This window comes from Ovis aries, chromosome 14 (assembly GCF_016772045.2).
Source record: "Ovis aries strain OAR_USU_Benz2616 breed Rambouillet chromosome 14, ARS-UI_Ramb_v3.0, whole genome shotgun sequence".
Taxonomy (NCBI): Eukaryota; Metazoa; Chordata; class Mammalia; order Artiodactyla; family Bovidae; genus Ovis; species Ovis aries.
Window position 1 is genome coordinate 16,129,822 of NC_056067.1, and position 288,358 is coordinate 16,418,179.

Sequence of the window (288,358 nt, forward strand, 5' to 3'; positions counted from 1 at the left end):
TATTGATAATTAATTGTATTTGTTATTATTTATTGCACATTCTTTATAAGTTCTGTAATTAATTTTTTATAGTTAAATGAATCACGTTTACACCAGCATGTCACTTCTCTTCTTAATCTTAATTTTTTTGTTTCTACAATTTATTCAGAAGTGAGAAAAGCAAGATGTATATATCTCAGCAACAAATAACACACCCAGTGCCAAATCTTGGTTTCTAACACCATTCCCCAACAAAAGGAATCCAAGCTCCTTGGAGAAATGGGATTTTACTGCAAACATATTTATCAGTAAATGAATATATTAGTATTTTATAGTATGTGAACTTTCACATATGGTTATCACAGTGAATAAATTTTCCTAAGACTTGCTTTTTTTCCTCTCTTGATTTACAATATTCACACAGGTTGATGAGTAGCTTTATTTCATTAATTTTTACTGTTGAATAGTAATGTATATGGAATCATAACACATACACCATACTAATCTGTTAATAAGAGGGGAAATCCTCCGTACTATTCTTCAATTTTTATGTAAACATAATACTGTTTTTTTAAGTGTATTTTTAAAGAATGAATTTGAAAAGATATACACCAGTTTCAAGATGATGGTTATTACCTTCAAGGCAGAGAAATGGAGGTCATACAGGCTTTGACCCATGACATTGAAATATTTAACCACGGATTTAAGAACGCAAACCTGGGACTGGGCTGACTGTGCTGAGTATCACAGAGGAATGCAGGCCCCCTGTGCTACCCAAGTTCTGCGGAAGGACAGATCAGGACGGTCTGGGTAGAGGATGGCTTTCAGGAGGATTTCTAATAGGAAGTGAGGCTAGAGGTGGGTGGCTAGAAGCAGACGAGAGGAGAGAAAGAGAGTTTGAGGGGAAGCCCAGGTGGGCGGTTCGCTGGGATTGGGTGTGTAGTGTCTGTGCAGTGAGGCTCTTAAGGGAACCACATGCACGAGGCTCAGGCAAGAGTCAGGAGCGGCAAGACTGGAAACGCCAGTGAGGGCTTTAGATCCGCTCCTGCTTCTGTGGACAGCAGACTGCGGGCCCTGCATGGGTCCGACCCTGAGCCTCCCCCACAAGACTTCCGTTGTCTGTTTACCAGAAAGCTCTTCACAGCTTCCTCTACCCAAAACACCATGCCCTCCTGGCTTCTCAGGCTTTGCTGCAGGAATATGCAGGGGAGAAGAGTGTGTGAGGGGGGCTGGTAGCTACTGTAGGGATGCTCAGACTGAGAAAAGTAAAGAAACTGGGCTGTCACCCTTGGATGGGTCATTGGCTCTCTGAATATATGCAATCCAGCTCTGGGCAGAGAGGCAAGAAGAGGGAAATCTGGTCAGAGGCACAGCCTTGTACACAGAGTTTCTTGACAGCCTCCCCATCCTCCCTGTTACTGCCGTGTGTTATGAACAGCAATGCTGTGGTCCCTGACCAGATGCCCAAGCTTCCTGTGAGCTCTGGGCCCTGAGGGCTGCCTGGAAGTTCCAACTGAGCTCAGCAGAGGTAGGAAAGCAGATTAGCTGGTGAAAGAGCTCAGTACAAGTTCGGCAACTCAACTGAAACTATTTTGAGGAGTGAGAATCCTAGAATCCAAGAATTAAAAGAATCCAAGAAGACATCAGACATGGCAAACTCAGTGTCTTGAGTAAGAATTTCCTTCTGGTCAACCACACTGTGGTGCAACAAGCTTGGCAACAGAGCCCAGTCATTCTTTCCAAGATAGCCCTCATGCAATATTTCTGCAAATAATGGATAACCTGGATCTAGCCACAAGGAAATATCAGACAAACCTAAAGAAACATTCTGCAAAACCACTGGCTGTGCTTTTCAAAACTGCTAGTATAACAGAAGACAGAGAAAGGCAAGGAGACGTTCTAGGTTAAAGACAGCTAAACGCACATGCTGCTGCTGCTGCTAAGTCGCTTCAGTCGTGTCTGACTCTGTGCGACCCTATAGATGGCAGTCCGCCAGGCTCCCCCATCCCTGGGATTCTCCAGGCAAGAACACTGGAGTGGGTTGCCATTTCCTTCTCCAGTGCATGAAAGTGAAAAGTGAAAGTGAAGTCACTCAGTCATGTCCGACTCTTCAAAAAGCAATAGGAGTGCGTGCATTCTAAGTCACTTCAGTCATGTCCAACTCTCTCTGACCCCATGGACTGTAGCCTGCCAGGTTCCTCTGTCCACGGGATTCTCCAGGAAAGAATACTGGAGTGGGTTGCCATCCCCTCTTCCAGGGGATCTTCCCGACCCAGGGATTTAACCCATATATCTTATGTCTCCCACATTGACAGGTGAGTTCTTTACCACTAGCGCCACCAGGGAAGCCCATACAATCCTGTATTAAATCCTGGATCAGAAGAAAAATAAGGATGCTACTGGGACAATTGAAATTTGAATGTGGACTATAGGTGACATAAGATTATTATTAATATATTAAAGTATATCCTGATTTTGATAATTGTGCAATTTCATAATTGATCATTTTGATAATTATGACTATGTAAGAGAACATCCTGACCCTTAGGAAATACATACTGAACTATTTAGAGGTAATGGAGCAAAATGTCTGCAATTTACTCTCAAACTTGTCAGAAAAATAATAATTATGCACAGAGAGAAAATGTTAAAGCAACTGTGGCAAAATGTTAATTTGCAAATCAGAGTGAAGAGTAGTTAGAATTTCATAGCATCATTCGTGTTACTTTTCATAAGTCTGAAGTCATTTCAAAATGAAAAGCTAAACTTCTTCTTAAAGAAATAGCCCTACAGGGAACAAATCGTTTTTCTTCAGTGGAACTGAAAGCGATTGGCCTGCCACAGTCGCTCTGCTCACCTGGGCCATGCAGATCACATTTAAGCCCTCTTTATGCACCCTCACATACATGAATACAATTGCTGTGTCCCTCTGCTCACCCCATCAACCCATTTGCTATTCTTCTCTCGTCCAGGTTGAACGTCCCCAGTGCCTCCGATCCTGACTCTCCTGAGAGGTTGTGCCTCCCCATCTGTGGAGAACCCTCCTGTGATCTCTATTATTTCCCTCACCTCTCTGATAGCAAAGAGTCCTGGCAGGGAGCTGTCATCAGCTTGTCGTAAGGGGTCTGGACTCCAAGATGCCAAACACAGGACAGCAGGCCTCCCTGGTTAGGTTCAGGTAATCAGAGTGCATAGGAAATTGGGGCCGGGAGGTAATTTCCTTGAGCACTCCACAGGGAATGCAGAGTTGTGATTACCTAAGACCACTTGGAAGCATTGCAGCTGGAATGGTACTTTGCAGAATTTGGCAGCCCCAGGGGGAAATGAGGCTTTTTAAATCAGGAAGTCTGCTTTGGCTAACGTCTCTACCCCGTCTGTCGTGCCATCCTCTGCCAGGAGTGAGGAGCTGCCTGGAGCGAGAAATCTGCTTGCTGGCAGTCATGGGGTGGGTAGGGGTGGGGGCCACTGATGAGAGCTGGAAAAGGCGAGGACTCAACAGGCCAGGGCCTCTGCAGCTGTCGTGACTCTGTTCCCACCTTGCTGTTTTCCACTCAGAGTATCTGAGGGATGATATGAGAAGGAAGAAGGTCCCTGGTGCATCCCTCTGCTTGCTGGCAGGGCGTTCCCTAAGCTGACCTCAGTAGACTAGAAAAGGCAGAAGCAGGAAGGTCTCATTTTAGAGCAGAGGACACAAACTCACAGATCATAGACCATTATACCTGCAAGTCCATTTTATTTAGCCTGTATAGTTTTTCAAATTTTCTGAACCTGTAGAAAACGTTTAAAAATCAGAAGATACTCTTGTTAAAGAGAAAAAAGACTTCTGCCTTTTGTCAAGAAGTCAGGAGTTCTGTATGCTCAGTATCAGGAGCTCTGTATCAACTCATGAAGAGCCGCGTCAGCCCTTTGTAGGTAGGGCCACAAGGGTTTTAGTTTGCCAAGTCTCCACCACTCTTTAATGTTTCCTTGACTATGGGGTCTGGGTGACTTAGCATTTATCATCACATTTGCTATTTTCCTTAAAGTGGGTTCATTTTTCTCTAACCTTGTCTCTCTCCGAAGATGGAAGACAAAAGATACCTTGAGAGCATTTCAAGAAGAAACATTTTCCACACCTACCCACTTTGTTCCATCATGATCTATTTCTGCCTCTCTAACCCAGAAAATGAACAATTAACAATGTCTTGTTTGAGAATTGGATTCTCAGATTCCCCTGGTGCCCATATTGGAAATCCTTCCTTAGGACTCTCTTGCATCAGTCAAATGGATAAAAATAAAATCCTTCCCAGATAAGAGATTATGGCCACCATTCCTCTCTTAACAAATCTTTTCTAAATTTAAAATCATCAAAATTACCAATATCTGATGGTCTCGTGTGCTTCCCTGCAAATCCTGCAGCCCCTTCCTTGAGAGTCTAACCAGCCTCCAGCTCGTGGTGGGGAGGGTGGGGGGTGGAAGCTCTGGGAAGCTTCCCTCAGCCCCTGCCCCTCCTCTCTCCCGTCTGTCCAGTCTAGCGGTCCCCAGCATCCAGGTGGACAGCCAGTCCCGGGACTGGTGTTGGAGCGAGGAAAGAAGGGGAGAGAGGGCAGAAGGGATCGTGGGGACTGGAGTGCAGAGAGGAGACAGAGGTTTGCTCAAGTCCTCTTGTCCCCAGACAGCCCCGATGGCGATCTGTGAAGGGGTTTCCAGGTGAGGCAGTCTCTCAGTTACAGAGATGCTCTCACAAGATTGAAGAAAGATGAAGACTTCCATTTACACCGAAACCGTTACAGGAGAGTACCACAGAGTAGCGCTTCTTTTTAATAAATCTTTTGATTAAATGGTGAACGTGCGTGTGTGTGTGTGTGTGTGTGTGTGTGTGTGTGTGAAGGACTTCATCTATTCATGTAGGCTTTTGTGTGTCGGATTTGGAAACCCTGCCTTGGCATTTCTGCTTCTTTTTAACAACACTAGGCGGATTCCCTAATGGCAGTGCCCGACTGCCCCTTGTGCTCTGGGGGCCCCAGGTCGCTGCCTCCTCCCACACAGCTGCCCGTCACAGCCGGTCCTGGGAGAGAGAGACAAGGGCCTCGAAGCCCAACTGGGCGCTGAGCGCTACAGAGAGGAGCTTTACCTGGGCAGGAAACGCTCTGGTCCTGAGGATGGGCGGGAGAGGAGGCGGGGTCTGAAGTCATGGGGCTCCGAGGGCGGTGCCTGCCGTTGCTGCTGGGTCACCTCCGCTCCTCGGACCTCCGATTCAGCTTCCTTGCCCCTCCTCCTGGAGCCCTCCTCTCCAACTGCCCCATTCAACTGCCGCTCCCACCACGCCTGGGAAGGGAACCCTGGGGGACCAACATTCCCTCTGCCCACTTTAAAGGGCACTGCCCCCTCGCAGGATGGACCTGGGGCAGGGTCCCACTCCTTCGGGGACAGTCCAAGCTCGCGTCATGGGCTTACCCAGCCAGCCTGCCACATCACTGCCTTGTATAAGAGGAGAAATTCCCTCCCCAGCTGGGCTTCCCTACAGCCACGAGACCAAAAAACAGAGGGCTTTCCATGGCTGATTCGGTGCAAGGCTCAGACTAGAGCCAAGTCTCTCCACTCCCAGGAGATAAGCGTTTCTCCCTCCGTGTTCCTGCAAAGGTGAAGCAACTCTGAGGCCGGATGGGGAAATCTAATCTTCAAAACAGAAAACTTCATTGATTCATTCCCCATTCATTTAACCAAAAGTAAAATGCAACTTGAGCTTAATTTTGCTTTCTTGAATTAAATGAAAAGTAAGTCCAGGACTGGCTCTCTTGCATATAAAAGTTTTCTGTTTATCTCACTTCAAGCTTGCAAACTCTGTAACACAAGTAACTACAGGTCTTTCCCAATTTCTTGAGTCTCTGTGAGTGGCCGCCCTCGGTACCTTCCTCAGAACACATGCCCAGCTCAATGGTGGCTGGAGGATTCCACAGTTGCTGGTGAATGGTTGGGAAAGAGCAACATCTATAAATCCAGACAGCAAATCTTGATTCATTCTTAAGAACTATTTACCACTTTAGAAGGCCTTCTTCATTTGATTCACACGGATTTTACGACAAATTTTTCTGTATCATTTCAAGCCTGCCGAAATCATTTCAATCCTCGTCCTACTCTTCTCCTGATCAATTTCTCCCCCTGCTGGCTGTTCCTGACTCCTTCATATCCTAGGGGAGTAATTCACAGAGACGGAGAGTGAACCTGTGGTTGCCAAGGGTCTGAGGGTAGGGGATGGAGCGGGAGGTTGGGGTTAGCAGAGGCAAACTATCATACAGGATGAATAAACAAGAGCCTATGTATAGCACAGGGAACTATATTTGATATCCTGTCATAAACCATAATGGAAAAGAATACGAAAAAGAATATTGGGCTTCCCAGGTGGCTCAGGGGTGAAGAATCCGTCAAGAGACATGGGTTCAATCCCTGCTTTTGGAAGATCCCCTGGAGAAGGAAATAGCAACCACTCCAGTATTCTTGCCTGGAAAATCTCATGGACAGAGGAGCCTGGCAGGCTACAGTCCATTAAGTCGCAAGGTCACAACTTAGTGATTAAACAACAATAAATATATGTATCAATATATAGATATAGATATATATCAAACTGAATCACTTTTCTGTACAGCAGAAGTTAATACAACATTGTAAATCAACTGTACTTCAATAAAATAAATTTTTTTTAACTCACAGAGGAGGCTGCCCTCTCTTTGAGCCTGAAAGGGAGGTGGGAAATGGAGAAGGTCTTCAGGCAGCTGAAGCTGAGACTCCAATCCTCTGGCCACCTGATGCAAAGCAATGACTCACTGGAAAAGACCCCCGTGCTGGGAAAGATTGAAGGCAGGAGGAGAAGGGGACAAGAGAAGATGAGATGGTTGGATGGCCTCACTGACTCGATGGACGTGAGTTTGAGCAAGCTCTGGGAGTTGGTGGTAGACAAGGAGGCCTGGCGTGCTGCAGTCCATGGGGTCCCAAAGTGTCAGACACGATTGAGCGACTGAACTGAACTGAACTGCAGACAATATAGGAAAACCTTCCCAGGAGGAAGTTTCCCTGAGCTCAGGGGGGTGCTGGGCCTGCGGAGGCTCTCTCTCTGCAAGTCTAAGAGGTCTCGTTTTATTTGCCTCCATTCCTACCTCCATAAAAGCACATCACAGCTAATAATATAACTTGACATTTGTAGGGCCTTTGTGTATCACAAAGTTCTGCCTCCTTTCATCACCTGATCTTCACAACAACCCCAGGAGGTCTCAGAAACCCAGCGCAGATTCAAATGCTGTCGGGTTTATGGAAGGAGAAGAACAGGCAATTTTCCTCCATGTCTATAGAAGGTCTATAGAAACTGGTTCTACCAAGATACAGTTTGAGGTGCCACTTCCAGAAGATCATTTGGCCGATCACGCAGCAGGTTGGGGCATGAATCACGGAGAGGGCCTGTGCAGTCACCACCCCAGGGAGTCCTTAGGAGAAGCATAGACAAGCTTCTGTCCAGGTGGTGAGGACATTCACAGAAGCTCTGGGCACTGAGGCCCAGGCAGGGAGTAGACACCTCTATGCAGGGGGTTGCAGAGGCAGAGAATCTGCTGGAGTACAAGAAGGAAATAAAAATTTTAGAAATCCTTTCTAAATTGTCCTCATGCTTATAAAAATTCTATTTTTTGTGTGAACAAATATGTTTGTACACAACCTACGCATATATGCAGTACATTATAGTAAATAAGTGTCCATGCCTGTATCAGGACTCTGATGCTGCGCTCAGTGCAAAGTTTCAGGACCGGTCCTCTGGAGGATTTTCCAGCTCTGAAGTTCTACGAGGCCTTTATTCCAAAGTCACTCTCTGTCTGAAATCCTCCCTATTCCTGCCTTCATCATAAAAGGCATGAACTCAACTAACCTCAAAAAATTGCTTAATATTTTTAAAAAAATGTATGTGTATGAAGGAGAGAAGTGAAGGAAGGAAGGAAGAGAAGGCAGGAGGGAGGAAGCTGGGAGGTAGGAGAGATAAGGAAGAAAGGAAGAAAGAAAAAAAGGGGGGGCAGAAATAATAAAGAGAGAAAGAGACAGACAGGGAGACCTGGCTCGACAACCCCAGGAAGCACACAGAGGTCGGCATATGGAGTCGCACAGAATCAGCAACATGTAGTGTTAGGAATAGGAACTCTGGAATTAGATCTGAGCTCAAAGAATCTAAATTTCAATTTCTCCAGCTACAAAATGAGAATACTAACTTCCAAGCATTGTAAATTAATTGGGGATTAGATAATGTAAGTGTTTAACACAGTGTCTTAGACATAGTAAACACTCAGTAAATGGTAGCTATTATTTGTGAATAATAATTTTTTAATTAGCAAGATCTCACAGGGAAATAGGAAGTCTACTCTCTGAGCTGCTGTTGAAAGGACACAAAGTACCTGCTAAAGGAAGAAGCTTGGGGTTTTCATTTTTGTTTGTTTGCCTGTGATATCAGGAGAGAGATACAAGGGGAAGATCAAACAAAGCTGATGTCAAATGATTTTGCAAAGTAACTTGGAATTCGAATGGGCTTTTAAAACAGGAAGTGGAAGAAACAGGAATGAGTGAACCAGACGTGTGCACACAGCGATGAGAAAGCAAGCCTCTTGGAAAACACAAAACATGTTCTTGGGCAGGAAACCTGTGTTCTGGCTCAGCTCTGCCACTTAGAGTTTAAAGACCTGAGCACATCTTTGGAAGACAGTGGTCTTTATTTACTTTAATTGGAGGAGAAGTGTCTACCACATCGTGTTGGTTTCTGCCATGCAACAACATGAATCAGCCATAGGCACACGCATGTTCCCTCCCTCCTGAACCTCCCTTGCACCGCCCACACCATCCCAGCCCTCTACATTGTCACCGAATGCCGGATTTGAGCTCCCTGCCTCATACGGCAAATTCCTACTGGCTGTCTATTTCACATGCAGTAATGTGTATGTCTCCGTGCTGCTCTCCCGGTTCGTCCCATCCTCTCCTTCCTTCACTGTGCCCACAGTCTGTTCTCCATGTCTGCATTTCCACTGCTGCCGATTTTTCTAGATTCCATATATATGTGTTAATATATAACATTTGTTTTTCTCTTTCTGACTTACCTCACTCTGTAAGATAAGCTCTAGGTTCATCCACCTCATTAGAATGGACTCAAATGTGTTTTTTTATGGCTGAGTAATATTCCACACGTGGGAAAGATGACCCTCCATTCTCAGGACCAGGAAAACTATGCTCATTGTCAACAAGTATATTTTTTTAATGATTGGTCGTGAAGTTCTTGCAACACATCTTTCTTCTTTCTTCATGCTAACTGTTAAGGAACTCAGAGTGAAAACTCTTAGCCTTTTCTAGCTATGGTGCACAATCTCATGGCACGTATTTTGTGTGGACATGCTCTGTAAGCTCTAAATCATGAATCGGACACAAGCCCAGAACTGTGAAGTGTATTGATGAGTGTGGGGAAAGGGGTGAGGAGCATCCCAGTAAATGCCGAGTGGCACTGGGACTGTCCTATTGGAACAGAAGGTTCTGAATCAGTCAGTTGTTGCTAGAGTGCAGCACAAACGACAAAGCATTTGGGAACCAAGGACTGGCCAGGAAGCAAAATTATTAAGTGGGAAAATGATACTCCTCTTTGCTGTAATGAGAAATGGTTTTGCCCTGTTACTGCTTAGAGCTCATGCAATGGCTGCAGGAACTAGGGAAGGGTCAGCCAAACAGCAACACTCGAGTTTGTGTGAGGGGCTCACTCCCTGCTCTGAGCAAACCATGCCCGAGCACAGTATTGGGTGAGGCCTTTCTCCCCAGCCCTGGCTACCCTCTTGTCCTTCCTTTTTTTCCACAATATAATTTTATTTTGTTTGTTTTGTTTTTAATTTTTGGCCACACTGCATAGCATGCAGGATCTCAGTTCTCTTACCACGGATCAAAACCATGCCCCCTGCATTGGGAGCTCAGAGTCTTAACCATTAGACCACCAGGGAAGTCCCCTCTCCTGCCCCTTCTGTTCCTCCCTGTTTTAGAGTCAAGTCCCAAGCCAGCCAGTTAAAAGCCAGTGGTACAGCTGTGGGCAAGAAGCCTCTGTCTGGGACTCAGCTTCCCTCTGTAAAATCAAGAATGGAAATAAATGAGGGTTCTTAACCCTTTTTGTGCCATGGATCTCTTTGACATCCAGAATAGAGTTTCTAATGCATCAAATAAACTACACAGGAGTGGGAAGAAAACCAATTACACTGATACATAGTTAGCAAAACAATACGTAAAAAGTAAACTCAGATATTGTCATATGTGCGCTTCTCTACTGATAGAGTAAATAACTACTATCATTTCAAAGCAGTGATGCATATAAATGATATTTTTTGAGAATTCCCTGGTGGTCCAGTGGCTAAGACTCCACACTTCCAGTACAGGGGGCCTGGGTTCAATCCCTGGTCAGGAAACGATCCCTGGTCAGGGAATGAGATCCCACGTGCTGCAACTAAGAACCCATGTGCCTCAACTAAGACCCAGCACAGCTAGATAAATACATAATAAAATAAATGATATTGAGACATCTAAAACAACTGAAGTGAGATTTGAGAATACTGATGATTTCTATTGAGGACAAAGTCACAGGCAGTGCTAATACCATTACAGTTTGTTGTCTCATTCATAGTCAATGGAAATTTCTGTTAGTAAAAACAAAAACAATTTTTCCCATTCAAGTTGATGGCTCCCCTGAATCTAGCTAAGGAGTCCATGGACTACAGGTTAAGAACATCTGATCTGACAGTGTCTGAAGCTGCTTCTAACTCTGACATAGTTGGATTCCACGGAGTTGGACAGACTACCACACTGAGGTTAATGAGGGTGAAATGGTACTGTCTTAACAGCTGGCACCTATCAGAGGGTGGAAACTGGTTTTTGTTCGTTTGTTTAAAGAACTGCCTTGACCAGTCTCTTGAGGTAAACTATACGACCCTGAAGACTTGCCCAGCAGGAAAAGTCATCAACAGAGAGAAATGAACAGTTCTGAGTAGCACGCGTCAGGGCTTGGGAAGCGGAAGCAGAGAGAACTCAGAGGGTATGAGGCAGACTAGTACAGAAACTCCTGCTTGGCCCAGACTTCACTGAAGTCCTCTGCATCGCTGAGCGACTATCGCTTTCACTTTCACACATACAAAGGGAATAAGGAAATTAAGAGAAAGTGCTGAGTTCTCCTTCGGAGTCAACGTGATGGAGGAAACGAGTGTCTGTGTGGTCCAAGTGGGTCGCTCTGGAGTCTGAACCAAAAGAGGTCATAGAAATAAAAGTGCCCCAGAAATGGACTTTGGGGAAACTTTGGAGAACACATTAGAACCAAGGTTTAAACCTTCGCGGTCTAGCCCCTACAGGATAGAGTCATCTTGCTAACTCCTGGGTTCTGAGAGTGTGGTGCTGGGTCCGGCTTCAACAACATCTGGGAACTTGTTAGAAGGGCAAATTCTCGAGCCCCACTCCAGACCTCCTGAATCAGAACGTGTGTCGGGCTGCGGGCCCTGGCAAGGTTTGCTTTAGCCCTCCAGGCTAAAGAACCCCCGCCGTTGGCAGTATTATGTTCACCATTGCATCCTGGAGTCATATACGCCCTGGAAGTTATCCAATCTGATCTCTCACGCACAGAGAATCCCTGCCAGGACTCAGTCTTGTGGGAACCCTCCGAGCCTGGAAATACCAGCAGCGTCCCTTGCCCTACACCAGGGAGAACCGTCTGAATCAGAAAAGGCTGCCAGCCAGGGGCAGCTCCTAGCCTGACCTTTCCAGCTGAAGAATGTTTGTTCCTGGGGACCTGGGGCTGCCCTCTGGAGCTGTTCCTAGAGGAAGCCCTTAGGGAAAGGGCTTCTTCTTCTCCTTCTTTCCTGGTCCTTCTCACAACATAGCTCAGGCCACCTAGTGGTCGCCCTTGGAAGCGTCTCCATGCAGCTATGTTTCTCTTAAAATAGTGCCCAGAGCTAGAGGCAGAGGGCAGGGCAGGGCCACTGTCTCCTTTGATCTGCACATCTGCTTGAGGTTTCTGTGACCACATCCACATCACATAGTTTGTGTTGAAGTTTGTCCACAGCACTCAACCTGGAGGGGGACTAGGCCCTGACGGCAGATGGAGGCCTTTAGATCCCTGAACACTAAAAATACCCTCCTATCCCCATAGGGATGTAATTGAAAATACAGATAATGGCAAGTTCAGTTCAGTCACTCAGTCGTGTCCGACTCTTTGCAACCGCATGAATTGCAGCACACCAGGCCTCCCTGTCCATCACCAACTCCCGGAGTTCACTCAGATTCACATCCATCGAGTCCGTGTTACCATCCAGCCATCTCATCCTCGGTCGTCCCCTTCTCCTCCTGCCCCTAATCCCTCCTAGCATCAAAGTCTTTTCCAATGAGTCAACTCTTCGCATGAGGTGGCCAAAGTACTGGAGTTTCAGCTTTAGCATCATTCCTTCCAAAGAAATCCCAGCGCTGATCTCCTTCAGAATGGACTGGTTGGATCTCCTTGCAGTCTAAGGGACTCTCAAGAGTCTTCTCCAACACCACAGTTCAAAAGCATCAATTCTTCAGTGCTCAGCCTTCTTCACAGTCCAACTCTCACATCCATACATGACCAGTGGAAAAACCATAGCCTTGACTAGACGGACCTTAGTCGGCAAAGTAATGTCTCTGCAAACCACTAAGTAAATATGGGCTTCTCTAGTGACTCAGATGGTAAAGAATCCGCCTGCAATGCAGGAGACCTGGGTTGGGAAGATCCCCTGGAGGAGGGCATGGCAACCCACTCCAGTACTCTTGCCTGGAGAATCCCACAGACTGAGGAGCCTGGAGGGCTACAGTCCATGGGGTCACAAAGAGTCAGACACGATTGAGTGACTAAAGCACAGCACTAAGTAAATACAAGGAAGTAGAGCTGCCTTCTCTCATTATAATCATTTTTAGGTTATTTTTGAAATATCGGCTTTGGGGGGGGGGGGGAACTTCCCTGGTGGTCCAATGATTAAGAATTCACCTTTCAATGCAGAGAATATGGCTTTGATCCCTGGTCAGGGAACTACAATCCCACATGCCATGGGTCAGCTAATCCATGCACTGCAACTGAAGAAGTCTGTGCGCTTCAATGAAGATCCAGTGCAGCCAAAATTATTTTTAATGCAATTTTTAAAACTGTATTATAATATAGCTCAGATAGCCCCCAAATATATAAAGAATTAAAGAAAACAAACTCATATACTCATCATTCAACTTAAGGAATAAAATATTACCAATCAGTTCAGTCCATTTCAGTCACTCAGTCGTGTCCAACTCTGCGACCCCATGAATTGCAGCATGGCAGGCCTCCCTGTCCATCACCATCTCCCGGAGTTCACTCAGACTCACATCCATCGAGTCAGTGATGCCATCCAGCCATCTCATCCTCGGTCGTCCCCTTCTCCTCCTGTCCCCAATCCCTCCCAGTATCAGAGTCTTTTCCAATGAGTCAACTCTTTGCATGAGGTGGGCACAGTACTGGAGTTTCAGCTTTAGCATCAGTCCTTCCAAAGAACACCCAGGACTGATCTCCTTTAGGATGGACTGGTTGGATCTCCTTGCAGTCCAAGGGACTCTCAAGAGTCTACCGTTTTTTAAAAAAAGAAAAAAAGCATCATATATTATTTTTTCAAACAGTTTTGCTTTATTGTTGTTTGGAGCCAATGGTTCTCAATTTCCACTGCATATTAGACTCACTTACCGCTTTAAAAATGTGTACATTCTCTACCGCAAACCAACGAAATCAAAACACCTAGACCCCATCAGGATATTTTAAGCACCCTGGGTGACTCCAGTGTGCTGGGAAGGCTGAGAACCCGCCCTGAAGAGGAGCTGCTGTGAGGAGAGGTGGAATGAGGCCCTGAAGACCAAGTGGAAACGGGCTCTGGTTCTTGTCCGCTGACTAAGGGGTCAACAGTAGCTCTCAGTGGATCTAGACCTGGAACCCGCGGAACTTTCCCCGCATTTTTGGGAAGAGCCTGCCATCTGCTGGCCAACTGAAGGAAAACAGGCAGCTAACTTTGTCCCATGAGGCAGCAGCACTGAGTATGTGGAGCGCCCTCCCACACGTGACGCAGGCAGCTGCCCCACCGCAGCTCTGGGAGAGGGCAGGGCCGGGCGAGGAGAGTGGTCTTCAACTTGCCGACGAGCAGCTCTGCGACCCTGCAGAGTTGTGCCAGGCTGGGAGCAGGAGCGGCCGCTCTTCAGGGCCCCAGGAGGAAAAAGCAAGGACGAGGGGAAGAGGACCCACTGAACAAAAGGATTTTTAAGAGAGAGGAGACATCCACCTGGGAAACACTCTCAGGAGAGAAGCGGGTGCTGCCTAAGAACCAGGAAGGGCACGGAGGCGACGCACAAGTGGCACTAGCTCAGGTCCTGCGGCTGAATCAGCCCTGCCACAGTTCACTCCCACACGGGTTTGTCTGCTTTTCTCTCTGCCTGGGACTCTCTTCCTTACCCCAGTCCCCCTCATCTGAGCAAAGCTTTGTCCATTTTTCTGGTCTCATCACTTCCAGCAGGAAGCTTGCTCTGACTGCCTCCATCTCCTGAACCCTGCCCTTGCCTCCTGTTGCTTGCTTTTAGAACCTCCTGTTTACTTGCTTACTACTTAATCTCTGGGAGGGCTTCCCTGGTGGCTCAGCTGCTAAAGAATCTGTCTGCAATGTGGGAGACCTGGGTTTGATTCCTGGGTTAGGAAGATTTCCCTGAAGAAGGGAACTGCTACCCCACTCCAGTATTCTGGCCTGGAGAATTTCACAGTCCATGGGGTCACAAATAGTCAGACACTGAGCGACTTTCACTCACTACCTACTCTCTGGAGGGCAAATTCCATGAAGGCGGGGGCATCATTATGTCCCCAGCATCCACCCCAGTGCAACAGGGTCAGAAATACTCGTTTACTGAATTGATCTTTCTTAGGGCAAAATCAGACACTAATCTGAAAACAAAAGGAAAGTACTTTGAAACATATTCTCCTCGAACAATGAGGTCTTCCTGGAAGTAAATTGAAAATAATTACCTTTTCTATTTATACGTATCTATAAACATTAGGGGTGGGGGGCCACATATGTATTAATAATAAGTTAACTCTTTATTTCACCCATCTATGCTCCAATTAGTAAGCAAGCACATGGTAGACAGCTACTATTTGGGGGCTGTTCACTCTTTCCTAACGTAGTAATAACACTCCAATTTTATTTGGGGGAAACAACCCTCTCCATCCTTCGTTTACGTGATTCAGGGTAGCTGATCCCATCCCCAGGCCCGGGTACAGGCATACAATTTGGGCCTGGCCCCTCACTGCATTCCAGCAACCTAACACGTAACTAGTTCAGGGATGAGCAACTCAAGTTGGCCCAGTGAGATTTAGCCCTGGAGTTTTGCTGGAATCCCTGGAGAAAGAGGACTGGGAGTAAGGAGCTGGTAGAATGTGAGCCTCGGGCTGCTGGCAGCCATGCTGTACCATGAGGAGAGAAGGCCAGAGAGTGAAGTCAAACAAATGAAAGTGAGACTGAGTGAAGAAAGGCAGAGCCCGCACGGCAGACGTCCTTTTGATACTGGCACTCAACCCAGAGTTTTTTCTGGAACTTTCCATCACATGAGCTAATAACGTCCCTTTTACCAGAAAGCTTAAGAACGTTTCTGTTCCCTGTAGCTGAATGAGTACCAGCTAACAGAGAAAGCAGAACTGAGAGTGCAACTTTTTTTTTTCTTTTTTGCAAAATCAGTATACCACTTGCAACACTTTTAACACCAATCAGAATATTGTAATAAACTTTACCATTATTATGAAATTATTCCGTGGTCTCCAGGGGAGCCAGCAAGTGCCCTACTCCAGGCTGTGCTCCCTAAGTGTCCTTTTCCCACCCATCACCAGCACTTTGAGCACGCTCCAGCCCTGCTTTGCAGAGAAGCAGCCATCTCTGCAGAGAAGGCTGCAGGCTGCAGTCTTCCCCGCCGGCTCTGACAATTGCACCGTGGCCGGCTCAGCCACACCCGCCTCCACGCAGTCCCCCCTCCTCAGCTCATCGAACTACTGGCTGTTGCCAGCAGGGCTGCGAACATGGACCCCGGCTTCTTCTGCAGGACCTCAGGCTTGTCAAACTCCACCACCTGGGAGGCAGAGAGAGAAGGGGAGGGAAGCAGGGTGCAGCTGAGCTTGGTCCTGAGGGATCTGAAGGCCTGGGCACCACCCTCCCCGCGGCCTAGGGGTGTCCCCTCACCTTCCCGTTGCCCATGACTAGGATGCGGTCGCAGTTGAGGATGGTGGTGACGCGGTGTGCGATGATCAGCACTGTGCAGCCCCGGAAACTTTCACGGATTGTGTGTTGGATGAGGATGTCTGTCTCCAAGTCAAGGGAGGCCGTGGCCTCATCAATAAGGATGATCTGGTAGATAAGAAACAGGGCTGAAGGCAGCCTCCTCAGACTCAACCCTGGGTCTAGTCCTGGGGTGACCACTAGTCCGCCTAGTACCTCAGCTGGAAAATCAGATCTTTGGACTTGGTTCGAAACCCACTTAGAGCTTTAAGTTATCCATCACATTATGAAGCGAATGTTAAGTCTCAACCAAGAGCTAACTATACTTTGTGTCTGTTGGTAGCTTAGTAGTGTCTGACTCTTTGCGACTCCATGGACTGTAGCCCGCTAGGCTCCTCTGTCCATGAAATTCTCCAGGCAAGAATCGTGGAGTGGGTTACCATTTCCTTCTCCAGGGGTCTTCCCAACCCAGGGATAGAACCCAGGTCTCCTGCATTGCAGGCAGATTCTTTACAATCTGAACTACCAGGGACGCCTTCTTTAGTGACCAGAAAATTAAGCTCTTAAAAGTGAAAATGTGCCAGTAGGAACTTCCTGTTTTATGAACTGCCTTCCTATTTGTCTGAATTAACTTAGAGCAATGTTCCTCTCAGGACAGCCAAGCACACATCCTGGGTGGCAGAAGAGATGGTGCAGCGAGTATGTGGATAAATGCACTTTTTACTTTAACATGTTTATATTTCTTTCATTAACAATATGCATCAGATGCCCTTTGCAGCAACATGGATGGCCCTAGAGATTGTCATACCGAGTGAAGTAAGACAGAGAAAGAGAAATATGACATCCCTTATATGTAGAATCTAAAAAGAAATGATATAAATGAACTTACAAAACAGAAAGAGACTAGCAGACTTAGAGAACAAACTTTCGGTTTCAGGGGGAGGAAGAAAGGGGAGAAGGGATAGTTAGAGGGTTGGGGATGGACATGTACACACAGCTATATTTACAACAGATAAACAACAAGATCCTATTGTGTAGCAAAGGGAACTCTGCTCAATGTTATGAGCCTGGATGGGAGGGGAGTTTGGGGGAGAATGGATACATGTATATGTATGGCTGAATCCCTTTGCTATTGGCCTGAAACTATCATAACATTGTTAATTGGCTATACCCCAACACAAAATTAAAAAGTTGAAAAAAAATAGGCATTGGAAGAATTTAATCGGCATAGAAAGTGTGATTTTTGCTCCTTCACAAGACAAGGCATCACAAGTAACTCACAGGCTAGGTGGTACACAGATATGACAAAAATCATGAAGTGATGACACAAACTTGGAAAACAATCTAGAGAAAGCCGCCTTCACACCAAGCAGCTCAGTAACTGAAATACGGAACTGAGGGGCTAAGAAAATGCTACCCACACACTGCCAGGCCTGTCACCCCTCTCTCTGAGCAAGAGGGGAAAGTCCTTCCTCCTCTGAAATCTCCCTGCTCCAGGCCCCATCGAGCTCTGTCTGCTCTTCTTCTCAGCTCTGACTGTCGCACCAACAGTTTTTGCACTGCTCATTGACTGACCATGTTGTGTATTGCCCGTGCATGTGTGTGCAAGTATGTATACATGTGTGAGTGTGGAAGTATGCGTATGTATGTGTGTACAGCGCCTCACTTGTGAGGGAAAGTTGGCTCCTAAGTAGCCCCTGTAGTACCTGAAATATTTGGAAAATTTTAAACCAACAAAGGTCCGTCTAGTCAAGACTATGGTTTTTCCAGTGGTCATGTATGGATGTGAGAGTTGGACTATAAAGAAAGGTGAGCGCTGAAGAATTGATGCTTTTGAACCGTGGTGTTGGAGAAGACTTTTAAGAGTCCCTTGGACTGCAAGGAGATCCAACCAGTCCATTCTAAAGGAGATCAGTCCTGGGTGTTCATTGGAAGGACTGATGCTAAAGCTGAAACTCCAACACTTTGGCCACCTGATGCGAAGAGTTGACTCATTGGAAAAGACCCTGATGCTGGGAAACATTGAAGGTGGGAGGAGAAGGGGACGACAGAGGATGAGATGGTTGGATGGCATCACTGACTCAATGGAGATGAGCTTGAGTAAATTCCGGGAGTTGGGGATGGACAGGGAGGCCTGGCATGCTGCAGTCCATGGGGTCACAAAGAGTCGGACACGACTGAGCGACTGAATTGAACTGAACTGAACTGAAGAAACACTGTTGGATGAAACTTTTTAAAAAAATGTCATTTTGCTCCTGAACAGGGGTCATCTGATTCTCAAATCTAACAAAGATGAGGGAATGTCCTGCACCCAAGTTTTAAAAGGAAAGCACAGTAGGTGACTTTGAGTGAATGTATCTCTAGTCTTGTGGTTTTGTGCAGGAGGAGTTGGCGCTTGGTTGTGGCAGGGACGTTTCAAGTCTAGGCTGGGGTGCCAGGGTGCAGAGCACGTGGACAGAGAGGCCCCCCTTCCACAGGCAGGGTTGCCCAGAATGGCAGAAAGTGACCACCAAGCCCTTTGTAGATTTGTGGACAGAACCCAGTGTGGAGCCCAGAGTCCCAGGTGCCTGAGGGAGAAACAGCAGTGTGTTTCCCAAGCTGGGCGTCACCCAGACCCCTCACGTGCCCCCAGCTCTCACCTTGGAGCTGCGGAGGAGGGCCCGGGCAATGCAGAGCAGCTGCCGCTCCCCCACGGAGAAGTTTGAGCCATTTTCCACAACTTCTGCTTGCAGGCCTTGTGACAACTTTGAGATCTGTGATATCGAGGAAGACGCCCGTGAGCCACAATGGGATGAGTTCAAAAACTGACTCCCTCATACCTCTCCTGTCCTGTCCTGTCTGTGACACTCCCTCCCCGCCCCCGTCTCCACACTCCAGACACTGACCTTTCTCGTCCCCAGCTCTGCCCATCCAGTTCCCCTCACAAGGTCTTTGCACCTGCTAGCTTTTATACCTGGAATGTTCTCTCAAAGATCTGTGCCCAGCTGCCTCCTCAGCATTTGGTCTGTTAAATGTATGTCTCTACAGAGGCCCTGGCTGGGCACCCACTGCGGTGTCTGCAGCTCTTATCAATACCTACACAGCACTGGTCCCATCTGAGTCTCTCCTGACTGTAAGCACCAGAAAGACAAAGCTGTACCGCCCTTGCCCTGAGCTGGTACATGCCTGGCTTACTACTGGCATCATCAGCCTTTATCTAGGGATCTCAAACCATCTCATTCCCGTGAGATGATTTAATCCACGCAGCCTCTGGCATACCACACCAGAGGAGCCCCGAGGACCAGCAGGACTGAGAATTCAGCCTTGCACTTACTCACCGTCTTGTTCAGGAACGTCCTCTCCAAGGCATCCCAGATCTGCTCATCCGTGCAGCGGTCAAAGGGGTCCAGGTTGAATCTGCCTCGGGAGAGAAAGAGACGTGTTCAAGAAGCGCACTTGCCCATCAAGTTGTCTGCACCCCGCAGAGCACGTGACCGAGGATGCCTGAGAAAGTGAAACTTGCTCAGTTGTGTCCAACTCTTTGGGACCCCATGGCCTGTAAGCCCACCTGGCTCCTCTGTCCATGGAATTTTCCAGTCTAGAATACCGGAGTAGGTTGCCATTTCCATCTTTGGGGGATCTTTCAGACCCAGGGATTGAACCCAGGTGTATCACATTGCAGGCAGACTTCTTGCCATCTGAGCCACCAGGGTAGTCAGGATGGTTAGAGCTGGATTATTGGATCCAGAGAAACTCATCAAACTCCCACAAATGGTCTTCCTTGTGCCTTCCCAGTACCCCTTCCTTCTGCAGGCAGCAGCTCCCAAGTCTTGTTTGGGGGCCACCTCCTTCCTAGCCATCAAGCCTGTGTGGTCCAGGTGGGGCTCTACCACCAGCTCAGGGTGGAGCAGACTCAGGTGCAAGCAAACCAGGGGGCGGTAACCCCTGGCGCAGCGATTGGCTGAGGGGTGGGGAAGGCAACCAATCAGAGTGTATCTCAGGACCTAGACAACAATCACCAGAAAAGGGGCTTGTACTTTCTCACCAAGTGAACAAATGAGGCTACAACCATCTTGCCTTGGGAAGAGGAGACATGGAGCCCCCACGGGCCACAGTGGAGCCCAAGGATAAAGCCAAGAAACACTGAAGGGGATATTGGTCCTTTGAATCAACCTTGGCCTTCCTGTTTTGTGATCCAAGAGGTTCTTTTAGCTTAAGCTATCTGGGGTGTGTGTGTGTGTGCATCCCTGTATGTGTTAGCATATACATAACATAATATTTACCATTTTAACTGTAATTGTACAATTTAGTGGTGTTCAATACATTTACAATGTCAGGTAACAATCCATTAAAACTCAGCAACACCAATAAAAACTCTGCCGATTAAACATTCTCCCTCCCCTTCCTCCCTTAGCCCCTGGTAACCTCTTTTCAAAATTCTTTCTGTTTCTACGAATCTGCCTATTCCTGCTATCTCATTTAAGTGGAAATATACAATATTTGGAGCTTCCCAGGTGGCATTAGTGGTGAAGAACCCACCTGCCAATACAAGTAGACATCATAGACTCAGTTCGATCCCTGGGTTGGGAAAGATCCCTGGAGGAGGGCACGGCAACCCACTCCAGTGTTCTTGCCTGGAGAATCCCATGGACAGAGGAGCCTGGCGGGCTACAGTCCACAGGGTCACAAAAGAGTCGGACAGGACTGAAGCATCCTGCCTCTGGCTTACTTCACTTAGCATAATGCTTTCAAGATCCAGCCATGTTGCATCATATATCAATTTTTCATTTGTTTCTGATTGAATGATATACCACAGTTTGTATAGGTCACATTTTGTTTATACATTCATCTCTCGATGGACATTTGGGTGTTTCTACCTTTTGGCTACTGTGAATAAGGTCATAAGCACTGGTATACAAATATCTGTTACGCCCTGCTTTCAATTCTGTGGTAATTCTTTCAGATCTGTAGATCTGATTCTTGAAATGTAATTCCTTCAAATCTGTAGAACCAGATTTGGTGGGTCATATGATAATTCTATATTTACCTCTTTGAGGAACTGCCATATTGTTTTCCACCGTGGCTGTGCTATTTTACATTCCCATCAATAGTTCATGAGGGTTCCAGTTTCTCAACATTCTTACCAACACTTGTTATGATCCTTTTTCTTTTCTTATTATTGCTAGTCTAGTAGGTATAAGGTGGTATCTCATTGTGGTAAGGTTGTTTTATTCTGTCTGTTGCAGAGAAGGAATCCTAACTGATCATCCAGGCAACTAACATCCTATTTGGATCTAATTGGACTTTATCCCCATTAAGGTTTACCCTGGCATTTGGCATAGGAAACATTATAAACACATCCTTGTTATGCAGCCACTCCGTCCCAACTGAAACCTGTCTTAACCGCTGTTTTTTTTTCCCCCAGTTCAACAAATACATTTTGTGTGTATGGCTAGATTGAAGAAGCAGAAGGTAGAATGCCCTACTTGCATGATATTTGATAGTTTCCAAAGCATTTTCACAGATAGGTTCATTGGCATCTTCTTCCTCATGAGAGGGATCTCTTATTGATGAGAAAATTATGACTTATCAGTGTTAAGTGGCTTGTTCAAACTCATACCACAAGTCAGAGAGACAGGCTGGAATCAAGGTACTTAGAGTTAGACAAAACCTCAAAAGGTAGGGAACCCAGGTCTCCCGTACGCCGGTCCACACTTTCTGCTTCAAGCGCGGGGGGGGGGGGGGGGGGGGGGGGGGGAGGTACTATCCCTCGTTAGGGTGTTGAACTACCTGGAGTTGTATCTCATCTTTACCATCTATGTGTGTGTCTCCTTCAATAAGTCACTTTCCTAAGTTCAGTTTGTAGAAAGTAATAGTGCCCACCCCCCAGAGTTGCTCTGACACTGCAGTGATACAGAATATTAAAGCATAGGGCTGGCACATTTAAATGCTCAATAAACATTAATTCATATTTCTACTACTCCTATATCAAGGCACGATAGATTTTGGCCAGCTTCTACCTTAACACAGAAATCTATCACTAAATTTTATCTCATTCCTCTAAAACAACACAATCGGTACAAAATTCTCTGTGCACACAGTATGCACTCTCCTTGGAAAGACTTTCCTCCCTTTTTCTGCCATGCAGTCTTCTACTTAACCTTCAAGACCCTATTCAAAGGCCTCCCCCGCTTCTCTGGAAGGCTTTCTGAATTCCCCCAGGCAGAGTTATTTGTCCTACTTCTAGGTTCCCTTAGCACTTGGTTTATATCTCTGATCTAGCAAATTACATCCTTGTATTAATATTATAACTTGACAGGTCTTACATGTCTACAACTCCCCGCACCCTTGAATGTGAACTTCTGAGGGGAATAAGGGCACTGATCATTCATCCAAGTGTCCCCAGTCCCTAGCACAATGTCTGGACCTGGCAGAGGCTCAGAAAAGGCAGGTTAAGTGGATGAAAGGATAAAGGAATGAATGAATGATGGGTAAATAAATAAATGGATGACTGAAGCTCTGTGGTTAGTCTATCCTCTTGCCTCTAAGAAGATAAATGCCCTTAGATAACCCTGTATGTGAGGCATCCAGCTTCATTTTCATGCCTCATCCTTCCTCAGACTCCATGCCTTGGACTCCCACACGGCTAAGGAGCACTATCAAGCACCAGCACTAACCTGGACGACGCTTAATCCCCAAGTTGCCTTCAGAAGAAACAGAAAGTGTGGAGAGGAGGCCAGAGACCCAGTTCCATCTGCCTCACTGATGGGACTGCCTGGATTGCAAACATCGAGCTTAAACACCCCTGTTGGCCTTATCCAGTGGGAGACAGAACAGAATAAAGCACATCCAGACATGGAAAGATGTGGTCAACCACAGAGCAAACACTGATAGTGATCTGAAATCTGACAAATCTCATCAGGGTTTTTAAAAATTAAAAATTAGGCCTTTTGTTTAGGTCTTTTGGTTGAAGTGCTCTTGTATGTATCCAGGCCTCATTCATTCATCAGGGACATCTCTTCTCCCACCAAGGAAAGAACAGAGGCCCAGAAATTGGGACTCTGGCCATAGGTGATGAGAGGCAGCCTAGCCCTAGGGATCCGCCCAGCGACTCCTGCTGGGAGACTATCCTCTGCACAGGCTGCCTCAGCCCAGCGCTCACCTGATGGTCCCCGACAGCAGGACTGGATCTTGAGGGATAACCGAGAACTTGGACCGCAGGTCCTCCAGGCCAAGGCTACAGATGTCCACGCCGTCGATGAGGATGCGGCCACCGGCTGGTTCCACCAGGCGGAAAAGAGCCACCCCCAAGGAGGACTTCCCTGCAGGGCAAGAGTAAGTGGGGCTCTGTCTCCTGAGTCTGCAGGAGGGGCAGCACGGGTCAGACCTGGTGTCCACCCCAGACTCCCCTCCCCATGACCCACTCCTTGTCATCATGAGCCAGAGAGGGCAGAAGAGGCTTGGAGTCTCTAGTCTCCACCCCAAGGGGTGCCCGAAACCATGAACAGCTCTTACTGCCTCAATCAGAGGGTGTGAATGGAGCCCTGGGTAAATCCAGCCCACACATAAGTTTTGTTTCACACACACGATGTTATTGCTGCTCTTTTAATCCTTTGCCAGCATTAAAAAAAATCCAAAGACCCAGTACACAAAAGCTCAAATTGCATGATTCTCTTGAGAGTCAGTAAAGCGGGCAACACTGGGCCCATATCCCCTCAGGCAACAGGCAGCTAGAGCCAAGCGTAGCCGCTTCCTTGAGAGAACAGTATTCAAGTCCAATGTGCTGCCCTCCCCACCCTCGTTTCCTCACACCCCAGGCCCATCACGTACATTTGAGTTTTCAACCTCTGCTCTGAAAGGTAAGGTCAGTGTGAGGGGCAGCCATGCGTCTTGTTCACCTTTGTGTTTCCAGGCCTGGCATATAGTAAGTGCTCACTAAATACCTACTGGATGAATTCAGTCAACTGGACCATCTCTACTTGAGAGCAGCTCTACATCAGACCCAGCCCTCTCAGCCCAGCTGCAGGGGAGAAACGGAAAGGGGAAAGCACATGAAAGAATACAGCTGGGAGCCCTTCACTTTGCAGTAGTACAAGGCCTGCAGGGGCCTAAGGAGACAGACTTGGGAGGCTCCAGTCATCCTGGGGGGCTGCCTGGAGGAGGCAGCCCCTGGAGCGCAAGGCTGGGGTCTGAACAAGGCAAAAAGTGGAAGAGGGTGAATACCCTTGGGTCAGATGTCCCAAAAGTGATGAGAGGAAGAGAGGGAAGAGGTCAGCCAGGAGAAAGGAAGTGGGGAGAAGCAGGTGGAAAAAGAGGTACTCCTTGGAAGGAAAGTTATGACCAACCTAGAAAGCATATTGAAAAGCAGAGACATTACTTTGCCAACAAAAGTCCGTCTAGTCAAGGCTATGGTTTTTCCAGTGGTCATGTATGGATGTGAGAGTTGGTCTGTGAAGAAAGCTGAGCACCGAAGAATTGATGCTTTTGAACTGTGGTGTTGGAGAAGACTCTTGAGAGTCCCTTGGACTGCAAGGAGATCCAACCAGTCCATTCTAAAGGAGATCAGCCCTGGGTGTTCTTTGGAAGGAATGATGCTAAAGCTGAAACTCCAGTACTTTGGCCACCTCATGTGAAGAGTTGACTCATTGGAAAAGACTCTGATGTTGGGAGGGATTGGGGGCAGGAGGAGAAGGGGACAACCGAGGATGAGATGGCTGGATGGCATCACGGACTCGATGGACGTGGGTCTGAGTGAACTCCAGGAGTTGGTGATGGACAGGGAGGCCTGGCGTGCTGCAATTCATGGGGTCACAAAGAGTCGGACACGACTGAGCGACTGAACTGAACTGACTGAGAAGGGGAGGGGGGAAGGAAAGTATTAGTCATTCAATTCTGTCCGACTCTTTGTGATCCCATGGACTGTGTAGCCCACCAAGATCCTCTGTCCATGAGGTTCTTCGGGCAAGAACACTGGAGTGGGCTGCCATTTCCTTCTCCAGGGGATCTTCCAGATCCAGGGATCAAACCTGGGTCTCCTGCATTGCAGGCAGATTCTTTACCATCTGAGCCGCCAGGGAAGCCCATGCAAGCTGCTCTTCACCCTTGCAGAGCTCTGCACGCCCCCTGCAGGAAGCACTCGTTCCTGCACCCTGTTCACCCTTCCATCTCAAACACCGGCCTCAGAGTACAGGCTACTGTAGTTCAAGGGCCCAACAACTCCGTGGCTCTGTTAACATCACCCCTCTCCTTCCCCAGGGCCTTCACCACCAAGGCAGTTATCTTCCTCATTCCTTATTTGATGACCTGTCAACATCTGTCACCTCCACTGGAATCCCGTGACAGTAGTGACTATGGGTTTTGTTCTTCCAGCACAAAATGAGTCCCCAGTAACTATTTGTAGGGTCACTGAGTCACCACACGTCTGAAGACAAGTCTGACACCCAAATCCAATGTTGAAGACAGGGCATGCCCTGGACCCTGAGCTCACCAGAGCCCGTCCTTCCCACGATGCCCACCACTTCCTGGCTGTGAATCGTCAGGCTGAGGCCGTGGAGGACGATGGGTGTGTTGTCTCTGTATTTCATCTGGTAATCCTGGAACGTGATTTCCCCATGCTGTGGCCACCCATGAGGACAGTTCGCGCCTTCTATGTGTAAAGGAGCCTCAGGGACACACATCTTGTTTTCAAAGAGAGAAAAATAAGTCAATGATTATCCATCTCTGCCCATCCCCTGCTGACCCACTGGCCTCTAGCTGTTGGGTGTGTGAACCACCCCAGCCTGCCCTTGAACCAGGGTTGAGCCATCGCCATGTGATCAGAGAACATCCCACCCCCAATCACCTGAAATGCACATGATTTTATCCCCAAAGAGTGAGAAACCATATTGGTAGTTCCCATGTGATTAACATAGAAAACTCTAATTTACTGTGTGAGGCTCTAAAGACACAGAATCCAGAATAATGATAACCAGGACAGCAGGGTTACCTCACTCCTGTGAGTTGTGTTTTAGAGCTCAGACCCCTTGGGCAGACAATTTCTCTCTATTCCTATCCTAGGAGGTAGGCAATTTTAAATGATTTCACAGGCAAGGAAATAGAGGCTCACACAGCTCGAATGACATGTTAAGATCACACAGCTGATGGGGACTCAAACCCAGGGGTGCCTGACTCTAAGCCCACAACTCTGCATTGAGCAAGGTGGCTGGATTGAGGGGAAAGATTCCTCCTCTGGATATTGGGATAATAATTCAGCTAACCATATTAAGTTGTTTTGTGATTCCATGAAACAATCTAGATATCATTATACTGAGCCTTTACTACGGGCCAGGCACTGCATTAAGTGATTTACATGGGATGTGATCTAATCTTTGTAATAACCCAATGACACAGATACTGTGATCTGTCTCATTTCATTGATGGGGAACTGAGAGGCTGAATAAGTCACAAGGCTACACAGCTGACTCAAGGAGCAAAGCTTAGACCTGAACCCAGGTAATCTGTTTCCACAATCTGGATTCTTAAGTACTACGACAAAAATAAAAGCAATATTAATAACAATTATTATTGTTATCATCATTATTATATTTGAGCAAACCTCTCTCTTCTAAAAAGGGTAGATCATTCCATCTATATCCAAGAGTGCCGTGAGGGATGTGGTCAAAAAGAGCTGATGAGTGTGGAAGAGCTTCTGAGAGATGATGTACACCCTTCTGGGGGAGTTGAAGGCGAAAGACCAGAAGCCAGTCGCCTCCTGGGAAAATCTCAAGGCCCCTGAGGTGCTGGGGCTTGCAGAGGCTGGATGTGAGACTTCCAATCTCCCTGCACAAAGCCCAGACCTGTGTCCCACCTTCATGTACTGCAGAATCCTCTCCGCAGCTGTCAAGCACCCCTCTGTCTCTGAAGCAATCCGGGCACTGGCCTGGAAGTTGGACGCCAGCTGGAACAAAGGAGAAGCATCTGAGTAGCAGGCTGTAGGGGTGACCTCAGGTTCTCATCACTTCCAAAGGTGGGAAATTGCCATTCCTCTTAATAGCTCCTCAAACCAAGACAACTTCCCTTACAGGGAAGGAGCAGGTATCTCTGGAGCCTCGCTGAGCTACTTCTGAGCGTGGCTGCAGCTGTGGTGGGCAGCTGTAGGAGAGAATCCCACCAAGCCTGTTTCACCTCAGGTGCCCTCCGCTTTCTGTTCGAAATCTTTGCCCACACTACAGGAGCCCACTCAGCCCAAGTGCAGCCCAGAAACATGGGAGCAACCCTCTCCTAGTGGAGAAAGGAGCCACTAGATAAACTCTCCTATCTCTTGGCCTTCAGGGACAATCCTGTTAGTTGGTGATGGGGCAGTGACTCTCGATGACACACTCTTGCAGCACAATTCCTCCTCCCCTGCCACATGCTCCTGCTCCTGGGTCCTTTCTAGAGAGCATCCGAGTCCTTGTCTCAGGCTCTGCCTTCAGGAAACCCAGACCAAGAGGAGCCTCAGGGATTCTTAGGAATTGGAGGCACCACAGGCGAGGATACGGAGGCCCAGAGAGAGGACATGATACACACAGAATCACCCAGAAGCCAGCGGCAGAGCTGGGATGGGGGCCCCAGTTTTGGTGCTCTGCACCCCTCAGGCCATGCAGAAGGTGCCAGGCAACAACTCCCTTATACAGTCAGTCAACAAACTCTGATGAAGGTGCTGGGCCAGGCTCCACACTTAAAGTGCAGCAGACCTAGGCCCTGCCCTCCAGGAGCACCCAGTAGAATGGGGAGAAAGACAGGTTAATCGAGAAGGCGGCATGATGGAGGAAGCACTCAGCTCCATCATGACCACAGGACAGTCACCAGAGGAGGGCCACTGGGTAGGCTTCCTGGAGCGTTGACACTGGAGGCACGTTTTTAAGGAGAGGCGGGATTTAGCCAGCTAAACATGGACGGAGACAGGTTTTCCTAGTAGAGGGACAGTCTTGACAGTAATAAAATGGCCTCACCCATTCAGGGCTCCTCAGGCCACGTGACTGTGGATAAAGCAAAGGGTATGTATGGGCTAAGGAGGCCAGGGAGGGAAAACCTGTAGAAGTCAGAGAAGGGGCCACCGTCATGAAATGACACTGAGCTGGGAGAGGACACCAGCCACAGTTGATTGCCTGTCAACAGCCGGTCCCATCTTCCTTGCTGACACACCTTCTGTTACGTTCAGGTGTCTGGCAGCCTGGAATTCCAGGAAGGCTTGGTTACTTCAAACCAATCATATCAACCCCTATCCTCTTGCCAATGACTGGTTTAGCAGTGAGCCATGACACAATTCTGGCCAACAAAGCACAAGGAAAACTCAGATGTGAGTATTCTAGGAAACAACTCCTTGTTCTTACAAGGCGGCACATGGACAAAGTTATCTCCTCTCCAGGCTTTAGCAGTTTCTGGATGAGGATGAGTTGTCTGGGGCTGCAGCAGCCGTTCTGTGAACTTGAGTAGACAATCTTGAGGATAAAGTCAGACTGTGGATGCCAGAGCAGAAAAATCAAAGATCATGGGTTCATGATAAGCCAGTAAATTAGCCAACAGAGGACAGCCCTACCTCAGCCTTCTGGTCACATCAGATAATAAGTTCCCAGATTGCTAAGGCCATTTTGAATTGGTTATATGACTTGTTTTGGCTTGTAACCAAAAGTATCTCTAATATTTACTAAGAAATCTCTTAAGGCTACAAAGCAACATTGTGTGTGATACGTGCCTCCCAGAGCCTGAATTTCCTCCAGAGTACATGCAGAAGTCAAAGTCTGACCAGAGGAGAGAGTGTATGTGGGGTCTAGGGCCAGATTTAAGGGCCTGGAATGCAGGTCGATGGCTTAGGTCTAGTGCATAAAGAGACAAGGAGTCTCTAGAGGGTCTAACCAAGGTGATGACATGAGGAAAACCAGAATTAAAGATCACTCTGGAGTGGGGGCTTCCCTGGTAGCTCAGCTGGTAAAGAATCCACCTGCAATGCAGGAGACCCCAGTTCAAATCCTAGGTCAGGAAGTTCCCCTGGAGAAGGGAGAGGCTACCCATTCCAGTATTCTTGGGCTTCCCTTGTGGCTCAGATGGTGAAGAATCCTCCTGCAATGATGGACACTTGGGTTTGATCCCTGAGTTGGGAAGATCCCCTGGAGGAAGGCATGGCAACCCACTCCAGTATTCTTGCCTGGAGAATCTCCATGGATAGAGGATCCTGGCAGGCTACAGTCCATGGGGTCTCAAAGAGTCAGACATGGCTGAGCAGCTAAACTGAAGAAAGTGGGCGGGAAGAGGCTCAGGGATGGGCAAGGCAGGGGGGCCGAGAAGTTGTTACCCAGGATAGAAAATAGACATTCAAACAGAACACCAGACATTGAGAAGAAAGGATGAACGTGGGGCCATTCTTAAATCTTCAAGTTCCCTGGCAGAGCTTCTCTTTGGTGTCCTGTGGTGGGACAACTGGTCAACCTTGAGCAAAGACCTGTATAGACAGTGCACTTGGGAGAGCTAAGCCTCCACCCACTCTTTGCTCCAGCACCAGATAACCTAGGCACAGGGTTCAGCAGGAAGGGGACATCTCTGTCCTTAGTGACGCATGTCCCCCAGGACTCCAGTGTGCAGCCTCTCCCCAGAGCTCTGGAAGGCTCAGGGTAATTCTGCGGTGGGCCACGTGCGCATGTGCTCGTGTGTGTGCAGGTGTGTGTTTACGTACTTGTGTGTCAGAAAAAACGAGAAAGAGAGAGAAGAGTGTGTCCCACCATGGACAAACCTGTCTCTCAGCAGCTGTGGGAACACAGGCAAATTAACTCTGGAAACTGTAGCTTCTTATCTGTAAGCTGGGAACCATAATAGGGAGCATTTATCCAGCATTTATTCTGGGCCAAGGTTTTTAACATGTATGAACCCTTGAGTTTACATATATTCCTCACAAGTCTATGATTCCAGAAATTTTATTATCTCCCTTTCATAAAAGGAATAAGGAGGGTAACAGATTTCCCCAAAGTCACATAGGTGATAATGCACAGAGCCTGTTGAGAACCTGCAGCTTCCAAACCACATGTTCTTAACCACTTGGCCGTATCTCATGGAACATGGTGACAGTTCAATGGAAGAAGCACAGCAAGTGTCCAGCAGGGCATGGGCTCAGTGCAAGCTCCCCAACTGCCTACTTAAGGCCTGGGGCGGCAGTCTGTGGGCATGAGCACCACACAGCCACCTGTATGGCCTGTGCACCCTCAGAAGAGTCTGCACACAGGCCTGGCCATGTGGGCACAACACACATGTGTGTCTGTCACAGGGTTCAACAAGGAGCAGGAAGGAGCCCCTCTGCACCCAAAAGGATGCCTCAGCAGGGGGCACACAAGACCCAAGTCCAGTTAGTTAGAGAGAAAGAATGAGAGAGGATGGTTAACGACTGCCCCTGTGGGAGAGGGTGCCAATGGAACTGTGCGCCCACAGTTTCCTGAGTTTCCTAACTAGCCTCACAGCCCTCCAGGGAGAGCCCTTCCCCAGGACTTTGTGGACATAAGCCTTGGCCCTGATCCTGGGCATGGAAGAATTCAGGCCATGAGACATGCAAAGCTTCTACACCAGGGTCCCCTCAAGAACCCATTTTAAAAATCAGATTCCAAGACTCCGCCAAACCAGGACCTGACTCTGAATCGCGCCCCTGTGCTCTGGAGTGTGGCCCTCCCATCAGCTCCATGAGCCCAGCTGAATCAGCCTATCAGGCTGGGCCGAGCACTCGGGTTCAAGTCTATGCACTTTGAAGCCTCACAGGCCTGCCCCAGAGGAGGACTGGGAAACCGACATTTTAAATAGCCTTCCCAGGTACCTCAGAAAAGTGACAACTGACTCAGGGATGTATAGTAAAAAAGACACCACAGGATACCAAGAGGCCAAGGGTCTTGCCCTGGCTCTGCTTCTAAAGCTCTGTGCATTCAGACAACTCCTTCCCCCCTCTGAGCCTCAGTTTCCCCATTTACACAATAGGAAGGTTGGACTTTGCTGTCTCTGGGCTCCTCTTCAATCCCAATATTCTATGACTCTGTTAAATACCTTTCAATGTAGGCTTCCCAGTTCGGAAGTGACAAGGAAACAGAACAAAGCTGCAGATTCAGAAAGCCAAGCATCCTGTTCATAAGGTCACAAACGGCCAAAACCCACAGTGTAATCAAAGTCCCACAGACCCCTGCATCTGCCCCCAGGCCACAGACCCCCACTAGCCTCCTCCCCGCCCCCCTGCTGTCTGATGGTCCATCCCTTACCTGCAGGACGAGGCTGAGAGCCATGGCTTTATAGGAATAGGGGGCAGAGGAAAGGCCGAAAACCAAAAACAGGGCTACCACCAAGGTCACCAGGTTGGTCATGATCTCCAGCCTCAAGGCCACCCACCGCATGGAAGACATGAACATCAGCAGGTAGTTATTCTGCATGTCTGCCAGCTTCTTAAACCTGACAAAGAAAGGACAACGAGAAAGTCACATGTGTTTGTCTAACCCAGGGTTTCCTAACACTGGTTGCTTTCTCCAGCATCCAGCTCCCCAGTCTCACCAAAGAACCAGCGCAGAAAACTGGAGAGGATTCCTCCCTACTCCTTTCTCAGCCATGGAGTTCGCCTGAGCCCAGATCTAGGAGGGAGCTCAGACCGATTCAGGCCTATTAGCAGTTCTCTTCCCCTGGCCTCGATAGCTGATTCAGCATGGGTAAGTTACTCTACTGGGACAACAAGAATGAATAAAGGCCCAGATTTGTGAGTGAATGAAGGAAAGCAATCCCTTCTTTGTATCCATCCACCTTGCTCACAGCTGTGTCCCCAGTGGGTGCTGAGCACCTGGGAGGTTATCAGTGTTGACTGAATGATCCCTTAGTCCTAGTCTCTGCACAGTCCTTGGGTCTCTCTAGTGCCACTGGGAGAGCTGGCACCATGGTTCATCCAATATTTCAGTTAACAGAGCACACACCATCACCCATGCCCAAATCTTCCCTGGCTTCAAGGCCACCTCAGATGCTGCCTCCTCCCCAAAGCCTTCCCTGATCCCAAGCTGCAGGTTATCACGTTCTCCTCTGAAACCCTAAGTCATTCTACCTGCGTTTATCCCTATTGCATTGTAGTCAACACTTGTCGTATTACAAAAATATACACCTGTGTCCCCTGTCTTCCTTTAGACTGTAAACTTCCTGTAGTTCAGTGCAGACCATGTTTGACTGATGCTTTCAAGTAGATAAGTTTATGTTACACAATTAAACCTCAGCAACAATCATAGGATTTGATTGTTTCAACAAACATTTAGAGGGCAAATCTATGGGTGTGAATAGTGAAGAAAATTCTGCTGTTTAGAAAGCTATTGTTATTATTTTATTATATTTAGATATCTGTTTGCAAGTGAAAGAAAGAAACAAATGCAATCAGTACTAACATGGCTATACATCTTACCATTCATTGTAGTAATATATGTATATAACCGCACAGGTCTTTAAAACTGACAGACATTTTTCATATCACTTACATTTTTCATTCTTACAAGTACCATCTTCCAGATGGGGTTCTGGAGGTGCAGTGAAATAAATGGAATAAAACAATGATCTCTCTGATTCTTCTGAAGGTGAGGTGAAGTCACTCAGTCGTGTCTGACTCTTTGCGATCCCGTGAACTGTAACCTACTAGGCTTCTCCGTCCATGGGATTCTCCAGGCAAGAATACTGGAGTGGGTTGCCATTTCCTTCTCCAGGGGATCTTCCCGACCCAGGGATCAAACCTGGGTCTCCCACATTGGAGGCAGACGCTTTAACCTCTGAGCCACCAGGGAAGTCCCTGATTCTTCTGAAGATGGTGCTATTCCAGGTGCTCTGTTTCCTTCCTGTTTCCCACCATTGCCACATTGCCCATCACCCTCCGAGAGCAGAAGGACTCACTCATTGATGAATTCTTCAGTTTTTCCATAGACATGGATGGAGCTCAGGCCCTGCAGGGTGGCGAGGATGTGTGAAAACAAAGGGGAGCAGCTGTAGTTCTTCAGTCTCTTGAACACACTGATGGCCCTCTTGAACATCCTGCATTGAGAACGGAAGTGAGCGACCTGGGCCATCCACCTCTGACACCCTCCATTTCTAGGTCGGTCCTAGACTCAAACCTCATTCACAAGCAAAAAGAACCCACTCACCTAAAATAAACGAGGCAAGCAGAGAAGATGATGACTCCAATCAGCAGGATATAGGGAGATAGGAAACTGATTACCAGGAGGATGATGATCACCAGCAAAGACAGGAGCATAGACTGTTCAGCCACGATGGGCAAGAACTGATCCAGTTCATCCATGTCCCCTGCAAAGCAGTTCAGGAGCCGGCCAGTTGGGGTTGTGTCAAAGAAGCTCATAGGGCAGTGGGACACCTGTGAGACAAAAGCAACCCAGATCACAAGGCTGTCTGCATGCCGTGGTGGGGGCTTGATGAAAACAGCAGGCATCCTCAAGCTCTGAAAGACGCACAGGATGCAGACTGAAGGATATCCAGGGAAGGCAACGCAGAGCACTGCTTAAAGGCAGAGGCTCCAGAGTCAATTTGCCTGGACTCCAGGGCTGCCCGTCTTCCACCTATTGCTCTGGGACTGTAGGCAAGTTACATATAAACTCTCTGAGTTTCAGGGTCCTCATTTGTAAAATGGGGATGATAATGACACTTTAGAGTTGTGATGAGGATTGTACAACTCTGCAAATATATTAAAATATACAATTTAAAAGGGTATGTTGGGACCTCCCTGGTGGTCTAGTGGTTAAGAATCTGCCTGTCAATGTAGGGGACACTGGTTCAATACTGGGTCTGGAGAGATGCCACATGCCTCAGAGCAAGTAAGCCCATACACCGCTACTACTAAGCCTGCACTCTAGAGCCAGTGCCTTGCAACAGGCAAAGCCACTGCAATGAGAAGCTTGCACACCACAGCAAAGAGCAGCCCCTGGCCGCTGCAGCTGAAGGAAACCTGCACAGAGATAAGTAAATAAATAAAATTGTAAAGGGTATATGCAGGTTCGATCCCTGGGTCAGGAAGATCCCCTGGAGAAGGGAATGGCAACCCACTCCAGGATTTTTGCCTGGAAAATCCCATGAATAGAAAAGCCTTGTGGGCTAGGGTCCATGCAGTCACAAAGAGTCAGACATGACTGAGCAACCAACACATTAATATTATTATTTAAGTCATGAAGTGGCTCTTACAGCAGCCCTCATGGCAAATGTCTGGATCCTGCTGATAAGTATAGTTTGGTTGCTGCCTAAGGTAGGAGGTCCTCATCATCAAGTAGTCGCTCAGTTATTTCTGACTCTTTGCAACCCCATGGTCTGCCAGGCTCCTCTGTCCATGGAATTCTCCAGGCAAGAATACTGGAGTGGGTTGCCAGGGGATCTTCTTGACCCAGGGACTGAACCCAGGTCTCTCTCATTGCATGCAGATTATTTAACCTCTGAGCCACCAGGGAAGCTCAAGGTAGGAGGTAGGGAGCAGCAAACATCAGCGGAGCAGACTGTGAGATCCTTGCTTTCTTCTTCTGCTTCTAAACTGTCTTTAATTTTATCTCCAGAATCTTTTGTTAAATACATGAGCCAGAGCAAAAAGAATATTCACAATCACAAATAAAAGACTAAAGCAATCACCCCCTTAGGACACTGAGCACTTTTAGGGAGTGAGGGGCTAGGGGGGCAGCACTCAGCTCAGCTGTGGCATGAAAGGGGTCTTTGTGAGAGCTACTAGGGATTAGAAGTATATGGTGGGGACACAGGGTCAGGATCTCTGGTTGCCTTCTTAAGTAGCAAAATAATCTGGTTCTAGTTTTGTTTTCATATTTGTTGCTTTTATAGTTGAGCCAATTTTTTCAGAGATTTTTCCTTTACTTGTGATTATTTAAAACTACATGCCAAATTTAAGATCAATAAAGCCATAAAAGGGTGAGCAAAAAGAAAATGTTTAAAATATGAAATGTATTTTCTAATGAAAAAAACTTGAACATTTCTCAAAATTAAAATATAGAATAGAACTTTGAGAAGGCCTGGGCACTAGGTATTTCTAGAATCTGGGAATGTGGAGTCAGAAACTTAGAGACCAGCTAGCTGGTGCCACCACCACAGATTAGGTGGTAAGGACTGCCAGGCCTTGGGGTAAAATTTCCCTCTCCTGCCTTCTGGCTCATCAAGCCAGTTGCTTTATCTAAGATGTGGGGAAATGCCTTGGCCTCACCCTCCTAAATCAAAACACAATTTGTCGGACTTCCCTGATAATCCAGTGGTTAAGATTTTGACTTTCATTGCAGGGGGTGCTGGTTTGATCCCTGATCAGGAAACTAAGATCCCATATGCCTTGTGGCCAGAAAACCAAAACATATTGTAACAAATTCAATAAAATAAATATTTAAAATGATGGCCCATATCAAAAAAATATATTTTTAAAAAATGTGTTCTGAATCTACAAGGAATGATGGGTGCCCTCATTGCCTCCCAAGAATCCCTCTGAGAAGCCCCTCTCTCCAGTTCTCAGCTCCAGCCTTCCGGAGCTCCATGCAGCTCTCTGGAAATGTTCTGCTTCTGCTCACTTCTAAATCTTGACCTGGCGAGATCTCGTTCATCCTCAGATCTTAGCATAGAGGTCACTTCCTCCAAGAAGCCTTCTTGGACTCCCACCTTCCTTCCACCACCCCCATGCTTGGGTCAGGTGTGCCATGTTCTTTTGGTCCTGTGTGCCACCCCCCATGGTTAACTCTGCACATCATATTACAACAGATTATTTTCCTGTCCATCTCCCTCCTTAGGCTGTAGGCTAAGATGACCCAAACCACATCGGCGTTGTTCACTTACCACTGTGAACCCAGTGCCTCCTCCAGAGCCTGGCACCCAGTAATATTTGATAAGTGAAAGAAAGAAAGGACATTTCCAAGAAGCAATGTGATACGATAGACAACTTGGTGTTCTAGCCTAACATACATTCTAACCGTGACACATGTTGGGCTTCCATTTTCTCATATGTAAGATAAGGGTAAAATACCTACTTCAAAAGGAACTTAAGGAAATTAGAGGCAACTCTTTACGTGACTGTGCTCAGCCAACAGAGGCCAGCATTGATAGCTGAGGGTTGATCCTCTAGCAAGGGGCATTAAACTTAGTCGTGGGAGAGTTTCAAGAACCTATCTCATTCTGTGGCCTGCTCCCACCCAATTAGTGACCCAGTGTAAACTCACAACTATATGACATTATATTCTCCAAACCACAGAGACAGCAAAATAGATCAGCAGTTTTCAGAGGTCTAGGGGAGGGATAGATATAGGCTGAGCAAAGGGGACTTTTAGGGTAGTTTGACTATTCTGTATTATACTTGATGGTAGACGCATGCCAGTATATGTTTGTCAAAACCCATAGAAGGTACAACATAAGGAGTGAACCTTAATGTAAACTATGGACTTTGATTGATAATAATAATGTATCAATGTTGACTCATCGACTGTAACAGATGTCCCCCACTAATGCAAGCTATTAATAATAGGAGAAATTGAGGATGTGGTGAAGGGTAAAAGTGAACCCTATATTTTCTGCTCAATTTTTCTCTAAACCAAAAACTGCTTAAAAAATAAAGTCTAATAATTAGAAAAAAGAGTTGAGCAAGGTCAAGGCTCAGCCTGTGGCCATGCCCAGTGCCCATACCTTGTTGAAGAGCTTGTTGTGCAATGCTGTGGATGCCTTCCCCATCACCTTGGTGAAAACCACTGAGAGCAAGATGCCCAGGAAGACTGCAAACAGGCTGCTGAGGCCAAACACCAGTTGGTAAAAGGGCAGCTGAGGATTGTCCAGTATGTCACCGGGGTCTGCAGTGGTCCAGTTGCTCTCTTGACTGCTATTTTTCTTCAAGAAAGGACAGGGAGTATGGTATGATAAGAAATATGCTTCATCTTTGTCCCCAATTCCTGACACACAAGTCCTAAAACCCTTGCAGTTTCCTAGGTGATGGGGGTGCGTGGGGCTTCATTTGTGGTGATATTTGGCCTTTGACTCTGGTTTCTGACACAGGTGCTTCTAAGATCTTTGAGGCCTCTGGAGCAATGAGAGAGTCTTTTGTAGCTAATGAGATGACTAGGAGCTGGGGACTCCTAAATAGTTTCAGGACTGGGGCTGGTCACCAGATAGACCAAGTCATAAGTCCAAGCTTGGAACTTTCAGCCCTACTCCCATCTTCTGGAAATGAGAAGGAGCTGGAATTTTAGTTTATGATCCATCATGTCTACATGTTGAAGTGAAGGTTGCTCAGTCGTGTCCAGCTCTTTGCAACCTCATGGACAATACAGTCCATGGAATTCTCCAGGCCAGAGTAGTGGAGTGGGTAGCCTTTCCCTTCTCGAAGGGATCTTCCCAACCCAGGGATCAAACTGGGGTCTCCCACGTTGCAAGCAGATTCTTTACCAGCTGAGCCACAAGGGAAGCCCAAGAATACTGGAGTAGGTGGCCTGTGCCTTCTCCAGTAGGTCTTCGCAAACCAGGAATCAAACCGGGGTCTCCTACTTTGCAGGCAGATTCTTTAAAACTGAGCCACATGTTGAAGCCACCATAAAAAAATCCCTAAAGCATGGCATTCAGAGAGCTTTCAGGTTGGTAAACACATCCACGTGCTAGAACGGTGGTGTACCCCAACACGGAAACAGAAGCTCTTGCACTTAGGACCCTTCTGTACCTCACCCTATATGTGTTTCCATCTGGCTCTGCATCTGTACCATTTACTATATCCCTTATTTAAAACCTGATAAAAGTATTTCCCTAAGTCCTGTGAGCCATTATAGAAAATTGTCAAACCCAAAGAGGGAGTCATGGAAATCCCCAATTTATAGCTGACTCATCAGAACTACAAAAACAGCAGAATGATCTCTTCGTTTCCAAGGCAAACCATTCAATAGCACAGTAATCCAAGTTTATGCCCCAACCACTAACGCAGAAGCAGCTGAAGTTGGAATGGTTCTATGAAGACCTATAAGACCTTCCAGAACTAACACCCAAAAAGGATGTCCTTTTTATCATAGAGGACTGGAATGCAAAAGTAGGAAGTCAAGAGATATCCAGACTAACAGGCAAATTTGGCCTTGGAGTACAAAATGAGGCAGGGCAAAGGCTAACAGTTTTGTCAAGAGAACACATTCATCATAGCAAACACCCTCTTCCAACAACACAAGAGTAGATTCTACACATGGACATCACCAGATGATCAATACCAAAATCAGATTGATTATATTCTTTGCAGCCAAAGATGGAGAAGCTCTATACAGTCAGCAAAAACAAGACTGGGAGCTGACTATGGCTCAGATCATGAACTCCTAATTGCCAAATTCAGACTTAAATTGAAGAAAGGAAGGAAAACCACTAGACCATTCAGGGATGACCTAAATCAAATCTCTTGTGATTATGCAGTGGAAGTGAGAAATAGATTCAAGGGACTAGATCTGATAGAGAGCTCGAAGAATTACTGACAGAGGTTTATGACATTGTATAGGAGGCAGTGATCAAGACCATCCCCAAGAAAAAGAAATGCAAAAAGGCAAAATAGTTGTCTGAGGAAGACATACAAATAGCTGAGAAAATAAGAGAAGCTGAAGGCAAAGGAGAAAAGAGCAGATATACCCATAAGAATGCAGAGTTCCAAAGAAGAGCAAGGAGAGATAAGAAAGCCTTCCTCAGTGATCAGTGCAAATAAATAGAAGAAAACAATAGAATGGGAAAGACTAGAGATCTCTTTAAGAAAATTAGAGATACCAAGGGAACATTTCATGCAAAGAGGGGCTCAATAAAAGACAGATAAAATGGGCACAATAAATAGTAGAGACCTAACAGAAGCATAAGATATTAAGAAGAGGTGGTAAGAATACACAGAAGGACATACAAAAAGGATCTTAATGACTGAGATAACCACAGTGGTGTGATCACTCACCTAGACACAGACATCCTGGAATATGAAGTCAAGTGGGCTTTAGGAAGCATCACTATGAACAAAGCTAGTGGAGGTGATGGAATTCTGGTTGAGCTATTTCAAATCCTAAGAGATGATTCTATGAAAGTGATGCACTCAATATGCCAGAAAATTTGAAAAACTCAGCAGTGACCACAGGACTGGAAAAGGTCAGTTTTCACTCCAATTCCAAAGAAATGCAAAGCCAAAGGATGTTCAAACTACTGCACAATTGCACTCATCTCACTCGCTAGTAAAGTAATGCTCAAAATTCTCCAAGCCAGGCTTCAACAGTACATGAACCATGGACTTCCAGATGTTCAAGTTTGATTTAGAAAAGGCAGAGGAATCAGAGACCAAATTGCCAACATCTGCTGGACCACAGAAAAAGCGAGAGTTCCAGAAAAACATCTGCTTTATTGACTGCGCCAAAGCCTTTGACTGTGTGCATCACAACAAACTGGAAAATTCTGAGAGAGATGAGAATAACAGACCACCTTACCTGCCTCCTGAGAAATCTGTATGCAGGTTAAGAGGCAACAGTTAGAACTGGACATGGAACAACAGACTGGTTCCAAATTGGGAAAGGAATATATCAAGGCCGTATATTGTCACCCTGCTTATTTAACTTATATGCAGAGTACATCATGCAAAATGCTGGGCTAGATGAAGCACAAGCTGGAATCAAGATTGCCAGGAGATATATCAGTAACCTCAGATATGCAGATGACATCACCTTTATGGCAGAATGGGAAGAAGAACTAAAGAACCTCTTGATGAAAGTGAAAGAGGAGAGTGAAAAAGCTGGTTTAAAACTCAACATTCAAAAAACAAAGATCACAGCATCCAGTCCCATCACTTCACGGCAAATAGATGGGGAAACAATGGAAACAGTGAGAAATTTTATTTTCTTGGGCTCTAAAATCACTGCAGCCACGATGGTGACTGCAGCCATGAAATTATGACACTTGCTTCTTGGAAGAAAACCTATGACCAACCTAGACAGCATATTAAAAAGCAGAGACATTTCTTTGCCAACAAAGGTCCGTCCAATCAAAGCTGTGGTTTTTTCAGTAGTCATGTACGGATGTGAGAGTTGGACTATAAAGGAAGCTGTGTGCTGAAGAATTGATGCTTTTGAACTGTGGTGTTGGAAAAGACTCTTGAGAGTCCCTTGGTCAACAGGGAGATCAAACCAGTCAATCCTAAAGGAAATCAGACCTGAATATTCATTGGAAGGGCTGATGCTGAAGCTGAAACTCCAATACTTTGGAAAAGACCCTGATGTTGGGGAAGATTGAAGGTAGGAGGAGAAGGGGATGACAGAGGATGAGATGATTGGATGGCATCACTGACTCGATGGACATGAGTTTGAACAAGCTCCAGGAGTCGGTGAAGGACAAGGAAGCCTGGTATACTACAGTCACTACAGTATGCTACTGTATACAGTATACTACTGTGTGAGGTTGCAAACAGTCAGACATGACTGAGCGACTGAAGGGAACAAAATGTCTAGACTTGTGATTGGCACGTGAGCAGTCTTATGGGACTGAACCCTTAACCTGTGAGGTGTTGCTAACTCTGGATAGGTAGTATCAGAATGGAAGTGAATTGTAGTACACCCAGCGAGTGCGCAGGGAGTTGGAGAACTGGTTGATACAGAGGGGAAAAACAAAAATCAAAACCTGCACTTTGCATATCAGAGACATTATGTGTGGAGAGAGGAAAACTGTGCGTTTTCTTTTTCAGAGGTTCAGCCCATCTGAGTTCAGGGTGAAATTCAGCAGGGAGAAAAATATGTCTTCCTGGGGCTACAGAAGACTCAGCAGCCAGTAGAAGGTGACACTATATGTTAAAAGCTTCCTGCTCAGTGCTATCGCTTTTCCCTTCTCCTTCCCCACTGCCCTGTGCTGGTCCCCTGGACCACTCCAGCATCAGTCTCAGTGGCCTGTCTCCTTGATCCGGTTCTTGCCTCCACTCCATTGCCTGCTCTACCCTGACTGTTCCAAACTCAACGCCACTCGCATTAGGACTTCTGTGCCTCCCTTCCTCAAGGCGTCTTTGTCCTAAGGCAGCCTGCTGTCTGATATGAGCCTCTTCTCTTCTGGCAGGGTAGAAAATGGCTTGGTAGATTACTTCACTCTATGCTGTTAGAAATCTGCTCTAGATGGTCATCTAACATCACCTCTGCCTCCTTCCACACTCTCCACTGTGATTCAGGGAAGAGTTTGAGAACTGTTTCTCAAACTCCTCGCCAGCATGGTCTTAGGTTAGATTCTACCAAAGAGAGGCACGCACAGGAAATCTAAAGGCTGAAAGAGAAGCCATTATACTCTGGTGGCAATTGTGGACAGGTGCATGGAGCTTGGAGTTCAGCCAGTGGTTAGCAGGCATCCTTCCAAGGATCAGCCCATTTAGTGCCACCTGCTGCTAAAATTCCTGGAGCCTGCTTTCCCTCTCTCCTCCAGCCCTTCCAATGGCTGTGTAGCCTCTAACTTGCGTATTAAATCTTTGGAAGCTCTAAATATTTCAAGTGGCTCCTGCTTCCCTGACCAAACTCCGTCTGAAACATGACTCAAAAGTTAACCAAATAGAGTGCTTGAAAATCACGGCCTGGATTCAGAGCACAGAGTTCAAGGCACATTGACATCTCAGGGCAGGCTCCTTCTCCTCTCTAAGAATAATTTCTGCAAATATAAAATGGGGACAGTGATACCTACCTCAGAATGAGGTTGGAAAGATTAATGAATTAATCTGGTACATAATGGCTGAGAGGTCCAGAACCCTCAACACAAACAACCCTGTCCAAACTCCTGCACTGAAAGACTTGACCGAACCCTAGTGTGGCTCCTAGGCATGTCCCTTGGAGGACCCCAGCTCCCCCCACCTTCATGAAAGTGCCTCTACCAGGAAAATTTACTGTTTGTTCCAGGCTCCTGATCTCTCTTCCTCAGAGCACTTACTAAGAAGCACTCACAGCTGTGACTGTGTATCTCTTGCAACTCAGAAGCATCTTTCTTAAAGACCTGAGAATGATTCCTTTAAAATGTAATCCTCGGAAAGGACAGAGCCTCTGTCCCCCACTCTCTGTGGGAGGAGAAAGCTGGCTGCAGACACTGATGGCTTAATTGTACTGACACTCACCAGCCTTTTGTACTTTTTCATTCTCTGGCCCAGTAGAGCCACTACTTTCCCTCCTCTCTCCTTCTGCCTTTCAAAAGCCCAAATCACTTCTGTGCAAGTCATACTGGAGCTCAGCTCTTTCCCTGCTGTCAGGAGTGATGGATAAAACTTCTTTTCCCTTCTCTAACTCATATTAGAGCAGACTGTAAAGCATTAGAGCTGTTTGGGGACAGAAACCTCTTGATTTTGTTCCTAGGAGGCTGTACAGGTGACCTCTTGCTCTGTGAACACAGGGTGCCCACCTGGGAGGGAGCTCCAGAGTTTCAGCTCCCAAGGGTTTCCTCTAGAGCCCCATTCATCAGGATGGCAAGGGCAGGTACTGGGCTTGCCATGAGCTTCTCTAACCCATACCCATGGGGCCCCAAGGAATAAGAAGGTCCCCCATTCCACCCAGGAGCACAGAAATGCACCCCACCCCCACATGGCACTCACCCCTGAGCCCTGCCCCAGCCAGTAGCTCAGCCACCAGAAGTTGAACACCAGCAAGAAGACTACCATCACCATGAGAAGGAAAACCACGCCGCAGATCAGGTAACCTGGGGAGAGAGAAACGTGACACCGGTGCCAAAAGAAGGTACGTGGCCACACCAGGCCCTCGGATCTTCCTCAGACACCTTAGAAGACTAGAAAGAGCTGGATTCCAAGATTAGAAAGCCCTGGGTTCAAATCCTGACTCAAACTACTTACAAGCTATGTGAGCCTGGGCAAGGGACCAAATGTCAGTGACAGTCCACTTCCTTACATACAAGATGGTGATGGTACTCCTGCCAGCCTCAAGGGGCTGCCCTAGAGACGCTATGAGATAATGTGTATCAAGTACCCAGCCCAGTGCCTGGTTATGTGAGCAGTGTTCTAGAGAAGCTGGTTCCCATTATGCAAGTCCTGAGGGTTCAACATTCAAAATAACAACAGCTACCTTTCACTATTATGTACCAAGTGCCAGGTAGAGTACTAAATACATGAATTACTTTTGAATTCAGAATGCCTATCGCCAAGTCTCCAAGGGAGGAAGTAACTTGCCCAAAGTCATAGAGCTTGTAAGTGATGAAGTCAAGGATGAGAAAACCTAGGGTACACGCCTTCCTTTCCCATTTACCTCTTGCCCTGGCACTCTACCCACCTATCCAGTCTGTGCCTCATGCCCATATTCTTTTTCTTGAATTCTTCCTCAAGCTCCACCCAAGGGCCAGCTCTCTTTAATGACATCTGAGACCGTGCTTGGTCCCAGGGATCAGTCTCTCTTGCTACCAGTGGATGAGTGTTTTAATTCTCTAGTTAGATTACAGGGTAGGTTCTCAGGCAACTTTATACACCCTCCCCTCCAGAACTCAGCAAGAGCCTAGTTCATAATAGGTACTTCCTAAATACAGATCAATTGGTTTTTTGGTTCATTCATTGCAATTCACAAGTATCTGCTACTCCCCTGCTCTGGTCAGGCCCTGTGTTATATCCTGTAAGGATGCTCACAGTGGAAGGGGTGAGGATGGCAATCTCCTATGCACAGCCTACCTCTTCCTCCCTAGACAGGTAGAGAGAAGACACACCTTGTGCAGGGTTAGGTCCCCAAATCAATGAAGAATAAAAAGTTGGCATGGAGTCAAAATTACTCTCAAAAATTAAGCTACTCAAAACCGCAGTAGCATATACTTGGTTTCATGTTTACAACATTGTACAGTTATATATGTGTGAATTTGGTAACATACACCATTAAATAAAGCAGAAGCTTTGAAACTTTTTATGGCCATCTACCTTCAGATAAACAGTCTAATACATAATAAAATGAAAGCTTCACCAACATCACTTCTGCAGATATTTTCTACTCTAGGCACATTTCCATTCTCATTGCTCCTTACAACCCACTTGGTTGATTTCACAGCCCACTAGTGGGCTAGGACCTGCAGTATGAAAAACACTGAGATAAAGAGTACTGAGGCATTCTTTAGTTCAGTAAAAATATTAATGATATTTGCTTATATTTCTTATTTTCTATATTCCTAATACTGTGTTATTTGGGGCCTTAATCCTGACAGACTGCTCGTCCCAAGGCTAACTAATTCCTAGACAGCAAGTAACTTCTTGCAAGTACACCTTTGATATACAAACGAACCAGTCCATAGTCCATCCTCCCAGTAACCTCTTTTATCAAACTCTCACCCACCAAGCCAATATCTGCCCTCCCCTAAATCACCCTAAGACCAGGTATCAGACAACTAGGACCACCACTATAGCAATGAGCCCTCCAGAATTGTTCAAGCTGTCCAATCCTAAGCTTACGCAGGGTGCCTACCCTGCCTCACCCACTTCTTCCCACAGAAACCCCAACAAAGCCTCGGGGCCCCGCTCTCTCTTACCACTGCCCAGCCTCCTGACCAACCTTGGTGCTTCCCCATGTGGTCCTTCATGGCGTGCCTGCCATGCCTATTTCTAGGCAAAAAAGTGTAAACTTGTCCCTTTGTGAAAATAATTTATATGTCTACATGCCTTGACATATTTGATTTTTTAAATGCCAGGTATATTAACACAGATACACATGGAAACATAATTTCTGGCACTGACTACAGTGGTAGAGTTACTATAGTTGAGTATGGCTGGAATTATGCAAGTTAAACTCATGAATGGCACGACCCTTTGTGTCCCTCTATCTCCCACGACCTTGCACGTTCCAGTCCGACCCAGCTTTGTGAGTAGGCCTGGCCTGGGGCAGCTAACAGCCCATACCTCCGCCTGCCTGGATGTAGCGGTGGTAGACTGTCCACTTCAAGGACCCTTCTTCCATCTTCTCCTTCTTTGCAAGCTGATTTTCCAGCACTGGATCAGGGAAAAGAAAAAGGAAATAGTATGCCTCCCAATCTCCTATATCTCCTTCCTGGTCAAGAAGAGTCCTTGCGAAGCCTTCTGTTCTGGTTGCCACCAGTACCCCACCCAAGTCTAACTCTAACCAGCAGAGTCTGCAGGCCTGCCTGGACTCTGAAAAGGGGGTCCATCGCCAGCCATTCAATAGACCCTGGAGAGCCTGAGGTTCCTGAGGGCTGAATGTGTTGAGAGAGAGAGCAGGAGAGAAGGAAGAAAGCAGTGACCTGGGACAAGAATTGTATCAGTATCAGAATCGTGATACTGTACAGCTTCAAGAAGCAAATCACTTAACCTCTCTGTTTCCTCATCTGACAACTGGCAGGCCTACAGATAATTACTAAGATGCTTTGTAGCAATACGCTTCTGAAACAGCTCCTCGAAACAGGTGTAACACCAGCCCAAGCAGACACGTGGCCTACAGCAGGGCAGAGAGATCAGTATCTGAAATACCAGTAGATGTCATTAATGTCAATGACAACTGCCACAACAACAGTAACAGGAGGCAGCACTGTGGGGGATACCTACTGTTTCTGCCTGCCGCTGTCCCTTCTTCTAACAGCAACACCACTATTTTCCCAGGAGAAGACAGCTCTCTTTGCGGAACTTTAATCTTGAGGGAAATTAGATTAGGATGGAAAACATCTGAAGCAGGTTTTCTTCAAAAGGATTCTATACCTGTTCCTGCTATTCTAGACTCCAAACTTACTGAGGTCTGGTACTCCAGCTTTTTTTTTTCCACGTTGTGATCTACACCCTTTTCTGCCAACACATTATTTTTCTGCCCAAATTGGCTTCTGATCTTTGCAGCTGAAGACTCTATTTGTGACAGATATGCCAGGCACTGTCCTAACCCCTCAGGACCTCTGCTAATCTCCACTGTGGTATTATAATATAAGAACAATTATCTCCACTTTTGCCACTGAGGGTTCAGAGAGTTTAACCTGTTTGGCCAAAGTCACACAGCTTTGAGAGCAGTAGGCCTGGAATTCTAATCCAGAACCTTTCTTACATTAAAAATGAAAGTCTTTCTCATCTGCTACCTTATCTCAGAAAAGAGCAAGATCTTCAATAAGCATACTAAAAGATGTTCAGCTTCACCTTTTGAATGCCCAGAACTGGGCTTAATTTATTTCTGACTTCCAATGGCATTGTTCTCAAAAAATGTATAATGAATTCATGGCCCAGAAACCTTGCAAAGTTTATATCAGAGTCACTCGAGGTCAATCCTCATTCTGCCTCTGCACACCCTGAGCTGTTCCCCCAACAATAGTCACTTCCTGGTTGCTTCAGGCCTCCTGACCAGCACAGTCCTTACCCCACAGCCCTCCAATACTTGGATCTGTACCCTATATGAGTAATGTCTGGCACCCCATTCAGTGAGTGACAAGGCCTGGTCTCACATTCAGGATGAAATGCCAGAGCCTGTGGAAGATGCAGACAGGCAGGCAGAGGGTTGCACCCTGCTCCCAGGTGCTTTCACTATTTCTTTCAGCATATTACCAGCAGTTTCATTGAGAAGTTCTTCCTGGCAAGTGGTCTGGGCCTGAGCTTCCAGCTGCAGGTCCTCTTCTGTCTTTGCCACTCCCCGCAACACACCCTGGGGAGAAAGCAGAAGCCACGGTTGCAGGGAATGGTCCGCCCAGTTGGGTCGGAAGTGAGGGTAGGGTGGGGAATCACCTGTGTGGCTTTCCCGTGCATCTTCTGGATAAGCTGGGCATATCGTCCCCTTTTCTGCATGAGCTCACTGTGAATTCCTTTTTCACAGATTTTCCCATCTTCAAATAAAATGATCTGGTCACAAAACTCTAAATACTGAAGAGTCGGAAGAAATAAGATCTTCAACAAGCATACTAAAAGATGCTCAACTTCACTATTCAAAAGGAAACATTTAAATCCTGAGAAAATATTTTATATCACCAGTTTGGCAAAAACAAACCCAAGTGTTGGTAACGACTAGGGGTAAAGGGACTCTTACAAAATTGGGGTGGCGGGGGAGGCCTGTATAGATTGGTACAGCTACTTTGAAAAACAATTTGACAATATCTAGTAAAATTAAAGATTTTTGAAGAATTATGAACCAATAATTCTACTCCTAAAACACTTCCCAAAAAAGCCCTCTCAAACACATGCATGAAAAACACATGTATCAATATACTGAAGCATTTTTTTGTAAAAGTGAAAAATGGGAAACAACCTGAATATCCATCCTGGAGAAATAAATTCTGGAATATTCAGATATTGTAATACAATACTAGTAAGAAAGAAATAAAATTCCATGTATCCACGTGGAAGACCTTAAAAATATAATGTTGAGTAGAAAAGCAAATTACCTAAGGACACAGAAAGTAAAGCATCAATTATAAGTTGTTAAATATGAGGGCCAGGAAGGAGGGAAGGGGCTGTGATCTGAGGGCCATCAACATTGGACTGGGATGTGTCATCTGGGTGGCAGTTATATGGGCTTTCATTAGGTTATTTTCTCACCTGTGTTTATGTCTTACATATTTTATACCAAAACTACTAACGCTCAAATAGGAGAAGGATAAATAATAACAGGGTCTGGTATGAACATATCTAGGGAAAATGACCCCTGAGAGGCAGCACCCAGCACAGCCGGTGCACTTGATGGAAGCATGTGAGACTTGGTGAATTCTTCTCTGAGGGAGTTTTTTGTAACTTCCAAAGCAGGGGCCCGCCCATACAATTTTGAAGATAAAGGAGACCTCATAATTTAGTTTCAAAAAAACAATTTTAAAAAATTCTATAAAGCAATTATCCTTCAATAAAAAACAATTTTTGAAAATTTAGTTTCCATTTTTACCAACTTATCTCCTCCACATGGAAAGCAGAGGACATGAAGTTCTTTGCAATCCTCTCTGACTTCTGGGTCTGTCTGAGGTACGAAGGGGTATCTGCTGGGAGGCTGTTATTGATCATGTTGAGATGGCAGGGGCTTGAGGAGCTACATTATCTGTCAATCATAGCCAGAGCCCTGGAAGGGTGGTCACCTGCAGATGATGGGTCACCAGGATGACGGTCTTCCTTCTGAGCACCTTCTTAAAGCACTCCTCAAAGATATACTTCCCCACATGGGCGTCCAAGGCCGAGAGTGGGTCATCCAGCAGGTAGAGCTCACGATCAGAGTAGACGGCCCGGGCCAGGCTGATCCTCTGCTTCTGCCCCCCCGAGAGGTTGAGGCCCCGCTCCCCAACCTGTGGACAGGCAGCCAAAGGCGCCGAGTCTGGAGGGTGACCCAGCCAGGTGTGCTCCCACCAGCCAGGTGGGCAGGTAGACAGACTAACCCCCCTCAGTGCACACTCCTGGACACCTAATGGTTTGACACCCCTGGCACTTAGAATGGCGCCCCACTCCAGCACTCTTGCCTGGAAGATCCCATGGATGGAGGAGCCTGGAAGGCTGCGGTCCATGGGGTCACTGAGGGTCGGACACGACTGAGTGACTTCAATTTTACTTTTCTCTTTCACTCTTCACTTTCATGCGTTGGAGAAGGAAATGGCAACCCACTCCAGTGTTATTGCCTGGAGAATCCCAGGGACAGGGGAGCCTGGTGGGCTGCCGTCTGTGGGGTCGCACAGAGTCAGAGACGACTGAAGTGACTTAGCAGCAGCAGCACCTAGAATATTTTTCACAATCTCGACTTCACAGTGGTTAACAGTCCACCTGCCAATACAGGGGACGTGAGTTCGATCCCCGGTGCAGAAAGCTTCCACATGCCACCAGGCAACTAAACCCGTGTCCCGCAACTACTGAGCCTATGTTCTAGAGCCCACATGCTGCAACTATTGAAATCTGGGAGCCCTTAGAGCCTGTGTTCAGTGACAAAAGAAGCCGCCACAATGAGAAGCCCGAGCACTGCAACTAGGGAGTAGCCCCTGCCCGCTGCAGCTAGAGAAAGCCTGGGTGCAGCAATGAAGACCCAGCACACTCAAACAGAATTAATAATTAATTAAAAAGAAAATAAAAATATTTTTCACAACATGCCTAGTAAGGGATGAAAAAACTGATGCTCAGTTAACTGAAACTTGTAATTCATAGTAAGATATAATTTGTTCTAAATTGATTGGCTTCTCAGGAAGCATCTTAAAACTTTTAACAGTTTAGCTCATAAAAATAAATCACTTATTCCCAAGAAACAGCACCTTCTTACATCTTACAATGGTTTTAAATTTCTGTTGACTGTAACTTGTCGACTGGTGGGATCACTGGCCTGGGTTAGGGGTATTGCCCAAGACCAAGACTGTATTATAGGTGAGGTGGTGGGCGGGTGTGTTATGTCAGGAGTCGAGGGTCCTAACCAGAATCACTGGGCAGTGGGTCTGGACTTCCTTAGCAGACTAGCACTTCAGGCAGCTGCTGGCTGGCCCATCCCTACGTCAGGTCCTGAGGCCGGGACAGCCAGGGTCTAAGTTCTATCCCTGCTTGACCCTGAACTCTGGTGACGTCGTAGAGGAGAAGCAGAGTTTAAAGAGCAATGGGTGGCCGCTTGTCACTGCTCTGCCTCCAGTTGACATGTGACTGTAGATAAGGGGCTTGGCCTGGGAGAAGCTCAGTTTCCTCACTCACTCAGCAGACTGAAATGCCTATGTGCTCCTCTGCTGCTGCCGCCGAGTCGCTTCAGCCGTGTCCGACTCTGTGCGACCCCACAGACGACAGCCCACCAGGCTCCGCCGTCCCTGGGATTCTCCAGGCAAGAACACTGGAGTGGGTTGCCATTTCCTTCTCCTAATGATGGCCTACCACTTACCCTACACCAAGCACTATTCAAAGCAAGTATGTATCAACTCACCTAAACTTCTAATCATCCTGATGGGGTCAGAACTATTACTGATGCATTTTACAGACCAGAGCTGGTTCTTCCTACTGAAGGGGAGACCCTGAACAAAACAACCAAGCTCTCTGCCCTCCAGGGTACACTGCTGATCGTTAAAGGAAGGATAACAAAAGAACTGACCTCAGGTTATCTGAGGCTCACCTAATATATTAGAGTTGCTAGAACAGTACCTTGAATGTAGTGACTGCTCAGCCAACTGAGCTATCATTAGATAATAAAATCAAGCAACCATACTGCTTTTATCTTACAAAGGTCTTATGTAGAGTAAAAGTGGCTACTGACGTGAAAGATGGAGAATTATCAGGAACACCTAGCAGTCAGAACTGGCATTGCCACAGCGGGGCTATAGCTGCCATCCCCACTGTCAAAGGAAGTGCTCTAGAGAGGGGCAGGGTGGTGGGAGGGGCAAAGGTGGATGATGAGGGGGTGGGGGTCGGAGTGGAGGGGTGGGGGTATGGAGTGGAGGGAGGTGGTGCTTCTCATCCTCACAGGGTCTCTGCTCTTGATTCAGAAGAAGTCTGAGATCAACTCCCATTTCGGTGGGGCAAGGTAGCCCGTTTGTCAGCTCCCAAAGTCAGGTGAGTCCCAACTTCCCTCCCTGGGGAGGGAAGGCTCTGAGACTGCAGGACCAGCTCCAGTTGCTTTGGGAATGAAGAGCTGGGGTCCCTCGTCTACCTACCCGGGGGGCAGGCTGGGGACCCCAGAACAGCATGACAAAGGCACCATCCCAGCAGAAGCGGGGTACCCTCGCCTCCCACGCACCTCCGTCATGTCTCCGAAGGGCAGAATCTCCAGGTCGTGGTGCAGGGAGCAGCAGTGGAGCACCTGGAGATACCTGCAAAGGAGAGGGAGCTAAAGGGCCAGGCGGCCGGCCAGAGGCCCTCCAGCCTTCTCGAGTTGGAAGGGCAGGTCTTGCATTCCGTGCTGAAAAATTTGGCCTGGATCCTGCATTTAATGGTAAATCACAGGAGGCTTTTTTCATTTCCTTCCTTCATTTTTTTTTTTAATGTAACACGTGCACTTGGTAAATGAACAGAACAAAAAGAAGAAAAGGTGAAAAGTGAGTCTCCCTCGCATCATTGACCCTCAGCTGCTTTCCTCTCGATTAGTCACTAAGAGTTTCCTCTATACATATTCAGAAATAATCTAGTGATGTATGGTATGTGCAACAGATATAGGTTTATATTGTTTTAATGGCACGACCGTATTCCAGTATAGGGAAGTACCATGCGCTGTTTAGCCAGTGAGCTAATGCTGGACATTTGGATTGTTGCTAGCTTTCAGCTGTCCTGAATAATTCGATGTGAACATTCTTGTACGTGGATCTTGGCATTCATGGGTGATGCTGCATGGATTAAGTACCTAACGGTGAATTTTCAGAGTCAAAAGATAGTGTGTTTTTATTTTTGACAAACTGCTCTATGAGTCAAGTCAGTCTGAAAGCTGAGCAGTGACAGAGACTGGGCTTTTAAGACAGCTGCCTTGGAAGCAGAGCACAAAGGTCAACAGAGCAGAAGGCTGGAGACAGGGAGCCAAGAGCGGGGCAGCGGGCACTGTTCAAGCAGAAGGTCACGGACCAGCGCTGGCAGTGGAGGTGGAGAAGGGAAATATTATACCAGAGCTGTTTAGGAGGTTGAGTCTTCCAGGGTTGCTGACCAATTAGATGTGGAAGGAGGAGGTGGTTCTTGGAGGAGGCAGGGTCGGGCTCCCTGGGGTGCACAGTTCAGTGATGCCATTAAGCCTAATTGGGAATTTGGGAGGAAAAGCAGGTGGGGTGGGGGCTGGGCACATTGGACCTGATGTTGAGGAGCTCACAGAACAACCGGCTGGAGATAGCTGGTTTATACACCCACATATCTGTGCCTTTCAGCAAGGTTACAACAGGCAGATTGCAAAATCAGGCAGAGTTAAAAGGGGCCAGAGTCCACCAGAGTTGGAAGCACAGCTGCAGCAATCAGAGCAGTTTTCCTTGCTCCTCCACAGACCAGACTTTGCTCATGATTTCCAAGTGCATGTCTCAAGCAGGTCCACCCAGGACTCTGGAGGGAGAGGCTGCAAAGGGCAAGGAGGGTGTGGGCCCGGCTGGGAATCTAAACTCCTTCCTCTACTGTTGCACATCAACGGTGTGTTTTAGCTTTTGACTTTACCTTCTTAGGTTAGGAATTAATTAACACAAGGAAGTTTCAAAGTAACACTTTCGGAAGGGGAGGGTTATTTTGAGCCAAAGGAGCATAATAGTTAAGCGGTGGCACTAGTGGTAGAGGACCTGCTTGCCTTTGCAGGAGGCGTGAGACACAAATTCGATCCCTCAGTTGAGAACAACCCCTAAAGGAGGGCATGGCAATCCACTCCAATATTCTAGCCTGGAGAATCCCATGGACAGAGGAGCTATGGTCCATAGGCTTGTACAGAGTGGGACACGACTGAAGTTACTTAGCCTGAAGTTTCTGAAAGCGACTGAGTTCAGATTCTGACTCTACCATATCCTAGCAGCTCAACGACTTCAGGCAAATTATTCAGTCTCTTGGGGGCCTCAGCTGATTCGCTAGAAAATGGATCTGATGAGAATCTTTCCTTCCCAGTGAGAAGGAAATACAGTGATGCACGTAAGTGAGCACACAGCAAGTCGTTATTAGCAGCAAGAGGCCCCTCTCCAAACCAGCCCCAGACCCCCACGTCCCGCCCTGCTTACCAGGCCTTGTCGTATTGGCTTCCCATGAGGATGTTCTCCCGGACACTCCCGTTGATGATCCAGGCCTGCTGGGGGACATAGGCCAGGCTTCCGTGCACCCCCACTGAACCCTCCAGCAAGTGCATCTGCGGCAGAGTGAGTCCAGCCTCAGGCCTGTGGCAGCCACAGAACAGATCCCCCCTGGCTCAGCAGCCACAGTGCCCAGGGCTCCACTGTGCTCCAGGAGCCTGGGGGCTCTCCTGTGTAAATGAAATCTTAACAGGATCCTGCCAGGCCCACTGTGAAGGCCCTGAGAAGGCCGTGGGCAGTAGTTGGGGAGAGCCAGATCTGTTCCTACTGTGACTGAAGGCAAGGTTCGCATTGAAGTCACCCACGCTTTTTTCCTCTTATTTCCCCAGCCCCAATCCGTAGCAAGCAGTGCCTCCCTGCTCTTTGCTGTGAGATGGAAAGCTCCAGGCCACCTCTGTCCATCCCTGAGTATCACGGAATTACTACTGATGTGTGGGTGTGATAATGTCATCACGGATCAGGAAATGCCTTTACTTTTTGGACATCGTGGTGAACCATTAGTGGGGAAAGTGTCATAATCTTTGTAATTTAAAATAAGTCTACCAAAAAATAAATAAATAATGGTTCTACAAAGTATATTTCTACATAGATGTGGCAAGTACACAAATGCTATCAACTCCTGAATCTCAGTGGTGGGTATATGGATCCTGACCATAGTGTTATTCCTGCTTTTCTGCAGGGTAAATTTAAACGCACACATTTAAAAAGAATCAAGGCCACAGCCCTCATGCCCATGACCCCAGCAGAGGACCTCATGATGTTATGCTTCTTTCTCTTCTTATCCTGTGCTTCCTACTTCTTAACTGAAGACAGGCTTTAATAAGAACTAAACCCTTAAATGACATCTTTTTGTTTTCCTTCATGGGAAGCTAAGTGATTGGTTCATTCGAAGCGACAAGCCGCTAGCCACGTAGAAAGGTGGCCCTGAAGGGAAGCTGCTGGGAAACGTAGCTGTGACGAGCAGCAGAGTTCTGACATCAGCTGGACTGCTGTCCTCGCTGGCTGCATCCCTCACCTGCTGGCAGCTGTGGGCGAGTCACCTCTCTCGGCCTCATTTACTCATCTGTAAACTGTGGATCACAATAAACTGTGGAAGATTCTGAAAGAGATGGGAATACCAGACCACCTGACCTGCCTCTTGAGAAACCTATCTGCAGGTCAGGAAGCAGCAGTTAGAACTGGACATGGAACAACAGACTGGTTCCAAATAGGAAAAGGAGTACGTCAAGGCTGTATATTGTCACCCTGCTTATTTAACTTCTATGCAGATTATATCATGAGAAATGCTGGACTGGAAGAAACACAAAATGGAATCAAGAGTGCCAGGAGAAATATCAATAACCTCAGATATGCAGATGACACCACCCTTATGGCAGAAAGTAAAGAGGAATTAAAAAGCCTCTTGATGAAAGTGAAAGAGGAGAGTGAAAAAGTTGGCTTAAAGCTCAACATTCAGAAAACGAAGATCCTGGCATCTGGTCCCATCACTTCATGGGAAATAGATGGGGAAACAGTGGAAACCATGGCAGACTTTATTTTTGGGGGCTCCAAAATCACTGCAGATGGTGACTGCAGCCATGAAATTAAAAGATGCTTACTCCTTGGAAGGAAAGTTATGACCAAACGAGATAGTATATTGAAAAATAGAGACATTGCTTTGCCAACAAAGATCTGTCTAGTCAAGGCTATGGTTTTTCCAGTGGTCATGTATGGATGTGAGAGTTGGACTGTGAAGAAGCTGAGTGCCAAAGAATTGATGCTTTTGAACTGTAGTGTTGGAGGACTCTTGAGAGTCCCTTGGACTGCAAGAAGATCCAACCAGTCCATTCTGAAGGAGATCAGCCTTGGGTTTTCTTTGGAAGGAATGACGCTAAAGCTGAAACTCCAGTACTTTGGCCACCTCATGCGAAGAGTTGACTCATTGGAAAAGACTCTGATGCTGGGAGGGATTGGGGGCAGGAGGAGAAGGGGACAACCGAGGATGAGATGGCTGGATGGCATCACTGACTCGATGGATGTGAGTCTGAGTGAACTCCAGGAGTTGGTGATGGACGGGGAGGCCTGGGGTGCTGTGATCCATGGGGTCGCAAAGAGTCAGACACAACTGCATGACTGAACTGAACTGAACTGAAACTCACCTCAATGTCTGTACCTTCCTCATGGAGTTGTTTTTGGGTTGGGGGCCAAGGGAAAAAATGGGAAGCTCTGAACACAGGGCCTGGCATTCAAATACTATTCAAACTATTTTTATTTAAAAAAAAAAAAAGTGGAGACTTCCCTGGTGGCCCAGTGGTTAAGAATCCACCTTGCAATGCAAGGGATGTGGGTTTGATTCCTGGTCAGGGAACCAAGATTCTACATGCATGGGAGCAACTAAGCCCTCACACTGTAACTAGAGAATCCATGAGCCACAATGAAAGATTCCACATAATGCAATGAAGACACCTCATGCCACAACTAAGACACAACACAGCCGAATGTGTAAGTGAATGAATGAATTATTTTTTAAAAGCGGAAGTTTTCTTCTCCTTAGTTGTAAGAAGTTGGGGGAATAAGTTGCATCACCTGTGGCGCACAAAAACACACGAGCCATCAGATTGATGTATTCAGAGAGAATTGCTATTGACAAGGTGACCGCTTTCCTAGGAGGTGATGAGTTTGTCCGTGTGCTTTCAGGAGGAGGAGCTAAGGAAGGAGGGATATCAGATAGTTCTCCCAACCATGTGGGAAGGAGGACAATGGACAAAGTTGGGAGGGGGTAGGAGAGAAGCCCTAGGACGCAGTGAGGCTGAGGCTGAGTGTGGAAGGGCTGGAGAGCTCCCCCACGGGAAGGAGGCCATAGACACACAGATGGCTGTTAGGATAGAGTCCAGGTGTTATGGCTCTTTTTTGTTGTTCACTAGGAGGTGTGCAACATGACCTCAGTGTTTGGGGGGAAGGGGTTGGTCTTGTTGGAAACTGGAGAAGGAGTGGGCTGAGTCACATGCCTGCAGAGCTGCAGATGAAGCAAACCTCAAGAATGTCCCAAGGCAATGCGATTAAATGGTTCCGATTTCAAGGGCCTGATGCTGTCTCCATAGGGACACATGTCCCACTCTGAGTTTGTCTTCATGAGATGATTTGTATTATCATATCAAGCATCGAGGTGCCTGTATCATCACCTTGGTGGCCGCTTGATTACAGCAAAGGGCAGGGAAAGCACAGAGAACAGATGAGGATGAAGCTCCAGGTGTCCTAAGAAGTGGTTCTCCCATTGGAAGGTAAAATGGAAGCACAGTCATAACTCACCTCCCCCACGGCACATGCTCAACTGTTTTGAATTTATAAAAATTCTATTGGCTTAGACCCCTTTGTGGGAAAGACGTGGTGGTGTGACTTGCTGGGGGACCTGGAACCTGAGAGTTCCTGGCCCTCGGAGAGGCGGGGTGCATGCATGGGCCACAAGACACTCACCTGCCCCAGGATGGCTGACAGCAGGCTGCTCTTGCCACTCCCCGTGTTGCCGCAGACCCCTAGCATGGTACCCTGCAAAGCCAAGGAGGACAGACAGGCGTTGGGACAGCTGACTTGCCCAGGACAGGTCTATTGTCTTTTATGAAAAATGACAAACAGAAAACAGCGACACGCACCCCAAGGCCCCTCAGACAAAGCTCAAGAGGAGCTGAGAGGCCAGTCTATCCAGGTGGGATGGGGCAACCTCAGAGGAAGGAAATTGCATGAGAGTGGCAGAAAGGAATTATGCACAGATGGTCCTGTCCGGCACAAAACCCAAATTCCAGGTCTACATCTATTCTACTCTATGATCCTGGGCAAGTCACTTAGACTCTCCATGCCTCAGTTTCCTCATCTGTAAAATGGGGATAACGAAGCCAGTTCGGCATATATTCTTTCACTTATTCATTCATTCATCCATCGAATAGTCATGTGCATTTCTTCTGTGTACCAAGCAACGAAGAAAAGAACTCTCATTAAGTTTACAACTAGTGGGAAGAGAAAAACCAGGAAATAAATAACAAAACAAAGAAGACAGATGGTGGTAAGTGGTATAAATTAAATACATTTGCGACCATGACAGACAGTTGGATGTCGCTACCGTGACAGCAGTGTTAGATGGGCTGGCCAGGGAAGGCTTCGTAAGAGCATGTGTCACTGCAGCTGATGCCTGAATGACAAGAAGGAGTGAGACAGAAGAAGGCCTGAAGGTTTCACACCACGGGAGCACGAGGAGCAAAGGTCCTGAGACAGGAACAAGGCGACTGACACAGAGCAGCGAGAGCGCTGCTGTGGAGGGAACAGTGAGAGACAAGGTTGGGGACGTGGGCAGGTGCTCAGGGAAAGCTGGACTCTACCCTAAGTGCAGTGGAGGGCCACTGAAGGACTGAACCAGCAGAGTGACTCGAACGGGTCTGTTTTAGAAGGCTCCCTCTGTCCACCATGCGGGATGGACTGGAAGAGGGCAAAAGTGGAAGCAAAGAGGCTGCCAAGGAGGCTCTTGGAGGAGCTGGGCATGGCATGCTGGTGGCTGGGGCTGGGGCAGCGGAGGAGGCTGTGGCGAGATGAGTCTGGTCCAGGAGAGATGCTTTCGGAGTGCTGCCAGGCCTCGCTGATGGAGACTGGATGGGTGGGAGGAAAGGAAAGGAAAGTTTGACTTCTAGGACCTTAACCACTGGAAAGATGGTGATGCCACCTCCAGAAATGGAGAAGACCTGGGGAATGGATCAGAGAGGGTGAAAACCAAGTTCTGTGTTGGTCTTCTTTGTTTGAAATATCTGGTAGGCATTGAACAGGAGGTAATAAAGAGAGTGAAGTCTGGAACTCAGAGGAGACTTCAAGGCTAGAGATAATAACAGCATAGAGATGGAACCTAGAGCCATGCGATTGCAGGTGACCACCAAGGGGGGAAATAGAGATATATCACTAATATTAGATATTAATATTTATTATTACTAGATGTCAATATTTATTGCTATTAGATATTTGTGTCTATTTTAGATATATCTATTATTAGATATAGATCAATGTCTATATTCTATACCTATATGATTTTTAGATATTAATATCTATTATACTTTAACAGATATAAGTAGATAATAGAGAAGAGATTTGGACAGAGCAGAGGAGTCAACTGTCGCAAATATTAGTCAGAGAAGAAGCCAAATGAAATCAGTTCACAGAGTAACCCAATTGAAAGATATAGCACAGTGCTTGGCACACACTAGGAACTTAATAAACCTTAGTATAGTCTTTTCTCTTTATCCTTGGTCCCTCCAAAGACCAGCGAACATACAGCTTGCTACTCTAGGTCATGCTATTACAAAACAGTTTAGATGATCAACTGATTTACACTTAAGTATGAAAGACTTCCTATTTGCCCTCCATGGAAGTTTTCTTTGTCTTTCTATGGAAAATTTCTATTTTAGAGGGAGATCTTGGAGAGGGCAGTTTTTAGCCAAGGAAATGGCGGTGCGTGAGGCCAATCTCCCGGTCTTCAGCCCTAAAAGTCTGGCTACCAGCCCGTGTGCTTGGACCAGATGAGGGTACCTTTGACACCGCCAGGTTTATCTTGTGCAACTCTGGGCCCCGGGTGTCCCCCTGATCCTCTGGCTCAAGGCCACCCAGGGGTGGCTGAGCTCTGGTCATCCCCTCAGGAGTGTATCTGCTCTTCTCCACCTCCAAGGCTCCATTGACGATCCCAGGGCAAGTCTTTCTCCATGACAATGTGGCCTCCTCTAAAACCACTGGTTTGCTGGGGTCTTCCAATGCCTTAACATATATGACAGGGCTCTCTTGGAGGAAAAATTTCTGTACAGAAAAAAAAAAAAAGAAAAGGAAGCAGGGAGGAATTTAGTTCTTTAGTCCAGTAGGAACACATACCCATTTTACTGGCTTGCCAACTGGTCTGATTTATGAACTTTTAATAAACCGAGAAGTCTGAAGAACCACCATCAATTAGAAGAAGCTAGTTCTGGCTGGTGAAAATTCCACATCAGGGTTTTCCAAATCTCAGACTACTGGGCTGTTCTTTCACGTTTGTACCCTTCCTGTACTATGAGTTCTTTTCCATTTTAACTTAACATTAACTAGTGACATAGCCTGGTGGGCTGCAGTCCATGGGGTCGCTAAGAGTCGGACACGACTGAGTGACCTCACTTTCACTTTTCACTTTCATGCATTGGAGAAGGAAATGGCAACCCACTCCAGTGTTCTTGCCTGGAGAATCCCAGGGACGGGGGAGCCTGGTGGGCTGCCGTCTATGGGGTCGCACAGAGTCGGACACGGCTGAAGCGACTTAGCAGCAGCAGCAGCAGCAGTGACATAACCTACATTAGCCTCATTACTTAAGTGGTAAGAGCTGTTGAAACATAATACTGATGTGCAGTTTTTCTCATTAACTTTCATTTCTAAGTATTAAAAGTAAAAATGTCTGTCCAGGCACGACTGTGCAAAATGCTGTTTGGGTCATATATTTCAAAATGTATTGGCAGGTCACTTTTCTCCACACCTCCATCTCACTGTCTGCAAGAAATAAGAGTTGAACTGCAAGAATTCTAGCACCAAAAAAAGGTGGGTGGGAAGTATGATCTCACTGATCAAATTACATTTGCTTTTCTCCACCAGGGCATGCTCAGAAAGAGATCTAGAAAGACACTTGCAGACATTTTGGACAATTGATTTTGTCTCTCCATAGTAAATGCTGAGCAATCTTTATTTTCTGTATCTTTTGGCCTTGTCTGAACCTTTGCAAAGAGTATATAGCATTTCACAAAAACACAACAAAAAGCTATTTTCAGAGGAATAAAAGAATGCCACATGTAGCAATATGGATGGACCTAGAGATTATCATACCAAGTGAAGAAAATCCAGAATCTAAAAAGGAAAAAAGATACAAATGAATTTTATTTACAAAACAGAAACAGACTCACAGACTTGGAAAACAAATGTATTGTCACCAAAGGAGAAAGGTAGAGGGAGGGATAAATTAGGAGTTTGGAATTAACAGATACATACTACTCTATTTAAAATAGATAATCAACAAGGACCTATTGTTTAGCACAGGGAACTCTACTCAATATTCTGTAATAACCTATACAGGAAAGTAATTTGAAAAAGAATGCGTGTGTATATATATACATATATATATATCACTTTGCTGTATCCATGAAACCAATACAACATTGTAAATCAATTATACTCTAACATAAAATAAAATTTAGAAAAAAGGTAGTTTGTTTATTTTTTAAAATTGAACCTCAGGTACATTGAAATGAATTAACTATAATATTTGGGTCAAGGCTTACAGTCATCAGCAGGAACTGCATGGCCCACTTTATTTCATTTAGCTAGTTGGGCATTTACTCGTTTAGCAATTTTTTAATAACATACTGAATATCTGTGAGCCCACCAGTGGACCCAGGAGCCATGACTTTTATCGATCAATGGGGTCCTTCCCCAGCTCATCCTCCGGCTTGGTGGGACAAAGAAACTCCCTCTTTCCAAGCCCTCCCCTTGGGCAAACACTGTCCCCAGATTTGTGGTTTTCATTCCCTTGCTTTAAAAAAAAAAAGCACACTGCCTTAATGTGTCAGTATAACAAGCACACACCTGGACATGAATCGACACCAACAAACTGGGTTATGGGGTGACCCCCAAATGCTCTCAGCAAATTCTCAGTCTGTAACTTTAATGATGCCACTCAGTGACTTTTCATTTATTATTATTATTTTTTTAATAACCAGTGCAAAGGAAAAGGTGGTCTGGAGGGCTGCCTACCACAGGGCCTTGCCCGGAGCCCCAGTGTGCAGCCTCAGCAGCACCCAGCAGCCAGCTTGCCTCCTACCTGTGGCTACCTGCATGGAGGCAGCCTTCCTGAGGGCCTGCAGCTTTCTTCTCCCTGCCCCACCCACAAGGTGACTCCTTAGTACAGCCCTGAGGGGAACAGAGGAGAAAGACTCTGGCCTTAGAGATCTCTCTTCCCCCTTCCAGTCTGAGGATCTCAAAGACAAAGGCCCATGCATCAGACAGAAAATGCAGATGACTGAAAAGAGGTCTTGAAGTGAAGGGACTTGGAGGGTTAGTACCTGTCCAGCGTAACAGCCCCAGCCCCTTGAGGCGCTGAGGAAGTGCAGCCCAGGGTCTGATATCTTAGCCCTCTCGCTGGTGTTTAGTAGCTAAGTCGTGTCTAATTCTTTGAGACCCGCCATGGACTGCAGCATGCCAGGCTTCCCTGTCTTTCCCTATCTCCTGGAGTTTGCTCAAACTCATGTTCATTGAGTCAGTGATGCCATCCAACCATCTCATCCCAGTTGCCCGCTTCTGCTCCTGCCCTCAGTCTTCCCCAGCATCACAGTCTTTTCCAATGAGCTGGCTCTTCGCATCAGGTGGATAAAGTACTGGAGCTTCAGCTTCAGCGTCAGTCCTTCTAATGAATATTTAGGGTTGATTTCCTGTAGGATTCACTGGTTTGATCTCCTTGCAGTCCAAGGGATTCTCAAGAGTCTTCTCCAGCACCACAATTTGAAAGCATCAGTTCTTTGGTGCTCAGCCTTCTTTGTGTCCAACTCTGACATTTGTACATGGCTACTGGAAAAACCGTAGCTTTGCCCTGACCCTCCCCTTCCAGCCTCCTCCTCTTCTGCCAGCATCCCTACCCACCCTCTGGGCCCAGGCTGTAGCCTCCTCATCTCCTGCAGGTAGAAACAGGCATGGAAGGGGAGGGCAGGAGAACTCCTCCAGTGGGGAGGAGGAGGCAGAAGGGGCCCCAACAGCTGAAGCTGAGAGGTTAGGGAGCTCCTGAGGCTGTTGATAAGTCAAGAACTAGTGTTACTCAGACAAGACAAGTTAATTCCAGCCTCAGGGTGTTTGTACCGGCTGTCCTCTCTGCTCTGTCATTAACACTCAACCCAAACCTCTCCTTGGGAGAGATCTGTCCCTGACCACCGTGGCCCCAGCCCTCCCCAGCATGCACTCCAGAACATCACTCTGCTTTATTGGCACCACAGCCCTTCACATGAGCTAATGTTATCTTCTCGGATGGTTAATCCACTTGGACATCACCTGTTTCCAATACCAGATTACATTATAGAAAAGAACTGACTCCATATTGGATCTGCTTCTTTCCCTTTAACCTTTGCTTCCCATTGCTTTTATCCACTAAAAGGGTACATAATGGCCTGCCTCAGGGGACCCTGCCCTTCTGCTTGAATGTTTAACCAGAATGCCTTTGTTCAGGACCGTGTCCACTTGTGGATGGCTACAGGAAGGAAAAAATTAACACATCTCCTTCCCAAGGCTGGCCATGCCAGGAGATATTTGTAAAACCAATGGTCTTTTTTACTTCCTCACCTCCCCTCATCTCTGTTCTATAAAAGAACCTGGCATCCAGACCCCCATAGGATGGTTATTTTGAGACATTATTCTGACATCTTTTCAGTCTGCCAGCTTTCCAAATAAAGTTGTATTCCTTGCCTCAACACCTCGTCTCTTGATTAATTGGCCTGTCGTGTGGTGAGCAGAGTGAGCCTGGACTTGGTAACAATTATAACCCTCTGAGAGCAGGAACCATACGATCATTCTCACTGTGGTGTTCTCCATGACGAGTATTCATTATTTTTGCTTGTTTTTTCTTTTAAGCCACATTGTGTGACTTGTAGGATCTAAGTTCCCTGCCAGGGATTGAATCAGAGCAACAGCAGTGAAAGTGTAGAGTCTTAACCACTGGACTGCCAGGAAACTTCTTGCTAATTTTTTTTTTTTTTAAATAAGTATATGAGTGAATGGATGATGTAGATTGGGGACTGCACACATTTAGGAGAGATGACTATAAAATGCTTTTAGAAATTGGTTTAGATGAGAGTTTTTCAACTTCGATGCCTATAGGGACAAGACCAGAAAGGTAAAGAAGTGAAGTAAACCATTGCTGAGATGATGGATGGAAAGTAAGCCCCAGGCCTGGAAGTGTGCGATGGCATGGTGGAGGCTGCAGCAAACTCCACCTGAATTCCCTGACTACATGAGGGGCAGCTACCACCTCGGCTAGAGCTGCTGTGGCCACAGAATAATGTGGGTCCACTATTGCCAGATCTTCTGATTATTCAAGAAAATCCAGAAATCTGAGTTTTTAATATACAATTTCCGGTTTTTTAAATGCCAGCAACAGATGCAATTTTTAAAAAACCAAAACGATCGTGGTAACTCTACCCACACCTGAACAGGGTCTGCAGGTCAAACAACATCTGGCTGAGATATGGTTTGGATCCATGTCCTAGAATGTCCTTGGGGCCTGGGAACTAGCCTGACTCATCTGTCTGCCCAGCCCCACACCACCCTGAGCACAGGAGATCACCGAGTTAGATGGATTAGCAATCCTACTACTGGTTAGTCCCTCTCCATCTGGGCTGGACTCTGCCTGGCCTGGGGTCACACTCAGGAGGAGCGGCATGGGGCTGCAGGCCCATGAGAACACGGAGTAAGGGGCTGCACGCTCAGACCTCTGGCCACTCACCTTGAACCTGTCGGCGGCAGACACGGAGTTTGTGAGGCCTTTGACTGCGAAGGGTGTGAAGAACACCAACAGCCGCATGGGACTCAAGGTGGCCACGGTGCTGAAGGCCTGGATGAGGCAGAGAGGAGGCAGTGAGTGTCTCGACACTGTCCTGCTCCCCCTCCCAAGGAAGACCCCATCCCGGAGTTTCAAGCTGCAAAGCCAGACCTGCAGCTTCCAGTAAGCAGGTTCTTCATTTGGTATTTTGGGACGACTAGGAAAAGTGGGGAAGAGCACTTATCTTAAAGTCACTGAGTGAAGGCCTGGTTGCGTTTATAGCTTAGCACTGGATAATTCCTTAACTCAGACAGGTCACTCCCACCACAGTTTCCCCATTGGCAAAACGCCCCAAATCCTGACCATGGTACAGGAATAGTTGGGAAACACTGAAAAATTACCCAGAGAGCTACCAGCGACATAGCTTTGAACTATTACTGTTGTTAAAAGAGATTAATCTCCAAAATATACGAACAGCTCATGCAGCTCAATAAAAGAAAAAAAGTCAAAAAGTAAGCAGATCTAAACAGACATTTCTCCAAAGAACACAGACAGATGACCGGAAAAAAAAAAAAAAAAAAAAAACACCACCATGAAAAGATGTTCAACACCATTAATTATTAGAGAAATGCAAATCAAAAACTACAATGAGGTATCACCTCACACTGGTCACAACGGCCATAATAAAAAAATCTACAAACAATAAATGCTAGACAGAGTGTGGAGAAGAGGGAACCCTCTTGCAGTATTGGTTGGAATGAAAATTGATACAGCCACATTGGAGAACAGCATGGAAGTTCCTTGAAAAAACTAAGAATAAAACTACCATATGACCCAGCAATCCTACTACTAGGCACATACCCTGAGGAAACCAAAACTGAAAAAGACACGTGTACCCCAATGTTCATTGCAGCTCTGTTTATAACAGCTAGGACATGGAGGCAGCCCAGATGTCCATCAGCAGACAAACGGATAAAGAAGCTGTGGGACATATTTACAATGGAGTGTTCAGTTCAGTTCAGTTCAGTTGCTCAGTCGTGTCCGACTCTTTGCGACCCCATGAATCGCAGCACACCAGGCCTCCCTGTCCATCACCAACCCCCGCAGTGCACTCAGATTCACATCCATTGAGTCAGTGATGCCATCCAGCCATCTCATCCTCTGTCGTCCCCTTCTCCTCCTGCCCCCAATCCCTCCCAGCATCAAAGTCTTTTCCAATGAGTCAACTCTTCGCATGAGGTGGCCAAAGTACTGGAGTTTCAGCTTTAGCATCATTCCTTCCAAAGAAATCCCAGGACTGATCTCCTTTAGGATGGACTGGTTGGATCTCCTTGCAGTCCAAGGGACTCTCAAGAGTCCTCCAACACTACAGTTCAAAAGCATCCATTCTTTGGCACTCAGCTTTCTTCACAGTCCAACTCTCACATCCATACATGACTGCTGGAAAAACCATAGCCTTGACTAGATGGACCTTAGTCGGCAAAGTAATGTCTCTGCTTTTGAATATGCTATCTAGGTTGGTCATAACTTTTCTTCCAAGGAGTAAGTGTCTTTAAATTTTATGGCTGCAGTCACCATCTGCAGTGATTTTGGAGCCCCAAAAAAGAAAGTCTGACACGGTTTCCACTGTTTCCCCATCTATTTCCCGTGAAGTGATGGGACCAGATGCCATGATCTTCGTTTTCTGAATGTTGAGCTTTAAGCCAACTTTTTCACTCTCCACTTTCACTTTCATCAAGAGGCTTTTAATTCCTCTTCACTTTCTGCCATAAGGGTGGTGTCATCTGCATATCTGAGATTATTGATATTTCTCCTGGCAATCTGGATTCCAGCTTGTGTTTCTTCCAGTCCAGTGTTTCTCATGATGTAATCTGCATAGAAGTTAAATAAGCAGGGTGACAATATACAGCCTTGATGCACTCCTTTTCCTATTTGGAACCAGTCTGTTGTTCCATGTCCAGTTCTAACTGTTGCTTCCTGACCTGCATGCAGATTTCTCAAGAGGCAGGTCAGGTGGTCTGTATTCCCATCTCTCTCAGAATTTCTCACAGTTTATTGTGATCCACACAGTCAAAGGCTTTGGCATAGTCAATAAACCAGAAATAGATGTTTTTCTGGAATTCTCTTGCTTTTTCCATGATCTGGCGGATGTTGGCAATTTGATCTCTGGTCCCTCTGCCTTTTCTAAAACCAACTTGAACATCAGGAAGTTCACAGTTCACATATTGCTGAAGCCTGGCTTGGAGAACTTTGAGCATTACTTTACTAGCGTGTGAGATGAGTGCAACTGTGCGGTAGTTTGAGCATTCTTTGGCATTGCCTTTCTTAGGGATTGGAATGAAAACTGCCCTTTTCCAGTCCTGTGGCCACTGCTGAGTTTTCTAAATTTGCTGGCATATTGAGTGCAGCACTTTCACAGCATCATGTTTCAGGATTTGAAATAGCTCAACTGGAATTCCATCACCTCCACTAGCTTTGTTCATAGTGATGCTTTCTAAGGCCCACTTGGCTTCACATTCCAGGATGTCTGGCTCTGAATGTTACTTAGCCATAAAAAAGAACACATTTGAGAGTCAGTCCTCATGAGGTGAATGAACCTAGAACCTAGTATACAGAGTGAAGTAAGTCAGAAAGAGAAAAACAATTATGGTATACTAATGCATATACATGGAATCTAGAAAGACGGTACTGATGAACCTATTTGCACAGCGGCAGTGAAGATACATTGAGACCAGACTTACGGACAGATGGAGAGGGAAGAAGGAGAGGGTGGGAGGTATGCAGAGACTAACATGGAAACATACATTACCAAGTGCAAAATAGATAGCCAATGGGAATTTGTTGTATGACTCATGGAACTCAAGCTGGGGCTCTGTAACAACCTAGAGGGGTGGGATGGGGAGGGATGTTGGAGGGATGTTCAATCGAGAAGGGACATGGATAAACCTATGGCTGATTCATGTTGATGTTTGGTGGAAACAAATGTAATACTGTAAAGCAATTATCCTTCAATTAAAAATAAATCAATCAAAAAAATCTACAAAAAATAATGCTGGAGAGGGTGTAGAGAAAAGGGAATCCTCCTATACTGTTGGTGAGAAATGTAAATTAGTACAACCATTATGGAGAACAATATGGAGGCTCCTTAAATATATATATATTTATACAATTCGTGACATTGTAGAGGAGACAGGGATCAAGACCATTCCCATGGAAAAGAAATGCAAAAAAGCAAAATGGCTGTCTGGGGAAGCCTTACAAATAGCTGTGAAAAGAAGAGAAGCGAAAAGCAAAGGAGAAAAGGAAAGATATAAGCATCTGAATGCAGAATTCCAAAGAATAGCAAGGAGAGATAAGAAAGCCTTCCTCAGTGATCAATGCAAAGATATAGAGGAAAACAACAAAATGGGAAAGACTGGAGATCTCTTCAAGAAAATTAGAGATACCAAGGGAATATTTCATGCAAAGATGAGCTGAATAAAGGACAGAAATGGTCTGGACCTAACAGAAGCAGAAGATATTAAGAAGAGGTGGCAAGAATACACAAGAGAACTGTACAAAAGAGATCTTCACGACCCAGATAATCACGATGGTGGGATCACTCACCTAGAGCCAGACATCCTGGAATGTGAAGTCAAGTGGGCCTTAGGAAGCATCACTATGAACAAAGCTAGTGGAGATGATGGAATTCCAGTTGAGCTATTTCAAATCCTGAAACATGATGCTGTGAAAGTGCTGCACTCAATATGCCAGCAAATTTAGAAAACTCAGCAGTGGCCACAGGACTAGAAAAGGTCAGTTTTCATTCCAGTCCCAAAGAAAGGCAATGCCAAAGAATGCTCAAAGTACCGCACAATTGCACTCATGGTAACCCACTCCAGTGTTCTTTCCTGGAGAATCCTAGGGATGGGAGAGCCTGGTGGGCTGCCATCTATGGGGTCACGCAGAGTCGGACATGACTGAAGTGACTTAGCAGCAGCAGCATCACACGATAGTAAAGGAATGCTCAAAATTCTCCAAGCCAGGCTTCAGCAATACATGAACCGTGAACTTCCAGATGTTCAAGCTGGTTTTAGAAAAGGCAGAGGGACCAGAGATCAAATTGCCAACATCCGCTGGATCATGGAAAAAGCAAGAGAGGTCCAGAAAAACATCTATTTCTGGTTTATTGACTATGCCAAAGCCTTTGACTGTGTGGATCACAATAAACTGTGGAAAATTCTGAGAGAGATGGGAATACCAGACCACCTGACCTGCCTCTTGAGAAACCTGGATGCAGGTCAGGAAGCAACAGTTAGAACTGCACATGGAACAACAGACTGGTTCCAAATAGGAAAAGGAGTGCGTCAAGGCTGTATATTGTTACCCTGCTTATTTAACTTCTATGCAGAGTACATCATGAGAAACGCTGGGCTGGAAGAAACACAAGCTGGAATCAAGATTGCTGGGAGAAATATCAATAATCTCAGATATGCAGATGACACCACCCTTATGGCAGATAGTGAAGAGGAACTAAAAAGCCTCTTGATGAAAATGAAAGAGGAGAGTGAGAAAAGTTAGCTTAAAGCTCAGAAAACGAAGATCATGGCATCCGGTCCCATCACTTCATGGGAAATAGATGGGGGAACAGTGGAAACCGTGGCAGACTTTACTTTTTTGGGCTCCAAAATCACTGCAGATGGTGACTGCAGCCATAATATTAAAAGACACTTACTCCTGGGATGGAAAGTTATGACCAACCTAGATAGCATATTCAAAAGCAGAGACATTACTTTGCCAACAAAGGTCTGTCTAGTCAAGGCTATGGTTTTTCCAGTAGTCATGTATGGATGTGAGAGTTGGACTGTGAAGAAAGCTGAGTGCCGAAGAATGGATGCTTTTGAACTGTGGTGTTGGAGAAGACTCTTGAGAGTCCCTTGGACTGCAAGGAGATCCAACCAGTGCATTCTGAAGGAGATCAGTCCTGGGATTTCTTTAGAAGGACTGATGCTAAAGCTGAAACTCCAGTACTTTGGCCACCTCATGTGAAGAGTTGACTCATTGGAAAAAAACCCTGATGCTGGGAGGGATTGGGGGCAGGAGGAGAAGGGGACGACAGAGGATGAGATAGCTGGATGGCATCACCGACTCAATGGACATGAGTTTGGGTGAACTCCAGGAGTTGGTGATGGACAGGGATGCCTGGCGTGCTATGATTCATGGGGTCGCAAAGAGTCGGACACGACTGAGCGACTGAACTGAACTGAACTGAACATAGATGGTAGCCCACCAGGCTCCCCCGTCCCTGGGATTCTCCAGGCAAGAACACTGGAGTGGGTCATCATTTCCTTCTCTAATGCATGAAAGTGAAAAGTGAAAGGGAAGTTGCTCAGTCATGTCCAACTCTTAGCGACCCCATGGACTGCAGCCTACCAGGCTCCTCCGTCCATGGGATTTTCCAGGCAAGAGTACTGGAGTGGGGTGCCATTGTCTTCTCCAAACTGATATATATATATATACCATATTACCCAGCAATCCTACTCCTGGGCATATATTCAGAGAAAATGATAATTTGAAAAGATATGTACACCACAATATTCATGGAAGCACTATTCACAATAGCCAAGACATGGAAGCAACCTAAACGTCCAATGACAGATGAATAAAGAAGACGTGGTACCTACAGTCAATGGAATATGATTTAGCATAAAACAGAATGAAATAAGGCCATTAGCAGCAACACGGATGAATCTAGAGATTATCATCCTAAGTGAATTAAGTCGGGTAGAGAAAGACAAACAGCATATGATATCATTTATATGTGGAATCTAATTTAAAATGGTACAGATGTACTTATTCACAAAACACAAACAGACTCACTGATCTCAAAATTAAACTTACGGTTTTCAAAGGGGAAGCGCAGGGGGAAGAGATAAATTAGGAAATTGAGATTAACATGTACACACTACTATATATAACATAGATAACTAACAAGGACCCAGGGAACTCTACTCAATATTCTGTAATGAGCTATATAGGAAAAAAAATATGAAAAAGAATCGATATATCTGATTCACTTTGCTAACACAACATTGTAAATGAGCTATAATCCAATAAAAATTTAGAAAAGAAAGAAAAACTCCCTAAGCATCAAGCTTAATCCATGCCTCACCTTACCCTGTCAGGAGACCTTTCCTGACTGTAGCAAACCACCCTTGGTTCTCAGGATCCCAGAGAATGACCTCAGGAAGGTACCTTGGGAACCTTCCATTCAATTCATGCCGTTCATGCCCCGTCTCTACCCTCTTCTTGGTCCAGATGAACCTCCACTCCAACAGAGCTTTAGTCTAACCTTCAGTCAAACCTGGTGTGGTCTAAGTGCAGTGTGACCTTAAAGTTCCACTGAGCGTTCTCCTTACACAGTCTTCCTACCACCCAACGACTCCCTGGGGTGTTCCTTGGTGTGTGCCAGGCTAGCAGAGGTGACTGCCGTCTGGAGCACCAACAAGCCCTTGGCTGCAGACTGTCAAATGCACCTCTCTTGTTTCAGATGCAGGCTCCTGGGCTCTTTGGATGGATTCTAACCTCTCTAAGAGCTGTTTTGTGGTTGTTGTTGTTTAGTCACTAAGTCTTGTCCAATTCTTTGCGACCCCATGGACTGTAGTCCACCAGGTTCCTGTGTCCATGGGATTCTCCAAGCACGAATACTGGAGTGGGATACCATTTCTTTCTCCAGGGGATCCTCCGAACCCAGGGGTCAAACTCATAGATTCTTTACCACTGAGCACCTGGGAAGCCTCTATAGTAGCACTCTGTCTTATGTCAAATAATCAAACTCCTAACCTTGAAAGGCAGCTGCTGCTCCCCAAGGCCAGGGTCAGACCACAAAAGAAAAGACAGAAGAAGCCAGACCTTTGCATTTAAAATGCATTTTCAGGGCCCTATCGAGATCAGAGGAGCTCCCCACTTCAGGATTTTCAACCTCAGCATCATCTGGGTTTTAACTACACATTTCACTTCCACTGCACCCCGAGATGACAATCTTTCCCCACCCCACTCCAGCCCCCACAGCTGCTATGCAAGGGATACCAGCTCCACATATGGACTGAAATGGAAGAAAGCTCAAGACCCTAACAGTCTGGAAAATCAAGATTCATTTGTATTATTCGTTTACAAAACCTCTAGATCTTTCGGGGGGCATGGCCTGGAAAAGGACACATGAGAAAACTCCCTATATATGAGGGAGGAAGCAAAGGACCCCAGCACTTACTACTGAAGTTGTGAGTTTCAGTCGTAAACCTGTGTGGGTGAGGAACAGCGATACTACAGATACGGAGGGGGCTAGGAACAAGATGACTGTGGTCAGGCTCTGGATAAACCCACACTTCTCCAAGAGCTTTGTTTCCTTTTTTCTGAGATCTGGAAAATTCAAAATGCAGAAATGAATCACAAGAACATTCTTCCAGGAGCATAGATCAAGCCCCAGAAGATGAAAGAATCCCCAGAAGGTGAAAGGCTCAGTCCGCCATGACATCCCAGGCTCAGAGCAGAAAGCCAGGTATTCTGTACCTTTAATGACTTTTGTAAATGGCTTCTCCCAGGCGTACATTTTAATCAACTTAATGCTGGTGAGAACTTCACTGGTCATGCGGATGCGCTGGTCACTGACCTCTGATGTATGATTCTGTGACTCCACAATCTTTCTGGTCAGGAATACCTGCAGTGAGGATGCAGCAAGAGCATCTTTTACAAGGGTAGGAAAGTGCAGTCTGGCGTTAGTGTGGAAACTGAGAGTACTTCCCAAGTCAGCTCCGCATGTGGACTGAATCCCTGGAGCTAATCCTGCACTCTCAGTTCCTGGTCCCCGCTGAAAGTCTGGAAGCCTCTCTGGGCCATCATGCCTCAAGACACCTGTCTCACACATCCTGGGGGGCTTTCTCTTCTGAGTTCCAAGCCAGGCTTTGGCTAACTAAACAGAAACATGACTTCTCTGCCTCTGGGAACCCTAAAGTGAAAGTAAAGTTGCTCAGTCAAGTCCGACTCTTTGCAACCCCATGGACTGTAGCCCACCAGGCTCTTCAGTCCATGAAATTTTCCAGGCAAGAGTACTAAACCCTCTACAAATTACATCACATTTAAAAAAAAAATTTATTGAAGTATAGTTAATTTTTAGTGCTGTATTAATTTAAAAGATGCTTATTCCTTGGAAGAAAAGTTATGACCAACCTAGATAGCATATTAAAAAGCAGAGACATTACTTTGCCGACTAAGGTCCATCTAGTCAAGGCTATGGTTTTCCCAGTAGTCATGTATGGATGTGAGAGTTGGACTGTGAAGAAGGCTGCAGCGCCGAAGAATTGATGCTTTTGAACTGTGGTGTTGGAGAAGACTCTTGAGAGTCCCTTGGACTGCAAGGAGATCCAATCAGTCCATTCTGATCAGCCCTGGGATTTCTTTGGAAGGAATGATGCTAAAGCTGAAACTCCAGCACTTTGGCCACCTCATGCGAAGAGTTGACTCATGGGAAAAGACTCTGATGCTGGGAGGGATTGGGGGCAGGAGGAGAAGGGGATGACAGAGGATGAGATGGCTGGATGGCATCACGGACTCGATGGACGTGAGTCTGAGTGAACTCCGGGAGTTGGTGATGGACAGGGAGGCCTGGCATGCTACGATTCATGGGGTCGCAAAGAATCAGACACGACTGAGTGACTGAACTGAACTGAATTTCTCAGTACAGCAAAATGACTCAGTTATACATACATATATATATATAAATAATTTTCCATTATGGTTTGTTACAGGATATTGAATATGGTTTCCTTGCTATGCGGTAGGACAGCTGCTGCTGCTGATAAGTCACTTTAGTCGTGTCCAACTCTGTGCGACCCCAAAGATGGCAGTCCACCAGCAGTCTGGTGGCTCCCCTGTCCCTGGGATTCTCCAGGCAAGAACACTGGAGTGGGTTGCCATTTCCTTCTCCAATGCATGAAAGTGAAAAGCGAAAGTGAAGTCGCTCAGTCATGTCTGACTCTTCGCGACCCCATGGGCTGCAGCCTACCAGGCTCCTCCATCCATGGGATTTTCGGCAAGAGTACTGGAGTGGGGTGCCATTGCCTTCTCCATGCAGTAGGACTACAATCACCTTTTGATTACAGTGCCTGAACTGACAAAGGAAAACACTCCATTTCAATAAATCAGAGCACACAAATCCAAGAGTCACTTCCTGTTTTGCCCATTTATTTCAGCTGAATCTTTGGCAGCAAATTTGCTTCCCTTCCCCCATTAAACTGCCAATGTTCTATGCTGTCAGCTCTATTATACTAGCACATTCTGGGTAAAAGAGAAGGAACTCCACAGAGGATAGCTACTGAGGAAAGTCCGTGAAGCAGATCATCACTCACAGAAACCCACGAGGGGGACCTCACCCATCAGATTCACTTCTTATTAATATTTATGAGGCCCCAGCATGGTGGCCAGAAAACCATTCGACAGAGGAATTGACGCTGAAGCTCACTTGCAATAGAATGAGCAGTCAACAAGGGTCAGCCTTCCCACTCAAGCACCCCCAATCCCAGAGCCCTAAGAGTTCTGGGGAATGTCCAGAATCCAATGGGTGGCAAAGACATTACCTGCAGTGGCAAAAACAGAAGATAGCACAGCGTGGCAATGAGCGCTGTGGGCCCGAGAATGAAGCAAGAGGTAATGCTGCAGACTGTCAACACTGAGCTGGTGAGCACGACCAGGGGCCCGTAGTACACTCCCTCGAACAGATAGTTTACGTCGCTGGTGAAGAAGCTAATGGCCTGTAAGACAAGAAGCCCGTGGACACAGGTGTCACCCCTCCAGTTCCCAGAAGAGGCTGCATGTGTGTGTGACAGGTGGCTTCGCCATGCCGTCTATGGGCCAGCAAGCTTGAGAGGCAGGGTGGTAGAGTGGAGAGACACCCAGGTTCACAGGTCTCATGTGGCTAACTGCGTGACCCCGGACAAGTTACTTTGCCACTCTGAGCCTCCACCTGTAAAGCTGGAATGATTACACCTACTCCACATGGTTACTGTAAGAGTGTCAATGAGATAAATACCTGCACACATAGACTGCACCCAACGAACGTTACATTTTTGAACTATTGCTACTACTACTAATTAGCTACTACTATTGCTACTACTACTAACATTGCTACTACTACTAATAGCCAGATTCCACAGAGCTGCTTCTAGTATTTTATTCCATTCCATTCCATTCCATTCATTCTAATAATAATACCTGCATTTTTTGGCAGGAGCTGAGTCTTTTTCTCCTTCTCCTTTCTCTTTTTTGCTATAGATTCTTCTGCCCACTCCCTCCGTCCCCAGCATGTACTGCCTAGTACATTGTATAAAAGCTGACATTCCAAGTCACAAAATATTTAAGGAATCAATTCGTTAATGTCTTTTGGAATTACCAACCTGAATTCCTAAGAAGTGGTCTTCTTTTCATTTTAACCCAGTCTCCTTCCAGTGCCCAGAATGTGTCCCAGGCTAAGCTTTTAAAAATTTTTAGTGTTGGGTGAGCATGACTCTGTACAGCCAGTTTGGAGGACAAGTTAACAGTATCTTTTAAAAACTAATAATTACACAAACCCCATGACTGTCACTTTGATTTCTCCGTTGAGAAACACTCTGATGTGCTGGAGGAAGCACATAAGGATGCTGATTATAGCACTGCCCATAGCAGCAAACCCAGAAACATCCTAAATGTCCATTGGTGGGGGAAGGTTAAAGCACTCACTTAAGAAGTGTTAGTTAATACTGGATCCTGGAGCACACTGTCAGTGTTGATGCCTCACGCTTGTCATTTATGGAACCACAGACATGTGGCTCAGTCGCTCCATGCCTCTGTTGCCTCATCAGTAAAATGGGAATAATAAAACAACCTACTTTATAGCGTTGGTGTGAGAACTGAATGAGGTAGCGCATATAAAATATTTTCACACATTGAGAAGGCTATATGGCGGTGATAGAAATGGACAAAAGTGATCCACAGGTAAAAGCTACCAGTTATAAGATAAATAAGTCCTGGGAATGTAAGGCACAGCATGGTGACGATAGTTAACAAAACAGTATTGTATACCTGGAAGTTGCTAAGAAAATAGATCTTAAAAATCCTCATCACAAGAAAAGTCTGTTAACTAAACTTGTTGTGGCGACCACTTTGCAATGCATGCATACAGCAAATTGTGCTGTCTGCTTGCGTGCGTGCTAAATCACTTCAGTCGTGTCCGACTCTTTGCGACCCTATGGACTGTAGCCCACCAGGCTCCTCTGTCCATGGGATTCTCCAGGCAAGAGTACTGGAGTGGCTTGCCATGCCCTCCTCCATGGGATCTTCCCCACCCAGGAAAGACCCATGTCTCTCATGCCTCCTACATTGGCAGTTGGGATCTTTACCACTAACGCCACCTGAGAAGGCCCATTATGCTGTATATTTTGAACTAATACAAAGTTCTACATCAATTATATCATGGTAAAAAATAAAGAAAAGAGAAAGTGCTTTAATTATGAGTAAGCATCACTGAAAAGTAATGAGGAAGATCTAAATGTGCCAACATGGAAATTCAAGACATAGTGAGGAGAGAAGAAAAAACTGCAAAATGATGTCATGATGTAGTGCCACTGATGTAAAAATCTCACCCCAAACTACGTATCTTACACTTTCTATTGGTAAAACCAAGTTGCAGGACTATGTAAAATGCAGTATGATTTGTGCAAAAACATGCACACAAAATATATTATGTTTTCTGTGGGTAATTCACATGTGTACCTAAATGTACTTTTAAAAGTTGGAAGGTGATGTTAGTTCAGCCATAGGAGGAGTGACCAGGTGTAGGGGGTCATCTATACTATTTTTCCTGTTTCTTTCCTAAGGAGAAAGTATTCGGGTGTGCTTTTTTTAACTTTTTTTTCTATTGCTTTTTTAATTAAAAGTTTTACAATGTTGTGTTAGTTTCTGCCAGAAATGTAAACTGATACAGCCGTTATAGAAAACAGTATGGAGATTCCTTTAGAAACTAGGATGGGACTAAATCTATTATCTGACCCAGCAACCCCACTACTGGGCATATATCCTGAGAAGAAGACACACGTAACCCCAATGTTCACAGCAGCATCTTTTATGATAGCCAGGACATGGACACAACCCAGGTGTCCTTAAAATTAATTTAAATATAAAATTTATGGAAGCAACTCTCTCGAAATCCTCATATGAGCAACTACTTTCATCTTCAGTTCCAAATGGATCGTCTTATTTTCTGCTTCTGTGAAGATGTTGGGAAAGTTGGACTTCACATATAGTAGGGCTTAGAACAGACAAACAGAAAAGGAAGCAGCGTTGGCCTGAATGCAGAAGATCTCCTTAGCAAGGCAGGTGACATCTAGGGTTCAGAGCCTGGAATCTGCAGCCAGGCTCTGCCATTTACCAATCGTGTGACCTTGTCCAAGTTTCATACCCTTTCCTGGCCTCAGTTTCCACCTCCATGACAATGGGAACAATAACAGAAGCTATCACGTAAGAGGTCATCAGAGGACCGAGTGAGCTAACTTAGTGATGCATTTGGGATAATATCTGGCTCAGAGGATGTTCACAGTTACTGTGATAACTTTGCTGAGAACAGGGAGGAGGGCTGCCGTGGATCCTTTAGCTCTAGTCAAGTGCAGGAGGACAGGGTAGCTTTGATGCTTAAGGCCTAAAAGGAATTAATGATGCAACTGAACACGTGAATCACTGCCCCTCTGCCACATGCTTTATACATGCTAACTCACATAATCCCGTAAGAGAACACTTCTGCAAGGTTGGTCCTATTACTATCCCACAGCTCCAGAGAGGCTGAACAAGTTGCCTAAGGTTAGAGAATGAGTAAGATGGTGAAGAAGAACAGTAATAATGATAACAATACATTATCATGTAAGATAAAAATCTTACATTTGTTGGTACTTAAGTTAGAAGAAGCATCTGTTTGGGGGCAATGGTTCATTTAGCAGACTGTTTTTTGGAGATTGTCCTGTGTAATTCAGATGCTGGGCTTTTTGAGGGATAGAGTTGTGGATCTCAAATAGTTCATGTCTTTGAAGGGAGCTCATCTGAGTGGAGAGACCAGATTTGGGCTTGGTGGGGAGTAGGGTCAGAAAGAGGGGGTCTAGAGATACTATCACAAAGGAGAGACCATCTCAGCTAGGCCTTTGAAGATTGAATGAGATTTTGAAAGGGCAGGGGGAGTGATGTGAACAAAGCTGCCTGAAGGCGGACATGCCTGGTCTGTCTGGGGCTAGAGGTTTAGCCCTGCCTGGCCAGGAGGGTAGAAGTCAACCTAGGACTACAGAAAGGAACATAGGAAGAGATGAGGCAGGAGAGCCGCTGAGGCCAGATCACAAAGGAGTTTGTTTGAGAGGAAAGAGCCAGAGCAGGGATGTCCTTTCCAAAAATTAAATTATCTGTTTCAATATAAAAGTAATCCACGCTCGTCAAGGCAATTGGTAAGCAGTAGAAAAGCAGAGACGGAGAAGGCAATGGCACTCCACTCCAGTACTCTTGCCTGGAAAATCCCATGGGCAGAGGAGCCTGGTAGGTGGCAGTCCATGGGGTTGCTAAGAGTCAGACACGACTGAGCGACTTCCCTTTCACTTTTCACTTTCCTGCATTGGAGAAGGAAATGGCAACCCACTCCAGTGTTCTTGCCTGGGGAATCCCAGGGATGGGGAAGCCTGGTGGGCTGCTGTCTCTGGGGTGGCACAGAGTCGGACACGACTGAAGTGACTTAGCAGCAGCAGTAGTGGTGATAGTAGAAACACAGAGAAAGTGAAATTACACATAGAAAATTCCAATGTCCCCCCATGACTCTGGGTCATACTTGGTCGTATATCTTCTTCAGTCTCTGCCCTTGCTTGTGTTATGCTATAAGAAGCTCCAGCTAGGAAATAACCCATCAGTAACAATAACCAGGCAGCTGTAAGTATTCCTCCTCTGCAGATAAGAAAATTAACACCCAGAGAGATTATCTCTGCTTGTTTTCCCTTGAGCTACCAAGTCCTCCCATACCTTCCTCCTCAGGGCATCTGAGGGGATGTGGTTTCTGATGTGCTTCTACTGGGGATTCGTGTTTTTTTGTTTTAATTTTTAGCTGCATGAAGGATCTTAGTTCCCTGACCAGAGATGGAACCCATATCCCCTTACAATGAAAGCATGGAGTCTTAAACACTGGACCACCTGGGAAGTCCCAAGATTTTCGTCTTTTTAGCCACTGCTATACGCCTTTGGTGCGCTTCCCTCATAGCTCACTTGGTAAAGAACTGGCCTGCAATGCAGGAGACCCCAGTTCGATGCCTGGGTCAGGAAGATCTGCTGGAGAAGGGATAGGCTACCCACTCTGGTGTTCTTGGGCTTCCTTTGTGGCTGGTAAAGAATCTGCCTGCAATGCAGAAGACCTGGGTTTGATCCTTAGATTGGGAAGATCCAATCTAAGAGAAAGGAAAGGCTACCCACTCCAGTATTCTGGCCTGGACTGATCCCCTCAGATGACTTGGGAAGAAAAGTATGGGAGGACTTGGTAGCTCAAGAGATTAAAATGCCAGCATCCACTGGATCATCGAAAAAGCAAGAGAGTTCCAGAAAAACATCTACTTCTGCTGATTGACTACACCAAAGCCTATGACTGTGTGGATCACAACAAACTGTGGAAAATTCTTAAAGAGATGGGAATACCAGACCACCTTACCTGTCTCCTGAGAAATCTGTATGCAGGTCAAGAAACAACAGTTAGAACTGGACATAGAACAATAGACTGGTTCCAAATTGGGAAAGGAATACATCAAGGCTATATATTGTCACCCTGCTTATTTAACTTATATGCAGAGTATATCATGTGAAATGCTGGGCTAAATGAACCACAAGCTGGAATCAAGATTGCTGGGAGAAATATCAATAACCTCAAATATGCAGATGATACTACCCTTATGGCAGAAAGTGAAGAGGAACTAAAAAAGCCTCTTGATGAAAGTGAAAGAGGACAGTGAAAAAGTTGGCTTAAAGCTCCTTTCAAAACACTAAGATCATGGCATCCAGTCCCATCACTTCATGGCAAATACATGGGGAAACAATGGAAACAGTGAGAGACTTTATTTTCTTGGGCTCCAAACTCACTGCAAATGGTGACTGCAGCCATGAAGTTAAAAGACACTTGCTCCTTGGAAGAAAAGCTATGACCAACTTAGCATATTAAAAAGCAGAGACATTACTTTGCCAACAAAAGTCCGTTTAGTCAAAGCTATGGTTTTTCCAGTAGTCATGTATGGGTGTGAGAGTTGGACCATAAAGAAAGCTGAGTGCCAAAGAATTGATCCTTTTGAACTGTGATGTTGGAGAAGACTCTTGAGAGTCCCTTGGACTGCAAGGAGATCAAACCAGTCCATCCTAAAGGAAATCCGTCCTGAATATTCATTCGAAGGACTGATGCTAAAGCTGAACCTCCAATACTCTGGCCATCTGATACAAAGAGCTGACTCATTTGAAAAGACCCTGATGCTGGGAAAGGTTGAAGGCAGGAGGAGAAGGGGACAACAGAGGATGAGATGATTGGATGGCATCACCAACTTGATGGACATAAGTTTGAGCAAGCTCCGGGAGTTGGTGATAGACAGGGAGGCCTGGCGTGCTGCAGTCCATGGGGTCGCAGAGTCAGACACGACTAAGCAACTGAACTGAACTGTACTCATAGGTGGAGAAGGAAATGGCAAACCACGCCAGTATTCTTGCCTGGAGGATCTCATGAATGGAGGAGCCTAGTGGGCTACAGTCTATGGGGTCACAAAGAGTCAGACACAACTGAAGTGACTTAGCACGTACCTGTAGGGCCTAGAACAGGGCTTGGCCCAAAGCATACCTCAGTAACAATTTATTGAATGGATGGATAAATCCTCTCTAAGGCTCTGAATACAGTTGGAATCTCATTTACTGTTGACCTGCTCTTATGATCCCAGAGGCAATTATTGATGGTTATCAACACTCACCCTGGAAGTGATTTCCTTTCTCTTTCTTCCTTGTCCCCAGCCTTTTCTCCGTCCCTTGGCCTCCAGGGTAAGGAGGTATGGAGGAGGAGGAGGAAATACCCCCTCAATGTGCAGCCTCGTCACTTACCTCTCCCACAGTGATGTGTGTTAGAGACTTAAATTGCATCAGCTTCTCAAAGGCAAAGGAGAAGACAGCTGCACGAAACCTGACTCCTGTGCGCTGGTTGATGACCCAGCATGAGCACATGCTCAGAGACTTCAGACATTCCGTGAAAAAAAGGGCAAGGCAAAGCCCAACTCCATAGGCAACGTCCCCAGATGGGTTTTCGGCGTATTCCAGGATCTTTGGTACAACAAGCATCTAAAAGGAAACAGGAGTTTGCATCACTCTGACTTCCCAATCCTGCTTTCAGGCAACACCTAACCAAAGTGCACTGGGTGTGAGGGCCTCAGGTCAAGAGAGGCGGCTTACTAGATGATCACAACTGACTCAAGCACAATTCTGCACTCAGAAGATCACAGTCCAGTTGGAGGACACTTAGGAGGTCAACTGACCCAGATCTGAAGCCCGGCTCCACCACCTCATACTGGTCCTAAAACCAAACAGGATGCTCTGGCGCTCCTGGATGCAGAAGCTTATTCTGTGCCCCCTATTTCTCGTTTGTAGGGAACAGACTCCAGCCTCCATGACCTTCCCTGCATTCCTAAGGGAAGAGAGGGGATGTGGAGACAAGGAAGGAGCAGCCAAGAAACAATAGTGCAGTCTTGGGCAGGGTCCTGGTTCCTCCTCAAGGGATACACACAACAATATTTTTGAGCTCTTCTGCAGAATTAAAATGCCCAACAAATGGAAGCTGCTAACTACTTGATGAAATACTCTACTCCAGAGAGAAGGTCACAGTTTGAAAACCTCAAGAACCACAGAAGCTCATCAGAAAACCTCCTGAGGCCAGATTAAAGGAGTGCAGGCCCTACACACACCCTGATCTCATCAGCAAACCTCACCCTTGAACCATTGCTATAAAGTGAAAATGTTAGTCACTCAGTCATGTCTGACTCTTTGTGACTCCATGAACTGTAGCCCACCACTCCATGGAATTCTCCAGGCAAGAATTCTGGAGCGGGTTGCCATTTTCTACTCAAGGAGATCTACCCAACCCTGGGATCAAACCTGGGTCTCCATCACTGCAGGCAAATTCTTTACTGTCTGAGCCATGAGGGTTGGTATAAAACTCCTCACCAAATCCCCCTGAATTGGGACACACAGTTTTGAGGTCTTTAGCCCACTGTGTCCCCATTTGCCTGGCAAAGCAATGAAGCTATTCTTTTCTGTGTGAGTGTGTGGGTGCTTGGTCACTCAGTTGTGTCCAGCTCTTTGTGACTTCATGGGCTGTAGCCCACCAGGTTCCTCTGTCCACGGAATTTCCTACTCCAGGGGCTCTTCCCAACTCAGGGACTGAACCCATGTCTCTTGCGTCTCCTGCACTGGCAGAGGGATTTTTTTTTTTTTTTTTTTTTAACCACTGGTTCCACCTGGGAAGCCCTTCACCAAAACTCTGTCTCTGAGATTTGATTTGGCACCAGAGTACAGAGACCACATTTCAGCATCAGTCCCAGTGGAAAATAGATTACACACACATGGAGTAATCCGGGGTTAATAACCTGACTATTTATAAAGATGTGGGCAGAACTGAGGAAATTTAACAGGAATGGAGAAGCACCTTGGAGCTAGCAACCACAGGGAACTAAATGGGGAGGGGAGGATGAGTTTACTGAAGCCTAGAAGGAGAAAGTCATGCAAAAAGGGCCCTTCATTTTAGGAGCTGGTCACCAACCCTCAGTGACAGGGAGGGAGGAAGTCAGAGTGATATATATCTTGCCCTCACCTTCTCCTTCCCTCCAGCCTCCAGAGGGGCTCTCCCACTGGTCAAACTCAACCAGAAGCCAGAAGCAGAGGTACCCCACAGATGTGATCTGGAGAGGTCACGCACTAGGGGCATAGCATAGGGTGGTGGACAAGGGTGGAGAGTGGATCTAGAGGGATGAATGGAGAACATGCTGTCACCCAAGTCACTTATCTCTGTGGTGTCATCAGTTGTTGCTTCCTCCTGACCTGCAGCCCCTCTCCCGCGAGCTGGTAGCAACGCCTCTATTTTCTTCTGGGAAGATGGTCGCCTGCTCCAATGCACACAGCCTAGGCTGGATCACCAATCAGAGCGTTCCACTGCTGACCAACCAAGTGAGCACATGACCCCAGCTGGGTCAGCCAGGTTCACTGTCTACAGTTGAGGAACTAATAGGAAAAGCGAGCCCATTCATCCTAACCACGGTACGTGGAATCTCCTGCATGCCCTGAGCTGTTCAGCCATTTCTCAAAGCAGCTCCCATGTCCTGAGACAGACTGAGTTATAAATGTTTTCTCTACTGAATTTATTTAATGTCACCCTATGAGGCAGACAATGTCAGGCTCTGCATTTCAAACATGAGAGTTTCCATGAGGACTATGGTTGAGAGCATCATGGGGTTCCATGAGGGAACCAAAGCACAGAAGGGGTAAACAAATTGCCCAAAGTCACCCAGAAATTAAGCAGCAGAATCAAGGTTAGAACCTAAGCACTGGCTGCAGAATTCACACTTTCAACTACTGCTAGCTCAACTGCCCCCAGAAAGCCTTCATTTTCTGAGCAGCAGTTGAGAGACCGACATCCTCATATCTTTTTGTTTGTTTGTTTATGTTTTGGGGTTTTAAAAAATTATTGTTATTTTCTTTGGCCACCCTGCATGGCATATAGGATCTTAGTTCCCCAACCAGGGATCGATCCTGCACACCCACCTCCCCCTAGTTGGAGGTGTGGAGTCCTAACTACTGACCCACCAGGGAAGTCTCAAGACATCTCCAGTTCTTGGCATGGATCTAAACATGCTAATCACCAAAGCCTGAAGACCGGATACCTCATCAAGCCTGCTACTTACGGGCCCCACAACACTTGCGATGGAGAAGCAGCAGCTCATAATTGTATCAAAAATAAGCCTTGTTCTTTGGAATCGCAGCATCACTCGAAGCACTGAAGCTTTGTCAATTCCATGCCTTGAGACTTCTTCTTCCCAGAGACGACGAAGCCTTGAAAAGAAGGAAATGGAGGCAAATGAAATCTCTTTGGTTGTGTCACCCAACTATCCCAGTTCTTGCTGGTCTAGGAACTTGGTTACAGAAATTGTCAAAGATAACACAAGGAGAGAGAACAGTACAGGGCATTTATATTGCATGCATGCCGCAGATATACATGCCTCAGCTCCAAGAATTACCGATATTTTGACATTTTTGTTTAATCTTTCCTCCCCTTCCATTATTTTTCTTTTTGCAAGAATATTTCAAGCAAATCCCAAAGATATTGTTTCATCTATAAATGCTTCAGTATGCATCTCTTCCAGATAAAACCCTAAAAAGCCACATAGTAACCATAAAACTGGTTATGAATGAATGACTATTCATTATTAATAACTATTAATAATAGTCATATATTAATAGCATAGTAAGAATGGCATTTAATTCAACTTTCTCTAATTATTTAAAAAATATGTTCTTACAGTTAGTTTCCCTAAATCAAGATCCAAATAGGTCCCACTCATTGCAGTTAAAAGACAAATCTGACAGGCCTCTTGCATCTCATTTTATCAATGAGATAAATGGTAACAATTTTCAATCCTCTGCATTTTCTGCCATTTACTTTCTAAAGAATCTGAATGATTTATCCTGTTGAGTTTTCCACATTCTGGATTTGACTGATTGCACCCCTGTGGGGCTAGTATAAGTTTCTATGCCATGTATTTCCTATTAAGCTGTTAGCTAAATCTAGAGGCATAATAAAATTCAGAATTTAAGTCAGCTGGCAAAAATACTTAATAGATGATATAGTGTATGTTCTTTTTATCACATCAGAAGACGTACAAAGTGTGCTATCCCACTTTTGGATATGTTAAACTGGATCACTGAGTTAAGGTGTGTTAGCCTGCCAAGTTCCCCATTGCTGATGATCATTGCCTATATCCACCTCCGACAGGACTGGCAAAATGGTGATTTGTCTAATTCTATCATTCCATTTATAGTTTTCAGCTTGAATTTTCTGAAAAAAAAAAAAAAAAAAATTTTTTTTCCCCCAGAACTTTCCTGGTGGTCCAGTGGCTAAAACTCCAAGTTGCCAATGCAGGGGACCTGGGTTAGATCCCTGGTCAGGGAACTAGATCCCACATGCCACCACTAAAGATTCTGCATGCTTCAACTAAGACCTGGCACAGCCAAACAAAAATAAACAAGCAAATATTAAAGAAGAAATTTCCCTCATCAACTGTTCCGTTACCCTGAAATACAGTTAGTTGAAGAAACAGCCTAAGGCTCTGAAAAACGTTGCCTTCCTTTTTATACACAAATTAAGATTCATGAAATACAGAACTCTGATCTCCAAACAGTGTCCTTATTTATTTCAGAATTCCCAAAAGGGTGTCCCAGTGTTGGATCACGCAACCAAAAATGTATCCTAATTTTGGCATTCCAAGTTAATGATGCCTGGGAGATTTGTGCTATACCAGCAAAATATGAACACCTAAAACATTTCTTTGGGGGAAAAACTGATATACTATTTGTATATACGCTTTTTAAAAAAAGCATCCAAGAAGTTTTCACGAAAAGATTTAAAATTGTATTGACTTTCCTGCACTTCTCTTTTGTTTTGGAGGCAGGAACAAGTGACTAGACAATCATCATTACCATACTCAAGGCTTCCGGACTCAGGAAGGAACAAGGGACTGGACAATCGTCATTACCATACTCAAGGCTTCCGGACTCTTAATCTCGCTCTGGATGCCTCTCCCCCCACCATGCATCCACAGTCCAATCTATCAGCTGCAGGCACCATGCTGGCTAAACTTGGATGTCCTGGCTCCTGCTTCCCTATGTCCAGTTCCACTATTTGGAAAGCGGTTAGCACTGCCCATGATGATAGCAGAGACATCACCTTGCCTACAAAGATCTGTCTAGTCGAAGCTATGGTTTTTCCAGTGGTCATGTATGGATGTGACATTTGGACCATCAGGAAGGTTGAATGCTGAAAAATTGATGCTTTTGAACTGTGGTGCTAGAGAAGACTCTTAAGAGTCCCTTGGACAGCAAGGAGATCAAACCAGTCAATCCTAAAGGAAGTCAGCTTTAAATACTAATTGGAATGACTGATGCTGAAGCTCTAATACTTCGGCCACCTCACAAAGAGCCAACTCACTGGAAAAGACCCTGATGCTGGGAAAGACTAAGGGCAGGAGGAGAAAGGGGTGACAGAGGATGAGATGGTTGGATGGCATCATCGACTCAATGGACATGATGTTAAGCAGACTCTGGGAGTTAGTGAAGGACAGGGAAACCTGGCATGCTGCAGTCCACGGGGCTGCAAAGAGTTGGACATGACTTAGCCACTGAACAACAGCAATGATGACAGCAACACGACCAGGCCAAGGGACTCCAGGCACTCGCCAAAGCTGCTGCTCCTTAGACAGCGAGAACACAGTGGACAGAAGGGACCCCCCTGTTGCGCCGCCCTCTGCCCCCAGGGCCCGACAACGGCACTAGTTGTGCCTGTTCTCCAAGAGCTCTGTCAGCATCTGGCTCTCATCCTCTCCCAGAATCTCACCAAGTCTCTCTTGAAAAAGCAGTTCTGGCCCTTTCAACTCTTGACTCCTCCAGCCATGGATACTCCCGCCCAGCCTAAACCAGAGGGAACCATTACCATGAGACCTCTCTGTCCTCCTTTCCTGCAATCAAAACTCCAGGCTTCCTTCTTTCTGAGTTATTAAAGAAAACTACCCCATTCCATCCAGGCCCACCTCTGCAGACCAGATAACCTGAGGGGCCTGAACCCTAGCTCAACAAAGCAAAAATGTCCCCATGACACCTGTCTGTGTTGGAGGGTTCTATTGTTTGCAGATGCTATTGCTCAGATCAAACCACGGGGCTGCCTCTCCTCATTCTAGCCCTCCCTCCACACATGACACAATCCACAGAAACAACCAGCTCTAGAGTCGGTTCTACTTTGACTAAATAAATCCAAGTCTTCCATAGCCTACCCACAGCTCTCTGGGCAACTCTATCTGTTTCTGGCCATGATTATTAGATTCAGATTCAAGAGACGTGGTTTCAAATTTTACCTCCTCCATTCATTCATGATATGATTCAAGGAACATATTTCTCTTAATTCTGGTTCTTCATTTGTAAGATGGGGGAAACAACATCTGCCTTGTTTATTTCATAATCCTTTTGTGATGGTCAAAGGAGACAATGGGTGGGGAGATGCTCTATAATTAAGAATAGCTAACATGAGAGGAATTATGGTGATCATAGGATGAAGATGATGGTGGTGACAATGGTAATCCTGCCGAGAATGGTGATGAGGATGATGGTTGGCACTTTGTCAGCCCATCCTCATAGAAAACAAAGCAGCTCTTTTGAAGGATTAGGGAAGGCACAACCCAGGACTCTGCCTATTAAATGGTGTGCCAAGTTGCTTCAGTCATGTCTGACTCTCTGTGACCCTATGGACGGTAGCCCATCAGACTCCTCTGTCCATGGGATTCTCTAGGCATGAACACTGGAGTGGGTTGCCAGGCCCCCCTCCAGGGGATCTTTCTGAAACAAGGATGGAACCCATGTCTCCTGAGTCTCTTGCTTTGTCAAGGGAGTTCTTTACCACTAGTGCCACCTGGGAAGCTCTGTTAAATGGTGAACACATAGAAAGAAATCCCTCCAAAAGTGTGAATGCACGGGAAATTACCATTTCAAAGAATCATGTAAGGATGGAGTGATTGCAAAAACGTTGGTGGTGAGGCATTGTGAGTTACAGAATAAAAAAGGCAGCACCAGTGGGCAGAAAGTGAACAGAAGTAAATTAGGAGACCTGGTCTTCGCAGTGGTTAGGGAAGAACAAGCAAGCTAACATTTAACTGATGGCCTATGATGCGTCTCGCATTTTTCCAGGTGCTTTACATCAAATCTATTATCTCTTTTGACTCTTACAACGAGCCAATGAGGGGCAATGAGAGATATTTTTTTATAATTCACTATCTTATACATAAAAACATAGGTAAGTAAACTCCTCTGACATCATAGCTGGTAAGAAGTGAGATTCTACCAATATCTGACATTATCCAAGAGGTGCTCCCTGGAACCTCTATTTTTTTTCTGAGTCTAAGAAGCAATGGGTCAAAATTCAACCAGTTTCTGCTTTCTCAGTGGCTTCACTACACTGATTTTCTTTATAAATCTCTGAGACCTGGTGATAGCATCTGACGGTTCACAAACTCCCTGACCACTGAATATTCTCAGGAAGGCTCTTAGAGTGCCATCATGTCTGGGATACATTTGGAAAATACCATCTACATCTGGGGTCTCTCGTGAAGAACCTAGAGGTAACATTAGTACAGGACATTCCAGGTCACTCGTTCCCACCCCCCGCCCTTTTGATCTAATTTCACCTGTGAGGTAGATGGTACAGGAAATTTAATCCCACAATGATTAGTGGTTGCGTAAGGTGGCTTAAGAGCCTGGGCTACTAGCCAAAATTTAATAATCTGTGACACAGGTAAATGCTTTATCCACACACCAAAAAAGGCAAAAGGGACAAGAAGCAGTACTTTCTTTCTCAGGGTCCGGGGACCTCAGACAGACCCAATAAAAGATGAGAATTCTCGTTCCGGGAAAAGTTCTCCAGAAAAAGCAACAATTATTTAATACATAAATTATTACTTAACTCCAGATTAAGAGCCTCCGATAGAAGGAGGGTTCCTGCTACAAAGGCAGAACTGATATATTTCACTCGTCTGAAGATGAACCACTACCCCCCTCCCCTTAAACACACATGGAAGCATCTCTGGCCACCGACTGCCGAGACATGGTCTTTAACCCCACTGGCTCGCCCAGCATGACTTTACCTTTTGGCATTTTTGTCGGCAGCATCGTGTACTGACAGCGGGGGGATGCTGTTCTCATCTAAGCATCTTCGAAAACCTCGAAACATGAGCGGGCTGAGCCATGACAGCGTGAGGTAGGAGAGCAGGCCAGCATCATCCAGGGGCTGGGGCTCGGGAGACCTAGCAGAAGACCACAGGCAGCATGGTGACGCTGGGGCGTGGGCTCCAGCGGTGGACAGCTCGGTCACAGGCAGAGCTTGGAAGAGACGCATGAGGACTGGGGGAAAACCACAGTGAGGATTCTACACTGTCTACATGGAAAAAAAATATCTTTTCATGACTATTGTTAACATCACAAATAACAGCCATGAAAAAATATTTATTTCCTACATCCAGAGGACCACACTGTGGTTTTCTCCCCAGTTCTCAAAGTTAAAAACCAGAAGCAACACAAACACCCAGTAACAGGGAATGATTTAAAAAGAAAGAAAACAAATATGGCATATCCTGCACCATGTTGTAGAAAACAGTGCGGAAGGGTCTAAAAATAGGGATGATGTACATGTAGAACATGGAACAGGCTCTAAGCATACTGAAAAATAGGTCACTTGAAGATCAAGAAATTTAGCATATTTTTACTTATATAAAAAAGGAAGAAATAAGGGAAGTTAGACAGAGAACAATATACACATATCTATATTATATATAATAAACATCAAATTATATAACAATTTATATCAACTCATTCATAGATTGACTTTGAAGTAGGGGTTAGAAATTGCAAGAGAGCAAAACTAAATTCTCACCACTTTAAATTTGTGTGCTCTGCTTCTGTAACTTTCATCAGTTCAGTTCAGTTCAGTTGCTCAGTCGTGTCCGACTCTTTGCGATCCCATGAATCGCAGCATGCCAGGCCTCCCTGTCCATCACCAACTCCCGGAGTTCACTCAGACTCACGTCCATCGAGTCCGTGATGCCATCCAGCCATCTCATCCTCTGTCGTCCCCTTCTCCTCCTGCTCCCAATCCCTCCCAGCATCAAAGTCTTCTCCAATGAGTCAACTCTTCACATGAGGTGGCTAAAGTACTGGAGTTTCAGCTTTAGCATCATTCCTTCCAAAGAAATCCCAGGGCTGATCTTCAGAATGGATTGGTTGGATCTTCTTGCAGTCCAAGGGATTCTCAAGAGTCTTCTCCAACACCACAGTTCAAAAGTATCAATTCTTTGGCGCTCAGCCTTCTTCACAGACCAACTCTCACATCCATACATGACTACTGGAAAAACCATAGCCTTGACTAGATGGACCTTAGTTGGCAAAGTAATGTCTCTGCTTTTGAATATGCTGTCTAGGTTGGTCATACTTTTCTTCCAAGGAGTAAGCGTCTTTTAATTTCATGGCTGCAGTCACCATCTGCAGTGATTGTGGAGCCCCCCAAAATAAAGTCTGACCCTTTTCCACTGTTTCCCCATCTATTTCCTATGGAGTGATGGGACCGGATGCCATGATCTTCGTTTTATGAATATTGAGCTTTAAGCCAACTTTTTCACTCTCCTCTTTTACTTTCATCAAGAGGCTTTTTAGTTCCTCTTCACTTTCTGCCATAAGGGTGGTGTCATCTGCATATCTGAGGTTATTGATACTTTTCCTGGCAATCTTGATTCCAGCTTGTGTTTCTTCCAGCCCAGCGTTTCTCATGATGTACTCTGCATAGAAGTTAAATAAGCAGACAATATACAGCCTTGATGTACTTCTTTCCCAATTTGGAACCAGTCTGTTGTTCCATGTCCAGTTCTAACTGTTGCTTCCTGGCCTGCATACAGATTTCTCAAGAGGCAGGTCAGGTGGTCTGGTATTCCCATCTCCTTCAGAATTTTCCACAGTTTATTGTGATCCACACAGTCAAAGGCTTTGGCATAGTAAATAAAGCAGAAATAGATGTTTTTCTGGAACTCTCTTGCTTTTTCTATGATCCAGCAGATGTTGGCAATTTGATCTCTGGTCCCTCTGCCTTTTCTAAAACAAGCTTGAACATCTGGAAGTTCATGGTTCACGTATTGCTGAAGCCTGGCTTGGAGAATTTTGAGCATTACTTTACTAATGTGTGAGATGAGTGCAATTGTGTGGTAGTTTGAGCATTCTTTGGCATTGCCTTTCTTTGGGATTGGAATGAAAACACCTTTTCCAGTGCTGTGGCCACTGCTGAGTTTTCCAAATTTGCTGGCATATTGAGTGCAGCACTTTCACAGCATCATGTTTCAGGATTTGAAATAGCTCAACTGGAATTCCATCACCTCCACTAGCTTTGTTCGTAGTGATGCTTTCTAAGGCCCACTTGACTTCACATTCCAAGATGTCTGGCTCTAGATGAGTGATCACACCATCGTGATTATCCCGGTCGTGAAGATCCTTTTTGTACAGTTCTTCCATGTATTCTTGCCACCTCTTCTTAATATCTTCTGTTTCTGTTAGGTCCATACAATTTCTGTCTTTTATCAAGCCCATCTTTGCATGAACTGTTCCCTTGGTATCTCTAATTTTCTTGAAGAGATCTCCAGTCTTTCCCATTCTGTTCTTTTCCTCTATTTCTTTGCATTGATCGCTGAAGAAGGCTTTCTTATCTCTTCTTGCTATTCTTTGGAACTCTGCAGTCAGATGCTTATATCTTTTCTTTTCTCCTTGGCTTTTTGCTTCTCTTCTTTTCACAGCTATTTGTAAGGCTTCCCCAGACAGCCATTTTGCTTTTTTGCATTTCTTTTACATGGGGATGGTCTTGATCCCTGTCTCCTGTAAGCGCAGGTGTCAGCGGCAGGCCCACGCACTAGGCGCGGCTGAGAGCTACCCCACGTCCAAGGTCAGGGGCAGCGGCCTAGAGTGCCAGGCTGTGACGGCGCAGGAACAGCCAAGTGGAGCTACCCCACATCCGAGGTCGGGGGCGACGGCCGGGAGGAGATACCCGGCGTCTGAGGCCAGGGGCGGCGGCCAGGAGGAGCTACCCCGCATCCGAGGCCAGGGGCGGTGCCCGAGGCCAAGGGCGGCAGCAGGAAGGAGCAACCCCATGTCCAAGGAGTGGTGGCTGTGCAGGTGCAGGAGGGCCTAGAGGAGCCATCCTGCATTGAAGGTCAGGAAGGGCAGCGGTAGGAGATACCCCTCATCCAAGGTAAGGAGCAGTGGCTGTGCTTTGCTGGAGCAGCCGTGAAGAGATACCCCATGCCCAAAGTAAGAGAAACCCAAGTAAGATGGTAGATGTTGCAAGAGGACATCAGAGGGCAGACACACCGAAACCATACTCACAGAAATCTAGTCAATCTAATCACACTAGGACCACAGCCTTGTCTAACTCAATGAAACTAAGCCATGCCCGCGGGACAACCCAAGACGGGTGCGTCATGGTGGAGAGGTCTGACAGATTGTGGTCCACTGGAGAAGGGAATGGCAAACCACTTCAGTATTCTTGCCTTGAGAACCCCATGAACAGTGTGAAAAGGCAAAATGATAGGATACTGAAAGAGGTACTCCCCAGGTCAGTAGGTGCCCAATATGCTACTGGAGGTCAGTGGAGAAATAACTCCAGAAAGAATGAAGGGTTGGAGCCAAAGCAAAAGCAATACCCAGCTGTGGATGTGACTAGTGATAGACGCAAGGTCCGATGCTGTAAAGAGCGATATTGCATAGGAACCTGGAATGTCAGGTCCATGAATCAAGGCAAATTGGAAGTGGTCAAACAGGAGATGGCAAGAGTGAACGTCGACATTCTAGGAATCAGTGAACTAAAATGGACTGGAATGGGTGAGTTTAACTCAGATGACCATTATATCTACTACTGTGGGCAGGAATCCCTCAGAAGAAATGGAGTAGCCATCATGGTCAACAGAAGAGCCAGAAATGCAGTAACTTCCATAAAAACTGTAAAAACAAAAAAAGTAAATAACTAAGAATGATAAGGTCATATCTTTGTGAATTGTTCACAAAAGACAAATAATGATTTCATTAAGGTGTTGAGATTGTGTGTAATTTCACTTTTTTCCAACATTTTCTCTAATGTTATATGAGGAAAATTCAACATGAAAAATGATTTGGGGAGATAGATGTGAAGACAGGAATGCCAGACTTGCAAGATATTCTCTTGTTTGGGGTTATGGCCTCTTTTCTCCACATTCTGGCCCTTTGCATCCTTCCAGCCCACCAGCAATCATGGTTGTACGTTCTGGGCAATGCTGGCCGGGCCTCTGTGGGAGAGGCTGGGAGAGAAGAACTGAGGGAAGGTGAGACGTTGTAGGAGACCATCTGTGGGGCCATCTGTGACGGCGAGGATTGGGCCGGAACCGATGTGCCGGGGCTGATATTCCAAGGGCCCAGCAGAAACAATTTTTCTCTAAGGCTGTCCAGGTGAACTCAAGTGCCAAGGTTCTCGATTGATTTGGTGGGTAACAATGTAACTGGTGTTGACAGAAGCTCAAATTTAAAAAATAGAAAAACCACTGCTGTTTGTTTGTTAGAAAAACACTGGAGCAAAGAGAAATTCCTAAATACAAAATTTTTCCCAGTGACGAAACACTGAGGGATCAGACCGGAAGTGTGAAGCGCCTGTCAACAAATGCTGCGTAAATGCGTGTGTGCGTGAATCTGCGGAGGCCCCTGAAGCCCCAGGTGTGTAAACCAGAAAGTCATTTGGGGATGGTTACTTGAAACTACGGTTTAGTAGAGGAGGCTCCATGAATTTCTTAAACTCTTAAGTTTAAGGTAACGTCATAGGGCATCTGGCCCTTTCCATGGCTGCCCACTTTCCTCTGAATGAAGACCGATGGACTTAATGCGGTCTGGGGAGACATGCTGGGGGTCTCGCCTTGCCCCATCCACTATGGCTAGGACTCTGCAGAGGCATCGGCCTCCTTCTCAGATCCTGGACACGCACATCACTGTGTTCTTCCACTGCAAGGCCAGGCCCTTGCACATGCTGCCCACACCGGCCTCCCGTTCACCCTCCAGGTCTCAGTTTCAGTGTCACTCAGAACCTGTCACGTTGTCGCTGATCTGTTGTCCTTCACACCCCCACATTTCTTTACAGCACCTTCCCCAAACAGCAATAATCATATGTTTCAGTTCAGTCGCTCAGTCCTGTCTGACTCTTTGCAACCCCATGGACTGCAGCACACCAGGCCTCCCTGTCCATCACCAACTCCCAGAGCTTACTCAGACTCATGTCCATCGAGTCAGTGATGCCATCAACCATCTCATCTTCTGTCATCCCCTTCTGCTCCCAGTTTAAACCTTTCCCAGCATCAGGGTCTTTTCCAATGAGTCAGCTCTTCGTATCACGTAGCCAAAGAATTGGAGCTTTAGCATCAGTATCAATCCTTCCAATGAATATTCAGGACTGATTTCCTTTAGGATGGACTGGTTGGATCTCCTTGCAGTGCAAGGGACTCTCAAGAGTCTTCTCCAACAGCACAGTTCAAAAGCATCAATTATCTGGTGCTCGGCTTTCTTTATAGTCCAACTCTCACATCCATGCATGACTACTGGAAATACCATAGCTTTGACTAGATGGAACTTGGTTGGCATGCTTACAAGCTTACTCATTTCCCCCCATGTGAGGTCGTTGATGGGCAAGGGTCCTGTCTGGCTGGCTCACTGTTACCCACCCCCCAGTCTAGCACAGTGTCAATGAGTCCTGCTGACTGACTGAATGAATGAATGAAGATGCTGGCTGTGGTGCCCTGATGGGTACCAGGTTTCTTGGGAGGTGTTTGGCTGTGGAGGGTGACAGGAGAGTGTTGGGACAGGGCTGTGCAGGCTTTAGGAGGGGTCCAGGTGTCAGGGCCTGAGTATCACCGCCCAGGAGGCTACCGACCCTTGGCTCCCACTCAGGACTCACTTTGGCTTCGGGCGGAAGGGAATCATGGTTTTCCAGGCAGCATCATACTTCCCTCTCTCTGGTGCCTCGCATTCCCTCACCTGCTGTCTCCAGGGGCCGTCTTCAACAGTTATTGTTTTCTTGGGAAAGAAAAAACAAAAGAGCATCAGTTTCAGACCTCACAAATACTGTCCTGAGGGAATGAGGGACCAGCCGCCCAAGGAGGATGATCTTTCCACATTCAGCCTCCTAGAGAAAGGATATCACAGTCAGATAGAAAAAGACAAATACTCTATGATCTCACTTACATATATCTGAGATATAACATCCATAAGATATTATGGAAAAAAACCCAAGGAATTTTTTGGCCACCCCAATAGAACAAAGCAAGAGAGTTCCAGAAAAACATCTACTTCTGCTTTATTGACTATAGCAATGCCTTTGACTGTATGGATCATAACAAACTGTGGAAAATTCTTAAAGAAATGGGAGTTCTTAAGATGGGAAGATGGGAACCATCTGCCTCCTGAGAAATCTGTATGCAGGTCAAGAGACAACAGTTAAAACTGGACATGGAACAATAGACTGGTTCCAAATTGGGAAAGGAGTATGTCAAGACTGTATATTGTCACCCTGCTTATTTAACTTATAGCCAGAGTACATCAAGTGAAATGCTGGGCTAGATGAAGCACTAGCTGGAATCAAGATTGCTGGGAGATATATCAATAACCTAAGATATGCAGATGACACCACCCTTATGGCAGAAAGAGAAGAACTAAAGAGCCTCTTGATGAGAGTGAAAAAAGTTGGCTTAAAACTCAACATTCAAAAAACAAAGATCATGGCATCTGGTTCCATTACTTTATGGCAAATAGATGGGGAAATAATGGAAACAGTGAGAGGCTTTATTTTCTTGGGCTCCAAAATTACTGCAGATGGTGACTGCAGCCATGGAATTAAAAGATGCTTGCTTCTTGGAAGGAAAGCTATGACCAACCTAGACGGCATATTAAAAAGCAGAGACATCACTTTGCCAACAAAGGTTCAGGTCAGTTCCTTAGTCGTGTCTGACTCTTTGTGATCCCACGGACTGCAACACGCCAGGCCTCCCTGTCCATCACCAACTCCCGGAGTTTACTCAAAGTCATGTTCATTGAGTCGGTGATGCCATCCAACCATCTCATCCTCTGTCACTTCTTTCTCTTCCTGCCTTCAATCTTCCCCAGCATCAGGGTCTTTTCCAATGAAGTCAGTTCTTCACATCAGGGGGCCAGAGTATTGGAATTTCAGCTTCAGCAACAGTCCTTCCAATGAATATTCAGGGTTGATTTCCTTTAGGATTGACTGATTTGATCTCCTTGCAGTCCAAGGGACTCTTAAGAGTCTTTTCCAACATCATGGAGCCAGCAAAGGTCTGTCTAGTGAAAGCTATGGTTTTTCCAGTAGTCAGGTATGGATGTGAGAGTTGGACTATAAAGAGAGCTGTGTGCCAAAGAATTGATGCTTTTAACTGTGGTGTTGGAGAAGACTCTTGAGAGTCCCTTGGACTGCAAGATCAAACCAGTCAATCCTAAAGGAAATCAACCGTGAATATTCATTGGAAGGACTGATGCTGAAGCTGAAACTCCAATACTCTGTACACCTGATATGAAGAACTGACTCATTGGAAAAGACCCTGATGCTGGGAAAGGTTGAAGGCAGGAAGAGAAGGGGATGACAGAGGATAAGATGGTTGGATGGCATCACCAACTTGATGGACATGAGTTTGACTAAGCTCTGGGAGTTGGTGATGAACAGGGAGACCTGGCGTGCTGCTGTCCCTGGGGTCACAAAGAGTCGGACACGACTGAGCAACTGAACTGAACTGAACTGAATAGAATAAAAAATACCCACCCAGCTAACAACCAAACAAAAACCTGACTGGTAATTGCCAGAGTTGAGGATAGGCAAAATGGGTGAAGGTGGTCAAAAAGTACAGGCATGCATTTATAAAATGAGTAAGTCATGGGGATATAATGTACAACATGGTAACTATAACTGATAATATCGCACTGCGTATCTGAAAGTTGTTAAGGGAGCAGGTCTTAAAATTTCTCATGAGAAAAAAAATAGTTGAACTATGGGTGGTGATGGATATTGTGGTGATCCTCTCATAATTTAGACAAATAATGACTCATTCTATCATACATCTGAAAGTCATATGATGTTTTATGCCACTTATGTCTCAATAAAAATAAATAAAGAAAAGCCTGCCAGGTAGGGGATGAGTCACTTGTCAGAATAACCAGCTCCCAGCTCTGACTCTGCTCCTACTCTGGGCAGTTCCCTCAACTTCTCTGGGCTTTTCTCTGACCATAAACGCTGTAGACAAGAAGAAAGGGTGTTATGTTTAGTCACCCACAGAATGCAAAACCAAGTCACTCTCTAAGGATAAAACTATTAAAAAGAAATCAAGAAGTAAAAAATAAATCACAAGACATTACATGTTACCCTTTTGATAAAGTAGGAAACCACTGAAATGAAAAAGGTATATTATTTCTAGGACTTCATATAGAATAAATAATACTCTCTTGAAAACATAGTAAGGGATCTATGGGTAAAGGTTCGGAATAGTGGCTCCTGAAGGAACCAGGGAGAGTTTGGGAATGTAATGGGGTCAAGGTCCGAGCTGGTGAGTTGGTGGTAAATTTATTGGTGCTTATCATATGATTATAAGTAAATGCATAAATAGGTGAGAGAGACAGAGATGGGGTGGGGAGTGGAGGGTAGTTGGAGAGAGTTGTATGAGCCATAAACATGCATCATAACCAACAATTATGATTCATCTAATTGTAGAAGCCAGAGCTTCATTTAAAAAAAAATCAAAATTGAATAAATAGGGGACAAAAAAAATTGATCCAGTTTATGACCACTGGAAGTACCCTGTGAACTGTTTCCTGGTGTTTTGATACAAAAGAGATCTACTTACATAGCTAAGTCCCGAAACCATGTCATCATCTACATCCAAGCCGAGATTCACAAGGCCACCAGAAGACCTGGGGACCCAGTACATCCTCCTTCTGGTCATTTTTCAGGTGTACTGCCAATTCTTTGTTTCCCAGAATCCGAGAATCTGGAAAGGCAACAGGTAAGAACAGCTTAGATGGAACCCCAAGCAGGAGAGGGGGATATCGCTCCACAAGGAGTGTGCTGGGGGCCTTCGTCACAGCACCTGCTCTTCCCTCTGTTAGGAATGCGCTTGGCTCCCTGTCTTTAAACTTCTACTTGGGGCTCAGCCTAAGATCACCCAGGGAAACCCCAAACCACCCATTCCCAACCTACATCCTTGGGCCAGGTCAATCTTCTTTAATATATTCAAGGCTTGCTCTTAAAACCATGCTTCTTTAACCATGCCTTTTTTATTCCAGTCTGTAATTGTCTATTTAGGTGAATCACTGATTTTTTAGAGTTCATTTCTTGGACTAAACAGAGACCCTCACAAGGACAAAGACAGGTCTGCTTTGCTTACTATTAAATCCCACAGGCCTAGGGATCCCCAAGGAGGAGGGCAGATATTCAGTAAATCAATGGTGAATGAATGAATAAATAAATGAAAGAAATGTGATTTTGCTATTCTCAGCCTCAGGGGAGTGGAGCTGGGTATGATTTAGGACATTTATTTATTTATGAAAATATTTATCTATTTGGCCACATCAGGACTTAGCTGTAGTATGTGGCTTCTTTAGTTAAGGTATGCAAAATCTTATTTGAGGATTTAGGATCTAATTTTCTGACCAAGCATGGAACTCGGGCCCCCTGTACTGGAAGCTCGAAGTCAAAGCCCCTGGACCACCAGGGAAGTCCTTGATTTAGGAAATTTAAATAACTAAAAAATATATTAATTTGCTTTTCATTTTGCCTTTGTGAATATATGATTCACTCTCAGAACATCCACGTGCCTGGGGCAGGAGAGGGGATAGTAGTCAGTAATGTTTCTGAAGGAATGGAAAAAGAAAGAAATGTACGACGGGGCTGGCATGGGGTATGATGGGTGTCTCACAGGGCCCCAGCTTGTGATGGATGTTCTGCCACGACCATCTTCAAATTCTTCATAATCTGAACAAGGAGTCCCACATTTTCATTTTGCACTGGGTCCCACAAATTATGTAGTCAGTCCTCCTGCTCAGATATAGCTTTTGGCATTCAAATACTGGATTGTGTCTCAAGTAAACAGACTTGAAGACTAGCCTATTGTCTTGGGAGAAGATTCTCTAAATTCCTTTACCCCATTCCCTCTCATCTCACTTCCTTTTCGCAAATCACACCCAAATCTGGTGGACTCAGTTTCTGGAATTCTCCTATAGAGCCTGCAAGACAGATTCCCCGCCCATGGCATCAGGCCATAAGTATACAGTTAGCCCTCTGTTCCCATAGATTCCGCAATCAAGATTCAACCAACTGATTATAGATAATATTCAGGAAAGAAAAAAAAAATCTCAGTATTCCCCAAAGGAAAGGTTCAGCTGGCAAAGGAAACTGTTTACATAGCATTACATTGTATCTACAGCTATAAGTAATGACTTAAAGTATATGGGAGGATGTGCTTAGATTATATGGAAATACTACACTATTTTAGGTAAGGACTTGAGCATCCTTGGATTTTCATATCCAAAGGGGCATTGGAATCAATCCCAGCTCTGAACTGAGGGGCAGCTGTATTTGCATGTGAGGATAGAAGTGGACCTTTCTGGGGTGATGGAAAACTTTAAAATAAAAGAGATATGTCAGGTAAGAGAGGCTGTCAGGTAGTTCTTTTTTAAGACTGTGGAAATAGTCCAGTTTCTGTCTGTCAGACCAGCCTAAAGTGAAATTGGCAAGATTCGGTGGAAGGAAGCCCTGGGGGTAGAACCATGGTATACTGGCTTACAGTTTATTTACTAAAACACAAAGGTGCTCAGTGGAGGGACTGGGCTGGGGGAGGGGGAGGAAGTAAATTCTAGATTGCAAGTCATGCACCCTGGCAAGGGACGGTCTTAGCGTTGTCAATGGCGTGCTGGCGAGCATCTACAAATAGCCTGTGGTCGCAACTGGTGAGTGAATGTAGTTCCAACACGACTGTAGCTTGACATTGTGCTTTATGTTAACGAGTACGAGGAAACTGAAGCATCCAAGACATATGTTGGTTGCATCTTTACTCATTTGCCAATGACCCACGTAACTGCTGAAGAGTTTCCAAGTACTAAAAGAGGATTTTCTCATTTTTTGTGCTGTTCACAATGTAATGGCACCACACTTGTTAACCTGAGTTATTAACATTTCCTGCGTTTATTTCTTAAGCCTACACAATCAATAAAATAATAAAAACAAATCCAGATTTGTAGCCTTTGCCGATTTTTGTGGTGTAAGTATTCCCATCAAAGATGATTTCAAACTACCAACATGTTGGGAAGAGAGGCGCATTAAGAAATCAGTGTACAGTATTTCTGTGTACAAATATAGTAAGTGTGCATTCTAAGTAGAGGTGTCTGACTCTTTGCAGCCCTGTGGACTGCAGCCCACCAGGCTCCTCTCTCCATGGGGATTCTCCAGGCAAGAATACTGGACTCAGTTGCTGAACCCTCCTCCAGGGAATCTTCCCAACTCAGGGATCGAGCCTGTCTCTCTTATGTCTCCTGCATTGGCAGGTGGGTTCTTTACCACTAGTACCACCTGGGAAGCCCCTATTTACAGTAGATGTAAATGGACTTAAAAGTATAAAAAGTAAACATACTGAAATAACTAGGAAGTGATAGATTTTTGAGCATTATCTTTGTCATAATATAATTAATTGTAAGTTTAATAATTTAAATACTATTTGTATTTAACAACTGGGCTCTCAAAATTCCTGAAAATTTGACAATTAGTCTTCATAAACCAGTATCTTAAAATGGTGAGCCTAAACATTTATTTTCTCCTAGTTAATTGGCAAGTAGGGACTTATGAGGAAGACCAGATTCTTGGAGCACTAATACAGAAATTAGATCTTTTTTTCTCACTTTTCAGTTATAGTATGATTTGCCAACCTGGTTTATTTGTATAATACCTGCAAAGAGATACATGATGGTTTCAAAGATGTAACTCCATATAGAAATATAGATGTTATCCAGGGAACTAGTAGCAGGGAAAAGTAAGGCAAATACAAATGCAAATGCTGCTGCTAAGTCGCTTCAGTCGTGTCCAACTCTGTGCGACCCCGTAGATGGCAGCCCATCAGGCTTCCCCGTCCCTGGGATTCTCCAGGCAAGAACACTGGAGTGGGTTGCCATTTCCTTCTCCAATGCATGAAAGTGAAAAGTGAAAGTGAAGTCGCTTACTCTTAGCGACTCTTAGCGACCCCATGGACTGCAGCCTACCAGGCTCTTCAGTCTACGGGATCTGCCAGGCAAGAATCCTGGAGTGGGGTGCCATTGCCTTCTCCAAATGCAAATGAAGGGAATGCATTATACACATTATATATAATGGATATGCTTATAGGACACAAACTGCTTATCTCAGCATAACTGGAACTGAGTCACACAGTGGCTTGGGCCACCTTCCATGTCTATGAGGCCCACCCCTGATTCCTTGATTGGCCAGAGGAATTCCCTCCAGAGTTTCCTTTGGTATCCCAGAAAATAGAAAAGTTCCCTGGCTTCCCAATAGAGCTGAAGTTTATTCAGTCTAGATAGTGACAAGCCCATCACTGTGGTCAGGCTGGGGTCCAGGTCAGGACTGGGAATAAACCAGGAAAGAGGCAGATACTTCCAGCTCTGTGCTTGCTCCCCCGTTCCCGGGGAGAGGCAACATTAGGATTAGATCATGGCCATTTGCACATGGTGAAACAGCCTGTGGACAGGAGAGGGCCGTTGGAGGGAGGTGATCTTTCTGGAAGAACTGGTTTCTTTCCTCATTGTTCTGGACACTTTCCCAGCATGGTCTAGTGTCCAAGGCCAGAAGGGCAGCAGAAGGTAGGGGAGATGCTCAGGGCAAGGGGCAGAGGCACCGGCAAGCCAGGCCTGAAGAAGCTGAGAAGACTAGACCTTATTTCTCCTGTTCCTCTCCCTTCCCTTCCCTGGGGAGTTAGGTAAAGCTTTCTGGGGGCGAGTTCTCAGAGCTCCTGGAGCTGCTTGCTGGCCCTGGCCACCTGCTCAACTGCTGAATCCCTCCAGCCCAGCGCCTGATCATCTCTGTTCCAGAAACTGGGAAGCTCCTTCCCATCTTGGCCTTTGTCTACTCTCTGTCAAGAGCATGCTCCTCCCAGCTCCCAGCAGAGCCTGGCCTTCCTCATCATGTAGGTTTCAGCTTATACCCCACCTTCACAGGGTAACCTTCCTAGATCTCCCTCCCTCATCTTGTCCTCCTCTCTCTAGCACTCTCTACACATTTTCCTATTAGATTTCCTTTACTTATCACTTTCTGAAATTGCCATTTCTTTGGGGGCTTATTTATTTACTGCCTACCTCAGCCCTTTTACACCAGGGTGGAATGAGTATTTGGTGGATAAATGAAGAAAGTAGATGCAGTGTTGTTAAAGAAGGAACCAGGAGAGCCACTCAGTCACTTGAGACCTCACACTTAGATTCTTGCTGCTTTCCCAAGGGGACTGGCACCCCACCACAGAGACAGACTGATAGGATGGAAAGAAGGTGTTCATCAAGTAAGCAACTTAAACGTGGACCCGGTGCCATACCGCACCTTCCCTGGCATGGAGTATATTTGTATTTTAAAATAAATCCAGCTATTATTATGTGACTAGACATTCATATTGCTTGTTGCTGTTGGGGAGAGTGTACGTTAAAAGCATTAAATGTGTGTTCAGAAAATATACTGCAAGGGTTATAAGATGGTTTTTGAAGTTCTGAAAAAATGGGGACATTCCCCGTTGCCCTTGGAGAAGACTTGGTGAAAAGCTAAGCTCTTTGGGAGCTAGGCCCTGCATGTTTTTATCTTTGCTTCACCGCCAGAGTCTATCACAGTGTCAGGTACCCAGTGCCATCGGAGAGCAATCCAGAGCCTGCTGGCTGGAGCCAAGATCTCCTGCTTACCAGCACAACTGCTCTGGAGACCCTGGAGCACTGCTTCTCCTTCCCTCGCCCTGCCCAATCCATCAGCATGCTCTGCTTTTGTTTTCATTTAGTGAGTTAGTTATGGTTGCTCTGGGGCTTTGCTGCTGAGTGCAGGCTACTTTCTGCGGTGTGCAGGCTTCTCACTGAGGTAGCTTCTCTGACTGCAGAGCTCAGGCCCTAGTGATCTGGCTCAGTAGTTGCGGTGAATGGGCTTCGCTGCCCGTTTCATGGAATCTTCCCAGACCAGAGGTGGAACCCATGTCCCCTGCAACTGGCAGGTGGATTCTCAGCCACCGGACCACCAGGGAAGTCCTATCAGTGTGCTGTGTTGAAGCTACACTCAAATATGGTTTGAATTTACTGCTTCTTGTCTGAGTCCGCATCACCTCTTGCCTGGGCAACTTCAACCAGCTCCTAACTGGCTCTGCACATCTGACCTTAAACACTTGTGTTCCATTCTCCACACAGCAGTTAACATGACCTTTTGAAAACGTTAAGTCTGAAAAAGTATTCCACAACTTGAAACTGCCAATGGCTTGCCCTGAGCTCAGAGTAAGACCCAAATTCCTCAGCAGATTCCTGACCCCCACTCCCTTCTCCTTCCTGGGCTCTCTGCACCCCACTCTACCCCACCCACTTCTCTCCTGCTTCCCTCCCAGGCCCCACCCCAGCAAATCACAGAAGCAGGCCCCACAAACATGCTAAATCCACCCGGTCAGAAAGCCTTTGCCGTCACCACTCCTTCGGCCTGGAATGGCACTCCCTTGGCAGCCACCCCACAACCTCTGTGTGGCTGCCGTGCAGGGCTCCATTCAAACAAAGCTCAACTCTTTAGCGAGGCCTGCTCTGGGATCTGAAGAGCATATCACCATCCAAAAGGATTTTCCTTGCTTTTTTTCTGTTTCTCCTCCCAGAATGTTCAGTTCAGTTCAGTTGCTCAGCTGTGTCCGACTCTTTGCGACCCCATGAATCGCAGCATGCCAGGCCTCCCTGTCCATCACCAACTCCCGGAGTTCACTCAGACTCACATCCATCGAGTCAGTGATGCCATCCAGCCATCTCATCCTCTGTCGTCCCCTTCTCCTCCTGCCCCCAATCTGTCCCAGCATCAGAGTCTTTTCCAGTGAGTCAACTCTTTGCATAAGGTGGCCAAAGTACTGGAGTTTCAGCTTTAGCATCATTCCTTCCAAAAGAAATCCCAGGGCTGATCTCCTTCAGAATGGACTGGTTGGATCTCCTTGCAGTCCAAGGGACTCTCAAGAGTCTTCTCCAACACCACAGTTCAAAAGCATCAATTCTTCAGCACTCAGCTTTCTTCACAGTCCAACTCTCACATCCATACATGACCACTGGAAAAACCATAGCCTTGACTAGACGGATCTTAGCTGGCAAAGTAATGTTTCTGCTTTTGAATATACTATCTAGGTTGATCATAACTTTCCTTCCAAGGAGTAAGCGTCTTTTAATTTCATGGCTGCAGTCACCATCTGCAGTGATTTTGGAGCCCAAAAAAGTAAAGTCTGCCACGGTTTCCACTGTTTCCCCATCTATTTCCCATGAAGTGATGGGACCAGATGCCATGATCTTCGTTTTCTGAATGTTGAGCTTTAAGCCAACTTTTTTACTCTCCTCTTTCACTTTCATCAAGTGGCTTTTTAATTCCTCTTTACTTTCTGCCATAAAGGTGGTGTCATTTGCATATCTGAGGTTATTGATATTTCTCCTGGCAATCTTGATTCCAGCTTGTGTTTCTTCCAGCCCAGTGTTTCTCATGATGTACTCTGCATATAAGTTAAATAAGCAGGGTGACAATATACAGCCTTGACGTACTCCTTTTCCTATTTGAAAGCAGGAACCTTGTCTGTTGTGTTCACTGATGTATCCCCAGCACCTAAAGTAACATCCGTTACATAGTAGGCATTCAAAAAATAGTTGTTTAGTGAATGAATAAGTGGTGGGATCACGACAGAGAAAGAGCTTTAGGCAGGAGTCTCTGAGTTCCCAAATTTCTGTCTCCAGCACAGCAGCTAGTACACCTGTCTTCTCCTTTCTCTTACCTGCTTCACATACAGAAACAATTTCTGTATCAGACTCAGCCACCTGTGGGTCTGTCCCTCTAGCTAAGTGGTGCTTGAGGAACTTATACTTAGCAGGCCCTCAAGAAATGCATATTGGCTTGATTTTCAATTTCCTCCTGGATTCTGAGAACCTTGCTAAACTTCTTATTTGGGGAAAAATTTCCTTCTGCAACCTACAGCCAAAAGCTAGTTAAATTCAATTTCCCTATTGCTATTTAATAGCCTTGTAATCATGAATAACTAACCTGTTTACCCTTTTTGAATCTCAATTACTCCTTTATAAAAAGGAGATAGTGCTACTTTCCTCACAGGGTGAAGGAGCTCCCAAAGGCCAAATCTGAAAAAATTCGAGCAACGAAATACATGATATCACTGCATGATAACCCATAAAACATTGAATATTCAAGTCCATATTAACATAAAAAATAATAGAATAAGTAAATAAATGAGGGAGATGGGGCAGTTTTTTCTTACAGATTCCAGTTGATAAATCTAGACTTATTAACTCCCTACAGACTCTTACTTATAATGAGATAAATAGTACCTTAAAGTGGGGAACTTAATCACTGTTGAAATCATCATTGGTAAGACATTTCACCGTTAAGATATCACTAAGGCACATCGCTTTTGTGGTCTTCCTGCCAAAAATGTATAATGTGATCTTGAGAAAACATCAGATAAACCCAAAGAGAGGGACATTCTACAAAATAAGAGACCAAAGCTTTGAAGGAAAAAAGAAAAAAAGATTGAGGTGACATTGTATCTAAAAAAAAAAAGAAAGTGGGATCCTGGAGCAGAAAAAAGGACACTTGTGAGAAAACTGGCAAAATTTCTGGAAATCTATAAATTAGATAAGAGTAATATTAATTTCCTGGTTTTTAGAGTCGAATCATGATTGTGTAAGATGATTACACGGGAAGCTGGGTGAAAGGTACATGGAAACTAGGGAGTTTCCATGTACAAAAATGTATATTTACATGTACAAAAATGTATATTTTTGTACATCTAAAATCAATTCGAATAGAAAGGTACAAACATTTCAAGTGGACATAAGTCACACGGGACCATCGTTGGGCAGACAGCTCAGCGATGAATGAAACTCCAGAGAAAAGAGAGGGCGGGGAGGCGGGGGTCATCCGCGGGCGGAGTGCGCTTCTCTTCGCATGTGTACGGCGCCAGGCGGCGGCGGCGGCGGAGGCTGGGGGCGGGTGAGCGGGCTCTCGGGACCGGAAGCGGCAGCGCGCCCGAGTCAGATCCTGGGTCGCAGGCGAGGAGGCCGCGCGAAGCCGGGCGTCGGGCTCCCGGGGACTGTCCCGGCGCGGAGGGGTGTCGCCATGTCGTCCGTGAGCCCCATCCAGATCCCCAGCCGCCTCCCGCTGCTGCTCACGCACGAGGGCGTGTTGCTGCCCGGCTCCACCATGCGCACCAGCGTGGACTCGGCCCGCAACCTGCAGCTGGTGCGGAGCCGCCTGCTCAAGGGCACGTCGCTGCAGAGCACCATCTTGGGCGTCATCCCCAACACGCCCGACCCGGCCAGCGACGCGCAGGACCTGCCGCCGCTGCACAGGTAGGCCGGACGGCCCGGCGGCGGCGGCGGCGGCGGCGGCGGCGCGGCCTCCTGCCTCGGGAGGACCCCCCGCCTCTTCAGAAGGCTCCCGTGCCAGACAGGCGGTGACAGGAGTGCCTCGTGACCGTTAAATGATTTGACCCCCGGAGTCGTGAAAACTGCACAGTTAGCTGCTCACCATCTGTTGTGAATTTCCCTCCCGCCCCCCGGATCTTCAAGCTCCTAAGCTGGTGCACCTAACCTTCCCCGCCCGGCTCTTTTCTTTCCTCTCTTCCCTGTCCCTACCCCCTTCTTCTTTGTGTTCCTTCCTTCCCAGTTCTTTTGTCCTCTTGACTCAGATACTTGCTCCGTCACGTTTTCTCTCCCCCCGTCCCAGCCTATATTGCACCGTTTCTTTATTGAGGAAGCTATCCGTTCTTCCACACTTCCTTGTCGTCCCTCCGCCCTCCAACCCCCGCCTTCTTTCGTCCCCTCGGGTTCTTCTGTTTTCCTTCCTAAAGGGCCTTCCCTGTTCACGTGTTCCCTTGTCTCCTTCTATTCTCATATCTCAACATCTCTTAGGCCCCAAACTATACCACCTACACCCCAAGCTCACCACCTACATCCCAAGCTCACCGATTCCCCTACGTGTGACCCTAGTTGTGTGACTTTGGGTGACAGATGAAACCTGTGCTTATTTCTTTCTTCATCTGTAATTTGGAAACTAGCAGCATCCGCCTCTTAGGTGTGTGATGAAGTGAGATCATACGTGGTCTTTTTTGTGCTGGCCTGGATAAATGCTTACACTGTCCAGTACTGTCCATGGCTAGCTGGATAGCTTGAAATGTGGCTTGTCCAAATTGAGATACTAGAGTGACCAGTTGTCCGGGTTGCCAGGGACCATCCTGGTTTTAGCACTGACACTTTTGTGTCCCAGGAAACCCTTTGGTTCAGACAAACCAGGATGATTGGTTATCCTAAATGTACTATAACTGTACACTATACACTAAATTTTGCAAATTTAGTATGAAAAGTTTTGTTGATTAATACATTTTATAGAGATTGGGTTGGAATGGTAGTATTTTGGATATTAGGAGTTAAGTAAAATATTAGCATTTCATCTGTTTCTTCTTTCTAATGTGGCTATTAAAATTACATAGGTGGTTGGTGTTATATTTCTGTTGGACAGTGCTGGTATATACTATGCTCTCAACAAATGCTGTTATCATCAAGCCTCCCAAGCCCTTGCCTCCTGTCCTTAACTCTTGAGATGTTTTCAGTTTAGAGCCCTTCCATCTTTCACCTACAGTTACCTTTTTTTAAAATTAAGTGTACTTAACTCTTAATGGATTTTGAGAGGGTTAGGAATGTCTTGTTTTTGTCCAAATTCTTTTTATTATATACATTTTTTAAAAGGCGACCATGGCTTGACTCAAATTCTCAGATTTGCTTCCCCTCCCCTCAGCTCCCCTCCCCTCCTAAAACAGAACAAAAACATAGCAATCCTTTGTTGGTCCACATTAAGCCTCGCTTTTCTCAAGCATGGAAAACATTTTGGTTTCCATCTGATCTGCTTTGCTTTGCTTCAGTAAAATTGGATACTTTTTTAAAAACAGATTTGCTTTCTCACAGTTCTACTTATTTATGTTTTTATTGGCCGCATGTGGGATCTTAGTTCCCTGACCAGGGATCAAACCCACACCCCCTGCTTTGGAAGGGCAGAGTCTTGACCATTGAACCACCAGGGAAGTCCCCTGACACTTTACAAGTTTCAGTAAACAATGATAAACTGTGTTGGATTCTGGTTTTCCTACACATGACCCCGCTCCTTAAGCCTCTGTGTATTCCCGTAATTTTTTGCTTTCTGTGCACAGGTCCTCAGTTGCTAGCTGAGGCAAGTGTGCTCATGGTAAGATATTTTTGATTACTCGTGGATACACTGTGAATTTTGAAAGTAGAGTTAGTCGTGTTTCAGTTTTGAGTGACTATTTGTTGGTATGATTCTGTCTGAATTAGCCTCCTTGGAAGTAATCCACTAATAATCAGATGAGGTGTAACGTGGTTCTTGCTGTTCTTATTGCAGCTTTTGTTTTAAATGAGTAGCAATGTTAAAGTTTAATCATTTAAGTTAGAAAACCGACATTGAAAATTCTTCACGGAATTTTAGTATTACAGAGACCCACCAGACCATCTCGTTATCCTAGAAATATTATTTGCTACTTGAAAAATCTATGTAGACTGTGTTCCTTAATATTAGGTTCCAGTGTCTTTTTTTCCAATTGAGCTTTAAATGCTCTTATTTTAAAAAATTAAAAGAGCTTTAATAGTACAAGTATTGAGTTACTTACAACATTGTTCTGTTTCAATGCGCAAATCTGCCCTTCCCCAGTTACCTGCTTTTTCAGATTGTAGTAGGACCCCAGAGGCGCAGCGAGGGCTTTGCTCCCGTCTCTTGTTTCCTTTAGACCATCCAGGAGACAGTGCCTTGGTCTTCAAGGAACAGCAGTGATCATTTGTTTCCCAGACTCTTTGTCATAAAGTGGCAGGGTCGGATGTTGACTTACCTGAACCACTTCCTTAACCATGTTGGACAGTACAGTCCCTTTTCTGCATGTTGATGTGTAGGCATGTTGCCTACTTTTGGTTAGCCCCAGTGTAGAACTTGGCTCTCATGCCACTGCAGGGCCACCCTGCTTCATCAGACTGTCTTTTTAGTGACTCCTCAGAAGCTCATTGTTTTCTTAATGAAAATGGACAAAAATTAAACTTCCCTGCACAGTGTTTTCAGACATTTGAGATGGCCATTTGAGATGACCCTGCAGTCTTCTCCCAGTCTTCCAGTCTTCAGCATACCTGCCTTCCTTTCTTCATAGTACTGATTGCTCAGTCCCTCTTCATTTTGGGATACTTCATCTCTGAAGTGAAGTGACGTGAAAGTCACTTAGTCATGTCCGACTCTTTGTGACCCCAAGGACTATACAGTTCATGGAATTCTCTAGGCCAGAATATTGGAGTGGGTAGCCTTTCCCTTCTCCAGGGGATCTTCCCAACCCAGGGATTGAACCCAGGTCTCCCGCATTGCAGGTGGATTCTTTACCAGCTGAGCCATAAGGGAAGCCCAAGATTTAATCTCTGGTGGGAGAACTAAGATCCCACAAGCCAAGAGGCCTGACCAAATAAATAAAGTTTAAAAAAAAGTGAAAGAAAAGAAAAAAGCAAGTGGTTGGCAAATAGACCACAGCTATCCTTGTCTTCATATTCTAGCAAGGTTATGCTCACAATCCTTCAAGCTAGCTTTCAGTACTGTGAGAACTGAGAACTTCCAGGTGTACAAGCTGGGTTTAGAAAAGGCAGAGGAACCAGAAATCAAATCGCTAACATCCATTGGGTCATAGACAAAGCAAGGAAATTTCAGAAAAACATCTACTGCTTCATTGATTATGCTAAAGCCTTTGACTGTTTGGATCATAAGAAACTGTGGTAAATTCTTAAAGAGATCGAAGTATCAGACCACCTTACTTGTTTCCTGAGAAGCCTATATGCAGGTCAAGAAATAACAAAACTGGACACCAAACAATGGACTTGTTTCCGAATTGGGTAAGGAGTGCCTTGAGCCTGTATATAGTCACCCTGCATATTTAACTTCTGTGCAGAGTACATCATATAAAATGTTGGGCTGGATGACTCACAAGCTGGAGTCAAGATTGCCAGGAGAAATATCAACACCCTCAGATATGTAGATTATACCACTCTAATGGCAGAAGGCAAAGAGGAACTAAATGGCCTCTTAAGGGTGATAGAGGAGAGTGAAAAGGCTGGCTTAAAACTCGGCATTAAAAAAACGAAGATCTTGACATCTGGTCCTATCACTTCATAACAAATAGAAGGGAATAAAGTGGAAACAGCAACAAATTTCATTTTCTTGGGCTCCAAAATCACTGCAGACAGTGACTACAGCCATGAAATTAAAAGATGCTTGCTCCTTGGAAGGAAAGCTATGACAAACCTAGACAGGATATTAAAAAAGCAGAGACATCACTTTGTCAACAAAGGTCTGTATAGTTGAAGCTATGATTTTTTCCCAGTAGTCATTACAGATGTAAGAGCTGGACCATAAAGAAGGCTGAGTACCAAAGAACTGACACTTTTTAATTGTGGTGCTGGAGAAGATTCTTGAGACTCTTGGACAACAAGGAGATCAAATCAGTCCATCCTAAAGGAAATCAACCCTGAATATTCATTGGAAGGACTGATGCTGAAGCTGAGACTCCCATACTTTGGCCACCTGATGCAAAGAAACAACTCATTGAAAAAGATCCTGATGCTGGGAAAGGTCGCAGGCAGGAGAAGGGGGCTGCTGAAGATGAGATAGCTAGATAGCATCACCAACTTAGTGGACATGAGTCTGAGCAAACTCTGGGAGATGGTGAAGAACAGGGAAAGCTGGTGTGCTGCAGTCCATGTGGTCACAGAGCGTTGGACACAACCTGGCGACTGACCAACAACAAATAAAGTGCTTGGGCTTCCCAGGTGGCTCAGTGGTAAAGAATCCACCTGCCGATGCCAGAGAGGTGGGCTCAGTCCCTGGGTCCGGAAGATTCCCTGGAGAAGGAAATGGCAACCCACTCCAGTATTGTTGCCTGGGAAATCCCATGGGCAGAGGAGCCTGGCAGGCTATAGTTCATGGGGTCGCAAAAGAGTCGGACATGACTTTGCATCTAAACAAGAATAAAGCTCATAGTAATAGAAGAAGTAGATTATTTAGAAAGATGACTAAGTTGATATAAACCCTATGTATCATAGTTTGATCATGGTTAGAAGGAAAGTATTAATTGAACATTTTGTTTACTTAATACCGATTTTTATATGTAAAACCTAGAGCCCAGCATACAATACAACTTGTCTAAAATAGCATTAGGGGCCTACCTGGAAATCAGGTGGTTAAGACTTCGCCTTCCAGTGCCTACAGGGGTATCCGGTTGGATCTCTCGTCAGGAGCTAAGCTCCCACATGCCTTTTGGCCAAAAAAAAAACTGGAACATAAACAACAGAACCAATATTGTAACAAATTCAATAAAGACTTTAAAAATGGTCCACATTAAAAAAAAAAAAAAATCTTAAAGAAAAATAAATAACATAAATGCCATCCTTCTCCCCAGAGCTTTTACCCCAGATGTCTTTCACTGAATAGTCTATTTCTAGCCATCTAATTATTTTGCACATCAAGTTTCTTCTTTAAAAAGGGTGCATTCTTTTTATGTACCTTTTGGGGTTTTTTTGGGGGGGGTCTGTTGTCAACTACAAGTGATTTAAAGTAAGAAATAATTCACTTTGAAAACCCCTGTATATTTTTTCTTACTAGAAGGACAAACATAGTATAAATCCAACTTAATCACTTTACTGTTTGGAACAGCTCCTTTCACAGTTAGCAAAACTTTTATTTGCTTTGTGAGAAGACTCATTTCTGGTTTCTCTTCAGTTTCTAGTTTGTTAACCCCTGAGGCCAGGAATCCAGTTTCTTATCTGTCAGTGTTTCTTATAAATGGAACTGTAAACATTCTGCATTGTGTAAGCTTTGGTGGTTGTCATCTGCAGTGAACTACAGTCTTCATTAGTTTCTAGTTCAGGTCCAGCTAACTCGCTCAGGCAGGAGAAGGCAATGGCACCCCACTCCAGTACTCTTGCCTGGAAAATCCTGTGGACGGAGGAGCCTGGTGGGCTGCAGTCCATGGGGTCGCTAAGAGTCAGACACGACTGAGCGACTTCACTTTCACTTTTCACTTTCTTGCATTGGAGAAGGAAATGGCAACCCACTCCAGTGTTCTTGCCTGGAGAATCCCAGGGACAGGGGAGCCTGGTGGGTTGCCATCTCTGGGGTCACACAGAGTCGGACACGACTGAAGCGACTTAGCAGCAGCAGCAGCAGCAGCAGCAGCAACTCGCTCAGGCAGGTTTTCAGCAAATGGGAGATAGAACCTACTGTTGGATTAGCGACTGAAGAAAAGCAGCTGCAGCACAAGATCAGGTTTTTGAAGTCCGTGATGTTTTCTTCTCCCCACCAAATTATTTCCCTGATTTTTTTGGTTTCACTTATTATTTAAGTCAAGTTTTATCCCCTGTCCATGAGGTATGCCCGCAAGGATGGTAAGGAAATATATGCATAACTCGCAATAAACTGAGTGGAGTGGCCGGGGGAAGCCGAAGGTTGCAGGTTATATATGGAATGCATCACGTACAAGGAAGGAGGCAAGAATGCTCTGCGGCTGGAAGTGAGTGAGCTCACTGAAGTGTGTGCGCATTGTCTGTGCCGTCAGTGTGTTTGAGATGGGCAGGTTTAATATCCCTGTGTCACCACTGTCCAGCGTTGAAAGCGCTGAGCACTCTGGTTTTAGTTTCTTTTCTGTAGTTACAACCTAGCCTGTGGCTCAGGGGAGAAAATCTGAGTGTAGATGGCATCTGCAAGTCACCTCCGAGTGGTGATCTTTCTATTTTGTATTACTGCAGCTTAGTTTGGATGAGGCTTCCTTCCTGTGGATTGGTTTATATGCAGCTTGGTCAGAATTGAATGATAAGGAGCTGAGGCTTAAATGACTTTCTAAGGCTGAGGCTTATAACTTTCTATCAAGTGTTAGGTGTGGTGATTACCACTTAGAACTAGGTTTACACTTTCCTGAGGTCTAGGTCTCTGACGAAGTCTCCTCAGACCACGAACAAGTGTGGCCTCTGCTGTTTAGCCCCATATTTAGAAATTCAGAATTCAAGGGCATACATGTTAATTCCCAGATTTGATGGCAGTTTTATAGATTGATTATGTAAAAAAACCTGGTTTGTTAGTAGAAACGCTGGTTGGAACAGGGATTACTTAGGTCGGTTTACATCATACTGATGTATTTAAATCTGCTTAGAATGCGAGTGTGTGTGTGTGTGTGCGCACGCGTGTGTGTGTGTGTGTGTGTGTGCGCCCGCTCAGTAGTGCCCAACTCTTCGCGACTGCTTAATGCTAGTGTATATTCTGATGAACGATTACCTCATTCCCAGCTGGCAAAATTAATTTCAACTATAAATCTCAACAGCTTTTACGTTTTTATGTTTAAATAATCCAAATGCTTAGGAATTTCTGTCTAATTCTTAAAACATGTAGTTAGAATGAGACGGCCCCATAGCAGGTGGTAGGGACTTAACAGACCGTGTTGTTGTTACTGTTTAGTCATGTCTGACTTTTTCGATCCCATGTACTGTAGCCCTGCCAGGCTCCTCTGTCCATGGGATTTCCCAGGCAAGAATACTGGAGAGGGTTGCCGTTTCCTTTTTCAGTGGATCTTCTAGACCCAAGGATTGAACCCAGATCTCCTTCATTGGTGAAAAGAAGTGAAGTGAAAGTTGCTCAGTCATGTCTGACTCTTTGTGACCTCATGGACTATACAGTCCATGGAATTCTCCAGGCCAGAATACTGGAGTGGGTAGCCTTTCCCTCCTCCAGGGGATCTTCCCAACCCAGGGATGGAACCCAGGTCTCCCACATTGCAGGCAGGTTCTTTACCCGCTGAGCCACCAGGAAAGCCCAACAGACAGTGCACCGGATGCTAAATTAAACAGAGAAATAGTTCATTTGCACTTTAGATGTTCTTTGCTTTTTAATGAATTTCTCAGAAAAGGCAACCCTTTGAGGTGAGCTTCTGCCCTGCCATACCGAGCATTTGTAATGCTGACATTCTTTGTGTTTTTCAGGATCGGGACAGCTGCGCTGGCAGTCCAGGTTGTGGGCAGTAACTGGCCCAAGCCCCACTATACTTTGCTGATAACAGGCCTGTGCCGCTTCCAGATCATACAGGTTGTGAAAGAGAAGCCATATCCTGTTGCCGAGGTGGAACAGTTGGACCGGCTAGAGGAGTTCCCTAATACCTGTAAGACTAGGGAGGAGCTCGGAGAGCTATCAGAACAGTTTTACAAATATGCGGTACAAGTGAGTTGCTTTTAGTGTTTCCTTGAAATTCTCTTTTCTTTGGTTTCTTTGTTACCATAAGATGTGATAAATTTGTTGAGTGGTGAGTGTTCAGGCAGTGTGTGCTTAAAAGATTTAGTGATATATTGATTTCAAATTGTTTTTGTCTGGGCTTGTATCTCAGTCTTTCTAGGACATGCTAGCCAACCCTTTCTAAAATTTTTCCAAAGAGTGTTTCTGGAGCTTTTACATTAAACATTGGACTCCTTAATTCTAGGTTTGAGTTTTTTTGGTTAATTCTCAATTGAGCAGAAAGCTTCTCCCCTCACCCCAAAAGCATATACTTTTATGCTTTGATTCCCTACAGATCTTCCTGAAGTATACTACAAAACATAGTCTTGTATGTTCTCTTGATGTAACCCAGTCACTAAGCTGGATCTGTGTGGGACAGGCAGTGTCTAAAGGCCTTGATGATAAACTCAGTTCCTCTCTTGGACATAGCTTCATAGCTTTTTTCTTTATGCTTTACTTCTCCCCACTTTGAATCAACAAAAAGTTTTAAATATGTAAAGATTTTATAATGACATTCAAGGAATTTTTATAACATCACCACAGTTATACCACCATCGTGCAAAAGGAAAGGGGAACTTTATCAACAGCCCCACTGAATATCACAGTTACTGAAAGCTTGCCTGGAGCTTGATCTGTCTTAGCTCCAGGCTATACCCTAGAACTTGTTTTTTGTGTTTTTTGTGTGTTTGTTTTTTTTTTTTTTTTTCAAAAAATCATTCAGTCAGTGCTCAGATTTTAATTAATCCTGTGTTCTACAAAAAACAGTATTTCAGCTACTGACTGGTTAACATAATCAGCCATGTTAAATTTCCAGACTTTGATCATTACACTCTGTAAGAGAATACGTATCCTTATTCTTAAGAACAAGGAAAATAGAGAATTTTGAAGTGAGACTCAGGGATGATCACTCAGGAAAAGGAAGATAAATTCTACTTTCCCCTTAATCACCTTCATTCCTAAATAGCGTATTCACTTACTCTATTTTCCTGTTGTTCACCACACTAGAAATGTGTCCCTTCAAATGCCACATCAAGTGCAAACACCACAGGCTGCGAACACCTGCCCTACACACTTTCAACAGTCAATAGTTTCTAATCAAGGTCCTGATGTCTGCAGTTTATTCTTACATGTTTAGCAATATTTGTGTGTTGTGAGTGTGTATAGAGTGGGGGAAAGAGAAAGCAAGTGTGGCAGAATGTTAACCGTGATGAATTTAGGGGAAGTTTGTTAGGGGAAGGAGTTTCATTATACTACTGCAACTTTTCTATGAATTTTAATTTTTTAAAATAAAATACTAAAATCACTGATGTATAAAACCTTTTATAAACATTATTATTACCCACTTTCGAGTCATTGCTTTTCATTCCAATTGACATTTTAACAGTACTTCTCTTTTCCTTTGAGTCTTGTAAAAATGCCTGGACTCTTAATAATCAGTGATGGTTCAGAAGCAAAGACTTTCTTTGTGACCCAAACTTAAACCTGTATGACAATTTGATTTTTTAAATTCACAGATAATGCCCAGTTTTATTAAAAAGCTGTTTTTTCTCCCTTTGTAGTTGGTTGAAATGTTGGATATGTCTGTCCCTGCAGTGGCTAAATTGAGACGTCTTTTAGACAGTCTTCCAAGGGAAGCTTTACCAGACATTTTGACATCAATTATCCGAACAAGCAACAAAGAGAAGCTCCAGGTCAGTGTTCCCCTCTGGAATGCCATGCTGCTTTGTCACTTATTCAGATCTAGGTAGTAAGTTTTGCCTTTCAGGTAAGTGATACTGGAGACCCACAGAAGTAGTTAAGATACATTTACACTTAAATTGACTTTAAAGTGATTGCTTTACATTTTTGTATACCCAGACAGTTCTTGCATTTGCATGATCAGTACTGGTAGTTTGTTAACTTAACGGAAAAAATTTAAGTGAGAATGACTTTAAAAATGTGGAGCTGTGACCTTTCCCTTGTATATAATAAGTCTGCATTGTTAGAATTCTTCGAGTTTCTTACAGAAACCGCAGCTATGATGTGTTAGCTGTGATTTTTTTTTAATGATTTTCAACTTCTATTTGTTTAAAGTGAAATGAGTTTAAAAGACACTTGAAAAATAATTCAAATGTGGATTCTTAGATTTGAATGTCTTTTCTCCAAACTATTGGAGAAGGAAATGGCAACCCACTCCAGTACTCTTGCCTGGACAATTTGATGGATGGAGGAGCCTGGTGGGCTACAGTCCATGGGGTTGCGAAGAGTCGGACATGACTGAGCGACTTCACTTTCTCCAAACTATAAAAGTTTTCCTGTACACTTATTTTTGTAGTATTTTTAAGCGATCTGTTTTATTGAATCTTCCGAGAACATTAAACTACCTTCCTTATTTCATCACTTTATTTAATGCTTAAGTCTAATAAATTATACTAGCCAGTGCAACTAATGCAGATAGGTTGTGTTTAAACACAAGAATTTGGTTTAGCTGATAGGAGCAGAGAAGGCAGGAGTTCTACCGCCTGACCTAGCTTGGGCTTAGCAAGGGCATTGTACTGAGGAACCAGAGAGTGTTACTCACTCAGATCATTCTTGGAGGTTGGTTAAAATGTTCCTAGACTCTTGTATATGTAAAAATTCCTGGGAAAGAGTTGACATAAAATGTGTTTTGTTCTTGCTCTTGGAACAATATCTTGGCTTCATCTTTTAAATAGAAACTCAAGATACTATTATTCTTATTTTTTTTTTAGGATTCTGGTAGTTATGTCAGATGACCTTGCTGATAATTTGGTTGTGTTAGCCATAATGTAGCTGTGAATATTGAGAGGCGTTATCTTTTTTACTTAGCAGTTTAAGTCATGAGTCTTGACTGCCTTATTTCTGGAGCACGTATTTCTGAGAGAGATGCTGTAATGTTTCAGATTTTAGATGCTGTTAGTCTGGAGGAACGGTTCAAGATGACCATACCGCTGCTTGTCAGACAAATCGAAGGCCTGAAGTTGCTTCAGAAAACCAGAAAACACAAGCAAGATGATGATAAGCGGGTAAATCCTCCTTTTAATCCATTTCTTGAGGTTCTTTAGTTGTTTTTGTGTGATGTAAGGTTCGATTGTTTTCTTTTCTTTTTTTAAGAAAAAAATCGGGGGAATAAAGAAAGGAACAAAGAAGAGACAAGTTTGCTGTCTCTTTCACCCAAGTTACTGATAAAATTTTGAATTCTAGTTTGTTTCCCGCTGCCCCTTCTCCATGTTGGGGTCTTTTTTATTTTTTCCTTTTAAGCATGTAGACAGTTTCTCATGTTTTGTTTTGATAATCACTGAAAGGGATAGTTTACTGAGCCATTTCTTTTTCTGCCAGTGTGTGATGTTTTCAATATATTAAAAATTAACAAATAACCATGATGACTGTCTTTGAGTATGATTTTTTTCCCACTGCATACAGTATTTATTAAGAACATACCACAAAATTATTTCCTAAAAGGACTGACTGAATGTGTTGTGCCATACTTTGGCTTTTTAAAAATTATTTTGTACTGTTTTAAGTTTTTGACTTGACTTTTTTTGTTTTAACTTATAAATATTTCAGTTTTCATTTGTATAAACTGTTCGTCTTAGTTTAATATTTCTGTTTTTATAAAATTATATTTTTGCTGTTTTATGTTTTTAACTTTTATATTTGACTGTATTAAATAGGTAATTTCATAAGTTAAATAAATTCTAAGGCCTTTAAATTAAATGCCAGTATATCATTTTGCTCCAGGAACAGCTAGAGTTGATTCATGATATTAATGAGTTGAGTTGAGAATTTCAAAAGAGTAGGTGGTGTTTAAAACACGGTAGAGAGTCACGGAGAAGGAGAGCTTAAATAAGACCGTTTGACTTGGCAGAGACTGTTGGGTTTCAGGGAACAGTTTCAGCACACTGGAGACAAAGTCAAAGTACAAAGTACAAATTATTAAGTAACCAGCAGGGAAGGGAAGTGGTGGTTAGTGCCTCTGGTTGGAAAAGCAGAACATCACAAGTGAAGTAAGTAGTATAGTTAATTGGAAAAAACCATAGATAAGTTAAAACGTTTTGAAAGGTGGAAGACTTTTCTGCTTGTTACAGATGAAGAGAATAGAGGCAGTAGCGGAAAGGTTAATGATGTTAAAGAGAAACTTTGTATTGTAGGGAGAAAATGGAATTTATTCAATTGCCAAATGATGAGTAGTCATTAAGTACATCAAGAAAATAGCGGCTGCAGTAGTAGCTCAAGAAGAGACAATTCTTAGATGTTTTCATTATTACTAGTAGCCAATTTCTTGAATCTTTTATTCTCATGCTGGTAGTGTTAGCATGTGTGGAAGAATCACGTGCATCTCGTCTTCATCTGCTTTTTAAATTCTGCTCCCTCCATATGTACATGTGCCGCCTCCTCATCATTCTGAACTTAAGTTCCTAAAGGTTTAGACCGTACCCGTAAAAATGTCTACTGCCGCTCGGTGCTTCGTCCCCGGTTTATTTGGGCATGCAGTTTTTCACTCCTGCTTTATCTTGTAGGTCATCGCAATACGCCCTATGCGAAGGATTACGCATGTCTCAGGTGCTCTAGCGGACGAGGATGAGGATGAAGATAACGATGACATTGTCATGCTGGAGAAAAAGATACGGACATCCAGCATGCCGGAACAGGCCCACAAAGTCTGCGTCAAAGAGATAAAAAGGTAGGTTGTAGAAGCTGTTCGTTCGTTAGGATTTTCATTTGCTTATTAATGTTAAAAACTGTTGCTCATAGAGGTGAATCTGCTACTCTGTGTTACAAAGCTGATCTCTTGTTTCATAGTCTTCTATCTTTCTCCTTTCCCTTATATTTATATAGTCACAGACCACTCTATTCATCTTACCTTTCCACTGTTATCGCTTTATCTCTTATATTTCTTATGTTATGGCTTTCCTAATTCTCAGGTTGTAGTGGTGATCTGTGAAGTGCTTTCTTTTCTTTGTTCCTCCATCAAAATCTGATTCTTAGTACTCCTGAATCAACACCGTGGTCAGCATTTTCTTTTTCTTGAATGCTGAATATAATAAGTGGTATAACTTTTCCATCTACTGTATGCTGTCAAGCACAGTCACTATTGACACTGCCTTTTCATAGTCTTAAGGCCATACTTTACTTAGAAATAATGTTTATTCAGTTATTGTGTTCTTTGCACATCACTGTTTTCATCCTTAGATTAGAAACTTTAGGAGGCGGGGACGATCAGTTTTGCCTTTGTACAAGATAAAAGTACAGGGGACCCTTGCTGACAGAATAGGGTACATGAGTTGATCACATTTTCTGGATAATCTCAGGGTTAAAACCAATTTTTCCTTTCCATACTTACAACATTCTGACTGTACTGCATTTTTTTTATGAGTGGATTGTAATCAACCTAAATGTATGCTCAGAAACTAAAGATTTGACTTCTGAGATGCACAGTTAGGAACATAAGTAAACGTCGTTGAGATATTTTACAGTGACTCTGACATTAGTTAATAAATGCGGAACATCTGTTGTGTACAGAACACTTAAGCGCTGCATATATTATGAAAGTTGCATTATTTTAATTAAATATCTGATGAGCTGACTTTCTCTCTGATACAGGACAATATGTAATTATCGTATTATACATCATTAGGCACCTAAATAAATCACTGGGTAATTGACTTGAGACTCTCCGTATGAGATACAGATATTGATAAGGCCTTACATATTTCAAGGATAGAATCAGAGCGCTAGTTTGCAAGTATCTGTTTAAAACAAAATAATCTTTTTATTAACTAGATTTTTATTAGGTTGATACAAAAGTAATAGTTTTGGAACACATCTTTACTAATCAAAATAGGAACCATTACAATCAACACATTTTTGCCAATGAGAAATAAGTTTGCTTACTCCTATAGCAGTAAACTCTGTGCTTTGAGATTCAGTGAACTCTTGGAAAGCATTTTCAGCCTCTTGATGGTTGTGGAAGCATTTTCCCTGCAAAAAGTTGTCAAGATGCTTGAAGAAGGGGTAGTCGGTTGGTGAGAGGTCCGGTGAATGCAGCAGATGAGACAAAACTTTGTAGCCCAGTTGGTTCAACTTTTGAAGCATTGGTTGTGCAACGTGTGGTTGGGCATCACTGTGGAGAAGCATTGGGCCCGTTCTGTCGACCAGTGCCAGCTGCAGGCATTGCAGTTTTCAGTGCATCTCATTGATTTACTGAGCATACTTCTAAGATGCAGTGGTTTTGCCAGGATTCAGAAAGCTGTAGTGGATCAGATGGGCAGCAGACCATCAGACAGTGACTATGACCTTTTTTTGGTGCAAGTTTGGCTTTGGGAAGCGCTTTGGAGCTTCTCCGGAGAAGGCAATGGCACCCCACTCCAGTACTCTTGCCTGGAAAATCCCATGGATGGGGGAGTCTGGTAGGCTGCAGTCCATGGGGTCGCTAAGAGTCGGACATGACTGAGCGACTTCACTTTCACTTTTCACTTTGATGCGTTGGAGAAGGAAATGGCAACCCACTCCAGTGTTCTTGCCTGGAGAATCCCAGGGACGGGGGAGCCTGGTGGGCTGCCGTCTATGGGGTCACACAGAGTCGGACACGGCTGAAGCGACGTAGCAGCAGCAACATTTGGAGCTTCTCGGTCCAGACTCTGAGCTGGTCATCGCTGGTTGTCATCTAAAACCCACTTTTCGTCACACATCACAATATTACTGAGAAATGGTTTGTAGTTGTTGCGTATTTCAAAACTATGAGTTTTTTGATTTGCAGTTAGCTCGTAAGGCATCTGCTTATCAAGCTTTTTTACCTTTCCGATTTGATTCAAATGCTAAATGACCATAGAATGGCTGACGTCGAGTTCTTCGGCAACTTCTTATGTAGTTGTAAGAGGATCAGCTTCAATGATTGCTCTTAATTGGTCATTATCGCCTTCTCATAGCTAGCTAGCCATTACACTCCTCATCTTCACAACTCTCGTCTCCTTTGCAAAATTTCTTGAACCACCACTGCACTGTACATTCATTAAGCAGTGTCTGAGCCATATGCGTTATTGATGTTGTGACTTGTCTCTGCTGCTTTAAAATCCATTTTGAACCTGAATAAGAAGATCAGAGAATTTGCTTTTTGTCTAACATCATTTCCCCAGTCTAAAATAAACAGCAAGTAATGTCATTAGCAAAAAACATAGAAATGCACGTTAAAATGATGTATAACATAACTGCATTTATTAAGAATGTATTCCAATGTCAAATGGCAGAGTTCAACAATGCAAAAACCACAGTTATGTTGAAAAGTGAAAGTGAAATTTGCTCAGTCTTGTCCAACTCTTTGTGACCCCATGGACGGTAGCCTGCCAGGATCCTTTGTCCATGGAATTCTCCAGGCAAGAGAACTGGAGTGAGTAGCCATTCCCTTCTCCAGGGGATCTTCCCAACCCAGGGACCGAACCCAGATCTGCATTGCAGGCAGATTCTCTACTGCCTGAGCCACCAGGGAGGCCCCAGTTACTTTAGCTAAGTTACGGAAGCTAACAGTTACATTAGCATCAGCCTAATAAAAACGTTTTCAGATCTGTTTAGCCAAAAATGCATGATATATCTGACCAAGAAAGGGAGATGCGCTTGGTTTTTCTGTTTCACAGAATTTTTCTGTGTCCTGAACAGGTTTGCTGTGTATTCTTTCCCCACAGGCTCAAAAAAATGCCTCAGTCAATGCCAGAATATGCTCTGACTAGAAATTATTTAGAACTTATGGTGGAGCTTCCCTGGAACAAAAGTACAACTGGTGAGTGCTCAGATAACACTGTTCTTGCAGGCTAATTGTCTCTCAGGAAGCTCGAGCAAATTCTGCTGAAATACTCCCCATTGATTATCTTTCTGTTGTAGTAGTTCACGACGTAAACTGTTTAGAGACTGAACTTGTGTCACAGGTTTTAGGAAGTAAAGGAAAAGAGGGTGCTGCGTAAAAGTGCCTTTTGCCTAATTCTGGAGAAGGTAGGATTTTCTGTAATCGGTGAATATGTATTTCTCAATACCAATAGTCAGTCAGACAGTAAGCTTTGTATTTATGTACTCTTTGCCAGGAGCATAGGAAAACAAAACAGTTTTGAGGTAGTTGGCAATAAGTGCCAAATAAGTACTGCTGCTGCTGCTGCTAAGTCACTTCAGTCGTGTCCGACTCTGTGCGACCCCATAGACAGCAGCCCCCCAGGCTCCCCCGTCCCTGAGATTCTCCAGGCAAGAACTAGAGACAGCAAATCTTTTATATTTTCTAAAGGAAATAATTATGTATATCGACAGGATAACAGTAAAACAGTTTTACCATTGAAAGTTTGTTTTTTTCCCACTAAAACTATTTAAAGAGTTTAATTTCTTTTTATCTCTCCTATCTTTGAGTAGTTTTTTATCTACCAGGAGGATTTTATACCAGTTTTTTTTTTTTAATGTATTTGTTATGTACTTTCTCTTGGGGTAAGAAATATACTCAGTTGTCTTTCAGAATTTTCAGAATCATTTTATTTGCATTGGTTTCTGTATTTGGACTCTCTTGTTAAATTTACATATAAGGTTTATTAAGCTCAGCAGTGGGTTGATTTCCTGAACTAATTTTGGCATAAGAATTGTTGAGTCTTGAGAAGATCAGATATATTTTCCTGGCTAGTAAAATTCTTACATTTAAAGCAGTGCTAGAAATTTTGAGAAGTGTTAGCCTCAAAACACATGTTTATGCCCCATGTAAGGTATGCCATACATACTAGATTTCAGAATGCTGAATTTTTAATATTAAAGACTGTTTTTCTTAAAAAATACTTTCCGTTAAATCTACAGAGGAGCATACTCTCTGGTATTGAGAATTCAAAAAAAGCATTTTTGTCTCAAAGAGGGCCTAGAACGAAGCATATTTGTGTTATATTAACTAGGCAAGGGCAGTATTAAGGTTAAAACAACCCTATTTGAATTTTTTTGGTAGACTCACTTAGTGGATTTATTAATGTGTATGGCTAAAATTTTATATAAATGGAGTGATTTAATATGTGCTCCCTTTTTTTAAATTCTTTTACTTAGCATAATTACTTTAAAGCTCATCCATGGTACTGCATCTGTCAGTAATTGGTTTATCCATTTAACAGTTGTTGGCCATTTGGGTTGTTTCCAGGTTTTGAGCAACTGTATATAAAGCTATGTTGGTAAATGTATTTCTAAATTTACTTCATGTTTACATTCATGACAGTGTATTGCCTTCTGGTTGATGATGTTTTATGAAATAAACTGAAGCTGAATTTCTTGGTTTAATTCTTAATTCAACATTTTCTGGAAATGCCATAGTAAGACGACTGCAGGGGGGCACGTGTTCCCATTGAATTAGCCCCTGGCTGTCCCCTGAGCAGTTTGAGTTCTGAGGTCCATCTGGATCTAGCTGGGCTATTAGGAAATCCCGTTTTGGTTCAGATGGTCTTCTGTTAACTCCTAGCTCTGCAGCGCCTGCTCTGAAGCGAAGTGGCCCCATTCTGTGAGATTTGGAGCAGGCCCTGAGCACTGTTAGTATAGCCCCGGGGGAGAAAGTGACGTTGCAGTTTAGTGCTGTCATGTCATCTGCATGAAATGAGATGCCTTACATTTTGGTGTGTTTTTGACAGGATTTGTGTCATTCAGTTCAGTCGCTCAGTCATGTCCGCCTCTTTGCGACCCCATGAATGGCAGCACGCTAGGCCTCCCTGTCCATCACCAACTCCCGGAGTTCACTCAGACTCACGTCCATCGAGTCCATGATGCCATCCAGCCATCTCATCCTCTGTCGTCCCCTTCTCCTCCTGCTCCCAATCCCTCCCAGCATCAGGGTCTTTTCCAATGAGTCAGCTCTTCACATGAGGTGGCCAAAGTACTGGAGTTTCAGCTTTAGCATCATTCCTTCCAAAGAAATCCCAGGGCTGATCTCCTTCAGAATGGACTGGTTGGATCTCCTTGCAGTCCAAGAGACTCTCAAGCCCTGGCACTCCCCAAGAGTCTTCTGCAAGCCCTGGCAATCCCTAGCTTGTCCTCCATTTCTAAAACTTTATAATTTAAACATGTCACTTAAATGGAATCATAAGGTATATAATTTCATCACTTGTATGTGGAATCTAAAATATGATTCAAATGGACTTATCTGCAAAACAGGAACAGACTCACAGACATAGAAAACAAGCTTACAGTTACTAAAGGGGAAAGCAGGGAGGGATAAATTAGGAATTTGGAGTTAACAGATACAAAGTCCTGTATTAATGGAGTCTAATTTCCAAGCCCTGTTATTTTCTCTCTTGACAGTAGGGCTAGTGCATGATGTGAAGCACGTCTAGATAACTTGGTAACACCAAGGCTCTTGTTTTGAAATGTTGGTGTTCTCTTGGTAATGTTTTGCTCTGCTCTAGGATTTATCTTAACTAATGACTTATGAGACATGCAGGGTGCGTATAGTATAATGACCTGTAGATACAAAATTGCAGGTTTTACTGTTTGCTGTTAGTAACCTAGTAAGTTGCCCTCAGCTTCCTCCCCTCCCACACTGGTCCTATTTGTAAAGTGAAATTAATGACTGACTAGGAATTTTTGTCAGGTTCATACAGTGTCACTTGGAGAAGGCAGTGGCACCCCACTCTAGCACTCTTGCCTGGAAAATCCCATGGACGGAGGAGCCTGGTAGACTGTAGTCCATGGGGTCGCGAAGAGTCGGACACAACTGAGCGACTTCACTTTGACTTTTCACTTTCATGCATTGGAGGAGGAAATGGCAGCCCACTCCAGTGTTCTTGCCTGGAGAATCCCAGGGACGGGGGAGCCTGGTGGGCTGCCGTCTATGGGGTCGCACAGAGTTGGACACAACTGAAGCGACTTAGCAGCAGCAGCAGCAGCAGCAGTAGCAGAGAGTTGAAGGCAGAATGTTTACTTGAATGCAGAGTGCTAGCTCCAATTCTTTACTGAAATAACCAAGAAAATATAACAAAGCAAAGCTTTTTTTTTTTTTTTGCAACTCAGAGTTTCTGTTGGACGTGTGTCAGCATTAGAGCTGCATGGCACTCATGTGCCCATCACAAAAACACTTTGCATTGTTCACCATCTCAGTGGAGAACTGAAGATGGATAATTTGTGTAAAAAGTAGTCATGGTGAGCTTCTAAACTAGTACTTTAGGCCTAAATACTTGTTACAAGTAAAATCATAAAACCGTGAAAAATGTCTTTCATAATTCTCCAAAAGAGAAGCTTACCTAAGTAGAGACAGTTACCCAAGCAAAGAGGAGTGAGTTGGAAGAAATAACTGTTGATTTTCCATCTTGAATGGAGGGAGCCAGTAGATACCATTTCAGTCTTCCAATTGTAAATAGAGAAATAAATGTTGAAGTAAGTTTTACATTTTTTATGTTTAACTGTAAGTTTTATTCATAATAGGAAGCATATATTCTAAATAATTAAAAAAATAATCAGAAAAGATGCATCCTGTATAGAAAAGGTAAGACAATAATAAGTAGCATGGAAATTTTCCTTCCTTAAAAATTTGAAAGAATTGACTTTTAAAATCATCTTTACTTGGCATATTAGAAATTCCTTCAGTGTGTTCATTTATTTTCTAAAGTACATAGATTCTGTTCTTAGTTTTGCTGTTGTTGTTCAGTTGCTCAGTCATGTCTGGTTCTCTGTGACCCCATGGACTACAGCACGCCAGGCTTCCCTGTCCTTCACTATCTCCCAGAGCTTGCTCAAACCCATGTCCATTGAGTTGGTGATGCCATCCAACCATCTCATCCTCTGTCGCCCCTTTTCTTCCTGCCCTCAATTTTTCCCAGCATCAGAATATTTTCCAGTGAGTCAGCTTTTCACATCAGGTGGCCAAAGTATTGGAGTTTCAGCTTCAGCATCAGTCCTTCCAATGAATATTCAGGGTTGATTTCCCTTAGGACTGACTAGTTTGATCTCCTTGCTGTTCAGGGACTCTGAAGAGTCTTCTCCAGTACCTCAGTTAAAAAGCATCAATTCTTCAGCTCTCGGTCTTTTTTTTTTTTTTTTTAATTTATTTATTTTTTAATTGAAGGATAGTTGCTTTACAGAATTGTGTTGGTTTCTGCCAAATATCAACATGAGTCAGTCATAGGTATACATGGCTTCCCTCCCTCTTGAATGCTCAGCCTTCTTTATGGTCCAACTCTCACATCTGTAAATGGCTACTGGAAAAACCATAGCTTTGACTATACAGACCTTTATTTGCAAAGTGATGTCTCTGCTTTTTAATATGCTATCTAGGTTCATCATAGCTTTTCTTCCAAGGAGCAAGTGTCTTTTAATTCCATGGCTGTAGTCACTGTCTGCAGTGATTTTGGAGCCAAAGAAAATAAAGCCTTTCACGGTTTCTACTTTTTCCCCATCTAAGTGCCATGAAGTGATGGGACCATGATCTTAGTTTTTTTAATGTTGAGTTTTAAGCCAGCTTTTTCACTCTCTTTCACCTTCATTAAGAGGCTCTTTAGTTCCTCATTGCTTTTTGCCATTAGGGTGGTGTCATCTGCATATCTGAAGTTATTGATATTTCTCCTGGCAATCTTGATTCCAGCTTGTGCTTCATCCAGCCCAGTTACTAAATATTTACTAAATGTTCATCAGAAGTGAATGTTGCATTATAACAAATGCCTTTTTAGATACAAAATGACATTTTCTTGGAAAGTGCCCTTAGACATGATATAAATATATTGGTAACTAAGTATTGAACCGTCTTTGCATAACTGAAATCCCACTGGGACTCTGTAGATTACTCTTTGAATAGATTTGATTTACCAGTATTTGAATAATTAGAGCTATGCAAAGTGGAATTGGTCTGAAGTGGGTTTTCTCTTTACTGTGGTAGGTTTTGGTGTCCGGATTAGCATCATGAAATAGGAGACTTTGTTTCATTTATTCATATATTCATTGGTTGGCTTCTGAAGCCAGGAAAGGGAAGAAGAAAAGGAAAGAAATTTTTTTCTTTCCTTTCCAAATCGCTCAGCCAGGACTCTGACTAAATTCAGTAGTATTGTAATTAATTTACATACATTATTGCTTAGCTGGATTTTTGTAGACTAGCTTGAAACCAGACTAGTTTGGAAACCAGGCCATTTCTTTTTTTCTTGTAGGAAAAATGCATAGCACGTTCCAAATAACTGAGTGAAAGAGTGGACTTCTGTGTTTTCCTCTCTCCCATTTTCTTTCCACGGTCAGTTTTGTGGTTGTGGATTATCCTCCGGCTGCCACCCAGCTGATAAATTCATTTTGGCTTGACCTATTGTTTAATCTGTGTTTATTTTAGATCCTAAAGCACCAGTAAGCCTGATGAAAGCTTGGCTCTGGAAAAAGGGCCTAATTCATACATTTCTGGTGAGATTTTAATGGATAGAACTTAGACAGTTCTTCATGTCGTAATTTTTTTTTCGACCTAGCTCTTCTGTTTTAGATTAGCTGAAGGAAGTAATTTCAGAGGTATGTGAAGATTTAGTTACAGAGATGCACAGTGAAGCATACTTTATAGCTGTAAAGATTTGTAGATAACCTAAATGCTCAGCAAAAGGGAATGGATAATTAAATAATGGAATATTATGTAGCCACTAAACTGCTACTGAGGAATACATTTGACACTGAAAGATGTCCATATTATTTAAGTGAAAGAAACGTATTTTTCCAAAATTTGAAGCCTTCATATAATCTTAGTTTGAAAAATAGGTATATAAGTGTGTGTGCACGTACACACACACACACACACACACACACACACACACAGAATGTGGAATAATGTGTACTGGAGTGAAGGTAGTGATTCTCTCTGTGGGGAAATGAGATTACAGGTGAGTATTTTCTTCCTTTTTTATTAGTGTCATCAGATTTTCTGGCATGAGCATATATAACTAACATAATAAGAAAAAAACCACTTAAAAAGAAAAAGAACAAATACAAGCACAAGCACAAGTAGAATATGTAGAAATATTTTACTGTCTGTTCTGCTGCTACTGCTGCTAAGTTGCTTCAGTCGTGTCCGACTCTGTGCGACCCCATAGACGGCAGCCCACCAGGCTCCCCCATCCCTGGGATTCTCCAGGCAAGAACACTGGGGTGGGTTGCCATTTCCTTCTCCAGTGCATGAAAATGAAAAGTGAAAGTGAAGTCGCTCAGTCGTGTTCGACTCCTAGTGACCCCATGGACTGCAGCCCACCAGACTCCTCCGTCCATGGGATTTTCCAGGCAAGAGTACTGGAGTGGGGTGCCATCGCCTTCTCCAATCTATTCTGCTATCTACTCTCTATTAAAATAATCACAGATTAAACAATGGGTCAAGCCAAAATGCATTTGTCAGCTGGGTGGCAGCCAGAGGATAATCCACAACCACAAAACTGACCGTGGAAAGTAGAATCTGTAGAAATATTCTACTTGTGTCCATAGAAATAATGTGTATATAGAAAATCATTCCAAATGATGATTCCATCATTCCATTCCAAAATCATTCCATAATGAGTTTTTAATTATGTAATATCTATTATTTCTATAAATACTTAAGCAAGAAAACCAAGTCCAGGTCTTTCTGAAGACTCATTGAGAAGAAACCAAGCCTGTTCTTCTCACTTCTTTTTTCAAAAAGCTATTCTGGCTCTTGCCTGTCTGAAAAGGAGTTCTTCCATTGAACAGCTCCATGTGCTCAGATTGTCTCTGTTGGGTTACTTGACAGATCGTCTGGACATTCGAGCAGCCCGCGTTCTGCTGGATAATGATCATTACGCCATGGAAAAATTGAAGAAGAGAGTGCTGGAATACTTGGCTGTCAGGCAGCTGAAAAACAACCTGAAGGGCCCCATTCTGTGCTTTGTCGGCCCTCCTGGGGTTGGTAAAACAAGTGTGGGAAGATCAGTGGCCAAGACCCTGGGCCGAGAGTTTCATAGGATTGCGCTTGGAGGCGTGTGTGATCAGTCTGACATTCGAGGACACAGGTAGAGGACCTCTCTCAATTTAATCTCTGATTCTCCTCCCTTTTCCAGAGCCCCCTCATAAGTCAATGCATGATATAGATCTTTTCCCTAAAATGGCTCTTTGTGTTACCTTGATTGCAGAGGACATTTATGGTACTTACTTGCCAGCCTAAGGCCTCTGCCGTCAAGGTATACCCAAACTAACCTTGATGTCTCTGCGACGGTGGATGGGGAGTCTTTGCCTCAGCTTTCCTGGAATCTCATTATAATGCAATTATAAATCAGTTATTATTATATTCATTTTGGCCCTATAACATTTCATAAATAATGACCTATAACTTTCAGAGTTTAAGAAGTAAGTGCAAATAGCAGGCAAATAGAAGGAGGTAAGAAATCTTTGATAACAAATTTATTATGTTTGCAGTTTAAACTTTCAAGGAGGCTGGTTTGTAGTGTGAGAATGAGTAATAAGGAGAAGAAATAATTAAGCCTTATCCTTGCATTTTTGACACCCTTTCCATAAAAATACGTTAAACTATAAGAATTGGGTCTCTGATTAATCTGACATTATTAGAGTGAGATTTTCATGTTATGTTCATTGTTTTATTCTCTGTGGCTCAGATTGGAAGATGCTTTGGGAAAGCATGAACCTCTGTTTCATCGTTGCAGGTTGTGAGAAGACATACCTATGGTGTATGTGTTAAAGTACATTTAAAAATGTAGAACATTTAAGAATGTAGAAATTATGACCTGCTTAAAAAATACGATGCTGTATACTTAAAAGCACATGATGTTGACATACTACTAATATAATGTAATATGTCAGTTATATCTCAAAACAGTTTTTTTAAAAAGTGGGCATGTAACTTTGAATAGAAAGTAATTAAACTCAAAATAAACTCTGTCCACAAGATCATACCCTTGATCTTGAAATTGCAAAAGCATTGCAGATTATAAGTAGGGGCTTTGGCAGGCCTGCCAATGCAAGCATTGAGCAATTACCAGTAGCCAAGGGTAATTTAAATGCATGTTTACAGTTCGGTGAATATGGTTTAAACTTGAATTGTGGGAGAAAAAAGAATATGTTTTCATGACACCTTATTTTTCATTTGCCTTATTCGTGGGATCCTTAAGTGGGGATGGGAAACTGGTTCTTTTTATTCTCTTTTGCTTGCTTATTTACAGTTCTTATGCATTGAAGAAAAATCGTTTCAAGATTTTCATAAACAAGCAATAAGGACTGCAGATTAGGTCAAGGAATTGATTGGGATTGGTCTTTCTGGCAATTTCCAGTCATGTTTTTGTTGCCTAGATTTTCTTATTCTCTTACGTGCCACTAGAGGCTGTAGTTCGCTTTTGTAAAGAAATTGGCATTGTGGACCAATCCTAGAGAAGCTAGATCTGTGGCCCGAGTCTTCAGATTTTACGTACAGAGCTTTAGGGAGGTGTTCTCCATGCAAGAGACTTGATTCCTGCACTCCGAGTTGTCTTCATTTATTTCTTCCTTTTATTTGGAGCACATTTTTGTGTGAGTATTTGATGAAATTTAGAGAGTAAGTTTGTGGAGTTATTGTTATATGCAGTTAATGTCTTGGGCACGTGACATTTAGGTATTTGTCCTTATTTCTTCCTACATTGCTGTTGATTATTTAGTAAGGCGTGGTGCCCAGCACACACTGAACATTCAATAAAAATTACCTTTCATTATTTTAATTCTCAGTTCTCAGGAGGACATGTTTAGGTTTATAAGCTTCAGTATGACTTTTTATAAAATTCAATCTGATTCTTAAATTGTACCTAAAATATCCTGTTTGGGACATTATATAATTTATGTGGCAGAATTGTGGAAAATGTATCCTTACGATGCCTGTTGGTGCATATATATGTGCTGAGTTGCTTCAGTCGTGTCCAACTCTTTGCAACTCTGTAGACAGTAGCCCGCCAGGCTCCTCTGTCCATGGGCTGCTCCAGGCAAGAATACTGGAGTGGGTTGCCACGCCCTTCACGACCCAGGGATCGTGATCTTTCTGACCCAGGGATCAAACCTGCATGTCTTACACATCTTGGGCGTTGACAAGTAGGTTCTTTACCACTAGCGCCACCTGGGAAATCTGGTTGGTAGGCAATATATAAGGTCATAATCCTCACCACTTATTATAAACATTGTTGGGTTTAAACAGATCCCTGTTTTAAATCTTTACTGAAACTGATAGATAGAAAATTTGTTTTCTTTTTTCAAGTGAGTATACTTTTGTGTGTGTGACTGTTGTTAAGAGAACTGAACCTAAAGAAAAATGAAGATTTATTTTTTTATGGATCTTTTGTGAAAGAAGCTTGTGTATTTGCCTAAAATATGTGTAAATATAAGCTTTTTTATGGTGCATGTTGAGGTTATGATCACTGCCAAATAAAAGGTATGTGGGTTTGTCTGTGAATCATTCTGTTAAGCCTGATTTTCGACACACCTTGCTGGTAAACATGTACTTCTTAGCCATCACTGTACCAGATGTTTTGCTGAACACTACAGCAACCTGTGCTTGTGGTATTGGGGACTTATTACCCACCCACCCTCTACATGACCAAAGCCTGGAGAAAGTTTCTGTCTGAAAGCCTGTTGAGAAGCTGGTGGAGAGCCGGGAGTGCTGGATGACAGGAAGGCCAGTTGAGAGCAGAGTATGCGCTTGTGCCGGAGTTACTGGTTGGAGGAGGTGATGAGGGGAGAGGAGACAGCAGAGGCTTATAGCACCACCATGGGGTGGGGTTTGTGAGAACAAGTGGCTCCATGTCACAGCTGAGGCATTCGGGGAACACCCAGGTCTTGACACTTTAGTCCTGGTCACATGCTCACAAGCAGAGTTCACGCGGAGTTTTGTTTTTCTTCAGCCTGTGAGTAGGCACCGCTGTTGAGCAGCCTTAAAATAGTCAAGGAAAAACAGAGCTGCATTCTCTTATCTTCCTTGCTTGTTCTCTTGATTGTGCCACTCACTTTCCCCAGTTTCCCACGCATGGAGCGCCAGCCTTTTGGTAGAAGTGCCTGTTTATGTGGAGGAAGGTGCTAGTTAGAAATTGATTTTAAAAACAACCTAAGGTATTATCTTTTAGAGTTAAAATGACAGTGAGGTGGGAGATGGGAAGAAAAAGACTTGGTTTACATGAAAATCCTAGACTGAGAAGATAGCAGTGATCTGACTGAATGTTGTCCCATTGTTCAGGTTCATGTTAGTTTGGTGGATTAGAGGAAGAATAGTCTTGTTCATGCTCCATATTAACTACCGCATTTTTTTCAGCTTAATATTTCTCAGTATCTCCATTGACACTTTTGTCTATTTTTATAAGTCACAGAATCTCTGTTCCCATCTATCAGTTTTTGACTTATATTTTAGTAATTTAAATAATTCAATTAATTATTTAAATATAAATAATTTAAATCAGTTCATAAACATTAAAGATAAAGTGACTTCTTTGGGGGTAAGGTTTTATAAAGTCATGTTTGGATAATGATCTTTTTTCATTAGCTGTTCCTCAGTGAAATATATGTTGTGATATTTCTCAGGTTGTTGATGAGAGTAACTCTTTGAAAGTCACTTACTAGCTGTTTGTTTAAATGATAAAGTTATATCATTGTAAGGAATCCTCTGCTCAATTCTTAACCAGTTTGAGAAGAAAAATGAACTTTTGCTTTCCACGTTGATAAATTTTCATATGTAACCTGAAATAGTGAAGTTTTAACTAAATTAGCTGTTTCATTATTAGTCTCTACAAGGGAAAAATAACTGAAGCAGCAAGGTTTTAAAATATTTTTAGCATAGTATGCCAGACATGTTACTGTCTGCTCATCAGCCTCCTTTATAACATGTATTTGCATATAGCTCTTCTTTGCCTCCGAAAAGCTTCCATGTTTGTCTTGAGGCCGCAACCCAAGTCAGTGATGATCTTGCTCTCCTCTGGACTATTGTGCTCCTTAATGATTCAATAATACAGGTCTCTGGCGTTTCTGATACATTCCTGTGGAGGTAAAATGTAAATAGAGTGAAAGTAGGAGCTCTGTAGGGTAGGGATTATTTTGTATTTTCTAATCCTCCGTACATTCTGTACTGCCGAGCACAGTGCCAAGCATGGTAAGTGCTCCGTAAATGCTGTGTGAGTTCAAGTAAGATTAAAACATCTTGGAAATCAGGCAGTCCTTTGGACGAGCACATCCATGCAAATGACTGTCTAAGAAGATTTAGGAATGACTGCTACAGAACAGTTTCATTTGTTTAGACATGCTATATTAAAGACTATTTTTAGTTCCTTAAAGACTTTTTCTGTTTTAAAAAGAGCTCATTAGGATTTCTTTTAGGTTTATTACTTTATCCAACTTGAGATACACACACACACACCTGCCAGATTTTCATCAAGCAGCTTTTGCTCTTTTTTAAAGCAATAGAGTTATCATCCTACCCTTTCAACTTAACATTGTAACATAAACTTTTTATATTACTTTAAATTGTTTGTGAATATCACTTTAATAGTTTGTCTTGTAGCCCATAAGTGCTCCTTCATTGGATAGGCATGAAAAAATTGATGGGAAAATGCCGTTTTTTCTCCCTCTCTACATACTGGAAAAGAAGTAAGGAAAGACCCCCCTTATTCCTAACGTTTAGATATCCTTGGCAGTGACAGAATGACCAGCCTCTTGGACTACATTGGATTTGATTTGACTATATCTAGAGATGATGCACGACTGAACTGAACTGAACTGAGAGATGATGCAATATAGTAAAATAGTTGATTACTGTGCAGCTGTAGGTAGGTGATATTGTAATTTTATGTAGTTGTTTTCTCAAGCATAATACAGATTGCTTTGGGGAAAATTAAGAATGCTAATCTTGTCACTTAAAATTTTGAACTATGTAGGCATTTTTTTTGTTTTGGTATCTCATACACTGATTGAATTCTCCTGATAAGCCTATGAACAATTACAACAATAAGCTTATGTAACAGTTACAACTATGGATCTATGTATTTTCAAGTTCATGTGTATGGTTTAATTTTGAGAAAAACTCCAAGATAGTTACATATTCAGGCTGAATTATAAGTAATTGGAGCTATATATTCTTAGAAAAATAAAAGGAAAATGTCCTCAAACTTTCCTGTATTGTACTATATTGCTTTCTAGATGTTGTATCATAAGGAAGAAGTATTTTGCCCTCAAAAAGGTTACAATTTGTAAAATCATTTATTTTCTACCTCTGTAGTTTCTCAGGATGCTGATTTGTTTTTTTTAAATGTTTGTGTTTGTTTGTTGAAAGAGAACATTTTTGTGTATTTATTCATATTCCAAAGGTTTCAGTTCGGTTCAGTCGCTCAGTCATGTCCGACTCTTTGCTACCCCATGAACCGCAGCACGCCAGGCCTCTCCGTCTATCACCAACTCCTAGAGCCCACCCAGACCCATGTCCATTGAGTCGTTGATGCCATCCAACCATCTCATCCTCTCGTCCCCTTCTCCTCCTGCCCTCAATCTTTCCCAGCATCAGGTTTAGTCCAGAGGTTCAGTCATAGTATATTCTGTAACTTCAGTCAGTGAATTGCATGCTACCCACAGATACTTTACATAGCTCACAGGCTCTGCTCACAGTTGTCTTGATTTGACATCTAGATTAGTGGTACATATTTGGGGATGTCATCTGTGATGGAGGAGCTCTAGGGGCATTGAATGCTCTTGGGGCTGTTGTAACTGAGCAAAAGGCTCATGTGCCCATGGCTCAGAAAGCTGAACTCTGACAGGTTTGTAGCAAAGGAAGGGTTATTGCAGGGTGCCCAGCAATCCTGTGGGAGACAAGCCTCAGATCCAGTTCCACTTGATCTTTGAGCAAGGGGTTTTTCTAAAGGTGGGGAACAAAGAGGCTGGGGTTAATTATCATTGCATGACATTTCTGTGACATTTCTTAATTGTAGTTTCAAGAGTCTGAATGTCTCTGGTTTATGATTCTCTGGCCAGGTGGTCTATGGCTTGGGGCTCCTTGCTCTGGAGAAGAAACCTGAGTTGTATGTTAAACAGTGAGATTTATAACAGCTATTTCAGTACACTGGCGATGTTATCGACAGCACAGTCATCTGACTCTGGTTGGTCAGTGTTGCATTAGTGCAGGATTGAGGTCAGAGGGGACAAGAAAAGGAATAAAGTTTTGGATAGATTAATCATTAACTCAGTAAGGGAACTTGGTCTGGGGGGCTCGGTTTCACTATGAAAAGACCATTATAAGAGTTGCTTCTGTGAGACAGACATTGAAATGGGACCCAAATTTGGTGTACTGACACCTGCCTTTGTATCTTTTTCCAGGAAATGACAAGTGGACTTAAAGTAGCTGTTAAAATAACAGTTACAATTACATCTTTTGAAAGCTTACTGTGTGCCAGGCACTGGGTTGTGTGCTTTACCTATAATAGTCTCTTGTGATCTCATATAATTTATCAGGTTGGTACTGCCATTATCCCCATTTTAGCAGATGAGGAAACTGAGGCTTGGGTCATATTATTTATGCAAAGCAGTACTCAGAGACTTATACGACCTTAACAGTGGTCATAGATATTTTGGGTCCTGGCGTCATTGATCTGGTGTCTTTAAGCAAATAGAGGCTTCTATTTGGGAAATGATCTTACAACTCTATATGCAGTATCTAATCTATATTAAGACCCACTTTCTGTTATCAGAGTGCTCACTGGCTCTTTAGAGGAGGCCATATGCTTGGTACCCGTGGATGAAACCTGTCTTAAGTATGAATCAGGAGAACTATAGGGCCAGTACATGCTGCAGACATTGCATTATTGGAAAGATCCCTTTGTGAGAGGTGGTCAGGAAGTGTTTAGTAGGATCTCTGAGATTTACATAGGCAGGGAGGGTATTAAGAGCAGGAACTCAACCATATTAACAACTAAAAAAAGTGTAAAGGATATTAATAGAACCTCAATTGTGGTTGGAAAGCTGGTGGTGGGGACTGGATTGTGAAGAATCTTGAATTCCAGACTGAAGAGTTTCGACCTTATCTTCTAGGTTCTGGGAAGCAGTAGAAAGCCTAGGAGGAGTTGTTTGTATACTATGATTAGTACTTAGATTTCTGCTGTTTCTTTAGAAAGGGCAGCTGTCTAGAATATTATTTTCTCCCCATGACTGTAGGTCTAGAATTGTCAGGACTTGGTTTTGAAATCTGCCTATCAAAAACAGTAAGGAAAGGAAAAGAATTTAATACAGCAAGAAATGACCCTTTGAGAGAAATGAGCTTTGAGGGTTTTTTTTTTTTTTAATTTCCCTTCCTTGCCTATTCACAGAAGGCTGACAAATCTGTCAGTTCTCCAGAGAGAGAATTTCGGAGAACTTATTACTTACGAGTCTTGTCATTCCTATATCCTGTTCTGAAGTCTCGAATGTGCTAACTCCTCATTATAACCGGACAGTGTTCATTGTATCTGGTTCCAGGCCCTCAATCACGCCCCCAGATGAAAAGCATTCCTACGATATTCTTGAGGCTTTCTTGTCTTTTCAAAGGTCACTATTTACTCTGTCCTACTTTATACCAGTCATGTGGCAGGATTGCTCCGTGAGCCGGCTTTGTGCAGATCATGAGATACGGCCGCTGTTCCACTTGTCCTTGGTTTCTTTCTTGCAGGCTCTCACCCTTTCATGCCTCTTCACAAACAGCATTTGATTTCTCATGGCTTAGGCCGTAGGGTTATAATTAAAATCAGGAAATCGCTGCTTAAAATAAAGTTTCGCTGGCTTTGTCAAAAAGGCACTGTTTTTAGTTTGACAAACATATTTTTATTTTGTGTCATACTCTGCATCTGTCAGTTATGTAGCTGATTTTTGTTCGGATATGTTAAAGCAGCCTCTAACATTTGAATGCACAACCAAATGTCTGGCTGAGCTTGGTTATGCCAGTTGGTGTATATAGGGTGAACACAGTTTTATTCAAAAGGCCAGAATTAATGAAATTTTTCTATAAATACTGTTGGTCCCAGATCCTCTTACTACTATGTGTAACAAATTATTGTCTATGAAAATAAAAAAAGTTGGAATTTTTCTCTTTTTTTGGGTGGGGTCTGCAAGTATTTTGAGTGGACCTTTGAACCAATTCTAATTTCCTCCATGAATATGGTGATAATGTTTTAGCCAGCCCCAAGTCAGTCTCTTCAGACTAAAAAGGTAGTTATGTTGGGGTTTGGGAAGTGCCAGAAAGGTGCCCAGAAAAGCTATGAAAAATATGGGAATTAAATTCATAGGGCTCTCTGGATGTTTTGGAATCTTGGAAGTATAAGAATTGTAACTATGTGACTGAAGTATAATTTTTTTCAGTTTCACTAAGTGGTAAAAATTAGATACAGTGCTTCCAATATCATGGGTAATTTACAGCCAGAATTAAATAGAAAATAAGAATTGAATCTGATGATTCTTTGATGTATCACAGGGCTTTAAAAATTTATAGTATCTCTTTACTATATTCCTGTGGTAACTGAATAACTTTTTCCTGATCCAGAATTTTGATTTCTAAGCGATACTGTGCCTGCCTCCTGCCATCTCTCTGTTGCTAATCTATGGCTTGCCTTCTGCAGGCGCACCTATGTTGGCAGCATGCCTGGCCGGATAATCAATGGCTTGAAGACTGTAGGGGTAAACAATCCAGTGTTCCTGTTAGATGAAGTGGACAAACTAGGGAAAAGTCTGCAGGGTGATCCTGCAGCAGCTCTGCTTGAGGTAAGATTTACAAGGTCTCCATCTTTACTCACACTGGAAAAGTGTGGGTAAGAGTAGATGATCATATTTAGGGAACATATACATTCATGTGGATCTCCCAGGTGTGATAGTGGTAAAGAACCCACCTGCAAACTTGGGTTCCATCTCTGGATCAGGAAGAACCCCTGGAGGAGGCCCTGGCAACCCACACTGGTACTCTTACCTGGACAATCCCATGAACAGAGGAGCCTGGTGGGCTACAGTCCAGAGGGCTGCAGTCAGACGTGGCCAAAGCGACTTAGCACGCACACATGCAATACATTGATACGGGTTTAGTCATGGGAAAAATACTTCGATACAAACTAAAATCTGAAGCCATCTGATAATTTAAAACATCTTAGGGATTTTCTTTGTTCTTTTTCTAATAATTCCTCATTTCTTTTTTTCCTTTTTTGTTTTTATCAGTTTAGTTTAATAAAATTTTATGCAATCTTATTGTTTAGGGAATAGCAATTCTATAAGATTGTTACAAAAAACAGCAAGCAAGTCTAGTCCCTGGGGTTCCTTATTTCCTTTTCTGCACTTTGACCCTCTGACTTTTAGTTCATTTTTGAGATAGTGTGGCTGTATTGCTTTCTTGATTTTAGGGGTTTGGGTGTTATCTATGGATTCCTTTCTATAGGAGATGAGTTTGCTTGCTTATACTTCCAACCTCCCAGTATAAATTGTATCCTGATTTTGTTAAGTCATTGTTGAGGGTTTGCGCTATTACAGTTATATAAGTGCTTTTCACAGCTGAACCATGTGAACCAGGATCACTCTTCTTTTTCTGTCCTTTGTGTTTTTTTGTGTTTTTAAAAATCTTTTTGAAGTTAATGATTGTCTTGTTTCTTTTGTTTACTTTCACCAACTATCTAATTATTGTTGGGAGACTTTCAAACACTTTGTGTTTTATCGATTTTGTCTTCCGTAAGCCTCCGATCAAAATTGGTTGTTCCCACCCCGGGTACGGAGCTGTGGTCCGAGGGTCACTCTTCACCTCCCCCATGTTGGGTTTCCTGATTCCTGTAGCCCATGTCTTCCTCTGTTTTGATTTATTCTCTCATTGTCCTGGTGTTAGTCCCTCAGTAGCTTCCTGAGAAAGCCTGAATGTAAACATTTTTCAAGTTTGAATATCAGAAAATGTCTTTATGGTTCTCTCATACTGGTAGTTTGACTGGGTGTAGAATTCCGGGTGGAAATAATTTTCCTGCAGACTTTTAAAGACAGTTTCTCCTTTGTTGCTGTTGATGAAACAAAGCTGTTGTGGTCCTGTCTTTTGTGACTTGTTTTACTCTCCGAAAACCTCTCAGGTCTCCACTTTATCCCAGTGTTCTGAAGACGAGTCTCTTTGTTTCCATTTTCGCTGATGCTCTGAAGACTCTCTGTATTGAAAAATCCTCTCCTTTTATTTCTATGAATTTTTCTTGAATCTTTTTGTCAGTGATTCTTCTTCATTTTGGGGGAACTCCTATTAATTTGATGTTAGATCTTTACTTTTCTTCTCTCTCCTATTACTCACCTTTTTTATGTTTTGCTCTACTTCCTCTGAAGACTTCCTCAGCTTTATCTTTTAATCCTTCTCTGAGTTTGTAATTTCAGAGAACCACCCCCCCTTTTTTTTTAAATTTCTCTGCATGTTCTTTTAATAGTATCTTGCTCTTGTTACATAGTTGTAAAATGTCTTTTTATCTCTGTGAGAAAAATACTAATATATTAAGAAAATTTTTTTCTTTCTTTGCTCTAAAGCTTCATTTGTCTATTCATTACATATATTTTTTCTGGTCTCTGTCTTTTATATTAGAATCTTTCATTAGATGTCTGACAGTTTTGTCTGTTCATATATAAAATTAGTTGACTGGTTGGTCGCTAAGTCCTGTCCAACTCTTGGCAACCCCGAGGACTGTAGCCCACCAGGCCCCTCTGTCCATGGGATTTTCCAGGCAAGAATATTGGAATTGGTTGCCATTTCTTTCTCCAGGGGATCATCCCAACCCAGGGATTGAACCTGCGTCTGCTGCTTAGCAGATGGATTCTTTACCATTGAGCCATCAGGGAAGCCCCATTCATATTTAATAGGATTTTTAAATGCTGATTAGAAGCTATAAGCATGTTCAGTCCAGTTCAGTTCAGTCACTCAGTCGTGTCTGACTCTTTGCAACCCCATGAATCGCAGCACGCCAGGCCTCCCTGTCCATCACCATCTCCCAGAGTTCACTCAGACTCACGTCCATGGAGTCCTTGATGCCATCCAGCCATCTCATCCTTGGTCGTCCCCTTCTCCTCCTGCCCTCAATCTTTCCCAGCATCAGAGTCTTTTCCAGTGAGTCAACTCTTTGCATGAGGTGGCCAAAGTACTGGAGCTTCAGCTTTAGCATCATTCCTTCCAAAGAAATCCCAGGGCTGATCTCCTTCAGAATGGACTGGTTGGATCTCCCTGTAGTCCAAGGGGCTCTCAAGAGTCTTCTCCAACACCACACTTCAAAAGCATCAATTCTTCGGTGCTCAGCCTTCTTCACAGTCCAACTCTCACATCCATACATGACCACTGGAAAAACCATAGCCTTGACTAGACGGACCTTAGTCGGCAAAGTAATGTCTCTGCTTTTGAATATGCCATCTAGGTTGGTCATAACTTTCCTTCCAAGGAGTAAGCGTCTTTTAATTTCATGGCTGCAGTCACCATCTGCAGTGATTTTGGAGCCCAAAAAATAAAGTCTGACACTGTTTCTACTGTTTCCCCATCTATTTCCCATGAAGTGATGGGACCAGATGCCATGATCTTCGTTTTCTGAATGTTGAGCTTTAAGCCAACTTTTTTGCTCTCCTCTTACTTTCATCAAGAGGCTTTTTAGCTCCTCTTCACTTTCTGCCATAAGGGTGGTGTCATCTGCATATCTGAGGTTACTGATATTTCTCCTGGCAATCTTGATTCCACCTTGTGTTTTTTCCAGTCCAGCATTTCTCATGATGTACTCTGCATAGAAGTTAAATAAGCAGGGTGACAATATACAGCCTTGATATACTCCTTTTCCTATTTGGAACCAGTCTGTTGTTCCATGTCCAGTTCTAACTGTTGCTTCCTGACCTAGAGAGGGTTTATTGATTACAATTTTCAGGGTTGGTCATCTGACTAATATATTTGATTGTGGAACCTCATGTGTCAGTAACTTTAGGTCTTTTTTTAAGGCTGGTCAGATTTCTTAGGGAAGATTCTTCAAGTCTCTTGGCTTGAGAATGAAGGCCCAGCTGCCAGCCTCTGGGAGCCATCTCTGGGAGATGCATGCACTCGCCTGAGCTGCTGTTTTCAGTAGAGTATGTGCTCTGGTCAGCTGTGCTGTGTCACCTGTGCAGGGGCCTGCTGATTGATGTTCTTAAGGGAATCCCAGTACTTTACTGGGATGGGGAAGGGATCTGGCATCTGACTGCTTCTTAAGTTTACTTTAACCAGTCCTCCGTATTTTACCACTTCTGCCCCACTCTTTACCGTGGTTTATGTAAAATAATATTAATATTCAAATTGGTTTTTAAAACTGAGGGAAAACTTGCTTTGTGAAAGTTTTTTTTTTCTTTATTTCCTTGCTTTGAGTTCCCTCTGACTTCCTGATTCTTTTCTGTTGTTGTAATCTCCTGAGGACAGGATGGACTGAGACGTGACTTACAAGTAGGGAGGCCATACATTCTGTTTTGCATGGGACACTCCTGGTTATGCCTAATTCTTAACTGCATTCTCTTTTAGTCTTAGAAGTGGGGCCTCTTTGGACAATAAAAGGCATAGTTACCTCACTTTAAAAGCCCCAGGGTTTGGAGATAAGAGTTTTATTTGGTTTGATTTTTGCTTGTTTTTATTCAAAAACAGTTCTCCTTTGTCTCAGTAACTAGTTTACTAATCAGTACTGTGAATGATAGAATAATGAACATTATTTAAGATTTTAGTTGTTTCTTAGGTGCTGACTTTAGACTTGAAAACTTTAATTGGAGCATTTTTCAGATAATATAACAGATGCTCTCATTAGACACACACTGTTACCTTGTTGAAAAGAACTTAAGGTGGATTCCCTGATAGTTAGATTTCCCAACAGACTGTCTCTGGGAGTTGTGAAACAAGTCTACCAAAGACAGCTTCACAAGTAGTAGGAGAGGAATAAACCCCTGTATGTTTGTTTGACTGTATATTTTAAGTGTTCACCTAGTGCTTTGTAGCGATTCGGTAATGTTTGTTGAATTGATGCTTGATGACGAGTAGCTGACATATTGATATTTTCTGACATAGGACTTGATAGTCACTCTTTTGGCAATTGATTTATTAATATTCTAAACTAAAAATACAAAAACCTCAAAAGATACCTTTAAGCGCCAACCTGGGTTGGATGCTTATCTCTGAGGTTTAGTGACTAATAGCATCAGTTTGACTGTGGTGCTGTAGAGTGAAGCAAGATGCAGATATGGAAGAACCAAGGGGCTTGATCCCTGGCATCCTCCTCCCCACCTGCCCAAATCCTGGGTAAGAATTTCTCGTGCCTCACAGCGTATTAAAGCAAGAAGAATACATGTAAAAACAGTTTGTAAACTGTAAAGCAGAAGTAGATGTTTTTCTGGAATCCCCTTACCTTCTCCACGATCCAAGTGTTGGCAATGTGATCTCTGGTTCCTTTGTCTTTTCTAAACCCAGCTTATACATCTGGAAGTTCTTGGTTCATGTACTATTGAGACCTAGCTTGAAGGATTTTGAGCATAACCTTGCTAGCATGCCAAATGAGCACCATTGTATGGTAGTTTGAACATTCTCTGGCATTGCCCTTCTTTGGGATGGAAGTAAAAACTGATCTTTCCAGTCCTGTGGCCACTGCTGAATTTTCCAAATTTGCTGGCATATTTAGTGCAGCACTTTATCTACATCGACTTTTAGTATTTGAAATAGCTTGGCTGGAATTCTGTCACCTCCACTAACTGTTCATAGTAATGCTTCTTAATGCCCGATTGACTTTACACTCCAGGATGTCTGGCTCTAGATGACTGACCACACCATTGTGGTTATCTGAGTCATTAAGACCTTTTTTGTATAGTTCTTTGGTGTATTCTTGCCATCTTTTCTCAATCTCTTGCTTCTATTAGGTCCTTACTGTCTCTGTCCTTTATGGTGTCCATCCTTGCATGAAACGTTCCCTTAATATCTACAATTTTCTTGAAGAGATTTCTAGTCTTTCCCATTCTGTTGTCTTCTGCTATTTCTTTGCATTGTTCATTTCTTATCTCTCTTTGCTATTCTCTGGAACTCTGCATTCAGTTAGGTTTATCTTTTCCTTTCTCCCTTGCCTTTCACGTCTCTGTTTTCCTCAGCTGTTTATAAAACCTCTTCAGACAACCACTTTGCTCTCTTGGATTTCTTTTTCTCTGGGATGGTTTTGGTCACTGCCTCCGGTACAAGGTTACGAACTTCTCTCCATACTTCTTCAGTCATTCTGTCTGCCAGACCTAATCCCTTGAATTATTTATCACCTCCATTGTATAATCATAATGGATTTGATTTAGATCATAACTGAATGACCTAGTGGTTTTCCCTACTTTCTCCAACTTAAGCCTGAATTTTACAATGAGAGGAGCTCATGATCTGAGCCACAGTCAGCTCCATGTCTTGTTTTTGCTGACTGTATAGAGCTTCTCCATCTTTGGCTGCAAAGAATATAATCAATCTGCTTCACTGTCTATGCAAAATCCTTTGACTGTGTGGATCACAGCAGACGATGGAAAGTTCTTAAAAAGAGGGAAGTATCAGGCCACCTTAACCGTTTCCTGAAAAACCTGTATGCAAGTCAAGAAGCAACAGAACTGGACGTGGAACAACTGACTGATTCAAAATTGGGAAAGTAGTACAATAAGGCTGTATGTTGTTACCCTGCCTATATAACTTACATGCAGAGTACATTGTGAGAAATGCTGGGCTGGGTGAATCCCAAGCTGGAATCAAGATTGTCAGGAGACATCAAGAACCTCAGATATGCAGATGACACCCCTCTAAAGGCAGAAAGTGAAGAGGAACTGAAGAGCCTCTTGATGAGGGTGAAAGAGGAGAGTGAAAAAGCTGGCTTAAAACTCAGCATTCAAAAACTAAGATTATGGCATCCAGTCCCATCACTTCATGGCAAATAGAAGGGGAATAAGTGGAAGCAGTGACAGATTTTATTTTCTGGGGCTCCAAAATCACTGCAGATGTTGACTGCAGCCATTAAATTAAAAGATGCTTACTTCTTGGAAGAAAAGCTGCAACAAACCTAAACAGCTTATTAAAAAGCAGAGATATCACTTTACCAACAAAGGTCCATGTAGTCAAAGCTATGGTTTTTCCAGTAGTCATGTACAGATGTGAGAGCTGGAACATAAAGAAGGCCAAGTGCCAAAGAATTGATGTTTTCAAATTGTGGTTCTGGGTAAGACTTGGGAGTCCCTTGGACAGCAAGGAGATCAAACCAGTCAATCCTAAAGGAAATCAACCCTAAATATTAATTGGAAGGACTGGTGCTGAAACTAAAGCTCCAATACTTTCATAATGAGCCAACTCACTGGAAAAGACCCTGATGGTGGGAAAGATTGAAGGCCGAAAGAGAAGGGGATGACAGGGAATGGGATGGTTGGAGAGTATCACCAACTCAGTGAACAAATAGTTTGAGCAAAGTCGGGGAGATAGTAAAGGACAGGGCATGCTGGCATGCTGCAGTCCATGGGGTTGCAAAGAGGCACAGCTTCACTACTGAACAACACAGTGTGCTAAAGCTGCCGTAGCAAAATACCACGGACTGGATTTCTTTAAAAAAAAAAAAAAAAAGCAAACATATGTATTTTCTCACAGTTCTGAAAGCTTGAAGTCTAAAATCAAGGTGTTGGCAGGTTTGATTTTTCCTGAGGTCTCTGACTTGTGCCGCCTTGAGAAGATGCCACCTTTTCACTGTGTGTCTCAGATGACCTTTTCTCTGTGCTCATGCGTGCCTCATCTCTTCCCCTCTCTTACAAGGACACCAGTCATATTGGATAAGAGACCCACCCTTAATGGCCTCTTCTAACCTTAATGACCTCCTTAAAGACCCTTCTTCCAATTATACATTGAGGGGATACAAGTCAGTCTGTAACTAAAGCTAAATATGCAACATGAACATAACATATACGTGCCATTGTACTAATGTTAGGTGTTTACACGTGCGGCCCATACAGAACACATTTTTAAAGGTTAAGCAGTTATTTTTGGGGAAAATGATGGATTTTTAATTAGGTAGTTGTTTTTATTTTATTTTGTACTGTGGCTGTCAAAGCTTATTCCAGAAGTAAGTATCAACTCCTATTATTTTCTTACTGCTCACAGTTTTGCCTCTATTATCTTTCATGATATGTTGCAGAAATCTTTTTAAACACTCCATTGATCCATTTGTATTCTATAAAACTACTGAATCAGGAAAACATGCACTGCCGTTGTACTGTGATCACAGTTAAAGCAGATGAGTGAGGACCCCACATCAGCCCATTCTGTTATGGGAGTTCTGCTCTTCTCTGAGACTATCTCATATGTGTGTGATGTGTATTTCAAGGGAGGGCATTACTTCTTGTAGTAAATATTTTAAAAACTAATTTCTTTCTGGTCTTTATAGACACATAAAGATGAATATATGGACTCATATTTTCTACTTGCACTTCAGGGGGCTTTTCTAAACATTCCACTTTGATGATCCCTGATCTAGACACCAAATACAGATGTAGTCACAATTGGATATTGGGTTCACAGGTATTCACATTGTTACCCATTGTGTCCTATGTGTTGCTACATGTATCCTGTGTAATAAAATACTATTAAAACCTTTTAAAGAAGTCATAAGTATGATTGAAAATTCTGTAGGTGTTATCCTAATAATGTTCTGTCATTTATTATTGCACAAGAGGAGTCTAAGGCTTTTCAGGCTGTAGTGTTGAGTCTTCTGGCATATTTTCTTGGTTATTTCTTTAATTACATTTGCTGAGACCTCTTCTTTAGGTACATCGATTAGGTATGAATTGGACATTGTCATTTTTTTCCATGTCTTTCCTCTGCATAGTCTTTCTGCCTTCTAAGGACCGTTTCCTATGTTCTGGACATTCTTTTCAACTTTGTCATTAGCACTGATTTAATTTCTGTAGTACTTGTGTGTGACTTCCAGAGTTGATTTTAGTTATTTTATTGTACTTTATTTTTTTACTTTTGTTGTGAAAAAATATAGCTGTAACAAAAGTTGAGAAAATAGTATAATTAACCATAAAATTTGTCACTTGCTTTAACGATTGCCGTCTCATGGCCAGTGTTGTGGTTTTTTTGACCGTGCTGGGTCTTTGTTGTGGCGTGAAGGCTCTCTAGTTGTGGCACGCAGGCTCACTTGGGCTCTAGAGTGTGCAGGCCCAGGAGTTGCATTGCTCAGTTGCCCCATAGCATGTGGGATCTTAGTTCCCCGACCAGGGATTGAACCTATGACCCCTGCATTAGATGGCGGACTCTTAACCCAGCTTGCTAGGGAAGTCCCTCATGGCCAATCTTGTTTTGTCTGTTTCTACCCATTCTCCTTCATCCCATTCTTACTTATTTTGAATCAAATTCCAGACATCATATCTCTTCGTAAATACTTTAGCATCTACCCCTAAAAGATTCAGACTTTAAAAAGTATCACCATACCATTAATATCATACTTAGAGATGATAGTTGCCTCATCGTGTATAATATGTGGAGTGTATTCCTGGGTTACCTAACAAATATCTGTAGTTCTTCTCTTGCCAGAAACAGTTATTGAAGAACAGTTCTCGGCATATACCCCTTCCCATAGTTTAATCACTGTGCTGACTTCACATCCCTGAGAATAAAATGTATCACAGCTGTTTCCATTCCCAGTCATTCTGCATAGGTAGGGATTATAGTTTGGGGTTTACATAGAGATAACTTTTAATGAGAAGAGAGCAAAAACAGCTCTGGTCATTCCTGAAGTCTGCTCCCTTATGTGGGTGAGTTGGGCCATGGAAGCCCTCACTCTAAGGCTTGGGGAAGAAGCAGAGGTTTGATAGCTGAAAAATTGGCACTATAAAATGTGTCCCTCCCTGGACTCAACAGTTTACCTTAAGGTTTCATCAGAGTAATGGTTCCTAGAAACGCTTCTTAACTGGCACTCTAATGATCATTACTATTTTTGATGTTGTTCAAACTACATTTTTTTTTGTATTTTCCTAAATAAAAGATGGAGGTATGCAAATTGAGCATCACTGATTTTCTCTCCTCCTAACCTAGGCGTCCAGTAATACACTTTAAAAAGACCTCATTCATAATCCAGAAAACATTGCTTTATTAATTTTCCTACTTTTAAAAAACTCAGTGTCTTAAAATTTTAAGGGAAAAAAATTATTTCTCTTGGATGGCAACATATCCAACATGTATGTATTAAATTTAATTACAGCCATTAAATGAGAGATTTTTACTTAACTAGGCAATCAGTTTAACTAAGATTGCCATACATAGATGAGCAATTTTCAGATCATTGGTGGACAGTAATATTACACTTAGCCAGTTTATACTGAACATAATTAGAATTGTCTTTGATTTGTAAGTAACATTTTTATAACATTACACATTATTTTAAGTCTTGTGAAAATATAAATAGTAGAACTCTCTGGGAATTATATTCTAGGTACACACTGAGTTACCAATAACAATAACAATGAATATTTAACAAAATTCAAGAGTCTTCAAGAAAAGGGCTTCGAATTAAGACTAACTTGTGGATATGTTTAAAAGTAAATAAAACTTTAGAAAGGGAATCAGAAGCAAGGGAAAGCTGGTTATATAGTAAAATTGTGAGTGATTTAAGTATTTAAGTCATTTCATGTTAACCCTGTTTATATCTATACTAATCCAGTAAGTGAAAGTGTTAAGATGTTGAAGTTTAGAACATGGAAGCCATGTGTTGCCTTCTTTAAAGTCCAGTGTAGGCCTCTCCCCTGTGAGTGCCTACAACTTGGAGCATTTGAACAGGGATGTGAGAAGATATAGTCTCCTTAATTTACAGTTGTTCAACATTTTAAGAATCTGATTAGTAAATATCTAATTTATTCAATTAAAATATTTTCAAGGGATAGTAATATTTTGCTCATTATAAGCAGGAAGATTTTGCTTTTTAAAAAACCATCAGGAAAATTCCCTGGTGGTTCAGTCTTTAGGATTCCGTGTTTCCAGCTGCAGAGGGCATGGGTTCAATTCCTGATCAAGGAACTAGATCCTACTTACCATGGTGACCCCCCCCCCCAAAAAAAAAACCTGTTAAAGACTTTCTGATAATGTTTGAGGAGGAATATACTGATTACTATTTTACCTATTACCTTAGAATTGCCAAATACCATACACATTCACTTTATATTCTCAGAGCAGTTAAGAGAGGGTGTGTTACCAGGAGGTAAACTGGTTCTGCGGGATTGGTAACTTATTTGTGGCCACATAGTGAGTCATTAATAGATTTTGAGAACAAAGTTTGAATGGTTAATTTTTGCTTCTTTGTGCTTTTATATGTTTAAAAGAATTTTAACATTGAACACGTTTCCCATTTTTAATGTTATCCCCGTATTTCCCAAACTAACTGTATCGAGCAGAAGTATCATCGTGAGTTTTAATTTATACGGTTTTCTGTCGGAACTGCTGCATGTGTTTCAGTGTTTATTCTTCTCCCACAGGTGCTGGATCCTGAACAAAACCATAACTTCACAGATCATTATCTCAATGTGGCCTTTGACCTTTCCCAAGTTCTTTTTATTGCCACTGCCAACACCACTGCTACTATCCCACCTGCCTTGTTGGACAGAATGGAGATCATTCAGGTGCCAGGTACTTGCTTTGTAAACAAAAGTCATTACTTTGCTAAATAAATTTTGAGTAAAAAATTGATTTGCCAGTGTTGATCAGAAGTTCTGAATCTGGCGTATAAACCAGCTTTTATATAGATTCAACATCTATAAAATAAACATGACAGATAAGAGTGTGTTTATGTTCTATACAACATACATTGTATGTTCTGTAACACTTTCAGATTCAACTTAGCATTAAAAACGGATTATTTTTATGGAAAATAAGATATTCTTTGAAGCAATTTCTAAAATTATAGATAAAATAATTTACTTTTTCAAAGTATGTGTCTAAAAACCAAAAATAGATCTTCTCATTGCCAATGTAGCTTCCTATCTATCAGATTTGGAAGTTTTTACTATCTCGTAGAACATCTAATCATTTATTCTCGTTAGGAAGTAGATCCTAAAACTTTCTCTTTGTTACAGCTGGCCTCATTTTTATATAAAATTACAGAGTGCTTTCAAATTCTTCTTTTTAGTTGAATCTGTCAATACTTATATACTTTTTTTTTTTTAGCCATGTCTTCTTCACAGGACTGTTTTTAAAAAAGTCCTTTGGTTGTGTGTATGTTCAGTTGCTCAGTCATGTCACTTTTTGTGGCCCCGTGGACTGTAATCCACCAGGCTCCTTTGGAATTTTCCAGGCAGGAATACTGGAGTGGGGTGCCATTTCCTACTCCAGGGGATCTTCCTGACCCAGGGATAGAACCCGTGTCTCTTGTGTTTCCTGCTTTGACAGGTGGATTCTTTTCCACTATTGCCACCTGGGAAGCCCCTTTTAGTTACTAACACTAAATAAATCCCAGTGTTTTCAACCTTGTTTAAATTGTTCAGAATTACTTCTCCCTAGAAATGATCAAATGTCAGTGGGTATCTTTTAAAATAAAAATAGATAAAAATAAATATAATCTGAATATATATTTCATATTAAACTGAAGTATATTTTTACCCTCAAGTAAATGATAATTCGATTTCTTAGTTATGTGTGAACCCTGCAGGATCCTGTAGTTTTAAAATATGGTGGAGTATTTCAAAATTGCTTTGTGCTTATTTATAAGACTAAAATAAATAAGTAACGAGACCTAGTTGCATGGAAACTCCAAATTAAGGCAAAAACCCTAAGACATGTTAACGTGAAGTGAAGTAATCAGGACCGCTGCTGCGGAGGTGGACACTGATGTCACCTCCTTCTGCAGATTTGGTTATCTTATCTTTTAGCTCTTCTGGTGGTTTTTAGTCTCCTTTTTATACAAAAAAATAGATTCCTTGTCCATCCATCTTTTAAATTTTTGCTTGTTAAATGGAAAGGGGGCAATCATTATAGGAGACACTCATCTTACAGGACTTAAACAGAAAGTAAATTTACACTTATTGAGACTTTTAAGTAGATAAGACCATAAAGTATTTTAAACATATAAATTATCTATGTAATTCCAACATGTAAGGAAAAAACTCTTACAGAGACGTCTTAGTTTCTGTTTTGTTTGTTGGTAAAATTTACAATTGGACTTTTGGAAAAAGTCCAATTTTTCGGCTCTTCCCTTGAAGTCTTAATAGAAGCCTCTGTTGTTACTGTTGTAAGTTTTTTTCGATTACGCAGCAAATTATGCTAAAGAAAAAGGATGGCTTTATTTTTCTTTTAAATAATAAAATAAAACTTGCATTTAAATTAAGGAGATTTAAATTAAATCTTTATCTTAATGAAAGTGAGATTTTTTTTTTCTCTTTAAGAGAGATAACATTTTAATCAAAAGACTTTCAAACACTGTGCTTATTTAGTAAGTGCTTGTTTTGTTTGTGAAAAAGTTGGAAAGTTTAGCAATTACTGATTGGCAATTAGATTAATTTATTCTACTCTTACTCGAAGTCATGCTTAAATCCATTCTAAATCCAAGACCCATTGCGCTGTGTTGGATTTATTAATGAAGCCTGGCCCTGTGGAAGCCATGTGAATAATCATAAAGCACGGTGACCTCTTTTCCAGGGTATACACAAGAGGAGAAGATAGAGATCGCCCACAGGCACTTGATCCCTAAGCAGCTGGAACAGCATGGGCTGACTCCTCAGCAGATTCAGATCCCTCAGGTTACTACTCTTGACATCATCACCAGGTCAGTCAGCCATCCGGGGGCTTCAGTAATGTTCCGATATGAAAAGGAGATTCCTATTTCACTGGCAACTCAACAGCATCCATTTCCCTCTCCAGCAGATTCCCAGCAAGCATTTCCAGAACTGTTGATTTACACAGGGCTCTGTATTAGGCAGAAATTCACAGGGAAAGCATTTAGAGTATCTTCATAGCTAACTAAGGACTTTAGTGGAGCCAGAATCTCAGCTTTTCTACAGTAGCAATGTAGGGGATTAATGTGATCAATTAACAGCCAAATACATGGAAAATACCGGGACACCTTTTTATATCCCAGAACCTTGAAAGTTGAAGTCTCCTGGGAAGTGAGATGGTCCTTTCAGACAGCTGTTAGAAGTTGTTCAGATTTTCTTTCCCTTTCTTCTAGAGATATTTTAAAATCCTTGGTGTTTTTATCTTTGGAATTAACGCCAGAACAACAGAGAAGGTATTTTCCCAAGTTAGCTACCAAGTGGTTAAGCCTGTAGCAAGCAGCACATAAATTATCTGAGTTGAGTACTGCTGAGTCTAATTTATGGATCGTATGTTTGAATGGAAAATATATCCTGTTGAGAATTTCTGTCTACAGTAGCCTCTCACAGTTTTCCTGGCTCAGCATTGCAGCTCTATTGCATCATCTGGCAAACAGTGTCAGGCTGCCAGCACTCTGCAGCCCCATCCCAGTAACCGCAGGTTTTCAAGAGAAGTGAAGTCTCCCTCTGTTTTGAACTTTGACTTAAAGCTTGGCTAGTCGGACTGCTTTTTGATCTAATCCAGCCTTCTTATGGAAGTCTATTTGGAAGTCTGTTTAAATTTACTTATGAAACAGTAAGACTCAATCTGACCTGGGAGTTCCTTTTCTTAACTTGTGATTTACTATGTGGATAATGCCAGGGGAAATAAAGTAGGTGATTTCTGGGCCAGTGTCTTCCAAAAATATCATTATTCCAGATAATACGCCTGATGTTTCTGGGTAACTTTTCAACAAGTAACTTACTTAACCTTTTTTGATCGCTTCCCCATCTGTAAAATATGAATATACAGAAAAATATCCATTCAAAGCTTATCTGGATATAAATACTAATGACTCAAAGAGTAATCGCTATTTCTATTTGCCAGTTGTTGCCTGGAGAACTATTTCTTTTTTATATACTTGTTAGCTCAAAACATCAGCTGTTAAAAGCTACGAACATTAGGAAATTTCTCTGAGCAATTCTGTTATTCATAGATAAGGCACAGGTATTTACTACTCCAGGCAAGTTTTGGGTATGTTATGAGTTACCCAGATTAGGACATAGTTTTTTAATTTTTACTGTGTTGTAGTCATAGACCTGTAGTGTTTAGGAGGAGAGGAGGGAGTCTTAGAAGTTATCTAGTTTTCTTCAGGCTAAATATTCCTATTCTCCTTACCATTCCTCTTGACCCACTTTCAAGACTTTTCACCTTCCTGATTAGTTTTCTTCGGAATGATTGCTCTGATGTCAGTGTTTCTTTTAAAATAAACACCCAGAGTAGAACTCAGTGTGTCTTATGTAGCCTAAACAGTTCATAGTATAAGAAGACCGCTGTGGGTTAGGAAATGGCAACCCACTCCAGTATTCTTGCCTGGGAAATCCCATGGACAGAGGAGCCTGGCAGGCCATGGGATTGCAAAGAGTTGGACATGACTTAGCAGCTAAACAGTAATAAGGAATTTAAAAAAAAAAAGACCACTAGTCTTATTCTATTATTATTTTATGACTGTATCTCCAGAGTCTTAGCTTTTTTAGGTTATCTTCTTGTCTCTTGTAAATATAGTTACTGACACCTTAGTTCTTTTTCATATGAATTTCTTATTCACTTGATCTGTCTCATTCTATATTTATAGGGTTGAGTTTTTTAAAGCCCAAATGTAGAAGTTTACAGTTATATATATTTTAATATCCATGTTAGTTTCAGCTACCATTGCAGCAAATTGATATTTTTTTTCATCTTGATTATCATCCAATGCATTAGTTTTATGTCCTCTGAAAATTAGCAGCTTCACGATCATTTAGTTGTGGGTAGGAAACATTAACCAATTAGTACTTGACATTGGTGCTTCTTCCTCTTTTGGTTCAAAAATGCTAAACCAAACCAGTGGTTGATACGTCTACTTTCCTCTAGTCGAGGTTAATATTATACTGTCTGCCTTAGTTCCTAGCCTGTTATTGTTCTAAACACCTAAAAAAAAAATCTCGCTGTTGATGATGTCCTTATTATTTTTGGCAAGCTCCAGTTCATGCTCAGCTTCCTGGTCCCATTTCTGCATGTTCACGCCATCCTTCTGAAAGCATCCTCAGGCCTTTTCGCTTTTATCTTTTGTCCAGACCTTTTCGTCTGAGCTCATCAAATAGCTGTCTAGGAAGCTACACTGGGTTTTTGTTTTTACATGTTGGTTTATTTTTAAGGTGCCTCCCTATTTTCTTTCTTACTGAAATTACATGCATGTGTATAATATGGGCTTTATTCCTATATCCTTCTATTCCTTTGATTGAAATACACTTTTTACTTTATAGAGTGTTTAGCCAAGAATTTTGTCTTTTCTCACAACTTAAAAAACTGCTTTCCCAGAGTCTTGACTGTGTGTTGGCTGCCTAATCAGATGCAGTTTTCCAGGTAAAACTGCATTCTCTAGCTGATGTCGTGTGTTCAAACTCACTCAGAGCTGGGTGCCAAACTTGATTGTACTGTATAAAGGATTATGAAGTGGCTTACGGAATTTGAGTCTAACATGGAAGTTTTTTAAGACAGCTCTGCTTAACTACATCTAGAACCTTTTCCACTGAATCACGCTGCTTGCATTATTAGCATATTTCTCTCTTTAGAAGGTCTCTACAATGAAAATACACTGAATCTGGTAATTAGCACAGTTCCAGGTTAAGACTCCATTCTCTGTCTCAAATTATTTTTTGCTTTAGTTAGGAAAAAATTCTATTTTTCTGATTCTTTCAGCAGTATTCCACATGTAATAAATTTGTCAGAATTTTCTTAAATCAACAAATTGTAAGAAAGCTTTTATACATATCAAAGAGTAAATGATATTTTATGTGCTGCAAAATTGAAGAGCCAATAATTCATTTTTAAGTATCGGGTAGTAGTTCAAGATACTCTATATAAAAGGAAAAGTGGTAGCTGGAATTACTTCTGAATATTTTAAGCAATAAGAATACTGAGGAATTTTTAAAGATGAGGCTGTTAATACTCAAGAAACTGTAATACACTTTTAAATGTACGCTTCTTTTAGTAAAGTTGTTAATCACATTAATTCTGCTTTTGCAGGTGATGTTTAGCCAAAATTAAAATATCTTTTCTCTGATGGCAGGTACACCCGAGAGGCAGGGGTCCGCTCTTTGGACAGGAAGCTGGGGGCCATTTGCCGAGCTGTCGCTGTGAAGGTGGCAGAGGGGCAGCACAGAGAAGCCAGGTTGGACCGTCCTGACGCAGCTGAGGGGGAAGGTGGGTGACCTGGGCCTGGCGCCCGCAGGCTTGGCGGCTGGAAGTGAATGGAAACAAAGCTGGACGTGGAGGGATGGTGTGGGGTGGTCCTTGCAGCGAGGGCATGCGCTCCTCCACTGGGGAAGGCATCCAGTGTGTAAGTTAAACTTAATGGTTGATGTATCAAGAGGATTCTTTTCTGCAAAGAATACAGAATTTTGGCAGGAATAATAACTTAGGGATATATTTCTCGAGCTTATAATGATGGTACACTTTATGTTTGGCTTCTGGTGTTCACATGTCTCTTTCTGATCCAGACTGTTAAGTCTTTCAGTATTTACAGCATAGAAAGTTGCTATAGCAGTTAAAGAAAAAAAATCATAGTTGTCTAAGTACTGCAAGGGCAGATATTTATTCTCTGGAATGGCTTCGTGTATAATCATTTGTTTTTCTCACACATTTTCTTTGATAGGTACACAATTAAGATATAATTTAAATTATTTTTTCTGAGGAAAATAATTGTGGAGGTGGTGACAAGGAAAAAAAGGGAAGCGGTCTATTCCTTGACTTAATGAAATATGGATATTTAAGTTAAAATGTTTTAACTTCTTACCGAAGACCATGCTGCTGCATGGTTGCCAAAATTTGCTTTAACAAACATGACTTGAATAGAGAATCTTTATTCTTTCATAGTAAAGAGATTCATTAGATGTCCTACCATTTCCATAACTCTTTCTAGACAGAAGTTTGATGAATATGGCTGAAGAGCCATAATTTGTGATAAGCTCAGTGGAACAGCGGCAGTAAAGCATCATTCCTGCTCGTCCTTCTATTGCTAAACACAGTGCCTTTAACAGCAATATCATCCAAAGAGTTGCTCATTTGCTAAGTGGTGTCTGACTCTGTGACCCCATGAACTGCAGCACGCCAGAATTCCCTGTTCTTCACTGTCTCCTGGAGTTTGCTCAAACTCAAGTCCATTGAGTAAGTGATGCCATCCAACAAGTAGACTTTCCCAAATCCTCCTATTCCTCATATGTGCTTCATCCCAGCTTGCACTGTGCCCAGAACCTCGCTGGTTCATTTCTCCCAAAAGTAAACCTGCCACCTTCTGTTGGTAAGGGATAGTGCCCTTGTTACATAGAGTAGGAATAGGGATCTTAAACCTGTAATTGTTGTTGTTGCTTCGTTACCAAGTCGTGTCCAACTCTTATGTGATGCCATGAACTGTAGCCTGCCAGGCTCCACTGCTCATGAGATTTCCCAGGCAACAATGCTGGAGCGGGGATACATCTCCTTCTCCAGGGATTCTTCCCAACCCAGGGATCGAACCCACATCTGCACTGCAGGCAGTCTTTACCACTGAGCCACCTGGGCAGTCAGTTATTTCCTACATAGTTTAAAAAATGTTTTGTCTTTAATCCCACATCTCACCCATATTTTCAGGGATACCTCAAATTCCTGAGCCCTTTTTTGTAGGATTTTGTGGATAACCACCCCCTGCCCCCACCTACCTCCTTCACAGACATTAAAGTTTCTACTTAGATGTTTATTACTTCTTGCCCATCTACTTGCTGGTTACCCAAAATGTTGTCAGCATCTCTTGTCTTCTTTCTTTTTCTTTTTCTGGGTTTATCCTTTTTTTAAAAAAATCCCTTACTTGTCATTTTAATAGGATTTGGTGGTGGGCAGGGTGGCGGGGTGGGGGGTTGTTTAAAGATAAACACATGTTCAGAAGATTCTCAGAAATCTGAATTTTTGAAAAGTACTCTAGATGTTTGATAGCCTATCAAGAATGGCATCACTCTTGCAGCAGAGTGACAGTGGAGAACTGAGATAGTTTTCTCTTTTTTTCCCTTGCTGAATGTAACACCTAAATCCTCATGAGTTTCCCTTCTTAATTCTTAGAATATTCTCTTTTGCTGTGGCCTCCAGCACCTGAGCCTATGTCCTTTTATTCTTGTCTGTGATATAATAGAAAGGCAGAGAGTTAAGTGAGTTTATCTGCTTGACACAATTGGGAAATTGTGTTTATGATTTTGATGGTTTCTTTTGGAACTTATAATAATGCATTCAGAGGTATGCATTAATTTTTTAAATTTATTTTTAATTGGAGGATACTTTACATGTTGTGTTGGTTTCTGCTGTACGACAGTGGGGACTTGATGTTTAAAGAAGCTTTTCATAGTTACACAATGCTTATTATATCTATTAGCATATTCCTAATAATGTCTGTGATCATATTAGCTTTTTAAAAATAGCCTAGAGATATTCAAGAACTTATTCAAACTGCTTATGAACCATATGAGAACATACAGTGTTTCATGGTAACATTTATTTGGTTATTTGTTTTTTAATCAGTGATTCACAGAACAAATCCTAAATGATGCATAGTTAAGTAAATCTAGGTTAAGATACTACCAAGGACACCCATGGTGTGAAAGTGAAAGTTGCTCAGTCGTGTCCGATTGAATAATTAGGATAAGGACTTGTCTCTTGAGACGACGATTTTGATTGTATTTCTTATTAGGAGATATGGGACTCCAAGCTGGGTCTTATGTTGTAAGATACCCCTGAATTACCTGTAAATGACTCTCCTCCAGATTTTAGTAAAATAATTATAAGATATTCTGAATTGATGTTTATGACCTTAAGCAAGCCAAAAGAAAATTTTCTGTCAAAAAAAATCTCTTTCAGGTTTTCATGTCACAAAGTTCAAATGGAGCTAGCTTAGTAACTGAAAGTTTCTCATTAAGAAATTAAGAATTATTTAAAATTAGAGTAGAAAGTTGTTTTAGAAATTTCGAGTAATTCAGTGAGGGAGTTATTTTTAATGTTAAAAATATTGCTGGTCTTAGAGTTACTGCCAGGAAGAAAAGTAATTTCAGGCCACAAGCTTTAAAAACAGGCAGAAGCCTCCAGCATATCGAGCAAACTTTCTGGAGTAGGCCCAGAAATACTGGTCTGTGAACAGTTGTCTTTGTATTTGTGAGGTCTTAACTGGCAGTTACACAGAACAAATAATAGAATTTAAACGGCGAGTGAGATCCCTAATTGATTTGTGTTAGTGGAGGACTATTTATGGTGTTGATCACTTACCTATAAAGTATGGGAATTATTTCATGAAAGCTGCCCTGCCTATGTTTTTTGTATGTTATTAGTGTATTCTAAATTGCCCTTTTCCTTTCTGCGATGTTAGTTGGATCGAAAGATAAAAGTTTGTGGTTACAGTTTTATTCTACTTTGGCTTGCCTTTTAGCCAAGGACACAGATATCCCATGTATTCAGTTTTACAGTTTGGAGGTTTCTCTGTAAAGAGTTAGCTTAGGTCCATTTGTTCAAATACTCTTTTACCATATATGTTCATTTAATACCTATAAGATTTTCTTCCTCAAAAATTATCTCCAGCCAGGGATTCAAGTTATAACCAATGCTTATGAAGTTTCTCAGAAGATGGAGCATTCTAAATTATTTTTGGAAAGTGCGGTATTTATTGGAGAAGCTACGTTAAACTTAATGTGTCTCAAGATGTTAGTTTCTTAACTATTCTTATAGAAGTCATCTGAAAAATTGATTAGATGAAAAAAAAGACAGATGAACAGATTTAACATGAGGTGTGTTAGATGTTGTTATGGATAAACTTTAAAAATGTCACTTCAGGCAGTATGTATTTGGTTATGTTACGGAGATCTCAGATAAACACTTAAAGGAAAAATGAGTTAAACTAGCTGACTTACGGTCAGTAGATGGGTACTTTGGGCCTGGGATGAAATTTCCAGTGTTAGCATCATACTTGGTTTCAAGAATGACTATATCTCAGTTGGTCTTGATGCCTAGTAGTGTAAATCCTCCAGCTTTGGTTTTCTTCAAGATTGCTTTGGCTATTGTATGTAGGTTCATCAAATATCTGTGTTAATTTTAGAATCAGCTTGGTGACTCTGTACCAGTAAATCACTAAATAAATGACACTTTGTAATTGGAGGCTAAATAACACCTTCTGATATTTTGATTGTGATTGCATCTATAAATCAGTTTGGGAAGAACTGATAATTTGATATTAGCAGGTCTTCTAATTCATGATTAGCTTCATTTATTTAAGTCTTAATAAATGTTTTTAAGTGTTTTAATAGTTGTAGTGGTGAGCTTTTGCATATTTTTTCTTTAGATATATTCCTGGTTAATTGATCTTGTATGTATGTGTTATGTGTGTATATTATTGTAAGTAATATTTTTAATTTTCTAATTCTTTTGGTTGATACTCTATGAGAATGCCATATTGACTTGAATCCAGCAGACTTGCCAAATTGAAACACTGATTTTTTTTGAATTTTCACTCAGTTGTGTCTGACTCTTTGCAACGCCATGGACTGTAGCCCACCAGGCTCCTCTGTCCATGGGGATTCTCCAGGCAAAGATGAGATACTGGAGTGGGTTGCCACGCCCTCCTCCAGGGGACCTTCCCAACTCAGGGATCGAACCCAGGTCTCCCGCAATCCAGGCAGATTCTTTACCGTCTGAGCCACCAGGGAAGCCCTACGTACACCATCAGCTGTCACAAATGCAAATAACGTCAGTTCTTACTTTTTCTTTTCTGATCATTATAGCTTTGATTTCAGTTCTTTCCTAATGAACTAGCAGGAACCTCTAGGAGAAGGTTGAAGAGAAATAGTGGTGATACACAAAGGAATCAGGAAAAAAAACCTGTGAAGAATTGCCAATCTCTTTAGCTTTTGTTTTGTACATTTGGGCCACTTGATTGACTGCTGTAAAATCTCAGTTGAGTAGGATTCTCAGTAAGCTGTCTAATTTGACTCTTGATTGAATGTGTAAGTCCCTTCGCAAAATTCCCCAGTAAAGACTAAGCCTTGCCTATTTAACTGTTAACAGACACATCTTTATAAGCTTAGCCATCTACTTCCCAGTCCATAGGAAAACAGAAGCTGTAGTTTGGAAAAAGGGTTAAGTGGTTGGGTGGTATGAGTCAGAAGCAATAGGATTTAATGTCAGTGAAAACATGCCTGTCCCCTCATGATAGATGCCCTGGGCCCCTTGCTGACCACAAAACATCGGGTTGGCCAGACCGTAGATCTAACTCTGCGGCAGTTTTCGCTGGTTCAGTCTGGATCGCAGTTTGACTGAGTTGCATTTCAGCATGTATTGGTTCTCTGATACGTTTGCCATATGTAGGACAGTGGAATCAATGGAATATAATGGAAGCAGGCAGATAACAATATCCTTAACTTTTGATGTCCTTTCTAGGCGACTTCACATTTAAAAATGCATCAAAATAAAATATTCAGAGCTTATGGCGCTGTTCTCTGCCTTCTTTGGCTTTGATTCCCCTAGGTGTCTGCAGTCTCGGCCGTCGGCGGGAGTGTGCTGGCTGAGGGGGAGGGTCCTCCTGCCTGCGGCAGCCGGTCTGCCCAGTGCCAGGGCAGGCGGGGGCGGGGGGATGCCGGGGAAGGGCGTCATTCCCACGGGCCTTCCTCGCCGCACATCCCACTCATCTGCTCGGGTGGCTTTCCCCTTAGCCTTTCTTGGGTCCTTTCCTCCGAAGGAATCCTCTTCTGTCGAGCTGCTTTCAGCTCTTTGTTGTGGCTTCCTGGCATTGACTTCTCAAGCCCTCAGCATACTTCACAGTGGTTATTTTAAGCGTGGCTCCTTTGTAACCAAAACAGGAAGCTGTTCCTGCAGGAGAAACAAGTGCTTTTGATTCTTTTTCAGCTCTTTCCCCCCCGCTACTTGTCATCTCCAAATCTGAAGCATATCCATTCTCTTGTCTAATGTCATGGGCTTCTTTTATTTTTGAAAACACTATGTATAGTAATGTCTTCAGGAAGTAACTTCTGAGCTTTGTGCAACTTTTCGCTAAGTTCTTTTGTCTTTGACTTCTTGGAACAGTCTTCTGCCCAAATGGGATCTGTCCCTTCATCTTTGGGAGTTTTACATTGTTCAGTGCTGTGTGACAGATTACTCCAAAACTTGGTAAAGCAAAAGTTGCACTTAGTGCCCCAGAAGTTAGCAGACATTTGTCGTCTCGCCGTATCTGTGGGTCTGGCACACAGGAGCAGTTTAGCTGGGTAGTTGTGGCTTGAGACCTTTAGTGAGGTTCTCATCAAGCTGTAGCCAGCTGGAGGTTCAGCTCGGGGCGGACCTGCCTCCAGGCTCACTGACGTGGCTGTGAGCTGAAAAGGGTTCCAAGACCCAGTTCCAGTGCACATGTGGATGCTTCCCCCCACTGACGAGCAGTTCAGGGACACCAGCTGGGTCCACGAATTCAACTCAGTTCTGACACTACCCACCTGGAGACAGCGTTCTGCTCCACAAAGGGCTCAGCCTCACTAGACTGCCCTTCACTCAGAGACAAGTCACAAGCCCAGGTTATTACCTGGACTTCTGATCAACTGGCTCAAATTGGAGGTTGCCATGACCTCCTCCTCTACCTTCATTAATTTGCTGGAACGGCTCACAAAACTCAGGAGACCCCTTTGACCCAGTAGATTACCGGTTTATTATGAAAGGATATTAAAGAGTACGAATCAACTACATAGGGCCAGGGAGCCTCTGTCCTCACGGAGCCTGGGGCCCAACAGGTGGGCACAGGGAAGCTCTCCAAAGATGGACCAAAGAGCTCTGCTTTGGGGTTTTATGGAGGCTTCTTTGCTCAGTTGTGATTAACTAGATCACTGGCCAGTGGTGACTTCTTCAACCTCAAGACCTGCCCCCTCCCCAGAAATCAGGGAGTGGGAAAGAAAGTTCCAGCCCTCTAATCTCCTGGCCACCAGCACTGTCCTGGGTACTCCTGGAAGTCACCTCATTTGCATAAGGAAAGACACCTTTATCACTGTCAATACTTAGGATATATAAACGCCTTGGGGGTTGTGAGCCACAGTGTTGGTCAGATCAAGATGAGAAATACTTCTTAAAATCACACTATCACTTGACAACGTGGCTTCCTTGCTGACTGATGGCCAGGTGTTCAGCTTCTTGCCACGGTGGCCTCTCGCTAAGCTTAGGACATGGCTGTTGGCCTCCCTTAGTGAGAGAACTGTGCTAGGAAAGAAACAGAGAGCTCGCGACAGAAGCTGCAGGCTTTTATAATCCTCACTCTGCTATGCTCCGTGGGTCACACCTGCCAATCCTCGTAGAGAGATGGCACTCCACGGGGTAGGGCCTCTGGGGACCGTCTTGAGGGCTGGCTGGCACAGACTTCTTTTTTTAACTTATTTTAAAGAAAGTTATACATTTCATTTCTGATAATACAACCCCCATTCCTGAAGATTAAAATAGTTTGTTTAGAGTTTTAAAGAAAACCTGTGGTTTGGGTTGTTAATAGAGGGTGGAAATTGTTGTGCAGCAGAAACAGAGAAGCACAATTGGGTAGGCCTTGAGGGGAGGAAAGCTTAATGAGACCACAAGCAAATGAATGATGCTTTAGTAACAACTGAAACAACCTTTCTTTAGTCAACTTTTAATGAGGATGGATTTCATTGATACTGTTCTTGTTTGTTTTGTTTTAGCACATACAAACTTTGCTAGCTGTTTTTAATGAAGTGAGGGTAATTGAGTCATTTCTTATTACTTGGTTCCAGTTCTATATAAAAATCCTCAAACATTTTAGCCTAAATCCCGTATCTTCCTTTCTGGCGAGTGTTAGAACAAAAAAGAGAGAGTAATTTGTGTGCTTGCCTCTGAACCCCAAACCACAGACCAGATGCTTGAGCTGTTTATTTTAGATTGTTACAATAATACTCAGAAGTCCAATTTTCAGTTTCTGAAGAAATGCCTCCATCGGATGTTAAGAGGTCTTTGAACAGAGTGTGACAGGCCACAGTTTTAGTGTTGCTGTGGGGGCTGAATTTAAATTGGTCTACATTTTCCCAATTTTTAAACCGCCCAGCTTTGATCCTTACAGAATTTACTGTCTTAAAAGGCTGCAATGGTTCAATAGTCATTACAGTCTAAGACACTTTATTATCAGAAGGGTTTTTCTAAGCCAGCATTTAAGTTTGTACTGTTGAATATCCATCCATCAAACGTGAGCTGGTTTCTTATTAAAGACCCAGGTTGCACAGATAGGGCCAAGAAGTTTTGGTTCATTTTTGCATTTTTAGGATTTTAAAGTATTTTCTTCATCTGCTCATGCTTATCTTTCCTTTGACTGTATTAGTGACTCAGGACAAATAGTTTTCTAATCGTCAAAGAGAAAGCTAAGGTAAACTGTTAAGGAATATGGATTTAAGAGAGAGTTTCAGTCTCAGGGCACCTGGCTCGCTTGCTGGTGGTTCTGAAGTCTTAGGAGTTTGTAGGGGTCTATTACAGCTAATTGGATTTTGCAAACCAAGATCCAATTAAATTTAGAGATTAAGACTTTCTATGCTAAATCCTTTACATTTGTAGGGATATTAGGCAGTGTGTTGTGTCCAAACATCCAGAACCAACTGGTGTTCTAATGTTGAGACGAAAATGTCATGTTGGAATGTACTCCCATATCATGAACATATTCTATATTCTGTTCTGATGTTTATGCTGATTCACTGATTGTTCCCTCTTCAGTACTGGCCTGGTTTAAGAGAGATTTGTTTGACTGTGTAGACTGTCAGGAAGCTGTAATGAAGGAAAAACCTTACTTCCGTATGATAGGAGACAAATAAATGTTTGCTCTTTAAACTGTATTTGGAAACAGGAAAATCAAATATTGACAACGAATTAAAAAGGCATTGTTCCACTTAATGAATCATGTAGGAAGTTGCAGTGGCTTTTGGGTGGCATTGACATATATTATCAAAACCAGCCTTAAGTTACAAGGTAGTAAAATAATACCTACTTTAAAAAAAGCTGCAGACAGTCTCTACTTCTTAACCACTAATCCAAGTAGTTCCCCAAGACTGTTTTCTGAATCTCTGACACAGGAAAGGAGATCTATTAATGCAAAAAAAAAAAAAAAAAAACAAACCCTGGGAGACAGGATACAAGCTCTCTTGTCTGGTACAAAGTTAGGGTCGTATGTTTTGGACCATTGTATAACACTGATTTATTCCATGAGTCAACTAACAGTCACTGAACACTTATGATATGCTGGGTTCTAGATTGGATTCTGGGCAGGAAATGAAAGAGAACTTGTAACAGGTAGTCCATTGGGGGAGGTAGATATAAACAAATAATATTTAGATATGGGATAAATGCTGGTTTTTAAAGTGCTATAGAGGCATTGAATTGATCATTGAAAGCTTCATTTGATTTATTATAAATATTGTAGCTTTTAAAATTTGGTTTTAGTAAATTGAGACAAAATAGTCATTTATTTACATCTCAAAATTCATTGAAATAGATGGGGGGAAAAAGTTTTCCAGATACCTTTTTTGATGTTCTTTATTTTCATGAATAGATGAGAAATGGTTCACAATCATAATGTCCATCTTTATCTCAACAGTTATTATATAGAAATGTTTAGTTGATCCCCAAAATAATGAAGAAAGTATTGGCAGAAAGGGCTTGAAAAGCTTTCTTGCTAGCATGAAGGTTTTTCTGGGCATTTGATCCACAGATTTCTCCATTATGACTAGTTCCTTTAAAAAAAAAAAGGAAAAGAAAGAAAAACAGATTGAAACTATGCAGGCACAGACGCCGTGGCAGCCAGGGTCAGTAACTTGAATCTCAGTTGCATTCAGCACACTTCCTCTGGCTGGGAAGATGGCTTTCTGGAAAAGATTAACCTGAAACTGACAGACAAATTATATAGTGGAAGATATTCAGGTTTTTCTGAATTGTTTTTAGATGTTTTGTTTTCCCCTTTCTGCCTTCCTAAGAGAAGGCTCTCAGATGCTTTTCATCTGTGGTCAGTTTAGCTTTGAGGCACATACTTCTACTGTCTTGTAAGAAATAACAAAAGTCACTTACAATCTCAGCATCACATCTCAGTTTTTAAAGTAGACTACTCAGTTTTTTTCAAGAGTAGTTTTATAACTACAGCCATACAAGTCTTTTCCTTTATAGCTAAATGGGGTCTGGATCCATGTTTACATTCCCATGTATGCTAAGGAGTTGAGATGTCAACAGTATTCCCATTCATTGGTTCATGCATGACCTCTCTGCCAGCTTCCTGTTAATACACCTAGTAGCACACATCCTACACTCTGCGCACAGATGCAGTTGAGCCAGTCTGTAAGTTTCATTTTGCCACTGCTTCAGGATTCAGGAGCCCAGTGTGATTGGATTCAACGTTCAAGAAAAAATTTTAATCATTCAGTAATGATTTTACTACAGCCTAAATTTTCATTTATTTGACAAAGTCAGCATTAAAAATCTGGTAATTTCTTGGCAAATGAAGTAGTGATTAAGTGTTTTGGTGATTCGTCATTTGTCCACACATGTTACTAAGATTTAAGAATGCAATAGGCAGTCACTGTGCTATATACCTGAAATTAATACAGCGTTGTAAATCAACTGTACTCCAATAACATTTTCAAAAACAGAATGCAGTAGGCAAATTCAACTGAATTCAGCAAATCATAATTGAATGCCTGTTTTGTATGAAGCACGTGTGATGAATTGGTGTGGTAAGGTTAGAGTTCCTGTAATCTGACGTTTTGCAGATAGGGGCTCTAGGGTGAAGTATCTTACCCTGGATTGTGTTCCTTCAATGTTAGTTGAGTTATGGGTGGTGGTTATGTACTCTTTCAGTTCAAAAGGCATTCCAGTGGGAGCTTTGATTAGAAAGGTAATTTGACACTATGTGGTGGTAGGTCTTGAATGCAACTCTTGGAAGTTAATTTGTAATGAAAACCTAGTAAAGATTAATTTTAAGTCTGGAAATAATGTAATTAGAGTAGTGATTTGAAAGATTCATTTACAAAGAGTGAATAAAATGGATAATAGGAAACTCGGAAGAGAAACCAAATTAGAAGGCTCTGTGATAATTCAGGCAAGAAGGCTAATTGTCATTTATAAAGTTCCTGCCGTTTGCTAGACTCCTTCCTAAGCACTTTACATGTATGTATTTACTCATTTAATCCTCTTAATGATCCTATAAGATAGGTTATTTTTAGGCCCATTTTACAGATGAGACGACGAAGGCACAGAAGATTAAATAAAGGCCCAAGGTTCACAGCTAGTAAGTGTCAGATTTTAATTTAGGCCGAACAGCTCCAACCCTAACCTTAGAAGCTATACTATGATTTCATTATTCCTGTATATCCTGTATCCATTATCCCTGTAACAACTATTTGCAGTGTTCATACCATTTCTCTCTTTTCAGATGAGGAAATGGAGCTTAAAGGGCTTAGGAAAATTAACAATCTGAAAATGAAATTTAAAAGGCAGTTCCATTTACAGTAACATCTAAAAAACTTAAATACTAGAGAATAAATCTCACCAAGGAGGCAAAAGACTGGTAGGCTAGAAACTACAAAACATTGATGGAAAGAAATTTTTTAAGACCCAAGTAAATGGAAGGATATCCTGTGTTCATGAATAGGAAGAGTTAACATTGTTGAGATCTGTAGATTCAATGCAGTCTTTCTTCCAAAACTTCAACATCCTTTTTCAGAGAAATGGAAAAGCTAGTCTTCAAATTCATGTGAAATTTCGGTGGGCTCCAGATAGCCAAAACAATCTTTGAAAAAGAATAACAAAATATGGGACTCACATGTCCTGACTTTGAACTTTCTACAAAGCTACAGTAATTAGGTGGTATGGTACTGGCATAAAGACAGACATATATAAGCCAGCGGGACAAATAGAAAGAAAGGCTCACATATGTGGTCAGTTGATTTTTAATAAGGATGCCTAGATCAGTGGGGAAAGCAAAGTGTTTTCAGCAAACTGTTGCTGGGAATACTGAATACTCACATGCAAAAGGATGAATTTGGACCTTTACCTCATAATATATATAAAAGTTGACTAAAAGTTGATCAATAACCTGAACTTAAGAGCTAAAATTATTAAGCATCAAGAATAAAGCAATGGGGAAAATCTTCATGACATTAGATTTGGCAGTGACTTCATGGATATGAAACCGAGAGCACAGGTAACAAAAGTAAATAAGTAAATTGAGCTTCATCAAAATTAAAAACTTCAGTGCATTAAAAGACATAAGAAAGTAAGGAGAAAAAAAAACCCTATAAAATGGGAGGAAATATTTGCAAATTATGTGACTGATAAGAGATTGACATCCAGAATGCATAAAGAACACCTGCCTACAGCTCAGCCGACACAAAACAACCCAGTTCAGAAAGAGTCAGAGGACTTGGATAGACACTTTTTCCAAAGAAAATGGGCAAATGGCCCACAAGCACATGGAAAGATGCCTGCCATTGTTAGTCATTAGATAAATGCAAATGAAAACTACAGTGAGCCATTACTTCATATCCAGTACAATGGCTGTAATAAAATAAAATGGAAAATAAAAAGCCACACATTGGTGAGGTTGTGGAGAAATTGAAACATTTGTGCGGTGTTAATGGGAATATAAAATGGTGCAGCTGCTGTGGAAAACAGTCCATCAGTTCTTCAGAAAGTTAAACATAGAACTACCTTGTAAGCAGGCAATTCCACTTTTAAGTATATATCCAAAAGAGTTCACAGCAGGAATGATAGCAGTGTTCCTGGCAGCATTATTCGCTGTAGCCAAAAGATGAATACACCCCAAGGGTCCATCAGCAGATGACCAGATAAACAAAATGAGGTGTCTGCATATAATGGAATATTATTCAGCCATGAAAAGGAAATTTTTGATATATATTCCACAGCATGACTAGACTTAGAAAATATTATGCTTAAGTAAAACAAACCAGACCCTGAAGGACAGATATTACAGAAGTCTACTTAATATGCAGTTGCTTAGATAGGCAAATTCATTGAGCTAGAAAAGTAGAATAGAGGTTGCCAGTTGGATGCAGGAGTGAAAGAAAGGGAAGTTATAATTCAGTGGGTTCAGAGTTTATATGCAGATGATAAAGCTTCAGGTATAGATAGTGGTGAAGGTTGCAGCAACATTGTGAATGGATTTAATGCCACCAAATTGTACACTTCAAGTGGCTAAAATGATCAACAGTATGTTACATACATATTATCATAGTTAAGGGAGTTACCCCCCAGAAAAACGAAATTTCCCAAAATCATACCAGCTTGTAAGAAATGGACCACAAATCCAAGCTGTCTGACTCCAAGGCCTCTTGGAAATAAAGAGGATCAGTTGTGTCTCTCCTGGATGTTTCTGAGGATCTACCCCAAATCAGGAATACTGAAAATGGAAAGTTCATGTTTTTGTATCTAAAGCAATTTGGTGTATCTGTCTGAGGCCCTAAAGTTTTAAAATCTAAACATTTCAGCTTAAGTAAGGGGTGACTCCTGTGGGAATTGGTCACGTTTTAGAAAGATTTGTTTTTGTTCAGTATTAAAGGGTAATAATTTTTAATGGCAAAATCATCACTGTTACACAGATATAAAATGAACACGTGTTAGAGATTTAAATGAACTCATTTATTAATGAGAGAACCAGTAAGATCGATCTTAGTAAGATTTGGAGAATTCAAAACATAGACATCTATATAGGTGATCAGGAATGCTGAAACTAATTTGCAAAACCAGCTTCTTGGGAAAGGGAGAGGACAAAATACTGGTTCATTTCTGTGGACAGGAGTCATCTCTGTTACTGTTAGTTTCCTACAGCTTACAGGAAAATAGCTGAAAGGCACCAAGGTACAGCCTGGAAGGACACACTGGACGGCTCGCCCAGTAATCTGTGTTTTGCTCTTTTCTAAGTCTTTCACGGTTTTTTTCTGACAGTAGTCATAGATAGGAACTGTATGTGATGGCAGATGAGTTGATTATTTTCAGTCAGGAAAAAATAACCTCTAAATTTGCCACCGGGCTGCTTGTCAAGGAACTCCTGAGCTACAGGCAGCTTTCCTAAACCGGACTTCAGGTAGAACAAAACGTGCCCTTGACCAGACATCCAGAATCCCGAGGCGGTCTGTGATTTACTGTGGACTTCAGGAGATTTGCTCAATCTTCCATCCCTTTCCTGGAGTATAAAATGAAGGATTGGACCAGACTTTTTACTTTCTGCCTAGTTCTTAAATTTTAATGGATCGTGGTTCCATTTCTGTACTTGAATTTCCTGACACTTCCTGAATTCTGCTAAGCTTCAGAATGAGATCTGGATGTTCTTGGGGACATCGTATTAGTATGACAGGAACAGGTAGCATTTGTTCCTTTGGAGAATTAACCCCCTGTGTCTGAGTCACCCCTGTTACTTGATTGCTGGTTGCAGTCAACGGTATTGTACACCCCATCCTCTCCTCCATCCCTACCCCAAAGGAGTTAAAAAAAAAAAAAAAACCCTGTTATTCATGAAAATGAATACTTCTTTCACAATCTAGAAGAAGGGGTTTGTTTTATGTCTGTACCACAAAATGTAGCTTTTGAACTCATGAGAGGGGGCTAGAGAGTGTAGCATATGCTTCAAGTTAAGCAGAATATAGAGAATAAGTGATACCTGCAAGGTTCTGTCTTGAGTAAAGGTGATTGTAGATAACCTGGGGCTGTGTGTGGTAGGGTGGAGTTTTCTTTCTGCCACGTTCTGGGAGTAGCGGTTGGTGTTGGTACCTGTTCCTGGCCTCTGCTACTTTCTCTTGGTTGGATCATTTGCTCAGAGACACCATTTGCTGCAAGATTTGTTCAGAAGGTAAGAAACTTTTTTAAAAACAAACAAGAAAGCTAGTGGACTTTGCTGGGGTATTACACCCCTCTGTTCTCCTCTTATCCTCCTCCTCTCTCAGGACCTTCCTTTGTCCCTCCTTCCCACAGTGATTCTTTGGCACTAGGGCTTGTTTATGTAAATCATGTTCCTCTGATGGGAAAAGTGGTTGGGAAATATCACGTGATCGTGTCCTGGTGACAGCTGCTTTGGAAGGCTGACATGCCCGCTCTGCCCCTCATGCCCCAGGAGTTCTCAGCTATAGAATATCCTTTGGTAGTAGCTGTGGTGACACCCTTGCGGTACCAAGGTCCACATTTGCTGTGCCAGCAGAGCAAGTACCTTGCAGGTTCAGCTTCTGGTGCTATCTGCTTATCTGCTACCTTCATGCCATTCAGCCCCTGACCACCCTGGCTATGTCCTGAATTAGACTCAGGACGGGCTGATAATACTGATGAGAAACATGGGGCAGAGTCTTGAGTCTTGGTATCTTTTTCTATTTTCTTAAATAGAATAGAAAAAATAGTTTATGTCATCCCCTACGGTCATGTGTGGTCAAAGCCCTGTCTGTGGGGCCCTGGGTGGGGTTGGGGTATAGAAAGCATTTTGTTTTCTTCCAGTGAAATGGGCTATGGAGTAAGACATGTGCGTCTTAGAAGTCTGTGTTAAATTCTGCTCTATATAATTCAGTTTTTCATTTATGAATAGTAAAGCTTTTAGCATTATCAAATTCTCCCAGCAACTCTCTAAGGGTTACTATAATTGTTATGGTTTCACTGATTGGAAAACCAGATATGGAGAGGTAAAGTCGCTTTTTTCAAGGCCAGCTAGGAAGCCAGAGCCAAGATTGGAGACTTTTATTTATTGATTATCTCATATAATCTTAACCTCATAACTCAGGGAACAACTTGTATTAACATTTTGTATTATATAACTTCATTCTTATATACATTTATATTAGTAAGATTCATGGCCTAGAAAATCCCATGGACAGAGGAGCCTGGTAGGCTGTGGTCCATGGGGTCGTGAGGAGTCGGACACGACTGAGTGACTTCCCTTTCACTTTTCACTTTCATGCATTGGAGAAGGAAATGGCAACCCACTCCAGTGTTCTTATCTGGAGAATCCCAGGGACAGGGGAGCCTGGTGGGCTGCCGACTATGGGGTCACAGAGTCGGACACGACTGAAGCGACTTAGCAGCAGCAGCAGCATGGCATGAGAAATTTTACTCCTCTCTTTCCTTCATTTGATGTTGTTTCAAAAGGGTTTTCTTGCATCACTTAAAAACACTTAGGGAAAAAAATTATTAAAAAAGAACACTTAGAAAGCAGTTTTAGTGACTGTATAGTATTTTATTAGATCCGTGGGTGTACCACAGTTTACTTAATCATGCTCCTAATGTTGCGTCTTATATTGGATCTAATTTTTGCTGTTAAAAATAGTGCTACAGTGAGTAGATTTGTTATCTAAGCATTTGTTTAAAGTTAAAGATAGGTTCCTGAGAAATAGAATCACTGGGTGTGAGATTATGAATATTTAGGAAACTTTCAGTATATTGACAAATGGCTTTTCAGAAAGATTGAACCAACTTATATTTCCATAAGCTGTAGTATTTGAGATCTCTCCATTCTTTTTAATGTTGAAGAAATGTTTTGTCATTTCTTAAACTTTATTGATTACTTTAATTTGGTAACCAGAAAATGTAACTTGGCTTTTATAATTTAAACTTCTTGGGCTTCCCTGGTGGTCCAATGGCTAAGACCCTAGTGACAGGGACCTGGGTTCAATCCCTGGTCAGGGAACTAGATCCCACATGCCTCACTGCAACTAAGACCCAGTGCAGCCAAATAAATAAATAAAAATAAATATTATTTTTTAAAAAGCTTCTTGGTGAAATAATCATCTTCTCATGTGACTGTTACCCGTTTGTTAAGAGCCACTGTTTACCCCAAGATCAGGGCATAGAAGACAGTTACCTGTGCAGTTCCGGCAGGAGGGACCTGTGGGACAGGGTCCTGGTCTGTTGCTGTTGTTTGCTGTGCCTCAGAAAGTCCATCTGGCATGAATGTTGTGATCTGGGGCAAGGCCAATCACGAGTCCCAGGGATGCTGCAACTGTCTTCTCCTGGTGCTGATCCCATCTGACAAGGGAGAACGGGGCATTTGAGTTGAGTACTGAAAGCGTATTCGAGGACTTAGGGTTCAGCTCTAACCTGGGCCTGATTCCTGGAATGGCATGTTGGTGAGATGACGTTTAATGAGGAATCAAAGTGTACACTCTGTGAAAATCCATCTCCTTGCTCACTTTGTGTTCCCCAAGGTACAGTAGGGGCTTCCCTGGCAGCTCAGTCGTAAAGAGTCCGCCTGCCAATGCAGGAGACACAGGTTCAGTTCCTGGGTTGGGAAGATTCCTGCGGAGGAGTCTGAAGGAGGAGGAAATGGCAACGCACTCCGATACTCTTGCCTGGAAAATCCCATGGACAGAGAGGAGCCTGGTGGGCAGTAGTGCATGGGGTCACAAAAGAGTCAGACATGACCCAGCAACTAAACAACAACGGTGTGGCAGATGGCCCGTGAAATCGGTGCCAGCCTGTCTTTCCTGATTGGCTGGCACCATTTCCTTGACATGAAGCTTTAATTCTCTAGGCTTGTGTTCCATGGTGGAATATTTGAAAGCACAGATTAGTTCTAAGTTTGTTGGTTTTTCTTTACCCAGCTGCTGTGCCTGGAGCCTGGAGTGAATGGCCATCCTTTGGGTGTAAGGTCTAGTCACATTAGAAGTAGCTCTCCCCACCCCCACCCACTCTGTGCTCAAAGCGCTGAATTCACTGCTCTACTCTGAAAGCGATGGGATGTCCCAAAGCATCGATTACATAAATGTGGATTGGCTTTCACCCATCCAGTTTTCCTTCCTGCTGTGATGGTGAATTCCAGACTGGCAACTGTAATCAGATCTCGGGAAAGCCCGACACAAAACACAACAGGTTAAAGAAGCTTGCAGCCTCTTCTAGGCATCAGCCAGAGTTTCAGAGCCCTTCATTTTTAGTGTACGGTAACCTTAGACAGTAGTGCTTTTTTTTCTGTGCATTAATTTTAATTAAGCAATGACACCTGCTTTCTGTTCCTGCTCTGAGATCTGTGTGTAGCTAAGCTGTTGATTTAAGTGCCTTCCCACCCTCAATCATTGACGTTGCTGCAGACAGAGCAGCAGGCAGAAAATCTCCCACGTGCCACCGAGTAACCCAGGAACTGCTCGATTTTGTGAAACAGATAAGTAAGCACTGTAAGAAGTTGGAAAGATCAGGGAAGACTTCTCAGAATCTGACTGAGCCAAAGATCAAGTGACATTGCAGAAGTAGAACTGTGAGATTATCTGTAAGTTAACACCCACACTTGGGATACAGTGTGTGCATTGCACTTGGCAGTCTACAGAGTTTCCTCTTTCATTCTTTGTATAAAGTCAAGTAGCCAGCAAGCAGGAAAAAGTCTGAGCTGTTGTCCATTTGCACTCATGATTCAGTCTTGAAGAAGAGCCCTGTAGGGTCCAGCAGAAGAGTAAGCCAGCAGAGGCCTTCACCCTGATGTTACAAGGCCGCAAGACACAGGGATCTCTTGGGGACATTCCAGGATGTGTCCAGTTATCAATGGAGTCTAATATTATTAAACATTTTCAGTAGTCACTTTTGAAAAGAAAAGAGTTAGTAGAAAATAATTTTAAATTCATGAGGTATCAGAATAGAAGGATCATAGGAAAACTAGAATAAATACATGTGAATATACAATGTTTAGGTGACTTTATAATTATCATGCATTGTATGTTAATATATACAGTAATCATCTCCAGAAAGAAGGGTATATGTAAAGAAAGTAATAAAAGAAAAATATTCTTAAAACACTTTGTGAGACAGAACAAGAGCTAGAAGAATTATCACAGAACTAAAGGAAAAGAAAAGCAGGGAATGAAGCTGAACAGAGCCAGATATTTCCTGCATTTTTAAACCTCTTCTCATTTTCGGTTTTTGGCTATAGACGTAAGTAACATTTTTCTTTACTCAGAGTGAAATTACAAAGACCAATAGAAAAGGTCTGCTAGGGCAGCTGGCTCCTGTTCCCAGGATGTCTAATCCCAACCACAATGAGTCAGTCCTTTGACAAGATGTCAGCAACCAGGGCTCTTAGGCAGGTAAAGGAAATGGTCCATTATTATAGGGGTTTCGAGCCAGGCTTCATGTTCTCTTACCAGGCACTGACAATTATATTTGTTTTTATTGGAAAATAATAACCTTGGAGCTGAGCTGTATGTTTACGCAAGAGGCATTGCTTCTATGGGTTCTGTCATTTCCAAGTTCTCGTTGCCCGATAGAAATGGGACAGCCGATGGAACTCCTCTGAAGAGGGACTTGAACAGTTTAGATTGTGTTGATTTCACAGAGGACTGTGCACGTTGATCTGTGCATCTGACCCTTGAGTGTTTGGCCTCTCAAGGCCAGCAGTTGAGGAGTACCAGGCATTGCTCCTAGCTTAATGTAATGGTTGAGAAGAAGACAGGCAAGGTTGCTGCTCTGCTGGGGCTTACTCTTTAACAGGGGGAGATGAGGACAAACAAGTAAAAGTAACTGAACAGAGCAACGCTCTGTGTCATCCTCAGGGGCTCTTAAAAGACTAATTCTTCTGTTGTGTTACACAGATACACAAGGTGCATTTTTGTGCCTTCATACATATATAAAGGTGACTGAACTACTAGAAATCCACTGATGTTTACTGATAATGAATTTTCATCCTGCACGTCTCTGAGTGTTCTTAAGTAAAATTTTCTCCCTTAGGTTGCAAAGAACACATCTTAGAAGATGGAAAATCCAACCCTGTCAGTGACACTACCGACTTGGCCCTCCCACCTGAAATGCCAATTTTGATTGACTTCCATGCTCTGAAAGACATCCTCGGGCCCCCTATGTATGAAATGGAGGTGAGCATTCTCGTTTCTTTGTTGATACCCACCTGTTAACTCTGTTGGTTGCCTAATAGATTGGGGGAGAAATATGGCTGTTTGGTGAGGCTGAATTTTGTCTTCAGATTGGAAAACTGTTTTCTCTCTAGTATTAAATGTTGGGACTTAATGTGATAATAGGGCTGCCCAGGTGGCACTAGTGGTAAAGAACCTGCCTGCCAGGGCAGGAGACCTGAGAGATGTGGGTTTGATCCCTGGGTGGGGAAGATCCCCTGGAGGAGGGCATGGCAACCCACTCTAGCATTCTTGCCTGAGAATCCCATGGACAGAGGAGCCTGGTGGGCTACAGTCCTTGGGGTTGCAGAGTCAGACACGGCTGAAGCGACTTAGCACAACACAACGTGATAATACACATGGCATTTGCAGAGCCCCAGAGACCCTGCCTGGGTGCTCTTTTAGAAACCCAATCTGATCATCTTCTTTCCATTCAGTTCCATTTAAAGAATAGTGTCTCTGACTTTCCTCCTCAGAAATTCTGTATTCCTATTTATGTGCTTTAATTAAGGATTCTTCCTCTGTGCTATCAAAGGCTTGGCAGAACGCGGTAGGGAAACAGCCTAGTACATAATACCTAAGGACATGAGCCTGGCTTTAGCTTCAGGCTGCTCTAGTGCAGACCAGATGACATCTTTCAGGATCTCTTCTCCCATCGTTATTACCAGTTCCTTTCAGGCTAAACCCACGAGCAAGTCTCGCTCCCTTAACCATCCCTCGTAGCGGGACGCCAAGCCATAAAGGCCTGGCAGCAGGACTGAGTCAGGGCAGCTGGGTGGATATAGGTATTTGAAGCTGTGGTTACTGAGGTATGGTGATGTATTCATAGGATGCTTATATAAGCTTTCATGAAGCAGTTACTAGAAAAATATGTATGTACTACTGAACTTCCTGGCATCTTTCTTCAGAAGCTTTCCCATCACCTTTTCTGTATAAAGGAAAAAAGAATTTCAGATGCTATACCTGGTAAGTTAAGCAGAAGACAGTCTCCCATCCAGAATTTGAAACCACTACCAGAAAATATGATTTTCCTCAAATCTTAAAACTGAGGGGAAATAGTTCCCAAAGCAATCAGCTACAAGAACACATTTACTCTTGACAATAAATGCGGTCCTGAACAGTAGAATCAGAAACATTATTTTGCTTATTTGAATTCTTAAGATACTGTGGGTTTAAATTTTGAAGTGTTGAAAGAAGTGGAGCAAAACGTATCTTGGTTGAGAAAGCTGTTTCCTGTTCCGAGTAAATCCAGTGATTTTATGAGTGGCGATGGAGACAGGTTCTGCTCCCGCATGTCCAGCAGGCTTCTTGCTCTTGGCTTTCAGAACAGTCTGTGTCAGTCATCCTTTGGGAATTTACACCAGAGCAGTTAATAAAAACAAAAGATGGCTCCTTGTTTCTGTTGCATAGACCCTTCTCTCCCAGCCACATTTGCTCCTGTTAAGTTTGGAAACATTGCTGACATTCTTGGAGCTTTAGCGGAGAAAGAGCCAAAGGACAGAAAAGAGAAATTTTTATAAACACTGCTTAACAGCTCTGTTTGGTATCATTACAAAAATGATTTTATTTTTCTTGTAGCATCTGAGCTATTACGTATGAACACTGTTACCATCATGAATCCTGTAGCCACTTTCCCATCTATAAGGAGCATCTTAGAATAGGAGGTCTGGTGTCTGGGCGTTGGGAACATTTTGCTCATCTCTTCCACAGCTGAGAGAATTTACATTGGTGCAGGGGGTTTCCTTCCCTGCCGCTAGCGGTCTGATGATCCTCACCTTCTGCCTCAACTTTTGCATCTATGAAATAAAGGTTTATGGAACATTTCTTTGTTATCCACAAGGGCTTTCTTTGTGCTCGGGGTCGTACAGTTTACACACAGGAAAAACCTTAAATGAATCACGCAAAGTCACAGAAGGTGCACTTAGTGAAGCCAGTCAGCCAGCTCAGATCCAGCATTCTTTCCACTCGCCTACAACACCCTGCAGCCAAGTTGACTCCTGCCCTTTCCTCTCTGCCACAAAAGAACTGCTTGAAGTACAGCAATGTAACATAAAGGCATACCTGCTCTACCTCAGAGTTTCACTTCTGTTCTTACCAACTGTGGTGCTCTGTTTTGGACTGGGAGGTATAAATTATAGAGTTGTTAGAAAATAGAGGAGTTTTAAAGTCCTGGGAAAAAGGATGAAGAGCAGGGAGCCTGGGAAGAGGCCCTGAACAGTTAGGGTCATGTAGGAGAAGAGGAGCCTTCACCGCAGAGAGAAACAGAAGGAGCAGGCCATCAGGTAGGAGCAGGACGAGGACACGGCACCGCCATGGGAACTGTCTCGGGAGGGGGGAGCGTGCGGCTGTGTCTGCTGTCTGGGTCCTGGATCTGACAGCGTGGAGGGTGTCACAGGGAGGGATGAGCGTGTGAAGAGGCTCTGGACCGTGCGGAGCAGAAGGAGGTTGCCGGGAACTCCTTCTGCAGTTTGATGGACCGCACACACGTGAGGTGGCTGGAAGGGACAATGGAGGTCAGAGGGAGGGGGTTACACATGGCAGCCTGTTTGCTTATCAGAATAATCCCATAGAGTTGGACTGAGTTTGCTGGAGAGAGAGAGGGTACCCCGGGGACAGAGTCTCTGGCAAAGTGCTATGGGAGGAGGTATCTGTGATGAAGATCCCTTGTGCGACGGATGATGGAGAAAGGGCCAAGGAAGAGATGATAACACTGGAGCAGAGGCGTCTCGGTGCCCAAGGAGAGCGGTGAAGCTGGGACAGAGCTGGTGGATAACAGGAGGATAGTAGAGTTGGTGGTCTTGAATACAAGTGAGCTGGAAGGACAAGAAAGTGAGTGGTCAGGGAAGGGAGTGGTGGAATTCAGATTTCAGAGGCTGTATGGCTTCTGCTGGCAGTCAGAACCAGGGTTAGGGTGGCTGGCTTAGGTTGAAGAGTGTGTTTGGGGGTCACGAGGGTGTTTAGAGACAAAGAAACCAGGCTGCGTGAGTCTCAGGCGCTTGCTGAAGATGCCCAGGGTGATGGCGGGACTCAGGGTGGCCAGAAGGGAGAAGAGTGGTTTTGAATATAGAAGGAGGTGGGCAGAGTATGAAGATGGGAAATCCAGCCACCATCAACAGGACTTGGCAGGAGGAGGAAGAGGCCTGTCATTCACAGGGATGAACCCCTCCGCCTGGACTGTGCTGGCACCATCTGATGCAAGGGAGTGAGTTTTTAGAAGCTGGTGAGTTAATATATATAAAGTACCCTCGATAGTACCTGTGTGGGTGCATTTGTGCTGTCGTGTCCGACTCTTTGTGACCCCATGGACTGTAGCCCACCAGGCTCCTCTGTCCATGGGATTTCCCAGGCAAGAATGCTGGAGTGGGTTGCCATTTCCTTCTCGAGGATCTTCCCAACCCAAGGATTGAACCCGAGTCTCCTGCATCTCCTGCACTGGCAGACAGACTCTTTACCACTGTACCGTCTGGGAAGCCCACCGTAGTGCCTATTACATGCTAAAAAAAATGAACAAATACTAGTTTGTGCAACCACCATGTACCCTAAAAACACGTCTAGTCACAAAAGTAAAAGTCCCTGTGACTTCTGTCATAAGCCTCATTATTATTTGCTTTAATAACATGACCATCCCTTACTGTGCTTTCAGTTCAGTTCAGTTGCTCAGTCGTGTCCGACTCTTTGTGACCCCATGGACTGCAGCACACCAGACTTCCCTGTCCATCACCGACTCCTGGAGTTTACGCAGAGTCACGTCCATTGAGTCGGTGATGGCATCCAACCATCTGTCGTCCCCTTCTCCTCCTGCCTTCAATCTTTCCCAGCATCAGGGTCCTTTCCAATGAGTCAGTTCTGTGCATCAGGTGGCCAGAGTATTGGAGTTTCAGCTTCAGCATCAGTCCTTCCAATGAATATTCTGGACTGATCTCCTTTAGGATGGACTGGTTTGATCTCCCTGCAGTCCAAGGGACTCTCAAGAGTCTTCTCCAACACCACAGTTCAAAATCATCAATTCTTTGACACTCAGCTTTCTTTATAGTCCAACTCTCACATCCATACATGACTACTGGAAAAACCATAGCTTTGACTGGACGGACCTTTGTTGGCAAAGTAATGTCTCTGCTTTTCAATATGCTGTCTAGGTTGGTCATAACTTTTCTTCCAAGGAGCAAATGTCTTTTAATTTCATGGCTACTGTGCTTTACTTTTATTGAAGATGAGTCTGCAAAAATATGTCAGTACCAAGAAACATTACTGACCTAGCAAACTACCAGTGAGGAGGAATGACAGGAAGGCACACTTCTGCTTGTGTTACATTCCTTTAGAATTCTCTCAGCAGGTTGGAAAAGGAGTTTCTGAACAAATGAGAAACTTCGTCTAGGTTTCAAATTTAGGAACAGTATCATTAGTCACTTTTTCATATACAATAACAAGATCAGTTAAATCCACTTAAAAAAAAATAAAAGATCTCCCTTTGTTATGAGTTTTTAAAAATGGGAGAGAGTGGAGCAGGTGCAGGCGCCCAAGGAAGTCTAGGCTTCCCTCTCCCTGACTGCTTCTCAGATCACTCCCCAGGGCAGGCCTGGATCCAGATATGGAGGATTTGGGAGGGGCCCAGCTGTTGAATCTTACTGAGCTAGTCAGTTATGAGATTGCTATTAATAATGGTAAATTTGGTTATGATTACTTTTATTCATTATGTGAACCTCTTTGGAGTGAGATGAGACTCTTACTTTCATTATCATCCTAGTGAAGCCAAGAGAAGCCTCCACATGATTAGGTACACACACACATATACATATATGTATATATCTCCATATTGATATACATACAAATTAGACACATTACATAAATATACAATCCTGCGGTTCATACTCCCCTCCCCAAAAAAACCAAACCAACATATGAAGAGTTCCTACATATCTCTGGGGATCGCTGTCTTAATCCCACAGATTGCAAATATGGTGACTCAGTCAGAAGAACACATAAATTCTAGGGTTTCCAGGATGCATTTGATTTTCAGCCTCAGAAAACCAGTCATCCAAGCCACGAGTCTGTTTGGTCCAGTCTGCTAATCCTGACAATCTGTCATCTGAGTGTTTGTGACTCCATTCATAATGAGTATGAAAGCCTCCATGGTATATGAAAAGTCCTTATCCAGATGTCACCACCCTTAGAAAAACAGTAACAAAGAGAAGAGGAGACTGGACATGGAGATTTTAAAAAGCATCCTGAATAGAATGCAGGTGAATTCCAGGAGAGACCATCCACGTGCTTCCCTTGCAGACAGACACAGTCAGCTGCTAGGAATAACCAGCGTGTGTAAACACTGAGGAAATGCCCAGAGAGTCATGGTAGTGAGTTCCTCCTCCATCCCTCTGGTTCAGACCTGCTGTGCCCCACACCCCCGTTAAGACTGCACCGACGCTGCCCTCGCCTGGCCCACCACCAGTCAGTTGTGCCAAGGAAAGGCCTTCCTTACTGGAAGCATCTGAAAGCGGCTGGCTCTCGGCAGCACTGGTGTCGGGCCAGACAGGGCTGGGTCACACTGCTTCCAGAGGCTGACCCCAGGGCCCCTGCAAGCTGGAAACGCGGCTGAAACACATTTACAACTAGAAAAATCAGATATTCCTCCAAAGACTTTACAGAAGTTGGCAGATGGGGAGCTGCGGTGGTGACGAACGCTGGCAGGAGGATAAAGTATGCCGTATGAGCCATAACAGAAACCATCGTGTGGCGTAACCACCACCACGGGGCAAACCTGCACACATACACAGCCGTCTGACAGCGCAGGTTTTGCGTTCAGTGAGGCGCTGTGCTTGTCTTTGGAGAGAAGGCCCATGATATCCTGTCTTGAGTCCTTGGCACATGCTGGCCTCTCTGCTGTGAAAAGGCATCCTGGCCTTTTTCTGCCCAGCAGACGCCTGCCCCAGCTCCCCAGACACGGGCCCTCGCGCCTGAAGGGCTCTCTGTAGAAAGCACTGGCTAGATCCTCTTGTTGCCTCCCCATGCTGGGGGATTAGCGGCCCCTTAGTCTTTGTGGTTAGGCAGGTAGTCTGTCGCGGCCCTGAGGTTTTGGTTTGCTATCCCTGTGATCTGTGATGGAGCCTGGAGCCAGATGCTAGTAAAGCCCCGATGGATGAAGGAAAAATTGCATCCCTCCAATGGCCACAATAGTAACTAACCAGGTGTTAAAACTGCAGGTGTTGGTCTAGGCGTGGAAGGGTCACAAAGAGTTGCATGTATTTACTATTTTAGTCAAATATCAGTAAATATCACTATTGAGTTAATCAAGAGGAAAGAATAGTGAAATTGGCAGTGATTAGATGCTCAAATGCTCCTTAAACACTGCTATCACTGAAGTGTCAGGAATGCAACCATACTTTATAAGACATATCCTATCATTAACTTTATTAAATATTTTAAACATTTCCTCAGTTTGCATATTTACACGATTGATAGAATTGTTACAGAAGAAACTGACCGTTTCTTTGAACAAGCTTAAGTTAACAGATAAAGGAAACTGAAGCACCAGTTTGAAGGGAAAGTGAATGACAAATGAACTTGAGATACTCATGTTCCAGTTTGACATTTAAAGGGGAAAATGTTCTAAGCATCAAGCTGAGGCCTGTCTTACCTAATATAATTGATGATTCCGCAAACCAGTAATGGAGTTGGAAACTGGTAGCAAAGCACCAATAGATAGAGTTTTGAAATTATTGTCTTGAATCTCATTAGGGAATTCTATAAAATACAAATTGTTCTATACACAGTTTAAGATGGCTGGGAAACTGCATTCAGGAGCAAGAAAGAGCATATTTCTCATCTTTTAAATTCATATTTACTTGTACTCACTATTTCTGAGGGAAAAATACATAGAAAATGGATGCTTGGTAGTTAGAGAATTGTTTATTTCAGAACAAATGACTTTGAAGAGTATGACTCCAAGTTCTTGAGTTACAGATTCCTTTTTTCCAATATGTAATACTATATGTATACATGGTTTGGGCTTCATGGGGTCTTAATTGCTATACTCTTCATTGTGGTGGGTGGGCTTCTCTCTAGTTTAGGCACGAGGGCCCAGTGGCACTGCGGCATGTGGGGTCTTAGTTCCCCGACCAGGGATCGAACCTGTGTCCCCTGCATTGGAGGGCTGATTCTTAACCGCTGGACCACCAGGGAAGCCCCTGGATTCCCGACTGTTATTGGCCTGATCACGAGATTTTCGGTTTGGTAGCAGCTCCTGCCCTCAGTTCCCCCACCCCTGTACGTGGTTGAGTTACACAGATTGGTCACTAGTCCCATTTCCAGGTCACTATTAGAACACTTGCTATCAAGCTAGAATGAGGTGACTCTGAGCCTGGATGGTTTCGTTTTGGCCACGTGTCCTTACCTACCCTCCTGCCTTTCAGTGAACTATATACCAGTTACTTCTACCCAGAGCAGCACGACTCTCCAGTAAATGGAGCATTTGGCTTGGCTTCTTGAAGCAGTGTGATAATCAGCATGAATCTGACGTCTTGATGCTTTGGGCATATTATTTTGACAAAATGAGTTTTGAGGATTTAGCTATTTTAAAAAGGGGGGAATTGTTCTTTTTATAGCTAACAGTTGTGCAGTATGGTTTTTCTGTTAAATTAGCACAGGATTAAGTATATTGAGGATAATTGTTTAGGGCTGGTTAGGGTCACTGAGCCCTAGAAAAGAGCCATGAAGTAAAAACAGGAACCCCTGGCAAGTTCCCACCCACTAGGTGTCATTCAGGCATAGAGAATTGCTTTTATATGAGCAAGAACAAGCCTTGTGAGCACTGTTATAAATAGTTGTTTCTGTTCTCCTTAAATAGTACTCATCTTCTGCACGTTGTTCTTCTACATCTTTCTCCTTGAATAGATACAGAACAGGGCAGATGCGAAGGTGGAATCCACGGTGCACGGCGTCAACTCAGCCATCACTGCAGCCTGGCCTTCCCAGTGCCTAACTTATCATTAAATATAAAATTGAAATTTAAATATAAAACCAACTTTAAATATAGGCTTTTCTACTCACTATTAAAAATAAGTGCCCAACAGCTTCAAAGGATTTCACACATCCATTTAAAATCAGGATTTTCAGCATCTAAGCCCCTTGGAAAAGGAGGGAGCATCCCCCAACCAGCCCTTTAACCAGAAACTCAGCCTATAGACTCTGCCGCACCTGAGAGAGGTTACCTCTCAGTGGAGAAATCTCATGCTTGCATTAGTGCTGGGTTGATGTATTGTGCCCAGTTCCTCTAACATGCATAGCTTCTATAGGAAAAGAAATTTGAAGGCTCAGTGTGTGCAGTAAAAGTTAACATGATTGTTTTTCAGCTGTTACTTTATATGTTTTCATAACTTCGATGTGTTAGCCTGTCTGGCTCGTAATCTCTGGTGAATGACACAATCGGTTTGAGATGGCAGTGAGAGCTTATTCTCAACACTAGCGAGGGACTAAGCGGATTTGTTGATCTAATATAGATTGCTGTGTCTTGGGTTTGTTCAGATTTATATGGACAGCTTCTGAGAATTTTAAAAAAAGGCAGTGAGGCAGCATGGTGGGCCTCTGAGCACACAGAGAGGACCCAGCACTTTACAGCATCTCTGCAGCAATAAGAAAAAAGTAAAGATGAGTGGCAGAGAAGTGCAATCCAGGGGTTTTAATAAGTACCTTCACCCTTGGCCTCTGGAGCTAACAGTTCTCAACAGCATGTTTAAAAAGAGGGTAGCAATTTCATGATTGCCTGAAATGAAGTTTGGCACTAGAGTGTTTTTAAATATGCAGCCTAATAAAAATACTGAGGTAAATAAAACGATTGTGTTTGTGCCTTGAAAATTAGGGCATGTGGTGCTTAAGCATCGAAGTCACTCATACGTACTTTAAGGGAAAACTCTTTATGATGAATGCCAAGCGTCCTAATGTGGCAGAAAGCCTGTGTGACTCCAAATTGAGCGCAGTAATAAGTTCTTTGAGGTGCAGCATACGCTCAGGTCCTCTGAGGGGGAGCTTGCCTTTGTGATTAGGTCAGCCTGAAAAGCATTTGGCTCTTGCTGACCTTACTGTTCACTTTCCTTCCTTCTCCCAAGGTATCTGAGCGTTTGAGTCAACCAGGAGTGGCGATCGGTTTGGCTTGGACTCCCTTAGGTGGGGAAATCATGTTCGTGGAGGCAAGTCGGATGGATGGCGAAGGCCAGTTAACTCTCACCGGCCAACTGGGGAATGTCATGAAGGAGTCTGCCCACCTCGCTATTAGCTGGCTCCGCAGCAATGCCAAGAAATACCATCTGACCAATGGTGAGTGGCCTGCCCCAGGGTAGGGGCAGGGCTGGAGGGCGTGCTCAAAGCTGAGTGCAAAGAAGAGCCTTGGGATCATGACCCAGGAGGTATCCCACAGTTCTGAAACAGAGATAAAGGAGAGCTTTAAATGATCACTTTCACCTTAAAGCACAGACCTTTGCTTTTGAACTGCAGTGGAAATTCTAGTTCCCAGTTGAGGACTGTTTGACTGGAACCTGAGCTGGAAACTGATTCCAAAAGTTTGTTTTGATTTTCCTTCTACTTGGAATAGAATGAAGCTGTTCTTCCACACCCCAACTTATACTGCCCACTAATATTTTGAAGGGTGTATTTACCCAAACATTCATTTTTATCTCTTTGATTTTCTTTTTTCAGAGAAAGAGAAAACCAGTTTAATTTTTCTACATCAAAATCTTTTTTTCCTTTCTTAAAGCTTCTGGAAGTTTTGATCTTCTTGAGAACACAGACATCCATCTGCACTTCCCAGCTGGAGCTGTCACAAAAGATGGACCATCTGCTGGAGTCACCATAGCAACCTGTCTCGCCTCACTTTTCAGTGGGCGGCTGGTGCGTTCAGATGTAGCCATGACTGGTGAAATCACACTGCGAGGTCTTGTTCTTCCAGTAAGTATGAAAAAGCCTGTTTATATGGTTTTTAAATTCTTTTAATTTAAAATTTTTATTAATAGTATTTTAATATCTAAATTAATAGTGGTTTGCTGTCTGCCTATGAATGGCTTAGTTTTAAATAAGTTTTTTTTTTTTTACCTCCCTCTTCTTTTCCTGCACCCTTCCCCCCAGTACTCTAAATACGTATTTTTTTATATCTGCAGTTCAGATTTTAACATTTCGATCAAATAAAGGAAAAACTGATGATTTTCCCCATGTTTTCCCTTCCACTAAAAAAGAAAACTTGCTGACAGGAAAAATACCAGTCTGGTTACCAGAAATATTAGCTGTTTAGATGAAGATTTGAGGCTTTGCTCTAGTTAATGAATTGTTAAGTATATAGCATATGTGTGAAATAGGATGGTGGCTGCGTATGTTATTTTGGTTGCACGAGTCTTCATTGTAGTGCCTGCGCTGGTCTTGTGGAGCGTGGGGAGTATAGCTGCGGCGGCAAGCTTAGTCACCCCATGTGGCATGTGGGAGTTCAGTTCCCTGACCAGGGATCAGACCTGTGTCCCCTGCATTGGAAGGCTGATCCTTCACCACTAGACCACCAGGGCAGTCCTGGACGGTAGCTGTTTTTAAACTTGAAGCCCAGTTCTCACCTTTTGAAATTCCTGTGAAACCTCCTGTCCTCCTGTAGATAACTTAGATTACTGTAATTGATAGATTGATAGAAAAATTTATAGAAAAGAAGTAGTGCAAAATGGAAGTTTGTAGTAAACACTAACCATTCTTAATTGCTAAACATTGAAAAAGTTCTGTACATATGAGGCTTTGGGGCTCCAGCCTATCTGGCAACTACTTACAAAAACACTGAAAAATGCATAAAACTTGAGAGATCATTTAGAGGTTTAAGTCATTAGGTAGCAGTACCAGTCTACATTAAAGTTTTGGCAGGTTTGATAGCAAACTGAGAAAAAAAATGTTCTTTATTCTGGGAACACCTCTGCTTTAATGAAGTAATGGTGAAAGTAGGTCATAGAATCACCAATTAAGATCACTAAAAATGCTTTCAGTTCTCTGGGTTTTTAAATTTAACTCAACCAGAAAGTCATATCCTAAACTGTATTTATGTTCTATACTCAAAAGGAATGTTGCCCTCTTCTCTTCACACTGCCCCGGAACTACTGCATTTCTAGTGACTTGGTGGTTAACACTAGCTGTACTACTAAAAGGAAATGAGCAAGTGCTTTACTAACCATAAACTCTTTAGTTTCCTAGTTCGAAATGGTAAGCTAAAGGAATAAATTTTAATGGTCAAAAATGAGTGGGAAGCCATCAATCAGTGGGGAACTTCTTCTAGTTCAGCCAACTTCTAGAAGATAAAAGTATCCCCACTGATGTAATAGGATTGGAGGTAGAAACATTCTTCCCTGCAGGAACCTGGTGAAAAGCACGGGCTCAGAGCCAGAAGGTTCAGACCAGGAGAACAGGAAGGGGATGGGAAACAAAACCCAGGGTATTCATTGAAATCTCCACAGAATAGATGGCTCTTCTGCTAGGCCCCCTGCACTCAGAGCACATCGCACCCAGGTAAAGGCTGTCCCACCCCCAGGGGAGGACAGCCACAGCAACTCTGAGGAAGCCTTCAGTTTTAAATTATTACATGCAGCATGGAGAAAAGCAGCAGCACTTAAGAAGGCCTGCTAAGCCTAGAGAAAACGTAATTCAAGAACAGAGGCTAAGACAAAGCTCTTGAATTTAAAATGATGGTTTTAGGAATTGCTCAAAGAACTATTCAGAAAAAAATAGAAAAAAACCATCTGACAGATCCAGCATCTAACTAAACTGAGAAAATGGAGTACAACAAATTGTCAAGGAAATAACAGAGCATTTCCTAGAATTGAAGGCTGTGTTCAGTTTGAAAGGACCTAAGAAAGATTGAAAGGACCACCTCAGAAAAAGGATTGCATCTTCATGACTTTCCAGTCACCAAGGACAAAGCTTACTCATTGATAACACTAGATACATAGCACCTTTAAGACCCTGAGAGAAAATGATTTTTAATCAAGTCTTGTATACACAGCCTTACTGTCAGTTAAATGTGAACGCAGAATAGACATTGCCATACATTCAGGGACTGAGTTCATCTCACACTCTCTCTGATGAAGGAACATTGAAAGTGTAGTTCAGCAGCATAAAGCAAAAGCCTGGAAGGAGTGACAGTGTGATAGGATGGCAGGTGTGTAGCAGGTGGGAGGCGGCTTCCAAGGGCTATCTCCAGGGATTATCTCTATGTGGTACCTATTGCTGCATACACACCACCCCAAAACAATAGTTACTCTTAGTTTCTGTGGGGCAGCAATTCAGGGGAGGCTTAGTTGGGCTCTTCTGGCCCGCGGACTCTCACTGTGTGGTCGCTATACCAGCCCGGTCTGTCATCCAGAAGTTGACTGGGGCAGGGGGATCTGCTTCCGTTGCGGTTCACTCATGACTGCAGGTTGGTCCTGGCCAGCAGGAGGCCCCGGGTCCCCACTTTAGAGCCTCTCCCTAGACAGCTGGGGTGGCCTCAGACACCTGAGCTACCTGCAAACAAGACTGATGTGAGTACCGAAAGGAACAGAAATGTAAAAGGGAGTCATGGACAGAAGAGGTGCTCGCACCTGGCAAAAATTAAGAATTTTCAAAAACAAGTTCAGAATTTTCCATTAATAGGAGAAGGAAATGGCAACCCACTCCAGTACTCTTGCCTGGAAAATCCCATGGACAGAGAAGCCTGGCAGACTACAGTCCATGGGATCACAAAGAGTCGGACACTGCTGAGCGACTTCACATGGTGCTAACTGAATGCAAAGAATATACTATTAACCCTTTTAGTGGCTTTCTCAGCTCAAGCTCTAAGGAAATGGAAGGTGATTTGGATGTTTTAAAATAGCAGTGAAAGAAAGGTGGGTTAGGGTTTATCTCAAGGCCTGAGGATGATCATAAATAAACCTCTTCTCTCCTTACAGGTGGGTGGAATTAAAGACAAAGCGCTGGCAGCACACAGGGCTGGACTGAAGCGCGTCATCATCCCTCAGAGGAATGAGAAAGACCTTGAAGAAATCCCAGCCAACGTCCGGCAGGATTTGAGTTTCATCACAGCAAGCTGCCTGGATGAAGTTCTCAATGCAGCTTTTGACGGTGGCTTTACTGTCAAGGCCAGACCTGGTCTCCTGAATAGCAAATTGTAGCCCAGGTCGCAACAGAACTTTAAGTTACAAAGTGCCAACAGGTACTGACATGATTTTATTTGCACCAATAGGGGTAAAGCAAAATGTCCCTAATTTGTGAACATAATCACAGCAGCAGCAAGCCTCACTCAAGTGGTGGCTAGTGTTTATTACAGAAATGTTAATTTAATAAATTGATTAAATTGGAATTGAACTCTTGTCTTGAATGGGCTCATTACTGTCCCTGGCAAGTTACAGAACAGTGGTTTTCTTACGGTTCCATACAGACATCTCTGTATTACCTGAGAACTTGTCAGAAATGTGAACTCTCAAAACCCATCAGCAGACCTTCTGAATCAAACTCAGGGGATAGGAGCCGATCTGTGCTAAGCCACCAGGTGGTTCTGGAATGTAGTCAAGGTCAGGAACCATTGGGATAGACCATTACCTTAGCAGATGCACCTATGGACTTTATTGGACCCTCAAAGCAATCAGAAGGGGAACTGAGCAAAGGTGAGACTGTAGCCAGCTATTGGTCTTTGTTGGAGCGTATTCAAGTGAAACTCTTGACAAGGTCTACACATCCCAGTATAGGCCCCTTCCTTGCTGAGGGGAGTAACAAGAGTGGCCTCTGTTGGCTCACGTGACAGACACACCGGCCCTAAATGTCTGTGATCTTAGGAAAAAGATCCAGAAGGAGGCAGCCGTCCATCCGGGGATGGTCCCCATGCTTGGTGTCCTGACTCCTGCCACCGCCCCTTGTGTTCTTCGCTTGCCCATGCCAGGGCCCAGTCCTGGCAGACTTGTCTTCTGTGACTCAGCCCAGGATGCGGGTCTTGTGAGATGCGGGTCTTGGACTGAGTCACGGGAGAAGACAGGTCTACTGGAGGAAGCCTACCAGCACGGGGCACTGGCGCAGGCGAATAAGGAGCAGAAGCGGAGGTGGCGGGAGTTGCGAAAAGACGGGCAGGAGATACTGGAAGAGGCCCTGATGCTGGGAAGGGCTGAAGGCGGGAGGAGAAGGGGACCACAGAGGATGAGACCGTTGGGTGGCATCCCTGACTCGATGGGCAGGAGTTAGAGCAAGGTCCTGGATTTGGTGATAGGCAGGGAAGCCTGGCGTGCTGCAGTCCATGGGGTTGCAAAGAGTTGGACAAGACTGGGCAACTGAACTGAACTTGAGGATATGAGTAACTTCTACATACTAGCATTTGAACTTTCTGTATATCTTAGTTTTCCTTACCTTTAAAATGCAGATAATTGTACTCATCAGTCTTACTGTACAGATAGTTAGAATGCAACAGAAAATAATGTTGAGCAATTTCTAATCATCATTCCAGCCAGTAATGGATTTTAGAATCTTATTATTACAAAATATAACAACAGACTTATAAAGATACTTTGAAATTTCGTGGATAAGACTGTGTTAGTTGCTCAGTCGTGTCCAACTCTTTGCAACCCCATGGACTGTAGCCCACCAGGTTCCTCTGTCCATGGGATTCTCCAGGCAAGAATACTGGAGTGAGTTGCCATTCCCTTCTCCAGGGGATCCTCCTGACTCAGGAATCGAACTCCTTTCTCCTGCATTGCAGGCAGATTCTTTACCATCTGAGCCACTAGGGAAGCCCTAGATAAGAATAAGGTGTACAAATTACCCAAATACTGTGCTCAGACCTGGTAATAAAAATCTGGTGTTCTGGGAGACAATAGATCTGGGACTATGGCCAGTGGTAGCAGGTACCAGGGATTTTGAAAACATTTCATTGACTATCTTGTCACTACTATGACTGTATTATTTCTGCTCAATCATCTTACAAGGTAGGAAAAGAAACGAAGATGTTGTTTTCAACAACCAGAGGGAGCTAATCCATACCCACATTGCTCTGCCTTGTCCCACCCAGTGGTGCAACACAGCACACTTTACAAAGTGGAAGTTCTCTGCATTCTTCCTCAGAAGCTCTCAGCATGCAGCTTTGTGCCAGTCCTTTGACAGCAGCAGCATCTTCCATGCCCTCTGACTTTGAGCATCCCTTTCCTTACTAAAGGAGCTGACCAAGAAAGTCTGTACGTGTATGAAACTAACAGTATGACCTTCCATCTCTCTAGCATTGTTTTCGGTTTGTCGTTTTAAATCTAAGCTTCTACTTTTTAAAAATTATGGCAAATTTATTTACCATTTTAACTTTAAAGTGTATATGGGGTTGTTAATTACACTAATGTACAATCATCACCACTACTATCCAAAACTTTTTCATCATCTTAAACTGAAACTCTGTGTCCATTAAAAAAGTAACGTCACATCCCTTCATTCCCTAGGCCCTGGTAACCACTATTTTGTCTCTAAATTTGCCTATTCTAAGTACCTAATGTAAGTGCAATCATATAATAAATATCTAGCCTTTTGTGCCTGGCCTATTTCACTTAGCATGTTCTCAGTGTTTATCCATGTTGTATCATGTATCAGAATTTCGTATCTTTAAGACTAAATAATATTCCATTGTTGGACATACCACATTTTATTCATTCATCTTTTTCCGGCCTCTAGGCTATTGTGCTGTGAACGAGTGTCCACAGCACTTGTCTCTGAGTCTGTTTTACATTCTTCTGGAAAGGTGTTTGAGGAACCCAACCCATGTTTCCCACCACAGCTGCATCATTTGATATCCCCACCAGCAACACTCAAGGTTCTTATTTCTCCACATCTTGCCAGCACTCACGTTCATTATTTTTTCAGAATTGTTTTTGGTTGCACTGGGTCGTCACTGTGCTCGGGCTTTGTCTGGTTGTGGTATGCTGGCTTCTCTTGTAAAGCACAGGCTCTAAGTGCACAGCCTTCAGTTGTTACGACACAGGCTTAGTTGCCCTGTAGCGTGTGGAATCTTCTCGGACCAGGGATCGAACCCTGCTTTGGCAGCCAGATTCTTATCTGTTGTATCACCAGGGAAGTCCTATTTTCATTATTGGTAACGACCATCCTGAGGGTATGAAGAAGAATCTCATGGTTTTCATTTACATTTCCTAGTGACTAATAGTGGGCTTCCCTGGTGGCTCAGACGGTAAAGCGTTTGCCTGCAATGTGGGAGACCGGGGTTCGATTCGTGGGTCGGGGAGATCCCCTGGAGAAGGAAATGGCAATCCACTCCAGCACTCTTGCCTTGAAAATCCCATGGACAGAGGAGCCTGATAGGCTACACCCATAGTATTTTTCTTCTTTCTAGCAATGTTTGTGTTTCCCATAGAACCTTTATGTCAGCTGGGTTTTTTGAGAACGGCTAACTTAAATTTCAGTTCAGCAGGCCTACAGGCAAGGGCTTGTTAATCAATGTACTTATCCAGCGCTCTCTTGGTTTTTATGCATGGGCTTTTAAGATTTTCGAGTATGAAAACTATATAAAACTTTTAAGTGCCTTGGAAACCAAGAAATTTTATACTGCTTGCAGCACACATGTTTTTTACTTTGCTCTGAGCCTTCTGCTTTGAACCTTACTGCAAACCATGTCAGACATCTTTAGTGGTTTGAATCACCTATATGCAAATACAGTGGAAGATGTCATCACAGTGAGTGATCCTTTTTAACATCTATTTACACATCATTGGAAGACCCTGATGCTGGGAAAGATTAAAGGCAGGAGAAGGCAACAGGATCAGATGGTTAGATGGCATCACTGATTCAATGGACATGAACTTGGGCCAAAAAAAAAAAATGGTGAGCCTGGTGAGCTTCAGTCCACAGGGTCATGAAGAGTTGGACATGAGTTGGCAACTGAACAACAGACATCTTGGACCACAGTTAAGGTCTTCTGACTATGTGAGTGGTATTTAAAGGATATTAAACATATCTGAATTTTTCTAAATAAGGGGAGGTAAAAAAAATTAAGGTTTCTTCCCTTGACATCAGTCAAGATTTGCTTTCTAAGCTGTGATACATATACACAATGGAGTATTACTCAGCCATTAAAAAGAATACATTTGAATCAGTTCTAATGAGGTGGATGAACCTGGAGCCGACTATACAGAGTGAAGTAAGCCAGAAAGGAAAACACCAATACAGTATAATAATGCATATATATGGAGATGGTAACAATAACCCTGTATGCGAGACAGCAAAAGAGACACAGACATATAGAACAGTCTTGGACTGTGGGAGAGGGCAAGGTGGGGGATGGTTTGGGAGAATGGCATTGAAACATGTATATTATCACATGTGAAACGAATCACCAGTCCAGGTTCAATGCATGATACAGGGATGCTCAGGGCTGGTGCACTGGGATGATCCAGAGGGATGGTATGAGGAGGGAGGTGAGGGGGATTCAGGATGGGGAACACATGTACGTCTGTGGCAGATTCATGTCAATATATGGCAAAACCAATAGAATATTGTAATTAGCCACCAATTAAAATAAATTTATATATATATATAAAAATTTGCTTTCTAGTCAAAGTACAGATCACCTTCACAAGAATGGGGTTGTAAACTCATTTCCATTTCCAGTGCCATCTGAGTTTTAGAGGCTGCTTGAAATGCAGAGGTTTTCTGCTTCCTGTCATCTCAACACAGTGACCTAGTGATGTCTGCCATCAGGAGCTCCCTGGACTAGGTGACTGGTGCACATTTAAACCTTATCAAAGTCTACCATGTTGTGACGTAACTGACTGCTGAGGGGGGAGTGGGCTATTTTTTTTCACTGACCACTCAAATGAGAAAAACCTTCCTAGAATTAAGGGACTTGACACTAAGCCACAAAGAATGTTAATTTTGCCAATTCTCCTTCCAAATCTGTAGTGTATTTTATCTGGGACTATTAGATGTAAAAAAAAAAAATCAAGAATTTTTATTTTTTAATTAAGTGTAATGGAAAATAGATGGGGAGACAGTGGAAACAGTGTCAGACTTTCTTTTCTTGGGCTCCAAAATCACTGCAGATGGTGATTGCAGCCATGAAATTAAAAGACGCTTACTCCTTGGAAGAAAAGTGATGACCAACCTAGATGGCATATTCAAAAGCAGAGACATTACTTTGCCGACTAAGGTCTGTCTAGTCAAGGCTATGGTTTTTCCTGTGGTCATGTATGGATGTGAGAGTTGGACTGTGAAGAAGGCTGAGCACCGAAGAATTGATGCTTTTGAACTGTGGTGTTCGAGAAGACTCTTGAGAGTCCCTTGGACTGCAAGGAGATCCAACCAGTCCATTCTGAAGGAGATCAGCCCTGGGATTTCTTTGGAAGGAATGATGCTAAAGCTGGAACTCCAGTACTTTGGCCACCTCATGTGAAGAGCTGACTCATTGGAAAAGACTCTGCTGTTGGGAAGGATTGGGGGCAGGAGGAGAAGGGGACGACAGAGGATGAGATGGCTGGATGGCATCACGGACTCGATGGACGTGAGTCTGAGTGAACTCCGAGAGTTGGTGATGGACAGGGAGGCCTGGCGTGCTGCGATTCATGGGGTCGCAAAGAGTCGGACACGACGGAGCAACTGAACTGAACTGAACTTGTTCAAGCTCACATTATTTTGGCAAAAATGAGTTGTATTTGAGTCCCCATCTTCATGAAAATTTTATCCAGCTGCTTAAAATGTCAAGACCACAGAGTTTTACAGACATGATCCAATTTGATGATTTATGATCCAATCCTATGCTTTTTTGCTTTAATAACACTTAGTTGATACAGCAATGACAACTAGACTGTTACTAAAAAATATATTTTACAGCACCAAAACAAGGAGTATTAAATGGATCTGAAGGGACACAAACAGGCAAATGCATTGAATGACTACTGAAATGTTATAAAACAGCTGTATCAAGTTTTTTTAATCTAGGTAAACCTTTATTTGATACGAAAATTCACTTATTTGGAACACTTTAGGTATGGTTTGTACTATCAATGAGCTAAAGAATGTGTTTAACATTCTTGGATGTAATAAAAAATCATAATTTTATAACTAAATTCAATTCTAACATAGTACATTTCTAGGCAATAGGAACTAAAACCCTTTTTTGGGCTAAACCCTAATCTTAACATGACAGTACAAATTTACCAAAAGGTGCCTTTATTATAAAACCAAGTATTCTTTCATAACCATTGTTTCTTCTTTTCAAAATTTAGAAAAGCCCAAGAGAAATAATTTTCAAAGAAAATTCTTAAGTCTGTACAAGATTAAGGAAAACGTCTGTTTTAGCAGACAATGAGGCTATAATGGCAGACATAAGGATAAGCACTTTGCAGCACACTTAACCATCCTCGTTTTCTTAGGAGGCTGGCATCATTACACCTTTTATTACACCTAGAGATGGAACTAGGAGCAAAGTTACACCAGTTAGTAGGGAGTAGGTCAGGACTGAGACCCAGGCAGTTAGAACCTAGAGCCCACAGTTTACATTTTGGTGGGTGAATCTGGAGGATGCTGTTCTTAGATAGAACTCTCTTTTGGTAAACGACTCAACTAGCTTAAAATTGGAAGCAGTGAGCCACCAAATTATCCTTTATGTTTAGAACATGCACACCGGTAGGTGGAGAAGAGAATGACCAAGGTTCCAGCAGTGCATTCAATCTATCGGTTTTCGTAACACTGTCTGTTCCTTTCTTGTGTAACCTACGTAAATGACTATAGTACTAGTTGGTAAGTCACACAGTCAGTCTTACCCTGTGTGTTCTGATCTTATTCTAGATCTAATGTGCTGATCACGGGCTGGCCCCCAGAATGCTTTTCATTCAGCGTTTTTTCAGTTGGGTTACTCACCAATTCTTCTACTCAACAATCTGAATGAAATAAAATTCCACCATTAGTAGAATCATTTGCAGATGTTCCTGGATATAAAGAGCTCTTGAGCTGCAGGGAAGGCGGACACAACTAAGATTTTTGGCGAGCCAAAACATTTATAGCCATTAGCTTAAGTTTAAAGTTTGTAGTATTGTGGGCCTAGGCATACATATGATGAAAAAAAAAAGCAGAAGAAAAAATTCCCCAACAATCATTAACGTATTAAACTAGTCCATGATTCAACAGGATAAATTCACATATTAAACTAGTCCATGATTCAACAGGATAAATTCATATTCAAGAATATTTAAGAATATAAAATAAAGAATATCACCTCGCCTTAACTCTACTGGGCTTCCCTGGTGGCTCAGCTGGTAAAGAATCCACATACAACACAGGAGACCTGGGTTCAATCCCTGGGTTGGGAAGATCCCCTGGAGAAAGGAAAGGCCACCCACTCCAGTATTCTGGCCTAGAGAATTCCATGGATATAGTCCATGGGGTCGCAAAGAGTCGGACATAACTGAGTGACTTTCACTTCACTTAAATCTATATAGTCCCCTGAAAGAAAACATCAAGACTCCAGGAGTAGGGGCATCCGCAAAAGTAGGATATTGATTACAGTATAGATGATTTAAGAACAAGAGTTAGACCTCACAAATCAAATCTCAAATGAACCAAGAACTACAGCTCTAGATCTCATTATCCCTACAGGCCAAGAATATAAAGACTACTAAGAAGAAATACAGTTAACAAATACCAAAATATCAACCTTATTACCAGCAGACACGCAATTTATCTTAGGCATAAATTGGCAAAACATGAGGTTACAATGAAATGCAAAACCCTTCATTTTACTACCATAAGTTCCCACTGAAACTTCTCTGGAAAGCAATGAAAACAGTATCATGACCCTAAAATAATGTAAAAAAAAGAACTCCAAAGAATATAACCAGAAAATATATTAGAAATGTTCACAGGCTATTTAGAATTAGCCAGAAAAATTACCTGGACAAACTGGACAAAGCAAATATCCAATGCTGGGGACCTGGCTAAAATTATAGTCAATCTTCACAAAAGTTACCCAAAATCATGTATTTCCAAGATTATTAAAGTGAGGAAATGCTTAGATGATCATGTGATGTGTGTGAGGGTGAGAGTTACATGATTACATGATCCCAAATTATATTTCAAAATAAATGTGTGTAAACGTGGAAATACACATAAAGAACTAGGAAAATGAAAATGTTTGTAATCATCTCTGAATGGATAAAACTACACTCTTGTGTGTACCAAAGTCTATATATTAAACCTATACTGCTTTTACAATAAAAACATTTTAAAGTATTTTAAATATAAAATGATATACTGCCACAAAAATATATTAAATGAGGCGGGAGTCATTTTTCTAGCATTCATGCCAATAGGAATCTACCTGGATGGATATCTACTACCATGGGCAGAAATCCCTTAGAAGAAATGGAGTAGCCATCACGGTCAACAAGAGTCTGAAGCAGTACTTGGATGCAATCTCAAAAACGACAGAATGATCTCTGTTCGTTTCCAAGGCAAACCATCCAATATCACAGTAATCCAAGCCTATGCCCCAACCAGTAACGCTGAAGAAGCTAAAGTTCAACGGTTCTATGAAGACCTACAAAACCTTTTAGAACTAACACCCAAAACAGATGTCCTTTTCATTATAGGGGACTGGAATGCAAAAGTAGGAAGTCAAGAAACACCTGGAGTAACAGGCAAATTTGGCCTTGGAATGCAGAATGCAGAAGCACAAAGGCTAATAGACTTTTGCCAAGAGAACACATTGGTCATAGCAAACACTCTCTCCCAACAACACAAGAGAAGACTCTACACATGGACATCACCAGATGGTCAACACCAAAATCAGATTGATTATATTCTTTGCAGCCAAAGATGGAGAAGCTCTATACACTCAGCAAAAACAAGACCAGGAGCTGACTATGGCTCAGATCATGAACTCCTTATTGCCAAATTCAGACTTAAATTGAAGAAAGTTGGGAAACCACTAGACCATTCGGGTTTGAACTAAATCAAATCCCTTATGATTATACAGTGGAAGTGAGAAATAGATATAAGGGACTAGATCTGATAGACAGAATGCCTGATGAACTATGGACGGAGGTTTGTGACATTGTACAGTAGACAGGGATCAAGACCACCCCATGGAAAAGAAATGCAAAAAAGCAAAATGTCTGTCTCAGGAGGCCTTACAAATAAATGTGAAAAGAAGCGAAGCGAAAAGCAAAGGAGAAAAGGAAAGATACTTAAGCATCTGCATGCAGAGTTCCAAAGAATAGCAAGGAGAGATAAGACTTCTTCAGCGATCAATGCAAAGAAATAAAGGAAAACAACAGAATGGGAAAGACTAGAGATCTCTTTAAGAAAATTAGAGATACCAAGGGAACATTTCATGCAAAAATGGGCTCAATAAAGTACAGAAATGGTCTGGACCTAACAGAAAGTAGAAGATATTAGAAGAGGTGGCAAGAACACACAGAACTGTACAAAAGGATCTTCATGACCCAGATGATCACGATGGTGTGATCACTCATCTAGAGCCAGACATCCTGGAATGTGAAGTCAAGCAGGCCTTAGAAAGCATCACTACGAACAAAGCTAGTGAAGGTGATGGAATTCCAGTAGAGCTATTTCAAATCCTGGAAGATGATGCTGTGAAAGTGCTGCACTCAATATGCCAGCAAATTTGGAAAACTCAACAGTGGCCACAGGACTGGAAAAGGTCAGTTTTCATTCCAATCCCAAAGAAAGGCAATGCCAAAGAATGCTCAAACTACCGCACAATTGCACTCATCTCACACACTAGTGAAGTAATGCTCAAAATTCTCCAAGCCAGGCTTCAGCAATACATGAACTGTGAACTTCCAGATGTTCAAGCTGGTTTTAGAAAAGGCAGAGGAGCCAGAGATCAAATTGCCAACATCCGCTAGATCATTCAAAGAGCAGGACTTTCAGAAAAGCATCTATTTCTGTTTTGTTGACTATGCCAAAGCCTTTGTGTGGATCACAATAAACTGTGGAAAATTCTGAAAGAGATGGGAATAGCAGACCACCTGACCTGCCTCTTGAGAAACCTATATGCAGGTCAGGAAGCAACCGTTAGAACTGGACATGGAACAACAGGCTAGTTCCAAATAGGAAAAGGAGTACATCAAGGCTGTATATTGTCACTCTGCTTATTTAACTTAAAGGCAGAGTACATCATGAGAAACTCTGGGCTGGAAGAAGCACAAGCTGTAATCAAGATTGCTGGGAGAAATATCAGTTAACTTCAGATATGCAGGTAACACCACCCTTAGGGCAGAAAGTGAAGAGGAACTAAAAGGCCTCTTGAAAGTGAAAGAGGAGAGTGAAAAAGTTGGCTTAAAGCTCAACATTCAGAAAACAAAGACCATGGCATCTGGTCCCATCACTTCATGGGAAATAGATGGGGAAACAGTGGAAACAGTGTCAGACTTTATTTTGGGGGGCTCCAAAATCATTGCAGATGGTGACTGCAGCCATGAAATTAAAAGACGATTACTCCTTGGAAGGAAAGTTATGACCAACCTAGATAGCATATTCAAAAGCAGAGACATTACTTTGCCAACAAAGGTCCATCTAGTCAAGGCTGTGGTTTTTCTAGTGGTCATGTATGGATGTGAGCTGGATTGTGAAGAAAGCTGAGCGCCGAATAATTTATGCTTTTGAACTGTAGTACTGCAGAAGTCCCTTGGACTGCAAGGAGATCCAACCAGTCCATCCTAAAGGAGATTAGTCCTGGGTGTTCACTGGAAGGACTGATTCTGAAGCTGACACTCCAGTACTTTGGCCACCTGATGTGAAGAGTTGACTCATTGGAAAAGACTCTGATGCTGGGAGGGATTGGGGGCAGGAGGAGAAGGGGACGACAGAGGATGAGATGGCTAGATGGCATCACCAACTCGATGGACATGAGTTTGTGTAAACTCCAGGAGTTGGTGATGGACAGGGAGGCCTGGCGTGCTGTAATTCATGGAGTCGCAAAGAATTGGACACGACTGAGCGACTAAACTGTACTGCATGGATATACACTGGCGGTTGATCTGCTCCCTTTTACAACAATAATGGCTACAGAAGCACACATTACAATCAGTTCAAAAAATAATGCTAATATAGGAAAGAAAATTTCCTTCCTGAAAATGGTTAACAGAAGTAAGCTGTTACATCCAGAATTGGTGGTAGAGTGAGGGGCTGGGGGAGGGGGAGTCCAAATTATTTTTTAATTGACTTTCCGGAAATGGCAACCCCCTCCAGTATTCTTGCCTGGAGAATCCCATGGACGGAGGAGCTTGGTGGGCTACAGTCCACGGGTCACCAAGAGTTGGACACAACTGAGCGACCTCACTTTTCTACCTTTAGGGTACCCATAAAACCTGCACAAAATAAAATGATCTCTAGCCAATCAGAGGGCCATTTCAGAATCTTTCTAGGTGCTTCAGGGTAACTAGCAACAGTTAACTATATGGTGCTAGTTACAGGCATAATACAAGTATCTAACATTTGCTGGGTGCTTATTAATGCAGAGCACTGTCCTTGGTAACTTGTATCCATCCCATCTAACCCTTGAAGGTAGCTACCACAATTAACCCCATTTTACACACCAGTAACCGGGGGTGCAGCATCACACAGCTGATTAGTGAGTAAAGGCAGCACAGGCATGTAGGTCCCTGGAAGCTGGCTGCGGAAGCTAGGCTCTAACCACTAGGCGGCAGAACACTAACTCATTTTTTTGTTGTTAAAGGGGTGTGGGGGGGGTGGTTGGGGGTGGGGGAGTGATCAGTATTTTAACTAATTGGCCTCCTAATAGAGTTAGGAGAATCAAAATGAAAGCTGAGAAAGGAAGAAAAGACTGCAGGCCGAACAGAGGCCATAACCCATTCTTTTGCTTATCTTCAAACTTAAGAGCTAAAGCAGACACGTAAGAGTTTTTAATTTGCCAGATATTCTTTTAATGAGAATTATAAAAGACCAAAAACATTTTTTTGCAAACTGCTTTTTAAACAAATGATTTGCTTTTAATTACAAATACTGTGTGAGACGATGCCTTCTTTTGCAAAACCAATAAACACAAGAACAAATTTTAAACATATGTGATTTGTCCAAGATATGTGGGGGGAACGGAGAGCCTGATTTTTTTTTTCCCCAGTATTAAAAAAAAAAAATCAGTACTCCCTAACCTTACAAAGAATAAGTCTGAAGGTATGACTCAACTGGAGAAGAGAGGGAGACCATTTTAGAGCTGCTTTAACTAGTTTGATAATTCTTCTGATGTTATCTTTCCTGCTTTAACTAGTTTCTGACAATTCTTCTGATGTTCCTTTCTGAAACTCGTATCTTCACAAAACAGTTGAATTTAAAATATTTCTAATGAACTGATTAATGGGGGAAAAGAAAATATGTATCGAACACATGTATAAATTTTACCATCAACAATTATGCATATCAAAAAGACACTAACTTTAAAAGGTACAAAAAAAAAAGTGAGGAAAAACCTGAATTACAGAAAAGAAAGTCAAATTTATTTAATGAAAAACTATAATTAATAAAAATTAGCAAATACACACAGAAAAAAAATATACACACACAGCAGCACTATGTATTGACTCACATAGGGGAAAAGCAGTGGTCCAAGACCACTCAACATGGCTTGTCAGTTGAAGGAAAAAAAAATCCAAACATACTCACACGCGCACACACACACGCACAGGCACACAAAAAAACAAGAACCCAGTATTTTTCAACGGTACACTCAATCTACAACAAACACAAATTCAGAATTATGTTACAATGCTTCCTTTCTTAATACAAAAGATGCCCATCTTGGGTGTATATATATATATATTTATTTTTCAGTGGTTTACTGTTGACTTATTTTTAAATATATTAGTGTTATTACATGCAACTGTTTCCTGTATTTAACAGCCTTTCCTTTTATTTACCTTCATGTGTCTAGCTTCCACCTACCACAAGTTTTTGGTTGGTAGGCAGACAGGTGCCTTATTCTCTGTGAAATCAAATGCAATGGTTTTAAACACTGGCCAGAAAATGTCTGATTGCCATTTCAACACATGGAAATAGTTACATTGATGCCTAAATTGCCATTTTCTGCAAAGAGCTGTGCAATGCTGGTGTCAAAGACTAGGCAGTCACTATTCATAATGGCTGTTGCAATTCCCTCATGAATAGACCGAGGAGTGGCTTCCCAAGTCAATCGCCGCCTATGACCATTTAGCTCAAGTCGATAAGCAAAATTTTCAGCTTGCTTGCGTGTTCCTATCAGCTGTACAATTGCAAAGAATTGCTGGTGACCATCATATTTTTCCTGTTTCTCCAAGACCAACATGAAGTGAAAGCCAAAACAGGACTGCATCATCACCCAGTCAACAGCACCAGGAAGATTAATGTCTGTAGCAAGGAAAACTATGTCCTCTCCCTGCAGGGTTGTGATGGACTTATGCTGATGCATCAGATGCGGCATGACAGCATCCAGAGAGCCTTGCCATTTACAGGAAGCACCAGGGCACGGACAGGAATAAGGCCTAAACTCACAGAGCTCTTCGTGGTCTGCTTTTTCTGTGTGTGGCAGAGTTATTTCACATCCAGAAGAGGCGTATTTACAAGGGAAAAGTACTGAATTGGCCACTTTCTCCATAGCCAAGTTGCGAATGGATCCCAACGGGCCCCGGCAAGTTGGACAACATGTGAGCTTTGGGCGACAGTTGCTGCAAACCAGATGGCCACTCTGGCACTGGAGAATAGGTGGCAGCACATAGTCGAAGCAGACCGGACACTCAAAGAGGCTCGCCAGGTCATTGTTGGAGGCAGTTGTGCCCGTCAGGGCAGGCACCCTCTGGGACGGCGCACACTTTGAGGTTCCGGTAGGTAATGCTGTTGCAGTCTGACGGCTCATTTCTGTAATAAAAAACACAAATAAAAGTATAAGGAGGCAGGAGAAAATTAATTACAACTATAACATGTTTTATATAAATAACATTTACTTGCCTAAAATACTTAAGTTTAGTGTAAAATTTGCTGTAAGCAAAATAAAGGAAAACAAACAGGGTTTAAAACAACACAGATTACACGAAATATGTGCACTGTGCACTGGACAAAATCTGTTCTCACAATGTTCCAGAGCACATTCCCTTTTTCTAAAAAATGTTTAAAAACTCATCCTTGAATGGACTACATGGAATAAACGCTAGAACAGAAACCTGGATCCTAAACCACTAAGGAACACTGTATAAACAGTTTAAGTTCAATGAAATCAGTTCTGACTGGAATTTCCCCTGCCTGTGTTCAACTGCCCTGCTCATTCTATTTCTTCCCCATTCTTAAGTCAGCTGTTGACAGCCTCAGTGAGTTATACATGATCCAAAGGATCACCAGGGTACTGGCTTCTGATTACTCTTTCTAAGGGTGAATATTATCTGCTAAAGAGATCTATCTGGGGAAGGGAAGGTCTCCTGCCATCCCATCATCCATCTCCATGGAATGTTAACCCCAGCTAGATCTTCATCTTATTTCCTACCCATCTGTGGCCCCCTTCAAAAGTGAGGAAGCATATAGGAGAAATAGAGGACCACCCTCTAAAAGGTATGAGTCTGGTATTCAGAACTAAATCATTCTGCTCTACTTCCGCTCTACAATATAAATCTGGTATAATTTGCAAAGAGGAAGGAAAGTCAGGAAAAGATAAAGAATAAACAGTATCAGAAAGACACAACATTAGGGGTGAGGGACAGAGTCAACAGGTAAAGAATTCCTTATATTCTATTATAGAGTTCACCAGAGTTGCTGAAGCATTCATCAGCACAGTACTAAACATTATTTAAGAAATAAATGCCATCTGGAAAAAATGATCAACAACGTTAACTAACCTGTCAAGCTGAATTAAAGATAAAACAAGCGCCTTTTCCCAGGATGTAGTGCACTGCTTTCTTGGGGATGACAAAAAATCAGTCCATTAATGTCCTAAGAGTATATACTCAATAACCACAAGCCATATCTCTACAAAATCAAAATTTAACAACTCCTAAAAGTTAATGTTTCCTTAATTATAATTGTTATTCTGTTAGAATTCAACGTTGAAAAACTAATGCTGGTTATCAATGAGACCACATAAATGCAATTTGGATTCTATTACTCATAGACAGGGCATCCCAGGTGGCTCGGTGGTAAAGAAGCCACCAGCCAAGGCAGAAGACACAGTACCGATCCCTGGGTCGGAAAGGTCCCCTGGAGGAGGAAATCGCAACTCACTCCAGTATTCTCACCTGGGAAATTCCCATCGACCAAGGAGCCTGGTGGGCTACAGTCCACGGAGTCACAAAGAGTCAGACCCCAGGTACTGATCGACTGAGCACAAGCACACACTCGCAGATTACTCAAGGACAGACACCTTAAATGGGGGTTGAGAGTGAACCCTCTCCCCCAGGAAACCCCAAAATAGGTCAATTCCACTGTCACTAAAGGAATATTCTAGAGTTCACGGGGAAACAAAAGTATCACAAGGATTCTATCATAACATGGCTCATCGCATAGATTTAAGACAACAGGAATCAACTCTCATCACTGAAGCCCTGTATAACCAGTGTTCAGCCCAACAAAAACACTATAAAGGAACTTTCATGAAATCCAGTTTACCTCTGAGATTTTTTCTGCATATGATGATCCATGCATTTTATTTTAGGTCACTAGTAAAACAATGGCTTAGCATTGCTGAAGTGTCCCGTATGTATGCTTATTTCATGGTCCATTTTATGCGGCTCATTTAAGAGAGCAACATAGTAACTGGGAAGTAATTCCCTGGGCACAAAATCTAAGCTGATTCCTTTCAAATCACTAAACCAAAACCAGCTGGTCACTAAACTCAGTTTGTATTCAACATAATATAACTACTAAGCAAGAAAAATATTACTGTTTAATTTTGTGACCTAGAAAAAGTTATACATTTATCAATAGTCCAGATTCACATTATAATATACATCATTATTTTCCCAAACATACAAAGCACAACTTAAAATTACTATTCAAAGTGTGAAAACAAGCAAAATATGGCTTCAATTTCTGGTGAATTTAAGTATTACAGGACAGTAGCTGCTAAAACTTCCCAAAGTTCGGCAGGCGGAACTCAGTCCATCTTACACAGAAAAGTAATCCACACACAGCACAGCAGCCGTGCAGTAGGAACCAAGGACTTAAGTGTCTGGACAGCTCTGCAGCAGTCATGACATAACCCGAAGTTTGGTTTAAACTGAGAAAAGCACAGCTGATCAAAAGAAATCACTGCCTGCTCAATTTTGTTGCAGCAATTCCCTGGTCCGTTTCAGAGGCTCAAAACAACTTTCCCGTTCCACAGTTTAAGCAACACAGTCTCTTAATAGCAGTACCTTTTCTCTTCCTTGTCCCAGATGCTGGTAAACAAGTGAGCAAGATGCCTCTCCAGGAGTACAGAAAAGGTAAGGGAGACTTCCCGGTCATAAGTCAGAGAGCTCATAGCCTTTCCCCCAGAAGCAAAGACAACTTGCAACGGAGGGCTCTCCTGGATATCTTCTGTTACTAAACATGTCCCGGGTCTAGTTTTCAAAAGAAGGCACATGCCCTACTCCATACACTCCATTCACTCCTCAGAAGCACTGGCTACTGAAGAAGAGAACTGATGCCCCCTCCTGTTCCAAGAGGAGTCGACCACACCTCCCCAGGAGCTGAAATTTGCCTGCGTCTCCAAAAATGGGAGCCATTGCTGAGCTGTCCTCTGCTGGGCCCTAAACCTTCGTCTGTCTCGGAAGTCTGTCTTCCCCAAATTCATCGGCTAGGCTCCTGCCAGCTCGGTGAAGAACAGGGCAGAAGGGTGCGTAGAGGCCACTGGTCGACTACGTGCGCTCTCGGTGCCAGCTCAAGCTACTACTGCAGGATCCGGCCCGCAGGAGGGAAGCCTGCGCCAACGCAGTGCCAGGGGGCCGCAGGCTCTCTCTGCACAGGGCGGCGGCTGCCGCGGATGGCGAGAGGCGGGGCGGCGTGCGGGGGCGGGGCTTAAGGCTCCGCCCCACTCCGTCTGGGGCAGCTCCCAAGCGGCTCCTGGGCAAGGAGCGTGCAACTCCCACCCAGGCACCCAGCCGAGTAAAACCCGGCGTAAAACCCCCCCGATCCTCACTCCCCGGCGATACTGCGCAAGCCATCAGCTTACTAGAAGGCTGAACTCCATTTCTGTAGGCCCAAACAGTCGGATATGGGCAATTTTGCATGGTTTCAACCCAAAGGTCTACACAGAATATATGGGAAATACGCGACCAGACAAGCATCTCTGCACTATATTCTGCCAGTTAACCCTGCGGACGCTAGATTTTTACAAAGTAAAAGCATTCTCCGTACTTCGTTCAATAACTATTTGACGGGCGTTAACTACCTTATCTCCACAACTGTAACTCGCTTCTCCATTTTTACCACCATCTGCACCTTAAACTCCTTCTCCCTTCGAGATTTTGTAGTGAGAGTACTAAGCACACATAACCATATTAAACTCCTGCTTTAACCCTCAAATTTAGATTTTATTCTCTTCCCACTCTAGGAAAACCATCTTAAACGGCCTCATTAAACAGAGTAGCTTGTTTTGTTTTTAAATAAGCATTACCCTTGCCCCAGTAAAGTCCAGGGCCTCCAATCTGCATTGCGTCAGCTCAGGCATTCAGAGGTTTAACCTGTCATTACATCATGCTTAGTGCAGCCTTTAAAGGCACCAAGACCTGGTGTGAGTGTGAACCCTGTGCTCTAAATTGGCCATTTTTAGCATAAAATTTTAACTCTTGATCACTTCCCCACCCTATTAGTAGTGTGTTCAATCACCTCAATGTCATTTTGGTATTAGGCTACAGAAAACATCATTAGGAACAGAAATATAACTGAAAAGTCTGTTCACTGAAAAATATAAATTACAATAATCTATGTTTTAATTTTCTAATACATATTCATTCTAAATAGGTCTCAGGTTTCTAGACCAGGAGACTCCAAATGTTTTAGAGCAGAAAAACTTCAGACAGATTTAGGACAGAGTCCAAATTTGTAAAAACAAGTAAAAGGGATGACATTTCTCAAGCAAAAAAATGTTTTCCCAGACTTCCAAAGAACCTATACAAAAAGAACCTATATACAAAGAACCCATACCCAGATCCTTACAGCACCATCTAAAAATCATTAATCTGTGGACAAACCTCTGAGTAAGTGAGCCAGGACAGTAACAATGGAAGTGTCTGGAGTCATCTGCACTCGAATTCAAACTCAGCCTTCACCACCTGGCTCAGCTGTAAAACTGGGACAGTATTTCTAGCCTTGCATGGCTTTTGTCTGGATTAAGGAAGATGGGTAAGTTATATATATCATAGGTGGCACAAATTCCAAAATATGTAAGTGCTCACTTACACAGTTCCAAAAGTTAACTTTAACTTGTCTGACCTAAAGTCATCAGTTAGAGACCTAGAACTTGTGGGTTCCAGATGTATACTCTACAAGATGCCTTTAGCTTTAATAAGGTTATCAAACATGTCTACCAAAGAGCAACTACCGTTTTAACTAATTTTTAGCACAATATAGTAGAATTTCTCGACTAGGTAGAACATTTATTTAAACTGGTTTTATGAGATAAATTTTTACAAAAACTACATTACACTAAGACAAGCCCACAGAATCCAAAGCTGGCAAAATTCCAAAATTTATCAAGAGTCCACTATTACTTACCCTTTCTAAAATAAAGCTTACATTTCAGGCCCCGTTTGGTATAAAGTTTAAACAGACTTTAATTTAAATAAAAACATTTTAGAATCACCCTTTAATGTTGCGTTAGTAGCCTTAGTAACTTTAGAGCATTTAACCATTGCTATGCCACATTAACAAACTTACCACTGAAGTAAACAGATTCAAACTTTTAGTCTCAGTTTCATGTGGGAACGTTTTTTTCCTATTATAAATTATAAATAACTAATGAACAATTTCTTTGATTAATCGTAACCTTGTGCCTGGGCATTTTAATGAACACACAACAATGCTGTGCTTTTCATTTTCTTGCAGTTTACAAATGTTACCATGATGTGCAAATAATGACCCCCCTCAAAGATGCCCACCACAAAATTAAAACTATGGCAAGTCTCCTTAAAAATTCAACAGCTTAAAATGCTAAGTTAAAAATCAAACTTCATTATAGCACAATAATGCCAAGCGGGAAAAAAATAAGCAATCTATTTTTAGTTTCCAGAACTGTACCTTACTAATGGTAATTTTAAAAAATTGTACATAGTATTTTCCTAAAAGCTCTTTTCCTGAAGATAATTCAGAAAACGTTATAGCTACAAAATAAGATTTACATATCCAATAAAGTAATGATCTGAAGTGGGGGAAGTCCAGGACAAAAGACCTGATAGAAGATGTAAAAGCCTCAGCCTGAACAAAGGTGATGACAGCAAACAGAGAGGAAAATGCAAGCCATAACTTACATGTATGAAGCATATTTGTTTTCTACTCCCTAAATCACTGTATTTGAGGCTTCTATACTTAGTAAAAAACAACAACAACAACAACAAAATACTTAACCAGAACCCATTAGGCACTATGCTAAATACCAAACTATGGTAAGAGATGAAATGCAAAGTAGAAATGAGATGCCTGTGAGATATCTAAGAGACGGAACTCTTAAGCTCTGCTAATGGGAAGGCAAAATAAGTTATCACCATATCCTCGTCATTGCAGAAAGTCCCACTGGACAGCATGATTCTATATCCTAATTTTACTTCACTATTTTCCTCATTATTTTTATTTCACAGTGAATCTAACCTCAAAATGAAATTAACCTCAAAAATGAAACCATAAACATCTCCCAAAACAAGGCAGGTCAAACCTCAATCTTAACAATCTGAAGCTCTTGCATAAATTGCACAAGCTCAGAATTTCAGTCATACCATTTACCCCTAAGAATTACATAAATCCTGCTGTCTTCTGATAAGTAACTACAGAGATCAAAAATCTAACCTCACTTTTATTCTTGTTCCTCTGCAAATAACTTTCCTACCCTAACAGGTGGCTTCTAGGACTCTTATCTTTGGAAGAAATTTTCATCAGAACGTCTAGATATATGTCATCAGCACAAGCCAACAGCAAGTATTTTCCATCTCAAGGCAAATCTTTCACCTTTGTGGACCTTTCCTCTAATTGTTCTTTTTTAACTCTTACCATTACTCAGTTCTTTTCTTCACGTAATGCTGATAATGACTCTCCTGAATCTATCTTCGAAAGTCTTAATATATTTTTTCTCATTATTCCGATCCTTGCTTTGTACTGCATTCCAAGAGAACAAGTTCTAATTCATAAATTTGGTTTTGCTAAGGTTACCGATCTCCAGATATGCTAAAGCATTTAATTATATAGATACCCTCAACCTCCAACAAGGGAGCAGAGTATGATGGGAAGAACAGCTGCTTCCGTTTCCTTTCCCTGAAGTTGGAATGGCCACATAAATTCAGATTGCACTGCTCTTGTACTTCCTTAACCTCTCTATTAAAGTTTCCATGTTTAATTTTCATGTCCCTCATTGAAGCGTCACTGTTGGTTAGTGGTTTTGTTCTCACTGCTATAACCTAAGTAGTTCCAGGGTCAGTGAACTAAATAAATAAGGAGGCAGAGAAGGGACTTTTCTTCCATTCTCACTAAAACAGATCCCCCAGACGTTCATTAACAAGCATATGTAGGTACCAGGTATTGTCCTCAATGAGCTTCCAAGGTAAGCATTTATCTCCTATGTTACAGAAAAGAAAATGGATTTCAAAATAAATTTCAGATCACAGAGCTAGTTTTTTTTTTTTTAAAGGGAGTTGAAGAGCTATGTGACTAAGGAAGACTTAGAAGGGGTGGTAAATGGCATCCTAGGCCAACAGACATTATAAAAAAATTTTAGACTTGGAAAAGATCTTAACTCTCATTTTCAGAAGAGAAAAATAACACAGAACTTGCTAAATGTCATATAAAGTAGGTCAATGTTCTAATCTGGTCAATGTTATAATTTCCTAGATCCTTGTAAAGCAAATATTCTTTGGACATTTTCTAATTCAACTTGAAAAATTAACCTTTTCTGAATTTAAGTTCAGTAAGATTCAACCATCTTTTGCTTTCCCTCCCAAAGCAAGAAGGATCCCTAATGTAGCCAGGAAAGAGTAAATAAAAAAAGATGGGAGATGGGCAAGAGTCAGCACCCTAGAGGGGCCTTTCCTAAAGGCCAGGTCACTCTTCTTACTGTCTTCATATTACCTCTTGCCATATGAAATTCACTTGCTAAATACTTTCTTACTACTTACTGTCTGTCTTCTGTCCTTTTTCCTCTCCTCCTCAATACCAGCTTTTTGCTGAGAACAGCAATTTTCAAACATTTTTGGTTTCAGGAACCCTTTGTACCAGTGATTGGCAAACTACAGCTGCAGGCCACTTGCCTGTTTTTGTAAGTAGTTTTACTGGAATATAGTTAAGCACATTCACTTACATCCAGGACTGTTTCCAAGGGTGGAGATGAAAAGGCCCTATGTATGACTCCTAAGGTTTTCCCTGGTGGCTTAGTCGGTAAAGAGTCTGCCTGCAATGTGGGAGACCCAGGTTCAATCCCTGGGTCAGGAAGATCCCCTGGAGAAAGAAATGGCAACCCACGCCAGTATTCTTGCCTGGAAAAATCCCTTGGACAGAGGAGCCTGGCGGGCTACTCTTTTCGGTCACAAAGAGTCCTTGAGGTCACTAAGAGACAGGATTGAGCGACTAACACTTTGCACTTTCATGACTCCTAAAGCCCTTTAAGCCTATCTGGCCATATAAGAAAACATTTGTCTTTACTGTTTTAAAGTTTTTAAAAATTGAGGATCCCAAAAGAGCATTTTGTCAATGTGGTTTATATGTATTAATTTTTACAATATTAGAAAGTCAAGTCAAGAACTTTAAATATATGTTAAAATTACCATCACATTTTTTATATAACATGTAAAAATCTACATGTTAAATGTTTATGAAAAATATCTTCCATAATAGGGAGAAGAGCATCTATGTTTTATGTTTTTTGCAAATCTTTTAAATATGATACAGTAAGAAAAACAAAAGTTGGATATTTAATATCTGCTCAGTTGCAATGCAGGAGACCCTGGTTTGATTCTTGGGTCGGGAAGATCCTCTGGAGAAGGGATAGGCTACCCACTCCAGTGCTCTTGGGCTTCCCATGAGGCTCAGCTGGTAAAGAATCCACCTGCAATGCAGGAGACCTGGGTTCAATCCCTGGGTTGGGAAGATCCCTGGAGAAGGGAAAAGCTACCCACTCTAGTATTCTGGCCTGGAGAATTCCATGGACTGTAAAGTCCGTGGGGTCACAAACACTCGGACACCACCGAGCAACTTTCACTTTCACTTTAAGCAATTACTCTGTGAAGATACCATATGTCATGAAGTCTCTGGGAACCTCATTTTCCCTTCATGTCTCATTATTATGAAAAACAGCTTTGACACTCGAAGGGTCTTAAGAACTCCCAGCTTCCCTGACCATTAACTTCTCGTTCGGAAGCTCTGCAGAATATAAGCTTCATCAGAACAGACTTTGTTTATTGTGCTCTCTCTTCTATCTCCAGCACCTAGGACAGTACCCAGTCCAGACCAGGTACTCAAATATTTCTGAACGAACAAACAAAATAAGTACAACAGTGTGAAGGATTAGCATGTGTATAAACAGAGCTCACTCATCCCTGATGACTCCTCGGTAAAATCTATCTGTTGCTTGATATAACCTTAAAGAGATTCACAACTGTGAATCTCAATTCACAATTGAGACTTACAATTTACTTTAAATAACCATATTTTACAACAACACCATGCTTATCTTTGACAAAGGAGCAAAAGGCAACAACACAATGAAGGAAAGAGAAGACTTCAACAAACGGTGTTGGAACAGCTGGGTATCCACAGGCAAAACAAAAGAAATCTAGACACAAATCTAACACCTTTCACAAATTAACTCGAATCACAGGCCCAGTAAAACATAAAACTATAAAAATCCTAGAAGATAACACAGGAGAAAATATGGAAGACCTTGGGTTTGGCAATGACTTTTCAGAAAAATCAAAGGCATGAACCCAGAAAGATTCATCAGCTGGACTTAAAAGCAAAAATGTCTGCTCTGCGATATGATCAAGAGAATGAGAGGACAAACCACAGACCGGGAGAAAATGTTTGCAAAAGACATATCTGATAAAGGACTGTCATCCAAAATATTGCACAGAACTCAACAAGAAAATGAATACGCCAATTAAATGGCATGCCACAACCACTGAAGCCCCTGGGCCTAGAGCCCAAGCTCCGCAATGAAAGAAACCACCGCAGTGAGAAGCCCATGCAAAGACTAGCCACCACTTGGCCCAACTAGACAAAGCCCGCACAAAGCAATGAAAACCCAGCACAGCCAAAAGTGAATTAAAAGGGAAAAAAGTGGGCAAAAGACTGTAACAGACACCTCATCAGATACACGGATAGCAAAGAAGCATATAAAAGGTGCTCCACATCATTTGTCATCAGGGAAATGCAAATTAAAACACAAATAAAATACTACCACACACCTCTTAGAATGGCAAAATCCAGGACACTGATAACACCAAATGCTGATGGGCAGGTGGAGCAACATTCATTGCTGGTGGGAATGCAAAATTGGACAGCCACTTGGAAGGCAGTTTAGCAGTTTATTCAAAACTACAATATACCGTAAGATTCAGCAATCACGATCTCCAAAATTTACCCAAAGTAGCTGACAACTTATGTCCACACAAAAAACCTGCACATAGATGTTTATAGCAGCTTTATTCATAATTCCCAAGATGCGGCAGCAACTAAGATGTCTTTCTATAGTGAACAGATAAACTGTGGTACATTCATACAATGGAATATAATTCAGAAATTTTAGAAAATGAGCTATCAAGCCACAAAAAGATATGAAGGAACCCTAAATATGTACTGTTAAGTGAAAAAAGCCAACCTGAAAAGGCTACATGTTGTATGATTCCAACTATATGACATGCTGGAAAAGGCAAAGGTATGGAGGCAGTAAAAAAATCAGTATTTGCCAGAGACTGGGTGAGAGGGGGTGATAGGCGGATCACAAAGGATTTTGAGGGCAGTGAAATGATCCTGTATGCTATAGCTGTGGCTACATTTGTCAAAACTCATATAGCACTAAGTTGTTTCTTTAGCCACTAAGTCGTGTCCAACTCTTTTGTGACTCCAAGAACTAGACAGACCACCAGGCTCCTCTGTCCATGGGATTTCCAAGGCAAGAATACTGGAGTGGGTTGCCGTTTCCTCCTCCAGGGGATCTTCCCAACCCAGGGCCTGCACTCGAGTTTCCTGCACTGCCAGGTGGATTCTTTGCCATTGAGTCATAAGGGAAGCCCACAGCACTAAGAGTGAACTATTAATAATGGGCTTTGCGTCAAACTAGACACCACATGTCGCGAGGAAGACCCGCACGCTGCCATGAAGACCAAAGATCTCACATGCTGCAACTAAGACCCAGCACAGCCAGATAAATTTTTAAAAATATTGAAAAAACAAACACAGACTTTGGGACATTAACTAACATCAAGCATATGGAAACATTTGGTATATTACTAACAACACTTGCGACAAATCACCAAATTAAAAAGACCCAGATTACCCAAGATTTCACTGAAAACTGTTGTTTCCACCTATTGTATTCATTTTCATAACCTCAGCCTGGGACCCTGTCTGAAATGTGATAAAGACAACAAAGTCTGCTATGATAGAAACTTCCAACTGACCACCTACCAACCTGTAAAGCATCATGTCAGGAGCTTCATACAGTCTATACTAATAAAGGCTGTATCTCCATTTTGCAGATGAGCAAACTGAAGATCAGAAAAATTAAGTAGTAATAAGAACAGAGCCAGACTGTCTGCTTTGTCCCTGAATCTTATTTTCTTTCAAATAACCCCAAGAAAAGTATGTATAATCTTCTCACTTTTACACAGAATATTACAACTTCACATCCAACTAATCTTCAATATTCATAAAAACTGACCAAAAAAAAAAAAAATCCCTAAATTCTTTAAATTACACCTGTATTCATAGCAAGTAGTTGTTTTTGAATTTTTTGTATTAAAGTGGAATAACCTAACAGTCATTAAGCCATTAGACATTAAATCAAACCAAAGAATCAAGAAGAGAAGAGAAAAAGAAAAAAAAAAGAAGCAGGGTACTTCTCTGGCAGTCCAGTGGTTAAGACTCCCAGCTTCCACCAGAAGATCTCAGGCCAGACCCTGGTCAGGAAACTAAGACTGAACTAAGATTCCACATGCTGCACAGCAAGAATAAAAGAAGCAGGAAGAGATTAAATAGGCTCTCAACCTTTTTAAGTCACACCACATATCACTAAAGAGAATTCTGGGGAACTCACTTGAAATTATTGAAACCATACCAGTCATAATTACACACAATCACTTCCACAATATCACCAAGACTCACAGTGTCTAGATAAAAGCAGCCAAACGCTCATCATTTAGTTACGTAAGTTTGAATACAACTGTTCACTAATCTGATTGGGCTTTATATTCTCTCAGGATGTAAAACTGTCACACATTCCAGTAGATCTTTGTTCTTTTGCTCCATCTTGATGTTAAACTATGTTTTCAAAATTCTTCCCTGTATCTTGTACCCAGTTTTACACTTTAACATACAACCCATCCACCTTCGCTTTCTTCTTGACAAGTAATGGCAGGTAAATAAACAGAGAACAAAAATTTGAAAGCAGATCAACACTGGCAGTAACCTACAAAGCGTTGGTGATACTAAGCTAAACAGAAAAGAACACACAGCTTGAGAGATGAAGAAATTAAATGAGATAAAAAGTCACACTGAAGAGTTTTAATACATTATATGATGGACAGTTCTTTACTACCTTTATAGAACATGGAATATATACGGGAAAAGGCCATATTAAGAAATTCATGGAGCCTTATTCAAACTAAATTACACTCCTTTGAAGTACTTAAAGCAGCTTTCCTGATGGCTCAGATGGTAAGAATCCGCTGCAATGTGGGACACCTGGGTTTGAGCCCTAGGTCAGGAAGATCCCCTGGAGAAGAGAATGGCTACCCCCTCCAGTATTCTTTCCTGGAGACAAGGAGGGACAGAGGAGCCCAGCGAGCTACAGTCCATGGGGTCACAGAAGCATCACATCTCAAACTCTAGCCAAATCATTTTAGATACTTTGAATAAGGATATAACACATGAATCAACTTAGACTCTAAATTTCATCAAACTAAGATTCCATTCTCTGGGCAGGTACCACATTTCTCTACAAAAACTTTTCTGTTTTATTCTCTTGGGTTTAGTTATTTTAAAAACAGCATTAGCACAGTCTCAATCACCTGAATCCACCTGTTAGTCATGTAACTGAATGCTCCTGTCCACAGTTATGGTCACACTGGTCACAAGGTGCTACTAACAGTACTCTAGTTACAGGAAGTTAAAGAGAAAAGTAGAGGGGGACCTAATACATAAGTGATGCATTTGGGTGAAGTGAAGCCCAGATGACGCCATGGTTTTCACCGAAGCACTAATACACTGGTAAGAAAACGCATCGTGTGGTGACCACACATGTGGGATAACTTCGGTGTGCTCAACTCACGAAGAACCTACAGCGTAAGTCAATTCCATAAGTCATGTTGTTTCAAGGCTTCAATTTTGCAGGTAGTATTCGATACTTTAATAAATTAGTGTAATCTGAATTTACTGGCTTTGCAGTTTTGTTTGTATTTAATTTGCAAGTTTTGAACTGTCACCAACATCAGACAGAGCTGAGCAGATCCCTGGCTCCTGCTGTGTGAACTGTCATGGACTACACACTCCTGGTTTTCCTGCCTCACCAGCTATTCCTCAGTTTCCTTTATTGATTCCTGCTCTTCTCCCCAAACTCTTGATATTAGAAGTTGTCCATGGTCCACTTTTCTTCACTTTGGTCATCTCATTCACTCTGTGTTTTTAAAATTTCACTGATATTGTCATGGACCTCAACATTTTTATGTCCAGATTAGAAAACAAACAAAAAAAAACCCTCCCAGATTTGTCTTAAACTACGGATGTGTACACCCAGCTGTCTCCTAGACATTCCCACGGCTTGCGTGCATAGCCGCTCGGTCATGTCCAACTCTTTGCAACCGCACAGACTCTAGCCTGCCAGGCTCCTCAGTTCATGGGATTCTCCAGGCAAGAATACTGGAGTGGGTTGCCATTCCCTCCTGCAGGGGATCTTTCTAACCCAGGGACTGAACCTGGGTCTCCTGCATTCCAGGTGGATTCTTTACCATCTGAGCCACCAGGGAAGCTCCAGACATTTCTACAGGAGGGTGGTCAAAACTGAACTCCTTATCTTCTCCCAGAATACTCAACCAATAGCCTTCCTCTCACTTCATGGAAACTTCATCCTTCCAGACACTCATTTCAAAAGTCTGAAGTCATTCTTGATTCTTCCCTGCATATCACATGTGCAGCCACCAGGAAATCTCATACCTCTCTGAGAAATGAATCCAGAACCCAGCCACTCCTCGCCACCTCCACTACTGCTCTATATTATCTTGCAACTGGGTTACTGCGGTGCCTTCCACCCAGTCATCCTGCCTCCATCCTGTCTCCCGCCCCACCCACCGACTCAGAGCACAGCAATAAGAAAGAAATCTATTAAAATCTCCCATATCCACGTAAAAGATAAATCCTACAACAGTCTACAAGACCCTGCACAATGCTGACATGTCCCCACTACTGTCCGACTTCATTTCCCACCTCTTCCTTCCTCACTGGCTGACTGGCATCCTTGTTCCCTGAGCGTAGGTTGCTCCTTTGGGTCTCTGCCTTAAAATACTTTTCTCCGAGATATCCACAGGACTCTCACCTCCTAATCTTTGCTTGTATACCTCCGTCTCAGTGAGGGCTATGCAGTCTCCTCTATTTAAATAAAACAGTGACCACACTCTGCCCACTGACCCCTTCTCCTAATCCTTGCTCATTCACTGTTGTCAATCTTCGCCTCTCCTCCTCTTCCTTCCCCCTCCTCCATTTCTACTCTATTGTCCATAAAATGTACTACCATCTATCAGGCTATACAACTTACTTATTTGTTATGGTTGTTGGCAATATGGTTGCTGTTGTAACCCCTCCTCCACCACCTGGAAAATGGGAATTTGTCTGGTTCAATAATGTGTCCCAAACACTTCCACAGTGCCTGACACATAGTGTAGGCTCAATAAATATGTTAACTGAATAAATATATTAGAAAGCAGAAGAGCTTTGGACTTCTGAGCTGCTGCTGCTAAGTCGCTTCAGTCGTGTCCGACTCTGTGCAACCCCATAGACAGCAGCCCACCAGGCTCCTCCGTCCCTGGGATTCTCCAGGCAAGAACACTGGAGTGGGTTGCCATTTCCTTCTCCAATGCATGAAAGTGAAAAGTGAAAGTGAAGTTGCTCAGTCGTATCCGACTCTTAGCGACCCCATGGACTGCAGCCTACCAGGCTCCTCCATCCATGGGATTTTCCCGGCAAGAGTACTGGAGTGGGTTATCCAAAGCTAGATATAACAGAGCAATACTTGTTAAATAGAATCCACAAGAAAATGATTAAATACAGAGAAAACAGAGCAGAAAGGACAAGTATTAACTACAAGGAAAGTTATACAAATAGGTCCAAGAAAAAGTAACCATTTACTATATGGCTCAAATTGTAACTTTTACAGTCCTAATACTGCAAACACAAAATTACACTGTTACTAAATTAGGAGAGTATAGGAATGGTAAGGTCTGTACATGTGACAGGGGCAGGAAAGGCAGTTAGAAACACAACAGGAATAAGGCCTAAAACTGAAATCCTGAAGTAACAACATAAGCATGTAATCTAGAGACAATGAAGGTAAATAAAATATAATCACTTCAAAGAGGTTAAAGTAGTTGCCTCTGGAAAAAGACATCTGGAGAGGAATATGGCAGGCAGTTTTTCTTTAAAAAAAAAAAAATAAGCCTAGTGGAATATTTCGTTTTGGATTATTTTGCATGTGAAACTCTAGACTAAAAGAAGTTCAAAAACTTGATATGAATTGTCACAAACTGCATGCATTACTTAAGACATTACAAATATAAATTTGTTTTCAAAGATTTGATTCCAAGTATTGGCTAAGATCTGCAGAAACATACTTTCCCCACACTGTTGGAATGTCCACGATGAAGGTTTCTAAGAATATTTGGCAGTTTGTATACTCTCTGATCCAGTAGTTTTCTTTCGAGAGTCTATCTTATGACTTACACATTGGCAAAGGTGTATATATACGGACGCCTACAGCAACCCTATTTGTAAGAACAAATAAACTGAAAAGTGCTCTAGATGAAGAGAGTAACTAAATGATGATCCATGCAACAGAATAGTATGCTGCCCTTTTTTTCTTTTAAATAAACAGACTCATACCTACTAACATATAAGAATCAAATTGTTTAAACAGGTAGAGAGAAAAAAAGGCCACAGAATATACTACAATCCCATTTATGTTAGAAGAGATAAAAGAAATAGCTGTCTTTTTATATATGTACGCATGTACATACATACCATGTACTGGGACAGAAAACTAGAAGGGCATCCAAATTGCCAAATGTGGTTTAAAGACTTATGGTAAGCAATTAGAAAGGGGGGAAAGGAGGTCAAGTTCAGAATCAGAAATCACAAAGACTAGAGTTGGGACCACTGAACTACAAATACTTACACAAAATATCAAGATGGAAGAATATATGGACTACAGAGTATAAACACAAATTCCATCAGTTGGAATTACGCAGTTTAGGGAAGCCCCTCAAACACGTATAGTTACTGACAAGTAGTAATCATTTAAAGGGAAAGTATCTACAATGATTAAGTCAGAGCAAAGAAACTGACTTTAAAATGTCTATCTTAAAAGAATGTGTAACACACACAGACTAGAAACCACACCAAAATGTCCACAACGGTTACACGTCTCAATCACCACATTAGGAATAATCATGAGGAAGGTGGGGGTTGCGTTTCTATATGTATTTCTCAAATGCTGCATAAAACATATATGTTACTTTGGGGATTTAAATTTAGTGCCTATTTTGTGTCCCCACACTTTTCTGCTAACAAACTGCTAGTGATTTCACACAAACATTAAGAGATCAAGAGCTGATTTTGCCTACTGCTTTCTTTTTTCCTTAAAATGCCTCAAATAGATGAATACTTACTTATAGGGAAAAATTACTTTAAAAACAGCCTCTTCACATTTTTAAAACCCTACATATTTCAAATACATGTACATATATTTTAGTTTATATAAAAAAACTTAAACTTAGCACTTTAAAAGTTAATTCTAAAAGACAAAATTTATCTGATCACCTCTCCAAGCAAAATCAAAAGAATGTCTGTAGAAATTAACTCAGAAACTATCTGTATTAACAAAATATCCAAAGCTGTCCCCAACAAAGCTAAATCAGGGACCCTGACAAAACAAAAAAAAACGACAACTCAACTTTAGCTGAGCTCAAAACAGCTAAAAGGTAAAACACAAAGGCAGGAAAAAGCAAGTTTTTAACAATTAGATTATTTCATTTAGTCAAATCAAGAACTGAAGTACAAACGTTAGTGTACAACACACTTAATTTTGCTGTATCAACCATTACTAGGCTAAGCCTGTCAATTATGACAATAACAACAAGTACAATACTTCCTATAAAATTCAAGACTGGCATTAAATTCTTCTCATTTTCTAAGAAAATATTTCTCACTGGTAATACCAGCTTTATAAATATAGATTCATTCTCCAAAGATTTTTCCTCTGTTTCTTTTTCTACTCTCACATGCTCCCAACTCCCCTGCTTTTCAAAATAAGCAAAAACAAAAGCCACAAGTAAGTTCAACACGACTGGGCAACCTCAAACCTGAAAGATCTTTGCCAATATCATTTTGGTCACTGTGGGTCAAACCTGGAGAATAAACTGAACCCTAGTGAACTGTATTACCTGTTATCTTTTAGCCTAGAGTTCTGGAAGACTTACTGCCCCTCCCCACAAAAATAAAAATAAAAGTAATGGGATACATGGGAGCTGGTCACAATAGTGTGCAAAATGCGTTGTTGTATCCTTAAAATCTTGAGCACATTTCTATATGTAGTTATCCTATATGTCTTCAAAAAAGTTTACATTGAGGGGAAAAGAAGTAATACTCCAGGTATTCTACAATTTCCTGAGGACAGTAAGCATCTGGTGTCATAGCTGGTGACATATCACAGAATCTTCTCTCCCGGCCTCGGCTCAGCTTCTCACTCTCGACTATGCCTTCAACCAGCTGTAGTACGGTAGTCACTAACTATAAACACTCAACTGATGGCTTCACTCATACCTCCTTTAGAAAATACAACAGAAGCCATCAAATGCAGACTTGCCACTTCTTTCCCTCTTAGAATGGAAGAAGTGACCGAGGCCTTTGGGCAGTGTCCTCTCGCCCCCTCAGACTTCACACTTCTATTCCCCTCTCTCCTGCATTCAACTCTTTTTCTACTGGACCATTCCCTAACACCTGAACATACTCTAGTATCTCCCATCTGGCTTCTGTGATGTTCCTCTACCTCAATGGATCATTCTGGATGTCTCATAGATACCTTGAAATCCAACATATCAGAACTTCAAGTTTATTTGCTGTCCTTCTGTTTCTTGAGTTTTATTGTTATCTGCAAACCCCCTCCTGGTTCTTTCATTCCTGGTAAACAGCACTATGATTCACAGTTGCTCAAGCCAGAAACCACCTAATTCTTTCCTTCCCTCACCTCATATCTAATCCATCAGTAAGCCCTGTTAATTCTGTCCCCAAAATACATCTCGAATCCATCCACTTCTCTTCATATTCACAGCCACCACCACCTTAATCCAGGTCATAATCAACTACTGTGCTTTCTGATCTAAGTAAACATGTTAGTTGTGCAGCCATGTCCAACTCCTTGTGACGCCACGGACTGCAGCCCACCAGGCTCCTCTGTCCATGGGATTTCCCACGCAAGAATACTGGAGTGGGCTGCCACTTACTTCTCCAGGGGATCTTCCCGACCCAAGGATCGGACCCGGGTCTCTGGCAGAGCAGGCAGATTTCTTTACTGAGCCACCAGGGAAGCCTGATCAAAGAAATGGCCTATTCTCTTAAGAGTTAGGCATTTGTGCTCAGTCGTGTCCGACTCTTTGCGACCGCATGGACTGTAGGCTACTCTATCCATGGAATTTTCCAGGCAAGAATACTGGAGTGCGTTGCCATTTCCATCTCCAGAGAACCTTTCTGATCCAGGGATCTAACCCACCTCTCTTGCAGCTCCTGCATTGGCAGGCAGATTCTTTACCACCTGAGCCACCGGGGAAGCCCCCCAAAGAGCTAAAGCAGTCTTAAAAGAAGATTGTTACTCCTTTAATTAAAACCTTTTGATAGCTTCTCAGTACCCTTAAAATTCACATTCCTTACTTTGACTCTGCAGGATCTGATCCTTGCCCATCTCTCCCCCTCATCCATTTGATCTAGTGACGCTCTCTTTTCTCAGTTCCTGGAACAGTCCATGTTCATTTTTGCCTCAGGGTCTTTACTTCTGTTGCTCCTTCAACCTCATATTCTCCTTCTCTCCTTCAAAGAAGTCCTTATCCTTTTAACATAGCTTAAATAGCAACGCAGGGCTTCCCAGGTTGCTCAGTGGTAAAGAATCCGCCTGCCAATGCAGGAAACACGGATTCGATCCCTGGGTCAGAGAGATCCCCTGGAGAAGGAAATGGCAACCCACTCCACTATTCTTGCCTGCGGAATCCCACGGACAGAGGAGCCGGGTGGACTACAACCCATGGGGTCGCAAGAGCTGGACACAACTTAGCAACTAAACAGCCAATATCACCATTTCTCACAGCAAGACTCCCTCCCACCATTACTCTTTCCTCCTTTATAGTATGTATCACAATTTGTAATTCTGCTTTCTTCCCTTACCAGAATGTAAGTAGTAATAGAAAAATTAGGTAACTTATTCAACAACTAATTTTTTTAATTATTTAAGTACTTTCTATGTTAAGTAATGTGTTTTTAAATGCAACAGTAAGCACTGTCCCTGCTCCTGCAGAGCTTAAGGTCACAAACAGCCAGTAACAGATGCTAGACACACACCCAGATCTGGCCCTTAACCACTTGGCTATACCGCCTCTAGCCGCAGGACACTGGCTCAAGGGGCAGCAATATGCTTAGTAGATGCTCACTTGCTAATGGAAACTAAGGCTTGGAGAGTTAAGTCATCTGTCCCAAGGAGCACAGACAGATTACCTAAGGAATTAAGTACAGTCGTGAAAAAAGACACAGATACATTTAAGTATGGAGAATGTTCAAGAAGCAAAAAAGAATCCAGTTTAATCAGGCATGGCAAAGAAGAAATGCTGGAGGATAAGGCTGCTGCTGCTGCTGCTGCTGCTGCTGCTGCTGCTAAGTCACTTCAGTCGTGTCCGACTCTGTGCGACCCCAGAGATGGCAGCCCACCAGGCTCCCCTGTCCCTGGGATTCTCCAGGCAAGAACACTGGAGTGGGTTGCCATTTCCTTTTCCAATGCATGAAAGTGAAAAGTGAAAGTGAAGTCGCTCAGTCGTGTCCAACTCTTAGCGACCCCATGGACTGCAGCCTACCAGGCTCCCCCGTCCATGGGATTTTCCAGGCAAGAGTATTGGAGTGGGGTGCCACTGCCTTCTCCGGGAGGATAAGGCTAGAAGGGCATAAAATAAAACAGTGTGAAGGTATTAGCCATTCAATAAATATCTACTGAGCACCAACTACATGCCAGCAACAGTAATAAACTCTAGACAGGGGTGATCAAGGCAAAGTCCTCATAGAGACTGCAGTTTGTATCTGTGAAGGCAAAGTAGAAGAGAAAAATTACAGTTTAGAGGAATATATCTTGTAGTAGGGTCAGGCAGAAAGTGCTATGGGAACACGGAGAGATGACATCCAATTCAAGGTGGGGCATCCAGGAAGAGCACATCAGTTAAGTGATGTCCAAGCTGAGATTACAGAGCTTAGTTGGAAGAGAATGTGTGGTGTGCATAAGCCCTTGCAAGTATGTAGTTGAAAGTGGCAGGAAAGTAACAAAAGCTAGCTTCAGTTGGAACTGTCGACTTACTGTCTATATAATGTCAAGGGAACTTGGGACTTTAAACTGAAGGCTTTAAGTTACCCATGTTAGAAAGCTCCCTCAAATGGCAGAAGAAAAGCTGAAGGGAGGAGGCAGAGACCAAAAGCAAATAGATATTTAGAAAGTAGAAGAGGACTGAATGCACATGTGAAAACGAGGGAGAGAAGCAACGCCAGATCTCTGGCAATAACCAGAGAGCAGAAAAATCAGGGCTGTGTAGCTAACTGACGGAGAAGGTGATGGCACCCCACTCCAGCACTCCTGCCTGGAGAGTCCCATGGATGGAGGAGCCTGGTGGGCTGCAGTCCATGGGGTCGCTAAGAGTCGGACACGACTGAGCAACTTCACTTTCACTTTTCACTTTCATGCACTGGAGAAGGAAATGGCAACCCACTCCAGTGTTCTTGCCTGGAGAATCCCAGGGACAGGGGAGCCTGGTGGGCTGCCGTCTATGGGGTCGCACAGAGTCGGACACGACTGAAGTGACTTAGCAGCAGCAGCAGCAGCACGACTAACTGACACAGAAGATGAGAGCCTTGGACGGTTGGAAACAAAGGTTTTAGTTTAGGATACATAAATTGGGAGCACCTTGGTATGTGAAAGTGGAAAATGACATGCAGGGAAAGACACGGTTAAAGGAATGAGAAGATAAACCACAGATTGGGAGAAAACGTTTGCAGAAGACATATCTGATAAAGGACTGTTAACCAAAATAAAGCCCAACTCTTAAAACTCAACAAGAAAATGAACATGTCAATTAAAAAAATGGGTAAAAGACCTTAACAGACACCTCATCAGATATACAGATGGTAAAGGAGCATACGAAAAGGTGCTCCACATCATTTGTCATCAGGGAGACACAAATTTAAAACAAAAATAAGATACTACCACACACCTTTTAGAATGGCAAAATCCAGGACACTGAAAACACCAAATGCTAGCAGGCACTTGGTTCAACAGGAACTCTCATTCATTGCTGGTGGGAATGCAAAATGGTACAGCCACTTGAAAGGCAGTCTGGCAGTTTACTACAAAACTAAACAGGGACTTCCCTAGTGTTCCAGTGGCTAAAATGCCGAGCTCCCAATGCAGGGGTCCTGAGTTCGATCCCTGGTCAGAGAATTAGATCCCACAGGCTGCAACTAAGAGTTCCCAGGCTGTGACTAAAAAGATCCCACGTGGTGCAATTAAGACCCAGCATAGACAAAGAAAGAAAGAAACTAAACATATTCTTACCATATCCAGCAAATCATGCTCCCTGGTATTTATCTACCCAAAGGAGTTTAAAATTTATGTCCATACAAAAACCTGCACACAGATGTTGACAGCAGTTTTATTTATAATTCCTAAGACATGGCAGCAAATAAGATGTCTTCTGGTAGGTGAGTAGATAAATAAACTGGTACACTCAGACAATGGAATAATACTCAGCGCTAAAAAAGAACCAAGCTATCAAGCTACAAAAAGACATGAAGGAAATTTAAATGCACATGACTAGCAGTCATGCGCTGGAGAAGGAAATGGCAACCCACTCCAGTGTTCTTGCCTGGAGAATCCCAGGGACAGGGGAGCCTGGTGGGCTGCCATCTCTGGGGTCGCAGAGAGTCGGACACGACTGAAGCGACTTAGCAGCAACAGTAGCAGCAATGCGAAAGAGGTACATGCTGTATGATCCCAATTATGTGACACTCTGTAAAGGACAAAACTCCGGACACACTGAGAAGATCAGTGCTTGCCAGAGGTTAAGCAAGAGGGAGGGATGAAGAGGTAGACCACATAGGATTTTTAGAGCAGTGAAACTACTTCTGTGTGATCCTATTAACGGTGGATACATATCATCTGTCAAAACTTGTAAAACATAACACCAAGAGTGAACCATAATGTAAACCATAGCCTTTCAGTGATAAGGTGTAGGTACATCAACTGTAACAAATGTATCACTGTAGTGGAAGATGGTGATAATGGAGGAAGTTATGCATGAGTAGGGCAGAGTATATGGGAAATCTCTGAACTTTCTGTTCAGTTCTTCTGTGAACCTAAAACTGTTCTAAAAAGAAGTCATTAAAAAAAAAAAAAAAAACCTATGAGCAAGAGAATACATGGGTCTAGGTTTCACAAGCAAAGAAATCTGAGTGTCATAAGAATATATTAATAGAAATAGTAGGTCAGGAAACAAATCTGTACTGAGTGTCAGCCACTGAGGATATAGGAATAAAAGATCACAATCCCTGCCCTTTTGCAGTAGAAACTCTAGTAACACTAGCCATGGAAAACCAAATGACTCAAAATGCATTAGAAAAATCTTTCTTAAAGAAACCATTAAGGATTTTTTTAGAGAGGAAAAGTTTATACCTAGGTTTTTCTTTAGGGGTGGGTAGGAAGTCTGAGGTTTTCATATATTGATTTTGTTTGTAGTAAGGTCTAGAGCAAAAATAACCAAAACTTAAAACATTTTATAAGACGTATAGGGACATTTCATAATTATAACTGAAGTCTGTAAAACAGATCTGAGCCACGAAAAACTTCAATCTCTAAAAACAAAGCAAATCAATTCCTTCAAAATACAAAGTTGTTGCTCTGCAAATTTACTGAACTTTGTTTACCCTCCTTATGTAAGACCTGTTTTCTAAACACTGTATATGCTGGAAATAAAATCCTATTCTCCATATTACGTCACTGTTGCCATAGTTAGATGTTTCCTTTGTAACGTCAATTAATCGTAGCCTAACATTCTTTTAAATTATAGATATTAAAGTATATTGTTCTACAATTTTGTAAAAATTTCCCAAAGCTTAGAACACATTACACTAAATTGAATTAAATTTCTGAATTTGTAGCTTGTAGTAATATTTATCCTGAAAAGTTCCTCATCTATCATTTAAATTGTACTTCAGCTTAAAATATTATTAAATGTTCAATTACGCGGCAGTGTCAAGAGGGGTCATGCAAAGTAATTCTATAACAGAGTTAAAGAAACTATTTTGGCAAAGCCAACTTCAGGGTTGCAACTAATTATTCCAGATCACAAATGTCTGTTGTATATTTTAATTCCCAGAACAAAAAATTACATAATTTGTACAGTCCATTTGAGGTCAAAATCTACTTGTCATGAACTTCTAACAGCTAACCAAAATCCTCTCCGCCACAATTTAAGCCAGTATCTCCCAAAACAAAATTACCAGACCATTACATTTATCACCACACTACTCTCTGCTCTTCAGTAATGTCCAAACGAGATGGTGACACCATAGACAAGTAACACTCAGAAACTCACTGTTTCACTTTTCTAAGTCAAGACCTCAAAAACAAACTGACCCATGAATTTGATTAAATTCTAGATCACACAAGATTTACCCAGATGTCTTACTAAAGAAATTTTCCAACGCCATCATCTTCAAAAGCCTGGACATTTATCATCTAAACCTCTTGTTTTCATTTTTACGAACTAACAAAATGCACTAAAAGAAAACCTATGCAGTTCCAACATATCCAACATGCCAAAATAATCTCATAAATCTAGTTATTAACAACAGCCTTGGCAGCAAACATTTACTGAGCACTTATCATGGGCCTGCCACTGCTCTAAGCCTTAAGCCCTTCACCTACTATCTCATCAATTCTCCCAACAATCCTACGAGGTAGGTACTGTTATTACCCCTATTTTGCAACTAAAGAAAAAGAGGCACAGAGAGGTGAAGTATCTTGCCCAAGGTCACAAACCGGTGGGGCAGGACTGGAACCAAAGCAGGTAGTCTGACTTCAGAGTCCGCGCTCCCAACGTTCAACTGCTGCAAGAGTTAACAATTTACCCTTGACAGCCCCTTATCAAGAAATGGTAAATGTTCAACCGCTAAAAACGGGCAGTCCGATCCCTGCCCTATATCCGTGCTCACGGCTTCTACGACTTTGACAAATCGGCTGCACCATCTGATTTTCCGAACACACAAACTGGACTTCTCTGGATGTCAGAGCAAATTCTCAATCTTTCCAGGAACGGGAAAAGAAAAACCTACGCAACACTGTGGCCCAGATTATCCACATTCCTAAATAATAAATCTGGGAGCGTCCAGAAAGGCCCCCAAACTACCCGACAAACGAAGCCTAGGAAAACCAACGTTTACAATAAAAAGCTGGAGCTTCCCTGGCAAATCGTTCACGCGATCTCCTCTCTAACGACATAAACAAGGGAGGAGGCTGCATTCTTCCCACCGCACAATGAAAGCGCAGGCCGGAGCGGGAAAGAACGCAGCGCAATCGGGGACGACAGCTCCCGGGGTCGGGGGCAGGCAGGGGAGGCCAAGGACGGCTGAGTCGCCCCGTCCTGCCCCCGGGCCGGTGCGGGGAGGGGCCGGAGGGAAGGGCCGGCCACTGCCCGCACTCAGCTGACCTCCGCCATGTTGGCCGCAAACCCCGGGACCCTTCACAACAAAGGCCGGCACCCGGGCGCCGGGAGCGCCGGGCGCCTCCCCCGGCCAGGCCCGCCTCCCAGGCGCGCGGGGGCCGGGCCGGTCGGCGAGGAGGCCCTTCCCCGCCCTCGCCCGGCCGCGAGGGGCCGACCCCCGGCGCGGGCCTGCCGGGCCCCGGGAGCCGGGGGCGGGGGCGAGCCGGCTCGCCTCCGCGGGCAGGGCCGGGCAGGGGAGGGGAGGGGCGGGGGGCGGCGCTCGGCCGGGCGGCCGGGCTCGGGCCGAGACAAAGGCGCCCAGGTCTGGGGGCTGCCCGCACCCCCTCCCGGGCGGCGCGACCCGGCCCGGCCGACCTTCCCGCCCGCCGCCATGACCGGGCCTGGGAGTCCTCCTCCCGCGGAGCCCCTCGCGGCCGGCTCCTCCCTCCAGGCCGGGCCCCACTTACCTGTGGGCGGAGAGCGCGCCTCGGACCCCGGTCCTGGCTCAAACGCGCTCTGTCGCCGCCGTCAACCCCCGCCACCGCGGGCAGCGCCACCGCCTCCTCCTCGTGCCAACACCGACGGGACACTCTGGGCCGCCGCTGCCGCTCGAGAGTGCGCCCCGCAACGGCCGCCCCGGCTCCCCCCTGGCCGCCGCCGCCGCCGCCGTTTCGCGCGTCCTCGAGCCCGCCGCGCGCTCCCGCTAAATACCACACACTGCGGCGGCCGCCATGAGGAGGCGCGGCCCCGCGCGCCGGCGGCCCGGAGGGGGCGGGGCTTCCACGGGCGCGCAGGCGCAGAGGCGCTCGCGCGGCCGGCGGCGACTTTCGCGGGTCGAGGTGCTGGGTTTCGAGGGTGGCGGTTGGCGGCCGGGTTCTGCGGGCACAGTTGCTATGACTGAAGACCTCGCGACCAACAAACATCGCGCTCATGCCCGCAACCGTCCCCTCCTGGGGAGGAGCAGGGCTTCGCTGCCGCGTCTGGGACCCGGTTTGCGCGCCCCCCCGCGGGGCTTTGTTCCGCGGCCCAAGGGGTCGTCCCGCGCGGCGGCCCCGCTGTCTACCCACCCCTGTTTTGTTTGCTGTTTTCACACAGCGCCTCCTCCGGCTCTTCCCAACTCCGCTCTTTCCCAAAGGAAAAAGAAACGGGCTGCCTTAGCCACCGACCTGGACCCCCACCCCTAAAAGGGAAGAGGTCCAAGCCGCTTCCTTTAGCTTCGAGCTGCTCTTCAGCAAAAGCGGAACGAGTTTCAAAAGCTTATTTTAGGTGAAATGTGGGTAGTGGCACGCCCTTCCCCGTGTCCTCCTCTGGAAGCTGAATGAGACTCGGGGTCTTCTTTTCCCACATGCAGGGTACTTAACAAATACAAAGTATATACCAGAGCAAAGGCTAGTGTCAGACCTTAAACTGGATTTCCATGTAAGAGCCTCCATAAAAATAGAGTTGTGTGAAAACAAAAAGTACTTTTTATATGAGACTTTAGAAACCACCAAGGAACAGTCTTGCATTGTGTCCAAGTTCCTATCAATAGGAAATCATTTTAGATGGGAAGTTTTTAATGCAAGCACCCCTGAGAACACAAAACTTTCGGCTTGAAAGTGAGAGGCACACAGTTATTAATATCTAATGCAAGCTGCTAATTTCCAGCTTCCCCCAACAAATCTGTAGACTGTGTCTGTGTTGATACTTCTACTTCTGTTCTCAACCTAGTACTTGCTTTTTGTGGCTACTCTCTTCCTCTGGGACTATTAGCACAGTGTTTCTTGAGGTTGGGAAAGTAAAAAAATCACGTGTTCTTAACCGCAAGTTATACTACTAATATGCTGGTCCCCGAAGCCCAAAAGTCACTTGAAGAACTTGGGTGAATTGTATAGGCCCCTGCAGTAATTTCTTCAACAATAAATTCTGACAGGTTCTGTTATACATTGCTTGGTCGGGCTTGGAGTTTACTGAGTGAAGACATTATTTATTCTTTCTTCAACACCGTGTTGGGTTCTAGGAGTACAGAGCCACCAGTCCTACGTTCATGTATATGGTATCTAGTGGGGAACATAAAAAATCAGTCTTACAAATCTATGACTACAACTGGGGAAAATGTTGCAAAAAGGGGGGTGGTGGACGGTCCCTGGTACTAAGAAGGTATGTAACAAGCCAGGTATATAATATGACAGGTGACTAAGTAAAGAACCTAAGGATTAGAAGGAATTAACCAGTTAAAGTTGGACAAGTTTCCAAATTGGGAAAGGAGTATGTCAAGGCTGTATATTGTCACCTTGTTTATTTAACATATGTAAAGAGCACATCATATGAAATGCTGGACTGGGTGAAACACAAGCTGCAATCAAATTGCAATTGCAGGGAGAAATTTCAGTAGCCTCAGATATGCAGATAACACCACCCTCACGGCAGAAAGCAAAGAGGAACTGAAGAGCCTCTTGAAAGTGAAAGAGGAGAGTGAAAAGCTGGCTTAAAACTCAACATTCAAAAGACGAAAGATCATGGCATCCGGTCCCAACACTTCATGGCAAATAGATGGAGAAATAGTGACAGACTTTATTTTCTTGGGCTCCAAAATCACTGCAGACGGTGACTGCAGCCATGAAATTAAAAGACACTTGCTCCTTGGAAGAAAAGCTATGACAAACCTAGACAGCGGAGACATTAACTTTACGGACAAAGGTCCGTGTCACGGTTTTCCCAGTAATCATGTATGGATATGAGAGTTGGACCATAAAAAAAGCTGAGCGCTGAAGCATTGACGCTTTTGAACTGTGGTGTTGGAGAAGACTCTTGAGAGTCCCTTGGACTGCAAGGAGATCAAATCAGTCGATCCTAAAGGAAATCAGTCCTGAATATTCATTGGAAGGACTGATCCTGAAGCTGAAACTCCAGTACTTTGGCCACCTGATGCAAAGAACTGACTCACTGGAAAAGACCTTGATGCTGGGAAAGATTGAAGGTAGGAGGAGAAGGGGATGACAGAGGATGAGACAGTCGGATGGCGTCACCGACTTGATGGACATGAGTTTGAGCAAGCTCTGGAAGTTGGTGATGGACTGGGAAGCCTGACTGCAGTCCATGGGGTCGCAAAGAGTTGGACAAGATGGCTGAGCGACTGAACTGAACCAGTTGGGGGTCAGGGGTGACTTACTGGAAAGTGAAGGACTTGAAAAAGATGAAAGGCATTTCAGAGGAAAGTGAAAGTGAGTTAGTTGCTCAGTCGTGTCCGACTTTGCCACCCCATGGACTGTATGTAGCTTACCAGGCTCCTCTGTCCATGGAATTCTCCAGGCAAGAATACTGAAGTAGGTAGCCATTTCCTTCTTCAGGGAATCTTCCCAATCCAGGGATTGAACTCGGGTCACCTGCATTGCAAGCAGGTTCTTTACTATCTGAGCCACCAGGGAAGCCCTATTTCAGAAGAAAGCCTTTCCCAGTTCCTGGAATGAAGAACAACTCCACTGCAGATTTTTTTCTGGGGGGTAAGAGAAGGGCACAAGTTATAGGTAAGTGATGTAAACAGTCAATGGAGTTCAGAGACTGCTGGGTTTTGTGGGCCAAGGTGCCAAATTATGTAATGGACAGCACTTCTCAGGCTAGTGAGGCTGAAAAAGGATTCATTCACTCAGGAATAAACTTGAAACTGAGCCTCAGCTAAAAGGTAGGAGGAGGAAAAGGAAAAATCCTTCCAAACTGAGGTCAGATATGGAAGGGACAATCACAAAACGAAAATGTGTGTCTAAGTCACAGTGTGACGGGGAGGTAGAGCTTGGCTGAAACTGGCCAAAATGAGCAAAGGGTGACCAGAGAACACTTCAGTCTAGGCAAGAAATGAAGGCCTGAGCCAAACAGCTGGCAACAGACATGGTGAGAGTCTTGGAGAGACAATTGGCTCTAGAGAGCAATCAGGTGGATTTAGGGAGGGTAGGATGTGGAGATCAAAGACCTGAGGCTGGTGATAATGACAAAAATATAGTAGAAATAGTTTTTGTTGTTGTTTAGTCACTAAGTTGCGACCCGATAGACTGTATTAGTGACCATTCTTAAGCATCTGCTCTGTTTCAGTCACGTGCATTACCTCATTACTCCTCACAAAAACTCCATAAAGCAATACCATTATTATCCCCATTTGATACATGGCAACCGAGGCATGAAGAGGTCAAATAACTTGCCTAAGGTCACAGAGCTACTAAGTGGCAAGAGGCAGGATTCAAACCCAAGCCCTTCTTCCATGCTCTGCTCTAAAGCCTACTCTGAGATTTTTTAGCTTGGTAAATGGTGATGGACAGGGAGGAAACAAAGAAAAGTAAATTCTTGTTTTGGAGGCATTAGGTGTGAAGTGCCTGGGGAATGTTCAGAAAGAAGCTGGAAATAGAAGCCCAGGACTTAGGAAGGAGGTTGTGGGTCATTCCCCACAGTCCCGGCTCCACCTAACCCACCCCTATCCTAGCCCACCCCTGTTTAGGGTGGAGCAGAGATGTGTGTTCTAGCAGATTCTCTGGAGTCACAGAGAACAGAGCCTAGTAGGGGAATTAATGAGGAAAACCCAGGTTTCTTTTTCAGCAATCATTTTGAGGTTTGTCAATTTCAATTCAATTAAGGCAAAACTGGACATTACAAGATGGAATATGGTACGTACTTTTAAGATAGAATTCAATAAACTAAATTAAAAAGATAGATATGAATGGAACACTATTCAGCCATAAAAAAAAAAAAATGTCATTGTAGCAACATGGACTGTAGCCTATCAGCTTCCTCCGTCCATGTGATTTTCCCAGCAAGAGTACTGGAGTGGGTTGCCATTTCCTTCTCCAAGGGATCTTCCCAACCCAGGGATCGAACCCTGATCTCCTGCGTTTCAGCCAGGCGTTTTACCTTCTGAGCCACCAGGGCTCAGCAACATGGATGGCCCTAGAGATTATCATGCTAAGCCAAGAAAGAAAGAAAATACTATATGATATCACTGAAACGTGGAATCTAAAATATGACACAGATGAACTTATCAAAACAGACTTGTGGCTGCCAAGGAGGAGGGATGGATTGGGAGTTTGGAATTAGCAAGTACAAACTATCATATATAGAATGGATAAGCAACAAAGTCCTATTTTTAGCACAGAGAACTATATCCAACATCCTATAATAAACCATAATGGAAAATAATATGAAAAAGTATATATATATATTCAGAATCACTTTGCCATACAGCAAAAATTAACACAACATTGTAAATCAACTATACTTCAATAAAATTAATTTTTAAAAAATGAAACGAGGAAGGCTTCCCAAGTGACCCACAGGTAAAGAATCAGCTGGCCAGTGCAGGAGATGCAAGAGACACGAGCTCAATCCCTGGGTCAGGAAGATCCCCTGGAGTAGGAAATGGCACCCCACTCCAGTAATCTTGCCTGGGAAGTTCCATGAACAGAGGAGCCTGGCAAGCAACAGCCCAGGGGGCTGTGCAGAGTCATACATGACTGAGTGACTCAGCAAACGTGGAATGATGTAAGCCAGTGGGACACAATTCTCTCTACCTTTGCAAAAGCTACTTCTTTATAAAGAGAGCTGAGAGCGTTGGTCTCAAGGAAAACCTGGTATTTTCTTAGAAGAGAGAGCAGAGAGACTCCCAGATCCCCTCAGTTTTCAGACTTTACCTTCCTCTCCCATTGAGATTTGAGCTGTGTCTCATCAGAGTCTGAGGAACATTCTACCTTTTTTTACTTTTTAGAGAGAGACATGAAACAAACATATGTACATACAAATGTGTAGATAGGCTTAACATATAGTGACATCACAGCTTACCAGAGTTAGGGGTTAAACTCTGCCCATTGAAAAAAAGTAAGTATAATCAAAATTATGCTTGAAAATCCTTTGAACTGCCCATAAGTTACAGTGCATATTGTTTTGCAGCAATCAAAATTCCAAACATCATGCTTTGCCAAAATCAAATTTTGGCCCTCATATCCCTGTCCCTTTTCCCTGTTAAACCATTAATACGCATTAATCAACAGCATTTTGCCCGTCCAAAAATGACACTAATTCCTTTGGCCCCGTGCTGGAGTACCTTATAAATCGGTGGATTCTTTTAAGCTGCAGGAGTGCCCAGGACAAAGTGTTGCCTGAAGACACCACAAGTCACTTACGAAGTGTCAGAAGCAACGTCTGTTTCTGGAATTCTCGAACTTGATTTTCTTGGCTAGGTTGGTACCTGCTCTCCTGTAGAAAAGTTGAAACTACTGCTTCCTTCTCCCCCTTCCCTTTTATACAAAACTAGCTCATGAGAATAATTTCATCCCCACTAATCTCATCTAGATTTGGGAGGGGCTTAATCTGGTTTAGTTCATTCCTACTGAGGGTATGAATGGCTGATAGATATGAGTGGGACACGAACACACTATTAAAGTTTTAGACACTGGAAGGAAAATAGCCCCACTGTGAAGTAACTACACATCCTTTTCTCAATAGGGAGGCAACTCTGCTTCCATGACAGTTAATCTAAAGAAAAGCATTTCTATAAATTCTAAAGCCAATCCAAATAGTCCTCTACTTGATGGGATTTCAGGATGAGTGCCAAATATTTTCAGGCCAGATGGGGAAAATATTTCAACCTTCCTAGTCCCCTTGAATCACGTCAAATGGCAATTTCCTCTGCTCCAGTGGAATGTAAAGTGCTAATTCTGTAGGTGACCCATAATAAAGACTCTAGTGATAGGAAATGATGTGACTTTCTTCTTTGCTAATCATGAATAAAGCAGACACTGATAACAGAATCTAGATTTGGGGATCTTATATAAATTCACAGTAACTTGACATTTAATATAGGTCTGAGACCAATTTATTGACATCTTCTCAAAAAGAACTGTTCTTTCCATGATGTCTGGTGAGATTTTCCCAAGAGATGAAGTAGAAGCAAGTGGAATAAGTAGAAAGTGTTTTGACTGACTGCATTAGTCCATGATTTTTAATAACTGAGTCATGTTCAAAATTGGATATCATTATTTCTTTCACATGGAAATTTGCCAAAAATAAATACATATACATATTCTTTCTCCCGCATTCTCTTGTATGACTGTTTTAAACTGTTCTATGGATTAAGAGCACTCAGGTGCACCTATGTAAATCTTTGGGCACACCAATGTTCTTAATTTAAGAAATATGAATTCAACTTTTATAATAATAATAATATATATATTCTAGTTTTGTTTTTTGGAAACACCACTCAACTGGCAGGATCCTAATTCCCTGACCAGGGATCCAATCCAGGCCCCTGGCAGTGCAAGTGCCGAGTCTTAACCACCAGATGGCCAGGGAATTCCTCAGTTATACAAAACTCTCAACTCGTTATTGCCCCTCCAATACGACAATACAATGCAACAGTACCTTTCCAAATGTTCCCCCGAAAGCTCAAAGCCTTAGCCTCAACTTAGCATCACCTTCCCCTCTCCCAGTCACCAGCGTCATTTTTCCAGAGTACAAATCCTGCCTTTGTTAAGTTCCTTTCCTGCTCCTGCTCTAACTGGTAGCTTTCTATATGGGCGGGCCTCTGAAATCCATGAGTTTTTGGAAGGTCTGTTTCTCAAACTTCTCTTCCATCAAGCCTCTACTAGTTCACTGGCTCACTTGATGAATGTGCTAGTGTTATTCAAGGCACACTGGCTGCCCTCCATACAGTCAAAGCAACTCGTCCTTTGCATGATTACATGCAATTCCAGATAACACCATAAAAATTGGCAAAACCAGTTAAGACAGTATACTTCATTTCTAAGTGTCTAATGTCAATACAATTATTTTTGTGCAGATTGGTTCACAAGGCCAAAGCCATCATTCCCGGATCACTGATGGGCTGTGTTTGTTTCCAGGCAATCATAGATATCTTTTGCCCAGGAAACTATTGCTATTAATATCTTCTCTTACGTTAGCTCGTTAATACCCATTTATCATTCAACTAACATGGATAGCTCTGAAGACATATTAGCATTCCCTTCCAAGCTGAGCTCTGCCGCAAGCCAAACCGGGAGCCTTTCTTGGCCTGAAACAGGCATGCACGCCTCCCTCCCAAATACTAGATTCCTATCAGCTTTGAGAAGGGAAGCAGGCCCCAACATGTCAGACATGTCTAACGCAAAGCAGAAACAATGTTTTCTTTATCAGACGCACCTGTTGACAGCCAGTACCTTCCTGGGGGTGGTGAATGTATTAAACAGCATCCAAAACAAATTCTAACAAACCAGGTGGAGAAGAAATTGGGGCTACAGTGTAAATACCCCAAAACATGGTAGGGACTAACTGCCGAAAGGTCCTCCGTGATCAGAAAGTGCATTCGTCCACCACTTTTTTTCCTTAATCTCTTTCTTCTCAAAAAATGTTATGTGCTAGGCACTAAATTTTGCAAGAAGCTGGAAAACCATTTAGGTTTTTAGGTACCTGGCAGTCTGTGCGGATGAATGGTATTAAGACTAATTACTTTCCAGATATCAGTCTTACATCAATGAAACGCAATTAGTGTCCATCCCATCCAGAGCTCTTGATACAATCCCTGCCTCCCCTGACCTCTCAATACACACATACTTGTTTCCACAGATCCAAATCTTTTCTTTATAGTCACCAGAAGTTAGACTTTTTAAAACTTCTATGTTGATTTCCTGCTCTGTGCTAAGGAATACACCCAGCCTTTCTTTTACAGGGAAGGGCACAGCACAGTCACCATTGTGTCCCCATCAAGGCCTAGCACAATGCCATAGAGAGCCCTCAACATTTTTGCTGAGCAAATGAGTAAATACTAGACAAGGACCATGTCCTACAAACCTTGGCTGTCTAGGAAATCTATTTACGATTTTTAGTTTATATGTTTCCATTCCTTGTTGGAAGACATTTGTCCCTTCTTTCTTGGAAGAACTAGCATTTATTGGACTCCTAATGTGCTTGAATTTACAAGTTAGTTACTTTAAAGCTAACAGCATATATGAAAGGAGTATCATATGGATAAGGAAACTGAAATAGAGAGGAAAAGTAACTTTTCCAAGGGTACCTAATAATAACGAGTGGAGTGAAAGCTGACAATCAGACCCACCTGGCTCTGAGGCCTTTACTCTTTGCTCTATGTCTGTGTGTTTCAACAAAAGTCCATTGATCTTTAAGGATTTACGCATGAATTCTTCTCCAGAGCTCTGAGGTCTTTGATGAGAATTTTTAAATTCAGCATTTTCATTTGAATAATTGTAGAAGAATTAGTAAAGGTATACATTATATTATCCGAACAACTACCTACAACTCTCTATATTAATTGAAAAATTAAGGCATATTATAACATTAAGGTGTGGGGTGATTACTGGAAACAATATAGTTGACAAGGACTGTTAGGATATGGCTAATGACGGGGTGAAGGAGAGGGAGAGGGATTTTCATTTGAATTATTTTTAATCACCCATATTGTTTGACTTTTATATATTTTTTTGGCCAAGCTGAGTGGCTTGCAGGAACTTAAATCCCCGATCAAGAATTTCACTGCCACAGCAGTGAAAGCTGGACCACCAGGAAAGTCCCTACTTTTATAATTAAAAACAGTAAAGGCAATAAAAGTCTTTAAGGACAAAGTCTGTGAGTTTTAGGTTTGAGTACTAGATTAGTGACTCCAGGCAAGTAATCTAACCTTTTTGCTTCCAAGTTTCCTTATCTATAGTAACAGACCCCGTCTTCTAGGGTGAGTGTGAAAATTATCCATGTTAAACATTTAGAACAGAGCCTGACTTGAGTAGACAGGGGAAAAACAAAAAAAAAGAAAACAGATGGAGGCTGTAGTAGATAGAATAATGATCGCCCCAAATGCAACAATCTTCCCCCCTCACCCCAGCCCCCTGCCCCTGCTCCCAGATCCTGTGATGTTGGGAGGGGGACTTTGCAGGTATGATTGAGTTAAGGATCTTGAGATGAGGAGAGTATCCTAGGTATGATTGAGTTAAGGGTCTTGAGATGAGAATATTATCCTGGACTATCCAGGAGCATCCAGTGTAATCACAGGGTCTTCTAAGGAAAGAGGCAATCAGGAAAGTCTGATAGAAAGAGGCGTGAGGAGGGAAGCAGCAATCAGAGTAAGCCAGGAAAGAGTCACAAGCCAGGAAATGCAAACGGCCTCCAGAGGCTGGAAATGCAAGGAAGTGGATCCTCCTCTGGATCCGCCAGAAGGAACTAGCCCTTCCAGCACCTTGACGTTAGCCCAGAGAGACTGATTTTAGACTGGTGACATCCGGAACTGGAAGAGAATACATTGCTGTTTTAAGTCATTGCATTTGTGGTAATTTATTGCAGCAACAATGGGAGTGCAGACACAAAAGGAGGTCTAAGACCCCAGGCAGTGCGGGTCGAAAGAGAGGTGAGGGTCCACTGAGGACGGCGCTCTTCTGAGTATCACAGAACCTCTGGAAACAAAGCAAAGGCATCCCTGGGCAGATCTGCCGACACAGTGAAGGCAGGAGAATGTTGCCTCATGCTGATGTTAAGATGGAAAAGGCCATCCAAGCACATGGAACTCCTTGTTTACATGCATTCAGTCTCGCAGCCTTGGAATCCCTGAATCCATTGAGAGAAAGCAAGTACGTGTCTGCTGATAAACTCTCCCCGCACGTTTGAACACTCGATTCCTAGTAACTGTCTCTTTGGTAGGCAATAAGAAACAGCTTCTCACAGCTCATTTCTTAATCAACAGAAGCATGGATTAATCAGGTTGACTTTCAGGCATGTGTGTATGCAAATTATAGAAACATTTCTTTTCTTTCTCCTTCTCCCCTCCTTTTAATAAAAACGTAGCCCTCAAAGATATCCTGGAAAAAGCACTCAGGCTTACAACATTACAGCTTTAATGAGCCAAGATTTCTATTTTTTCCCTATTACACAGAACAGTAATTCTTAACAGCTTAAATTTTCAAAGCATTTCACAAGCATTTAATTAATCCTCTCCACTGCCAGAGAGAAGGAAACTGATATTCGTAATATCTCATCCTGACATCCTTTAATTTGGCAAAACTTCCACTGGCTTCAAGAAAGCGTCGGTACCACTAAGGTTATTTGGGTCACTGTTGTTTAATCAGTTCTCCTCACCTATTGAAACCTGGTCATCAGAGCTGTTTAAATCGTCATCTCATGAGGGCCGATGGGGTAGGGGGAGCTGCTTTGAGCTTGGAAGAGAAATGGCAGTGATTCCCTCAGAGAAATGACAAAGCTCGTCTGTATGGAACCTGCGAGATGGGGCTCGTGATGAAGGCCCTTTGCCAGTTGCATCAGAGCCTGATTCAATCCGGAGAACTGGGGCACGGTGATGCTATCGGGACGCCCTTCTCAGCCCTGGGCTCTCTGGAGGCCCAGGACAATCAGCAGTTGAATTGCTCTGGGCTCTTTGCTTAGCCTCTCGGATGCATGGCAAGCTCTAGGAAGCCCTACTTTTCTCTCTTTTCAGACCTATTTCCTGAAGGTTTCACTGATACAGACTAGCATCGCAGCCTCGCAGACCTGATGCCACTCTCCGCCTGCCAGCCATGCCCCGAGGGTGTGGCCTTGCCACCAGACCTGCTCCATTGACTGCAATTGGATGAGCTAATCCCTTCCACTCCATTATGCCAGCAACACAGTGGCCAAAATAATGTCAAATTCCATTTCCAATTCAAAGAAGCAAAATTCAATAAATGCTTCCTGAGTGCCTGTTTTGTGCCAGGCACTGCCCAATCCTAGCTAGATAAAGTCCCAGGCCCTTAACAACCTTGGTTTTAAGTCAGATAAATAGTCAAATGACTGTAATACAAGTACAGTAATGAAGGTGCCTGCAGGCTGTTACCAAGAGAAGAGGGCAGGAAAAGAAGGGGCAGAGAGGGGAAAATAACGTATATGGGAGGTGGGGAGGAAGCACTGGAGGGCTTTTAACAGATGGTATTTAATATGGCTCTTACAGGACATGATTTTCATGAGCATCATGGGAAGGGGTGATATGATAAAATAAGAAATGTGTATTTGGTCTCTGTTCCTGACAGAGGCCCCTCTGTTCCAAACCATTCCGTTTCTCGTCCTGTATACCCCTCCATCTGGCTGTTCTTTTGTATCCTTCATCATATCCTTTATAATAAACTGATAATGGGAAGTAAGGGCTTCCCTGGTGGCTCAGTGGTAAAGAATCTGCCAATGTAGGAGATGCGGGTTCAATCCCTGGGTCTAAAAGTTCCCTTGGAGCAGGAAATGGCAACCCACTCCAGTATCCTTGCCTGGGAAGTCCCATGGACAGAGGAACCTGGCCAAGAACACTGTTAGGATGGGGCTGAACATCCAGCTGGTGTCTGGAGAATTGATCTAGTTGTTGCTCTGGGAAAATCCCACACTTTTGATGTCAGAAGTACTGTGAATAAAAATGACTCAGAGAGGGTATTCGAAAACAAAGGACTTGGGAAGGTGCCGGATATGTGGGAGACAGAAGCCTGGCCTAGCTGGTTCTTGGAGGAGATGGAACTGGACAGTTAGGATGAACCAGGTCTTTGTGGGCCATGAACTTTTATCGATGTGTTTCCCCAACTTAGATTATTCTTGCACCACTATCAGAATATTCTCCAGATCCACGTATCATCTCTGCTCTTCTTTACTTCATATTATCCTTGTTAATTCACCATTTATTGTTTAAATATAATGAACACTCTGTACCAGGGGTCAGCAAATGGCCCCAGAGACCACATCTAGCCCATTATCTGTTCTTATACGGCCCATTGGCTAAGAATAGATTCTACTTTTTTAAATGGTTGGAAAACATCGAAAGAAGAATATTTAATGCCATGTAGAAATTGTGGGTTTAGTTGCTCAGTGATGTGTGACTCTTGGCAACTGTAGCCCTCTGGCTCTTCCGTCCATGGGATTCTCAGGGCAAGAATACTGCAGTGGGTTCCCATGTCCCCCTCCAAGGGATCTTCCCGACCCAGGGATTGAACCCTGGTCTTCTGAGCTGCAGACAGATTCTTTACCACCTTCTGAGCCACCAGGGAAGCCCGTCTGAGAATTATATTAATCCAAATTTCAGTGTCCATTAAAGGATTTTTTTGGACACACCTATCCCCAGTCATTTATATGTGGTCCATAGCTGCTTTTGTGCTATCACAACAGAATTGAGTAGTTGTGACATAGACCATACATGGCCCACCTAAGCTAAAATATTTACTCTCTGGCCCTTTACAGAAAAGTTTGCTGACCTCTGTTCTACAGTAAATATATGCATTTGAAGATCCTGTCACTTGTCATAATGAAAAGCGACGGGAACAAATCATTTAAAAATAAAAGTAACATCAGAGGTACACACTCAAGTAACACCTTGGGAAAACACTGATTCATTGAGCAAATACTTTGCAGCAGGCACTTTTTGCTAATGTCTTTAAATGGGATGGTAATGATAGAAGCTACAAGGTAGCTCCTGGTTTCACTTGAATAAGAATAAAAACTTTATGTATATTATCTTATTTAATCCTCAAGATTGTTGTTGCTCATTCATGTCCAACACTTTGCAACCCCATGGACTGCAGCACGCCGGGCTTTCCAGTCCTTCACCATCTCCCGGAGTCTGATCAAACTCATGTCCATTGAATCGGAGATGCCATCCAACCATCTCATCCTTTGTCTTCCCTTTCTCCTCCTGCCCTCAATCTTTCCCAACATCAAGTCTTTTCGAATGAGTCGGCTTCGCATCAGGTGGCCAAAGTATTGGAGCTTCAGCATCAGTCCTTCCAGTGAATACTCAGGGTTGATTTCCTTTAGGATTGACTGGTCAAGACAGCTGATTGGAAGTAATGCTATTCGCCTTTTAGAGATAAGAAAACACAGGCTTATAGAGGTGAGGCTCCTCGCCCAGGGTCACATTATTAGTAAGTGACACATTCAGGATTTCATCTCAGGTCCTAAGAGGTCAAGCCTATTGTAGGTTAACCATTAAAGCACCATAATCTCTCACATTGTGAGACCGTGGGATGCCCCGCTGAAAGTCTGTAACCAGGAGGAGCCCTTGGAAGTTCTGAGGCAGAGAGTAACATAATCAGAGGCCTGCTGTTCAAGGATTAGTCCAGGCATGCTCAGCAGGAAGGAGTGGACTGGGTTCTCTGGAGACAGAGAGACCAATTCATAGCCTCTCATAGTAGATTAGTAACACTATCGTGATGGTGAATCCAAGGGGCTTAGTGGCAAAATGGACATGTGAGGTGAGGGAGAGGGGAGAGTCAGAGTCCCTGGAATCTTGATGATAACAGGATGATGAGCAGATTGGGAGGTGGAAGCTAAATGCAGTCAGGACATGCTGAGCAGCCTCTGGGGTATCCAGTTGGAAATGTACAACGGACAGGAGGAAATTTGGGACTGGAACTTGAGAGAAGCATATGCTCTGGGGTATCATCTACCTATAAGGGATAGTTAAAGCCATGGACAGTAAGGAGTTTCAAGGACAAGAGGGTACCGAGAAACAAAAGGGCATTAGGGAATGTCCATGTTCAGGGAAAGGAAGGAGGAAGAAGAGCCAGCAGAAGAGAGATAAAGAGAAGATGGGAGGAGGGGGCCCTAGTGAGGGGCTCGATCACAGAACTGGCGGCATGGTGACTAGGGGTAAAAGGGATTTATAAGAATGCTGGGGGTCTGTGTACTTCTGTGACCAGAGAAAATAGGAGAGGCTGGGGAGAGAGAAAATGGTGAAAGATTCAGACCCAAGAGAAGCAAAAAACAATGGTTAAAAAAAAATTAGCATCTGGTATTGAGCTGTATGAGCTGCTTGTAGACTGGGTTTTGGAGATTTTGGAGATTCTTTGTCAGTTGCTTTGTTTGCTATTATTTTCTCCCATTCCGAAGGCTGCCTTTTCACATGCTTATAGTTTCCTTCGTCGTGGAAAAGTTTCTAAGTTTAATTAGGTCCCCTTTGTTTATTTTTGCTTTTATTTCCATTTCTCTGGGAGGTGGATCATAGAGGATCTTGCTATGATTTATGTCAGAGAGTGTTCTGCCTATGTTTTCCTCTAGGAGTTTTATAGTTTCTGGCCTTACATTTAGATCTTTAATCCATTTTGAGTTTATTTTTGTGTATGGTGTTAGAAAGTGTTCTAAGAACACATTTGAGTCAGTTCTAATGAGGTGGATGAAACCGGAGCCTATTATACCAGACTTTTGGACTATGTAGGAGAAGGCAAAGCTGGGATGATATGAGAGAATAGCATTGAAATAGGTATATTACCATATGTAAAATAGGTTACCAGTGCAAGTTCAATGCATGATGCATGGTGCTCAAAGTCGGTGCTCTGGGGCAACCCAGAGGGATGAGGTAGGGAGGGAGGTGGGGGCGCTCAGGATGGGGGGACACATGTGCACCCGTGGCTGATTCATGTTGATGTATGGCAAAAACCATCACAATATTGTGAAGGAATTATCCTCCAATTAAAATAAATTAATTAATTAACAAATTTTTAAAAAGAATGCTGCTGCTGCTGCTAGGTCGCGTCAGTCGTGTCCGACTCTTTGCGACCCCATAGATGGCAGCCCACCAGGCTCCTCTGTCCCTGGGATTCTCCAGGCTAGAACACTGGAGTGGCTTGCCATTTCCTTCTCCAGCAACAACAACAACAAAATAGCATCTGCCAATCCCAAACTCCCAATGCAACATTCTCTTAGACCCCTCCCCCTTGACAACCAGTCTGTTCTCTGGGCCTGTGTCTCTCTCTGTTTCACAGATAAGATCGTTTGCATCTTTTTAGATTCCCACATACAAATGATATCATATGGTATTCGCCTTTCTCTTTCTGACTTAGTCTGATCACCTCCAGGTCCATCCATGTTGCTGCAAATGGCATTATTTCATTTTTTTATGGCTGAGTAGTGTTCCATTGTATATAAGTACCACATCTTTATCCGTTCACCTGTCATGGACATTTCAGTGGTTCCCATGTCTTGGCTGTTGTGAATAGTGCTGCAATGAACATTGGGTTGCATGTATCTTTTTTCTTTTGATAAATGACACGATTTTACTATATAACACAGGAAACTATATTCAACATCTGTGATAAGCCATAATGGAAAAAATAAGAAAAAATGCATATATACGTGTATATACATGTACATACACATATATACGTGTATATTTGAAAAAGAATGGGTGTGTGTGCATATATATACATGCATATACCCGCCTGCCAATGCAAGAGATGTAAGAAACGTGGGTTCAGCCCCTAGGTCACAAACATCCCCTGGAGGAGGGCATGGCAATCCACACTGGTATTCTTGCGTGGAGAGTCTAATGGGCGGAGGAGACTGGCAGGCTATGGTCCATAGGGTCACAAAGGGTTGGACACTACTGAAGTGACTTAACACACACACGCACATATAATATAACCGAGTGACTTTGCTGTATAGCAGAAATTAACACAACATTGTAAGTGAGTTATACTTCAATTTTAAAAAATCAAGGAGGAGATTAATCTTTGCAAGGAAGCGAGATCCATCTTGGTCATTTAAAATGTATCCATAAATACACCTTCTTTTAAAAGGTAGAGCTTGATCCCCCAGCCCTTCAGGGTGAGTTGGACTTGGTGACTCATTTCTTACAAATAAAATAAGAAAGAAGTCACTTTCAAGAGAGGTCAAAAAAAGGCATTTTGCCTTCCTTCTTGCTCTTTTTCTTTGGGATCACTTACTCTAGGAGATCCAACCACTTTGCTGTGAAAACACTCAAGTTACCCTCTAGAGAAGTCCACACTGTGAGCAACCAAGGCTGAGGCCTTCAGCAATTGCCTTGTGAATAGGCTGTCTTGGAATGACTCTCCAGCCCCAGTCAAGCCTTCAAAATGCTAGCAACCCCAGTTAGTCAACAGCTTTGCTGCAGCTTCACAAGACTCTGAATTAGAATCACTAAGCTAAGCCATTCCCAAACTCCTGATCCACAGAAACAGTTTAATAATCTATGCTTGTCTAGGGCTTCTCTGATAGCTCAGTTGGTAAAGAATCTGCCTGAACTGCTGGAGACCTGGGCTTAATCCCTGGGTTGGGAGGATCCCCTGGAGAAGGGAAAGGCTACCCACTCCAGTATTCTGGCCTAGGGAATTCCATGGACTGTATAGCCCATGGGGTTGCAAAGAGTTGGACATGACTGAGCCACTTTCACTTTTCTTTCCTGTTTTAAGCTGTTAAATTTGGGATAATTTAATACACATCAACAGGTAGCTAATAAAGTCAACAATAAGAGCCTCCTGGCCTGAAACCACTAGGATTTCCCCCCTCCTATAGCTTAGAAACTTGAAACATAAAGCAACCTCAAGGACTCCTAATCTAGTTCTCCAGAGTAGGGAAGGATTGATGGTAGGGAGTACACAAATACCCCTGTTTCCAAATTCTACACATGAGGTGAAACATCTCTGCCCAGCCACACGGCCCTGCCTTCTCAATGCATTTGTTCATCCACCCATCCAACAAATATCAGTTAAGCACCTACTCCATCTAGGCACTGGCAAAACAGCGCTGAGAAAGGCAAACCTATTCTCTGGAGCTTACATCTTAATGGGGGAAAGTAGTGATAATATAAGCAAGCGCATAATAATTTCAGACAGCATTAGATGTTGTGGAGAAAATAAAGTGATAGGGAGATTGAGTGGATGGGAGAATACAGGTATTGGTAGGGAGAAAGCAATGGGCCTGCCCCAAATATTGTGGGGGCCCAAGTGAGAATACATAGAGGCTTCAGACACGCATCTAAGTATTGAAAAAGTATAATCCAGATAATAGACTCTTCATGAAAATATGTTCTATTCTCCTACAAAGACAAATACACCCTCATAAAGAATACCAGGTTTGGGGACTTCCCTGATGGTCTAGTGGATAAGACTCCACACTCCCAATGCTGGAGGATGGGGTTTGATCCCTGGTTGGGGAACTAAAGATGTGTATGCTGCAACTGAGACCAGAGCAGCCAAATAAATAACTATTTTTTTAAAAAAGAAAAGAACACCAGGTTTGAATTTAAAATCTGCAGCTTCTCAGAGTTTCCCACCAGAACCTGGCAGTCCAGAGGCCAGCTTGATCAGTAGCCCCCTCCCGACCTGCACTTCCCACGCTCCCTTACCCAACTCTTCCCCACACATCGAGGGACCTCACCTGGGTACCTGGCACCACAGCACAGTGTCCCAGCTCTGGCCTCAGCCCCTCCCAAACACGTGCATAAGCGGTTCTTACATCCACTCTCTGGAGGCAGAGGTGCACCTGGCCTTGGGAACAGTCCCAGGGCCCTTGACCTGGGATTCCAAGGTCCCAGGAGCTGATGTGTGGTCCAGAAGGGGGCCTCCAGGTGGGCACTTCTCTCTGGAACCTTAGACTCATCACTCTTGAGGGGCAAGGCCAGAGGAGGGCCAGAGCTGGTCTGTTACAGATCAGTTTCCCATTGCTGCTGAAATTACCGCACACTTAGTGGCTTAAAATGACAGAGGACTTGCCTGGCAGTCCAGTGGGTAAGGTTTCACCTTCCAGTGGAGGGCATGGGGGTTTGATCCCTGGTCAGAAAGCTAAGATCCCACATGCCTCTCAGCCAAAATACCAAAACATTTAAAACAAAACCAAAAACCCGTGGAAGCAATATAGTAAGAAATTCGGAAAAGATTTTACAAAAAATAAATACATTAAAATAAAGAACATAAAACTTAAAAAAAAAAAAAGAGAAAGATACAAATCCATTATCTCCTAATTCTGTAAGTCAGAAGAACTACAGGACCTCACAGGACTGAAATCAAGGTGTCAGAGGCTGCGCTCCTTTCTGGAAACCCTAGGGGCTAACCCATTTCCTTGCTTATTCCAATTCTTGAGCAAGTGTTTGAACACTTCAAATCCTTCCTCCTTTTTCACCCTTCTCATTCTCTAGCCCATACTGTTTCTGTACTTACTTCTACATTTAAGGACTAATACGATTAAACTGAGCCCACCCAGAAAATGCAGGCTAACCTTCCTACACCAAGGTCAGCCGATTAGCTGCTTAATTCCACCTGCAACCTTAATTCCCTTTTGCCATGTAGCAAGATATGGTCACAGATTCTGGGGATCAAAACATGGGCCTCCCACAGGCAGTGAACCTGAGGGATTCTTCTCTGACAGAGTGGTTGAGAAGTGAGATCTGAGTGTTGTGAAGGTGGCAACCATGAGAAAATCTAGGGCTGAGCTGTTCAATATGGGGGCCATGGCAGTTATTTGAGCTGGAATTAATTAAAATAAAATAAAATAAAAAATGTATTCCAGTCACACTGGCCACATTTCAAGTATGCAATACTCATATTTGGCTGGTGGCTACCGTGTTGGATAGTGTAGGGTAATAGAACGTTGCCATCATCCTGTGTGTGCGCGTGTGCGTGCTAAGTCACTTCAATCATGTCTGACTCTTTGTGACCCTATGAACTGTCCGCCAAGATCCTCTGCCCACGGGATTCTCCAGGCAAGAATACTGGAGGGGGGTTGCCATTTCTTCCCACTAGCGCCACCTGGAAGAAATCTGCCTTCATCCCAGAAAGTTCTATTGACCAGAAATGGTCCAGAGGAGTTCCAGGCAGAGGGAAAGTCATGTGCAAAGGTCATGGGAAGGAAACAGCTCCATCAAGCTACAGATAGATGTAACACATGCTAGGAGCAGAAGCCTGACATCTCTGTATTCCTGACACCACAAAATCATAGATGGATCATAGATAATTAGCATGGGAAAATGGCTTTGAGGACCCTGGGCCAGCTCACCCCCCAAATACAGGTCCCACCTCAAGATGACTTGGATGCATCCCGAGTTTCCCTAACTCCAGGTTGATTGTTTCTTCCCTGACATCTCATTGCCTTCCCTACCAGGAAGACTACCTCTCTGCTAGTCCTACCTCTCTGCTAGTCCATCTCCTCTTTCCTTCAAGAGCCAATCCACAGAACACCCTTTCAGAAAATCTCCCCAGCTTTCATGTGAAGGTGCAGAGTCAGGGACACAGTCTGGCCAGCATCCTGTCTTTTTTTTTTTTTTTTTCCCTCTGTTAAATGTCTATATATATTGTCCAAAAACATCCCTTGCACGGGGACTGTGACTTCTCTGTATTTTATTTCCCCACAGCAGACAACAAAAGCTTTTGAGGGAGGAAGGAAGGGAGAAAGGACAGACAGGAGGGAGGGAACGAGGGAGGTATGATGGAGAAAAGAAATATATAGGACTCCACTGCTAGGATAAAGTCCTAACAGTGATTTCAGACTGATTGATGATGTGTGAGATGTCTCTGTTTAATCTGTGGGGCTGCTAAGATAAAAGCAGGTTAGAACATGATCTAAGTGACCAGGGCTGAGCTGGGACAATTACCTCTCTAGCACCTTCACACCTGTCTTTAAAGAGCACTTCCTCTTCAATTTGTCTTGGGCAACTCCCTTAGCATATGTGTCTATTTCTTCTTCCCTCTGGGTTTATACTTTCTAGACTCCTTGAAGGGAAGTTTTACAATGAAAAGAGACTAGAAATAGAAAACCAATGATCATTGTCGTTAGGGATTTGTTTAAGAGATTCTTGAATTTAAGAGAATTCAAATTGTAGGCAATCCCTTGATTTCCCTCTTGCCTGCTGGCTGAATATGCCAACCAAAATGAACACAAAGAGAAGAAATACTAGGTTCCTCTACTCAGTATTTTCGGGGCTGCCCAGGTGGCGCTAGTGGTAAAGAACCCACCTGCCAATGCGGGAGACAGAGGAGATATCCGTTTGATTCCTGGGTTGGGAAGATCCCCCTGGAGAAAGAAACAGCAACCCACTCTAATATTCTTGCCTGGAGAATCCCATGGACAGAGGAGCCTGGTGGGCTACAGTCCATAGGGTTGCAAAGAGTCAGACACGACCAAAGCGACTTAGCATGCCCTACTCAGTTTAAATATTTCCTTCCCCAATTTATAATGCAAATTTCTCCTGCCCAACACCACCTAATGTATGTTTTAGCCGAAAAGCACAAGATATTTATGTGAAAATGGATTTGGAGTTCAATCCCCAGCAGATTGTTAAACTTTTGCCCCAGGAAAGTGAGATATTCATGTAGTGAAGAACTGAGTTTTTACCATTGAACCTGGGCCCATGGTGTTTGGAGGGACAGGGGTGATAAGATTTCTAGACACCCTTCGCTGGTTTGATCGGTATCACAAGGCTCAAAGGCCACAGTGGAAGGCATCCAGGGCTGAGACATGAAGCAAAAGCTCAGGGCAGGTAAGCCTCTTGTGAAGTAAGCCATTCAGCATCTTCCAAATAATTTTTGTGTGATTCTGTAAACTGTTCTGACTAAGGTGTTTGTTTTTTCTTGGAAAAAAGTATAAGATCTGAATGGTCACATTCCCAGCCCCGCCCCCACCCTGCCCCTGCCTTGGATATTAAGAAACAAGGCAGGACATTATGTATCTAGCACCCTTCAGGACCTTGTTGTTATGGCAACGGGGACAGGCAAGTGCAAATTTCCTGACACTGAGGGCCTCAAAGTCAACATAAGGATGTGCTTTTGTGAAACCCAGGTGGTGAAGGAAAAAGCAAATAAATATCGTCCCTCCTGCTCCCCGACTGGGGGCCCCACAAAAGCCTCCATTAACCTAATTGACGCAGGTCCTGCTGGGGAGCTGACAAAACTCCCAGCAGGGTTAGGTTTCTCGGCTCATTCCGTGGCCAGGATCTCAGATGTCTTCCCTCTTTCTCAGCAAAGCTGAGTCACAGGGCCCCACGGAAAGGGCGCAAAGCAATGGCCAGGGTCTAGAAAAGACCTGGACCGCCTGCCCACTGGGGACTCGCCAGTCAGTGCCTTCTCGCTGAGGCTCCCATTTGTGAAGTGGGGGTGTCGGCCCAGAAACACTTTTCCAGCTTTAGCCCTGTGCCTAGAGGCAGATCATCACCAAAGAGAAGCTCTGCGTGCATGCCAAGTTGCTTCAGTCGTGCCTGACGCTTTGCGACACTATGGACTCTAGCCTGCCAGGCTCCTCTGTCCATGGGATTCTCCAGGCAAGAATACTGGAGTGGGTGGCCGTGCCCTCCTCCAGGGGATCTTCCCGACCCAGGGATCGAACCTGCGTCTCTTTCATCTCCTGCATTGGCAGGCGGGTTTTGTTTTGTTTTGTTTTGTTTTTTAACCACTAGCACCACCTGGGAAGCCTAGAGAAGTTCTAGGAGATGTAATAGTCTCCTGCTGCTGCTGCTAAGTCACTTCAGTCGTGTCCGACTCTGTGCGACCCCCTAGACGGCAGCCCATGAGGCTCCCCCATCCCTGGGATTCTCCAGGCAAGAACACTGGAGTGGGTTGCCATTTCCTTCTCCAATGCATGAAGGTGAAAAGTGAAAGTGAAGTCGCTCAATCGTGTCCGACTCTTAGCGATCCCATGGACTTCAGCCTACCAGGCTCCTCTGTCCATGGGATTTTCCAGGCAAGGGTGCTGGAGTGGGGGGCCACTGCCTTCTCCGAATAGCCTCCTAGATAGATGTAACTGGCGGCCCATCCTGTGGAAGCCACTTACATGAACCCCTCTAAACAGCCCCGGGACGGTCTCCCCGCTCTGCAAATGAAGAAACAAGGTTCAGGAGCTGTAATCGGCCCAGCCAAGGTCGCTACAGGTAGGCAGCCATGAAGCTGGCCTCAGTTCACAGTGAGGTCTGAGGCCAAAGTCCTTTCTTCACACCTCCCCTCTGCCTCCCTCCCCGTGGCCTTTTACTTCTTTGCCACCTGCCCTTCCTGGTGACTGAGGCGCGCGAGTCTGCTGGAAGGGCCCATGACCCCTCCCTGCCACCCCGCGGCCTCAGAGTCTGCCCCGTGTCCGCCTGTCACAGCCTTTTGTCCCTGGCACTCTTGTTCTCTGGGCTGCTCTGTGTCCTTGACAGTGAGCTCCAGTTGAGCCCCGCACTGCGCTGAGCTCCCGTGACCCTCATCATGGCTTTATGAGACGGGCGCCGTGGGCAGCCCCGCTTCACAGAGGCCAGAACGGACCTAGAGCGGGTAAGTAGCTGACAGAAGCCGCGCTGCCCTGGGAAAGGCAGCATTGCCCACACAGGGCCAGGTATGAAGAAGGACACCCTCCAGGAGCTGAGGATTTGGCGTCAACTCCACTGTTCTGCAGTTCCTTTTTGAACGCCCAGGCAGCCGGGCAGAGGATGCTGTCTGCTCTCAGGCCTTTTGCCGCTCCGTGAGGACTCCCTGGAAACTAGGTTTTTAAGCTGACTTTGGTTGAATGTTCCCATTACTCACAAAGATGATCTGGAGCCTGGGATGTGAGAATAAGGAGGTGCCCCTTGGATCAGCTGTATTTCCACACAACCCAGAATCCTGCTTGAAACCTTCTGATGGCTTCTCATCAACCAGAATACAATCCAGTCTCCAGCCTCGTACGACCTGGCCCGTGCCTACTTCTCTTGCTCTCGATCTTCACATGACGATAAATCTAGCCTCTGTTTGTCACCTCTTTGAAGAGCCCTGTTAGTTTGCTCATTCATTTTTTCTGGCTACCCTGCTCTCCCCAACCAGGAGCACACGGTAAATATTCATTTGAACTTACTACCGTTTGTTGGTTTTGTTCCTTATTGATTTTGTTGCTATTGTTGTTTAGCAGCTAAGTTGTCAAACTCTTTGCGACCCCGTGGACTGCAGCATGCCAGGCTCCTCTGTCCTCCATATCTCCCAGAGTTTGCTCAGATTCATGCCCATTGAGTCAGTGATGCTATCTAATCCTCTTATCCTCTGATGTCCCCTTCTCCTTTTGCTCTCAATCTTTCCCAGCATCAGGGTCTTTTCCAATGAGTCCATTCTTCTTATTAAGTGACCAAAGTATTGGAGCTTCAGCTTCGGCATCAGTCCTTCCAACGAATATTCAGCATTGATTTCCTTTAGGATTAACTCGTTTGATCTCCCTGCTGACCAAGGGACTCTCAAGAACCTTCTCCAGCACCACAATTTTAAAACATCAGTTCTTCAGTGCTCAGCCTTGTTTATGGTCCAACTCTCACATCCATACATGACTACTGGAAAAACCATAGTTTTGACTATATGCACCGTTGTTGGCAAAGTGATAGCTCTGCTTTTTAACACGTTGTCTAGGTTTGCCATTGATTAAGTCTAAGTTTATTAATTAAATCAAACCGTATTGATTTAGTCAAAGCATCAGCAAAAGTAGAACCCTGCTTTTGGGGGACAGATGTCCATGGATATGTTAAATGAAGCAGGATGTCTTAGGGATGTCTGTGTAGGGAACAGCTTTTGAAGCAAGAGATAGCACCTCCTTCTGGCACTCAACTTAGGTTTACTGAAAAGATAGTGGAATACTCTGGAGCAAATGAGTTTGTTGTTGTTATTGTTCAGTTGCTCAGTCATGTCTGACTCTTTGCAACCCCATGGTCTGCAGCATGCCAGGCTTCCCTGTCCTTCACCATCTCCTGGAGCTTGCTCAAACTCATACCCATTGAGTCGGTGATGCCACCCAACCATCTCATCCTCTGTTGCCCCCTTCTCCTCCTGCCTTCAACCTTTCCCAGCATCACGGACTTTTCCAGTGAGTCGGCTCTTCATATTAAATGGCCAAAGTATTGGAGCTTCAGCTTCAGCATCAGTCCTTCCAATGAATACTCAGGGTTGATTTCTTTTATGGTTGACTGGTTGGATCTCCTTGCAGTCCAAGGGTCCCTCAAGAGTCTTCTCCAACACCACAGTTCAAAAGCATCAGTGCTTTGGTGCTCAGCTTTCTTGATGGTCCAACTCTCACACATACGTGACTACTGGAAAAACCATAACTTTGACTATTTGGACCTTTGTCGGCAAAGAGATGTCTCTGCTTTTTAATATGCTATTTTGGTTTGTCATAGCTTTTCTTCTAAGGAGCAAGCGTCTTTTAATTTCATGGCTGCAATCACCATCTGCAGTGATTTTGGAGCGCAAGAAAATAAAGTCTGTCACTGTTTCTGTTGTTTCCCCATCTATTTGCCATGCAGTGATGGGACTGGATGCCATGATCTTAGTTTTTCAAATGCTGAGTTTTAAAGCCAACTTCTTAACTCCCTTCTTTCAGTTTCATCAAGAGGCTCTTCAGTTCTTCTTCACTTTCTGCCATAAGGGTGCTGCCATCTGCGTATTTGAGGTGATTGACGTTTCTCCCGTCAATCTTGTGCTTTATCCAGCCCAGCGTTTCTCATGATGTACTCTGCATATAAGTTAAAAAAGCGGGGTGACAACATACAGCCTTGATGTATTCCTTTCCCAATTCCGAACCAGTCTGTTGTTTCATGTCCAGCTCTAACTGTTGCTTCTTGACCTGTATGCAGGTTTCTCAGGAGGCACATGAGCTTACTGCCCATTATAAAGTGTTTGGATTCCCAAATACATGCAGGGTTCTTCTCGTGGAATGCAACCTGTTGTCAGTGCACGTGCCACCTGGCCCTCTTCACATCACCCTGTGGGAACTGGGGCTTAGGAAACAGAAGAAAAGGTTGGTACTCAGCTGCTGCTATTGCTGTGAGTAATCGAGTCTTTTGCCTCTGACCCAAGAGTCTCCCATCTTCTGCCAACATTCGTGGAACTGTGGCAGGATAAATAATTAGCCTGCAAGACCCGTAAAGGCTCGATACTTTCAGGGTTCTTGACACACAGAGTCAAGTTTTTGCTTCAGATGATATAGCTTTAATTCATTCATGCTCCCAGCATCCAGGCGCAGCACAGAGTTACCCAGAAGTCTCTGCTATTTCTGGGGTGTGAATTTGCCAAAGAGGTTATTTAGATGCTGTCATAACATGGTAAGGGAATCCCATTAGCATTGTTATTGTTCAGTTGATAAGTTGTGTCTGACTCTTTGGGACCCCATGGACTGCAGCACGCCAGGCTTCCCTTTCCTTCACTATCTTCCAGAGTTTGCTCTAGTTCATGTCCATTGGGTCGGTGATACTCAATCACCAATGAGATCTAACCGTCTCATCCGCTGCCACCCTGCTTCTCCCATTAGCATTGTAGTACATTATAAGCTCTGTAGGTACAAGTGTGAAAGTTCTTCAGTTGTGTCCAACTCTTTGCGATCCCATGGATATATATAGTCCATGGAATTCTCCAGACAAGAATACTGGAGTGGGTAGCCATTCCTTGCTCCAGGGGAACTTCCCAACCCCAGGAATCAAACCAGGGCCTTCTGCATTGCAGGTGGATTCTGTAGTACAAAGACGTTTCCAGTTTTGCATCATCTTCAGAGGAAAAGAAGAGTGAGGCTTCTCGATCACCTGGCACTGTCTTTTTGTGCATTTGTGTTGGCTAGCATCACTGCCTCATCCAGAAACTGGGCAGCACCATGAGACTCCTGCTTCATAACCCTGATGGAGCAACCTGGGCCAGGTCTGGGAGGCAGGGGGGCGAACTTCCAGTCCTGCATTGCATGATTGTATACTGTTATAACTTTTTACTGTTAGCTAAATAACTTTACAATAAAAAAGATTTTAAATACTGAAAAATAAAATGCAATTCACAATAATGACAAAAATAAGTTTACCATCAAATAAAGAGAAAGAAAATTTTAGAGTCTGGTAAACACTGTGGTTGTTCATCCCTCTCCTTTCCATGTCTTATAAAGATTTTACTTTTTGTGTGTGTGTGTGTGGTCAGTGTGGGGGTTGTTGTTCGATCCCTAAGTCATGTCAGACTTTGTGACCCCATGGACTGTGGCACACCAGGCTTCCCTTTCCTACACCATCTTCCAAGGTTTGCTCAAACTCATGTCCACTGAGTCAGTGATGCCATCCAACCATCTCATCCTCTGCAGCTCCTTTCTCCTTTTGCCTTCGATTCTTCCCAGCATCGGGGGCTTTACCAATGAGTTCGCTCTTCACATCAGGGGGCCAAAGTATTGGGTATAGGGGAAAGGGTGTTAGTAACTGGACTGAGAGAAAACCAAAGTTCTTTGAAAATTCATTCACTCGTTTAAAAAATATATTGATTTCCTATCTGTGCTAAGCAAAATGGGGGTTACAAAAATGTATCCGCTCTCATAGAAATGAACTTAATTACAAAACGGAAACAGACTTACCTACTTAGAAAAAGAACTTATGGTTTTGGTGGGGGAAGGGATAGTTAAGGACTTTAGGATGGATATGTACACGCTGCTATATTTGAAATGGATAACCAACAAGGACCTATTGTATAGCACATGGAACTCTGCTTAGTGTTAAGTGGCAGCCTGGATGGGGGGAGGTTGGGCAAGAATGGATACTTTCAGGCTGAGTCCCTTCGGTGTTCACCTGAAAATACCACAGCATTGTTAATCAGTGATGTGTTAGTCCCTCCGTCATGTCTGACTCTTTGCAACGCCATGGGCTGTAGCCTGCCAGGCTCCTTTGTCCATGGGATTCTCCAAGCAAGAAAACTAGAGTGAACCGCCATTCCTTCTCTAGGAGATCTTCCCTACCCAGGGGTTGAACCTGAGTCTCCCGCATTGCAGGCGGATTCTTAACTGTCTGAGTCACCAGGAAAGCTTCTATACCCCAGTACAAAATGAAAAGCTTGAAGTTTGGGGGGGAAAAAAAAGTGTAATTTCGCATTCTCCACCCTTAAGGAGTTGACCATCATGAGGGAGGTGACTGGGACACAAATAGTTTGGATAATTTGAATAACCCCAGAGGTGAGTTCTGCCCTAGAAGAGTGAGGAATTTCATGTAGCGAGCACACGTCATAGTAGGAGGCAGCATTTAACCTGGACCCAAGGCTGGCCGTGGAGGGACCTTGCATGTTGAAGGGGCACAGAGGCATGGGCGCTGGGCAAACGAGTCTGTGCTGCGAGGAGGGAAGATACTTTTGGATACATGGGTGGAGTCAGGTTGGTTTGAATACCTAAGAAACTGGGACTATGTTGATTGCTACTGTATGTTTATGTGTGGGACCCAGTTTCTGGAGTAGAGAAGGGAGGTCATACAAGGGTGACAAGTGGAAGAATGGGGAAATGGTGGAGGGGGAAGCTCATGGTGAAGGAAAAGGCAAAAGCAGAAGAAAAAGAATGGGGCCAGCTGGAGGCCAGAGTGTCTAGGAAGCGATTCCATTTTGGAAAACCTGCTCCCCTTGTTAACCAAGTCAGGTTCAGCTGCTGACTGCTTGAAAGCCAGTATCTGAGAGGCAAGTGTTGGTAGGAAGGGAAAGGTTGCTCTGTTCAGAAAGTCAGCAACTGAGGGAGAAGGTGGATTCATGTCCACAGGCCAACTCCCCATTGCTGATCAGGGAGCAAGAGCTTCTTAAAAAAATATTTATTTATTTGGAAGTCAGATCTTGGTTGCGGCATGTGGCTTCTCTGTAGTTGTGGTGCAAGGCTTTACTTGCCCAGGGGCATGTGGGATCTTAGTTCCCAAGGCAGGAATTGAACCCAGGCCCCCTGCATTGGAAGGCCAATTCTTAACTGCTGGACTACCAGGGAAGTCCCAGAATAAGAGCTTGAAAAGAGAGAGTCAGGAGGGAGGGAGGTGGCTGTGTGCAGAACATCAGAGTCAGCTCTGACGGTCATCTTGAGAGTGGTCATGCGGTGGTCAGAGCCCGTCGTCTTGTTTTAAGCATAGTTAATCTTCAGCTGCAGGGTTGGTTATCTCCCACATCCTCGAAGCCAGTTCTCAGAATACTGCAAGATGGAGCAGCTTGTGTCATGGGTGTAGTCCAGCCATCATGTAGTCAACTTTAACTTCTCCTACTTGGTGGGGGTTGCAGTATCTGCAAAACAGCTGAAAGGACATAGTTCAGAATGCTACCTATAGCCCTTGAGGAGGAACTCAAAGTCCTTGACTTTAATGACTAAACTTTTAATATGTTGACTGCTTGACTATTTATTTGTCTTTGGTTCTGTAGTTTCTCATTTTTCAGACTAAGCTTATTTTTTGACTACAGTGTTTCTTTCTTTATATGATTTTTTTTTCAATGTCACCATTTAAGGTCTTTATTGCATTTGTTACAATATTGCCTCTGCTTTATGTTTTGGTTGTTTGACCACAAAGCACGTGGGATCTTAGCTCCCTGACAAGGAATTGGACATGCATCCCCTGCTTTGGGAGACAAAGACAGCCACTGGAACGCCAGGGAAGTCCCAACTGAAGTGATTCTACAGACAAAGGGCAGGCTTCCCCTATAGCTCAGCTGTAAAGAATCCGCCTGCAATGCGGGAGACTTGGGGTCAATCCCTGCGTGGGGAAAATCCCCTGGAGAAAGAAATGGCAATACACTCCAGTATTCTCACCTGGGAAATCCCATGGACAGAGGACCCTGGTGGACTACAATCCATGCGGTCGAAGTCTCTAAATCAGCCATATCTTAGAGACTAAACAACAGCAACAGAGAAGAAGAGGCAGGCAGACAGCATGGTGATGGATGTGGAGAGCCTGACCTGGAAAGCCCCATAGGGTCCTGCACCCTTCCCCCGCTCAAGGAGAGGGGTTGTGAAGCGCTCTGTTTGCGGGTGGGGGGGTTAACACAAATCTTTATCTGGTTCCTGTTTGACCGTACCGGTTCAACATTTATAGATTCAGGATTTAATTTTAATGAATTCTTACATCATACTGCTGGTGTGTAGGCTTCATTTTACTTTGCTAAACATTTTTGAGTTGTGCAAATTTCTGACGCTCATGAAATTTTAAAATGGTAAAGCTGGAGAAATGTCTATGGTTATTGAGTAGAAAGTTCACAAAGCCTTATTTAATATCCAGTGTTCTCTAACTTAAAGGATTGGGCAACAATTCCTGTCATCCTAGAAGGTAAAAGTGAGGCTTGTTTCTTGTTTCTTTCTTTTTTTAAAAAACGAAAACAAATAGACAAACCTGTTTGTGGAACTTCCTCCATGTAGGTGGAACATGTGAAGTCCTTGTTAGGAGAGACATTCCAGACAGAGTGAAATAGTCTGAACTGAGCTCACACACCATGCTTTCCAAAGGAAACTCAAATCTGCACCTTGCTGCAGAGAGAGAGGGCTTATCAGTCATGCCATGAGTCAGCCAGGCTGCTGCACATACTAGTTACCTAACATGAAGCAACGAATCGGGAGTAGGCCAGGGGTCACGGTGCTCATGCCTGAGTAAAGCCTACTGAGGAGCAGCCATGTAGCTGAGTGCATTCTCCTCCCTCAGCCCCCTCCTATCTCAGTGTCCCTGTGTCGTGAGGCTGACAAGGTGGTTTACCCAGGGCCCTACAGGGATCAAGGATGGGCAACCTCCGGGAGGTGGGCTGTGCCCTTTGAGCTCACAGAGCAGGCCAGACGTCTCCTCTGTCCAGTCCTGCCTCTTCTTGGCACTCACATGAGAATTTCGTGACATCCCTCTGCACCTCCTAAATGGTAATTACAGACGTGAGTCTACACACAATTGCCTTGGCAAGATGCACGGCAACCCCCACCGATGGAGCTGCCTCTGCTGAAAAGGTGGGGAGTCAGGGCAGGACGCAGTTGTGCAACCCTGACCTCACCCATTGTTTCCACTAAGAATGATTTGTTACTTAGTGCCCAAAACCATTAGTCCTAGCTCAGAAACAGTACGTTGAAATCATCCATGAACCCAATCTAGTCCACCAGGCTTTCAAACATGAGTTCATTTGAATAGAACCATGCATGTGTTTGTTGAAAATAGTTTATGCAAGAGTTGTGTTGGGGAATAAACAGCTCAAATATTTATTTGTGGCTAAGGATGTTATCTGGGCAGAGGAGGTGGGTGGTAGGTGTGATGCTCTGAGAATTAGTTAACTAGCATTACCATTTTCCCTCCCTGCACATGTCTAAGCAGGAGAGCCTTAGACCAAGTGAGTGGCTGGCTTGGGAAACACCTCTCACTTCCTGCTCAGCACAGTTCTCACAATAGAGGCTTCATGGCCCTGATGAGCGCCTCAGCCCTTCCTCTAGGCACCCCACTCCAGTGGCACTGTTTCCTAGATCCCTTGGAGAGCTGTCAAAGGATATCCCCCAAGCGAGTGATTGATTTGGTTTTTTAAGAAAATCAGCCAGATGACTCATGAGGTTTAGAGGAACCTGATCATTTGGTCAGTGAGTAGGGGAGGGTTTGATGAGCAGCTGAAAGTTTGATTTTTCTACTAAATGCAGATACGGCCAAGTGGATACAATTTTGGGGGAAGGTAGTAGAGAGGAAAAATGCTGATTATAATAAAGAAGTCTAGATCCCAAGAAAAGAAGCTTGGGCAAAGATGTGAAATGGCTTGAAAAACCCTGAATTGGCTAATAAGCATCCATGAGTGGGATGCAAGAAGGGAAACTCAAGCAGGTGAATTTGAGGATGATATGGGGCACAATCTTACAGGTCATATTATAGAGTTTCTGTTTCATCTACTGTGTGCTGAGGAGCCATCAGAGCATTTAAGTGAATAACTAGATGCGATTTTCGTCTGAGCAAGAACATTCTGATTGCTAAGTCCCGCAGGCACTGCAGTCAGAGGGGCAAGAATGGCCTCAGGAGAACAGAGAGAGGCTGTAGCAGCGCCCCAGGTAAGGGTGGTCTGCGCTTTGATCACAGCTGAGTGTAGAGAGAAGTGACCTGGAGATATATTCTGGAGAGGAAATCCACAGGACTAGCTATCAGGAGGGAGAGAAAAGGAAGAAGAAAAACCATCGTTTTGCTTGAGCACCAGCAGGGGTTATGTATTTATTGAGATGGTAAAGGCTGGGAAGGTAGGAGTTGTATGCTCAAGGTGGAAGGAGAGGAAAAAAAAAAAAAAAAAAACTTGGAATACTTATAGGAAGTTTACAAGAAACTACACCTGGGCCAAGCCTAGAGAACAACTGAAGAACACAAGTGCTCATGGTGGGCCAGACACTGTACTCCCCAGCTTAAAATCCTCTCGCCTAAACCATCTGTTTTCACCTGGCTGTGCTTCTGAGTCACATGTGTGCCCTCCAGAGGCAGGTGGTCTCCTAACTTATCTCAGGGGCTGGAGCCCCACACCCCACCCCAGGACACAGAATTGACCCTCAGCAGACTGGTCACATATGGGTGTTTACTGGGCACTGTTTATACCTTCACATTTTTCTGTTTGCAAAGTAACGTATACAGATTGTAAAAATTCACGGAATATAGAAAGCTTTTTTTTTTTTTTTTTCCAGAAAGGTGTTTTAAAAAGGAAAAAAATCTTAGAGACTCCCTCCCAGTTCCCCACCCCACCCCCACCCACCTCCATACCCATATTTATTCTTACTAGAGGGGTCTAGAGATTCCCTGGTGGCTCAGATGGTAAAGAATCCACCTGCAATGAGGGAGACCTCGGGTCAATCCCTGGCTTGAGAAGATCCCCTGGAGGAGGGCATGGCAACCCACTCCAGTATTCTTGTCTGGAGAATCCCGTGGACAGAGGAGCCTGGTGGGCTACAGTCCGTGGGGTCACAGAGAGTCAGACATGACGGAACGACTAAGCACAGCACACAGGGATGTCTAACTGGCCAGATCTGGGATCTGAAAGTGGTACATCCTCCCCTAACAGCGCCTTGCCTTGCCAGCAGGAAGCTGGGCACAGGGAAACACAAGTCACGCCGGGGGAAAGCTGAGATGGCCTGAGATTCCAAGAAGGTGCAGAAACTGCAGTGTCAGGAGGGGAAGGCTGCAAGCCTGTGCTGTCTGATTAGCCAACCCCCTCCACCCCCAAAAGGGTTCGGGGGGGTGAATCAGGAAGCCTGCAAATATTCTAACTACTTACTTTTCAAAATCAACATTTCAATTATTTTAAAATAGACAATACATGTCCATGCAAAAAATAAAGCAAATTTCCAACATTTCAAAGAGTCAACAGGAAAAAGGAATTCTCCCTCCCAGCCCTGTTCTGAAGTCTCTCAGGGGAATCCCCGTGACCAGACGTCCTGTTTCTTTCCAGGAAGGGACCCGGCCCCTCCTTTCCACACTAATGAAGCATGTGGCTCCTCTGCCCTACCTACCCTCCTCACCTGCCGTTAAGTCAAAGGCCTTCCATTTCTCTCCACTGCACGGTGTGTGACCATCAGCAGGCACCCGGCTGCTTACTGGCTCTGCCCGCAGTGGTGTCGACTAAGAACCTGGACAGACTGGCTCTTGGAACTGTCGGGTTGTTGAGTGTGAGGGCCAGGGGGTTTAGATCTGTGCCAAAAATGTTCAAATTTAATACCACGTGTTTTTGGTGATTTATGAGCAACCCCACCAATACACTGGCTCCTGTTCTCTCTGTCTCTCTCTCTCTCTTCCCTCCTTTTCCTCCCAACCCCCCAATAGATCTTAAAACAAGTAGCATGAAAACCTGATTTGATATTTTTATCTTCAGACTGATCCATAGTAGAGATTTTGCCAAGAAGTTCGCTGCTGCATTTGTTCGTTGCACAAATATGTATTAAGAGCCTAGTCTGTGTCAGGCTGAGTGTCATAGAGGGAACCCCATTCACACAAGTCTGGCAATCATGCTCCCTGGCTTCACAGAGCCTACAGACTAGTAGGGGAGGGCATGCTCAATCAGTCATGTCCGACTCTTTGTGACCCCATGGACTGTAGCCCGCCAGGCTTCTCTATCCATGGGATTCTCCAGGCAAGAATACTGAAGTGGGCTGCCAATTCCTTCTCCAGGGGATCTTCCCGACCCAGAGATCAAACCCGCATCTCCTGCACTGGCAGGTAGATTCTTAACCACTGAGCAACCTGGGAAGCCCATATATCTAGTCAGGGAGGCAGGCGTACAAACAGCTGTGTCAGTAAAGAGTGCTAAGTGCCATGGAGAGGAAACAGGGCACCAAGGGAGTGATAGCTGAGCAGCAAACAGACGAGGGAATCAGGGAGGGCTTTCCAGAGGAGGTGATATTTTAGCCAAGATATGAAGAATAAGTAGTTAGTCAGGCAAGGTAGAGAGTATATTAGGAACGGAGAACTGTAAGTACAGTGAGTGGAAGACAGAAGATGGCCCACTGGGAGAAATGGAAAGAAGTGGCATTTGTGTGGCTTCCCTGGTGATCCAGTGGATAAGAGTCCATGCTCCCATGGAGGAGGGTCGAGTCTGATCCCTGGTCAGGGAACTAGATCCTGCATACTGCAACTAAGAAGCCTACAGGCCACAATGAAGACCCCTCAAACTGCAATTAAAACCTGGCATGGCCAAAATAAATAAGCATATATTTTTTAAAAGTTATCATTGAAAAAGATAAAAGACATGGCATTTGCTAAATAGATGGGGAAACAATGGAAACAGTGACGGACTATTTTGGTGGGCTCCAAAATCACTGCAGATGGTGACTGCAGCCATGAAATTAGAAGATGCTTGTTCCTTGAAAGAAAAGCCATGACCAGTCTAGGCAGCATATTAAAAAGCAGAGACGTTACTCTGCTGACAAAGGTCTGTCTAGTCAAAGCTCTATTTTTTCCAGTAGTCATGTATGGATGTGAGAGTTGGACTATAAAGCAAGTTGAGCACTGAAGAATTGATTCTTATGAACTGTGGTGTTGGAGCAGACTCTTGAGAGTCCCTTGGACTGCAAGGAGATCCAACCAGTCCATCCTAAAGGAGATCAGTCCTAAACATTCACTGGAAGGGCTGATGCTGAAGCTGAAACTCCAATACTCTGGCCACCTAATGCAAAGAACTGACTCATTGGAAAAGACCCTGATCCTGGGAAAGATTGAAGGTGGGAGAATAAGGGGACGACAGAGGATGAGATGGTTGGATGGCATCACTGACTCGATGGACATGAGTTTGAGTAAGCTCTGGGAGTTGGTGATGGACAGGGAAGTCTGGTGTGCTACAGCCCATGAGGTCCCAAAGAGTCAGACACAGCTGAGCAACTGAACTGAACTGAGATGAACATATTGGATAAGTCATTATGCTTTCCCAAATAATACTGCTTGAGTTCAATTTTCAGCTCTACCACTTAACTAGCTGTGTGTCCCTAGGCAAGTTATTTAACCTCTCTGTACTTAGTTTCCTCAACTATAAAATAGATATTAATTGCACTACTTCATAGGATATAAATGAGACAGTGTGTGCTAAGTTGCTTCAGTTGTGTCCAACTCTTTGGACTCCATTGACTGTAGCCCGCCAGGCTCCTCTGTCCCTGGGATTCTTCAGGCAAGAATACTGGAGTGGGTTGCCATGCTTTTGTCCAGGGGATCTTCCTGACCTAGGGATCAACCCCATGTCTCTTATGTCTCCTGCATTGACAGGTGGATTCTTTACCACTAGTGCCACCTGGGAAACTCGAATGAGACAGTATATAATATAAAAGGGGAAAAAAAAAAGTAAATGAGATGGTATACGTGAAATGGCTTAGAACAGTACATGTGAGCGCAGAATAAATCTCAGCCATTATTTAAGTTTGGTGTAGCTGGTCTGGTGACTGGGCGTGGGGGAAGGTGGGGAAGACTGAGAAAGAGGTGGGGGTGAGGAGGAGGACATGGAGCAGTTCTTGAAAGTCCTTTTAATTCATGTCAAGAGGTTAGGCTTTTTCTCCCACAGGGGAACAAATGCATTTGAGGAGCTAAAGAGAAGCCATGATCACAAAAGGCCTGGGCAAGTGCTTTGCTCAAAGAGCCAGCTTTTGGTGAGCCCCATCCAGTGCCTGCCATAGACAGAGGACAGGCTGAGAACCCTGATACCTGGACTTGAACTCAAGCTCTATGGGGCAGGTATGGACCAGCAGCATCACTTCTCTGGGTCTGTGCTTTCAACTGAGAAAGGTTTTCTCAGTGACTAAATACGATGAGGGAATTCAGATGCCTCCTTCTGAGTCCCCAGCACAAAAGCATACGTTCAATGCTGACTGGTGCCTTTCCCCACGTTCCGCAAATAGTTCTTGAGTGTAATAGCTTCAGGGTTCTTATTCTACCCCCTTGAGCAAACCTAGCCAAGGCTTCCTCTTCATTGAGATCTCTGATCTGGCCAGATGCACCTTTCTGTGCATTCACCTACCCTACTTGGAACCACACTTTGGGGGAAAGGTTCTCTACTGCGGTGTCTCCAGCCGCTGGAGGAGTTCTGTGGCACTGCCAAGATTCCACCCCAACCACAGTGATTTTAATTTGATTTGATGAAATATGCCAATTGGCACTTCTCTGGGAGAAGAGAGATGACAGATTGCACAAGATATGCCGGAATGTGGAATGTTTTAAACTTGGAAACAATGGACCTAGAAATTCGCCAGCAGTGCTCTCATCATTTGCATGAGTTACATTAACCCTGAAACTGGGCTTCCCTGCTGGCTCAGTGGATAAAGAATCTGCCTGAGACACAAGGGAGTCAGGTTCGACCCCTTGGTCAGGAAGATATCCTGGAGGAGGAAATGGTGACCCATTCGAGTATCCTTGTCTGAAAAATCTCATGGACAGAGGGGCCTGGCAAGCTACAGTTCAAAAGTTGCAAAGAGCTGGACACGACTGAACACACACACACGTACACATAACCCTGAAACATTTAGTGTTTTATTAGTTTATCTTCCGCACCCAGGAAATATTTAATTCAGCAGTGACACAGACGTTTATTGAGGTCTTTCTCTGTGCCAGACCGTGGGCTACATGCCAAGGATATACAGATGAATGAGACTCGCAGATTCACTGAGCTAGAACACAAAGCATGTGAGAACATTAGAGTAGAGGTTTGAGGAGAGCTCCAGGGAAGCCTAGAGGCAGGGTTGCGAGGGCCCATCTGCCTAGGTTGTCCATTGCACCACTCCGGGACTTCATTCACATAGGCTAGAGCTTGGCAAATTCTTTTCCGTCCAGGACCAGACAGTAAATATTTTATGTCTTGTGGGCCATACTGTCTTTGCTGCAATTTTTCAACTCTGTCTGCTGTTGTCACACAAATGTGCAAGAGATAATACGTACACAGATGAGCTTGCCTAAATTCCAGTTAAACTTTATTTATAGGCCCTGAATTGTACCATGAAACATTCTAATCTTTATTTCTTTTTGACCATTAAAAATGTAAAAATCACCTTAATTTGTGCACTAATCAAAAACTGGCAGCAGGCCAGAATTGGGATGTGGGCTATACGTGGCTGACCCCTGATGTAGATTCCAATGAGAATGGTGTCCCCTGCGGCTGTACACCATGGCGGCCCTGTCTTTCTTCTCTCCATATATCCTGTTTGAAGGACTGTATGTGCAGATGAGGTGGATATTTCAGGAGGAGGGATGACATGCGGAAGAAACAGCACAGCGGCACAGCAGGAAACAGCGAGGGCTGGGGCACAGACAGAGGCTGGGGAGGGGCAGTGAAGGTCTCCAGGGCAACACCCAGCAGTTCGGGTGCTGCCCTGTGGGCAAAGGGAAATGGCTCAGTTCTTTAGGCAGAAAATGACACAGTCTGAAATTGTATTTTAGGGACTGAAATGGAATATGGAAAGACCAGTTAGGGGGCATGCAAATCAGTCAGGGAAGAGAGGTCGAGGGCTTACACAAGCAGAGGCAGGGGAGTTAGAGAGGAGAGAGATACTCAAAGAAAAACTGGCTGCAAATAAAGATGCCATCTTTATCACCAGCCATCAGGGAAGTGTATGTCAAAACCACAGTGAGATACCACTGCACACTCAGTGGGATGGCTATTCTTAAAAAAGACAGATAATAACAAGTGTTGGCACGATGTGAAGAAACTGGAACCCTCACACACAGCTGGTGGGGATGCAAAATGGCGCAGCCGCTTCAGGAAACTGTCTGGCAGTTCCTCACAAAGGAGGGCCATACGGCCCAGCAACGCCACTTCAATGCACTCCAGGAAAACACAAAACATATGTCCACGCAAGAACTGATGCACTAACGTTCACAGAAGCGCTATTCACAACAGTGGAAAGAACCCAAATGTCCACCAGCTGATGCATAGATAAATAAGGTGTGGTAAATCTGTACAATGAAATGTTATTTGTCAAAAAAAAAAAAATGAAGTACTGAGACACAAGATAAAAAACCCTGCAAACCATAATGCCAAGGGAATAAGCCAATCACAAAAGACCACATATGATATGATTGCATTTATGTGAAATGTCCAGAATAGGGAAAACTACAGACAGAAGGATTCGTGATTGGCTAAAGCCGAGGAGATGACAGGCAGCGGAGTTTGCAGGGTGATTGCTAAAGGGTACAGGGTTTCTTTTGGAGGGGGTGAATAAAATATTATAAAAATTGGTTGAGAGGATTGTGCAACTGTAAACCTGCTAACATCTATTGAATTTACACATTGAAAGGGTGAAATGTGTAGTAGGTGAATTGTATCTTAAAAAAGTTATTTTAAAAGATGACTACACTATTGTAACTCAAGAAGGATGATTTTCTCTCTGCATCACTCTAAATAAATGATCTGTCAAATGCAATTTAAACCACTTATCATTGGCTTTAAAATACACACAGCTTTTTGTAATTTAGGTTTTTACATTTGATTTAATTCAATGCACATGTTTTCATCTTAGGGCTAATATTCTAATAACCACTTTTACAAAACTAGAACACTGTAGCCCACGGGGAATTATACGTGCAGTAGATTCAGAAATATGTACCTATGGACCTCATACTTTTCCTTAGTCCTCACGGCCATCAGCCAAGGTCTCTTCAGTTCACTTTTCTGGGGATAAAGATATAATTCACAATACTGTACAACTCACCCATTTAAATTGTATGATTCGATGATTTTTAGCTTAGTCACAGTATTGTGCAGTGATCGTCACAATCTATTTTTAAAATAGTTTCATCATCCTAAAAAGAAACTTCTTACCCTTTAGCCATCACCCTTCATTCGCCCATCCACCAGCTCTAGGCAACCGTTAACCTACTTTCTGTATAGATTTGCTTATTCTGAACATTTCACACAAATGGAACCATACAATATATGGTCTTTTGTGTCTGGCTTCTTCCACTTAAAGATTTCAGGGTTCATAAACCATGTAGTACGTGTCAGTATTTCATTCCTTTTTACTGACAAATAATATTCCATTGTATGGCTTTTTAATTTATCCATTCATTTGTTCATGGATATTTGGTTGCTTCCACTTTTTGATTATTATGAATAAAACTGCTGGGAATATGTACACATTTTTGTATAGACGTACATTTTCATTTCTCTTGAACACATCACCAGGATTGGGATTATTGGGTCAAACCTAGTCAGTTTATAAGATGATGGTAATTATATTGGTTTAGACATTCAGCAGAAAAGGATCTCATTGTCTACTGAACATAGTTGTCATATGGTGAGTTTCCTTCCATCCAGGGAAACTCAATCAACCCCAATAACCACATCATGTATATATACGGATATACACTTGGCAGAAGACTGCTTAAGTAATATCACATGGGTGCAGCTATCATTTTTAAGCAGACATAAACTCTCAATAGTATTAATGTCTTAAAGAAGAACCTTTCCACTCTGTCACCCGCCCCATATCTTTTAGTTACATTTCATGATAATTACAGTGTGATATTTCACCTTCCAAACAAGATGAAAGAGGGTACAAATAAGAATGTCTCTTTTGGCTTTTCACATGCTTGTTGCGGTTTGTTTTTTCCACAAAGGAAGCAAACAGAGCTAATGGTGCAGTAATTTAACCAGACCTGGCTCCCACTTTTGGGGGTTCAGTGCAGCTCTGCACCAACAGGGCTGAGAATTCTAATACAACAACCTCATGACCCTTTCTCTTGTGGTTAAAATATATTTAACAGAGGGGCTTCCTTGGTGGTCCAGTGGTTAAGAATCTGCTTTGCAATGCAGGGGACATGGGTTTGATACCTGGTCGGGGAACTAAGATCCCACCCAGTGTGGAGCAACCAAGCCTGCATGCCACACCTGGAGAGTTCATGCACTGCTTGGAGGACTCACAGGATACAGCCAAGATCCTGACGTGGCACTGGAGGCCCGAGGCAGCCAAAGAAGTAAGTATTAAAATGCATGTACAACTCAAAATGTATCATTTAAACCATTTTAAAGTAAATTAAGTGGCATTAATTACATTCACAATCGTGAATGTTCATTGGAAGGACTGATGCTGAAGCTGAAGCTCCAATACTTTGGCCACCTGATGTGAAGGACTGACTCATTGGAAAAGATCCTGATGCTGGGAAAGACTGTGGGCAGGAGGAGAAGGGGATGACAGAGGATGAGATGGTTGGATGGTATCACTGACTCCACAGACATGAGTTTGAGCAAGCTGCAGGAAGATGGTGAAGGACAAGGAAGCCCGGCGTGCTGCAGTCCACGGGGTTGCAAAGAGAGCACGACTGAATGGCTGAACAGCAACAGTTCCATTCACAACGCTGTCCAGCCATTGTTGTTCAGTTGCTCAGTCGTGTCCAGTGCTTTTCAGCCCCATGGACTGCAGCACGCCAGGCTTAACACTATTTCCACAACCTTTTCCATTACTGCAAACAGAAACTCTATACTCCTTAAGAAAACGCCCAATTTTTCTCTTTTTTAGCCCTTGGTAACCTCTGGTCTACTTTCTCTAAGAATTTGACTAGTCTCAATATTTCATGTGAGTGGAATCAAACAGTATTTGTCTCTTTGTGTCTGGCTTATTTCACTGAGCATCATGTTTTCACGGTTAATCCAGGTTTTAGCATGAATCAGAACTTTGGACACATTCCTTTTATGGATAAATAATATTCTACTTTTCGGATATACAAGATTTTGTGTGCCTGTTGGCAGACACGGGCTGTTTCTACCTTTTGGTTACTATGACTAATGCTGTAATGAAATTGGCATTTAAGTATCAGAGTCCTTGTTTTCATATTTTTGGAATGCATACCTAGGAGTAGGATTGCTGAGTCATGTAGTAACTCATATACTTAACTTTTTGAGTAAACACCAAATTGGTTTCCACAGCTGCTGCACCATTTTATTGATACAGTTTCATGAGCAATGCACAGTGCTTCCAATTGCTCTGTATCCTCATCAACACTTTAAAAAACTCAGGTTTAAAAAAATCATTATAGTCATCCCAGTAGATGTGGAGTGGTACCTTATTGTGGTTTTGATTTGCTGCTGCCTAATGACTTGAGAGTCCCTTGGACTGCAAGGAGATCCAACCAGTCCATTCTGAAGGAGATCAGCCCTGGGATTTCTTTGGAAGGAATGATGCTAAAGCTGAAACTCCAGTGCTTTGGCCACCTCATGCAAAGAGTTGACTCACTGGAAAGGACTCTGATGCTGGGAGGGATTGGGGGCAGGAGGAGAAGGGGACGACAGAGGATGAGATGGCTGGATGGCATCACGGACTTGATGGACGTGAGTCTGAGTGAACTCTGGGAGTTGGTGATGGACAGGGAGGCCTGGCGTGCTGCAATTCATGGGGTCGCAGAGTCGGACACGACTGAGTGGCTGAACTGAACTGAACTGAACTGAATGACTGCTGATGCCGAGCATCTTTTCATGTGCTTGTTAATCATGTGTTTATCTTCTTCAGATAAGTGTCCATTCAAGTCTCTCTTTTGCTGATTTTTAAATTGTGTTGTTTACCTCTTTGCTGGTGAGTTTTAAGAGTTCATTACATACTCTGGATATTGAGTCCTTATCAGATAAATGATTCACAAGTATCTTTCCTATTCTACAGTCATCTTTTCAATTTCTTGGTACTGGCCTTTGATGAACAGCAGTTTTTAATTTTAATGACGCCCAATTTATTTTTTCTTTCATTGCTTGTGACTTTGGCGTCACATCTAAGAATTCATTGCTACCTCATGACTCTTATGTAAGAGAAGCAGGGTACATAAATGTTCCACAAAAGAATTAACATAGTGGAAGTGGCAGGTCAACTGACTGTCTTTCTATAAAGAAAATATTTGGAAAACCACATCTTTCTACTGAATATTGGCTGAAGAGTATGTATGTTTTCCTAGTCAATTCTGTGGCTCTCTATCAGAGTGGACAATTGGACAGGTGTCTGCTCAGCCCATAAATCATTGTTCCTTCTACAGACACGTCCCCCTACAGCATAGTCCGCTACATAGACAGCTCCCTGGAAGCCATGTTTGTACCCTGTGGTCCCATCCCCCTGCTTAGGACCCAAGCTGGGCAGTCAGCTTCTCTCTTGAGAATCTCTACTTGAGACTTTGAGAAATGCTGCATTATTCCAGCAGCATTATGAGGCAGCCTGGTATGCTGCCATTTCTGCTTCACCCCCTGCCTTTGGGTCCATGTGAGATCCCATATCTTTACAATAGGTATTTCTTCTTTGCAAGTTTATTTGGGAATATTTTATACCACTATGATATTTTGTGATAATATTTATACCTTCTTGGGCTTTCCTGATGGCTCAGCTGGTAAAGAATCCACCTGTAACGTGGGAGACCTGGGTTTGATCCCTGGGTTGGGAAGATCCCCTGGAGAAGGGAAAGGCTGCCCACTCCTGTATTCTGGCCTAGAGGATTCCATGGACTGAGTGACTTTCACTTTGACCTTTCCCCTTATTGGTCAGTTGGTTTCTCTTCCTGCAAAGATACCATGTACTGTTGGATTTAAACTATGAAATTGGAGTTGGGAAGAGAGTAGGACCTGGTGGGCACTGCAGTCGGACAGAGGAGGATGTGAAAGTCCTCTTCTTTCACCTTCAAGAGATCCTGGGAGAAAGGGCCTTAGAGGCCAGGTGAGAAGGTTGGGTCCTTCCTGTTTCCTGTCCGTTGCACCTATCCCCTGAGTGAGGAAGTGGGGGCATTTTAGGCCCATTCAGTGGGTAGTGGGGAAGCCTCAGAGCATGGGGGCCCATGCTAGGCTCTCCTAGTCAGAGTCTAGGAGGTGCCAACCAAAAGGAAAATGCTGTCCTCTCCATGTTGGCACCATTTTAACATGGCAAAGGAGAAACAGTGAGGACGTGGCTCAAAATGCAGCTATAACAACTAGCTTACGGCAGGGCACCTCGGCTCTCCAAGGCATGGCCTTCGGGAGCCCATGTCACAGGGAGGAGATGCAGAGAGCCTGTGGCCCATCAGAGGCCTGTGTCAGATGAACAGGATCATAAACACTAGCAGTAGAGACCAGACGGACAGTCACACTTCAGGGCTCACCAGTCCCAGAGGGCAAGGCAGGGGAGGTACCCAGCTCCAGCGACTAGTAAGCATCTCCGAGGCACTTCTTGGGTGAGACTAACCTTTCTGTCATCTGCAGGACCTGGGGACACTCAATACCAAGGCACTATCCTGGGGAGGAGAAGCGAGTATGCCTCAAGGGAATGTGAGATTACCGATCTCGGATCCTATTGTCTAGCCTAGACTGGACAGAGCTCTCTCTCACTCGCACTTCTCTGCAGGTTATGGCCACATCAGACACTGGAAAGCTAAGGAAGACACATTTTCTGAATATCTGAGTGTTCTATGAAGTTCAGTTTAGACCGTACTATAGAAAAAACTCCAGAGTCTAAAACCTATAGAAATTGCTATCAGGAGCCAGAAGAGTAACCCAAGGGAGGCCAAGTACTGACTTCCTTTCCCTGTTCCTCGTCCTGCCTTCCTCCATCAACAGGCAGCAAAGGGTCTGGGTCAGGCCCTTCGCCAGGTCCAGGGATCCCAAGACTGTGACATAATTCCTCCTGTGTGGAGCTCATAGTTCTGAGGGAAGACAGAGACTGAGTTTCCAAACCAGGTCATTAATGCCACACCAAGGTGTCCATGGGGCTGTGGGAGCAGAGAGGAGAGACACTCACAGTGACCTGGGCAGGTGTGAGGCGAGGTATATGAGCTTCCAAGGAGGAGGGCATGCTCTGTGGTTATAGATGTTGGTGGCTGTGCTAGACACAGCTAGTTATCTGCTCTGAAACTATTCTCCCCTTCTAGTTTCCTTATAAAACCCCAATTTCATTTCGGGTTGCCCGTGCACCCATCCTAAGCCCCAGGGCACCACTGCTTCTGTTTCTATTGTCCAACAACCTCTTTCTCAGGCCCCCTTGGCTTGTAGCTATGGCCTGTGACCCAGATCTGGTCAAAGAGATACATCACAAAGGGAGCTTCTGCAAAGCTCTGCCTCCTTGATAAACCGGCTAGATCTGGCTGGTACCAGCCCTTCCCCCTTCTACCTGCCCCAAATGTGCAGCCGACGCCTGGAGCTGTGGATTCATCTTGCAGTCGTGATGATGAAAAGTCAAAATGCTAAGAGAGTGAAAAGCAAAAGACGAAAGAATCTGGCTGCTCAAAGACCTTGCTAAACTCTCTACCAGTACTGCACTATCTACTTCCAGGTTTCTTACGTGGAAAAAGAAAACAAACCTCTGCTAATTGAGCGCTTTTAAAAGCATGACTGAAAAAACATTCCTAACTGACAGTGTCTCAGAGGAAAGACCTGAGATCCCATGCAACATTCGGGGTCTGACTACCTTAGAGCTGGTTTTCTTCTTGTTCACCTTAAACAAAAATCTGGCAGTCTGCAGTCAGTATTTTGTGATTGAGCCTGTTGCTGCTGCTGCTGCTGCTGCTGCTAAGTTGCTTCAGTCATGTCTGACTCTCTGCAACCCCATAGACAACAGCCCACCAGGCTCCACCGTCCCCGGGATTCTCCAGGCAAGAACACTGGAGTGGGTTGCCATTTCCTTCTCCAATGCATGAAAGTGAAAAGTGAAAGTGAAGTCGCTCAGTCGTGTCCAACTCTTAGTGACCCCATGGACTACAGCCCACCAGGCTCCTCCGTCCATGGGATTTTCCAGGCAAGAGTACTGGAGTGGGTTGCTACTGCCTTCTCCGGATTGAGCCTGTTAGGAGGTAATTAATGTTAAATGAGTCCATAAAGGACCCCATTAGGACTGGTCTCCTTATAAGAGGAGGACAAGAGGGACTTGCCTGGGGGACCAGTGGCTAAGATTCCACGTTCCCAATGCAGGGGGCCTGGGCGTGATCCCTGGTCGGGGAACTAGATCCCACATGCCACAACTAAGAACAACCCAGCACAGCCAAATGAGTAAATAAATAATATCTTTAAAAGAAGAAGAAGAGGACAAGACACCAGGAGGGCACACACACTGAGGTAAGAAGGTGCAAGGACGCAGCAAGAAGGCCTCCGTCTACAAGTCCAAGAGAAAGGCCTCTGGAGAAACCAGCTCCACTAGCATCTTGACCTCAGATTGCAGCCTCCAGAACTGTGAGAAAACACATTTCTGTTGTGTAAGGCTCCCATTTGTGGTATTTGGTTATGGCAGCCCTAGGGATCATTTCACAAAGACATCCTCTCTGAAGAAGATAGAGTGAACAGTCAGTCCTTTCCAACAATAGCAGAAACACACCCCAGCTGCCGTGTCTTTCTCTCTTAAATATGAATGGAAGATCATGGATCATATCACTAGGTTGAGGCAAGCTGCAGCTTGTAAGGGAATAACCAAAAATGAAAAATGAGAACAGAAGGAAAAAAATAGGCAATCCAATAATCAGAAAAAAAAATTTATTTTTAAAATCATTTCATGAATACACTCAGAGAGATTCAAGACAATATTATAGCAGTAGAACAAGAAAAGGATTCTATGGGAAAGGATCAACTGAAGAATAAGAAGACACTTTTAAGGATGAAAACAGTACCACCAAAATAAAATAAATTATTAAAGGTGGAAAGCAAAGTCAATAAAGTAAATTATTAAAGGGCAGAAAGTAAAGTGTGGCAGAATGTCAAGCTATGTGATAAAAGAAGAATTCAAGAGAAAGGAGAAAAGAAGAAAAATGGGAAAAAATAGGGAGAAACAAAAAGAAGGAGGAAGATAATTCCTCCAAGTGGAATCAGGATCCAGATTTTTAGATTGAAGGCACCCACCATGAATGAAAAAGATATTCTAGTGAAATGTCAAAATCACAAGGAATCAGAAAGTTCCAAAAGTTTCCCAAGAGACAAAACAAGTTAGTTAGAAAAAGGACAGAGATCAGTCTGGTTTCAAACTTCTTAGTAGTAACTCAAAATAGAGAAATACTTTCACAATTGTGACAAAATATTATTTTAAACCTGAAATTCTATACCCAGTTAAATATCTAGCAGGTAAGAGCAAAATAAAGAACTTACAAACAGGCAAGTTCTCAGAAAATTTAACTCCCACAGTTCCTGTCATAGGAAGCTATGTGAGGATGCATAAAACAATAAGTGGGAAAATGGGGTGTTGGGAAATAGTAGCTCTAATTCTGGAAGCAGTGAAAGGAAGACACAGTACTGCCAAGAAGGAAATCGTTTAGCTCAGAGCAGAAAGATGGAGACGTTCCGGTCAGAGGCATCTGGAAAAATGGAGGACTTCAGTTGAGACTTTTATTTTAATGTAAAAGTATCATAGACCCATGGCTTCCCTGGTGGCTCAGGGGGTAAAGAATCCACCTGCATTGCGGGAGACCTGGGTTCGATCCTTGGGTTGGGAAGATCCCCTGGAGGAGGGCCTGGCAACCCACTCCAGTATTCTTGCCTGGAAAATTCCATGGACAGAGGAGCCTGGTGGGCTACAATCCATGATGTTGCAAAGAACTGGACACGACTGAGTGACGAAGCACAGCATAGCACGTGATGGACACATAATGCAAGGGATACAAAATCTAAGTCAGTTAGAAGCTCTAGGAAAAAAGAATGATAGTATAAGAAAATTATGGTCCACACTGGAAGCAAACAAAAAAGAATGTAAGGTAAGTATATCCGATTCCATGGAAAACCCAGTAATTTTTTTTTAATTACAGAACCCTACTGTTCACTGAATTGTATGCTGCTTCCCACAACTCCTTTATATTTCCCATGTCTCATAATCCCCACAAATGCTTATAAATATAAACCGTTTTTTTAACATTTATTTTTGGTGTGCTGGGTCTCCACTGCTGCGTGCCCGTCGTGGTGAGGCGGAGCTTCTCTCTAGCTGCAGCGCGTGGCCTTGTTCATTGTGGTGGCTTTTCCTCTTTCGGAGCACGGGCTCTGCAATTAATGGGCTTCAGTGCTTGTGGTTCATGGGTTTAGTTGCCCTGTGGCATGTGGAGTCTTCCCAGACCAGGGATCAAACCCATGTTTCCTGCATTGGCAAGCAGATTCTTAACCGCTTGACCACCAGGAAAATCCTGTTCCCTTTTTTTTTTTTTTTTTTTAATATTTATTGATTTGGCTACACTGAGTCTTACTTGTGTCATGCAGGATCTTTAGTTGCAGCACATGGGATTTAGCTCCCTAACTAGGGTTCGAATCCGGGCCTCCTACATTGGGAATGATGAGTCTTAGTCACTGGACCACCATGGACGTCCCCAAACTGTTTCTTAAAACATGTATTGAAATTAGCTTTGCTCTATACACCTTTGAGACTCTTCCATTATCGCAACAGGCATTTCTGGGAAGAATAATACTGTTCTGTTTCTTGATCTGCGTGATGGCTAGATAGATGTGTTTTCTTTCTGAAAAATCATCAGGTTGTATTCTTATGATGTGTGCACATGTTTTCATGTTATACTGAAAAAAAAAAGGTGTGTTTTTTTTTTTAAATGTAGTTAACAAACAATGATGTGTTGGGGACAGAGGAAGAGAAAAATAGTAGAAGGTTCTGATACCTTTATCTTACAAAGTGAGAGAAAAGTTAGGGAGCATGTTACGTTGATGGGAAAGAAAGTTATAAATATTTAAATTTACAAAGGCAACCAATGAAGAGAAGAAAAATAATATTAGAACTACTAAATGGGAGTAGTCCATGGGGTCACAAAGAGTCAGATACGACCGACCGACTGAACTGAAATGAAACATTGAGAAGACTTGTGGGATGAGGTAGAGTGAACGAGTTTGACCTTCATGTTTAAGAGTGTGAGTCAACAGACATCCTCCAAGGTGTAATGGACATACTCCATTTCCTATTTGGAACCAGTCCGTTGTTCCATGTCCAGTTCTAACTGTTGCTTCCTGACCTGCATACAGATTTCTCAAGAGGCAGGTCAGGTGGTCTGCTATTCCCATCTCTTTCAGAATTTTCCACAGTTTATTGTGATCCACACAGTCAAAGGCTTTGGCATAGTCAATAAAGAAGAAATACATGTTTTTCTGGAACTCTCTTGCTTTTTCCATGATCCAGCGGATGTTGGCAATTTGATCTCTGGTTCCTCTGCCTTTGCTAAAACCAGCTTGAACGTCTGGAAGTTCACGGTTCACATATTGCTGAAGCCTGGCTTGGAGAATTCTGAGCATTACTTTCCTAGCGTGTAAGATGAGTGCAATTGTGTGGTAGTTTGAGCATTCTTTGGCATTGCCTTTCTTTAGGATTGGAATGAAAGAGGAACTAAAAGGCCTCTTGAGGAAAGTGAAAGAGGAGAGTGAAAAAGTTGGCTTAAAGCTCAACATTCAGAAAACGAAGATCATGGCATCTGGTCCCATCACTTCATGGGAAATAGATGGGAAACAGTGGAAACACTGCCAGACTTTCTTTTTGGGGGCTCCAAAATCACTGCAGATGGTGACTGCAGCCATGAAATTAAAAGATACTTACTCCTTGGAAGAAAAGTTATGACCAACCTAGATGGCATATTCAAAAGCAGAGACATTACTTTGCCAACAAAGGTCCGTCTAGTCAAGGCTGTTTTTTCCAGTGGTCATGTATGGATGTGAGAGTTGGACTGTGAAGAAAGCTGAGTGCCGAAGAATTGATGCTTTTGAACTGTGGTGTTGGAGAAGACTTTTGAGAGTCCCTTGGAGAAAGGAGATCCAACCAGTCCATTCTGAAGGAGATCAGTCCTGGGATTTCTTTGGAAGGACTGATGCTGAAGCTGAAACTCCAGTACTGTGGCCACCTCATGAGAAGAGTTGACTCACTGGCAAAGACTCTGATGGTGGGAGGGATTGGGGGCAGGAGGAGAAGGGGACGACAGAGGATGAGATGGCTGGATGGCATCACTGACTCGATGGACATGAGTTTGAGTGAACTCCGGGAGTTGGTGATGGACAGGGAGGCCTGAAATGCTGCGACTCATGGGGTCACAAAGAGTTGGACATGACTGAGTGACTGAACTGAACTGAACTGAACTCAAGATGTAATTAACCACTTAAAGAGTTGAATCATTAGTGGTTAAAGAGATTGTTTTTGAGGTGGGGAGGAATTTGATGGAAGGCCGTCATCATCTGTTACTTTAATACAGTAATATAAAGCTTTCAGTTCAGTTCAGTTCAGAGTCTTTTCCAATGAGTCAACTCTTCGCATGAGGTGGCCAAAGTACTGGAGTTTCAGCTTTAGCATCAGTCCTTCCAAAAGAAATCCCAGGGCTGATCTCCTTCAGAATGGACTGGTTGCATCTCCTTGCAGTCCAAGGGACTCTCAAGAGTCTTCTCCAACACCACAGTTCAAAAGCATCAATTCTTTGGTGCTCAGCTTTCTTCACAGTCCAACTCTCACATCCATACATGACCACTGGAAAAACCATAGCCTTGACTAGACGGACCTTTGTAGGCAAAGTAATGTCTCTGCTTTTGAATATGCTATCTAGGTTGGTCATAACTTTTCTTCCAAGGAGTAAGCGTCTTTTAATTTCACGGCTGCAGTCACCATCTGCAGTGATTTTGGAGCCCCCAAAAAGAAAGTCTGGCAGTGTTTCCACTGTTTCCCCATCTATTTCCCATGAAGTGATGGGACCAGATGCCATGATCTTCGTTTTCTGAATGTTGAGCTTTGAGCCAACTTTTTCACTCCCCTCTTTCACTTTCATCAAGAGGCTTTTAGTTCCTCTTCACTTTCTGCCATAAGGGTGGTGTCATCTGCATATCTGAGGTTATTGATATTTCTCCCGGCAATCTTGATTCCAGCTTGTGTTTCTTCCAGTCCAGCGTTTCTCATGATGTACTCTGCATATCAGTTAAATAAGCAGGGTGAAAATATATGCCTTGACGTACTCCTTTTCCTATTTGGAACCAGTCCGTTGTTCCATGTCCAGTGCTAACCGTTGCTTCCTGACCTGCATACAGATTTCTCAAGAGGCAGGTCAGGTGGTCTGCTATTCCCATCTCTTTCAGAATTTTCCACAGTTTATTGTGATCCACACAGTCAAAGGCTTTGGCATAGTCAATAAAGCTGAACTAGATGTTTTTCTGGAGCTCTCTTGCTTTTTCCATGATCCAGCAGATGTTGGCAATTTGATCTCTGGTTCCTCTGCCTTTTCTAAAACCAGCTTGAACATCTGGCCATGTCCAAGGTAAGAGAAACCCAAGTAAGATGGAGGGCATCAGAGGGCAGACACACTGAAACCATAATGACAGAAAACTAGTCAATCTAATCACACTAGGACCACAGCCTTGTCTAACTCAATGAAACCAAGCCATGCCCGTGGGGCCACCCAAGACAGGTGGGTCATGGTGGAGGGATCTGACAGAATGTGGTCCACTGGAGAAGGGAATGGCAAACCACTTCAGTATTCTTGCCTTGAGAACCCCATGGACAGTATGAAAAGGCAAAACTCCCCAGGTCGGTAGGTGCCCAATATGCTACTGGAGATCAGTGGAGAAATAACTCCAGAAAGAATAAAGGGATGGAGCCAAAGCAAAAACAATACCCAGTTGCGGATACGACTAGTGATAGAAGCAAGGTCCGATGGTGTAAAGAGCAACATTGCACAGGAACCTGGAATGTCAGGTCCATGAATCAAGGCAAATTGGAGGTGGTCAAACAAGAGATGGCAAGAGTGAAGGTCGACATTCTAGGAATCAGAGAACTAAAATGGACTGGAATGGGTGAATTTAACTCAGATGACCATTATATCTACTACTGCGGGCAGGAATTCCTTAGAAGAAATGGAGTAGCCATCATGGTCAACAAAAGAGTCTGAAATGCAGTACTTGGATGCAATCTCAAAACGACAGAATGATCTCTGTTTGTTTCCAAGGCAAACCATATAAAGATTTAGAACAATACAATAAATAAGTGCTAAATTGCATGCCACAATCTATGAGGGCTGAAGTGGGGAATTGAACCAGTGTTCTCTGCAGTGGAAGTTTGGAATCCTAATCACTGGACTGTCAGGGAATTCCAAAAGGCCTTTTTCTTAATCTTCTTTATTTCTAGATTGGGGATGGTACTTTCAAATCCTGGTTTTTAAGCACATCAAATAGCTAATAAGTTGGCTTGCTTTTTTTTCAAATTTAAGTATCTTGAGGAAGTAGTGGTTAGGTTGGTCTTATATCTCTTTGGGGTTTCCCAGGTGGCGCCAGTGGTGAAGGACTGCCTGCCAGTGCAGGAGATGTGGGTCGGGAAGACCCCCTGGAGGAGGGCCCGGCAACCTGCTCCAGTATTCTTGCCTGGAGAATCCCATGGACAGAGGAGCCTGGCAGACTACAGTCCATGTGATTGCAAAGAGTCGGACATGACTGAATTGACTTAGCACATACGCGTGGTGTTTCCAGCGGTCACACACAGTTGTTAGAAGTGAAGTGAAGTGAACTGAAGTCACTCAGTTGTGTCCGACTCTTTGCGATCCCATGGACTGTAGCACACCAGGCTCTTCCGTCCATGGGATTCTCCAGGCAAGAATGCTGGAGTGGGTTGCCATTTCCTTCTCCAGGGGATCTTCCCAACCCAGGGATTGAACCTGGGTCTCCCGCATTGCGGGCAGACGCTTTAACCTTAGTTGTTAGAGCTGAACTGTAAAGAAGGCAGAGTGCCAAAGAATTGATGCCTTTGAACTGTGGTGCTGGAGAAGACTCCTAAGAGTCCCTTGGACAGCAAAGAGATCAAATCAGTCAATCTTAAGGGAAATCAACCCTGAATACTCACTGGAAGGACTGATGCTGAAGTTTCAGTTTTGGTTACCAGATGCAAAGAGTCGACTCATTGGAAAAGTCCCTGATGCTGGGAAAGATTGAGGGCAGAAGGAGAAGAGGATGTCAGAGGATGAGATGGCTAGATGGCATCACCGATGTAATGGATGTGAACTTGGGCAAACTCCAGGAGATGGTGAGGGACAGGGAGGTCTGGCATGCTGCAGTCCATGGGGTCGGAAAGAGTCAGATACTATTGGGGGGCTGAACAACAGCCACATAGCTGATTAACAATGCTGTGGCAGTTTCAGGTGAACAGTGAAGGGACTCAGCCACACAAATACCGGTATCCAGTCTCCCCCCAACTCCCTGCCATGCGGGCTGCAGAAAGTGGCAACTTGATGTGTAATCAACAGGACCTTTTGGACGGAATAGTTTCCTCAAGGAAACAGAGGAGCCTCAAAGGAAGACCTCTTGCTGATGGTGGAGGAGGAGCCAGTGGGGAGTAAGAATTGCTAAGACCCCTGGTTTTCCCATGCAAAGAAGAGGGGCACTGGCCTGGAGCCGTGTCCTGAGGGCTGGGGACACCCTGGAGAAGTGCTGATTGTATGGTCCTAAGCAGTCAAGGCTTTTCCTTCCCTGTACACTTGACCTTTCCAGGCTCATCATCCCTGCACCCGCCCTGACAGCTCCCTCTCCACCCACATCCAGCCCCTCCTCTATCCTGGCTGTTGCTCGAGCTTTTCTCCTCCGCACCTTTGTGTTCAGGGTACTTCCTCAGCCTGAGCTAGTCTTCCTTCTCAATCCAGCAATTGCAAGCCCATCTTCTGGATCTACGGCAGAAAACTGCTTCCTCTGAGAAGTCCTCCCCGATTCCCCCATCTTTCTGGATCTTGCACTGTTTGCTCACTCCTCTCATCAGGCGTCTCTTGGTCATTTCTATCTGATACATGACCCTCATGTTAATCCTGTGGGCTTCTCATCCTCTTTCACTGATATCTGTGTCCTCCGCAGCACTCGGTAGGCCCCAGGGTACGGCAGGGGCTCCTTCACAACTGCAGTAAAAGAGAAATAAGGCTTCTCGGGCCAAAGGTGAAGTGAAGACGAACTCCAGGCAATGCCTTCAGGGCAAAGGTCCAGATGAAACGGGGGCACTGCTTTTGCTTCCAGACGTACTCATCTTCTGCTCCATAGACTCACGCCCAGCCAGTTCCTCCTTTGCCCACTTCTCAGCTGGCTATTTTGGCCCAACTTCCACTGTAGCACGATTCCACTATCCCCCGGCCTGGAGACCCTCCCTTCTGCCTCTCTAGCAGCTGACCCTTGCTGCACCAGGGGTTTATTTTGCCTCCAGCGTTGCAGAGTCTAAATATTGCTCTTGCAAAACGAGCCACTGGCAGCTGTGTGACCTTGGCATGTTCCTTTACCTTGCTTACTTACTTGCCTACTTAATTCCTCATCCTCATTAGTGGGAGCAGCTGCCCCCTGGGGCTGCTGTGAAGATCAGATGAGCTCAGACATGAGAAGGTCCTAGCCTGGTGCCTGACACACTGAGTTTTCAGCAAGTGCTCCCAAAATAAAAAGAGGAAGAAAACCCAGCTTTCGTCACTTGTTTCTATGTTGCCCAAACCTGGTCCTGGACTTATTCTCCCCATTTCATTGTTCAGTGAGTCCTGCTTGGAACAATAATACAGCTGCCACTGCTAGGAAAGCCCCTGCCATCATTCGGCCAATGAGCCCACCCCCTGCAGATAGCCAGGCCTGGGGAGGTGAGGGCTGCTTGCAGGATTCTGAATCCATGGTTGTTGCCTTTGCCCAGATAGACAGCTACAAACCTATAGTGTTATTTTTTTTCTTTTAAAAAATGTACTAAGTCATGCATGAGAAGAAGGTTCTGAGGGATTGGAGCAGGTCCCGCTTCCTGGAGGCCCTTGCGGGCTCCTGGTGTGGCCTTCCAGCGAGGGAGGCTGGGAAAGCGTTGAGGTGCCCACAGGGAAGGAGTGTCCCGGGCACTTGTGCTGCTTCAACACCAGGTTAGTCTGCTCCTTGGCTTTCTGCCACTCCCTTCTGGCCCTCTCTCTAACCATGGCCATTTTCAAGGAGAAACTGACCGAAGAGTCCCAGGCAAAATGCTCGAGTTCAGCCCTGGTGAGTCCTCTCCTCGGAGGGATTGCCTCCCTCCTTGGTTCTCCCACCTGGAGGGCAATTCCCACCTGTAATTAGAAGTGGGAGCAGAGTGCCAGCCTTCCACTTCTCGGTGGCACTGTTCAGAAATAACAGAGGGAATTAGGTCTCATAAAACCACCTACTTAAGTGGCTTTAAATTAAGTCCCACTGTGTGGTTTCTCTGTTTCTTTACATCCTGGTTGTTAATGAGAGGTCCCACTGGACAGATGAGAAATACTTTTTTTTTTGAAGAGCCAGCAAAAAGGAGTCAGTCCTCCTTACCAAGCAAGCCCGCCAGGGCTAGCACTGCTCAGAGAAGAAGCAGGGGAAAGAGCAAGGTCAAGGCCGGGACTGTTAACACGCAGTGGGTTTCTGAAGGCATGCACACAATTGATACACACCTAATCCTCCTTCTTCCCCTGTATCCTACTTGGATTTTCAAGTGGATGAAGCTGGGGCTTTAGCTGACTTTCATCACCAAATGACCTTTGTATCTAATTGGGTTCTGCAGAGCTTCTTAGTAAATTTTGCAAACTCTTGATTAGCTCACTGCTATCTCACTGTATCAATCAGGATCCAGAAACTACACTAGATCTTTCAACAGAGGAAATTTAATATAAGAAATTGGTTATACAGGACATGCAAGAGACCAGAAGCTAAACGGGAAATAGTGGAGCACAGCTTAGCAAGAGCAGGAAGCCCCTTACCCTGAGGCTGAGGACTGAGAGCCCAACAGAGCATGCTGGCTGGCAGACACTGGACCAGGCAAGGCTCCTGTGAGCCTTGGCCCTGTGGACATAAAGCCGTCCTACAGGAGCTGGCTGAAGTAGGAACGTTGGAGCCACAGAGGAGACATGACCATACTTTAGGTGCCACCTAAGGCAAAGCGAGAGGGAAAAAAATGCCCGTCTTCTCCCCTCCTCTTGCACTCCAGTCTCCTACGAGCTTCGCCCATGGGGCAAAGCTAACTGGAAGCCACTGGGCATGGGAAATATACTGCACAGAGGAAAGGAGAGTCAGGGAACAGACCTGGGAGCAAATAATGGTCAGAGTCTACAAAAAGTCAATTGCTAGATGAAACAGCGAGGAAATAGGGAAGCTCTGATAGAGCAGGGGAACTCAGCCAGCAGTGTGGGGCTAGAGCCTGTTCAAAGCCTCACTGTATGTGTGTGTTCAGTTGTGTCCAACTCTTTGGGACCCCGTGGAAGGCAGCCCACCAGGCACCTCTGTCCATGGAATGAATTCTCCAGGCAAGAATACTGGAGTGGGTTACCAGTTCCTCCTCCTCAGGACTTTCCCAACCCAGGAATTGAGCCCACTTCTCTTGCGTGTCCTGCATGGGCAGGTGGCTTCTTTACCATGTGAGCCCCCTGGGAAGCCCCAAAGCCTGACTACTGTGTCCCAAAGCATGGGTGAGACCCCGGAGCTGAGGAAGGTGGCAAACAGACCAGGCAAGGCGTCAGGGAATAATACAATCTCATGTGAGAATGCTGGCCTCTTTTTAATTCTCTTTCCCCTCGTTGGACAGCTTTAAGAAGGTAGTCTTTGTTCAGTGCTAACAGATTTTTAACGTCTCTCTGACGCATGCTCTTCTCTCATCTTAAATTCTGAAGACAGGGACCTCAGGTCTAATTCTCTGGCTGGCGTAATGATTATGTTGACCTGCTCAGATCCCCTTGACCCAGTTGTCACTGAACACCCAGCTGCTGTGAGTGTTGCCACTCACAATTTACACCCTTCTCTTGGAAGCTGCCTCACCTGGAAATAGGTGAAAGGTACCATCACTCCTGAGGCCATCTGCGGGCAGTGGCTGATGGATACAGGAGACAGGGCCCAGTGTCCATGCATCAGGGTGGTTCAAGGCCATAGTGCCATTCATGGACAGAGGTCCTGGGAACAGGCAGAGGCCACACTTCAACTGAACCCACTCCCTTACGTAGCCGTCTTCTGTTTCACCCTCCTCCTTCATCAAGAGCCCTCCCTTGATCAAACACTTGCACACAAATTTAAAGAGTGCTAAGACAGCCAGGCAAGAGGATCCAGATAGAATGTAATAACTCTTTTATTATCCTTTTTCACATCTTTGCCTGGTTGACTTATGGTACACTACAAAGGCTTTACATTTATGGTGATTTTAATTTTAAATATTCAATTTAAAGAAAAATATTAAATAAAATGTAGTACAGTTTGTACACAAGTGTTCATAGCAGCTTCATTCCTAGGACCCCCCCACCCAGACTAGAAACAGCCCAGTGTGTTTCAACTGGTGAAGGGAAGAGCAAATTAAGGAGACTCCATACTCAGCAGTGAAAAAGAATGAACCAGTAACACATTACAATTTGGATGAAGCTCCGAGGTGTTATGTTAAGAAATCATCACAGGGACGTCTCTGGTGCTCCACTGGTTAAGAGTCTGCACTTCAGTGCTGTGGGCCCAGGATCAATCCCTGGTCAGGGAACTAGATCCCACATGCTGCAACTAAGATTCCGAATGCTACAATTAAAGATCCTATGTGCAGCAAGTAAGACCTGGTGCAGTCAAATAACTTTAAGAAAAAATTACAAAACACTGGCACTATATGATTTCTCCTTGTATGAAACTTTGAAAAGGCAAAAAAAAAAAAAGCATATCAGTAGCTGCCAGGTGTCAGGGGTAAGGGGTTGAGAGTGTCTGCAAAGGAGCGTGTGGGAACTTTTGGGGGTGATGAAAATGTTTCATGTATCGTGAGTCTAGCAGTGGTTACATACTGTTTGCATTTATCAAAACTTAGGAAGCTATACTTATATACATGAATTTTTAATAGAAATTAAACCTTAATAAAGTCAATTTAAGAACTAGTACAGGTTGAATATGGGCACAGGAGAAATCTTGGCGATTGTAGGAGAAGAGCTGAAGTGGATGAAGATGGCAGTGTTTCAGAGGGAGCAATCCCAGTCTTCACCATGTCACTCCCAGGCAGGTAAACAGGCCTGGAAGGGTCTGTTGGTTGAGGGCAGAGGAGCCGCCCCACCATAGTCTCTGACCCTTGACCGCAGGCTTGATGCTTGTGATGGGTACAGACAGCTGGGGGAGAATGGTGGGCAGAGCCTTGGTTCCTTCTCTCTCCTTCCCCCATGAACAGGTAGAGTAAAAAGCAAGCCACCCCTGCCTCTGCAGAGTCATACCTTTTTTGATCCTTCCAGTGTTGTTTTGTTTTAAGCAAATATCCCTAGCAGGAGAGGAAGGAGGAGGAAGGAAGAAGTTCCTAAGGAGGGTGACGAAGAAAGGTCTTCTTCTGCTCAGCCTTTGAGATAAGGTGGAGAACAAGAAGAGGGGTTAAGGGCTTGCCTGGTGGTCTCCAGTGCTTAAGAATCCTCCTTGCAATACAAGGGATAAAGGTTGGAATCCTGGTCGGGGAAGATCCCACATGCCGTGGACCAACTAGGTCTGTGTGCCACGGCTACCGAACCTGGGCTCTAGCGCCCTGGAGCCGAAACTACTGAGCCTGAGATGAAAGTACTGAAGCCCACGTTCCCAACAGCTGGTGCTCTGCAAAAAGAGAAGCCGCTGCAATGAGAAGCCCAAGAACCACAGCTACAAAGTAGCCCTCGCCTGCCACAGCTAGAGAAAGCCCTCGCACAGCAATGAAGACCAAGCCCAGCCAAAAATAAATTTAAATTAAAAAAAGAGCTTTTTTAAAAAAGAGTGGTTGGTGGCAATGGAAATGAATGCAAGTGACCACCTTGGAGAATCTGATGGACAATGAGACAGCCCCCAGGTTACTCAGCCAGGAGTCTCTGCTCTCAGCCTTGGTCTTTCAATCTCCAAGTTTCATAAAGATGGCCCTTCTCTGTCTCCCCTTTCTGCTCTGACTTTCTCTGATGGAAGATCAAGCTGAGCAAGGGTGGGACGGCTTTACTCAAGCAAAGGAGGCTGCTCTGAGAGTCCCGTAAATGTTGACTTTGTACAAAGTCGGCTTGTCCAAACATCATCCATCACTGTGAGCCATATTTCATTGGATTAAATGGCTTCTTTTCGCAAAGGAGGACTTGTACTAATATTTACCCTGCATCTTGTAAAATCATATGGAAATCAGATAATGATGTTGAAAATAGAAAAAGTGAATTTTCAGAGAGAATATGACTGAGATGGTTGTGCTTTCCTGTGTAGCCTGTCTGGCTCCAGGAACCTTCTTGTCCACCCTAGTCTCTAACCCTCACTCTGAGGCATCCCCCCCACCCCCTTACCCCCACCCCCCACCCCGAGTAATAGGCCAAGGGCAGACTCCATAGTCTATTTTGGATGGAGAGATTTTAAGTAGACTCAGCTCATTTTTCACCCAATGGTTTTTTTTTTTTTTTAATTTGCTAAGAAATTCCAGAAAAGGGAGTATAAACACTTGTGTGACTATAGGAAATTTGTTGCCAGTAAATATTAATAGAAGATAATATGAAAATAATTTTGGCGGTTTTCTAAGGGATATGCATAATGTTAATAATTTCATTCATTAGCTTGTCAGACATTCATAGAGTGCACACACTGTACACTATACTTTCCAATATAAATACCACGGATATACTTTTTCAGGTATGCATCCCTTTATTCATTCAATAAATAGTACTGTTTACTCTGAGCTGAGCACTGAGGCAGTCATTGGGTAGAGACGAAGGGGAAATAGCTCAAGCCCTGTACAATTTTGTCTTAAAAGAGGCAATGATGGGGAATTCCACCGCAGGGGCATGGGTTCGTCCCTGGTTGAGGAACTAAGATGCTGCGTGTCGAGTTGCAGCCAAAAAAAAAAAAAAAGGCAACAAGGAAGGCTTCATCTATTCTGTTGTTCCTCCCTATGTTAATTCATTCCATATTTTTTCTTTTATAAAAAATTATTTTATGGTCTTTTAAAAAACTGGAGTATAATTGATATAACATATTAGCTTCAGGTGTACAATATAATGGTTTGATATCGATGTATATGGCTCAGATGGTAAAGAATCTGCCTGCAATGATGGAGACCCCGTTTCAAACCCTGGGCTGGGAAGATCCCCTGGAGAAGGGAATGCAACCCACTCCAGTATTCTTGCCTGGAGAATTCCAGGGACAGAGGAGCCTGGTGGTCTACAGTCCATAGGGTTGCAAAGGGTTGGACATGACTGAGCAACTAACACTGACTTTTTATCTGTATATGTGGCAAAATGAGTGCCACAATTAAGTCTAGCTAACATGTCACCGTAGATACAGATTTTTTTCCTGTGATGAGAACTTTAAAAATCTGCTCTTAGAAACTTTCAGATATGCAATACAGTATTAACTATAGTCACCATGCTATAGATTATATTCCCAAAGACGTATTTGTTTTGTAACTGAAGTTTGTGCTGTTTAGCCCAGCTCATTCACTGCCCCATCCCATGCCTCTGGCAACCATTAATCAGTCGTCTCTCTCTCTGAGCTTTGTGGCTGTTTCTTTAAATTCCACATGTAAGTGAAATCATACAATACTGCTCTTTTCCTATCTGACTTACTTCACTTAGCATAATGCCCTCAAGTTTCATTTGTGTGGTCCCATACAGCAAGATCGCCTTCTTTTTTATGGTTGAATGACGTTCTGGTGTGCGTATGTATACGCATTGTCTTCATCCACTTTTCCATCGATGGACACTGGTGGTTTCCACGTCTTGGCTCTTGTGAATAATGATGCTATGAACATTGGGATGCAGAGATCTTGCAGAGGTAGCATTTTCAAGATTTTTTGAAGATGAATACCCAGAAATGGAAACACTGAATCACCTGGTGGTTCTATTTTTAAGTTTTTGAGGAAGCTGTGTACTGTTTTCTATAATGATTGCATCAATTTACAAGCCCATCAACAGTGCCCTAGGGATTTTGGTTTTCTTTTCTCCACACCCTCATTAGCACTGACATCTGGTCTTTCTGATTACGGCCATTCCAACAAGTGTGAGGTGATATTTCATGGTGGTTTTGATTTGTTTTTCTCTAATGAGAGTGATGTTGAGCATCTTTTTATGTGCCTGTTGGCCATCTGCATGTTTTTGGGAAAAGGTCTATTCAGATCTTCTATCCATTTTTAAAGTAAATTGTATGTATTTTTGCTATTGAGTTGTAAGAGTTTTTTATAACATATCAGATATATACATGATTTACAAACATTTTCTCCCATTCAGTAGGCTGTCTTTTCATTTTACTGATATTTTTCTTTGCTGAGCCACATTTGTTCCTCTGTATCTACTCTGGGCACCAAAATGCAGGGCTGAAGTACCTCCTTGTCCTGGACAAGCTCACAGCCTGGACACATCCCAGAAACTCTCCCCAGCTCTGTCTTCATGAAGTCGCTCAACCTTCCACCCACCAAGGGGAATGAGGGGAACACAGAGCGGTGTGAAACAGTGGCTAAGAAGATGGGCAATTGATCCATGAGGTGCTCGGCAACTGGACTGGCCTGGGTTCTGGCTCTGGGGATCGTGGGAGAGGTCAGCTCTCAGTGGTGGCTACTTCCCAGGGGCACCTTGTATTATTTCCCCCTTACTCATCTTAGTCATGTTTGCAGCTCGTTGTTTAATGACAGAAACGTGCATTGAGTATTTTCCAGAACAGTGTCTGATACACAGGAAGTGCTCAATAGATATCTGTAGCTTGACCTCTCCCACGTTCACAGAGCAACAGAGGCTTCCTGAAGGAGGGGGCCTTTGGGGCAAGGTTTTTGAGGGAGCCTGAGGGGCCTTGGCGTCCTGGTATGAGGAGACACTAGTTAGAAAACTGCCAGGTTGCAATAAATGCTCGAAAGAAGCATCAGTGATGATGACAGTGGCAGTGCTAGCAGCTAAGAGGTGGGCTGCCTGAAGAAGACAGACGCCGGGGCCAGTGGGCTCCAGAGGACGCATCCAGCTCTGGAATCCTAAGGGGTGCTTCTGAAATCCACGCACAAGGATGTTTCTCTGTTTCTCTCTTGCAGGTACCCTATCCTGGAAGCTCACACAAAGGATTATCCGAGAGCTTGTCGAGGTGGGGCTTCCCTGGAAGCTCGTGGTGGGGTTCCAGGTCGCCTGGCTGCCGAGGAAGGCTGGAGGGCAATAGCCAGTGATGGGGCAGAGCTTCGGGGCCGGCGCTTCTAGAAGTAGGGCACTTCTTAGCTCTCTCTCTGTTAGTGGATGTGGTTCTCAAGTTACTTCCCTCTATGTCTATGTTGGGAGCGGGGGTGGGGGGGGGGGGGGGGGGGGGGGGTGGGGCTCTACTTGTCCTTCAAGTGACTTCAAGGAAGGAGCTCCTTGCTCTGCAGGATGATGGAGGAATTCCTGGCTCTGCTGCTATTTATAGTTAAAATGATATCATGCAGCCCAAAGTCTCTAGCATTTCCCTTTCTCACTTCCTCCTTGTGCACAGACTTCCTTTAGTTTAAAACCTTGAATTCCTGATGCCGATTTCCTCATAAATTTCCAGAAGCCCCAGGAGAGTAATTTGGTCACATCATAATTCAAGCTGACTCTCATTGTGGTCTGACTGTGTGACAGGCATGAGTCTCAAGCATTTTTATATGTGTTCCTTCATCTAATCCTCACAACAGTTCTTTGAGGCAGGTACTACTATACTATCAGCATTCTCCCTTTACCGACGAGGAAGCGGAGGCTTAGTGTACGCAAATCATCTCTTACCAGTTATTAGGTGGTAAGTGGCCAAAATAGAGCCCAATCTCATCAGGACCAACATTTAAATCTCCAAAAAAGGCAGCTCCTGTTTCTGGATATTGGATTGAAAAAAAGTAAAGAAGACAAAAAAAACTGTCACTTTGCTTGTGACAGCTAATTAGAGGATGTTTGTTGGTGGTTGTGTTGCAGGAAGGGAGACCCTTTCCAGGGCCCAAATGGGGCTCTTGTCTAACTCTCGGAAATGAATTGTCTGAGGAGACACACGTGCTGATAAAGCAAGAGATTTTATTGGGAAGGGGTGTCCAGGCAGAGAGCAGTAGGGTAAGGGAAATTGGGAGAACTGTTCTGCCTCGTGGTTCACAGTCTCGGATTTTATGGTGATGGGATTAGTTTCCAGGTTGTCTTTGGCCAATCATTCTGACTCAGGGTCCTTCCTAGTGATGCACGCGTTGCTCAGCCAAGATGGATGCCAGTGAGAGGGATTCTGGGAGGTGGTTGGACACGTGGTATCTCCCTTTGACCTTTCCTGAACTTTCCCGGTTAGTGGTGACGTACTAGTTCCGTATTCCTTACCAGGACCTCCTGTGGTAAAATAACTCATGAAAATAATTACTATGGTGCCTGGCCAGGGTGGGCGGTCTCAGTCAGTGTGCTTCCCCTAACAGTTGGAGGAAATGTTTTTTTAACATGAAACATAGTCCCGAAACGTGGCTTCATTTTTAGCAATAATCCCAAGCAAGATAACTCTTCCTTGTTGGTAATCTTCCATCATCTCAAGGTACAGTAAGGTGGCCAAGGAAACGAAATCTCTCTCCACCGGACTGAGAGCCAGAGGGACCAGTGATGGGCCCGCAAGTTACCTGACTGCCAGTTACCCCAACAGATCAGTCGCATCCATGCCCTGTTCTATTAGCCGTCGCTCATCACCCTCGGCACAGCAGCTTGGGTGTGGCGAGACCACCCGCAGAGAGCACTGATAACCTGCCAGAGATCGCTCTAGGCAAGGGCTGCGGCAAGGAGCAGAGAGGTTTCACTTTGTTTTGTTTTCATAATTAGAGAGGGATCCAAATGAAGAAACAAACATCTGGCACAGAGCAGTACAAAGAGGATCCCAGGGCCCTAACAGCGAAGAATCCAGACCCACCCATGGTCCTCTTGCCCCATTCAGGCAGCTAAGCCCAGACTTGCTGGATGCCTTGGGGAAAAGATGTGATGGAGGTGGAGGAGAATAATGTTCTTTCCCTGACGTTTGAGTTTCAAAAGGCTATATGCCTTTAGACAAATGGAATAAATCTGATGATTAAAGATGGAGGTGGGTGCGTGATAAGGAAGATCATCAACCCCCCACCCCAGGCAGATGGAATGTCACAGGTTGAGGGAGGGGACAGGGGCAGAGGGGAAGAACTGCAGTGGATACTAATGGTCTCCATGGGGGCCTTGACCCTTAGCTCACCCTTGGCTTGGGGGCAAGACTCCCAGCCGGTGACCAGAACACCCAGTGCCACTTCTTGGGAAGAGTTCAGGGGAGGAAATGAGACTCAAAGAAAGGACTGTGGCCATGGGCAGCTTCCTAGAGTAGGGGGCTGTGAAATGATGCTGGGCCCCCCAGCACTGAGAGAGGCCTGGACCCAGAGGACTGAAGAGAGCGTGTCCTTCCACTGCAGCCCTGAGGAAAGATGGAACATGGGCCCTCGATAATACGAGGTCCTCGGTAATTCCCCCAGAAATTAGAGGTGATGCAGAACAAAAAGGCAAGCACTCCAAGTTGCCTGAGATGACATTTCTGCTACCTAACAAAACAGAGGCGCAGAACAAAACTATATTGTATAGAAAAATAAGTTTTTATCCTATCTCTATGAGAAGATGGATGTTAGCTGAACCTATTGCAATAATTTTACAATATAGGTAAATTAAACCATCATACTGTATATTCATCATACTGTATATTTAGCACTCATACAATGACATATGTCAATTATTCTTATTAAAACTGGAAAAAATGCAAAATAATACAGGATAAAAAATGAAGTCCCATTTTTTTCCAATTGGGGATCCCCTAAACACCCCTCCCCTCCCCTCCATCTGCAGTCTGGAGACAGGCTGGTCTGCTACACCCTATTTTGAAGGTATATTTTTCTCACAGAGTGCAGACATCATTCTCAGCAACATTTGTTGGTGTTGTATCTTCATGAAGGTCCCTGGGGAGTGGTTTACACAACAGGTTTCTGCTCACTTTGGGGAGCCCAGTGACTCAGAATCCCCCTGTGGTCTGGGAAGGCCTGCTGACATCTTGCACTAGAGAGACGTGGCTTCCTCCAGAATGCCGTCTGCACCTCCTTGCCTCCCAACTCACTTTCCCACTTATATTCAGTTTGGAATTTCAATCCCAGACAGTAAATGTTCAATGCTGAGGATATCAATTAAGAGGCTAGACTCCACGAGTCTCAGCTTGCCCTCCAGGCCTTGCAGTTACCTGGCCTCCACCGACTGCTCCGGCTTCATGTGTTAACCGGCCCCTCTTGGACTAGACGCTCTGATGGCAATATCGCAGACAAAAGGCTCTCGGGCATGCTCTCC

General features: G+C 43.6%; 4 protein-coding genes and 2 long non-coding RNA genes across 14 annotated transcripts; 2 read left to right on the forward strand and 4 right to left on the reverse strand.

Moving 5' to 3' along the window:
- Positions 1–13,640: 13,640 nt before the first annotated feature.
- On the reverse strand, positions 13,641–111,878 carry ABCC11 (ATP binding cassette subfamily C member 11). Its single transcript, XM_027977814.3, has 30 exons — positions 107,286–111,878; positions 96,174–96,317; positions 93,227–93,345; positions 87,372–87,530; positions 82,374–82,521; positions 79,528–79,761; positions 72,993–73,166; positions 70,930–71,077; positions 70,631–70,779; positions 63,346–63,453; positions 58,386–58,646; positions 56,298–56,369; positions 52,776–52,900; positions 50,846–50,918; positions 48,240–48,443; positions 46,909–47,043; positions 46,732–46,828; positions 45,097–45,186; positions 42,811–42,914; positions 36,912–37,109; positions 33,395–33,621; positions 33,147–33,284; positions 31,499–31,685; positions 27,100–27,189; positions 25,741–25,930; positions 23,416–23,575; positions 19,592–19,670; positions 18,914–19,027; positions 16,239–16,403; positions 13,641–16,128 (listed from the first exon to the last, which is right to left on the reverse strand). The coding sequence occupies exons 2-30, from the start codon at positions 96,270–96,272 to the stop codon at positions 16,036–16,038; spliced, it is 4,140 nt and encodes a 1,379-aa protein (XP_027833615.2). The 5' UTR covers positions 96,273–96,317; positions 107,286–111,878; the 3' UTR covers positions 13,641–16,035.
- On the forward strand, positions 104,598–186,124 carry LONP2 (lon peptidase 2, peroxisomal). Its single transcript, XM_004014972.6, has 15 exons — positions 104,598–104,913; positions 112,621–112,855; positions 114,466–114,597; positions 115,807–115,929; positions 117,424–117,587; positions 120,583–120,677; positions 127,608–127,866; positions 136,441–136,582; positions 147,323–147,473; positions 149,478–149,604; positions 152,962–153,095; positions 172,599–172,741; positions 181,876–182,083; positions 182,520–182,710; positions 185,710–186,124. Exons 1-15 carry the CDS (start codon positions 104,681–104,683, stop codon positions 185,929–185,931), a joined length of 2,559 nt encoding a protein of 852 aa, XP_004015021.1. The 5' UTR covers positions 104,598–104,680; the 3' UTR covers positions 185,932–186,124.
- LOC121816474 (uncharacterized) lies at positions 160,832–172,301 on the reverse strand. Of its 2 annotated transcripts, XR_006056087.2 has the most exons (3): positions 169,753–172,301; positions 167,575–167,743; positions 162,375–162,643 (listed from the first exon to the last, which is right to left on the reverse strand). It is a non-coding gene; the product is annotated as an uncharacterized LOC121816474 (long non-coding RNA). The 2 variants fall into 2 exon arrangements; XR_009596155.1 differs by having other exon boundaries at positions 160,832–167,743.
- An 11,549-nt stretch (positions 186,125–197,673) lies between the features above and the next one.
- Positions 197,674–225,155, reverse strand: SIAH1 (siah E3 ubiquitin protein ligase 1). Of its 8 annotated transcripts, none has more exons than XM_060397917.1 (3): positions 221,663–224,279; positions 203,959–219,286; positions 197,674–199,660 (listed from the first exon to the last, which is right to left on the reverse strand). In XM_060397917.1, exons 2-3 carry the CDS (start codon positions 204,005–204,007, stop codon positions 198,810–198,812), a joined length of 900 nt encoding a protein of 299 aa, XP_060253900.1. In that variant the 5' UTR covers positions 204,008–219,286; positions 221,663–224,279; the 3' UTR covers positions 197,674–198,809. The 8 variants fall into 8 exon arrangements, with proteins under 8 accessions (XP_060253900.1, XP_060253901.1, XP_012045120.1 ...); XM_060397918.1 differs by adding an exon at positions 200,629–200,688 and having other exon boundaries at positions 203,959–224,279; XM_012189730.4 differs by lacking the exons at positions 203,959–219,286; positions 221,663–224,279 and adding exons at positions 200,629–200,688; positions 202,141–202,211.
- On the forward strand, positions 224,396–225,283 carry LOC114117844 (collagen alpha-1(I) chain-like). The gene has a single exon (XM_027977610.1). The coding sequence runs from the start codon at positions 224,396–224,398 to the stop codon at positions 225,281–225,283; it is 888 nt and encodes a 295-aa protein (XP_027833411.1).
- Positions 225,284–252,623: 27,340 nt separating this feature from the next.
- LOC132657735 (uncharacterized) lies at positions 252,624–254,311 on the reverse strand. Its single transcript, XR_009596285.1, has 2 exons — positions 254,180–254,311; positions 252,624–253,093 (listed from the first exon to the last, which is right to left on the reverse strand). It is a non-coding gene; the product is annotated as an uncharacterized LOC132657735 (long non-coding RNA).
- Between the last annotated feature and the right edge of the window lie 34,047 nt (positions 254,312–288,358).

What these genes read in the sequence shown, in the direction of transcription:
- SIAH1 (XM_004014973.5), bottom strand. Translation starts at nt 202,231, where the DNA reads ATGACCGGGAAGTCTCCCTTACCTTTTCTGTACTCCTGGAGAGGCATC. An exon ending in TGGGACAAGGAAGAGAAAAG is followed by an intron (nt 199,661 to 202,140) that starts GTACTGCTATTA and finishes TTTTTATTACAG; the next exon opens with AAATGAGCCGTCAGACTGCA.
- LONP2 (XM_004014972.6), top strand. Translation starts at nt 104,681, where the DNA reads ATGTCGTCCGTGAGCCCCATCCAGATCCCCAGCCGCCTCCCGCTGCTG. An exon ending in GACCTGCCGCCGCTGCACAG is followed by an intron (nt 104,914 to 112,620) that starts GTAGGCCGGACG and finishes TGTGTTTTTCAG; the next exon opens with GATCGGGACAGCTGCGCTGG. An exon ending in GCAACAAAGAGAAGCTCCAG is followed by an intron (nt 114,598 to 115,806) that starts GTCAGTGTTCCC and finishes GTAATGTTTCAG; the next exon opens with ATTTTAGATGCTGTTAGTCT.
- ABCC11 (XM_027977814.3), bottom strand. Translation starts at nt 96,272, where the DNA reads ATGACCAGAAGGAGGATGTACTGGGTCCCCAGGTCTTCTGGTGGCCTT. An exon ending in TGGTTTCGGGACTTAGCTAT is followed by an intron (nt 93,346 to 96,173) that starts GTAAGTAGATCT and finishes TTCTTTCCCAAG; the next exon opens with AAAACAATAACTGTTGAAGA. An exon ending in ATTTACAAAAGTCATTAAAG is followed by an intron (nt 70,780 to 70,929) that starts GTACAGAATACC and finishes TGAATTTTCCAG; the next exon opens with ATCTCAGAAAAAAGGAAACA.
- LOC114117844 (XM_027977610.1), top strand. Translation starts at nt 224,396, where the DNA reads ATGTTGGCCGCAAACCCCGGGACCCTTCACAACAAAGGCCGGCACCCG.